Source organism: Impatiens glandulifera, chromosome 5 (genome assembly GCF_907164915.1).
Source record: "Impatiens glandulifera chromosome 5, dImpGla2.1, whole genome shotgun sequence".
Lineage (NCBI taxonomy): Eukaryota > Viridiplantae > Streptophyta > Magnoliopsida > Ericales > Balsaminaceae > Impatiens > Impatiens glandulifera.
This window is the reverse complement of record NC_061866.1, coordinates 8,688,128-8,976,485: the sequence shown is the minus strand read 5'-3', so window position 1 is coordinate 8,976,485 and position 288,358 is coordinate 8,688,128. Positions and strand designations below refer to the sequence as shown.

Sequence of the window (288,358 nt, the reverse complement as noted above, 5' to 3'; positions counted from 1 at the left end):
ATTGGTCGATCAAAAGATAATTGAGATATCGATTCATCGACTCAATCCAACCGAATTCAAAATTTCGAACATTCAACAATTGATTTAAATTGCCAAATAAATACCAATAATGTTCCAAAATATGTTACAAATCACCAGTCTTTTACTGGAAAAAAAAATGAAATGTCTTCTCCATCTCAATATCTCTTCAGAACATGTTCTTTATTGACTAACCATAATATATTTGCATCATTTAATATACATCAATTTAATATACATCAAGATCCTTCTCTGAATGACACTTCATTCAAACAATAAGATTTTTGAAGGAAACTTAAGATCACACAACTTTTTCCATATGAGTAATACAAGACAATCTCTACAAATAAAAGTATAACAATGATCAACTTCACAACCATTCATATTTTTTCAACGTAAAATATCACACGAATAATGAATCACCAACTTGCGATCCACAAATAACACCACCAATTTATGTAAGGTTAACTCTATAGTATTAAAATATTTGCATGAACATGATTTTACTCACAAAACTATTTAAGTGGTAGTCGAACATGTCCTTCACCAAAACATTTATACCGACCGAAACTAGAATTGGGCCGATAAGACCAGACTTTTAACATTGCAATTAGGTCATTCACATTTAAAGAAATTATAATGGTTGTTCATTTGAATGTTAATGAAAAGTTCAAGCCTCATTTTGATAGAAATCAAAACTTTTAGATTTATATTTTGTGATACTTGATGTTATTTTAACATTAATTGAAAAGAAAGGAATGGAATAGGAGTAAAAATAAATCATGTACGGATAGGTCGGCGCCGACTCCAGACAAAGAAACCAGTTTTCAAGCAAAAATTTAAAAAAAGGTCTAATCTCAGGGGAATCAATAGTAACTTCTTCTTTCTTCAAGAAAATCAAGAGGAACTCTTATATTATAATTTTTATTATCAATAAGTTTAAAATATTATTATTATATTATTTATTTTATTATATATAATTTAATATTAAAAAAAAGACAATTCTATTTAATAAAAGAAAGCAAATAAATACAATATTATTTATCTAAATTTTAAGAATAACTGAAATTTGTTAAATTTTATTTTTCTTAAATACAACTTACGCTCCCAAATAATAGATTACTTCAAAAAACAACAAAAGTAGGAGAACTTTATTTATGAAACTTATGACTAGTAACATTTTAGATAATAATTATTCAGCTATTTCAATATAGAAAATAAAATAGATAAACGTAAAATGTAGTTTTTTTTTTCAAATTTTTTGTCAAATTGAACATTTTTCTTACAAAAATTATCTTAGCTAATTATTACCTTTTACATTTAATTTTCTTTAAAAAATAAAATTATTTTAAATAGCCCTCATAATTTAAGTTTAGGTTAATTTGATCAAAATTTTAGTATGAAATTCAATTTACCTATAATTCTTATTTTTAATTCAATTAGCGTTTTTTTAAGAATTTTTATTTTTATTTATTTCACTTATTTTTTATTTTATTTATTTCACTTTTTAAATTAATTTTTGGTGAATAAGATTTTTTTTTTATTTTAAATTAAAATTTCACTTTTTAATAAATAATTTTTTGAAATTTAGTGTTTATTTTTGAAATTTCATGTTTTGAAATTTTAATTATTTATTATATTAACTTCAAATTTCCTTTTTATTTAAACTTTATTAGTTTCAGTTTTTTTATTTAATTAAAGAAAAAAAAGTAATTTCATAAAATTAATTACATAAATTAAAATAATTTTTAAAAAATAAAAAACTTATAATTTAGAAATTGTTTTTATTAAATAATAATTAAAAAACTCAAATTTAATAAAATAACCGTGTCACAAAAAACTAATTTTAAAACATTTAAAACTAATAATGAAAGTAAAAAAAAGTCAAAATCTTAAATTAAAATAATAATTATTATAATAATAAAATAATAAAACCGAATTTTATAATAAAAAAAGTCAAAGTCTTAAAATATAATAATTTTTTTGGAATTAGGACAATTTGATTTTTGACAGAAAATTTGAATCTAGATTACCTGATATAAAATAAGTTGAGGATCAAATAAATTAAAAAAAAAAAGATTTATTAGTGAATTTGATTTTATATTGATCAAGGATTAATCTCAATTTAAATTAAAAAATATTTAAAATAATTAAAAAAGTAAAAAATAAATTCTGATAAAGTAAAAAATAATTAAATTTTAATATAAAAATAATTAAAAAAATGCTAAATTATGACAAAAACATTATAATGTTAAATTTAAAATTTATCCAACAATAAAATATACAGATATCATACATTCTATTAAAGGGTATGGGCCTGTCTAAGCATGATGAGCCAGAGATTGTTGGGCTTATTAATATGGGGGCCCTGTTTGAAAATCAACATTTTATCACAATTCTTGTTAAATTAGATTTTACACCAAAGATTCAATAGTTAAAAAAATGCTCTTATTTTTTTTTTTTTAAATTATGATTTTTTATTTGATGTAAGATTTCTTAGACGATTATTTATTTAGTGTGTTTATTTTTTTTTTAACTATTTGATAGAATTATTATTGGATTATAATTCAAATATTAATGTGTTTTATTTTTGTTTAATTTGGTCCAGAGATATTTTGTATGAATAATAAGACAACCAAATAATTTACATTTTTCATATTATAAATAAATAAATTATACTAAAACAACCAAATAATTTGTTTTTAAAATCACTTTTATCAAATAATATTATTTTATTCAAAATTAAATTTATTATGAAGCAAGTATTTAAGTAAACTAATTATTTAAATTACTTTATATATAAAGTTCAATATTATTTTTTGATGATGGTAATTGTTTTTCCTAATTAATCAAACATAAGCTATTTTACTTAAATTTAGTTTTTGTGAGGAGTGGATGACTAGATGGGGGATGTCCAATGGAAAAAAGATTATGGTCCACAAAATTATAACATGTATATTAATTATAAACTTTTACAAAATAAATATACACACAACTTACAAGTTATTTATCAAAATATTAATATAATAATTTCTAAGTTAAAAATATAATACAAATAGGTAATTTTTAGTGGCTAAAAAATTATTCCTATATTTTCAACCATATATCACATAGGTAAACTCATGGCTCACATAGATAACATCTATTTTAGATAATAATACAAATTATACTGTGAATTTTGACTTAGTATTTATATAAATTATTGTAAATTCTTAACAAATTTAACCAATAAACTCTTAAAATCTTCGCAAACCCTTTTTAACACAATACAAAAAGTAAAATCCATATGTATGAGATATTAATGGGCCATTGGGCCGCAGCCATCAGTACAGACAATATCTAGTAGCTGAAAGAATTTTAAAATTCATTGATAGTTAAAATAGATTCGTAAATAGGGTAAACAAATTTCTTTAAATTTAAAATAAAGTTTATTTTATTTATAAAAAATTGAATCCAAATTAAGCCAAATTAAATTATAAGTTTTCACAACTTAATTAAATAAATAAAAAATCATACACCCTCCTCTAATAAGCAGCAAAGGTCATAATTTCATATCAATATTTTCAAGAGTAATAAAATCAACCACAAAAGTTTGTTTGTCGGGTTTTACTCGTTTTAATGTGATACTATTCTAGTTAATTGACACCGATATAAAATCTCCAAAACTCTTTATCTAACTATGATTTTATAATTCTTTATTATTTTTCTTAATTAATACTTAATTCTATATTATTCATACGTTTAATTTTATATTTGTTCCATTATTTTTCCCCATAAAATGTAGGAATAATACTCTCAGTTTCCAAAGGCTCAATGGTAAAGGACTTTCTTGGAGTCCTACAAACTCATTGCAATGTAAGTTCATAAATTTTGTTATTCGAGTTAAATCAAGAAAATTAATAAATAAGATTACACAATTAACTAAATAGGTCTCTGAAATCAATGAAGCTCCACCAAAATCAACAAATGGATCCGAAGTTGTGTCTTTTGTTGGGGAAAAACCCTGACAGAACCACAAAAGAAGAAAACAAAAGAATGAACACACTAACAGAATTTGATAACGGAGTTCGGCCAAAATGTTGCCTACGTCTCCGAGCACTAAGGCTATCAATTAATAAGGAATAAGAGATACAAATTTGGGTGCAATAAACCAAAGAGGGGAGAGTTTCTTTTATACACTAAGAAACTTCCCCAACTCCCATCATCTTCCGATGTGGGATTTCTGCTAATTGTGAATATAGTTTCTTTTATATACTAAGAAACTTCTTTCACTCCCATCATCTTCCGATGTGGGATTCTAATTGTGCCAAAAACAACAAATCTCCACCTTGGCACAATATCCAAATACTAATTCTTCAATATTAAAAATAGTCCTTCAGTGCTTCCAATTGGCGCTCCTCAGCGCCGGCTCAAACGCGGAAGATGTTTACCAAATCTAAACAATTAGATTTGGTTTTCCCCATGTCTTTCATCTCGAACTCTTTACCCAATTGAGCCTTCAACTTGTCAACTTCATATTGGCTCTTTGATGCTATCAACATATCATCAACGTACAAGAGTAGATAGATGTAAGACTCATCTTGCAATTTGCGCAAATACACACATGAACTAAATCTGCTTCTTGTGTACTTGTGCTCAATCATAAACTTATCAAGTCGCTTGTACCATTGTCTCGACGATTGCTTCAACCTGTACAATGATCTGTTCAACTTGCAAACCCAATTTTCTTTATCAGCAACTTTGAATCCATCTGGTTGATAAATGTAGATTTCCTCATTCAAATGACCGTGTATGTCTGCGGTCTTCACATCTGGTTGAGCTAGCTCCAAATTCATTTGCGCTACCAAGTCCAACAAAATTCTAATGGAAGAGTGTTTAACAACATGAGAAAGTACCTCATTATAATCACCTCCTTCCTTCTGAGCGTAGTCTTTAACTACCAATTTTTCTTTGTAGCGAACATCAAATTTTTCAGGAAATCCTTCTTTCTTAGCAAAGATCCATTTACAACCAATAACCTTCTTCTCTTTTCGTAGATATCTCAACTTGCATGTCTCATTCTTCTGAATAGATTGCATCTCATCTTCCATAACACCTCTCTTTTTTCCATTTTCAGTACTTCGACTGACATCTGAAAAAGTGGATGAAACATCATCTACGACTAGAAGTGCATAGGCCGCCATGTCAACAAACCGACCTGGTTTTTGAATAACTCGTCTTGGCCTATTAACAACAATTGATTCACTTTGTTCTGAAGGTTCTTGGGTCAGAACCTCTTCCTCATTTAACTCTTCGTCTGTCGTCGGAGAGTCACTTCTAGTTGGGCTCATCTTTATCTGCTCAAACTCCACCTGTTGCGGAGTACAATCAATTTTGTCTGGTGTTACCTTATTCAACATTGAATAATCATCAAAAGTAACATCTCTACTGATAATGGTTTTCTTTGCATCCAAACACCAGAGGCGATACTCTTTAACTCCCGTAGTAAATCCCATAAAAAAAGCCTTCTTTCCTCGTGGATCCAACTTTGATTCAGCTACATGATAATATGCAGTAGAACCAAAAATATGCAAAGAATCATAATCAGTTGCAGGTTTTCCAGACCATACCTCTAATGGAGTCTTGCCACCAAGTGCAGATGATGGTAGGCGATTTACCAAATGTTGAGCGTATGACACAGCTTCTGCCCAAAATTTCATGTCTAACCCAGCATTAGACAACATACATCGAACTTTCTCCACCAATGTCCTGCTCATACGTTCCGATACTCCATTCTGCTGTGGTGTTTTTCAAACGAGCATATACCATGGAGCAGACGACATAAGGAACGTACGATCCGTACGACAACTAGTTTGTGTTTCAGCCTTGGCTCGATTATAAGCACCAGCAGCAGTAAGAATAGCTGCAAATGACCATATGAGCCCAACACAAATTAGCAAAGCGAACTTCTCGAGTATCGGGCGCGTTATAGGGTGAATATTCTTCAAATACTGCAATGGGATAGATAAAAAACACAATTTTCAGTCAGTCTCCTAAATAAGTCATGAAAATAAACAACCCCTTAATGAATCTCAAAGATTTTGAACCTGTTGCGATATGACAAGTAAGATAAGCATAGGAAGACCAATCTCCACACAATTTGCAAGCTTCAATTTCAAAAATAATAAGAAAAAGAAAATATCAGAATTATCAATATTCGCGAAGTAAAACGTGATTAATCACAATGCAGCACAATACCTGTGGAAACCCTCGTCCGAATAGACCAAGGCCTGCCAAACACACGACGGGAACAATAACTAGAGGACTCAAAAACCTGCAAAAAAGGAGAAAAACCAAAAAATCAATATAGATAAATATCGAACATTAATTTAATTCATGTAGGAAAAGGGCAACATTTACCTTATAAATTTACCCCAAACTTGACTGTATCCAAGCAAAATGGTAACAAACGAAGATACTATCAGTGATCCTTGAATCGCTCGCATTGTGTGGAGGAATCTCTGCAGCCAAACATCACAGCCATCAAAATCCTCTCTTTTCTTTCGGTTTTAATGGAGAAAATCAAAAGGTTATAAGTGGAAATACAGTAAACACAGTGATCAAACGAATTGCACCAAATTAGTAAAACAGTTAAGGAGATCACAACAGTAGATTAAAGTAACAAACAAAACACGTGTGATTCTCGCTTACGACAAAAAATGGCTTTATAGTTTATACTAACCATTTCCACATCAAATTAAATGATAACACGCGAGTTTAAACACCGATAAACTAATGGAGCAAGATTTCATAAGTATATTTTGGTAATTCAGATGGAATTTCTTACCTCCTGCTCGGAGAAGAATGTCTCATTAGAGAGATCATTGATAATAGCCAAAACAGACAATAAATAAGCCAGTGATGGACCCATAACGGTTGGAAGCCTCGTGCCCAACCATGTTTGAAGAAGAGTATTAATTGCCGACATAAACAGCAATGATTGAATCACACGGGCTTTATCACCCTATTCGTCAAAATTCACAAACCATTTTTTCTTAAACTCGATAATAATAACAATATTAAGTTTATTCATTCGAAAGAGCAATAAGAATACTCACTGGACCTCCACCCATTCTAGGCACAAGCAGAGTAGCAACCACAACAATGTTTCCAAGCATCACAATATAGTGTTGAAATGCCAAGAGCACAGATTGAGCTGTTATTCAATTCAGATTTCAAAAAATTACATCACAATAAGGCAGGAATGAGTATTAGGGCAAAAAACTTGTCTTTTTTTTACTTTTGTGGACCCATAAACATGAATTGGATGCATTTGAATACAAAAGTCAATTTAAAAAACTCTGAATTCAACTACCCATATAACAATTTGGGGGAAAATGAGCAGCAAGATACATTTTATAAGCAAGATTTACTCATGGAAAAGAAATTCAGAATCTAAACAAACAAACAAACAAACAAAAAGAAAGAAAGAAAGAAAAAGAACAGATTCAGTAAACAAACAAAAGACAGATTACAAAAACCAGATCCCATCAATAAACCCACAAGGGTTTTCCAGGTGATAATCATATCTGAAAAGAGAAGAATGAAAACGAGATATAATAAATTCAAGAAAGAGAGAAAGAGACTAACGCCATGGAGGGTTAGAGTGGATGCAGTAATGAAGATGCAGTAGCTGTTCAGCCGGAGGGAAAGGAGGTCCCCTTGCGGCTCCTAGCGGCGGAAGAACAACAGGTGGCCGCGGCGGCGTGGGCTGAGGCTGCGGAGGATGCTCGTGATTCGCTGTTTCTCCCATTTTTGAATTCTTACAACAACAAAAAACACTCTATCTATACTCTTTTCAGTTGATTAAAGCTGTTACAATACAAAACACCAGTAAACAATAAAAAAACACAGAAAGATACGATCTTTTTAATTTCAAAAAGAGAATCACCGACACCCGACACCGGAGATGAATCGGAAAACAAAAGAAATTGAGTTTCAGGGGAAATTTTTATTCCGTTTCAGAGAAGAAGAAGGATTACTTACAATAATAAAAAGACTGACAAGAGAGAGAGAGAGAGAGAGAGAGTTTTTAGAGAGAGAATCAGACTTTGTTGGATTACGGTAAGGTTGGCCACATCGAGGAACATAACGCATAGACAGAAAGCGTGGACCCTACTTAAGCTTCAACTTTGGTAACCCTAAATTGCCATCCACTTTTCTAACAAATTACGTCTATGCCATCTTAATTATTATTATTACATCTTTTATTTATTACCAATTTATCTCAACTTTTTCTCTAAGTAAAAATGAGTTATTTTTACTCTCCTTTTTTAGTCTTGGCTCTTATTTTAAATTTTAAATATTGGGTCTTGTTTGTTTACACTATTTTACTAACTCAATTTGTTGTTTAAATTAATATTTGCATAGTTATGTATTTTATTACTCCATCTTATTCTCCATTTCTTGGTCTTCTTTCAACTAAATTTTGATTTCTTTTTTTTAAGTTTTCAATCATAAGACTGGTCAAAATAATAGTGAAGAAAGAATCAATCAGCTAGAAGATTTTTTTTTAAAAAAATTAATAGATTTGTAAATTATGATTATTAATTTGTCGCGGTATTAAATCCACGCATGCACATCATTTAGCATTATTTATGTCTTCGACTACACTTCATACTTCGTATAAACGACAAAATTAGGAACGGAAAGATAAATATAAAAAATATAATTTCTTAGAACAATAATTAAATAAGTAATAATATGCATGCAAATAGACCTTACCATTACTAGATTTGTAAATTATGTATTTTTTATTGCATTATTAAATACACTTATACTTACGTTTAATAATAATGACTCGTTATTACATAAAACGACAAAGAGTACTCGTTATTACATAAACGACAAAGAGTATTCGCTATTACATAAACGATAAAGTAGAAATAGAACGGTCAAAAAGACAAGTTCTCGCAATGATAGCCAAATGATAAATAATAAGCATAGAGTGACATTTTATTAGCTTTAATGATTTAAAAATTATGAATGATTTGATTGCGGTATTTATTCAGCACATAGGCCTCATTAATATTATCGGAGTCTACAACTATTCTTCACTCGTTATAACCCTATAAACGACAAAGTCAATATCAGGAGACCGGTGACAACGAGTTCACTGGCCAAAGCAGAGAATTTAGTTAAAGTTTATAAATTTTGAAGAAACAAGATGAGATCTAGGAAGATAGCAGGTCCCAATTCAATGAAAAGATAATATCATCTTCAGAAACCTAGAAAATTTGAGACATTTCATTTAGTTAAGGAACAAAGATAGAGTAATTACATCATTAATTCATACCATTTTTGAACTTTAAACTAATTCATTGTGTAAATGAAGTTCTAATTTGAAAATAGTTGTAATACTTCAATATCTCATTTTGATATTTTGATATTTTGAACAATTATATTTATATGTTAATATATTCTCTAGACATGTTATGTCATAAGATGAGTCAATCTTTTGATTTCTAGACATGTTATGTCAAAAGATGAGTCAATCCTTTGATTTATTGCATATACAATCGAAGATTATGAACTAGAGAAAAACAATTTCAATACATTGCTTAAAGAAAATAGAGAATGAGGAAGATCGGAAGTAAAAAAATTAAATGACGTGTTAATTAAATATTAAGATTCTTAAATATATTATATGAGAAATCGTTATTCTAAAAAATTTACTAGTTCGATAATTTATTAAATAAAAATTTTTTCATGTTATACTTTTTCGTTACTTAAACGATTTTTTTTTTCATTTTTTAATATACATAAATTTTTTAAAAAAATATTATTACCGAGAAATGTAGACTTATTTCACATATATGAATTAATTATTTATTTCAATGTCACTAATATAAACTAATTAAGAAAAAGACATTAAGAATAGAAAAATGAATGATAAATTAGAGATGTCAAGTAAACGCATACATGAGTAAATTATCCCAACCACTCTAATAATATATATAATAAAACCATCAAAGTTGGATTCTTTTATTTAATAAATTCATTATAAAACTTGACATAATTCATCCTTAAACAATGTCAAATAAATAAGTGTAAGGTCTTTATCCCAAAAATATAATAATATAACTTAGCAAGGGTAATTTATACTTAGTTTTAAGTCACGCCTACATTATTCCATTGTTGGTAAATCATTGTTTCATTTTCATTTAATATATACATAAATATATGGTTTTAAATAGTGATATCAACCTTTTTTGCTTTCATTATTAAAATTTTGAAATTAATAATACTCTTCTTAATCCTTTTAAGTCTCATGATTGTTTATTTATGTCACTCTCACATATGTTTCATATATTTAAAAGGTTAACTTTTTTTTGTTTGATCAAAACTCTTAAAACACTGATATATAAATATTTATGATTGATTGTCTAACAAATACTTTGTATTCATTTGTTTAGTCTGATAGATATAAAAGATATATAAACTAATAATTATCCCTATAAATACTTTGTATAAAGATGTCCAAATATTGTTTTAATAAAAATATGTATTATTAACATGCTATTATTTTTCTTCTTCACTGCCCCAACTGTTTTCATTCATTATTAGTCCTGACTTCATAGATTGTGTTAATCTATAATAAATAATAAGTTAAATTATAAAAATAAAACTATTTTGTATTGTGTTAAAACATGTTAGATGCATTTGGTAATTGAATATTGGTATTATGTTAATCCATAATATTTGTTTTTTAATTGATTGATATATTCTCTCCTCATTAATGTAGTCAAATTAATTTGTACAAAAATAGAGAAATGAGATTGTTAAAATTTATTCATAATTACATTATATTTCATAACAATCTAGATTTATTAACGCAATCTATATAATATTTTCAATAGAAATCTAATGTGAATCTGTGCCAATACATTTTGTGGACACAATTAACTTAACAAATTTAAATTAATCTATAATTACTCATTAAATTTAATCTTTGCACATATGTAGTTTTACTTTTCTGCTTAAAAAGCTTATGCACAATAACTATATTAAATAAACTAGGAAAATTTCCTAGCGATGCACACGGATAAGGATAAAAATAAAATAAATTAAAAAAATTATAATAATATTTATTCAATGTTTAAAATTATTAAAATAAAAAATATAACGCTCTCATTTCACATTTTATTCATTTTGATAAAACAACTTATTTTCTCATATGTTTCATCACATATTTTTTCCGAATGAATCTCTCATTTCGTGACTTTACACTTTTACTTTGTCAATCAAATATTTGATTCATATTTTTTAATAATTAGCATCATGACCTCACACTTTGGTCAATTAAATATTTGATTCATATTTCTTTAACCACTTTCAAATGATACTGGTCTATTATCTCTCGACAAACCACATCTTAATCACATTTGGTTAAAAGTTGTACTTGTTTTGTTAGGTTGCAAGTTTGAAACCTACAAATAACATTTTTAAATTTATTTTTAACCGTTTTAAGTTTATGGCGGGTCAACCCACAATCTGATCCAAATATCCATTTACTCTCACATAAATATCCAAATTAACCACAACTCTCGACCCGACAATCCGGACACTTTAAAAATTAAGCATCATTATATATATATAGATTAGTTAGTTAAAATTTTGAACTTTTATTGTTAAAATGTCTCGCGTTCATCAAATTTGGTGTTGAATCTTAAATATAAAGTGTTGTTAGTCTAGTTGGTTAAAGGGTTGTACTTGTTTTTTTAGGTTGCAAATTCGAAACCTACAAATAACATTTTAGAATTTATTTTTAACCGTTTTAAGTTTATGGGCGGGTCAACCCACAATCCGACCCAAGTATCCATTTACTCTCAAATAAATATCCAAATTAACCACAACTCTCGATCCGGCAATCCAGACACTTTAAAAATTAAGCATCATTACATATATATAGATTAGTTAGTTAAAATTTTGAACTTTTATTGTTAAAATGTCTCGCGTTCATCAAATTTGGTGTTGAATCATAAATATAAAGTGTTGTTAGCCTAGTTGGTTAAAGGGTTGTACTTGTTTTTCTAGGTTGCAAGTTCAAAACCTACAAATAACATTTTTAAATTTATTTTTAACCGTTTTAAGTTTATGGGCGGGTCAATCCACAATCCGACCCAAGTATCCATTTACTCTCAAATAAATATCCAAATTAACCACAGCTCTCGACCCGACAATCCGGACACTTTAAAAATTAAGCATCATTATATATATATATATAGAGATTAGTTAGTTAAAAATTTGAACTTTTATTGTTAAAATGTCTCGCGTTCATCAAATTTGGTGTTGAATTTAAAAATAAAGTGTTGTTAGCCTAGTTGTTAAAAGGGTTGTATCTGTTTTGTTAGGTTGCAAGTTCGAAACCTACAAATAACATTTTTAAATTTATTTTTAACCGTTTTAAGTTTATGGGCGGGTCAACCCACAATCCGACCCAAGTATCCATTTACTCTCACATAAATATCCAAATTAACCACAGCTCTCGACCCGGCAATTCGAACACTTTAAAAATTAAGCATCATTATATATATATATATATATTAGTTAGTTAAAAATTTGAACTTTTATTGTTAAAATATCCCGCGTTCATTAAATATGGTGTTGAATCTTAAATATAAAGTGTTGTTAGCCTAGTTGGTTAAAGTGTTGTACTTGTTTTTGTTAGGTTGCAAGTTCGAAACCTACAAATAACATTTTTAAATTTATTTTTAACCGTTTTAAGTTTATGGGCAGGTCAACCCACAATCCGACCCAAGTATTCATTTACTCTCAAATAAATATTCAAATTAATCACAGCTCTCGACCCGGCAATCCGGACACTTTAAAAATTAAGCATCATTATATATATAGATTACTGTTTATAAAAATAATTATTATTTTTTTAACATTTAAAATTTTAAAAGTTAAGAAATAATAGGGTCTTTTTTCTTCTTTTTGGTGAGTGTGATTTTTCTTAAGGCTTGTTTGATGTCCAACCTACAATCATATATCTTGAGGCATAGTTTGGTACGCAGTACTATATTATATTGGTACAGTTGTAAAGGGTATAAATTATATGGGGTATCAAGATGTATAAATTATATAAGTTACATGTGTTTGGTTGAAAATATAAAAGAGGAATAAATTGTATATGTTTTATAATTTTATGTTCAGTTGGTGGTATAAGAAAATGAATAAAAACATAAAAGACTATTTTACCCTTATATTTATATAAACTATTTTAGTTATTATTTTAATATTTATTTTATTTTAATTTTTACTATTAATTATATTTAAATTATTAAAAATAATATTTAATTATTATATAAATATTTTAAAATAATATATATATATATATATATTATTTTCCCTTTTCTTCTAATTCAGATCACAACCATAAAAAGTGATATCATAATAAAATTCATAGTCCACTTATATAGGTCATTGATTGAAAGAATGAACACTACTCCAATGTACAATATATTAAAAAGCACGACAAAGTAAATAAAATAATATATAAGTTATTATAGTTTAAGTGTCATGTTTAGGCTGGAGTATTTGCTAAGTCAATATAAATGGTGGACTCGGGCAAGTCGTGTTAGACTCTTAATCGTGTCGTGTCGTATCGTGTCTAAATCTTATGTGTGTCGTATCGTGTCTTGACCCATTTAAAATATTAAGATTCACGGACTCTTTTGTATCGTGTTATTCGTGTTCACGAGTTTATTCGTGTTCACGAGTTTATTCGTGTTCACTAGTTTATTCGTGTTCACGAGTTTATTCGCGTCGTACTAACTCGTGTTTAAATACGTGTTTCGTGTTATTCTGACTAGATTTTGTTATCGTGTCAACACAATTGTGTCTCTTGACACTCATGTTAATTATTTATTTATTTATATATATTAAATTATATTGTTAGTAAAACTTATAAAATATTATTATATTATCAAAGTTAAATTATTATCATATATTTTGTTTGAATGTTTTAATAATAATTAAAATTTTAAAATAATTTAAAATTTTAAAAATAATATGTAAATTAATAAAAGTAATATGTGAGATAATTATTATGAGACTCAAATTTCTATTCATATAATTTATTTAATATTTATATTTTATTTTAATAATTTATTTTAGTATTTTAGTATATTTAATTTTAATTATATATATTACGTTTATAAAATTAAATAATTTATAAATTTAATGAAAATGTAAATATATTTAGAGAGACGTGACCATTTGATAATGTTAATATAAAAGTGGGTAGTTTGAGAAAGAAATGGGAGAGAAAGTGGGAAAGGTGTATAAAGTTTATAAATATATATTATTATATTATTAAAATTAAAATTAAAATTATTATCATATATTTATTATTTAATGTATTAATAATAGTTGAAATTATAAATAATTAAAAAATTAATAATTGATTAATAAAATAATATCGAAGAGAATTATTAATAGACTCACATTTTTTTCATATAATTTATTTTTTATTTATATTTTATTTTAATTTATATTATTTAAGTTAATATTTTATTTTAATATTATATTTTAGTGTGTAATTTTAATTATAAATATTACATTTATTAAATTAAATAATTTTTTAATTGAATAAAAATGTAATAGGTTTAGAGAATATTAAAGTGGGTAGCTTAGGTCATTTGACTAATTGTGTTTATGTCGTTTCGTGTGTATACTCGTGTTCGTGTCGTGTCTATACTTGTGTCGTGTCTATACTCTTGTCGTGTCCGTGTCGACTCGTAACCGTGTTTCGATCGTATAAACTAATAATCGTGTTGTGACTGTGTCATCTCGTGTTTGTATCGTGTCAACCCAAGACCTGAGTGAGATAATATTGTATCGTGTCGTTCCGTATAAATATCGTATTAGATCGTGTCGGTTCATATTTAGCTAACCCATTGTCCAGCTTAATATATTGTCCTACAAAATCTAAGTAATATATAATAAAATCTTATCATGTTTCTTTCCATATAAAAAAAAAATATTGATGTTTGGTTTCTTATTCTCTAATTATATATAACTCCATTAAATCCTAAAAAAGGTAGGATAATAATCTAATGTCTTGATCTCACCCTTCAATCTTATATTTTTAATAAATAACATAAATATGTGTCACAAATAGATTAAATTGACAACTCACTTATTTTTCCATTAACAGAGTTCTCCACTGCTTCAAACATTATTTATTACTCCTCGATCCATAGAAAAAGAGATGGGTATCTAACAAAATCATTCGAAATTGGCTGTAATTTGAAATTCGTGCATTGCTGACTACGAATTTGGAGATAAGGAGTGAGAAAATGTAGATTCTGGAGACAGGAAAAAGTAATGGAGTGTGTGCGCGTAAGAAAAGGATGAGAGTGACCGGAGCTTCGTTTATTTTCCGCATGCTCCCCTCAATCCCGATGACGACCCACAGTTAGCCAATAGGTAACCGCCATGTATTCACCACCATTAGACTATCCACAGCAGGGTATCGTGTCGTTCCGTACAAATATCGTGTCGGTTCGTATTTAGCTAACCATTGTCCAACTCTAGTGAAAACTAATGCTGATTCGCGCGAATAAACCTTTAGTCTATTATATGTACATTAAACTATTAAATTTATTTTATACTTTTCGTATTAAAATATATTATTATTTATTATGAATCTTTCGAGTATTATATATTTCACTAATTATTTCAAAATTATTTCGGTAAATTAAGTTTAATAATATTACATTTTGGTAAAAAGTTTAACATTATTACCTTTTGCTAAAAAAAAAAAAAAAAAAATCAATCAATTGCTACAGTTCATTTAAAAAAGAAAGATAATTTTGAAATAGCTTTCAATTTCTTGGCTACTCATAATGGTGTCTCTTTCTTTTTAGCATTTGTATTGGTGAGATTCATTTCAACCTCATAATTATGTACTTTCCATTTACTTCATATAGCTATTCGGATTTTTTAATATATAAATATTCAAATTGTGTAATATATAAATATCAAATCGAAAACAAAGAAAATGACGTTAAAATACTCATATTATTCTGTTTGAATAATAGAAAATTCTAACATTATTTTATTAATAGCAGTCTAATTTAATATCAGTTTTAATAAATAACATAAATATAATAATCTATAAATTAATTAGGGATTAACTATTCAAAAGTATTTTACTCATTTGAAAAAAAAAAAAACACTTTAATAAGATTTGATTTAAGACCTCTTAAAAAAAATATTATATCGTTTAAACAACTAAATTAAACTACTTTTATTAAATACATTATAAAATTAATAATATTTTAAATATAACATAAAATATAACAAGTAAAATCATAAATAAATTTTTTTTTCGCGGTGATTTAGGAGGACGGCATGAGTAGACGAAACAACACGATCCAACACAATATTTATACGGAACGACACGATACGATATTATCTCACTAGGGTCTTGGGTGGACACGATACAAGCGCGAGACGATACGGTCACGACACGATTATGAGTTTATACGATCGAAAAACGGTTACGAGTCGATACGGACATGACACGAGTATAGACACGATACAAGTATAGAGACGACACGAACACGAGTATACACACGAAACAACATAAACACAATTAATTAAATTATCTAAGCTACCCACATTAACATTCTCAACATATTACATTTTTATTCGATTAATAAATTATTTAATTTCATAAATGTAATATTTATAATTAAAATTAAACACACTAAAATATAATATTAAAATAAAATATTAATTTAAATAATATAAATTAAAATAAAAAATAAATTATATGAATAACTATATGAGTCTATTAATAATTCTATTCGATATTATTTTATTAATTATTTATAATTTTAATTATTATTAATACATTAAATAATAAATATATAATAATAATTTTAATTTTAATAATATAATAATATATATTTATAAATTTTACCTACCTTTCCCACTTTCTCTCCCATTTTCTTTCTCAAACTACCTACTTTTACATTAACATTATCAAATGGACACGTCTCTCTAAATATATTTACATTTTCATTAAATTTATAAATTATTTAATTTTATAATATAATATATATAATTAAAATTAAATATACTAAAATATTAAAATAAAATATAAATATTAAATAAATTATATGAATAGAAATTTGAGTCTCATAATAATTATCTCACGTACTATTTTTATTAATTTACATATTACTTTTAAAATTTTTAATTATTTTAAAATTTTTAATTATTATTAAAACATTCAAACAAAATATATAATAATAATTTAACTTTTATAATATAATAATATTTTATAAGTTTTACTAACAATATAATTTAATATATATAAATAATTAATTAATTAACATGAGTGTGAATACACGATTGTGTTGATACGATAATAAAATCTAGTCGGAATAACACGAAACACGAATTTAAACACGAGTTAGTACGACACGAATAAACTCGTGGACACGAATAACACGACACGAAAGAGTCTAAATCATAATATTTTGAGTGGGTCAAGACACGATACGACACACATAAGATTTAGACACGACACAACACGACACGATTGAGAGTTTAACACGACTTGTCCGAGTTGAATACGAACGTTTATGTACGATGCTCAGTTCTAGGCCTGAGTATCAATCAACCTTCTTATGTTCAAAATAAAAATATGTTTGTATATATATTCAAATTATTTTGGTTGTTACCCATTTTGCAAAATTAATCATAACTACTGTTACTTTTTCCTCTTCAACAAAGTTTTGGCTTATCCAAGAAAAAACAGGAAAATAATCATAAATGAGCAGTTGCCTCCCTATCTATATTTTTTTCTAGGTGCCTATATCATTGTACATGTACAATTGAAATATTTTGATTAAATTAAAATAAATATATTTTTTACTTGGATGTAATTCTTGAAACACCCTTTAATCAGAATGTTTTAACTATTTATAGGAAGAAAAAACTAAATTTGGTTAAAATAAGTTAGTATAAACAAATAGAGTTCATTTGAAAATATTTTTTAGATTTGGTCTTATTTTTAAATAAAAAAATATTTATAAATTTATTAATATATATAACTATTTTTTTAGTTAATGCAATCTAATATAATTGAATGTAACGATAAATACAATAAACATAAAAGTATAAAATAAAATGTTCATCAACCAATAACATAAAAAATATTAAAGAGCTCGAAAATCCTAAAAAATATTGATAATGATTATTGAACGCATAGTTTTGTTACTAAATTAAATTCAACAAATTTCCCTACTTTCGAGTCAATTGGTCGATCAAAAGATAATTGAGATATCGATTCATCGACTCAATCCAACCGAATTCAAAATTTCGAACATTCAACGATTGATTTAAATTGCCAAATAAATACCAATAATGTTCCAAAATATGTTACAAATCACCGGTCTTTTACTGAAAAAAAAATGAGATGTCTTCTCCATCTCAATATCTCTTCAACCATAATATATATTTTTGCATCATCTAATATACATCAAGATCCTTCTCTGAATGACACTTCATTCAAACAATAAGATTTTTGAAGGGAACTTAAGATCACACAACTTTTTCCATAAGAGTATTACAAGACAATCTCTACAAATAAAAGTATAACAATGATCAACTTTACAACCATTCATATTTTTTCAACGTAAAATATCACACGATAAAGGAATCACCAACTTGCGATTCACAAAGAACGCCACCAATCTATGTAAGGTTAACTCTATAGTATTAAAATGTTTGCATGTACATGGTTTTACTCACAAAACTATTTAAGTGGTAGTCGAACATGTCCTTCACAAAAACATTTATACCGATCGAAACTAGAATTGGGCCGATAAGACCATACTTTTAACATTGCAATTAGGTCATTCACATTTAAAGAAATTATAATGGTTGTTCATTTGAATGTTAATGAAAAGTTCAAGCCTCATTTTGATAAAAATCTAAACTTTTATATTTATACTTTTGTGATACTTGAATGTCATTTTAACATTAATGGAAAAGAAAGGAATGGAATAGGAGGAGTAAAAAAAAATCATGTACGGATAGGTCGGCGCCGACTCCAGACAAAGAAACCAGTTTTCAAGCAAAAATTTAAAAAAAGGTCTAATCTCAGGGGAATCAATAGTAACTTCTTCTTTCTTCAAGAAAATCAAGAGGAACTCTTATATTATAATTTTTATTATCAATAAGTTTAAAATATTATTATTATATTATTTATTTTATTATATATAATTTAATATTAAAAAAAAAGATAATTCTATTTAATAAAAGAAAGCAAATTAATACAATATTATTTATCTAAATTTTAATAATAACTGAAATTTGTTAAATTTTATTTTTTTTAAATACAACTTACGCTCCCAAATAATAGATTACTTCAAAAAAAACAACAAAAGTAGGAGAACTTTATTTATGAAACTTATGACTAGTAACATTTTAGATAATAATTATTCAGCTATTTCAATATAGAAAATAAAATAGATAAACATAAAATATAGTTTTTTTGGTTCAATTTTTTTGTCAAATTGAATATTTTTCTTACAAAAATTATCTTAGCTAATTATTACCTTTTACATTTAATTTTCTTTAAAAAAATAAATTATTTTAAATAGCCCTCATAATTTAAGTTTAGGTTAATTTGATCAAAATTTTAGTATGAAATTCAATTTACCTATAATTCTTATTTTTAATTCAATTAGCGTTTTTTTAAGAATTTTTATTTTTATTTATTTATTTCACTTATTTTTTATTTTATTTATTTCACTTTTTAAATTAATTTTTGGTGAATAAGATTTTATTTTTATTTTAAATTAAGTTTTCACTTTTAATAAATAATTGTTTGAAATTTAGTGTTTATTTTTGAAATTTCATGTTTTGAAATTTTAATTATTTAATATTTATTATATTAACTTCAAATTTCCTTTATATTTAAACTTTATTAGTTTCAGTTTTTTTATTTAAATAAAGAAAAAAAAAGTAAATTCATAAAATTAATTACATAAATTAAAATAATTATTTAAAAATAAAAAAACTTATAATTTAGAAATTGTTTTTATTAAATAATAATTAAAAAACTCAAATTTAATAAAATAACCGTGTCACCAAAAACTAATTTTAAAACATTTAAAACTAATAATGAAAGTGAAAAAAAAAGTCAAAAACTTAAATTAAAATAATAATTATTATAATAATAAAATAATAAAACCGAATTTTATAATAAAAAAGTCAAAGTCTTAAAATATAATAATTTTTTTGGAATTAGGACAATTTGATTTTTGACAGAAAATCTGAATCTAGATTACCTGATATAAAATAAGTTGAGGATCAAATAAATTAAAAAAAAAAAGATTTATTAGTGAATTTGATTTTATATTGATCAAGAATTAATCTCAATTTAAATTAAAAAATATTTAAAATAATTAAAAAAGTAAAAATTAAATTCTGATAAAGTAAAAAATAAATAAATTTTAATATAAAAATAATTAAAAAAATGCTAAATTATGACAAAAACATTATAATGTTAAATTTAAAATTTATCCAACAATAAAATATACAGATATCATACATTCTATTTAAAGGGTATGGGCCTGTCTAAGCATGATGAGCCAGAGATTGTTGGGCTTATTAATATGGGGCCCTGTTTGAAAATCAACATTTTATCACAATTCTTGTTAAATTAGATTTTACACCAAAGATTCAATAGTTAAGAAAATGCTCTTGTTTTTTTTTTTTTTTTTTAAATTATGATTTTTTATTTGATGTAAGATTTCTTAGATGATTATTTTTTTAGTGTGTTTATTTTTTTTAAACTATTTGATAGAATTATTATTGGATTATAATTCAAATATTAATGTGTTTAATTTTGTTTAATTTGGTCCAGAGATATTTTGTATGAATAATAAAACAACCAAATAATTTACATTTTTCATATTATAAATAAATAAATTATACTAAAACAACCAAATAATTTGTTTTTAAAATCACTTTTATCAAATAATATTATTTTATTCAAAATTAAATTTATTATGAAGCAAGTATTTAAGTAAACTAATTATTTAAATTACTTTATATATAAAGTTCAATATTATTTTTTTGATGATGGGTAATTGTTTTTCCTAATTAATCAAACATAAGCTATTTTACTTAAATTTAGTTTTTGTGAGGGGTGGATGACTGGATGGGGATGTCCAATGGAAAAAAGATTATGGTCCACAAAATTATAACATGTATATTAATTATAAACTTTTACAAAATAAATATACACACAACTTACAAGTTATATATCAAAATATTAATATAATAATTTCTAAGTTAAAAATATAATACAAATAGGTAATTTTTAGTGGCTAAAAAATTAGTCCTATATTTTCAACCATATATCACATAGGTAACATCTATTTTAGATAATAATACAAATTATACTGTGAATTTTGACTTAGTATTTATATAAATTATTGTAAATTCTTAACAAATTTAACCAATAAACTCTTAAAATCTTCACAAACCCTTTTTAGCACAATACAAAAAGTAAAGTCCATATGTATGAGATATTAATGGGCCATTGGGCCGCAGCCATCAGTACAGACAATATCTACTAGTAGCTGAAAGAATTTTAAAATTCATTGATAGTTAAAATAGATTCGTAAATAGGGTAAACTAATTTCTTTAAATTTAAAATAAAGTTCATTTTATTTATAAAAAATTGAATCCAAATTAAATTATAAGTTTTCACAACTTAATTAAATAAATAAAAAACCATACACCCTACCCTAATAAGCAGCAAAGGTCATAATTTCATATTAATATTTCAATAGTAATAAAATCAACAACAAAAGTTTGTTTGTCGGGTTTTACTCGTTTTAATGTGTTACTATCCTACTTAATTGACACCGATATAAAATCTCCAAAACTCTTTATCTAACTATAATTTTGTAATTCTTTATTATTTTTCTTAATTAGTACTTAATTTTATATTGTTCATACATTTAATTTTATATTTGCTCCATTATTTTTCCCCATAAAAAGTAGGAATAATAGTCTCACTTCCCAATGTCTCAATGATAAAGGACTTTCTTGGAGTCCTACAAACTCATTGCAATGTAAGTTCATTAATTTTTTTTAATTTAATTTGTATTAAATTTAATTATATTCCTAAAAGTGTAAAGTTACAAATATTTTATATTATGATAAGATGAAACCACAGCCAATCTAGTGTCACTAAACTAAAGGATCAAACACCCTCAAAAATTTTAAATTTAATTTGTATTGGACTAATCGTTTAAAAAAATGGTACTTTTTTTTTTAGTAAGTTTTTCAACTAGTGTGTGAGTGGTTTGGTTTGATAAAACTTTTACAGAAATATTCATTCCAATTGTTGGTGCTGTTTTTTCAAAATCTTCCTATGTTGATTGAACGTCAGTTCAGTTTGATCAGTTATCTTTCTATGTCACATAGGATTGAACGTCAGTTCGATAAATATGTTTGAGCCCAAGTTCGAATCGGGAACTTTTAGTGTGTGAAACTAACGTGATAACCAACTACAACATTTAAATAATTTAATAAATTTAAATAAATACTATCAAAGAACTTATTTAATATTTATTTGAAAAAAGTTGATGCATATAATTTAGTTTAAATCTTACGACCAAAGCAATAAAAAAAAGAGTAAACGCATCCTCTCAAAAAATAAATCAGTCTATCATCATCCGTCAAAATAATAGCGTTGTGGAGTAAACGCATTCCCGACATGAAACGCAAAATGGCCTATACAGGTCTCAAACCTGCGACCTTCGCGTTATTAACACGACGCTCTAACCAACACTAATCTTTTATATATTTTTTATTCTATTAAAGGTTGTGATTTTCTTTTATATTATTTTAGAACTCCAAGCTCTGATTTATGAGGTTTGTTACACCCTACCCTAATAAGCAGCAAAGGTCATAATTTCATATCAATATTTTCAAGAGTAATAAAATCATCAACAAAGTTTGTTAATCGGTTTTACTCGTTTTAATGTGTTAATATCCTAGTTAATTGACACTGATATAAAATCTTCAAAACTCTTCGTCTAGTTATGATTTTGTAATTCTTTATTCATTTTTCTTAATTAGTACTTAATTTTATATTGTTCATACGTTTAATTTTATATTTGCTCCATTATTTTCCCTCATAAAAAGTAGGAATAATACTCTCTCACTTTCCAAAGGCTCAATGGTAAAGGACTTTCTTGGAGTCCTACAAACTCATTGCAATGTAAGTTCATAAATTTTGTTATTCGAGTTAAATCAAGAAAATTAATAAATAAGATTACAAAATTAACTAAATAGGTCTCTGAAATCGATGAAGCTCCACCAAAATCAACAAATGGATCCGAAGCTGTGTCTTTGTTTGGCATGGACATCTATAGAGGGAGAAATATGGAGATGAAATATTAGTTTGTATTTTATTAATATTTTTTTAATAATAATGTAAGAATGAATATATACATTAACAAGACAAATAGATTTAACATGATTAAACATATATACACGTGTTAACAAGGCACGAATGGACCTTTGAACTATAATATTTTGAGTGGGTCAAGGCATGGTGTTGAATTAAATTAAACAAAGAAAAGAGAAAATTAATTAAGAAATAAATAATTAACTAATTTAAGAGAAAATGTACAACATAATTTTGATGATATGGTTTGAATAAAACTAAGTTGGGTTATTTGTTATTGTGTAGGTACAGATCTAAAGAAGATTGTCTATTCGCACGTCGTCTAACTCCTTTAGACGTGGTCTAAGGGTGCGCGAGCAGACGTCGTCTAACTCTTTTAGACGTGGTCTAAGGAGTACGCGAGCAGACGTCGTCTAACTCTTTTAGACGTGATTTAAGGAGTGAGCGAGAAGACGTCGTCTAACTCTTTTAGACGTGGTCTAAGGAGTGCGCGAGCAGACGTCGTCTAACTCCTTTAGACTTGGTTTAAGGAGTGCGCGAGCACACGTCGTCTAACTCTTTTAGATGTGGTCTAAGGAGTGCGCGAGTAGACGTCGTCTAAATCCTTTAGGCGTGGTCTAAGGAGTGTGCGAGCAGACGTCGTCTAACTCCTTTAGACGTTGTCTAAGGAGTGAGCGTAGTTAGACGTCGTCCGACTTGATCAGACGTCCGAAGGAGCGTCTAATTCTCTACTCAGCTCGTCTGCAGTTCTCGTTTTCAACAGTCTGTCAAGCCAGCTGATCTCAACAAATGAAAGACTGCCACGTACGCGTTTATCATTCAAATTGCCCTCGTTGTACCTTTCCAGTACAATACAAATATCAAAGGATATTCGGCGCACTATCAGTCTTGTACGGCCACGATCTCAATGCTCACAATCTGTTGTACTATCGTACTATTGGCGGTCGTCCAACGGACACATGACACGTGTCCATGAAGAAGATTCGATTGTTGGTTTTTTGCAAGTATAAATAGATACCCAAGGACAACGGACGAATAACCGATTCATTAAGTTATCCTTGATTGTGAAATTTTGTGAAATTTTTGGTGAAAAAACGCAAAAAAAATGATTAAAATTCAATTTCAAATAATTTTTTATTAAAAATTAAACTTATAATCTAGTGTAGCCGAAATTATGTTTAATAGGTTGCAGTAGGATTCTCAGCCATCGGATGAGCGCTGAATTTTAATTCAGCACCCAGGAACGCGTCACACAGTCTGATGTAACGAAGCCAGGCGCGCCCACTCCACCGGATCAATTAACATGATGTATTAACCCATTAGCTGAGATCGCCGAACGTGAACAGAACGCCAAACGGCACCACAAAGTAGCGTCGTTTTGGGTCTTCTTCTTCGCTAGAATGGGACACTCGTCGGAATTGCGATTTATCGGGGACAATTCTTCCAGAATTGATAGCTCCGTCATTTCTCCACCTTATTCTCTAATTTTTCTTCCTACGTGTTCTTATCCTCGTTTACAATAGTCCTAAGCCTATTTATCTTATCCTACCCTAGAACTAGTCTGCCACGATTTATATAAGTTTAGGAATAGAACTTTCGATCATCAAATTGGACTTGAATTGCTCCTTCTCAACCGACCTAAAGCTAACATAAATACCCTCTAAGTGTTTTTCTATCAATCCATCAAACAATCACAGTATATTACAGTCCAAATCGAATATCCAAGGAACTCCGACAAACTAATTTTTGTGAAAATCTTCTCCGGCCACCACAACTCCGATCTAGGCTTCGAGAAAGCTCTTAACACATCCAAATTAACCACAACTTTCGACCCGACAAATTCAAATTAAGCATTATTATTATTATTATATATATATATATTATATTTTAATCTTTTTTCTAGCTTAGCGACAATAAGAGGTGAATATTAACTATAAATTTTTGGGTTCGAGCTCGTAAGACGACAAGTTCTGCACCTGGTTAAATATTTAAGTGTGTTTGCGGGTTACATACTTAATCATTTTCCCCATTTTATATATATATATATTATAAATGTCGCGCGTTCATCCAATTTTGTGTAAAATGTAAAATATAAAGTCTTATTAACTTAGTAGGTTAATGTTTTACTTATTTTTGTTATGTTGTTAATTCAAAACATAACTATAACTATACATTTAAAAAAAAAAAAATAACCGTTTCAAATTTATGGACGAATCAACTCACGATCCAACCCAATTATCCATTTACTCTCACATATATATCCAAATTAACCCTTCCCAAACTCCAAAATTCTCATCCCAAACCCTAAACATTTATAACTTTATGAGAGTTTTTTTTTTTTTACCATGTTGTGATTTGACTTTCTTGGATGAATGATTCATAGTTCATTGCAAATGTTCTCGAAAAGAACCACGGTAATCCAACTCCTTTCAAAAATGATTTAATGATGCCCTACTCAATTTCTCTTTGGTCATTCTTCTTGTCGTTGTAACTCCACGAACCTGGACTACACTCGACAATTACCGTGAACCCATGTGCTTTCATTTGTTGACTTAACCCACATTTGTTTTATTTGCTCATTCAAATAGGGTGCCTTTTCAATTGCAAAATTATTTGAATGTCCCTATTTAATTATAGAACATCTAAATCATTATAGTAATTCAAATTGACATTTAAGGACTCTCTAAGGTAAAAATTATTTATTATTATTACTTTGTATGAAGGATGATTAATATGTTGTCAAATATCATTATCAGTCATTTTTGAGTGATTAAATTAGATGACTCTTTTACATGAAAAAAATGACTTTAATAAATTTTTAGTTCAAGCTAGAAAAAAATAAATTGATCATTTTCTTCTATCAAATATGATTAGTTTTGAGCACATAAACTCAACTTCAAGGTAATTAAAAAAAATATACAATTTTAGATATGGTTAACAAATCAGGTTGTCTTCCTCTAAATTTAATAATATCAACTTGAAGTCAATGCCTAAACTTTTACTATAAGTAACTATATAACTAACTGAGTTTAAAATTAACAATAATAACTTTCCTAGTACACATTCTTCTTTCCCCAACCACCTTATTCAGGATAGATTGGTTCAGTTGAACAAAGAATTGTCCTAGATCAAGCAACCATTGCAATAGCTACATTATTACTAGCCAAATCAAAGGAACATAATATTAATTTTGATCATAGGAAAAACACATTAATAATAATTTTGATAAAAGTCTTTGAGGTTTATTATATCCACAGATTGTAGAACTAGAAATCTTGATTGAACTCCACTCATGCATAACCATCATAATATATGGACATATCTTATAAAATCACACAAAAGATTGATGATGTGATAAGAGCTTTTTTGAAAAAGCCTAAATAACCCAGACAGAAAATGCTCTTTTTTAGAAAAAAAAATTGATCTAACAAAAGATTTATTTATTACTGAATGCAAGATTTGGAGCATCAAAGCTCCTATCCCCAAGCAATAAAAGCCATAAAACAAAAACATTCTTAAAGAATAACAAGACTTGCATCTAGTTTGATAGAAACACACAATTCAATAACCCAGAACCCAGAACACATAACAGGCAAAACAGTTCCTAGTACTTTACCAGCATCATCATTTGCAGCTCGCCAAATACGCATTCCAACCTTGAACACGATACTCGCGAGCAACCTCAGCAGGATTAGCAGCTTTTATGATTCCTCGGCCCACAATTATAATGTCACTACCTCTATCACAAATCACCTGAATCACAAAACCCATTCGAATCATTTATTTATTTTTAAAATCATCATAATTAAACTATTAAACCACAATGACTTACAGAGTTGGGAGTGTTGTATTGCTGTCCCAAGGCGTCGCCACCTTTCACCATTTGAACACCAGGAGTTGCATGAATAAGGGCTGGATTATTACCCTTTCCATTATTATTAGGCCATGAAGCTGGATTTACGGAAATAAATCCAATCACAAAGTCTGAGTGATCCTCTGCAATTTTAACCGCAGCAGCTGTATACTCTCCAGTTGCAAGGTTACCAGCTGAACTCATTTCAGCAAGAAGCAACAAACCCCTTCCTCGAGGTAATCCCTAGTTCGAAACCAAGGGCAAGGATTTAGTCATGTTTTTCATTTGTGTGATAACTCCACCTGTTACTGCATCTAAATAATGATCTAATCTGTGTATTTAAATACAAACCTTCAGTTTCAGACCATCCACAATCCCAGGACCGGAGATGATGTGAGCATTAACAATATCTGCCCAATCGAGTATCTGAAATATGCCACTGAGAAAGACAACAGAACAGCAATAAGCATCCGGACAAATATGGACAATATCATCTTCAAATGTGACTCACCCTTCGTACTGCATTGTGACTGTATTGCCAATGTCAGCAAATTTGCGGTCTTCAAATATCAAAAAATTATGTTTTTCTGCAATCTGTACGTAAAATAGCAAAACACAGATTAGCATCTTTTGTTGTTTATGCCATATAATCTTCTTAACAGCAGAATTCATAGTCAAATTATTGAGAAATCATCTACATTCCATACTGCATAAGGATAGACGTAGAACAAAAACTTTCCATTCTTATTCTGGAAAGAATGAAGAATAAAAATGGATTCACATCCATTTGAAAACAGTTATAAATTGTTGTTCTATATCCAGATTCAAATACAAATGAGTAACAACCGATCAATTTCTGAACAAAAAACTAAAAGGTGAAAGTTGGTTATCAAACCTCCATACATGATCAATCGCAATAGATTCTCGTACCAGTTTTATCAAACACACCACAAAATCTGGCTTAATTAAGTAAGTTATGAATGACTTAAATCGATAATATACTAAGAACATACAAAAGACAACTTGAACTTGTAATTAATCAACTTATGTCATTATAGAGTAAAATTACTTTTCTAACATTAGTTGCAGATTTTATACATATTTTCATTTGGTTTATTAAACATTTATTTCTCAGATATAACCCATTTCGGCACTTAAATTTCAGGCTTATCAAACCCACCCAGTTGTAAAAACAAAGAGATACATTCTATATATGTAATACAGAAAGTAATTTCAAAAAGAGATGAGCTTGTGATTTTTATTCCATAACCTACAGATCCAAGGAAACCAATAAATCAACCATTTTTAACTCATATCTTACTGCTGCTCAGATCAGTTTTCACTGAAGTACCACCTCCACAACAGAACAGAACAATGTTTTCATTTGAAAACACCAATTCTATCAGATTTAGAAACTTGATCTTACACAAATTATGAAATTTATCTTGCAAGTCAGATCAGGATGCAGAATGTTACAAATACTACTACTATTTGCTGTCACATGCAAGTTTTTCTTCATGTAATATTATCAACAATGACATAATCATAAGAACTTAAAAGAAATGTACATACCGCCCGAAGTTTAGAACCAAAATCTGGGGTAAAATCAGGTAAAATGTCCACATGGGTTTTAAGTAGACAAATTTCTGGTCCAACCTGCAATGATTTTGACAGTAAAATGAGATAAAGATTCCATTATTATAATATATGTATATGTTCATCCTTACCTTGTCAGCAATGGCAAGAAGCTCAGCTGCAGTAGCAACATCGGCAGCCAAACACAAGTTGCTCTCTTTCTGTACCATTACTTCAAACATCTTTTTCCCAGTCGGGTTTTTAGCAATCTTCGCCTTCTCCGAGTAAGGTAACCTCACCACCCTTTCGGGTTTAGCCGTTACTTGAGCTGAAGGCACTGAAACTTTCCTATTATCCTCTAGAAACTTAAACACTATACTCTCCATCTCCTCTGAAACCCTACCATTCTTCTTCAGAATCCTCACCATCTCCGTCAATTTGACCATGGAATGGAGAGTAATCCCGTTCTCTGCAAGGTTCTCTCGCCCACCCTGTTCACGATCGATCAACACGACAGCATCCATAACTTTCATCCCAGTAGCTCGAATGGGTGCAGCCGTCTCCAACACTGAAGCACCGCTAGTGACGAGGTCTTCGACTATAAGGCAGATTTGGTTTTCCTTGTAAGCTCCTTCAATGGCTTTTGCGGTTCCGTAATCCTTTATCTCTTTCCGGCGCATAACCATGGGGATTCCGGTGGCGGTTGAGATACATGTGGCAATCGGGAGGGCTGTGTATGGAACACCGCAGACGATGTCGTAGGCGGCGGATGATGGAAGGGAGGAGATTAGGGTTTGGGAAATCTGTTGGAGGAGGGTTGGATAAGAGACGATGAGACGGAGGTCGATATAGATTGGGGAAAAGATTCCAGATTTAAGCTTGAAATTTCCGAACTTGACAGCGGATATGTCGTGGAGTTGCAGAATCAATGATTCCATGGATTGGGATGCCATTTTCTCTTCTTCTTCTTCTTCAGTTGTCCACCTCTGTTCTTGCGTAAAGAGGAAGCTTGAGAGAAGAAAATGGCGAAAGCGGCGGAAAGACGACGACAAATGAAAGTGGCGGACAGGACAGGGGATAAATGCTTTATTATGATATTAGGTCGGATTTCAAATATAAACGGTCAAATTCGCCCTATTAGAAAACGTTTAATTATAAACAAAATAATAGTAATAATTAATTTTCTTTTAGCACCCCACACTTTATAATTCCATCCAAAATAAAAATACTACATAGAATTTCTAAAGAAAACTGAACCAATTTCATGTCCTCAATATACAGCAAGCTCGGGCGTTTTATTGATTCGGGTAACCGGTTTTACTATTACTTACGGTCTACAACTATCTTCGATAACTTGAATTTCCTTTAAAAATTTAATCATTCTTATGTCTTATTTATTTATCTATTTATATTGATACGAAAATAATTTTAAATTAAATTCGTGCAAATAGTCATAATAATAAAAATAAAATTTTGAGCTCAAAATTAAAAATTAAAATTATGAAGTATAGAAAATGTGTGTCTATAATACCACCCAAAATTAACTGACAATATTTAGATTCACTTTATATATGTTTATTTTAAATAATGATAATTAATTCATTTTTTAAAAGAAAAATAATTAAAAATATATAAATATGAAAGTGTATGAATATAATATTAAATATGTATAATATTTATTATAAAATGAAATTTTCAAATATTAGTTTTTTAAAATTGATTATTATTATATCTTTATATTATATTTAAGATAACTAATAAATAAAAAAAATAATTATATATATATATATATAATTATTTTTTTTATTAATTTGAGACTTGTAAAATATGCCCAAATATATTTGTTTAATCACATAGGGTCTCAAGGCTCGTTTAGTTATTGGGCTAATTGTAAAAGGCTTCATATAGGGTGAGGCCCATTCAAAATACATTCGTCTGAATTTAAATATTCTTCAAAGGCTCACTGGATTTTATTTACACTCTAGTAGTAACTAATGTAAATATTTATGTATTATAATATTAATGTTAAAATTAAAAATATATGTTTTTAAGAGATTAGTGATTAAATGAATGAATGTCTTCAAAATATAATTTATATAATATATTTAAATAATAATTTGTATATATATTTTAATCATTCCACATTAATTTACAATTTTAATTAACAAATTAATCTATTTTATTTTCTAATAATTTTATGTCTCATATAAGACGATATATAAAAAACTTTTTTCTCCTTTGTAAAAAATATAAAAAATAGAATGTATTAAGAAAAAATTATACTTATATATATGTTTTTCTCAAATAAAATTTATATTTCACAAAACATTAATATAAATTTAAGAGAATAAAAAAAAGTTAATAAGGTGAAAAACAAAATATAAGAAGTAAATATAAATATTATAAAAATTATTAAATAAATATTTTAATTATATTCTTCAAACCAAATATAAATTTTTTTATAGATACTTTAAAGCCGTTAGATATATAATAGATACTAAAAAGTGTAATATTAATAATTAAAAAGAAGTGACATGAGAAGGAAATGATGTGTCACTATATCACTTTTTTACCTAAATGAGAAAAGAGAAATAATTTTTTTTTTAAAAAATTTTCTTCTCCCAAATTTCATTCCTTAATCATTTATCTAATTAAAACCCTAATAAAAAAAGTTTAATTATAAACAAATAATACTAATAATTAATTTTCTTTTAAGCCCACACTTTATCATTCCATCCAAAATAACAATACACAAAATTTAAAAATTATGTCTATATAGAATTTCTATAAAAAAAAACTAAACCAAACCGACAAGTTTGTGTTTTGTGTGCCAATTACCCAAAACGACTTCATTTAGGATCTCTTTCATCCCCTCGATACGCAACACGTCCGTTCAACGATTAGTGCGTGTTTTGTTGGCTCGGATAACTGGTTTTTACAACTACAACTCGTAGTTTCCTTCCAAAATATAAATAATTCATCATTTTCATGTCTTATTTATTTATTTATTAAGAAATTGATTTTAAATTAAATCCGTGCAAATAATAAAAAAATCAAATTTTGGGCTCAAGAATAAAATTTAAAAATTTTAAATTTTAAATAATGCTTGTCTATACCCCCAATATTACCTGAGATATTTAGATTCACTATATATGTTTATTTTAAATAATAATAATTAATTCATTTTTTTAAAAGAAAAATAATTAAATATATATATATAAATATGAAAGTGTATGAAGTATAATATTTATTATAAAAATGAAAATTTCAAATTTTAATTAGTAGAAGGTGAAGATATAGGAAATAGTTTTCTAAAATTAATTATTATTATATCTATATATTATTATTTAAGATAACTAATAAATATAAAAATGAATTATATATACCCAAAAGTATTTGTTTTATTAAATCATAAAGGGTCTTAAGGCTCGTTTAGTTATTGGGCTAATTGTGAAAAGGCCTTTCATAGGGTATGTCGCATTCAAATCCATTCGTTTGATTAAATCCCACAGACCAAAAACTCATTTAGTTATTGATCTAGTTTTGAAGGCCTCTCTTATCGAAGCTAATTTGAAATTTATATTTCTTCAGAAGGCCCACTGGATTTTATTTACACTGGTTTTAAGATTTATATATATTTTTTTCTCTCTGACTAGTAACTAATGTAAATATTAATGTTAACCTTAAATAAATAGCCCATTTATTCAAAAACAATAAAATATTTAGTTAAAACTATTAATTTTTTAAATAAAAAATATTATAAAAAAGTTGTTGAAAGAATTTTTATTTGGTTACAGTTTAAATCAATAAAAATTACCTCTCTTTTCTTTTTATGTGGAAATGAGGCATCTCAAAATTACCAACTCTGTTTCTTCTAAATTGCAGGATTGAACCGTACATGTTAATTTGTCACTTTTAGTTTTAAGTAATTAAGCAAATAAAAGAAAAAATGAAAATTAATTGTATTTAAGTTATAAATTTTATTTTAAAGAATAATTAATTTATATAATATATTTAAACAAAAATTTTTATATATATTTTAATCATTCCACATTCATTTACAATTTAAATTTACAATTTAATTTCTAATAATTTTATGTCTCATATAGACAAGATATATAAAAAAACACATTTTTCTCCTTTGTAAAGAAAATAAAAAATAGATTGTATTAAGAAAAAATTATACATACAGATATGTTTTTCTCAAATAAAATTTATATTTGATAAAACATTAATATAAATAAAAAAAGTTAATAAGGTAAAAAAAATAAAAAAAAGTAAATATAAATATTGTAAAAAACTATACCAAATAAATTTTATCTATTTTAATTATATTTTTCATACCAAATATAAAAATATCATAAAAATACATTTTTTATTATTTAAAAAAATATTTATAATTGAGACTAAAATTATTCTAAAACCCTTTTTTATATATATATATATATATATATATATATATATATATATATATATATATATATATATATATATATATATATATATATATATAAAATTGAGATACTAAAAAGTGTTCATTAAAAAACAAACTATAAAATATTAGTTTTTAAATATTTAAGAGATAAAATAATTTTTAAGAGTTAATTACCGTTCTAAATGAAATTATCTTAGTTTATTTCTTCATCTATACCATGAGAATTTAGGGTTACCTCTTTGTCATCAAATGCAATAGTACTATGCAGGAAGAAAATGCTCTCAATGAAAGTCAAAGTTATATTAAAGGAGTACTTGCTCAAGCAACATGATGTTGAGGTCCGAAATTCAAGGTGAAATTTGAATGGTAAGAAAAATTTGAACTTATTTATATAGTAGGTTCTCTTGTTCTAAAAACATTACGAAATTCTATACCGCACAAAAAATGTAAGTTTTATTCGATAATGTGATGGAGCATGGAGGACATAACTTACAGTACCATTAGGAATTTTTATTAATACATTGTTATTATAGATATTGAAAAACTTTGATGACTGAATTATCTGTTTTTTTGTTTTGAATTTCATCAATAAAATGATCTTTAATGAAAAAATGAAGAATGAAATAAAAAAGTTTCCATAAAAAGAGAAAAAGTGATGTTGACTGGTGCAATTTAGGGCAGGGTGTTCCTAGCTTCAATAAATGTTTGGCTAGTAAGAGAGTCAATAATATTGACAAAAACTTTGAGCCTTGGTCCATCTCACATTCATAATTCAAGAATTGAATCATCCACTTTCCTCTCATTTTATTTTTATTATTTCTATATTTTATATATAATTAATGAAAATGACCCACCAATTTTAAAGGGTATAATTAATATTTACAAAGATATTCATACAAGGTTTAATTCATAAATGTCAAATGATATGAGAAGGGTATAATTATCATTTACAAAGATATTCATACAAGGTTTAATTCATAAATGTCAAATGACATGAGAGTCCTAAAATTTTGGATAATCACACCTTCATTGGTGAACTATTTAGCTAAAAAAAATGAGTTGAATCTTTAATAATATTAGTCATCCGGATCTAATTATTTTTTTTTAAATGTGTTGTATCTGTAATGTTATTATTTTGATACTTCATGAAATTCGTTTGGGAAAGACAATGGTGTCGGTATTAGATCTATTTGTTTTTCTCAATGATTTACATGTTCAATAATATGTTTTTGTTTTTTCAATCAAAAATCATGAATGTCTTACAAAAATTGATAAAAAAGAGAAACAAGATACTAAAAAGGTTGAAACATGGTTGATTACTATAAAACAAAATAAAAGGCAAAAAGTGGAGGATTAGTTGGAAGAAGGAAGAAAGTGCAAGCTTTTTAATGTGATTTTTCAAAGGTGGAGAAGTAGGTAGATTTTGTTATATGTTTTTTCTAAATATGTTTCCAATGCTGTTTCTTTTCAACAAATCAAAAAGTTCTCTCATCTCTTAAATAAATAAATATATTTGTTCAAAAATGGGTATTTTAAAAAAAGATAGTACAAACAACAATAGGTTAGAACTATAAAAAAAATTGAAAATCAACCAAAAACAAGAATTGTATAAGTAAATAATATACATCATATAAGAGTTCTTTAAGACTCGGATTAGTCTTACATTATATATAAATTAAACTTATGAAAAACAAATTAGTTTATAAGAAATACATAAAAAAAATAACCAACTTCTATATATAGACTAATAGCCTCTAATCTCTATAAAAAGACCTAAACCCTAAACAAACCCTAAATGTGAGTCTTTGGGCAATCCTTAATTGATTGTTTTCATTCATTCATTCATTCAATTAAGTGCAGTGGTAAGGGACAGTGGTCTCATTATTATAAACAGATACCGGCAAGTAGCAATAGCCATTTAAAAAAAAAAACTTAAAATTTTCAGCATTCGTTTAGGGTTTGTTTGTTATATTCAATTTGTAGGGAATTCAAGGCTTGATGATGGTACGGAATAATAACTGTTGTCCTGTTCAGTCGGCCACTAACGATCATCCTCCTGATCAGGGGTGATTGTTATTAGAATCAGCTATGAAACCAAACAAGTCCTAGTAGATGATCGAGTAATTAATTAATTAATTAATGAATGAATTATCCTTCTTGGGACCCTCCTATTCCTATAGGACTATAGTTGTGGCCCTTGTGGGACTAAGAATTAATGTTGATACTGCATTTTGAGTATCCATCTACATGGAAATTTTTGTCACTGTCTTTTTCCATTTCTTTTTCATCTATATATCAATGATTAGGTGAGGGAATGACTTGGCATAATCTTATTCGCTGAAAAAATTAAATAATTTCTCTCTTTTCTCTCTTTCCTCACACTTTTACATTTTCCAACCAATGAAGTGATGCCAAGTTATTCCTTCACCAAATTCCCTCTCTCTATCACTCCTCTATATATATATATTATAATTGTTTACAAATTTGTAAGATAAAAGAATGAAATGAAGAACTTGTTTTTAGATTAACATAATTTTGATTTCAAATTATTCTATAAAAAAATAATTATTTGTTCAATAACATTAAGTTGGATTCTTTAGTAATTTTTCAATCATCCACGTGCAAAAAAATGCAATGAAAGATTAAGCTTCACAAGATTTTAAATTTTAGAAAAAAATTATGAGATTGATGATATGCTAGAGTATCCAAGTTTTTTTTTTTAACATTATGCTTGATTATTAATGACAATTTACATGGTAACCAATTATTAATTAATTGATTTGTAATTTATAAAATATATATATATATATATATATATATATATTATAATTGCTTACAAATTTGTAAGATAAAAGAATGAAATGAAGAACTTGTTTTTAGATTAACATAATTTTGATTTCAAATTATTCTATAAAAAAAATAATTATTTGTTCAATAACATTAAGTTGGATTCTTTAGTAATTTTTCAATCATCCACATGAAAAAAAAATGCAATGAAAGATTAAGCTTCACAAGATTTTAAATTTTAGAAAAAAATTATGAGATTGATGATATGCTAGAGTATCCAAGTTTTTTTTAACATTATGCTTGATTATTAATGACAATTTACATGGTAACCAATTATTAATTAATTGATTTGTAATTTATAAAATATATATATATATATATATATATATATTATAATTGTTTACAAATTTGTAAGATAAAAGAATGAAACGAAGAACTTGTTTTTAGATTAACATAATTTTGATTTCAAATTATTCTATAAAAAAAATAATTATTTGTTCAATAACATTAAGTTGGATTCTTTAGTAATTTTTCAATCATCCACATGAAAAAAAAATGCAATGAAAGATTAAGCTTCACAAGATTTTAAATTTTAGAAAAAAATTATGAGATTGATGATATGCTAGAGTATCCAAGTTTTTTTTAACATTATGCTTGATTATTAATGACAATTTACATGGTAACCAATTATTAATTAATTGATTTGTAATTTATAAAATATATATATATATATATATTATAATTGTTTACAAATTTGTAAGATAAAAGAATGAAACGAAGAACTTGTTTTTAGATTAACATAATTTTGATTTCAAATTATTCTATAAAAAAAATAATTATTTGTTCAATAACATTAAGTTGGATTCTTTAGTAATTTTTCAATCATCCACATGAAAAAAAAATGCAATGAAAGATTAAGCTTCACAAGATTTTAAATTTTAGAAAAAAATTATGAGATTGATGATATGCTAGAGTATCCAAGTTTTTTTTAACATTATGCTTGATTATTAATGACAATTTACATGGTAACCAATTATTAATTAATTGATTTGTAATTTATAAAAGCTAGGTTCTTCGTAATTAAGTACTATTATAATTTAAAAAATGAGAACTATTTCAGTAGACGAAGAAATGCTTCTCGTGAAGAAAACAAATGCAATGTTATGATACAAGTATTCACACATTAATAGAGAACACTAATTCATGAAATCTAGGTTCTCGAAAGAATCTAGCTCGACTTGGATCTATATACCCTTATTTTGATCGATTTGAAGTTTTGACTCGCTATTATAGTTTTACACCAATATTGTACCTCTCTTATTTTTTAAATTTGTGTCTATATATGCCTCTCTTTGTCGCATGTTATGATGGTGTGTTGTATTCACTAGTAGAAAAAATGTCTTTTATAACGACTAGTAGTAACGACGCTCGAACGCCCTTACTAATACTTTTTATCTGTAAGGGTTTATTATAATCGTTACTGTTATGAGAACATCAGTAACGGTCTTATATAGTCGTTACTGTTAAGAATTTACAGTAACGGATATAAGGATTCACCGTTACAGATAATAGCGGCTTCAATTTTATTTTTCGAATTAAGAGTATCAGTAACGATTTTAGTATAATCGTTACTGATACTGATTCACTTACAGTTTTTGGGAAGAGATATTAGTAACAGTTTTCTTACAACGCTATTACTAACATAGTATCTGTAACGGTTTCCCCAATAACCGTTACTGATACTGCTTCACTTTACATTTTTTGGAAAGGGATATTAGTAACGGTTTTCTTCCAACGCCGTTACTAATATAGTATCTGTAACGGTTTCCACAATAACCGTTACAGATAGTGAGTCGTCTTTTCATCTTCACTACTAGTATCTGTAACGATTATTGATAAAACCGTTACAGATAAGACTTCAGTTACAGTTTTTAGAAAAATAATATCAGTAACGTTTTTCGAAAGCCGTTATTGATAGTATCTGTAACGGTTTCCCCAATAACCGTTACTGATACTGCTTTACTTTACATTTTTTGGAAAGGGATATTAGTAACGGTTTTCTTCCAACGCCGTTACTAATATAGTATCTGTAACGGTTTCCTCAATAACCGTTACAGATAGTGAGTCGTCTTTTCATCTACACTACTAGTATCTGTAACGGATATTGATAAAACCGTTACAGATAAGGCTTCAGTTACAGTTTTTGGAAAAATGATATCAGTAATGAGTTTCTTCCAATGCCGTTACTAATATAGTATCTGTAACGGTTTCCCCCAATAATCGTTACAGATAGTGAACCGTCTTTTCATCTTCTCTTCTAGTATCTGTAACGGTTATTGAGAAAACCGTTACAGATAGTCTGTAAAAACCCGCGACCGCGCTGACTTCTTTCGTTTTCCCTTCTTCCTTTCTTTCTTTTCTTCTTCCCTCCTCTCCGCGCTCCCGTTTTCTTCCGCCGCCTGCATAGTCTGATTTGTTGAAGTCGCCGCCGGTAGAAGACGCTGATCATCCTCCCGCAATAAGGTAAGTTTTCTTCTTCTTCCCTCTTCTCTTTATTGAATCATGCCCACACTCCGCCCGTTGCCAGTTGAATCCGATCAACTCTCACCGCCGCCTACAATCAATCAGGTAAGTTTATCTTTTTTTTCTCATTATCTTCTTTCAAACTTTTTCTAACCTACAATCTTTCATTGTATTTTGCAGAATTTTTGATTGTCGCCGTTTGAACTATTGAAGCCATTCTCCTCCGCCGTTTAAACTGTATAATCAGGTAAAATCATCTTTTTGTAATATTTGAATCAAATTTGGGGTTTGGATGTGTAGGTTTGTTTGCCCAGATATATTTAAAGTTTAGCTGCATATTGAATAGTTAATTTGATTCATCTTAAGCAACATGTTTGTATTTGGTGTAATAGGACGATGTGGATTATTTCATGAATGTTAAGCATTATTTCTCTTGTATTTGGTGGAATAAGAATGTGTGGATATATATTGTTCTTAAAATCATATCTTGAATGTTAAGCATTATTTCTCTTTTTAGTGTTTGATGTTTCTATTATGATTGAAGTAATGTTAGAAAGATGTGTTTGGATATGTGGATTAGTATAGGATCGAGAATACTGTGTTTTGGAGTTGGCAAACGCAAGAAAAAAAATATGATGAAATCTGTTTTCTCTATACTCTTCTTTCATTCTATTTTGTAGAAAATTCAATTTTCACCGTTTGAATTTGCCCTTGTATTTCCCGTCGCAGATTGAAGTTTGCCCTTTCAAATCTAAGTTAGTTCTTATTTACCATCAATGTTTGATTGTTAGATTAGTATATTATTATATTATAACATTGTTAGATTAGTAGATTATTGATGTTATGTTAGTGGATAATTTGTATGTTAGGTTAGATAATATTGAATGCTAAGTTAGATTATTTGATGTTAGATTTAGGTAAATTATTTGAATGTTAGATTATTGGATTGGTAGATTAAGTTAGATTATTTGTATGTCAGATTATTTATGGATTTTTGGTTTATTTGATTAAGTTAGATTATAGGATTATTAAATTAATAAATGATTTGTATGTTTGATTAATTATGTTAGGTTATTGGGCTCAGGTGTCACACCTACATCTTTTAGAGCAGATGCTCGTGGGGGTTCTAGCAGACCGCGCAGTGACACGCAACAAATTCGTGAAGAAAACCGAGTTTTACTTGAGGAGATGCAGAAAATACGAGAGGAAATCCGTGACACGCAACCCACTTGAATTTTGGTTAGTTGAAGGTTTATGTAGTTTTTGAAATGTATGTGTTATTTAAAGTACGTTAATTAATGGTTTTTATGGATTTAAGATATGATTGTAGTTTTTGTTAATTAATGGTTAATGGGTGATTGGTCCCAAGGAAATTCATGCATTTGTTTGAAGCCCCTCAAATTATATACTGAACATAATTAATGCTTAGTTTGACTACTTCAAAGTTCAAACAATCTTTAGCCATGGCCACGTGGACAGAACTACAAGTCCTAGGATTTGAAAAGTTTGCACATTCTCATAATGTGTGGAGGAAATTATAAGATGATTCTTCAATGTTTTTTAGAACAATAAAATGGGACAACGGATTAAGTATATATATAGCCCGCAAACACACTTAACCATGCGCAGAACTTGCCGCCTTACATGCTCGAACCCAGGAATTTAGGGTTAGTATCCACCTTTTATTGTCGTTCATCAATCTTGATATAGTTTGTTAATGTTGATTTCTGTTTTTCAATTTAACTAACAGTTTTGTTCTAATTCTCCATAATGGAATCAATTATTTTATACAGGTTCTTTGTCTTCATCATCAATTGTACCAAATTAAGTGACCCCATTTTTTCCTTCTTAAGGGTATAATTGATCGTCCTTGTGAATGTGGAACATCAACATCAACATCGACTTATAACCCCATATGATCGATCTATTTGTAAAGCTTAGGATATGAAAAATTCAGCAAATTGTTAGAAGGTAATAGCACATTATTGACAAGGAAAAGAGCATAAAATTAAATTGTGTGCCTACTTTCAAGATAATGAAGAGCAAATATTAATAGAAGATATTGAAATAACAAACTAATGCTCTACCACTAGTGAAAAAGAGGGTTTTATCGAAAGTTTTTTTCAACAGATTTATATATATGTCGGTATAGGTGCCGAAAGGGAGAAACATGTCGCAAATGAGAAAAAAAATCCGATAGTGGCTTCAAATCTTTCGGTTCTTAGATACAATACCGAAAGATATATACTATATCTTTCGGCTTTGATCCCTTCTAAAACATTTTTAGAAAACGGCTAAGTATGAAATTTTCTTTAAGGTATATACCGAAAGATATACACTATATCTTTCGGCTTTGATTCTTTCCAAAACATTTTTAGGAAAATGGCTAAGTACGGGATTCTTTCCAAACTTTGACATCCTTCACAAGTTTCTCATGTGATTGAGTTAAGTTACAAGTATATGTTGTTTTGTTTTCTTATATATCCAATGATCAAACCTTTATTTAGGGGATATATCTATTAAATATACTAATGATTTTTAGGTCTAATATCATTTATCTTAAAGTAACTTTTTAGATTTTTTTACTTTTATTTTTATAAATTTAAGATGTTTTTTATAATAGATTATTACAACTTAAAACATGTATATGCATCAAAATTAATATTGATTATAAACTGGTGTTTACACAACAAAAAAATAGGTTACATTTATATTAGTGGAAATAATTTGGTTAGTCTCTAAATCCATAGACCTATATATATATATACTAATGATCAATAAAAGAATGTCATAAATTTTGTTTGTCGACTCCTAATTATGATTAAATGATATACAAATCCACTAAAAATATTATTTGAAAATGGAGGCAGTGATATCATTTTGAATGGGTGATAGGTCCCAAGGAAATTCATGCATTTGTTTGAGGCCCCTCCATTATATACTGAACATAATTAATGTTTAGTTTGACTACTTCAAAGTTCAAACAATCTTTAGCCATGGCCACAGGGACAAAACTACAATTCCTAGGATTTGAAAAATTTGCACATTCTCATAATGTGTTGTGGAAATTATAAAATGATTCTTCAATCTTTTTTGGAACAATAAAATGGAACAACGTATTCAGTATATATATAGCCCGCAAACACACTTAACCATGTGCAGAACTTGCCGTCTGACATGCTCGAACCCAGGAATTTAGGGTTAGTATCCACATTTTATTGTCGTTCATCAATCTTGATATAGCTTGTTAAGGTTGATTTCTGTTTTTCAATTTAACTAACCGTTTTGTTCTAATTTTCCATAATGGAATCAATTATTTTATACAGGTTCTTTGTCTTCATCATCAATTGTACCAAATTAAGTGACCCATTTTTTCCTTCTTAAGGGTTTAATTGATCGTCCTTGTGAATGTGGAACATCAACATCGACTTATAACCCCATATGATCGATCTATTTGTAAAGCTTAGGAATGAAAAATTCAGCAAATTGTTAAAAGGTAATAGCACATTATTGACAAGGAGAAGAGCATAAAATTAAATTGTGTGCCTACTTTCATGATAATGAAGAGCAAATATTAATAGAAGATATTGAAATAACAAACTAATGCTCTACCATTAGTGAAAAAGAGGGTTTTACCTAGGGATGGCAATGAGGCGGTTCGGGGCGGGGAATGTAATAACCATCCCCGCCCCGTTTTAATTTCGGGGATTTTTTTAATACCATCCCCGCCCCGTTCGGTTTTTTACGATTTCGGGGAATCCCACGGGGCACCGTTATTAATTTTTATTTAAAATAAATAAATAAATATTATACAATAAAATTATATAAACGAATTTTTTAATTTAATATATATTATAATATATTAAAATTTTATATTATTATAAAGAAATAATTTTAATACTCTTATAAAATATAGTAAATAATTAAATATAATGGTGATTTAATATATTTAATTATGTTTATCGTATTCGGGGCAGAATCGGGGTGAAAACGGGGTGAAATCGGGGCGGGTCGGGGCGGGGGACACAAATACCATCCCCGCCCCATCCTCGTTCGGTTTCGGGAAAAAACAGTCCCAAACGGGGCAATTCCGTTTGGTTTTCGCGGGGCGGTTTCAAATTGCCATCCTTAGTTTTACCGAAAGTTTTTTTCAACAGATTTATATATCTGTCGGTATATGTGCCGAAAGGGAGAAACCTGTCGCAAATGAGAAAAAAAGCCGACAATGGCTTCAAATCTTTCGGTACTTAGATACAATACCGAAAGATATAAACTATATCTTTCGGTTTTGATCCCTTCCAAAACATTTTTAGAAAACGGCTAAGTATGAGATTTTCTTTAAGGTATATACCGAAAGATATACACTATATCTTTCGGCTTTGATTCCTTCCAAAACATTTTTAGGAAAATGGCTAAGTACGGGATTTTCTTTAAGGTATATACCGAAAGATATACACTATATCTTTCGGCTTTAATCCCTTCCAAAAACATTTTCAGAAAACGGCTAAGTATGAGATTTTCTTTAAAGTATATACCGAAAGATATATATACTATATCTTTCGGTTTTGATCTCTTCCAAAAACATTTTCAGAAAACGTCTAAGTGAGGGATTTTCTTTAAAGTATATACCGAAAGATATATACTATATCTTTCGGTTTTGATCCCTTCCAAAATTATTTTCAGAAAATGGCTAAGTATGAGATTTTCTTTAAGGTATATAACGAAAGATATATACTATATCTTTCGGCTTTGATCCTTCTAAAAACATTTTCAGAAAACGGCTAAGTATGAGTTTTTCTTTAAAGTATATACCGAAAGATATATACTATATCTTTCGGCTTTGATCATTTAAAAAAACAGAAAACGGCTAAGGGTATGGTTATTGGGTTTTGAGTCCAAAACATAAAGATAAACATATATCTTTCGGTTTTCTATAAAATACCGAAAGATATAGGATGAAACTTTCGACTTTGATATCCTTCACAAGTTTCTCATGTGATTGAGTTAAGTTACAAGTATATGTTGTATTGTTTTCTTATATATCCAATGATCAACCCTTTATTTAGGGGATATATCTATTAATTATATTGATGATTTTTAGGTCTAATATCATTTATCTTAAATTAACTTTTTAGATTTTTTTTTACTTTTATTTTTATAAATATAAGATGTTTTTTATAATAGATTATTACAACTTAAAACGTGTATATGCATCAAAATTAATATTGATTATAAACTGGTGTTTACACAACAAAAAAAATAGGTCACATTTATATTAGTGGAAATAATTTGGTTAGTCTCTAAATCCATAGACCTATATATATATACTAATGATCAATAAAAGAATGTCATAAATTTTGTTTGTCGACTCTTAATTATGATTAAATGATATACAAATCCACTAAAAAATTATTTGAAAATGGAGGTAGTGATATCATTTTGAATGGGTGATAGGTCCCAAGGAAATTCATGAATTTGTTTGAAGTCCCTCCATTATACACTGAACATAATTAATGCTTAGTTTGACTACTTCAAAGTTCAAACAATCTTTAGCCGTGGCCACTGAGAAAAAACTACAATTCCTAGGATTTGAAAATTTTGCACATTCTCATAATGTGTGGAGGAAATTGTAAAATGATTCTTCAATCTATTTTGGAACAATAAAATGGGACAACGGATTCAGTATATATATAGCCCACAAACACACTTAACCATGCGCAGAACTTGCCGCTTAATATGCTCGAACCCAGGAATTTAGGGTTAGTATCCACATTTTATTGTCGTTCATCAATCTTGATATAGCTTGTTAAGGTTGATTTCTGTTTTTCAATTTAACTAACCGTTTTGTTATAATTCTCCATAATGGAATCAATTATTTTATACAGGTTCTTTGTCTTCATCATCAATTGTACCAAATTAAGTGACCCATTTTTTCCTTCTTAAGGGTATAATTGATCGTCCTCGTGAATGTGGAACATCAACACCAACATCGACTTATAACCCCATATGATCGATCTATTTGTAAAGCTTATGAATGAAAAATTCAGTAAATTGTTAGAAGGTAATAGCACATTATTGACAAGGAGAAGAGCATAAAATTAAATTGTGTGCCTACATTCATGATAATGAAGAGCAAATATTAATAGAAGATATTGAAATAACAAACTAATGCTCTACCACTAGTGAAAAATAGGGTTTTACCGAAAGTTTTTTTCAACAGATTTATATATATGTCGGTATAGGTGCCGAAAGGGAGAAACCTGTCGCAAATGAGAAAAAAATCCGACAGTGGCTTCAAATCTTTCGGTACTTAGATACAATATCGAAAGATATATATACTATATCTTTCGGTTTTGATCCCTTCTAAAACATTTTTAGGAAACGGCTAAGTATAAGATTTTCTTTAAGGTATATACCAAAAGATATACACTATATCTTTCGGCTTTGATTCCTTCCAAAACATTTTTAGGAAAATGGCTAAGTACGAGATTTTCTTTAAGGTATATACCGAAAGATATATATTATATCTTTCGGCTTTGATCCCTTCCAAAAACATTTTCAGAAAACGGCTAAGTATGAGATTTTCTTTAAGGTATATACTAAACGATATACACTATATCTTTCGGCTTTGATCCATTCCAAAAACATTTTCAGAAAATGGCTAAGCTTGGGATTTTCTTTAAAGTATATACCGAAAGATATATACTACATCTTTCGGTTTTGATCCCTTCCAAAAACATTTTCAGTAAATGGCTAAGTATGAGATTTTCTTTAAAGTATATACCGAAAGATATATACTATATCTTTTTGTTTTGATCCCTTCCAAAAACATTTTCAGAAAATGGCTAAGTATGAGATTTTCTTTAAGGTATATACCGAAAGGTATATACTCTATCTTTCGGCTTTGATTCCTTCTAAAAATATTTTCAGAAAACGGTTAAGTATGAGATTTTCTTTAAAGTATATACCAAAAGATATATATTATATCTTTCGGCTTTGATCATTTAAAAAAAACAGAAAGATATATATTATATCTTTAAAGTATCCATCCTTCACATGTTTCTCATGTGATTGAGTTAAGTTACAAGTATATGTTGTTTTGTTTTCTTTTATATATAAAATGTATACAAGCTTTTTGTTTGATCATTATATACTTAGAATGAGTGATAATGTTTTATATTTGTATGTTTAGGGATTTTAGTGTTTGATTTATAAGTATAGGATAATGTTTAGGTTTGATGGATAAAATATAATAATGGTTAGATCAAGTGTAAATAGTAAATTGTAAAAGTTCAAATACCGAAAGATATAGTTCAAATCTTTCAGCTTTGCTCAATTTCTAGCATTTTGTTTTTTGTTTATTTAAGTCCAACCCCGAAAGATACATCTATATCTTTCGGTTTTACTAAGGGATACCGAAAGATTTACCCTAAATCTTTCAGTTTTAGTCTCTCTTTACAATTTTTTTTAATTCTATTCTAATATGTATTTTGGTTTGTAAGTGCATAAATCTTGTTTGATTGTCCAAGTAGATGGATTGTGATTCAATATTCCAAATAGATGTGTTGTGATTGAAGGTGTGAGTATATAAAATGTATACAAGCTTTGTGTTTGATCATTATATACTTAGAATGAGTGATAATTTGATCATTATATACTTAGAATGAGTGATAATGTTTTATATTTGTATGTGTAGGGATTTTAGTGTTTGATTTATAAGTATAGGATAGTGTTTAGTTTGATGGATAAAATAAAATAATGGTTAGATCAAGTGTAAATTGTAAATTGTAAAAGTTCAAATACCGAAAGATATAGTTAAAATCTTTCGGTTTTGAAGGGTAAAACCGAAAGATTTATATAAGTCCAACCCCGAAAGATATAGGGTAAATCTTTCGGGTTTGGTCACTCTTAACTAATTTATTTTTCTTTTGAATTGGTATTTTGGTTTCTAAGTACATAAATATTGTTTAATTGTACAAGAATATATGGATTGTGATTCAATATTCAAAATAGATGGGTTGTGATTAAAGTTACAAATATATGATTGTGTTTGATTATAGTATGATGTATAAGGTTTGAGTGATTATGAATGAGTGAATATGTTTTATATTTATATGTGTACGGATTGTGCTTGATTTATAAGTAAAGGATTGTGTTTAAGTTTTAAAGATAAAATATAATAAAAGTTAAATCAATAAATGGTAAAAGTTCAAATACCGAAAGATATAGTTCAAATCTTTCGGTTTTGAAGGCTAAAACCGAAAGATTTATATAAATCTTTCGGCTTTGCTCAATTTCAAGCATTTTGTTTTTTTTCAGTTTTAAAGGCCAAAACCGAAAGATATGGGTATATCTTTCGGTATTGATTGGACTAAAGGCGAAAGATTTGGACATAACCGTCGCCCATAATTTAAGCTTCAAAATCGAAAGGTTTGCCTAAAACTTTCGGTATTTCTTCTCTTAAATTGCGAATGCACAGAAACCATCCATTTCTCTCTCTCTCTTCCGCCTCTCTGTCGCCGATCTCCAACGAATCCGCTGATCCCATCCGACGAATCCGACGCCGGCCGCCACTCTACTTCAGGTTTGATTTACAAGATCTCTTCATTCTGCTAATCTCCTTCCTTCGCCGATCTCTTCTTCATTTACCCTATATTTTTTTTACGTTTTTTCAACAGGTTAGTATAAGTTTCTTTTTGTTCTTCATCATCTTGTGTTCACTAGAAACAACTGTAATTGATTCGATCAAGATCAAAATCTGCTTCTCCAACGAATAGGTGAGTCATTTCATCTTCAATACAAACTTTGTGTTCATTGTTTTGTGTTCATTTTATGATTCTCTACGCTTTTTGTTGCATTCATTTGTATGTGGAAAAACCCTTAAGTTTTCAATGATCTTGTTAGAGTTATCTTTACTATTTGATTGCCTACTCTTTCTAATGTTAAAACCTTAAAAATGGAAATGGGTAGCAAAATCTGATTATAGAACTATAGATTATTGAATTGATCAGCTATTTGGTTTGCTGATGTAGTTCTTTCTGGGATTGATTGTTGTCTAAGCTTGACTCAGTTAAGGGAATGCTGAAAAATGTGCTCAATTGTTCAAACTTATTCATTTGAAGTATACTATTGTTTGATCTTTCATGTGCTCTTCTTCATGTTAGTCTATTAGGAATTAAAGGTTTGTGATTTAGAATCTATCTTAAGAGTTAGGGATTAAAGTTCTTGATAAACATCCCTTCTTAATTTTTATATATTTCAATTCATGTACAAGGTTTTAATAGATGTGTCATTTCTTTGGCCAGCCATTTTTTAGAGTTGCAATTTTTTAGAGTGGGTGTAATCCATAATTTGAAAATGTTTAAATTTAAACTCGTCAACTCTTCTTCTTCTTCAGCTCTTCAACTGACAGTCGGTAACACCGTAGCACGACTCAACCTCACGGTCCTCACAACTCACTAGTCAACTTAGTAATTAGGCCCTGATTTCCTTGTCCAGCGAGCCTCCAGGTACCATTTTCGACTTTCACATATCTTGTATTTTGGCTAGTAAAATTCAACTACCTAGGTATTAGTATGTTTAGTTTAAGTATATTTAATTACAAATCAATGAGTAATTATTTTTCTTGGGTGTTTATAATAGCAAGCAATGTTGACTAGTTGAAAATATCATATGATTTGTATATTTTAGCTTGAAATTTGATAAATTAGTTCAATTGACTGAAAATTTGTGAACTTTGTATGAAGTTTATTGTGAGATTAATCTGAAAAGTTATTAATTAGTTCAATTGACTGAAAATTTGTGAACTTTGTATGAAGTTATTGCGAGATTAGCCTGAAATTTGATGAATTAGTTGATTAATTGGCTGAAATTTGTGAACTTTGTATGAAGTTATTGTGAAATTAGGTTGAAATTGGTGAATTAGTTCAATTGGCTGAAAATTTGTGAAATTTGTATGAAGTTATTGTGAGATTAACCTGAAATTTGATGAATTAGTTCAATTGACTGAATTACAACTTTAGCATAATACAAATAAAATCTAATTTGAAATTGATACATAATAATTTAGGTTAAAGAAACACATTTAATGGAAGTACCCGACAAAACTTGGATGAGCTTACGTCGAGATCATCCAAAATATGAGGAAGGAGTTGACCACTTCCTACATTTTGCCGTGAGTAGTACAGGACGACAAAAAGTGAGATGTCCTTGCGTGAAATGTTTGAACACGACTTTAATGGATATATTCGAAGTGAAGACTCACCTCATTGTTTATGGAATAAATATGAATTATGAATTCTGGTATTGTCATGGAGAAAAGAGGAGTACTACTAACGTGATTTATGATCAAGATGGTGATGATGATGACGATGATGATGATGATGACGGTGTTGATGACGTTGATGATGAAGTGTTTCCGGAAGTCACAAGTACGTCACCGAACTTGAATAATACGGTCAATGAAGAATAGTATATGCACGATTTTATACACGATATGTTCTCCAACGTTAATGCTAGCCCGAGCAACGATGAACCAGTTGAGGATGCGCAAAGATTTTATAAATTGCTAGACGATTCTAAACGACCTTTATATGAAGGTGCATGAATAACCAAATCATCATCACTTTTGAAACTCCTCCACATAAAGAATGTCGGTCAATGGACACACGCTTCATTCGATATGTTGTTGCGTCTACTTAAAGAGGACATATTACCGTTGGACGCTCAATTGCCAAATTCATACTACGAATGTAAGAAGTTCATAACAAATATTGGGCTTAACTATGAGAAGATAGATGCATGCAAATGTTTTTGCATGCTATTTTGGAAGAACGACAAAAATATGGAGTCTTGCAGAGTTTGTGGTCTTTCTAGATGAAAAGTCGACCAAACAAGCGGCGTAGTTCGAAAGAAGCAAAATGGAAAATTTATGCCCACTAAGGTGTTAAGATATTTTCCTCTAATAGCAAGACTGTAGAGGATGTACATGTGTTCTAAGACCGCTCCAATGATGAGATGGCACAAGAAAGTTAGAGGTGAAGGTGATATGTTGAGACATCCAGCTGATTCATACACTTGGAAAACGTTTGATGAGAAGTATAAAAATTTCGCGTCGGACCCCCGTAGTGTGAGACTTGGTTTATCAAGAGATGAGTTCCAAGCTTTTGGAGATCATTATTATTGAGACATAATTTGGATGTGATGCATATCAAGAAAAATATTTGTGATAGCGTGTTGGGAACAATGATGAATATGAAAGAGAAGACTAAGGATGATCCTAAAGCCCGAAAAGATTTACAACTCTTGAACATAAAACATTGGTTACATCCTATAGATGTCGAAGGAGTAATTCATTATCCAGAAGCCCCTTTCACTTTGTCCTCTGAGAATAAACAATGTCTTTGTAAATTTCCGAAGGATCTTAAGTTGCCTGATGGTTTTCGCTCAAACATTGGAGGTTGTGTAAATTTGCAAGAGAAAAAGATTACGGGATTGAAGAGTCATGATTGTCACATTTTATTAGAATACCTTATTCCTTTAGTAACCCGTGGATTGGTTCCAGATAATGTGTATGATGCTATAGTAAATTTGTCCCGGTTCTTTCGTTTATTGTGTTCCAAAGTGCTGAGTGAATCCGACCTAGAACACTTGTACTTGGATATTGTGATGACACTGTGCAAATTGGAAATGATATTTCCACCGTCGTTGTTTGACATCATGATGCATCTCCCGATACACTTGTCACTTGAGGCTATACTTGGGGGTCCTGTCTAGTTTCGATGGATGTATCCGATAGAACAATACATGCGCAAAATAAAAAGATATTTGCGGAATAAAAATCACCCAGAAGGCTCAATAAGCGAGAGATATCTTGTGAATGAAAGTATTCGTCTATGTGCCAAATACATGGAAGAAGCTCCTGAACCAAGTTCAATCACGGGTCTCTCAGTATTTTCATCGTTGGAAGAACTATCCAACGACACAATATATAACTTGGATTATTGCGATCGAGATATGGCTCATTCATACATCTTAAAAAATTGCCCTGAAGCAGAACCATTTTACATGTATGATTTCATATTACTTTGTTAGTACATGCATTAAAGATATGATTTTAGAATTTAATATTGTGAACACACGTGCAACGAGTATGTGCATGATTGCAATAACATGGAGTCCCATGGAGAAATTCTCCCAACGTATGCTAGCTATTTTAAGCATAGAGTGAGTAGATACTAGAACCATTGATAGATATGTTAACTTTAACTTGATTCTACATATTACGAATAATTTAACTTGAGACTTAATTTATGTATATATAGGTCGCCCAATTAACAGACGATAACGATATATCAAGAGACCTTAAGATCTTAAGCATCGGTCCAACTATGTACTCATTTAGTTTTGTTTGGTGTAAAATAAATGGATACAAATTCTGTACAGAAAAACACGACGAAGGTCTAACCACTCAAAATAGTGGAGTTGTTGTTGTGGGCAACAATGGATCAGATACTCTATTATACTATTGAGTTTTAACAGACATAATTCAAGTACAATACTATTCTCACAAACGGGTTGTCTTCTTCAAGTGTCAGTGGTTTAATGCACATTCTGGGGAATGTGGAGTGAAAATGGATAAATATGGCTTCGAAAGTATAAACGTCAACCGCCTTTTAAAAACCCAAATGCAGGAACCTTATATTTTGGCGAGTCAAGCAAAACAAGTATTGTATGCCCCTAATATGACATCACGACCCGAATGGAAGATTGTGACAAAAATAAATTCACGTTTTACAAATATTTAGTTAAGAATAGATTATTGTTTTACATTAAACTTCACATCGTATTGATTCATACTAATAAATATTCTCGTACTATCTTTGTTAACAGGTACGTACAATGCCGCCAAGAAAACTTTTCAAGTCATTCAAGATGTTGATTTCACAGGTAGGCGACCTTACGACCCGAGGGGGGTCTTCAGGGAGCCGGGGAGAGCATTCAGGAGAGCCAGTTGGTCCGGTGTTAAATCCTGTCCCAATATCTTCTTTCATAGCAAACGAGCCACAAGAGGAGGAGGATGCTGATGATTTCGTTGAAAGTACGTTTGCGGGGGCAAAACAGAATCAGGAGGATGCGGGGGCAGAACAGGATCAGGAGGATGAGGAGGCTGAGCATGAAGAGGAGCATCATTATGAGGATGACTCCACTCCGGACACTACTGGTATCGGTAATTTATTATAAATATTTATTGTTTATATTGTTTATAATGTTTATAATGTTTTTGACCTAAAAATATTAATTATTTGTTTTTTACAGGTTCTTCCTCCACGCGCAGACGAGGTCGGAATAAGAATATTGAGCTTGTTAAAAGGGCTCAAGGATCTAAAGTGCAATTGACTTTCGGAGACATGGATGGGAGGCCAGATGGTGATGCGAGGCGTATGTGGTCTCGGCATGTGGGGTCGATGGTGCGGGACCCTCAACTCATCTCGCATTGCCTTTTAAAGTGGAAACATTTGAGTACCGACCAACTCGATTCACTATGGCGTGCTTTGACGGTAAAAAATTGAACATTAATTAAAATTAAAATGAAGTTTTATAACATTTGGTGATTTTATATTTCAGGATCTATTTGAGAATATAGATATGTCTATAGATACGTTCAGAGAGACAGGGATGTGACACGCCAAACAAATATGGGATAGGTGGCGCTCTGATTTAAGTCGGCTATACATCCGGATTCATCACGAAGATGAGGCGGCCGTGCTTGCGAATCCACCACCTTGTTATGATCCATCAGATTGGGAGTTCGTCTGCAGACACCACTTCTTCACCGAGAGTTTCAAGGTACGTATTTCAGAATTGAAATATGTACTAACGACACTAGTTTTAACTTCTTTATTTATTTTAAATGTAAAAAAAATCACTATCAATATTGGCAACAGAAAACAAGTGAAGTTTCTGCACCATACAGGCAGTAAACCCTTTTCGCGCGTAGAAGAAGAATTGGTAATGTACATTATTCAATTATACTTATTATAAATAATTTAATTAATTAACTAATTTACTGATGAACACTAACTAAATTATTTGTACAGACGGTTGAACTCGGACGTCCACCAACTATCATAGAGAGATTCAGAAAGACTCGAACTCCGAGATCCACCACAGACAACCCGATCCCGACGTTGAACCCATTAGCACAAGTAAAGATCGTAAGTTAATAAATAAGTTTTAATTGAAAATTTAATAGAATTATATATAATCTTATACAATGAAACTTTAAAATGTGCAGGCGGAGATGGAGCAAATAATTAATGAAACACCCGATATCTCTGACTTTGAGGAGACCGAGAAAGCCTTTGGGCCCCAACTACACGGGCAGGTGATGGGTATGGGGTCAGGCGTTCGGCCATCGCGCTTTCACGGTGATCAGCGTAGGGGCGGGAATTCTCAACGTGGAGGGTCGTCGTTAAGAGAAGAGAACAAACAACTCCTGGGCGGGTTCACGAACTGGAAGAGATAGTTCGATTTAATAACGAAAACACGCAAAGACAGATTGTAGAAATATTAGCAAGGATGAATCAACCACCACAACCACCGTCGAGTTAGTACGTTTATTATGTAGTTTTTGGATAATGTTATTGTGTTTGGAACAAGTATTGAATTATATTTTTAGATTAGTACACGTGTGTTTGTAATACGTATTGATTTTGAATTTTGAAAAATGTAATGATTTTTTATTATTATTGTATTTATTTGGATTGACTGATAAACAGGTTAAGGTTATGTAAAAAACAAACAAAATATTTAAAATCTGTAAAGAGAAAATACCGAAAGATATATGCATATCTTTCGGTAAAAGCAATAAAGCAGAACCGAAAAATATGCATATATCTTTCGGCAAAAGCAACAAAGAAATACCGAAAGATATGCATATATCTTTCGGCAAAAGCAACAAAGAAATACCAAAAGATATGCATATATCTTTCGACAAAAGCAATAAAGCAAAACCGAAAGATATATGCATATCTTTCGGTAAAAGCAATAAAGCAAAACCAAAAGGAAGTAAAGAATAGCCGAAAGATATGCCTCAATCTTTCGGCAAAGGAAGTGAAGCATAGCCGAAAGATATGTATAAATCTTTCGGTATAAGCAATAAAGATAAACCGAAAGATAAACACAGATCTTTCGGTAAAGGAAGTACAAGCATTTCCGAAAGCTTTCACCAAAACTTTCGGGAAAGGATATACCGAAAGATATGAGAACTGTCGGTTTAGGATTCCATATTTTTACCGATAAGATCAATATCGACGGATGCCGACAGTTTAACAGACTTTCGGGAAAATACATTTACCGACGGATATAGGGCTTTTACCGAAAGTTTTTACTTTCGGTAAAAGACTTATTTTTACTAGTGTACCCAAATAAAGACTATAACCCGCTAATGTTTACATGAACTTGTTAATTGTGGAGACCATTTGAGTAAACTTAGACTTTGTTCGCAATGAATTTTTTAAATAATGGGTGAATTATGATTATTTAAAAAATAATAATTTGTTGTGATTTTGAAAAAATAATTTTTATATATAAAAATACTTAATTTGTATTAATATATAATAATAAAATATTTTATTTAAAAAAAATAAAAAATATTTTAATATTTTATTAATGAAATTAGTGATGTGATTGATTAAATAATGAATAAGATGTTTTAATAAGTTAAATAATTACAATTGAATAAGTGTCTTAAAAATAATTATAAAACAATTTTATTTATTATATATTGTATTATTAATTACATAGAGAATTTGATGTCATAAATGTTGTTAGATGTGTGACATCATTTAAGTGAAATTGAAAAATGAACCAAATGAAAAGAATTGACGTCATAAGAAATTAAAATATTACGGATATAATTTCATTAAAAGCGTTTTAAATGAAAGTAAAAAATATAACTATGGCCTATTAGACCTATTAAGTGTCCTGTAATTAATTAGTTCTTTCTGTTTAAAAAAAATTATGAGAGAGAAATTCAAATAAACATATCATTAAGTCTTAATTCAAATATTATTTTTTCTTATTTTTTCTTATTGAATTTTAAGTCTTAATTCAAATATATGATAAAAACTAAATATTCAAAATATAATTTGGAACAAAATATATCTTTATTTTAAATATTTAACTATTAATCATTAAAGATAATAATGGTCACAAAATAAGAATAATAATAATAAATAATAATGCAGGGATGTGATTTAGTTTTTTTTTAAATTCAATTGAAAAATGTATGGTTTTACAAGATTGGAGACATTGTCACAATTTGTTTGTTAAGATGATTTTAGATGATTTTGTTAGTAAAAATTTTGAGAGTAAAATATTTCATTCAAAAATCTCGATTTTTGGATAGAATGTTATTTATGTTAAAAAATTTACGGATTAGACGTGCATAACAAAAATTGTATTATGATAAGTCGGTGTCGTATGAGTAATGAGAAAATTGAATCGATAACTCACTTATTTTTATATTATTTAGGGGTGACTAGTATATGAGGTATTTATGGAGTATTACTAAGATTTAATATGTGATGTTTGATTGATACGACTGATATGAAAAACTTACATATTTGGGTTACCATCTCAGTTATTTTCTTGTGAAATGTGGTTGGAAAAAAATAATCGAACTTTTAACGACCGTAATCGTCTGATGTGTATCATTCATAATGCTATTATTATGATATTTTTTAAAATTTGTTCCGGAAAGTCGGTGAAGCCGGTCGGATAGTTAATCTTTCATCTACGAGCTCGATAACCTATTGCGTAACATGACTGTTATTTTATTTTTCTTTAATGTCATATTTAGTTGTTGTGTTTAAACCGTTTTTTATCATTTTTAATATATATATCATCTAAAAAAATCAAATAATTTTTTTTTTTAATTAATGTAATGAACCCATGAAATAAGAGTTATTATTTTCTTAAAAAATAATAAAATTAATTTTGGATGCCCTTTTCTCAATACAAAAATAACACATAGTAAATATAATTAACAAATTGATTCGATAATTATTAATAAATGGAATATGAGAGATAAAAGAAGGAACATAAAGAAAGAATCAAGAGAAGAGAATAAAAAGATGTCTCACGTGACAGGGAGCACCCCATATTGACGCCGGCTATCATTCCCCAATATTTGGCGTTGTTTGATTTCATTTATTAATTAAGTAGAACTAAACCTGACACTCACACTCCGATTTCAACTCAATAAGCTTTCAAATAAAATAATAATTACTTTTTACTCAATTTCAAATATTATATTTTTTTATAATTATTTACCAATTAAAATATTAATCTTTATTTAAACAATTAAAATCTCAAATTAACCTAACTTTTCATTAAACAATAGTTAAAAACAAATAAATATAAAGGGTCTTAAGGCTCGTTTAGTTATTGGGCTAATTGTGAAAAGGCCTTTTATAGGGTGAGTCGCATTCAAATCCATTCTTTTGATTAAATCCCACAGGCCCAAGACTCATTTAGTTATTGATCTAGTTTTGAAGGCCTCTCTTATCGAAGCTAATTTGAAATTTATATTTCTTCAAAGGCCCACTGGATTTTATTTACACTGGTTTTAAGATTTATATATTTTTTTCTCTCTGACTAGTAACTAATGTAAATATTAATGTTAACCTTAAATAAATATATATATATATATATATAATTTAGTTATTGTGTTTTTATGAGATTAGTGATATAAATGAATGTATAGTAAATAGTCCATTTATTCAAAAACAATAAAATATTTAGTTAAAACTATTAATTTTTTAAATAAAAAATATTATAAAAAAGTTGTTAAAAGAATTTTTATTTGGTTATAGTTTAAATCTACTGATAAAAATTACCTCTCTTTTCTTTTTATGTGGGAATGAGGCATCCCAAAATTACCAACTCTGTTTCTTCTAAATTGCAGGATTGGACCATCCATACATGTTAATTTGTCACTTTTAGTTTTAAGTAATTAAACAAATAAAAGAAAAGATGAAAATTAATTGTATTTAAGTTATAAATTTTATTTTAAAGAATAATTATTTTATATAATATATTTAAATAATAATTTGTATATATATTTTAATCATTCCACAGTAATTTACAATTTAATCTCTTTTATTTTCTAATAATTTTATGTCTCATATAGACAAGATATATAAAAAACACATTTTTCTCCTTTGTAAAGAAAATAAAAAATAGATTGTATTAAGAAAAAATTATACATACAGATATGTTTTTCTCAAATAAAATTTATATTTGATAAAACATTAATATAAATTAAAAAAGTTAATAAGGTAAAAAAAAAAGTAAATATAAATATTGTAAAAAACTATACCAAATAAATTTTATCTATTTTAATTATATTTTTCATACCAAATATAAAAATATCATAATAATACATTTTTTATTATTTAAAAAAAGTATTTGTAATTGAGACGAAAATTATTTTAAAACCCTTATATATATATAATAATTGAGATACTAAAAAGTGTTCATTTTAAGAAAAAAAAATATAAAATATTAGTTTTTAAATATTTAAGAGATAAAATAATTTTTAAGAGTTCAATTACCGTTCTAAATGAAATTATCTTAATTTATTTCTTCATCTATACTATTCTTTTGTTTTATATGATTTAAGTTGAAAATTCAAATACATGACCTTAAATAAATAAGATCATAAAAATATCATTTGAATTATGAATTTAGGGTTACCTCTTTGTCATCAAATGCAATAGTATTGTACAGGAAGAAAATACTCCAATGAAAGTCAAAGTTATATTAAAGGAGTACTTGCTCGAGCAACATGATGTTGAGGTCCGAAATTCAATGTGAAATTTGAATGGTAAGAAAAATTTGAACTTATTTATACAGTACGTTCTCTTGTTATAAAAACATTACGAAATTCTATATGATCAAAAAAATGTAAGTTTCATTCGATAATGTGATGGAGCATGGAGGACATAACTTACTGTGCCATTAGGAATTTTTATTAATACATTGTTATTATAGATATTGAAAAACTTTGATGACTGAATTATCTGTTTTTTTGTTTTGAATTTCATCAATAAAATGATCCTTAATGAAAAAATGAAGAATGAAATAAAAAAGTTTCCATAAAAAGAGAAAAAGTGATGTTGACTGGTGCAATGTAGGGCAGGGTGTTCCTAGCTTCAATAAATGTTTGGCTAGTAAGAGAGTCAATAATATTGACAAAAACTTTGAGCCTTGGACCATTCACAGCCTTCCAAGGAGATATCAAATTCAACTTCAATTTTGGTCCATCTCACATTCATTATTCAAGAATTGAATCATCCACTTTTCTCTCATTTTATTTTTATTATTTCTATATTTTATATATAATTAATGAAAATGACCCACCAATTTTAAAGGGTATAATTAACATTTATAAAGATACAAGGTTTAATTCATAAATGTCAAATCATATGAGAGTCCTAAAATTTTGGGTAATCACAACTCGATTGGTGAACTATTTAGCTAAAAAATGAGTCGAATCTTAAATAATATTAGTCGTACGATATGTATTCGATCTAATTATTTTTTTAAAAAATGTGTTATATCGGTAATGTTATTATTTTAGTACTTTATGACATTCGTTTAGAAAAATAGTGGTGTCGGCATTAGATCTATTTGTTTTTCTCAATGGTTTACCTGTTCAATAATATGTTTTTGTTTTTTCAATCAAAAATCATGAATGTCTTTAAAAATATTCAAAAAAAGAGAAATAAGATACTAAAAAGATTGAAACATGGTTGATTACTATAAAACAAAATAAAAGGCAAAAAGTGGAGGATTAGTTGGAAGAAGGAAGAAAGTGCAAGCTTTTTAATGTGATTTTTCAAAGGTGGAGAAGTAGGTAGATTTTGTTATATGTTTTTTCTAAATATGTTTCCAATGCTGTTTCTTTTCAACAAATCAAAAAGTTCTCTCATCTCTTAAATAAATAAATATATTTGTTCAAAATGGGTATTTAAAAAAAGATAGTACAAACAACAATAGGGTTAGAATTATTAAAAAAAAAATGAAAATCAACCAAAAACAAGAACTGTATAAGTAATTAACAATATACATCAAATCGGAGTTCTTTAAGACTCGGATTAGTCTTGTATTATATATAAATTAAACTCATGAAAAACAAATTAGTTTAAAAGAAATACATAAAAAAAATAATCAACTTCTATATATAGCCTAATAGCCTCTAATCTCTATAAAAAGACCTAAACCCTAAACAAACCCTAAATGTGAGTCTTTGGGCAATCCTTAATTGATTGCTTTCATTCATTCATTCATTCAATTAAGTGCAGTGGCAAGGGACAGTGGTCTCATTAAAGTAGCATAGCCATTTAAAAAAAACTTAAAATTTTCAGCATTTGGTTTAGGGTTTGTTTGTTATATTCAATTTGTAGGGAATTCAAGGCTTGATGATGGTACGGATTAATAACTATTGTCCTGTTCAGTCGGCCACTAAAGATCATCCTCTTGAGGGAGGATTGTTATTAGAATCAACTATCAAACCAAACAAGTCCTAGTAGAGGATCGAGTAATTAATTAATTAATTAATGAATTATCCTTCTTTGGGACCCTCCTATTCCTATAGGACTATAGTTGTACGTGGGACTAAGAATTAATGTTGAAACTGCATTTTGAGTATGCATCTCTACATGGAAATTTTTGTCCCTGTCTTTTTCCATTTCTTTTTCATCTCGATATAATATATATATATATATATATATATATATATATATATATATATATATATATATATATATTATAATTGTTTACAAATTTGTAAGATAAAAGATTGAAATGAAGAACTTGTTTTTAGATTAACATAATTTTGATTTCAAATTATTCTATAAAAAAATAATTATTTGTTCAATAACCTTAAGTTGGATTTTTTTTAGTAATTTTACAATCATCCACATGCAAAAAAATGCAATGGAATAGATTTTAAATTTTAGAAAAGCATGATGAGATTGATGATATGCTAGAATATCCAAGTATTTTTAACATTATGCTTGGTTATTAATAATTAATTGATTTGTAATTTATTAAAGCTAGGTTCTTTGTAATTAAGTACTATTATAATTTAAAAAATTAGAATATTTTCAGTAGATGAAGAAATGCTTCTCGTGAAGAAAACAAATGCAATGTTATGATACGAGTATTCACACATTAAACTAAGTACAAAATTCCATTAGCCAATTAAGGAAATCAAATACAACAATGATGACTATCGGAAAAAAAAATCTTGTACACCATCCTCAAAATATTGGTAAACATCATAGAGAACACTAATTTATGAAATCTAGGTTCTTGAAAGAGTACTCTAGCTTGACTTGGATCTAGATACCCATATTTTGATCGATTTGAAGTTTTTACTTCCTATTATAGTTTTACACCAATATATGTACATCTTTTATTTTTTAAATTTTGTGTTTAGATATGCCTTTCTTTGTCACATTTTATGATAGTGTGTTGTATTGATTGTGTTTTTATTTTTTTCAACCATCAATGTAGACTCTTTCTAACCATGTCAGTGTCATCATTCCCGTATACACTAACAATTAAGTTCCTGACCGGGGTGCGGTACAATTATCCTTGGCTCTACAGACTATCAATGGAAATATTTAGAGTTTTCGAAAGCGGTTCAAGTTTTGCGCTTAACCACTGATAACCGACCCGTTATTCACTAAAACAACGTCGTTTGGTGATAAAGCTTAAATTTCTAAAATATATATGCACCCTCCTCTTTAGTCTACCTTTTCGATTTCTCTATGATATCAAATAAGAAATAGGTTGAAATATTAGGAATATACTATTTGCTAAGAAATTGTCGAAGAAATGAAGAATGTGAGGATCTTTTCTTTGTCAAATCTTAATTTTAGGTACGAAATCTCAAAATCTTTTATTATTATATTATTTCATAGTTTAGAAAATCTAAAAATATTTTAAAATTTTGGTTTCTAACTTTTTATGTTTAATAGTTTCACATGTTTATTCACTATTTAGAATTAATAAGCACTGTATAAAAAAATAATAATATTAGTATAAAATAATAAGGAAGAAGTAGCCATTCTTATCCTAACACTAGTCTATAAGACTAGCAATAAGTTCAATTATTGGAAGACATTATTTTGGTTTTAGTTATTGTCTATAGGTGTTGATATTTAATTTGATTTAGTTAATTATTTTGAAATTATTTCAGAAAATATTATATGTGAATTTGTGAACAATAAGGTACTTATGATAACCAAAAACAATTGAAATCGACTCAATTGTAGGCTCGAATGTAGGGTCATGATAAAATATAATCGATGTAATAGTGTATAACGTAAATTTATCAAAAAATTCAACTAGGGAGGGCAATGGGCGGTTCGGGGCGGAGAATGTATTTTCCATCCCCACCCGATTTTATTTCGAGAATTTTTTAATACCATCCCGCTCCATTCGGTTTTTGGGAATCCCCGCGGGGCATCGTTTATAAAAAATTTAGATAATAAATAAATAAATTATATAAACGAATTTTTTAATATAATATATTTAAATTTTATATTATTATAAAGAAATAAACTCAAAATATAGTGAATAAACAAATATATTTGTGATTTTATATATTTAATTGTGTTTATTGTGTTCGGGGTAAAATCGGAGTGAGATTGGGAAGAGTCAGGTCGGGGGACACAAATACCGTCTCCGATCAAACGGGATAATTTAGTTCGGTTACCGCGGGATAGTTTTAAATTGTCATTTAAATCCGACCATTCTATCCAATGATCAACCCCTTGTTTAGGGGATATATCTATTAAATATATTGATGATTTTTAGGTCTTATATCATTTATCTTAAAGTAACTTTTTAAAATTTTTTTTTTTACTTTTTTTTATAAATTTAAGATGTTTTTTTATAATAGATTATTACAACTTAAAACGTGTATATGCATCAAAATTAATATTGATTATAAACTGGTGTTTACACAACAAAAATAAGCCACATTTATATATATACTAATGATCAATAAAAGAAAAGAATGTCATAAATTTTGTTTGTCGACTCCTAATTATGATTAAATGAGATACAAATCCACTAAAAAATTTATTTGAAAATGGAGGCAGTGATATCATTTTGAATGGGTGATAGGTCCCAAGGAAATTCATGCATTTGTTTGAGGCCCCTCCATTATATACTGAACATAATTAATGCTTAGTTTGACTACTTCAAAGTTCAAATAATTTTTAGCCATGGCCACGGGGACAAAACTACAATTCCTAGGATTTGAAAAGTTTGCACATTCTCATAATGTGTGGAGGAAATTATAAGATGATTCTTCAATCTTTTTCGAAACAATAAACTGGGACAACTAATTAAGTATATATATAGCCCGCAAACACACTTAACCATTTAATTATGCACAGAATTTGTCGCCTGACATGCTCGAACCCAGGAATTTAGGGTTAGTATCCACTTTTTATTGTCGTTCATCAATCTTGATATAGCTTGTTAAGGTTGATTTCTGTTTTTCAATTTAACTAACCGTTTTATTCTAATTCTCCATAATGGAATCAATTATTTTATACAAGTCCTTTGTCTTCATCATCAATTGTACCAAATTAAGTGACCCCATTTTTTCCTTCTTAAGGGTATAATTGATCGTCCTTGTGAATGTGGAATATCAACATCAACATCGGCTTATAACCCCATATGATCGATCTATTTGTAAAGCTTAGGAATGAAAAATTCAGCAAATTGTTAGAAGGTAATAGTACATTATTGACAAGAAGAAGAGCATAAAATTAGATTGTGTGCCTACTTTCATGATAATGAATAGCAAATATTAATAGAAGATATTGAAAAAACAAACTAATGCTCAACCCAAATAAAGACTATAACCCGCGCTAATGTTTACATGAAGTTGTTAATTGTGGAGAACACTTGAGTAAACTTAGACTTTGTTCGCAATGAATTTTTTAAATAATGAGTGAATTATGATTATTTAAAAAATAATAATTTGTTGTGATTTTGAGAAAATATTTTTTATATATAAAAATACTTAAATTGTATTAATATATAATGATAACATATTTTATTTAAAAAAATAGAAAATACTTTAATCTTTTATTAATGAAATTAGTGATGTGATTGATTAAATAATGAATAAGATGTTTTATTATGTTAAATAATCACAACTCAATAAGTGTCTTAAAAATAATTTTATTTATTATATATTGTATTATTAATGATATGAGAATTCTATGACATAAATGGTGTCAGAGTTGGTGTGACATCATTTAAGTGAAATTGAAAAATGAACCAAATGGAAAGAATTGACGTCTTAAGAAATCAAAATATCACGATATAATTTTCATTAAAAAAAAGTTTTAAATGAAAGTAAAAAACATAATTATGAACTATTAGGTCTATTAAGGGTCCTGTAATTAATTATTTCTGTTTGTTTAAAAAAACAATGAGAGAGAAATTAACAAAAATGTCTTGTATACCTTTTATTAGTAGATAGGAAATAATAACTCCAAAAATAATTGAGCAATTAACAAAAAAAAAAAAAAAAAAAAAAAAAAAAAAAAAAAAAAAAAAAGAGAGAATACAAATTTATAATAAATAAATAAAATGAAAGGGAATCCCGAAAATCACCTTAATTTAGAACCCCAAAAATTGTGTTGGGTTGAGATCGGATCGAAACCAACAACGGGAAGTAGTTTGTAGTTTGTGAAGGTAATGTCGTGGCTCACGTCATTCTAAACGGCGTTCATTCCGGCGATTCCTTCTTGTCCTTTTTTTTTATATATATATTTATTTATTTTATTACCTAAAGAATATGTGGGGGAGAGGAACAAGGAGGTTAAATTTATATTTTTAATAATAACCCCATTAAACTTATTAATCTCAACTTTTTATTCTTCTTATAAATGTAGAGAACTAGTTTGCTACACACATTACTTACATCAATTATATTATTTAGTAAGTGAAAAAGTATTGTGCAAAGTGATTATTTATTAAATCTTTTTATATCAAATCTTTTGAAACATATAAGAGGTAGTTTGGTGGTTTTGTCATATGTTTCATTTTACCATTTTTTTTTTTTTACAAGTTCAAACATATGAAAAATATGGAATGACTAATACTGTCAAAATCGAGAGTTTACGTAAAATCGTTAACTACTTGTAAACTCGTAAAATCTAGAGTTTACATGAAATCGTAAGAGTTTAATTTGAAAAAATAATAGTTATATATTATTATTATTTATATATATATATATATATATATATATATATAATTAAGTGTTTTATATTTAGCTAATTAAAATATATATATATATATTTAATATAAAATTAATTAAAAAATAATAATAAGTAAATAATATTATAAAAAATTTTACTTACAAAGTTAATTATATTAATTAATTTATTTAAATAAATAATAACTTTATTTATTAATTTTTAAATACAATTTTATTTTTTTGATAGTAAAATCATATAAAATCGTAAAATCGAAATTATTTATAAACTCGTAAAATTGTAAAATCTTATTATCATAAATTTAAAATCGTAAGAGTTTACCTATTTAAGAGTTTATTTAAACGTAGACTCGTTAACCTAATATAAAATCGTAAAATCGTAAAATTTTAAGAGTAAACTCGAGATTTGAACAATCTTGTTCAAACTCTTTTAAATGGTTTTCTTACTTGTGGAATGAATTTTGTAAGAATTTAAAGATATAAGTTAAATAATTGAAGGGTGGGGGGCATAAATGGAAAATGTGAAGGTTAGAGAATAAAACAAAAGCATGGAATAAAGGAATAATATATAATAGGCCAAAGGATTTGAAAAAAAATAATTATAGAAAGCCAGCCGGCCACATGTTAACAGGATATGAATCTCATATAACATCTATTCCTAATTCCTTCACCGAGAAAGAGATTATTAATTTAGAGAATTAATTAAGAATACTTTTATATAATATTAATTAATTAATTAATTAATTACTCAAGGCAGATAGCGAGAAGAATGCGGGGAAGTTTACAGTTCCCGGAGAATATATATAAAAGAGCGCATGAGGCGCTGACCGGAGATATTTAATTAATTAATTAATTAATTAATTAATTAATTACCAAATAATTAACTAGTAATTCGTCCTTCTCTTACTTGTCCTTTTGCTGCACAACTATCCAACTACATATTTTTTTTTCTTATTTTTTATTATTGAATTGTAAGTCTTAATTCAAATATATCACAAAAACTCAATATTAAAAATATAATTTGGAACAACATATATCTTTATTTTAAATATTTAACTATTAATAGTTAAAGATAATAATTGTCACAAAATGAGATAATAATAAATATTAATAATGTAGGGATGTGATTCTAGTTTTTTTAAATTCAAATGAAGAATTTATGGTTTGACCAGACTAGAGATATTGTCATAATTTGTTAGTTAAGATAATTTTAAATGATTTTTTTTTTTTTTTGGTTAGAAAAAGTTTTAAGAGTTAAATATTTCATCTAAAATTTCGATTTTTGAATGAAGTACCGGTTATTTACGTTAAAATTCACACGGATTATATGTACATAACAAAAATTGTATTATGGTAAGTTTGTGTCGTATGTGTCACGAGAAAGTTGAATCGATAACTCACTTATTTTTATATTATCTAGGGGTGACTAGTATCTGAGGTATTTATGGAGTATTATTGAGATTTAATATGTGATGTTTGATTGATACGACTGATATGACAAACTTACATATTTGGGTTACCATCTCAATTATTTTCTTGTGATCTGTGGTTGAAAAAAAATCGAACATTCAATGACTGTAATCGTTCGATGTGTATCATTCATAATGTTATTATTATGACGTTTTCTAAAATTTGTTCCGGAAAGTCGGTGGAGCCAGTCAGATGGTTAATTTTTCATCTACGAGAGCTCGATAATCTATTGCGTAACGTGACTGTTATTTTATTTTTCATTAATGTCATATTTAGTTGTTATGTTTAAACTTATTTTTATCATTTTTAATATATATATATCATCTAAAAAAATCAAATAATTTTTTTTAATTAATGTAATGAACCCATGAAATAAGAGTTAATATTTTCTTAAAAATAATAAAATTATTTTTGGATGCCCTTTTCTCAATACAAAAATAACACATAGTAAATATAATTAACAAATTGATTCCATAATTATTAATAAATGGAATATGAGAGATAAAAGAAGGAACATAAAGAAAGAATCAAGAGAAGAGAACAAAAAGTGGAAGGAGGCGTCACGTCTATGTCTCACGTGACAGGGAGCACCCCATGTTGACGCCGGCTATCATTCCCCAATATTTGGCCTCGTTTGATTTCATTTATTTACTTCAATTTCTCTTATTATTTAAATCCCCTTAAGTAGCTTGTTTTACAATAATTACAATTTTTTATTCTTTTTATTTTTTAATTAAGTAAAACTAAACCTGATACTCAGATCAAAACCTCAACTTCAATTCAAAATACTTTCAAATGAAATAATAATGACTTTTTACTCAATTTCAAATATTATATTTTTTATAATTATTTATCAATTAAAATATTAATCTTTATTTAAACAATTAAAATCTCAAATTAACTTAACTTTTCATTAAACAATAGTTAAAAACAAATCTCAAATAACCAATATCAAACAAACCCAACCCATATAAGTTCTTTTTCTCTCACATGTACACATGGACCAAAAAATTGGGATTTTATTTTTTTTATTTAAAATATATGGCAATGGAATATTTGAACACGGAGAGGGAATATTGTTCAAAGACAAATCACCCATCACCACCTTTTAACTTCTTTAAATTCATTCATTTACAAAGAATTTTCATTAAATTTTTGATAATGACATATATATATATATATATATATATATATATATATATATATAATTTATATAATCCATTTATTTATTTGAAATTCTGTTTATAAATATGAAAATAAGTTGTTTAGGCTATAGTGGTGCTTATAAGTTAAATTAGAATATTTAATATGAGACAAATAAAAATAATAAGTGTATTAAACACATAACATTAAACTATTTTAAATAAAATGAATACTGTAGGTAAGAAGTCAAAGGAAGGGGAAGAATATTTAATTAAGTAATTACTAAAAATGTAAACGTACGTACGTGTAGAAGAAGAAATACAATAAAGATTTAATGTGGGCTTGGCTTGGCTTGGCTTAGGCTTGGTTTGGCTGATGCATGTGCAATTGCGCATGAGGTTGCTGGTGCTACCCAACACCCCACCCACATTCTGACACTCTTAATTCACTCTTCTTCTTATCATATTTTTTTTTATTTAATTTCAAAATAAAAAAAGAAAAATGATCTTTGGTCACATTTTTTAAAAATAAGTTAATATGTTCTTTTACAATTTTATTTAGAGGGTTATATATATTAATCATGATGTAAACCCATCTTTGTAGATTGCTCTTGTTTACTCATTTTATTTTTTAAAATAGGTGTTTAACCAGTTTGTTATGGAGTTTTGGTTTATGTTGCTTTAGTTTCTAACTTGTTTTTGTTCTGGTTCACTAGATGACTTGTAGTTATTTTTTGACGTGAGAGTCGAACATGAGCATGTTCCATGGGTGAGGTTTGGGTTTTGGGCTTGTCCCATTGGGATTTTCGTTTTTGGAATCATCGAGATTGACTGAGATTGTTTTCATGGTACTTAGGCATGATGACAAACTGTTATTATTCTTTTTTTTAATAAAATGAATTTGTTAAAAAAAAATCACACATCTTAGTACGGATGAGTGATCAATATTCTTAGCATAAAATTTGAAAGGCTTCAGAATACCAATTTCAAACTTGTTATCTTTGTTGGAGAGGTTGTCGACTTGTTTCACTTTTATTCTACTTTGTTCTATTAATGCAACTTTTAAATTGAGAATGTTATCATCCATTATTGGCTTACCTACTTAAACCTAATTGTATCAATCCTATCTAGATTTTATATCTTAAGAAATGTTTTTTTTTATTTTTTATTAATGATCATTATTCCCTCTGATTTTGTAAACAATGCGATCAAACTTATTCTCCTTAGATTTCATTTTTGAACAAAATTTCTAATTATCAATGGAAAAATTGATCATTTTATTGCTCCGATCAAACCAAAATCTTGGTCATCATTCCAAGAGAGTAACCAATTAGAAACATTATTTTATTGAAACAAACTAAGTCTAATTTTTTTTTAAAAAAAAAGTATATATATATATATATATATATATGATCAAATAAGATATAGAAGTCAAACACAATACTTTAATTTCCTAATTATTATGTTTTACTTTTAGTTGACGAAATCTAATTAAGTAAAATGCATCGTCATTGGAACATCATGACATATAATAATAATAATAATCCCTAGTAGTAGTAGTAACACACACGCACAATATTGCACAAACTTAATAAATTATTAAATTAAATAATTATAATTAGGTCAAATCTCCTGAAATTCGAAGGTGGGTAATGTCGACGGGTCACGTGTATACAGCTAGATTTGGTCGTAGTAGGATCCTCCTTCAAATGTGTTTGGTTAGACAGGTAAGCATTACACGTCATACATATGAAGCTGAGGTGGAGGTCCACGTAAGCATCATGTGAGAATTGTTCCTAAATTGGACAGGGATATTTGTGCCTGTTACTCCTAAGTCTTTTTCCATTTTCATGCAACAAATGAAATGGGAATATTCTAATTCAAGCAAACCTTTGAATACGCTAATTTATTATTATCTGATCGATTCCATAAAAACTATTACAAAAATTCTATTCAATTCATTTTTTATTTTTTTTTTGTCATTGTTCTTCTCATAAGAGAGAGAGAGACAGAGATAGAGATTGATAGATATAGGGTTTTGCGGGTGGGTTCTTTTCCTTCCCAATAATATTCCATTGGAGCAATAGTTTTTGTAAAAAAAAATTAAATTCAAAAAAAAATTGTTTTGAATTTAGTAAACTAACAAACCCCAACATCCATGTCTTATTTTAATTGAAGATGTTTTTAGTGAATCCATATGGTACACTTTTGTTATTTTAGTTACCATAAGTTCAAACAATTATTTGTTTTTACAATAAAGTGACCAAATTTGTTAAATAATCAGTTATTATTTAAAAAATATTGACACGTAATGATTTTGAGAATGTATATATATATATTTTTATAAAAGACTATGAATACATAATGATAAAAGAATTTGTTTTTATAAGAAATAAAGAATATTTTATTATCATAGTTAATGAATTAAGTTTTATAATTGAAGAGATAGTGAATGAAATGATTTTGATTATAATTGGATTTAAAAACAAACAAACTTAACAAGCTCTAAATTTGAATTAAATTAATCTAAAAGTATGGGAACTAATATAAGTTAAAAGTGTTAAGATTTATATGGTGAATAAACTCGAGATCTTTTGAGATGTGTTTTTGGATTTTTACAGATTATACTTAATATTTTAATTTTTTTTTTATCTATTACATTATTATCATTCTAACCATAATATTATTAATTTAATAAATTAAAATACTCTTATTTTATTTTCTTAAATTTAAATACAAAAGAATATTTTAGTAATTAATTAAACTCAAATAATATTTTTTAGACAAAACCCCCCAAAATACCCTCAAACAAATTACTGTTATAGAAAAAAAAAATATAAGAAGCTCCCTTCAATATTATCAAAATTCTCAATATAAATATAAGTGCATCTAGGTCTTTACACACTTTGTTTTACTATATTTTGTGTATCATATATATATTAATTTTTTGATTTGTAATTAATTAAACTAGATTAATAAAATTCTATAAATTCTTCCCATTAGGAAATTAGGAAAACTGAAACCAGTCCTATTCCTAATCCCTCTCTCTTTCATCTGGATCGAGATTAATTAAAATATTATTATCCAAATTTACCCCATTTTTCTTCACAGATTGATCCAACAAAACTGTTTTTTCTTTCTTCTTCTTCTTTATCTTTCTTGCATTATATATGTTCTGACCTCCCCTAGCTAGCTAGCTACAAATAGCACTGCAAAACTCCTTTTCTTTTCAATCCATCTCCTGCAAATCATGGGGCACTCATGACATTATAATTATCACTACATATCTTCTTCCTCCTCCACAATTCCCTTTTCATCGATCTTAATGGGAACCCTATCAAACTGGCCCGATCTCTCTCTTCATATCAGTCCTCCATCTCCTCAACATCTCAACGAAATCAACGGTGGTGGTGGTTTCGATCATGGTTTCTTAAAACCCTCCACTTTCAGCGACCGGAGCTCCATGACGGAGTCCGGTAGTAGTGTAGGGAGTGACTCCGCCAGTCATGATCAATATCAAAACGGGATAAGTCTCTTTCAACCCCCTGAAGGGTATTTTGGACATTTCAACATACCCATCGATCCGAGGCTGAGTTTAGCCCCGAACCCTCCGAGAAATTTTCATCATCAGAGCGGTTTTCAGTTTAAGAGAAGCTCGAGAGTTGTTAGGCGGAGCGCTAGGGCTCCGAGAATGAGATGGACTTCGACTCTTCATGCGCATTTTGTACACGCGGTTCAACTCCTTGGAGGCCATGAAAGTAAATTACATCATTTTCTTATGAGTTAATTGGATAGTTTGATTTTATTATTATAATTTTTTTCATGTATAAAATATCAGGAGCAACCCCGAAATCAGTTCTAGAACTAATGAATGTGAAGGATCTAACCCTAGCTCATGTCAAAAGCCACTTACAGGTTTGTTATTGATGGTTGAATGGTATTTTAATTTTTTGGGGGTTAGTTATGGAATTTTGCAATTATTACATTTTTATTAATAATTTTCATGCAGATGTATAGAACTGTAAAAAGCACTGACAAGGCAAGCTCAGGTAATTTGGACTATATATGTATATATTTTGAATTGATTTAAAAGGACCCCATTTAATTTAATTTTTCTCTTCTATTATCCTCTTTGTTTTCTTCCATGGTCATTGATGTTATAAGATATATAGAAGGACTGGTGGTACAAATAAAATCTTGTGAATTATTTGCTTGGATATGATCAGTCTGTCAGATTAAAGCACCAAGAGTGGCTCTCTTTCACACACACACACAGACACACAAAATGAAATAAACTGATAGTGAATTTATAAGAATAATAAAAATAATTATAATAATTTTGTGGTGGCACTGGCAGTGACAGATAAGGGTTTGGGCCAAAGGACAGAGATGGTTGAAGTGGAGGCAGCAGGATTGTCTAGTGAGAAAGCTGAAGCCATTCCTTCTTCTTCTATTAAACCATCACCACTTCCATTTTCTCACAAGTAAGAAAGATCCAAGTGGGCATTATTCTCTTTTGACTATTTCATCATCATTGCACCTCTTGAATAACTCAAATCTACTGTTTTTTTCTATTTTTTTTTTATAAACTTTTAATTCATTAACTTTGCAATATGCTAGCTAGTATTGTCCATGGACCCATTTCCTCTAGTTTTGATCTGCTTAGAGGGATTAGTGAAAGTTTGAAAACAAAAATCATGGTACATTGGTTCTGGTTTAAGTTTTGTTTTTGTTTTAGTGAAATTTTATTAAAAATTCTAATAAAAGAAAAAATGGGACATGTTCGTATCAATCTAACAAACCTAGATTTGATATTTAACGATAATGAGTTATCAATCTAATGAATACAAATAACAAACCCACATAACAATCTAACTAACTCGCCTATACAAACGTAAATCAATGACTTTCTCGAATATGATACCCCATTCTCGACAAAACGTCCATTTCTTTGGAGTGATTGGAATACGCATCCACGTGTGAATTAAAGCTTGACTGTCCAAAATAGTTTAGGGTTTATATATACATAGACCAATTACAGGTTGTCTCACATTTTTTTGAGAATATGTTGGGGCTTGTTCAGTGAATGGTTTTCAAAACAAAAGTTGGAATTTTTTATTAGTTTTTTTTAGCAATAATGTTGATTGATTGATAATTTTGAAAAGAAAAGTTTTTTTTCGTAAAAAGTTTTAAAAGAGTATTAATATATAATAATATATATATATATATATATTTAAATATAAATTATTTTTGTATTTTAATTAATGAATTAAGTATCGTAATTTATGAAATAATGGATGAAATGATGTTTGATTAAGAGTAATAAAAAAAAGAAGATAAACTTAGGTTAGTATTATTATTATTTATATAAAAGATAAGAGTTTCTAATTTTTAGTGACACATGCATGCATGAAATTGGGATAACCTAGACCTAGACATAGACATAGTCAAGCTAGGGTTTCCAGGAATAATGGTACATGATAATACACAAAATGCAATGTTGTGGCCTGGACTGGGTTGGATTACTAATTAATTTGTCCTTTTACGGATCTTTATTAATTACACACTAACTTAACACGCATCCATACAACTACTATTGCAGATCTCGATGTGTCATCATCTTTAAATAAAATAATGGTCACCATTTAATTTTGGCTCAAATCTCCTTGTCCCATTTATAACTCACAATAATACTTTCGATCATTAATGTCATTCTTGTTCATTTTTTCTTTCTTCTACTATGAACAGGGAAAATCAAAATGGTGAATTTTGGAACACAAAAAAATATCCCATGGTATGTTTGATTTTGAATCATAACACATATATAGATTAACAACATTCTTATAACATTGTTTCGTCGAAAAATATTTTGATGAGATTTGAATATTGTAGGTGGACGAAAATGAAATAGCAAATAATGACGAGTACAATGGTATTAATGAAATTGAAGTTTGTCCGGTAGTATCGGGCAAGGACTTAATAGTAGATCTGGAATTCAGTTTGGGGAGACCGAGTTGGAGAATGGTGGAGTCGAATGGGTCTTCGAATGAGTTGATTCTTCGATCTTAAGAGTAACTATTTTATTAGCGATAAACATATAGCTAGCTAGCTAATTAACTAGCTTGTGATAATTAATTTATTAACTTGAGAATTAGTAATCAATTAATTAATTAATCATAGTAAGCATGCTTTCATATATGCAATGGCAAGATTAATCCAATTTTGGAATCGAATTAAGTGTTAGTTTTTCATAGAGACTTAATACTTTGTTATCTCATGAATTTGCAAAAACTGATCAAGGCTCCAAGGGCTGATCTTTTACCTTTAAGGATATGTGGTTCTTGAACCTAGTTTCCTTGTCGTGTCATACATGGAGGCTCTACCGACTAGGGCACATAGGAAGAAGACCGAGGTCGAGACTACAAGTAATCCTATGGGAAAATATTATATATTCATCTACAAAGATTAAAACAATTTTCTTTAAGGATATGTTCCGAAGGTTTTCTTTGATCATTTTTCTGTTTGCTCACAAACTTTGATTACAACAATTCAAATGTTGAAATTTTATTGAGTTCTAGAGGCCATTTATTGCCTTAGTTGGATTTCTAAATTAAGATGAAAAATATGAGTGGTTATAATAGTGATGATGCAAAATGAAGTTTCTATTGGGAGATGACAAAATATTGACACATTATTTTTGGAAAAGGTAGATTTAAATGTATGTAGGTAAATAGTATCACGTACGATTTCTATTTCACATTTATAATTTTCGCTTCAATTATAAGGTATTCAATAAAAACTGTGACAACCCCACATTCACAAGTCTTTCTTCAACGGTAATCAAAGCATCACAACATGAAGATCAATGTCCAAGCTCAATTTTCTGGAAGAAGTGTTTCTTTTCTGGCAGCTAGCTATTAATGAGAATTAAACTTACAATAATTGATTTCTCAAATAAGATTTTGACATTTAAACTATTCTAATTAGTCATATACTTAAGAAGTCAAATATAATAATTTATTAAACTTTAATATTATAACTGAATTTTCAATATTCTGAGTTTATGCAAATATAGTGTTTAATTGTATAAGTAGAAGGTCAGGTGGTTTGATGGACCAATACTTTGATTCATTTCAAAGAAAATAGTTATAGTGTTGTTGAGTATTAATACGATATCAAGTTTTGAACTAGAGGATTTTTTTATTATATATGAAGTAATTTTCGAGGTATAACACAAATTATTTTTTTTATCATGAAATGTAATTTTGATGTATTGGCATTTATTTTTAGATTAGGATTAATGTTAGGTGTGGTAGGAACGAATGTTTAGAATGAAATTTATATATTTGTTACAGCATTTACAAGTTTCCATTTATACTAGTTTGACAAATATTGGAAAAGGAGAATAAGGCCATAAATTAAAGACCTAGAATTTGGGAGAAAATGATCTTTCCTAACTTCACCAATTTAGCATAAATAAAAGAAAATTAGATAACTAATTATTAAAATTGATATTCTCCACAAGTTGGACGATCAAGTTGGACGATCTAAGAGAGACGCAACTTGGACAGTAAGGAATCAAACCGAGGTCGAAGTAGTGCCTTTATGAATATATCAGCAATCTGATCTCAGTAGACACAAAAGATACCCGAAACTTGCCTTTTTAAATATTTCCACGAACAAAATGATAGGCTAAGTCTATATGTTTTATCCGAGAGTGGAAACATGATTAACACTGAGATATGTGGCAGTGGCACCAAGATTGTCACAATAGATAATCAGATTGGCTGTAGGCAGGTGACCAAGTTCAGTGAACAAGGATAGGACACATAGAAGCTCACTAGTTGTGTCAGCTAAGACTTTGTATTCTGCTTCGGTTGAAGAACAAGCAATAAAGTGTTGTTTCCAAGAGCTCCAAGAGATTAGAGTGCTACCGAGATACAATAAGTAACCAATGGTAGAGATATAATCATCCTTATCACCCGCCCAATCTGTATCTGAGTAAGCATGAAGGGTTAGCGGAGCAATTGTCAAAATGAAGATGCCCTTTTCGCAAGAGCCTGCTAGATAACGAATTAAACAAAACACCTGTTTGAGGGCAAACCAATGTGGCATTCTATGGTGGTGCATGAACTACACAAGTTTGTTGGTTCTGAAGGCAATGTTCGAGCGAGTAACACTTAAGTATTGAAGACTTCCCACAGGTGCACGATACTTAGTTAGGGAAGATAGGAGATCACCAGAATCTTTGAGTAATTGAGCATTGGAAGACAAGGGAGTGGATGTTAATTTAATGTTAGCCAATGCCTAATTTATGGAGTAGATTAGTGATGTATTTCCTTTGCGAGAGAAAGAGTCCTGTGGCGGAAAAAATTACTTCGACGCCCAAGAAATAGGTAAGACATCCAAGATCCCTTAGTGAAAAATGAGCAACAAGGGTGGAAATAAGATTGGACAACTCTGTAGAGGAACTCCTAGTGACAATGATATCATCAACATATACTAATAAATAGAGTGTGAAACCAAATTTTTGGTAGATGAAAAGAGATGCATCTGTAGTGGAATTGACAAAGCCAAGAGAAAGGAAAAACGTGCGAAGCTCCGTATACCAGGAGCGAGGGGCTTGCTTTAGGCATAGATTGCCTTTTTGAGATGGCAAACATGATCATTGTAACTTTTGTTTATAAAACAAGGGGACTGGAGCATAAATAGGTCCTCTTTGAGCGTCCATTGAAGAAATGCATTATTGATTTGAAGTTGGAAAATGGACCATCCTTGATGAACTACAAGTGTGATGACAATGCGAATGGTGACCGGTTTAGCAACCGGACTGAATGTCTCTGTATAGTCTCAACCAGGGCGTTGGTGAAAACCTTTGGCAATAAGTCGAGCCTTGTACCGATCAATAAAGCCATCTGAGTGTCGTTTGATTCGAAAAACCCATTTACATGCAACCAAATTTTGAGTAGAAGACCGACTAACAAGTTCTTAAGTGTTGTTGTGGTGTAAGGCATCAAACTCAACTTGCATAGTTGAGCGCCAATCAGGATCTCAAAGATCTTGGGTGATGGTGTTGGGTTTGAGTGGAAGAGAGGGTTGAAAATGAAGATTAAACTTCAGTTTGACAATATTGTTTTTAGATCAAGTGATGATGTCACCCCCATCGGGTTAGGGTTTCTTGTGAGGGTTGACATCGGGTTGGGATGATGGAACAGAACATTGTGGGGATGGTGAGGGTGGAGACTTATAGTGGCCAGAGAAAGGTAAGGGATCTGAGACCTCCTCATCGGGTTCATTTAATGACTTTCACTTCTCGCGCTACTGGTGTCCTGGTGTGTCATAGGGGTAGGAGAAATTATCACAAGTAGCATGTATCCCGTGCATTTGCACGAGTAATAATATAAAAAACCGTGAAAAAAATATTACGGTAAAAATGTTTATGGACGGGTTAACCCACAATCCGACCCAAGTATTCATTTACTCTCATATATTCATATATTGTTAGGTTGCAAGTTCGAACTATAACTATAGCATTTTTAATTTTATTTTTAACCGTTTTAAGTTTATGGGCGGATTCAACCTACAATCCAACCCAAATATTCAATTACTCTTATATATATATCCAAATTAACCACAGCTCTCGACTCGGCAATCTGAACACTTTAAAAATTAAGCATCATTATATATATAAATAGATGTCACTATGGTCATTCTCATTTTCAAATTTTTTGTTTGGTTAAAAAATGGAAAAAATAAGATTTTGCCATTTTCAATTAATTATGTCGCTTTTCAAGTGAAGCTCGTACCATCGACGTTGGCTCTTCGTCATGAGGAAGTAGACGGGTCATATGAGTTGGTCATTGATTTTGGATGCACAGTGGATGTTGGCTGATGCGTGATAACATTAGGCAAGCGTCTAGGCCTAGTGTTGGCCCGTAGAAATACATGAAAAAATTTGGCTGTCTTAATTTTATTTTTTTGTTTTTGGTTAGAAAAATAATCTAATTTTCTAGGTAAACAATTAATAAGTTTACTAAATAACATAATATTTTTATTAAATAAACTGCTCTGGGGATGGGTTTTCCTACCTTGTGGGTTGCTGGGCTTACCCAGCCTGCATCTAGCGATGGGGAGTTGACTGGGCTTGTGTCAACTCCAAAGAACGCTTGGGCCTAGGCCTGCATTGCCTGCGTGGGGTGGGCCTCTAGTCAGGTCCCTGTTTGGGTTGGTTCGTGACTTTTTTCCGACAGTAGGTTGCAGTGGTCCGTTGGTCTCTGGTCACCTTCTGTGAACATTTTTTTTTCCTTACCACCCCCAAAATATATAAAAAAAAATTAACTAATAGATATAAACTTAATTTAGCCTTATCATTCATTTATTTAATTATTTAATATTTAAAATTAATTCTGATTTTAATTATTTTGGAATTTATTGGATATGACATTGTTTCTAAAATAATTATTTTATTTTTTTTATCACGTGCAAAGCTAGTATAGAAATTTCTAAAACTTTATTTTGATGACTTTTGATTATTTGAAAATTTTATAAATCACAAGGTTAAGTGTATTTTTCATCAACTATTAGTGTAAAACTTCGAGATACTATCTCATTTATTTAACTATTTAGATAATGTGAATTTCAACTTTTGACTAAGAGTATTGTGCCCATCTAAATCAGAATTTTAAATGAGAATAGAATTTTTTATTTTTGGTTTTTAGGTACAATCATTATTGATACTTAAAATACCTACCCTAGTAAGTTCATAGTATTAATCACTTTTAAGGCAATACATTTTATCCATATTAATTAAATAATATTTCTTCATCCTCATCCATAAATTGCATAAAAATGACAAATTATTTCAATAATATATATATATATATGAGCTGTAAGAATTTCTAATTAATCCTTCTTTGGGTATATGAAAACGATCCAATTATAGTTATATATTTTATTGTAAATGTATGTTATTAATAAATAAAATAGAACAAAGGGATATTGAAACATATAATTTTCTGATTGGCCAGAAATCCCAAATCGTCAATAAATTTTCCGATTGATGAGTGATAATAAATATATGATTGTTAATTCTAACTACAATCACATGCAGTGTGTGAGGGCTGTCTTGAGTGCTCTTGACAACTACCTTACATTTGTGGGGACACATATTTACTTTTAAGGGTTGTCTTTATTTGTTATGCTTTTTGGGTATGATCCATGGTGATAACCAGTAGGGCCAGGCCGGTTGTTTAACATTTCAAAATGGACATGGCTGAGAAGAGGCTTAATAATACTCATGTCTTGTTTTGCAAATCGATATAGCAACCGCGGTTAGAAGTCTTAGCGAGTTTGGTACTTAGGAAATCGATTAAATAAGATACTCACTTGTGAATTCAAACCTAGATTTACAATGCATTTTGAAGCTCAAACATCTTGGTTCCACTCATAATTAGTCCATCAATCAAGCTATCTATTTTTGCACTCGATGGTGACTTGTTACCACATTCATATGCATGCATATGGCATTGTCATTCTTTTGGCTCACATACAAAAATGAAAGTTTAATATTGTATTAAATTTTAAGATCTACCATACTGTATTAAATTTTAAGATCTACCATACTATTGTTTATATTAAAACTAGCATGTAACTCGTGCATTTACACGAATAATGATATAAAAAGCAAAGAAAAAATATTATGTTAAAAATGTTATTTTACATACATTTATCTACTCGTTTTATTTAAAATTATTTTGTTACTTTTTTAAGCCTAACAAAAACATATAAAATGAAAACATTAATTAGGTGGAAATAAAAGTAGTTTCGATAAAATAAATCTTCAAACATTGAATTTTTTATCAAATTAACAGTCAAATATAAAGTTTTACTATAGTCTAATATTACTTAATACTTATTATTATATACTTATTTGAAAAAATAAGAATTTTAAAAAAATCATCTAACAAATTATTTAAGTTTTATATTTTTTTATATATAAAATGATTTTATTATTTAATAACCAAATTCGGTTACACCTTTAGGCATAAACACTTAGGTTTTTTTATCACCAATGTTTGTATTACTCAAACCGAAGCCAATATTCTCGATTCCGCTTCATCTACCAATATCCGTGTACTCACATATAATAATTACTTCTTTTAGAGAGTTTCAAACTCTGGTCTTTAATATGAAATGTTAACATTTTAACCGCTAAACCACTTATAATGATGATTGAAATAATTTTATAATTTTATGTATATATATATTTTGTAAGTTAGATTTTGAATAATTATATAAACTATTTACCAGGGTTTAATATTACTTATTATTATATATTTATTTAAAAAAATAAAAATATTAAAAAATTAACTAATCAATTAATTTAAGTTTTATATCTATAATATTTTTGATTATTTAATAACCAAATTCGATGATGCATTCTTAAACATTTGATTACAAATTTAGGCATAAACCCTTAGGTTTTTATCACCAATATTTGTGTTACTCAAGCTGACATTCTCTTCATGGACGAACTTTTAGGTATTCTCACAAATGTTTGTGTTACTCAAGCCGACATTTCTTCCATGGACAAACTCTTAGGTTTTCTCACCAATGTTTGCATTACTCAAGTCGACATTCCCTCTATAGACAACTCTTAGGTTTTCTCAATCCGTTGCATGTTCAAAACATACTTATAACATTTTTAATTTTATTTTTAACCGTTTTAAATTTATGGGTGGGTCAACCCACAATCCGACCCAAGTATCCATTTACTCTCACATATATATCAAAATTAACCACATCTCTCGACCCGACAATCCAAATACTTTTGAAACTAAACATCATTATAGTTAGTTAAAAAGTTGAACTTATATTTTTAAAATATCCCGCGTTAATCAAATTTGGTAATGAATTTAAAATATAAAGTCTTATTAGCCTATTTGGTTAAAGGGTTGTACTTATTTTGTTAGATTGCAAATTCGAAACATACCTATATCATTTTTAATTTTATTTTTAACCGTTTTAATTTTATGGGTAGTTCAACCTATAATTCGACCCAAGTATTCATTATTTTCACATATATATCCAAATTAACCACAGCTCTCAACCCGATAATCCGGACACTTTTCAAATTAAGCATCATTAATTATATATATATATATATTTGATTTAATAATTATAAATTAGTATCCTGACAAAAAGTGATCACACCATTAAAAAAAAAAAAGTTAAATGATTACAATAATATTTAAAATTTTAAATAGTATAAAGAATAAAAGAATAATATTTTAATGTTTTTAAAAAAGATTAAATTATTTTCATTATTCAATAGCAACCACAAAAACATAAGTTATGGTAACCTTTGTATGCTTCTTCTCAATGGTGTTTTTCAGATCAGATCTTCTGCTACCGAATAGGGTGTTCCCCTGTTGCGGACCAATCAAAACTCAGCATTATTATTATATTAATAAATTAAAACTGGGTTGAAAGGAAGAAAGAGAACCCGGAACCCGGAACCCGTATTTTATTCCGGGTTCAGCAGAAATAGAAATGAGTGAAGCTTCCTTCGCTTCACTCTGTTTTACATAACCATTGAAGAGACAGTCTACATTGTTTTACATAAAGTTGTCCATGTAAAACTAATTGATATATATTCAAAGTAAACTTTAATTGACTCTGATTTATAAATTATGTTTATAAATTTATTTATGATGTATTTAAATGATTAAATAATAATTCATATAATTTTATTTCTGAAATATATAAAATAATAATTATGAATTAATATAATTTTATTTAAAGATTAATTTAAAATAATAATCATAAATTATGTGATTTAAAATATTTAAATTAATTTTTTATGAAAGATTATAATTATATGTTATAAATTCAAATGAATTTGTACAAATTATTTTATAATGTATATATTTATATATTTAATATGCACAAATTTCTTTATAATGTATTGAAATATATTTTGACAAATTATTTAAAAATTTATATAATTATATAATTATATATTAAATATATACATATAAAAACATATTTTTAATTATTTTTAAAGATATTTAAATTATTTTGTAAATATATTTAAATAAATTTGTAAAACAAAAATATTTAATTTTTTTTTGTAATATATTTGAATAAATTAAAATATTATAAAATTTATTTTTAAAATATTTAAAAAATATATTTAAATTATTTTATATTGTATATAATTATATATTAAATATATATAAATGTTCATGTAAAACCACTAACATATTTATGTAAAAATATTTATACGTTCATGTAAAAGCATTTATTCCTTCATGTAAATTTGCAAAAGAATAAAAAAAAAAAACAAGCGCTATCAGGAGAAGCTAGCTTCACCTGGTAACGCTTGTTTTTATTTTTTTAAATACCTAGTGAAGTTTACTTCACTTCTATCAGTGCTGTAAATATTGAGTGAAGCAATCTTCACCTGATAGTGCTTGTTTCACTCATTTGAGCGCTGTAAATACCCAGGTGAAGCTAGCTTCACCTGGTAGCGCTTATTTTTTTTTTTATTTTGCAGACTTACATGAAGGCATAAATGCTTTTACATGAACATATAAATGTTTTTACATAAATGTGTTAATGGTTTTACATGAACATTTATATATATTTAATATATAATTATATAAAATAATTTAAATAATTTTTTTTAAATATCTTAAAAATAAATTTAAAAACATTTTGTTTTAAAAATTTATTTAAATATATTAAAAAAAAATATTGAACATTTTAAAAAATACATTATTGTAAAAAAAATATTTTAAAATTTATAAAATTTTTAAAACAAATTATTTTAAATATTTTAAAATTTATAAAAATTTTAAAACAAAATATTTTAAATATTTTAATATATTTAAATAAATTTTTAAAACAAAATATTTTTAAATTTATTTTTAAGATATTTAAAAAAAATTATTTAAATTATCTTATATAATTATATATTAAATATATATAAATGTTCATGTAAAATCATTAACACATTTATGTAAAAACATTTATATGTTCATGTAAAAGCATTTATGCCTTCATGTAAGTCTGCAAAAGAATAAAAAAAACAAGCACTACCAGGTGAAGTTTGTTTCACCTGGTAACGCTTGTTTTTATTTTTTTAAATACCTAGTGAAGTTTACTTCACTTCTATCAGTGCTGTAAATATTGAGTGAAGCAATCTTCACCTGGTAGTGCTTGTTTCACTCATTTGAGCGCTGTAAATACCCAGGTGAAGCTAGCTTCACCTGGTAGCGCTTGTTTTTATTTTTATTTTGCAGACTTACATGAAGGCATAAATGCTTTTACATGAACATATAAATGTTCTTACATAAATGTGTTATTGGTTTTACATGAACATTTATATATATTTAATATATAATTATATAAAATAATTTAAATAATTTTTTTTAAATATCTTAAAAATAAATTTAAAAATATTTTGTTTTAAAAATTTATTTAAATATATTAAAAAAAATATTGAACATTTAAAAAAATACATTATTGTAAAAAAAATATTTTAAAATTTATAAAATTTTTAAAACGAATTATTTTAAATATTTTAAAATTTATAAAATTTTTAAAACAAAATATTTTAAATATTTTAATATATTTAAATAAATTTTTAAAACAAAATATTTTTAAATTTATTTTTAAGATATTTAAAAAAAATTATTTAAATTATCTTATATAATTATGTATTAAATATATATAAATGTTCATGTAAAATCATTAACACATTTATGTAAAAACATTTATATGTTCATGTAAAAGCATTTATGCCTTCATGTAAGTCTGCAAAAGAATAAAAAAACAAGCACTACCAGGTGAAGTTTGCTTCACCTGGTAACGCTTGTTTTTATTTTTTTAAATACCTAGTGAAGTTTACTTCACTTCTATCAGTGCTGTAAATATTGAGTGAAGCAATCTTCACCTAGTAGTGCTTGTTTCACTCATTTGAGCGCTGTAAATACCCAGGTGAAGCTAGCTTCACCTGGTAGCGCTTGTTTTTATTTTTATTTTGCAGACTTACATGAAGGCATAAATGCTTTTACATGAACATATAAATGTTCTTACATAAATGTGTTAATGGTTTTACATGAACATTTATATATATTTAATATATAATTATATAAAATAATTTAAATAATTTTTTTTAAATATCTTAAAAATAAATTTAAAAATATTTTGTTTTAAAAATTTATTTAAATATATTAAATAAAATATTGAACATTTAAAAAAATACATTATTGTAAAAAAAATATTTTAAAATTTATAAAAATTTTAAAACGAATTATTTTAAATATTTTAAAATTTATAAAATTTTTAAAACAAAATATTTTAAATATTTTAATATATTTAAATAAATTTTTAAAACAAAATATTTTTAAATTTATTTTTAAGATATTTAAAAAAAATTATTTAAATTATCTTATATAATTATATATTAAATATATATAAATGTTCATGTAAAATCATTAACACATTTATGTAAAAACATTTATATGTTCATGTAAAAGCATTTATGCCTTCATGTAAGTCTGCAAGAGAATAAAAAAAACAAGCACTACCAGGTGAAGTTTGCTTCACCTGGGGATTTACAACTCTCAAATGAGTGAAACAAGCACTACCAGGTGAAGATTGCTTCACTCAATATTTACAACGCGGATAGAAGTGAAGCAAACTTCACTTGATATTAAATTTGTAAGATATTTAAATGAATTATTTTAATTATTTTATATGATTATATATTAAATATATATATATATATATATATATATATATATATATAAAACATGTTCAAAGTTTTTTTGTAATATATTTAAATAAATTTGTAAAAAAAATATTTTAAAATTTATTTGTATGATATTTTTAAAAAAATATTTAAATTATTTTATATTTTATATAATTATTTATTAAATATATGTAAATGTTCATGTAAAACCACTAACACATTTATGTAAAAACATTTATACGTTAATGTAAAAGCATTTATGTCTTCATGTAAGTCTAAAAAAAAAAAAAACAAGCGCTACCAGGTGAAGCTAGCTTCACCTCAGCGCTCAAATGAGTGAAACAATCACTACCAGGTGAAGCTTGCTTCACTCAATATTTACAGCGCTGATAGAAGTGAAGCAAACTTCACTTGATATTTACATTTGTAAGATATTTAAATTAATTTATTTTAATTATTTTATATGATTATATATTAAATATATATATATAACAATATGCTCAATATTTTTTTTAATATATTTAAATAAATTTTTAAAACAAAATATTTTTAAATTTATTTATAAGATATTTAAAAAAAATTATTTAAATTATTTTATATAATTATATATTAAATATATATAAATGTTCATGTAAAACCATTAACACATTTATGTAAAAACATTTATATGTTCATGTAAAAGCATTTATGCCTTCATGTAAGTCTGCAAAATAATAAAAAAACAAGCGTTACCAGGTGAAGATAGCTTCACCTGGGTATTTACAGCGCTCAAATGAGTGAAACAAGCACTACCAGGTGAAGATTACTTCACTCAATATTTACTGCACTGATAGAAGTGAAGTAAACTTCACTAGGTATTTAAAAAAAATAAAAACAAGCGCTACCAGGTGAAGTTTGCTTCACCTGATAACGCTTGTTTTTTTTTTATTCTTTTGCAAATTTACATGAAGGCATAAATGCTTTTACATGAACGTATAAATGTTTTTACATAAATATGTTAGTGGTTTTACATGAACATTTATATATATTTAATATATAATATAAAATAATTTAAATATATTTTTTAAATATCTTAAAAATAAATTTTATAATATTTTAATTTATTCAAATATATTACAAAAAAAATTAAATATTTTTGTTTTACAAATTTATTTAAATATATTTACAAAATAATTTAAATATCTTTCAAAAATAATTAAAAATATATTTTTATATGTATATATTTAATATATAATTATATAAATTTTTAAATAATTTGTCAAAATATATTTCAATACATTATAAAGAAATTTGTGCATATTAAATATATAAATATATACATTATAAAATAATTTGTACAAATTCATTTGAATTTATAACATATAATTATAATCATTCATAAAAATTAATTTAAATATCTTAAATCACATAATTTATGATTATTATTTTAAATTGATCTTTAAATAAAATTATATTAATTCATAATTATTATTTTATATATATCAGAAATAAAATTATATAAATTATTATTTAATCATTTAAATACATCATAAATAAATTTATAAACATAATTTATAAATTAGAGTCAATTGAAGTTCGCTTCACTCAACAGTGAATATATATCAATTAGTTTTACATGAACAACTTTATGTAAAACAGTGTAGACTGTCTCTTCAATGGTAATGTAAAACAGAGTGAAGCGAAGGAAGCTTCACTCATTTCTATTTCTGCTGAACCCGGAATAAAATACGGGTTCCGGATTCTCTTTCTTCCTTTCAACCCAGTTTTAATTTATTAATATAATAATAATGCTGAGTTTTGATTGGTCCGCAACAGGGGAACACCCCATTCGGTAGCAGAAGATCTGATCTGGGTGTTTTTGACATCTCAATGATTTTCTCCTTACTGCATTTCATCTACAACTTTTTCCTTTTTCGAGCATACAAATAAAGCATAGAAACCTGCAGGTTTTTGAAAATACATGATGGGAAATAATTGTTGAAAATCTTTTTAAAATATGATTTTTTTTTTTTCATACTTATCCTTGTATACTTAAATTTTTTAAATTTTATGATAAAATTATTAAAATAAAAATAAAAGTAATTTTATTTCAAATAATATGTAATTAGAGTTTTCAATAAAAAAAATAATAATCAGTTCAAGTGACAATAAAAATATCACAATTTTGATTCTTACTTAAAATGTTTTAAGTTAAAATGAATGTCATAAATATAAATATAGAGTCGTGTTATTTCTTAAATTCAAAAATAAATAAATAAATAAAATTAAGTAAAAAACTAATTTTTGTTATTATGATAAAAAAAACTTTTCTTTGTGACTTTAAAATTATAATACTCAAAATATATAAATTTTTTATTATTAATTATCATTAATTCAAATATAAAGTTGCATCTAACAAATGATTTTTAAATAATATAAAATAATATTTATAAAATCAAAACAACTAATTAAAAATTGATGTTAAATTATAGGACATAATTGTAAAAATATATTTTAATAGAGAATAATTTACAATCATTTAATTTTTCCAAGATAACATAAAAACGATTATATTTGAGTTTCAAAAGTTGAACAATTAATTCAAACTGTGTTGAAATTTTTTTATATCAAATACGTTTAGCAATCATGAAAATTGCATTTGTTTGAAAGTTGGTAAGTAACCTAAGAAAATGTATTGCCAAATGATAACCTATATTGAAAAAAAATGGTAAATGCATACAAAATTCTTTTTTTTCTCTATTTACATGACTCAAAATTCTTTTTCTTAAATTCTCTCCTTATCTCTTCTTTTATATAATATAATATAATATAATATAATATAATATAATATAATATAATGAGAAGATAATATAAGTGTGGTTATACATTTAAAGAATGAAATATTAAATTTAGTAATTCTTTATTAAAAAAATAAAAAGAATTTTAATTTTTTTTTATTTGATGTTATGAAGGAGACAAACACAAACTCAAAAAATTATCATCAAAATAATCAAGAGGTAAACAGCAAACGACACACCAATAATTAAGAGTTTTATTTAAATTATAAAAATCTTAGTTCCAATAAAAATGATATTCGACCGAATAAAACATGAAAAGAGAAATAAGGTATTTTGAATCCTAAAAAGAAGTCATTAAAGAGACTTTAAAATGTTGACATTTCAAATTCTCTAAAATTTATTATTATAAAGATAGAAATTAGAAAAAAATAATTAAATTTATATATATATATAATATTTTTTAATAAAGAATTATTTTTCATTAAATTCAAATAAGAGTTATATATAAAAATAAATAAATAAATAAATAAATAATTTTTACCAAAGATTTTGAGCTACATTTAATATTATTCTTAGCCGAGAGTTGGTAAACAATACTGAAAATTTATCGTGTCAAATGAAAATGGGTGATAATCTACCTATATGACAAAAATAATGAGAAATATACACAAATGATGAGAGAATATATGAAAGATCAAATCGGGTAGCTTTTTATTAAAATAAATGAAAAATAACTCTAAGAAAGAGATGGACACAAACTCGAGAGATGGTCATCAAAATAAGAGAGTATGCATGAGTAGCCAACGATCCCGTTAGTTGAAAGTATTATTCAAATTATAAAAATTCGAGACGAAAAAATCAATCCGATCCGACTAAATAGGATGCGGAATCAAAGAAAACAAACCGTAAAATTAACTATGAGTGATGAAAATGAAAACAAGGCAAATCCGATACTTAAAAAAATCATAAATTTGACGTTTCAATTACTTAAATATACTTAAATATAGTTAAGTAGCGGATTAGAGGCGTAATTACGGTTACAGGAACGTGCAACATATAGTTCCAATTGGCCAACCACCCGTTTCAGTCTTCGCTCTCCCATTTCTTCGCTTTGATTTACTTATCTAAGCTTTCTGCCATAACAATGGCGGAGAATCTGACATTTATTTGCAGAGACTGACTGTCAGACACAGGAATTAAGAATTTAGCATCTCCTCTAGATACTTGTTTTGCTTCAGAAAATTCGAGATGACACAACGCGCCTGTGACTCTGCGCCGGAGAAAGTCATGGTCGCTGTCAAAGCCGAGAAGGTTATCTCCAAGACCGCTTTGACTTGGGCTCTAACACACGTCGTTCGACCCGGCGACTGCATTATCATGCTCGCCGTCCTCTCCGCTCAGAAAACTGGTAATTCTTCTCATCATCCTATCGTTAACTGAACTCTCCTACTTCCTCCATCATCTCACTGAACATTGATTGCCATGGTTCAGCGCGAAGGCGGTTTTGGAATTTCCCAAGTCTCACCGGAGATTGTAGTTCTGGCGACCAGGATATGTTACCGGATCGGATATCTCAGATCTCGGAGTCCTGTTCTCAGATGGTGCTTCAACTTCACGATCAAATTGAGGTAATTAATTCCATGTTTTTCCACGTCCACGTCCGAGTCTGAAATTGAATTAGCATAGTTGCTTGACCTAATTAATAAATCTGCTACTTCAGACGATGATCATGATTAAGAGCCTCTAATCCATCCATTTTGAAAAAGTATGATCAGGAATAATTTATTTATCAGTTGAATTGACAGGGTTTTAGTAGGGTTAGAGCTTGTCGGGATCTGAGAGCTAACAAGACAAAATTCAATTGATTTGGAAATCAAAACTCACATGGACTGGAATAAAGTTTATGATTCTTTACTTTTTCATTTCTGTCATGTTGTGAAAGCTGCTAGTTCATGTCTACCTTTTCATCTTGATCATCGTTGATCTGTACAATGGCAATGAATAGAACTGATAATATATATTTACTGTGTAGGTTAGAGTTAGAATTAAGGTAATATCTGGAATGTCCATTGGTGTTGTAGCAGCTGAAGCGAAAAGCCGTGAAGTGAACTGGGTCATACTAGACAAGTAATGTAATACAAAATTAGTTTTCGTTATTTCTTGTCTATTACTTTATCTTCAACCTAGTGCAACTCTTCTGGCATTCACTATGCTACATTATAACAGGAAACTGAAACATGAACAAAAGCATTGTGTCGATCAGCTTCAATGTAACATTGTCATGATGAAGGGCTCTCAACCGAAAATTCTAAAACTCAATTTAGGATGGTCAGATGGACTTGAGACCCCTTTCTTTTCTGCTTCATCTTCTCCAGATTTAGATGCTAGAGAAGAATCACACAGCAACAGAATGAGGCATTCCACTCCCATTAGCAGCCCTGGAGAGAACAGTCCTCCATACATACGGATTACAGAAGACAAAATAGCCAGCCCAGAAGATGCCAATTCTCTTTTGGTTGTGTACGAGAAAAATCCACTTTTCGAAGGAACAATTCATGGAAAGTGCAGGGCAAACAATAAGCAAAAGAACTTAAACCCGGTTAATCGAGTTAATGGAGATGAAGGGGACTACTTTTTGAAGTCAAGCATTAGAGAGGTTGTGTCTTTGAGCAGAGCATCGTCTGTACCTCCTCCTTTGTGTTCTTTGTGTGAAAATACATCTCCTTCTTTCGGAAAACCTCCTAGACGGTTTAGTTATCAAGAACTGAGGGAAGCCACTGATGGGTTTTCAAATACAAATTTATTAGTTGACAGAGAGTCTGGAACAGTTCATAGAGGGATCCTGAGGGATGGTCTTAAAGTTGCAGTGAAGACTTGGAAATTTGTCGGGTCCCAACAAGATTCTGACTTCTTTAGAGAATTGTGGATATTGAGCTGTGCACAACACAGGAATGTTGTATTGTTGATTGGATTTTGTGTGGAAGGTGAAGATAGACTACTAATTTATGAGTACATATGCAATGGCTCCTTAGACTTTCATTTGCATGGTAATAATTTTTACTGCGTGTTCTTGTGCTTCTCTTCCTCTCTTTACATTACAAGTTATTTTTTTTATCATTGTAGGTAGGGCTTCTCTTGATTGGCATTCGCGACAAAGGATAGCTATTGGAGTAGCAAGGGGTTTACGTTATCTTCATGAGGATTGCAGAGTTGGTTGTATTGTTCACAGAGACATACGACCTAAAAACATTCTTCTAACTCACGATTATGAACCGCTGGTACTCTCCTATCCCACTCTTGTCTCATTTTCTGTTTGTGGCACAAGCATATAGTTGCACAAGGTTCTTCTCAATCAAGAAGGAATATAGAAAATGATCCTCCTTGTTTCTCATCCAAATTTTTATAATAATTGAACTTTTGGTTTCACCAGCCTGTTTCTGTTACCCACCATTTTAAACAAAAATTTCATTAAAACCATATAGTTCACGTCGAAAGTTACAGAAACAGATACAACCAGTATGGAATAATTTCGCCTGTCGAGCCTTTTTGGATCGGTATATTGGTATGAACTGTTGATGCATCAAATCTGTTGTTGGCTTCCTCCATTGGCCTTTCTTATAAATTTGACTACAAATACAGATTATAAGATGGATTCTTAGTTAGGTGTCTCCTTCACAAACAAAAGTAGTCACTTCTCTTTGTTTGTTTTGTTAATTCACCTAACGATGTTTATTATATTTAGGTCGCTGATTTTGGACTTGCTAGGCTGTATACTGAATGGGATCCCTATGATGAACGAGTCGAGTGTACTTCAGGGTAATTCAACATTTCAAATGTTATATATTTTAGATCTCTTTGATGAAACCTCATGAACAATTGCATATAATTCAGGTACCTTGCACCAGAATACTATGCTAATGGGAAAATAACAGAAAAGGTTGATATTTACGCTTTTGGATTGATATTGTTAGAGCTAATCACGGGTAAAAGGAGCATCGCCTTGAAATGTCACGTGGGTCATCATCTTACAGAGGGTAGTTTTTGCAGCCCGTCGGTACTAGAATCTGGCCCTCTGCTGTCAAACATAGATAAACAACCAATTCACTGGTGCATGCCATCTGACCAACTCAAACGCTTGCCCCGTGAGCAACAAGCCATGGGTCTTGCTTCATTCTTGTGCCTGCAAGTTGATCCTGAATCTAGACCACCCATGTCAAAGGTTCTCTACTACAAGATTTCCTTTTTCTTCTTGATTTCTTTTCATAAATCACAACTTTTAGTTGATTAGATTGAGAGAAAAACAAAGCAAAGAGTAATATGAAGAACAACACAAAATGAGTTTAAGTAATAGGGTAACATACCCTTAAATATAGCAAATAAACAAATAATAACTATTGATATGTTAATGACTTGAAACAGAATAAGTGCACATAGTGTTGGTTTCATGTTTAAAACCTGGACCTTATGTACATAGTGCCTTTTCTTTGATAATGTTGTTGGAATGTCATTGACGTTCTTTTCCTCATACAAAGCGTGATTCTGTTTGAACAAATGAAAATTTTATCACTTTTTCCAAAAAAGACTATTGATATGCTCTAATATCAGTACTGTTTATGAATTTTAGGTCCTCCGAATACTTGAAGGGGGAGATTCAAGAAACATTATGGATTCTGACCCGAATTCTGTTGGTAGCCGAAGTGCTCGAATGGGAGAGCAGAGTTCTAATACACGTCATGCAATAAGGAAGAGACATTCACGCAAAAATTCTCAATGAGAGTAAACTCTCCAGTACCTGGTTTGGTTCTCGAATTCATTTTATATTGATGCCTTCAATTTGTTCTATATCTTGTTAATGATGGATGCATATATATAGATATCCTGAATTTAATCTTGATAAATTTGATTTACCCTTTTACAAGGATGATGAAAATTTGATCCTAACTAATTACAAATTAATGATTAGATTAGTATAATGAAGTACATTTGTTTAAAACTTGGTTGAAGGAATTGAGGACCAGGAGATATCATAGTCAGTCATTTCTTGTTGCATGGCAGCCATTGGATTAATATCAGGTGGCTGCTCAGATACACTCCAAACTTTTATAGACTTATCAAGGCTTCCACTATAAAGCACCCATCGACGATCATCCTCCTTCGAGTCCTGACTAGCCTCAACCGCCAGACACTTAACCGGACCTGTATGCCCGCTCAACACAGATAAACAAGTATGACTCTTCCCTTCCTTCTTCCACACGCAAATAGTCTTATCCGCAGAACCAGTAAACAAAATGTCTCGAGCAGACGCCAAAGATAGAACTGCCAGCTTATGTCCTTTCAAAACACCCCCATGCGTCAATTCCTTATCCCTTTCCCAAAAATTCACCAAACCGTCCGATGAACCGCAGTAGATAGCCGTATCCGAACCACCAACGACTAGAGCGGTTACAGCACTTTCCTGTTTCAGAAGGGTGCTTGATAATGTATGTTTGGTTACTTTAACCAGCATTTCTCTACGCCAAACTTTAACTGTCCCGTCCGCGGAACCTGTGAAGACGAGGTTTCCATCGCCCGAACCTGCTACCACGGCATTGATGGCGTCGTCATGAGCCTTGACGGATTCTAGGCATTTGGATGATTGGAGTCTCCATACCTTAAAGGTGCGGTCCCATGAAGCTGAATAGAGGAGGCCGTTCTGTATGTCTAGGCTAAGACAGGAGATGGCGTCGGAGTGTTTGATCCAAAGGCCGGTTCGTTTCTTCTTGACTTGGACGTAGTTCTTGGGACGGATGGAGGCTTTGAAGATGTCGATGAATTTGGGTAAGGTGCCGGCTCGTTTGTGGAGTTTCTCATTCTTTTGTTGGACTTTCCAGACACGGATCTTCCCATCTTGGTGGCCGGTGAAGATTTTCTCACCCGAGATGATGATGGCCTTGACTAGACCGCTGTTTGATTTGAAGGCGGAGAATTCTTTGAGGTTTTTCCAGACACGGATGTTCTTGCTGTCGGAGCCGGTGTATAGGAGGTCTCGGATAGCCGCGAGGGAATAGATGTGACCTTCTTCTCGGACCAGGGAGCCGATGAGGCTGTTTTGTGGGGTGGTTGTACCGGTGGGGTCTGGGTCATCGGATTGGGACCAGGGGGATTTGGCAAAGGGAGATGGTTGGTTCCATGGAGACATCATCATTGGAGAACCTTCCGTGCTCATACGGGCGTGGTCGAACGCAGAGAAGCTGCTGTTTCTGGTTTGGAATTCTTCATCGGTTTCACTCATTGCGTACGAGAATTGTTTTGTTTTTTCGTTTTTCAAAAAAACAAGATTATCTGTTGGATCATACAATTTATCAAACAAACAATTGATTTTTGGTTGAAGAAGAAGAAAGAAATGGCGGGAGAGAGTGAATGCGTTTGTTGAATAAAAGTAGAGAAGGAAGGTCCAAGAAGATGGGGGCCAATCATGAAGTCACACGTGTGTGGAAAACATGACATTAACAAGTTTTTTCCTTAATATTCGCCTCACCTCTCTCATTCTCTGGAAATCTCAATTGTTTTTTTTAGTTTAAAAAAAAAATAGAGGATGATTATTCATAAATTTAGATGATTGATTATAAATTTATATTACTTTTTTGGGTTAAGAAAGTTAGTATTTTGATTGAAAATGTTTATAATTTTTTATTTTTTTATAGTTATAGTAAATAATTATTACATTTGGAAAATAACAAAATATAATATTAAGATTCTATTGATTGGATGGTTTCTATTCTCACTGGAACAGGCTACACCCGAGGTATAGTTCGGGTAATAAAAAATACATTATTATAACAATGGCAATAATAACATAAATATGGTCCTTATTAATCACTAGCATTTAACTGATGCAATACACGAGTAATATTATAAAAAATCGTGAAAAAAATTACGGATAACATTTTTCATTTTATTTTTAACCGTTTTAAGTTTATGGGTGAGTCAACCCACAATCCGACCCAAGTATCCATTTACTCAACATCATTATATATTAGTTAGTTAAAAAGTTGAACTTATATTAATATTAAAACGTCCCGCGTTTATTAAATTTGGTGTTGAATTTAAAATATAAAGTCTTTGTAGCCTAGTTGATTAAAGAGTTGTACTTGTTTTTGTTAGGTTACAAGTTCGAAACATACCTCTAGCATTTTTAATTTTATTTTTAACCGTTTTAAATTTAAAAACGGGTCAACCCACAATCCGACCCAAGTATCCAAATTAACCACAGCTCTCGACCCGGCAATCCGGACACTTTAAAAATTAAGCATCATTATATATATAGATTAGTTAGTTAAAAAGTTGAACTTATATTAATATTAAAACGTCCCGCGTTTATCAAATTTGGTGTTGAATTTAAAATATTAAGTCTTTGTAGCCTAATTGGTTAAAGAGTTGTATTTGTTTTGTTAGTTTGCAAGTTCGAAACATACCTCTAGCATTTTTTATTTTATTTTTAACCATTTTAAATTTAAAAACGGGTCAACCCACAATCCAAACCAAGTATCCAAATTAACCACAGCTCTCGACTCGGCAATCCGGACACTTTAAAAATTAAGCATCATTATATATATATATAGATTAGTTAGTTAAAAAGTTGAACTTATATTAATATTAAAACGTCCCGCGTTTATCAAATTTGGTGTTGAATTTAAAATATTAAGTCTTTGTAGCCTAATTGGTTAAAGAGTTGTATTTGTTTTGTTAGTTTGCAAGTTCGAAACATACCTCTAGCATTTTTTATTTTATTTTTAACCATTTTAAATTTAAAAACGGGTCAACCCACAATCCAAACCAAGTATCCAAATTAACCACAGCTCTCGACTCGGCAATCCGGACACTTTAAAAATTAAGCATCATTATATATATATATAGATTAGTTAGTTAAAAAGTTGAACTTATATTAATATTAAAACGTCCCGCGTTTATGAAATTTGGTGTTGAATTTAAAATATAAAGTCTTTGTAGCTTAGTTGGTTAAAGAGTTGTACTTGTTTTGTTATGTTGCAATTTCGAAACATACCTTTAGCATTTTTAATTTTATTTTTAACCGTTTTAAATTTAAAAACGGGTCAACCCACAATCCGATCCAAGTATCCAAATTAACCACAGCTCTCGACCCGGCAATCTGGACACTTTAAAAATTAAGCATCATTATATATATAGAGATTTCTCAGTCATTAAATGAAAATAGTTACAATATATTAGGTAGATTTTTGTTGTTTGTTTTATATTATTTTTATCATTATTGCCCGAGTAAATTTTGTATAAAGATTTTTAGTTCGGTAAATTCTAAATCTTAACTCTACTATTGCATTAGAAATGATTTGAATGAAAGCTAAGGGTTCATGAGTGTGGGATGGGTAGACATTTCATTTTTCACTTCAATTTTTATCATTTATAAATAACTATTTTTTAAATTATTAAATTTTCAAAAATAATTAATTTTAAATTTGAATAAGTTAAGATAATAATTAGCCTAAGTTAAACAAACACAAACACAAAAACTTTTACCCTAAATAATATATTTAGGGTGTTTATTCATTTAAAGTCAGACTAAATAATAATAATAAAAAAAATTAAAATGTTAGTTTAAAAATGTTTTGTTTGATATCATAAATAAATGAGTTTGTAATTTTCGTAAAACGGTCGCGCGGGCAGGGACGGACCTAGGATTTTGAACTGGAGTGGGCTTGAAAAAAATTAGAGTGGGCTTAAAATAATAATTAGAAAATTTTGAAAAAAAATAAGTATATAAAAGTAAAGTTTTATCATTTTTTTAATAATTAGTAAAAAAAAAAACAATAAATTATATTAAAGTTTTTTAAGAAATTAAAGGTAATGTCAAAAAAAAAATAATAATAAATAAATTCGGGGTGGACTTCAACCCACCCGAGTCCCTACATAGATTTGTCCTTGGTCGCGGGTTTGGACTTTGGACGCATCCACGTCCTTGCCTTGGCAAGGAAATGTTTGATGAGTTATTTGTTAAACAAAATGCATCACTTTCGTCCGAGGCTTAGTTGGGACTTGGGAGGGAGGTCCTCTATTCTATTCGATACCTTGAGAGCCCTTTTTTCCCTTTTTTTTCCTCAAACAGCTATCTCTCTTGGTGGCCTAGGTTGAAAAACGGATCATGATCAAAATTTCTCGGTTCGGATATCAGGAACACGATCAAGTGCCAGACCAAACCAAAACGAGATTGCATGTCTTTTTTTTACTTGTCCCGATCTTAAACCAAAGCCTCGATCTTAATTAAACATACACAAACAAATGCAACCATCCAAAAGTTATTCAAACATGAAAATAAAGGTTTATCATTTCTAATACAAACTTACTTTCATTGTCTAGTGGTTAGGTCTTTCATTCAAAATAAAAATCACACCGTATTATAATTTGATATGACAAAAAGTAAACATTTTTTTTGTGGAGATAAGTTTAATATTTAACCCAATAATAAATCGATATACTCAAATTATAAATTTTGAATTAATCGATCCTATAGGCCTGCCACTTTAGAAATCTTTTTAAATTAGGCATCAAATTATTATTTTTTTCTCATTGATATTTAAGGAAACTAGTAATCATATTTTTAAAACTGGGATCAATTTGAATGCATACAAGATTTTGTGAATAAATATACAAATCTTGAATTTTTAAGGTCTAGTTTATAAATTATGGGAGATTTATTTATTTGTCAAATATATATAGTATAATTTTAGTTTAGGTATTTTGGTTCTTAGTTGATTGTATTATTAATATATATATATATATATATATATAGTAAATTAAAGTAAAAATATTTAAACATTTGATTAATAAATTAAGTTATTAAAATGATTAAAAAATATATGATCGATAAATTTTAAATAAAAACAACAACATCAAATTAGCTATTTAGAGTTGTTAAAATTTTGCATGTGTTTGAAAAAATAAAATTGTTATTATTTTCATATATATATTTTAAAGTAAATAGAATTAGCATCACACTTCATAAATATATAATTATAACTTATTTATTAATATAATAAAAATAAACTTTAAAAATATTTGATTTACAAAAAATCTTGTCTAAAAAATTAATGTTACACCTTCTATTTTTACTAAACTTTTAGTAAGAATCTTTTAAATTAAATTGGTGCTAGTTTTCTATTATTGAAAAGAGAAAAATATAATAATAATAATAATAATAATAATAAATAAATAAAAAATCTAGGAAGAAAATCTAGCTCATGATTGAAATGAATTTCTAAATAATAATAAATCAAATTTTGCCAATTTGTGAAGTGGGGACCTTTTGAGAGCTATAAATTGAACTATCTTCCCCAATTGCCACCCATAATGAGATTCATTGACCTAATTAGTTCTTTTTTAAAAAATATCAGTCAAACTTTTCAAATATCTTCTCCCCTTAATTTTATGTTTTAAAAAATAAAATATTGAGCGATTACTCCCATGTTTTATTTTTAAAAAATGATTTCAAAATGCAAACTTAAAAAATACCATTTTTTCTTCCTTTACTTTTATTTATTTATAATAGTTTCTTATTTTCTCTTTATTTATATATATATATATATATATATATATTATTTTATAATATTTATTAATTTATTTTTCAAGAAAATAATAAACTTTTTATTAAGAAAAAAATAAAAAATATTACTAGTTACATTTAAAAAAAACAAAAAAAAACTTCTTAAACTAAACTCATACAATAAAACTAGTTACATAACAATTAACAACAACATCATTTTATGCATAATCAAACAAAATTATGAGTGATATTAACAATATTGTTACCTATTTTATTTTAACTTTGTACTATTTTAAATCTCATTCTAAATTATTTCATAGTTATAATAATTAGCTTAAACATTTATCTAAACTATTTTAAAATAGTAAAACTTTAAGAATCAAATAAAAAATACTTCTTATTTTTAAATCATAAACATATTAATTATAATTAGCATGGTTTGGAAACCCTAGCTAGTTTTTGAAACTTTTTTATTTATTTAAAAGTTATTATTATTTTAAATATTTTATTTGAATATTAATTTAGATAAAATAATATTATGAAATATACTTTAATTTATATATATATAAACAAATTTAATAACATTTTTTATTTTTATATATATAAACAAATTCAACTCCACTCTACCTCCAACTATTTCTAACCGACCATTATTTCAAATACAATATTTTTCTTTAAACAAAAAATAATAATACATTTTTTTTAAATAAAATAGACCATATAAACCTAAAGGCCCACGTGTATGTTGAAGAAGCAATTCAAAACAAAATTAAATAAATAAAAAGAGAAAAAGAAAGTAAAATTCATATATAGCTGTCAGCCAACCCACAATAGAAACAAATAATAAACCTTCCCCCAAACTTTAAAACTTGAACAAATTAATCCTCAAACTTTAGAATTAAACCTTTTCTCACGTACCTAGGACTATTCTCCATCTTTCTCCACCCTCCAAAAATTCCCGACGCCGTGGAAAACTATCTCAAAGTGACACGTGTCCGGCTTACAATCTTCCTGGACCCACACGGCCCAAGCCTGTTGAAGTTTGAATGCTAATCGCAAGAATGGAAAAAGTATGTGTAAAAGGGATGGAAAGCTCCTGCAATATGACAAATCATCTCTCAAATATACTTCGAATCTTCTTTCTCTCTAATGGGTATAAATTTTCCAATTTTGATTTGAAGAATAACCAGTGAAAAAATGGCAGCCACCAGATTAACACAGCTGGGTGTCTCTAACCATTCTTCTTCTTCTTCTTGTTCATGCTTTAACAAATCTAAGCTTGTCCCATTTGCCACAAGAACGATTAGAGGCGATAGTAGATTAAACGGAGTTGTTGGGTTTTCCGGCGCCGGCGGAGAGATTAAGGAGAAACAGAGGCCGCCGCCGGCGGCGGCGGCGGCGACTGAACGGAGTATTGTAGTTGTCTCAGATGAAGTGAAGTGGGGATTATCCAATTTGATTGATTTGTTGGCGAATGTGACGAATAAAGGAATCTTGGTATTGAAGAAGATGAAGATGGTTGTTGTAAAGAGAAGAAGAAAACCAATCAAGAAGAAGTTCCATGTCCAGATGTTTCTAGAAAGGGTATTTTTTTTTTCTTTACCCATAAACGTTTTGAGTGAGAATCGAATTGATGGATGTGATATCTTTGTTCTTAAATTTGGATGTAGGGGATTCTGGACTGTCGTTTCTTTACCATGTTTGCTGTTGCTGGATCTATGCTTGCTTCTTTCTTATGTTTTCTGGAGGTAATATTTTGAACATTATTGTTGGTGAGATCGAGTTGTATTATTATTGATGGAGGATGAACAGATTATGAATTGATTTCAGGGGTGTTTCTTGATGATTGAATCGTATGTACATAACTTCAACTCATTATCTCATACAATTGATCATCAAATTCAAGGACATGTCGTGCATTTGCTAATTGAAGCACTAGGTATGTATTATTTATTCTCACTTACTTTTTCTACATATGATGCAAGACATAGACTGTTAATTGATTGATGATATGATGCAGACATGTTTCTGATGGGAACGGGAATGTTGGTTTTGGCTATGGGACTTCATGGGATGTTTGTAGGATCAAGTGGGTCGTCTTCTTCTTCGCCGAGTTGGGCGGGTATGAAGACGGTTGAAGAAGCTAAGGCAAGGATTGGACATGCTTTGATGTTGATGCTTCAAGTGGGATTGATCGATAAGTTCAACAACATACCGTTGATAACTGGAATGGATTTGGCTTTCTTTGCTGCTGCTGTTTTTCTCTCTTCGGCTTCTGTTTATCTTCTATCCTCCCTTACCATTTTCAGAAAACAAACCCTAAATCCTAAGCTCTAAAGTCTAAACCATCACCAAAACCCTTCTTGTTCTTATGGAGACTCGTAGCTCTCAATTTTCAAAAAACAAACCCTTCTTATTATTCTTTCCACACTAATTCAAGGATTTTTATTTATTTATTTTCATGATAGAAGAAAGAAAATTTAATATTTTTTACTTATTTTTGTATATTGGGTCTTGTTACATGAAATATATAGTTATTCATCATTATTTTCATTCATAAATTATTGATATAATTGTTATTTGAGTTTGAGTGGGTTTCATTAGAGGGTCTCAATTTTTGAATTTTTATGGTAGAGATCTTTAACTATTATAATTTTAACAAAAGACTTTTTAAAAATGAAAGAACAACATATTCCTCAATTTTAAAATATATTAGTTTGTTTCTCTTAATTAATTTACTACATTTATAAAAATAAAATAACAATTCCCATATTTTTCAATTTTTTCAATTATTTTCATACATTATACATATGGTAAGACATTTAGTCTGTATAGACATTTTAGATACATATATCTAAAAAAAATACTTAATTTAAAACTTCGTAAATCGTACATATTGTTATGAAATTATATAAAAAAAATAACAAATTGATCTCTTGTAAAATTTTCGACAAATTAGAATAATTATATCTCGAAAAAAAAAATCGATTTAGAAAAAACGTCTAAAATATCTTTAAATATTATTACATTTATAAATGTGACTAATTAATTAGAAAAAACGAAAAATGATTCTTTAAAATAAGGAGAAAAACTTTTGGTGTTTTTGAGAAAAGTTTAAAATGACTAAAATTTTGATAATTCAAATATATATGTCACAATTTAACTTCATCTAACGGACGTGAATTTTTCCTGAAACATAACCTAGAATTAGATTTTCATTATTTAAGCGAACTCAAATCATATCGCTGAAAGTAATTCAGTAATTAAACATTAATGAATACATTTTTTGTTTTTTCATAAAACTCCCATTAAAGTACATTGAAGTATTAACTATTAGAGGAGGAACAAGATTAGACAATTCCCTCTTAATTTTTTTTTCCGATTATAAGGGAAGAAATCGGTCATTGCGATACATAAAAAATAACCGATGTGAAATTTATGCAAAAAAAAGCATTGAGTGCAGCAATAATGATATTTCTCAACATACCAAAAAAACCTAATTGTTACCCCACCATAGTATGAGAGTTGAGGATACAAAAAATAATTTTTTATTTGATTGATAATCATATAAAGCAGAAGATATTTTAGCCATTTGCATCAAGCTCAAACTTCACACCTCTCGAAGCACAACTATAATAACTAGGAAGATTCTCGTGCAATGCATACAGATAAAAATAAATTTAATAAAAAATATTATTAATATGTATTCAATGTTTAAAAATCTTAATAAATCAATAATATATTCAATAAAAAATATAACATTCTCATTCCATATTTTAATTACTTCTATAAAACAATTTATTTCTCGCATATCTCATCACATATTTTTTTTCGAATGCACCTCTCATTTCATGACCTTACACTTTTATTTTGGTCAATCAAATATTTGATTCATATTTTTTAATATTTAGCATCGTAACCTCACACTTTGATCAATCAAAATTTTTATTCATATTTTAACCACTTTGAATTAATACCGACTTATTATTCCTCGACAAATCACATCTCAATCACACTTGGTTAAATGGTTGTACTTGTTTTTGTCAGGTTGCAAGTTCAAATTATACATATAACATTTTTAATTTTATTACACTTTCACTTTAGTCAATCAAATATTTGATTCATATTTTTTAACATTTAGCATTGTAATCTCACACTTTAGTCAATCAAATTTTTTATTCATATTTTTAACCACTTTCAATTAATATCGGCATATTATCCCTCGACAAACCACATCCCATCACACTTAGTTAAAGGGTTGTACTTGTTTTGTTAGGTTGCAAGTTCGAAATATACATATAGCATTTTTAATTTTATTTTTAACCGTTTTAAATTTATGGACGGGTCAACCCATAATCCGACCCAAGTATCTATTACTTTCACATATATATTCAAATTAACCACAACTCTCGACCTGACAATCCCCTACCCTTCACCTTACGACGATAGACTACCCTCACCCTACCCTAACTCTCCTTTTATTCACCTAGTGATGAAATTAAGTAGAGTCAGACTTAGGACATTTAGAATTATGTGTCACTGTTAATTTTTATTTTATTTTAAAGACCACGTAATACTTTTTTTTACGGACGTCCATGTCCGTTAGTAAAAACCCCGTTTTGTACAAACTTGATAATGCGGAACCTCAAATTGTAACCCTCAAAAGAAGAGGTCCCAAATTACAAATGACCCCAATAAGGAGCTCTAAATTGCGATGTTCAAAAGAAGATATCCCAAATTGTAAATGACCCCAATAAGAAGCCCTAATTTTTTAGGTTCAAAATAAGAGGTCTCAAATTGCAATTAATCCCGAATAAGAAGCCCCACTTGGTTATTTCGGCCTAAAAATGTAATAATATAAAAAAGTCCAAGAGAAAAACTAAGTACAAATTTAATATAATAAATTAAATTGAAAAAAATAGAAAATTAGATAGTAATTTTATAAAATAAAATATTGTAGTGCCACACCAAAACTCTAAAGTAGATTAGTTTATATATATATATATATAACATTTTTAATTTTATTTTTAATCGTTTATGGATGGGTCAACCTACAATCTGACCTAAGTATCAATTTACTGTCACATATATATCCAAATTAACCACAACTCTTAACTCGACAATCCGAACACTTTTGAAATTAAACATCATTATATATATAGATAGATAGATAAATAGTACCCCACCAAGGTAGTCCAGTGATAAGAGTTGACTTAAGAGACCAAAATGTCACGGGTTCGATTTCATCTGAAAATACTTTGAGCTTAAGCGGGGAGCCATGATTGTGGGTTGTAATGATAGTTCTCCTTTAATTTAAAAAAATAATAAGAAGAAGTATACAAATTAAATGAGTATTTTTCTCCCTAACTACAAATTCAATCCTACCACCCATAAATTTAAAATTAGGAGATTTTGAATTTCAATCATATTTCAATTGTTAATACCATATATAAAGATACTACTACATAGAGTTATTTACCCTATCAAAGGGCATATTAGTTGAAGTATATTCTTCTCTTTTGTTAATCAAAATCATTTTCCAATTCTGTCTAAATTTGAACCTCAAATAATAATTCGAGGTATAAATATATACCATATACTTAAGCCCGACCACATAACGAACCAACATAAAATGGTAATTTTTTTTTTAAAAAAAGTTACTAATGGGCCTGCCTAGTCTGTCAATTTTGCGAGCTCAAATAAGCCCATAATCAAAACCCTAGAGAGGCACGTATTTAACATCATCTTTCTTAGTTGGTAGGGAAGCGGTTCATTTGTGCTCTGATTCACAGTTCATATCATTTTTTCTCCTTCCGATCCAAGTTATCAAGTACGTACATTTCTCTCTCTCTCTTTCTTCAGTTAATCCGGCTGAATCGAGTAATATATTTATTGTTTATCTCAATTATGCAGAATGAAGATCGTAGCTGCATATTTGTTGTCTGTCTTGGGAGGAAAAACCTCTCCAACCGCTGAGGATGTTAAGAACATTTTCTCGTCAGGTATCTTGTCATAATTCTTCATTTCAGTTTTTGTCCCTTTTGGATGGAAACCCTAGTGCATTTATTCTTGCTGCTGCTGTTTAGTATGTTTTGTGCTTGATCATTTCCTCAAAAGATCCTTGCTTTTTACTATTTTCATATTCAGTTATTTGGAGATCTCGTATCACTCTTACTTTTGATTCTATCGTGAAGAGATGACAATTCATTTTGTTATTGAACTTCAAATACTATCATTATTCCAACTAAAAATGATTAAAGACCTAACTTGGGATGCAAAGAGATTGTTCTTCTGTTCTTTAAGATGTCATGACTCATAAGATTGAATCTTGATCAATCTCTTTGCATTCTCTGTCATGTTCTTTCGTTACAAGTTGATTGGTTTCTTTATGAGCAAGAGGTGGTTTCTCAGTGATGATCAAAATGATGACGAGTCTGATTCATATCCATTCTAAAAATCCCTGATGACAAAACGAGGCATTTGTCTGAGAGAAGCCCCTCTTTTTGTCTTCACATTGTCTTTGAGTTTGTTCAGTTTTTTTTTCTGGGTATTGTTATTTTGTGTTGATTTGAGGCTTCATGTATATATAGAGAGGCATTGTACATTAAAGTGAATTTCATTGCTATTGAAACCACTAACTTTGAAGAAATTTTCATGGATTTGCAGTTGGAATAGATGCTGATGACAACAAAATTGAGTCATTCCTTACTGAAGTTAAGGGTAAAGACATTACCGAATTGATTGCTACTGGTAGAGAAAAATTGGCATCTGTTCCTTCTGGTGGCGGTGTTGCGGTTGGAGGATCAGCTGCTCCTGTAAGATCTGCTGGTGGCGCTCCAGCTGCAGAGGAGAAGAAAGAGGAGAAGGTTGAAGAAAAGGAAGAGTCTGATGATGTAAGTGTTTTTACTGTAGTATTATGATATTTGAATACAATTTGTTTGTTCTTATGTGTCTTTAATGTTTGTTGTTGCAGGATATGGGCTTTAGTCTGTTTGATTAAATTGGTGATGCAGCCGTTTCAATAGTTTGGAATTCAAATTTTGTTGCAAAATTGCTGTTGTAATTCTTATGATGATCTTTTCAATTTTACTGTTTTAAATATTTGACCGACCCAAACGGCTGTATGTCCCTGTGATTGCATGTTTATGCAATTATAGTTCGGATCATTATTGAGAAACTGATATGTTGGTATTTTTGATGAATTATATGATTTGTCAATAATATTATAGTTGATGAATTTAATCTAATTATAATTTAGCTCAGTAAGTGTGTTCTTAAGTTAATTAGAGTATCATTATATTAATTTGTGTAAAGCATCAATCTATTGTTTAGTTTTGTCCCAATGGGTGGGTCTGCTATAATTATGGGCCCTGTTTCAGACAAAAGTATCCAAAGTTTACCAATTTTTTCTTAGTTATAAATCATGATACTTGATATTTGGGCTCTCCTCCGGTTCTCAGTGAAAGTCAGTAAAGTGAATCATTAATTATCTATATACCTTGACACCAGTTAAAGTCGTAAAAAGAGTTCAGGAGCTGGTGATTTGTATATTTGAAACATGGTATTATTGTGAATAGTCAATATGAGAGTCACAACTCTTGTAACATAAACAATGATGTAAATACTCAAAAGATTTTTTTGTCGAAACTCCACTTAATAGTTCATGGTTATGACAATTTTTCACGGGTTGATGGTCCCTATTAAACTTTGAATTAGAATTCAGTGACGCCTAGTAATAGTATAGGATAATACCTTAATAACAATTGATTATTAGATATCCAGCAATCATATAAATGGGATTACGATGGTGCAGAAGAGAATATGATCTAACATAGACTGAAATATTAGTTGAATGCCTTTCCTTCCATAATTAGTTACTTCATAACCCTCCTATTGTTGTAACATTTTTTTCGTCAAACTTTTCTATCAAAATCAATTTACAACTATCAACATCAACTCATTTCCCGCTTTTTATTCAACTATTAAAATAATAGAATTTAAAATGCATGATGTTAAAATAACTTATTTGTAAAATAATTATGGAAGATTATTACACTCCTAGTTTATTCTAAGGCTTTAATCTCTAATTCTCATTTCCCTTCATAACATTAGTCTCTCCATCACATTTTGTTCGTACACGAACCAATTGAAAATAAACAGTTTCCCCCCCTGAGAGCACAAAATTTGGATAATGATCCATCAACCATGATTCTTCCTCTCATGTTGCATCATCATCGAAGGAATTAGACCATCTAATAAAAAATGATCTCACACTAGTTCCTTTTTTCAAACAAAATTTTCATCTAATATAGCAACTGGTTTGAAAACATTATTAGTACACATTATTAGAATATGAGGAGTAATCAAGACATCACATACTCGTTTCTTCAGTTGTGAAACATGTACAATATTGTGCATTTGTGTTGTTGAAGGATTTTCCAACTTATATGCAACCTTTCTAATTTTTTTTCACAACCCGAAATGGTCCACCACAAAATGATAGATTTTCCCAGTGTTTTGGGGAGATTTTCTATAAAACCCATAAAAATGGATTCCCAATGTCGATTTGGGATTGTTAATGGTTGTAACATGCCTTTAAATGTCATATTGTCTAACTTATTTTTTTGATATGTCTCGCAGGTTCAAACTAACTCTTGCACATCCTTAGTCATTTTTGACCAAAAGTATACTAGCTACAATTTCTTTAATGTGACCAATGAATCTGAATGCCCCATTCTGCCCCAGAATGTATTGCAGCTATCAATGTGGTCCTTAGTTCAACTTTTCGTCCAACTATTAATTTATTTTTTTTCTCAACGTGCCATCGATATAAGTGAAATTTGGGTGAGAGTTAGGTTTTGAATTTATTTATTGAACAAGCCTAACCAGATTTAGATTCGTTAGATAAGTTTCTTGTATTTATTTTTGCACAACTATATGATATACCGAAATTCGTGCGCATTGGACCTTTCTATCTTGCCTGGATAACGCATTTGCCACAAGTTTATTTTCCTTTTTTATACTGAACTATGAAATCATAACCTACCAATTTATAAAACCACTTTTCTTGTACAAGAGTCTGCACTCTTTGTTCTAACAGGTGTTTAAGAGCTTTATGATCTATTTTCACCACAAATAGTTTATATTTGAGGTATGTTCTCAATTTCTCCACAGCAAACGTTAAAGACATCACTTCCTTTTCATAAGTCGATGATGGAAGCTTCCTAGATTCAATAGCTTTGTTGATAAATCTTATTGGGCGACCTTCCTACATCAACACCGCACCAATGCATGCTCCGCTTGCGTCCGTCTCTACAACAAATAGAATTTGAAAATTGGACAGTGCCAGAACTGGAGGGGATATCATCATCGGTTTTAACAACTGAAATGCGTCATCTACATCTTTGTTCCAACCAAAGTGTCCCTTTTTCTGTAGGGTAGTGAGGGGTCGAGCAATACAACAATATTGCTTAATGAATCTATGGTAATACCCAGTTAAGCCTAAGAACACCTTCAATTGTTTTGTTGATCGTGGAACAGGCCATGCGCTCATTGCTTCCCAATTTTTCGGATCCGCAGCTATCCCTTTTTCATCCAAAATGTCCCCCAGATATGTAAATTGACTACAACAAAACTGTATTTTTATTTATTTAAAACTAATTGATGCTACTATAAGGTGAGTAATACTTGCCTCAGATGGAATAGGTGCTTCTTCCAATTTGGACTGTAAACCAGAATATCATCAAAGAAACTAGTACAAATTTCCTTAGAAATGGCTTCAACACGTCATTCAACAAACTTTGGAAGGTGGAAAGTGCATTTGTAAAACCAAATGACATTATCAAAAACTCATATAGGCCCTCATGGGTTCGGAACACAGTCTTATGGCAGTCTCCCAAGTACATCCGTATTTTGTGTATTCATGCATCTCCTCTTCCAGTCTTTTATCACCAAAATCAGAAACTTCTCTTTAATGGTGGCTGATTTCAGCCTCTTACAATCGATACACATTCTCCAAGATAAGTTTTTTTTATCAACACCATGGGAGCAACGAACGAACTGTGACTCTTTTCTAATTATTCTTTTATTCAACATAGCATTGATTAAGTGCTCAATTTCTAACTTTTGTAGTGCCGGGTAGCGGTAAGGGTGTAAGCACACAACTTTGATGCCTTCTTTTAGTGGGATCAGATGATTGTGCTCTCTAAGTCCACTGGTTGTTAGAACAGGGTGCTAAAATCATCGAGCAGCCCCCGAAGATATTCAGAAACCTCCTCTAGGGCCCTTGTGATAAATGTAAAGAACTAAACTTCATGCCCTATTTTTGTATGTACCATGGCAGCCATGTTGCCAATCCTTAACAATTTCTCCAACGGGTAACCCTGTATAATGTTAATTTGTGTCTGGGGTATCCCCTGAAAGGTAATGGTCGTACCCTCCCTTTCAAATGAAAATGTATAGTTTTCGAAATTCCAGACTGAAGTTTCTAAAGTGATTAGCTACTCTATGCCTAACACCATATCATAACATATCATGGTAAGAACTTTCATAACCGGTAATTCGATCGAAGTGAATATCGTCACCGAAAATCGTTTGTTCTGGGCCTAACTAAGACTTCGAATTTCATTCAATTCTCCATTAATACGTGTTTCTACCATTATGCAAAGAAAGATACTCTAATACCAATGATAAATTTTGAATTAGAATTCAGTGATGCTTAGTTCTAGTATATGATAATACCTTATGTTGGCTTTAACTATTGGATCTTTCTAAGAACAGCTATGAAGATATGAAACTCGAAAAAATAGATATTTTTTAAAGAGGAAAAAATCTTAAGAATCTTAAATGTTTATATTCAACATTTACAAACAATCCTTATATATGAGTAATTAGCCTAGAAACCCTAAATTACTTATACATACAGGCTCAAGCCCATTAATAATTAAATAAACCTAATTGTATAAAAGACAATAAAGGCCTACAACTTTCAATTTTCTGACAATCAATGCTTAAACTCACAATCTCCCCCGTAAGCTTGATTTGGTTCGAGATTCTTCACGCCAAGCAGCTCTCGTATCTCTACAAATTTGACTATTGCTAGCGCCTTAATGAGAATGTTTGCACGCTGCTCTCTAGTGCTTACGAACTCCACATTGATTTGTCGGTTCTCGAAGCATTCACGAATGAAGTGGAACCGAGTGTCGATGTGTTTGTTGCGTTCATGAACCACCGGGTTCTTTATTACTGCTATTGCGGACTTGTTGTCGACATAAAGGGTTACCGGCCTCGGCTCGCATTCGAGCACCTCGCTCAACAAGTTTCTCAGCAAAAGTCCTTGACACGACGCTGTAGTAGCTTCCATAAACTCCGCCTCACATGAAGATAAAGCAACAATTCGCTGCTTCTGAGATTATCAGGTGATCAGATTCCCGTTGAGATAAAACATCATCCCTTTAGTACTTTCTCTTTTGTCTGTGTCACTGGCTAGGTCACTATTAGTAAAACTAACGAGTTCTTCAACTTCTCGTCCTCTTCTTAACTGAATCCCATAATTCGTCGCTCCCTTCACGTAACGAATAATGTATTTTACTGCATGTTGGCATAGAGTGGTAGGCTTCTCCGTGTATTGACTCGCTCTGTCAACTACATAAGAGATATGAGGTCGAGTGTGCGTCAAGTACCTGAGACACTCGATGATACGCCTATACTCCTTCGGATCCACTAAACTTCCTTCCACATCCTTTCCGATCTGCAACTTTGCTTCCATAGGATACTTGCTCGAGTTACAGTCCTCCATTGCAAACTGTTTCAACACCTTCTTTGCATAAGCTTCTTTCTTCACCTCGATGTTATCTTTCTTCTGGTCCTCATTCCACGACTCTTCAACTACCTCCTCGTGATATGTTGTTGGCTCGTCGGTGGTGAGCAACAACAATTCATCAAGATCCATCTCTACCAGTGGTGCCTCCTTATAAACATCTCGTAGGATTCTAAACTCCACGGAATTTTGTAGGAGCTTGTTGTTGTTGTTGCACCACTCCTACTTCTTCTCCTCCTCGAATATGGAATCTCTGCTCACATAGATTTTCCCGCAAGCTAGATTAGGAAACTTGTGCGCCTTGCTTTCGTCTTTGAACTTCATATTTCCGGTCTCATCAAGCTCATTAAACTTCTCTCGATGGCCCGTCATATGGTTGCTTGCTCCATTGTCAAGGTACCACACATCAGTGTGATTACACTCATCGCCACTTGCGAGGAGTTTCTCCATGACTTTCTCTTCATTGAACAACACCACATCTGGTTCCTCCTTGGATGGTTCTTGCATGAACTCTTCAAGGTTTGTCTTCTTGTCTCCCTCAACAAACATTAATATTATCTCCTCGTCAAAGAAGCTAGTGAGGTTTGCATCATCGTCTTCGGGAAAAGCTTTCGTCACTACCTCAGCAAACATTAATGTTGGCTCCTCATCATAGAAGCTAGTGAGGTTTGCCTCATCGTCAAACATATTGTTAGGGCACTTAGACGCGTAGTGACCATACTTTTGACAAGCGTAACACTTCATTGTGCTCTTGTCTTTACGGGGCTTGGTGTCTTCTTCTTAAGGTGAGCTTTCTGCACGACCTTGTCCTTGACCTTTTCCACGACCTCGGTTATCTCCACCGTTGTCGTTGTGACTCGACGATCCAAAAGAAAAATCGGCTTCTTTGTTTTTCTTCATTCGTGACATCCATCCATCATGCGTGAGCAATAAATGCTCCTCCTCTTGGTCTCCGTAGCCGCGAAGTCTCTCCTTGTGGAATTTGAGACGACTAATGATCTCCTTGATGGTCATATTCTTGAGGTCACCAAACTGCTCGATTGCTGTAACGATCTGCATGTATGTTTGTGGTAAGGCTCTAAAGAAATTTTTGACGATGGAGATCTCCTCTACCTTCTCTTCCAACGAGCGAATACAAGTCACGATGGATGTCAATTTCATGGTGAAATCATCCACCAATTCCCCATTCTTTATGCGAATCGCCTCGAATTGTGTCTTTAAGGTTTGCACTTTTGCCTCCTTGACTCTCTCCACTCCAACATGCATTTTTTTTAGCGTCTCCCACTCTAGCTTGACAGAATCCTTCTCAGCCACCATGAGAAGGACGTCCTCAGGGAGTGCTTGATAAATGGTGGTGAAAGCCATTCTATCCATCCGTTCGTCGACATCTTCGAGCATCACGGCTTCTCACACTCCTTGTGCTTGTAAGTTTACCCGAATCTTTAATGACCACACCGAGTAGTTACTCTTTGTGAGTAACGGATAGGAGATCATCACATTCCCTTTTCTTCCAATCTTCATTGCCGCCGCATCTCTGGTTGATCTTGTCGACGACATGTTCTTCAATCTAGCTCTGATACCAAATGTTGACTTTAACTATTGGATCTTTCTAAGAACAACTATGAAGATATGAAACTCTAGAAAATAGATATTTGCTAAAGAGGAAAAAGTCTTAAGAATCTTAAGTATTGTATATTCAACTTTTACAAACAATCCTTATATATGAGTAATTAGCCTAGAAACCCTAAATTACTTATACATACATGCCCAAATCCATTAATATAAAAGACAATAAAGGCCTACAACTTTCAATTTTCTGACAATCAATGCTTAAACTCACACCTTAATAACAATTGATAATCGAGAGTTAGGAGAGAAGAGAAATAGAATCTTGATTTCAGAACTTACAATCGGACATATGAGATTATGGTGATGTAGAAGAAAATATGAATTGAAGAGAGAGAATAAGAACTAACCTGGATATTGAAATATTGGTTTAATGCGTCTCATTCCATAAGTTATATCTTGAGCCTCGTAATGTTGTAATCTCTTTTCTTGCCAAATTTTTCCGCCAAAACTAATTTATAACTGTCAACACCAACTTCTATTCATGTCTTTTATTCAACTACTAAATTACTGAAATTTAAAATGCATGCGTTAAAAAAAATATTTATAAAATAACTACCGAAAATTATTACACTCGTCAATTTATTCTAGGCTTACAATCCTAATTCTTATTTTCCTCCATAACAGTCTCCTATGAAAATATTAAAAAGAGTAGTAAGTTTCAGGACGATAACAAAAGAAAACTTGGGTTGAATGCGATATTCCGGTATAGTGAGAGTTGACGCTTAATATCATACTCAAATAACTGAGCCGAGTATAAAGTGTGACAAGATAAATATTCACAGATAACATACAGTTCGACACTTCGTCAAAGTTAGTACTAATTAACTTTTTAGAGCATTAGGAGTCATAAACGTTTTTGCTAGAAATATCATGGTGACTGAATTCTAATTAATTTGTTTATTATAGCCAGCTAAAAATTTTGCGTGCCTAATGAGTCACACAGTCACAAGTAATCGAATAATCAAGTTGAAATTGAAACCAGATTTAATTTTGAATTCGTTAATAAAAGTTATAAATATTATTAAATATTTATAAATTATTTAATAAATAAAATGTGAATTAGTTCTAATAGCTAGAAATACTATTGATGTATAAAAGAAGTTATATGACAATTTAATTGAATTTAAATAAAATATAATTAGATGTTTTATTATAATAACGAAATGAGAAAACCTTCTTTTATGCCTTTAAATCAATGCGTTTAAATGCATAGAATGTTCCTTTGTTTTATCGATCATTTAAAAAAAATTGTTTTTAGTTGTTTTGAATTGATCTTCATGTGGAGACACTGAAAATACGTTCGTTGAACTAGAAGATGAAGAGTCGTTCGAGTCATGATCGTCGCGTGTTTGTGAGATTTTTGAAGGAATTTTAGACACTCATTCTTGAAAAATCTAGGAAATCGTAAGGAGTCACGGTCGTCTTTAAAATCGTAAATGATTAACGAAATATCGTAATTCTCTAAACACTTCATTCATGTTTTTAAATAACTTATAAACTCTGAAACTTATGACGATCGTAGGCACATATTATAAGTTTTATAAAATTTTAAATATTAAATTATACAAATTTTATCATATATGTACGATATATTTAAAAAATCCCAACACAAATCCCATATAATAACAATTTTTTGGAAAATTGAAGAAACAAGTGAGACAGCAATTTTTCATGTTTGATATAAAATTTATTATCCACCATTTCTCATATTGTTTAGAAATCTTTGGTAAAGTGCAAGTTTTCAAGTGGGTATTGATGTCTTAAATTTGTAATGAGAATGATGATGGGTAAAGTTTGAATTGAGGTGCACTAATTTTATACTTTGCTTCTTAGATTATTTTTATTCAGGTTTTGAATAGAAGGAGGTGCAGAACAAATTGTGTGCATCTTTTTGCTCGGAGAAAATTAGTTTAGAGTCTTTTACAACCAATTGTTGTCTCTTTTTGTTCACATACTCTTGAAGATAGTCAAATATAAGGAAGGTGCTTACGACATGGAGAAACTCTCAACTATAGTGAGTTCGGAGAGACTTTTATAACAAAGGTAATTTTCGAAGCAATTTCTTAGGAGAGCTAATGAAGATAAAATGGCGGTAGAAATATAAACGGAAAGATTATGTGATTTACACTTGAAAAGAGACGAAACAATTTGGAGTTAACGGTTTCGAACAAGTGAAGTTTAATGTGAAGACGAACCATAATCCGATCATCAAAAGAAAAAGAAATTGGAGCTTAATTACGAGAAAAAAGGTAGAGACAAACCATAATTCGATAAAAAAAAAAAAAAAGCAATGATGTAATTTTGTGAACAGGAAAGATCAAATATATGTTGAGACTATTATTTGTTGAGAGTTTATGTTTTTAATGAATTGATTAGATTGAAGGTACTTTTATAAACACAGATGAAATGAAGTAACATATATTTTATTTTAAGACATTAGTAGAGTTGAATTATTAGAGAGACAAAATTGAAGAATAAGAAAGAAATTATAAAAAAGAAGAAAAGAGGTGTTATCTTTTAATTTTAGGAATTAGATTTTTATTTTGTTTTTAATAAATACTTTTTTAATAATTAAATGAAATATTATTTAGTAAGTTATTAAAAAAATAATTTATTTTTATTTAATACTTTTAGCATTTTTGTTGATGAATGAAGGGATTGAAATTGCAAATATTTTTAAATATAAATGACATATAAGGAAATAAACCTTAATTTGCTAAAATCTGTATATCTGGTATTACATAGTAATATAAACTTTAAACATTTCATTTCATTGAAAACCATAAATTTACCAATGGCAGTAATAAGTTATAATCTGCAATGGGAGAAAACAGTAGTAAGTAGATGGTGATAAACAAATAATTAAGAAAGAAGAAATAATTAATAATTAAACTTACCAATTTATTTTATTTTCTAAGATAGCTCTGAAGCTTTCACAATTCCATTTGATATATAAGGTGCTATGGCATGATTCTGTGGAAGAATTCCTAGCAATTCATTCTCCACAAATTTATAACTGCAAAAATAATGGTAAGAAAAATTAACCAATCTTAATAATAAAATTTTAAGGGTGTTTAGAATTTGAACACTTACATGCTTTTGCAAAGCTCATCTGTAACACTAGAGAGAGCAATAATACCCAATCTCGTCTCATCAAACGGATGCGTAAGATCGTCGAATGGTTGTTCCAATCCCATGGATAGTTTCTCGACTTTTTCCTCGAGCTGTTGCTGCAAATCCTCGAACAAATTATGCTTGATCTTCTTTTCTTTAGGTGTGATTTGTTTTTCAATTAGTTCATCTTCGCCAAACATATAAAATGCTAGAGGGTATGTATAACAGAGCACTTTTCTTGATTTGAAGAGTCTGCTTAGACCAACAAATACCCATTTGTAATTTTCACTTGCCCAGCCTTCCCTTTCTTCCAAGTTCTTTACTCTTTCTATTAGCTTCTCCTTCAGCAAAGATTCGGCCATCAAAGAGTTCTTTTGTGCTTTGTGATGATTAAAGTAGTGGATGTAACGTTTGAGTTGTGTCTTGGACATTTCGAGATTCTTTACTTGATTTTCTGTGTATTGCCCGCAGCTATGACCTGCTATACTATCCCATGTGTGTTGACTACCTGTTGCTCCACCGCACTTCCAACTGAAAACAAATAAACATGTGATCTCATATGGGTATTATGTATGGCTTTCAATTGAAACAACATTTATGTATTTGAATCCAAAAACAGAAAGCAGCTATATATGTAGGAAACAATTATTAGAACTTAGAAGATGAGAATTGTTACCAAAAGTATTGTCTACATATGCATCGAACTAGATTGCATCCACCATTTTTCTCGACTGACTTCTGACAAGAAGGGCAGAGCTTGGTATTAACATTCATCCAGTTCACTGTCTCGGATTCATCAGAACACTTCTTGAGCCATAGTCCCCATATGAAACACGAACAAGGAGAATGTGTTTCAGACAAACAGTTGAAACAAAATTGCTGACCACAAGCACATTCAACCTCACAATATTGATCTTCTTCAACGCAAATTGCATTACCACAATGAGGTGCACTAGGGCACCATTTCACTCTATCATTATCGTCAATATAAGATTGAAAGAGAAAACTGTCAAATTTTTCTGCTAGATCAGGACGCCTCGCACTAACAAGTTGCCTAACTTTTGCTTCATCACAAACTGTACAGCACTTATAACTCATGCAGCTAATACGCCTACTCTCACCCTCGTTTATCTTCACAATGAAGTGTTCTGTCCAACCTAATTAACAAAGTTTCCCTAATTAAACCATCATAAACTACTTAATAACCAAGAAATTTCACCAATTTAAAGCATCCCACTTACAGTTATTGCAGAAACAATGACCACAATCCATCGTTGTCGTCTCGAGAACAGGCTCATTCTCCATGCATATTTCACACAACACCAAAGACAAAGGATCCCGTGAAGATTCTCCATCAGAACCACCTATCACAAGTCCAACTTCCTTATACAACTGATCTGTCCCTTTCTCAACAAATACAGCTAATAGCTTATCAACATTCCATCTAAATTCAATGAGTAATGTTCTAGCATGATGTTCCTTCAAATAGAACAAGTCCATCACCTTTCGCAAATCAGCTTCCTACAAAACCACAACACAGAATGCCAGAATGTAACATGAACAAGAAAGAATCAAAACCCTAATACATCTATCTATCTAACAACTAACCTGTGCAACCAAAAGAGACGCTTCCGTGATTACCTACAAAAAGTTCCATCATCACGATTCATGAGATTCATAATTCATAATTCATGATTACTTGAATATTATATATTAATTGCATGCGATTGATTCGAAAAAAGGAAAACAAAATTAAACTAGTCATTATAATCTAAATATTTTTCAAAAAAGTTTAATCAACCAACCTACCCTGCTCGAGGCACCTCTCTTCATTACAGATTCAATCTCGTCGACTTCTTCAAAACAATCCTCATCGTTGTAGTATTCATCCGGATCGTACTGTTCATCGCCGCTGCTACCATCATAATCCTCCATTGCGATTTGCGTAAAAAGCTTCTTTACTCTTATCAACAAAGAACTGCACAATTATCGCAACTGTAAATACAAACGCTATCATGAAATCTTGTAATCAAAATAGATATATAATCAAAGAACATCAAAAGAAGATCATTATACCAAAATCGGAATGGAAATTCAGTGATGAAGAAGAAGAGGAGAGAAGGACGGAACTACTAAAACGGCAAGGGTTTAACAATAATTCATTCATGGGTAGAAACCATGCTTTTTATAGGGGGAAATTGATTAAATTAAATTAAATAAATAATTATACAATGAAATATATTTTATTTCCATATTAGCCATAATCTACTATATATTATGGAATCTTCTTAGCTATTTTTCTCTCTATATATTTCTTAATTATATATTTTTAGAATTTAATTCCTTAAATAAAATCATTATATTACAATCAAGTGATCTAAGTATTTTTTTTTCACTTTTTTTTGTTTTAACAAAAGTATAAAATAATATTTTATAGTTTGACTCTTTGAAGTATTACGCAATCTCAACTGTTACGCGAAAAAACCGGGTTTTCTTTTGAAAATAATATTTTAAAAGACGTTACATTAATTAATGTTTATAGTCTATAGATAATGAACGCGTGTGAGTGATGGAATAAAGAAGACGAGAAGATATTTGAATCAATTTTAAAAAATAGAAAAGTAATAAGATCAACATGCATCCAAGTAAAAGAAATACACTTTTAAATAAATAAATATATTACTGTAAATGTTATTGATTCAAGAATTTATATCAATTTTATTTTACTTTTTTTAAAGATTTAATCAAAATTTGATAAGGGAAACTCAAGTATTGATTTTAATAGAAGAATGATATTATCTCTGGAAACTTAAAATTTTGTTGTGCTGGTCTTAGAGGAATGTGTTGTGCTGGTCTAGAGGAAGTAGACGATGAGAGGAGTTTACGAATTGATTCGCGATTTTAATAGTACTTGTGAGATGAAAATGAGTTGAAATAGAAAGTAAAAAGATTTGTTTGTACAAATGTTCGTAGTTTATTGACTGTTCAGACAACGAGTCTGCCATAGCCCGAGCTTGCTTGGCTCCTCCCGATCAGACCTGGTTTATCAAGTTGATTTTTTTAGATATTTTAAAAGAAAATTTAAAAATTATTCCCAACTTCTTTCGAGAAATAGACAATGAAAGTAAGACCATTTTAAACAAATAATTCAAAATTTAAAAAATGGCCTATCCAAAATCAAAGATTGCATAGACTAAAATCCTAACTCGATTGCAAATTATCTAGATTTCTCAACACACAAATCAAGCTCTACCTCAGTACTTTCTTCATCTTATTTGCGACATGAATTCTCAATAACGCAACTTCACTTACATTTTACCTCAAGTCAGGAAATTCGTAAACAATATTTTATTCGATTTTATGAAGCTTTCTTATTCAATAATCAAAGGCATCAACTGCCTCAATTTGCTCTCATTGTCTTTGTAAGATTCAATTTTCAACCAGAAATTTGCGAAGTTGCGTTAACCTTGAGTCACGAAATTTGAAGACTAGACTTTCCTCAACCTTGGCCATCTTTCTTCTTCAAGAAATAGAGGATATCACCGATTCTAAGCCGTCGTATTTAGTTGGTCTTGCTTCTTAGATTGGTTGGAAATAATTATGTGATTTGGTATAATCCATGATTAATTGCTATGCATTATTTGAATTCATTCATTAATTTGTGATGTTGAAGTATGATTATTTTGTTGAGCTGATATGATTTACATCACCTAGTTATTCTTATTCTTAGTTACATTATTTATTTTATATTGACCATACAATATGATCTCAATAATTTATTGACACTATTCATTATAATATTTAGTAAGTGCATATTTGATTATGATATATATATATATATATATTATATGATTGAATTAGTAATCTAAAGAAGATTTTAGTTTGAATTTATAGTTTGATTTTAGATTAAATTAGGACTAATAGGGGAAAATGGATATTTATGGATTAAATTAAATAACTAAATAAATAATTATACTATTGTTTCATTATATATATATATATATATATATATATATATATATATATATATATATATATATATATATATATATATATATATATATATATATATATTATATTCTTACTCTACTTTAAGGTAGCGTTTGGTAGGTGGTACAAATTATATAGGGTATAAGTTGTATAGAGGTATAAATTGTAACTATGTATAAATAATATAGGGTAGTATAAGTTGTATAGGTTATTGATGTTTGGTAAGAATTATAAAAAAATGGTATAAATTGTATATGGTTTATAATTTTGTGTTTGGTATAAGAATGTAGTATAAGTTGTATAAATAATAAATATTAATTAAAAATTATTATTAATATTATTATTTTATTTAATTATTTATATTATAAATAATATTGTTTATTATTATAAATTATTGTTGTGTGATTATTTAATAATTATGTAATTTATTTAAAATATAAAAAATTAATTATAATATAAACGATAAATTATGTTTATTTAATTTAAATATTATTAATAATTTTAATAAAATAAACTAAAATAAAAATATTATTTATAATATAAGTAAATATAGAAAATAATAATTAATAAAATTATCGTTATAAAAATAAATAAATATTTTTTAATTAAAATATTGACTATTTAAAAAAATATATATATTAAAAATGATTATATATAATAATAATAATATTAAAACTAAATAAAATATTTAATATATTATACAATAATAGGTTATATATAATATTAATAAAAGATATAATAAAAAATTAAAAATTAAACTATATAAGAATAGTGTTGTATCTAGGGGACTATTTACTATTTTATACCAGATATGAGGTATAAATTATATAGGGGTATAATTTATACCAACAGTAAAAAGATAAAAGAACACCGTATTAAAACACTATTGGTATAGTTTATACTATACCAATAGTGTAGTACCCCTCTATACTTTTAACTAAACATACCCTAACAAAAGTAAGTTGAACTTTTTTTTAAAAACATTACGCAATCTCCACTATACCCGAGAAGAACAGTTTTTGTTTTGAGAATAATTTGACAAAATGAAGTAGGTACTTCTCAATTAAGGTTTTCGGAGAATCAAAATATATACTTTCAATAAGATTAACTAAATTCAAACAAAAACAAATATACTTTCAATAAAAATATAAACCAATTCAAGAATTTTGTATCAATTTAATCTTTTTCTTCAAAATTTAATCAAAGTTTGATAAGTGAAAACTCTCAAAAATGTTTTTAAAAGAAACTGGAAATGTAAAATTTGATAGACATAATTTATCTACTGAAAATTATAAGTTATTCACATTTGAGAACCAGGAGGAATACCCTGTTTACTCATATAGACTAAAACCCTAACTCATTTCCAATTTTATATTAAGACTTATCTCCAACCACAAATCAAGCCCTACAATAGTTTATTCATCTTATTTGCAGCCTAAATTCTCAAGAATTCAACTCGAGTACACTCTACCTCAATTCATGAATTTCGTAGACAATATTTTATTTGATCTTATGAAGCTTTCTTATTCAATAATCAATGGACATCAACCGTCTCAATTTGCTACCATTGTCGCTGTTAGATTCAATTTTCAACCGAAAATTTGCGAAGACATAACTCAATGCAAGAGCCACCTCGAGTCACAAAATTCTCTCCTCAACCTTGCCATCTTTCTTCTTCAAGAAATAGATTACATAGATTGCCGCTTCTAAGTCTTTGTTTTTTTTTTGTTGGTCTCACTTCTTAGATTGGTTGGAAATTATGTGATTTGGTATAATCCATTATTAATTGCTATACATTATTTGAATTATATTAATGTCTAAATTGTTACAATCAAGGACAATAGCCATAATGTTGTATAAATACACAAAAATAAATTAATAATGATTAGAGTGAGCTACCTCTATACAATTGATTTTACGTGTAATATTAATTTTTTTTTTTATATTTGATGTAAACTTGTGTATTTTGGATAAGAACGTACATATTTTTTAAATTATCCACATTTATTATTACATTTTAGAAATAATGATCTGTGTGTTAAGAATTTTGTAGGTGTAGTTGATTGAGAACAAAATAAAATATTATGAATCATATTTATTTCATATGTTTTTTTTCATTTTATTTTAATACATTAGACTTCTTATATTATAAATAGAATTTAATATAATCAAAATATTATTCTCTTATATAATATATAATATAATATAAAAAAATAATATATATATATATATTATATAAAAAAAATATATTTTGTCTATATTAAATTCTATTTTAACTCAAATAATATATATTATATTATATTATTATATTATTATATTATTATATATATATATATATATATATATATATATATATATATATATATATGCGTCTCTTTCGTTTTTGAAATCTGTAATATTGTGAAAAGGACATTCATCGTCAGAAGGTTTCAAAGCTCTTGCCTTTAACCAATCTACGTTCTAGGGCTTTTGCCGCCTTTCTTTAGGAACCCTAGAATCTTCTTACTTGTATTAGTTCTAATCCACTTTGAATCTACAAACAATAATCCCTTCTCCAATGTCTACATTTGGTGCTGCCCCCGCTGCGAACACGAATCCTAACAAGTCCACCGAGGTAAAATCATCTAACTTGAGACTACAATGATGATTAGATGATACTCGTTGCGCTAATCGCTCTACATTTTATAAAATTCTTGTAGGTGGCACAGCCTCCAGGTGATTCTGTATCAAGTCTTTGTTTCAGTCCTAAGGCAAATTTTCTCGTTGCTAGCTCTTGGGATAATCAGGTTAGTTGTTGTCTTGAAGAATTACTGATGAGAAATCTCTAATTTCAGTACTAACATATGGCAATGACTTTACTTGTGAATAGGTGCGATGTTGGGAGATAACGAAGACAGGGAACACACTTGGAAGCGTGCCTAAGGCATCAATATCACATGATCAACCGGTATTGTATCATTTTTTATGCCCATTTTTTCAATTTGAGTTTGTAATCTCAAAAATGTTGTTTTCTTTTTGCAGGTACTCTGCTCAACTTGGAAGGATGATGGAACTACTGTTTTCTCAGGAGGATGTGATAAACAAGTTAAAATGTGGCCCCTTCTTTCTGGAGGACAACCGGTAACAGTGGCCATGCATGATGCACCTGTTAAAGAAGTTGCTTGGATCCCAGAAATGAGCATGTTAGTTACCGGAAGTTTTGATAAAACTGTCAAGTAAGGAAAAATCTCATGTTTTTGTTATTTGTGCTCCTGCATTTCATTGTCATAGATGCTATCTATATATGCATCAAAAGAGTTCAAGAAAATCCTATAGAATATAAGAAAGATAGTATTTGGAGTAAATCTGTAAAATTGATAACTCCTTTGGGGTCAATTGACGGTATCCATGTTAAAGGCCTCATATAGTTTCCTGACCATTTTTTCTCTCCAGGTATTGGGATTTGAGACAATCAACTCCAGTTCATACCCAGCAACTTCCAGAACGCTGCTATACTCTTTCTGTGAGGCACCCACTCATGGTTGTTGGCACTGCAGATAGGAACATCATTGTTTTCAATTTGCAGAATCCTCAGGTATTTGATACATAGTGATCTAGATTTAGATGAGAAATAGAGTTGAATTTATAGAAATAATTTAGAAGAGCAAGCCCGAACTGCTAGGGTTGAGATACAATCATGAGATGAGAAGAAAGGGAGATATAAAACGCTATAAGAGTATTCAACTTAATTCTTACTTAGCTTCAACATAACAACCACTAGTCTATTTATACTATTCTATTAGTAGTTGTTACTAACCACTACTTCAGACATAGGGCATTGCCCTATCCCTTTCCCTCAATATCAGTTTTCTTTTAGTGTTGATGTGGTTAGATTAGTGTTTGATACACAGTTGTATAGTGAAGCTTAAGGTGTTCGACCTTTTTTTTCAGTTATTTGATCTTGTTGTAGCAATGTTAAGAATGACAGCGTTGATTTGAGAAATCCTAGAATTCCACACTTTCAGAATTTTCAGTTACTGTTATCTGAACATCTTAGATGAATTAATTTTTATATTATTGTGTATTTGAGAGAAATTAATCATCATAAAAACACAATTTGAACCAAGCTTTCTTACTCTTTCTAGTTGAAGCGTTAGAATATAAATCAAGCTTTCTTAATCTTTCCCTTCTCTTTTGTGTGGCATACTTTGCCCCGTTCCCCTGGTTTTGAGTATATTCACTCTAGTTGCAGATTGCCTTTGTGTTGTACTGATATTTCTATGAAGGTTCTTGATTTATTGTCTATTTGAATAACATGTTTCCAATGATTTTACTTATTAATATGACATGTAACAGAGTGTGCTGCAAAGTTCAGCTTTTATTATTATTTTTTCTTAAATATGACTATATTGTGTGACAGACTGAATTTAAGAGAATTGTTTCGCCCCTGAAGTATCAGACTAGGTGTGTTGCTGCATTTCCTGATCAGCAAGGCTTCCTGGTTTGTATTTGCTCCTTATTTCATATCAACATTCTTTCTTTTCATCTGTAGACACTTATATGTTCTTTTCCCTTCTATTACAACTCTTGCTGGTGAAAAAGAAAGCTTAGTTCTCTTGAATCATATTATCAACTTCGAATGAAAGATATCTTTCTTCAATGAAGTTTACGAATTTAACTTGATTGTATAATGTATACAATGTCCATGTGATGTCTGATAAGAGTAGTCCATTCTTTGGGACTAGTTATCTTTCCCCTTCCTCCATCCATCTCTTGTGATACTTAGTAGAATGATATGATAGGGCAGTTTTCTATCTATGTCTTGCCAATGCATGTGAATAACAATAAACACCTAACTTATTCTACCTATGTTTGGTGTAATATGGTTTGACTCTTCAGTGATTCATTTTATGGAATCTATTTACTTTTATGCTTCTTTAATCTCTGAAGAAATGATTTTGACCTGTCCATAGTAATGTTATGAGTTTTTTGAAGATTGTTGTGATTTACCAATTACATATCTTGCATGTTTTGCTAGGTTGGTTCCATTGAAGGAAGAGTGGGTGTACATCATCTCGATGATGCACAACAAAGTAAAAACTTTACTTTCAAATGCCACAGAGAGGGGAGTGATATCTATGCTGTCAATGCGTTGAACTTCCACCCTGTAATGCTCGATTCTATACACCTACTATTTTTCCTGCTTGAATTTTACTAAAATCTACACTCAAATGTTTCTTTGTTATTATATTTTCTCATCTACAATAATTGACAAGTCTTGTATTCTTTCCATAACACCTGCTTTGGCATTCATTTGTTCATTATGTTGTTTGAGTGTACTTGCAAGCAGAATTTAGATACTGCTAATGGATTGTTTTATCATTCTTGAACATCTTTTTTGGCTAATGTCTTGTCATTACTGAAATTTGAATGTAAATGATAAACCCATTTCTAACATGGAGCATTTATTAACTAGTGATGCTTGAATTTGAATTGAAATGAATTTGAGATATCTCATAACTTTATTTTATGTTTAGCATATTACTCTAGAGGTTAGTTAGGATATTGATTTTCGATAGGTCCTATAAGGTTATCATACACACGGTTTTGTGAATATATACTTTCAAGATAACTATTGATTAATTTGACACTGTATTTTCTTGTATTATTAGCAATTGCATAAAATATCATCTGGCAACTGTTAAATAATGTTCATTCCTTAACAGATTTCTCCTGTTAGATTTATAATTTGATTGTAAACTGCCTTTGGAATATATAATAATATACCAGTAACAGTTCATTGCATTGACTTTGCAAGGTCTTTATACGAAATGAAGCACAATTACTAATTATCTCTTGTAATAGGTTCATCAAACATTTGCAACTGCTGGATCTGATGGTGCATTTAACTTTTGGGACAAAGACAGCAAACAGAGACTTAAGGTATTCCTGCAATAGTGCTTATTGAAATCTGATACTAATCTTATTATTTTAAATGTTTTGCTTTTGTGCTGTTTATACAATAAACAGAAGATTTAACTCCACATAAAAATTAAATATTGTGGTGTTTCCATATTATAATATTACACTTTTGTTTTTCTTACCTATGGTAGGCTATGGCGAGGTGCAGTCAACCTATTACATCCAGTGCTTTCAACAATGATGGTTCAATATACGCCTACTCGGTATAGTCTTCTGATAGCTTTTCCTTTGTTCTATTCAATCCTAGGGTCCTTTTAAACCAAACGAATAATGATCCTCACAAAATGTTGGTTGCAGGTTTGTTATGATTGGAGTAAGGGTGCAGAAAAACATAATCCCTCAACTTCAAAGACATCTATTTTCCTACACTTACCTCAGGTAAATAATTAATATGCCTTAGGGCTTGTTTGATGTGATACATTTTTTGTTTTGTTTTGTTTTGTTTTTTTGACTGTGACATTATATATTAGTTTTATATATGGAATTTAAATTGTAATCAAACGCAATGAACGGTTTGTTGTTGAACAGGATGCTGAGGTGAAACCAAAGCCCAAGAGTGGAGTCAGTGGTAGAAGATAACTTGGACATTTTTTTGGTTGTTAATACAACAGATGACATTGATATTCCTTGTTTCATTTTTTGTTTTCGAATTTTCTTAGGGATACATTCTATATAGTATTAATTAGAAAGAAAAAGAAATCAGTCTTGACCTGTGATGGTTTCTCTTTCAGACATATCCGAAGATCTGATTTTAGGTGGTGTTTTCATTGATCTTTTGGCTTCTTCAGAGAACCTCGATTTTTATTCAGATTTATTGCGATTTTGTTGTGGGATTTTGGATACATCTTCTTAGCCATCAAAACCGAGAAAATTATCATTGGTTCATAGATAGTTGCTGCATGGGTTGCAGTATTGTTTGTTTCAAGCATTATGTTGTTATTGTTCAATTTGTATTATTTTGGATGTCACATGGGTTTATAATTCATCTGTCTAGTCAGATACATTATCAATTAGTTCCATTAATGAATCTTCTCATACCATTCATATGAAACACTTTGTAGCATCTCAAATTTGTGACTTATTTTGGTGATAGAAGTACATCATTACAGCAAACTGCAGATAGAGGCATAAATGTAGCCACTAAACCTAATAAATTACTGCAAAATCCATAATCTAGTCTCTACACTTATTACCTTAAACCAACAAAAACCCAACAATTTTTTTGTTCTTTTACTTTATAATCTCCAACAATGTTGTTCACACTTAATTTGTTCATCATCCCTCAATAATTCATCCATGGAACAACTCTTTTCACCCTTCCTCATCAATCAATCTCCTTCCTAATAAAAAGGGAACAATCATTCTTCCGGGATCACAGATGAACCTCCCCATTTCTGCACTCGACTTTCCGCTTCTTTTGCCTGAAAAAAAAGTCAATCGTGAGAACGGTTCATTAGTCTCGCCAACGAAATAAAATCAGAAGAATCGAACCTCTTTTATCCAGTTTCTCGAGGATGTAACCCAAATCAATATACTAGTTTGCAGGACAACCCCTACAAGCATTCCTGCCCAAATTCCCTCAGGTCCAAGATTAAGAGTAAATCCTAGTAATATAGCGGCAGGCAATCCAACAATATAATAGCTGCCAATATTAATATAAGCAACTAAAGCTTGCCATCCAGCACCAACAGCAACACCTTAAACAATTGTGAAAACAAGGAAATGGTTAAAATTTTCAAATTCATAATCCTACTTTTGTGTAAACATAGCCCAAAAAAAATCAGCTAACCTGATAAAACTGGTTGAAGCCCATTTAAGAGAACTGTGAAAGCAAGCATGATGGCTACTTTGCTAGTCTCTTTAGCCACTGCATCACTGTTAGTGAAGAGATAAGGGAAATATTCTCTAGTGGCTAACACGACCGCGAAACATATCACACCTATGACCATACAAGTTACAGAAACCACCCAAACCGCCAGTTTCGCCAATTTTGCATTTCCTGCTCCAAGCTCGTTCGATACTCTCACGCTTGAAAAAGAGAAAAATACTCAATTTACCTTCTGAATAGTAATGTTTAACTTGAGAAGATTTGCATACCTTATGGCAGCATTAAATCCTAATGCTATCATAACATCCCATCCTTGAATATTCAAGCTGCACAAATATAACTTGTTGTTCAATATCAAAATTTTGTGATTGATTGAATAGAAACAGAAAATTAAGTAGGAGAATCAAACCAAATGGAGACTGCATCAACAGGAATCAATGGATTCTTCAGATGTCCAGTAATCACAATGATGAGCATCAAGTACCAGAATTCCAAGCTAGCCAATATAAAATTACCCATTGAGATTCAATTCAATTCAATTCAGTTCTTAGTAAAACCAAACAAAGGAAGACAATTTAACATACCATAACATGACAGCAGATGCAAGAGAAAGCTTGATAAATCCCCAAAGATCAGAAAAAGCTAGCCAAGAAAAGCCAGACCATGCACCATCTGATTTAGTGTAGAAGATATAACCAAGCTGACCAATGACAATAAGCCACCATGAGGTATTAAGTGTAATAGCAGCTCCTACTAAACCCCAACCCAACTTGAGAATGAGTAACCATGAAAAGAAAGCATGGAAAATCAGAACAGCAAACGAAATCCATGCCATAACTGACACCTTCCTCTGAGCCTGCAAGAACTTTTGTATTGGGAAGTTCAAAGCATAAGCAAACAGCTGAGGCAACATCCATAGTGCAAATTTCCCTAAAATTCAAAACTTTTAATTGGATGATATCTGATCATTTAAGCTAATTAATTGATTTGAAATTGAAACAAAACAAAACACATACCTGCAACAGCAGAGATTTCCTCTGTCTCTCCAACTAACAATAGAATTGGAGTTGCGAAAACGTAGACTACAGATAGAATGCAAGCTGTGGTTAACAAGATGACCCATGATCTCTGCATATAAATACCAAGCATCCTAATTTGTCCTGCACCAAATGCTTGCCCACATAATGTTTCCAGTGCACTTCCCATTCCCAACTTTAAGACAAAAATAGAATATCAGTAAAGTTATAGATACTTTTTATCCCTAAATAGAAACTCTAGGGTTTTGTTTCATGCTTATTTCATATGTAAAATGCACAAATTCTGCATTTGTCCCTTTTGAGCCCTAATTAGTACAAATGACAATAGAGAAACAAGTTACCCAAAAAACAGTTTCAAATATGGAAACCCTAAAATAAGTCAATGTCAAGTTACCCTAAAACAGTTTCAAATATGGGATCTGTTTTTTATTTATTTAGAAATTGAAGAAGCTATATAAGGGTTTTGATTATTTGTTTTTCATAAATTTTCTCACAATTACATTATTATTATTATTATAATTATAACTATTAAATCACTAATTTCATTTATTAAAATATATTAACTTTCACTTATTTTAATTTAGCTAATAATTTAGTATTTAAAAAAAAAAGTATAATTAAACACAATTTTTTCTACGAAACTTCATATTTTTTCTTTTCTGTCACTACTATTTTTAATATATTTATTTATTTATTTTCTCTCTTCTTTTTTATTTTTAATTATTTATATTTTATTATTATTATAATAATAATTTTAAACATTTTTTTTCACACAAAATATTTATCTAAAAACACAAATTTAAACTTAAAAGATATATTTTTTTTAACAATATTATATATTTTTTAGTTCTATAATTATTAAAAATGATTAATAGATTAAAATATATTTAAAAAAATTAGAGTAATTAATATTAAAAAAATATATATTACTATAAATATAATAAATAAGTTTGACTCATAATCTTAACATTAAATAAGCTTGAGTATAAACTAATCATACTTTTATTAAATAAGGTTTTTCTAGAGTAAGTTTGATGTGAGATATTTTTTTTTTTAAGATTTTACTTAAAAATTTATAATCTATTTCTCTATCACACCATTTTCATTAAAACTATCCAATCACTCACTTTCATTACTTAAATATTCATACTTTATTTTTATTAAATTTAAATTTTAAATACAAATAATTAAACCAATTCAAAATCTAAATAACATATATACATTTTATCAAACAAGTTTTTTTTAACTCTAAAAAAAAGATCAATTGACTTCAATCTATTGTCTTTCTAAACATTAAATTCATTAAATACCAAAATATCTCTAATATACTTGTATTAAATAAGCCTCTTTATTGTAGATTTTACCCAAAAAAATACTTGGAACTTGTTTAATTAATGTTGGATTGGTTATATATATAAGATTTAATGTTATTTTCAAAAAAAAATAGTAGATCTAGAAGGAAGGAAAATGATTAAATGTACCATGAAGCCAAAAGCAAAACCGGCGACGACGGAGTTTTCAACGGCGACGGCGGCGAGATCAACTTCATCAACCAGACCGGTAAATGTCTGTGTAAGAGCTCCAAGTGAATACTGACATAAAGCAGTGAAGATAGCCGGTCCGGCTATCTTCCATAACCGGTTCGATTCCTCACAAAAATCATTCCAAATAGACTTATACTTATTCTCCACATGACCACTAACATCAGTTAACAAAAGCGGCGTCGTTTCAGGCTCCATTTCTAGGGTTTAATGTTTAGTTTTGGGTACATGGAGGTCTGATTTTAGGGTGTTGTATTTATGGATAGAAAATGCAACGGCTATTCATCTTCAAGATGATTAGGAAAAGGTAGGTGGTGTAGACAAAGGTCTCTTTTGAAAGTTAGTTGCATTTTAAAAAAGATTTTTATCAATTTTGTTGGTTCAAATAGCTAGATTGGTCATCTTGAAATTGGTTTTTTTATTTTAAATTAGATTTGTTAGGCACATCCACATAGGTCAATAACTCAATCTAATAAATCAAATACACTTTTTATTATTATTATTATTATTATTATATTTTATCATATAATATAAGTATTTGGCAAGTTGGTTCAAACTGTTAGGTTAGATTTGATTTTCATCAGTGTAGTTAGATGAGAAAAATGAATATATATATATTATATATATATATATATATGACTATAGATGAGGTTTAAATATTATTAATACCCTTTATATTTTTATCAAACAAATTCATCTTTAAATTATCAATATTTTTTTAAATAAACCAATATAACCATCAACTCAAACAATTTACTTAATTGTATATTATTATTTAATTTATTTTAAATTTAATTTTTATATATTATTTAAATAATTATTTAAAAAATTTAAAGAAACAAAAAAAATTAATAGAACAAGATGATTGCTAATATAATTTTGTTAATATAATTATTTTATTTATTGTTTTTTATCAATAACAAATAATTTATTTTAAGAATTGATGTTTAAATAGGGTGAACAAAATTTATTCATTAGATTATAAGATTTAATCCAATTCATAATATCCTTTATATACAATTTATTAATAATTATCCTTTTATAGAATTCCTAAACCCTAAATAAAATCCTTAGTTTATTTCAATAAATAGAATCCAAAAAAGACCTAAGTTTAATTTTAAAAAATATAAGATTAAAACATTTAATTTTCTTATATATTTTTAATTAAATATATTGATAAAATAATTATGAGTTTAAATTTTAATATAATTATAATTTAATTTAGTTGAAATAAAAAGATATATAAGAAAGATGATAGTAGAGACCTAGCTATTTGGTTTTGAATAAGGGATTAGAGAGTTTAATTAATTATAAAAATGGTCTCACCATATCTTTTGGGGATGGCAGCTTGAACCCACACCAAGATCTCAAACATAAATTGATTCAGAAACATATCTGAATTTATTTACAGGGTAACTAACCGTTCCCACACAGGCAAACTAATTAATAAAATAAATACTGTTTTTATATTTTATTCTATATATATAAGAATATGTAAGTAAGAAGTTCATAACTAGAGTCTTCTATGGGTCCTCATCATCAATGCAAACTAGCTCTTTACTTGAAAAATAAGATATCTAGTTATGTGAGTTTATATAAAATTAACACATTCAAAGAAATACTTTCACGAATTGAGGGTAAGAAAGGATTTTGCTTACCTTCTTTAAATATTATTTTATTTGGAATTCTACAATTGTTTTGTATTTGTTTGATGGTATACATGATATTTATCTATTAATATTTGTCTAAGGACCACTAAGATAACTCAATTGATAATAATTCATAAATTACAAATTGTCACATATTAGATTCTCACTTGCTTTAAATAAAGTAAATGAGATTGTGGATGTTATACTAATTTTTCACGTTAAAAAAATTAATAATAAAAAATTATTTGTTTAAGATACGGGCTGTTTGGATAACTTAAATTATAATTAGTATTAGAATTTTAATTTCAATTCAATTATCATCTTATTAAAAATTATAAAATTGAATTGAATTCAAAATTTTATCTTTAAAAAGTTAATTTAAATATATATTATCTATATTATTAAGATACAAGTATGTCACAAGACTCACAAATCATTAGGGTGACTAATTAATTTTATTTAGAGTTCGATTCTCTTTAAGAAAAAAAAATATCGGTTCGAGATATTATTTTCTTAAATTCGAAAGGAAAATCAGTTCAAATCGTTACCCGTTTATAAATAATAATATATTAAGAAATTTTAATTTAATTTAAAAATAAAATAAAATTATTGAATTATAATTCTAAACTAAAAAAATTAAGTTAAATATTATAAAATTAAATTGGTTTAAGGGATTACAATTACAATTATAATTCTCAATCTCAAATGATTTAACAAACATAATAAATTAAATTTCACCCAAATTTTATTTCCAATTCCATAATTATCAAATAGGTTTTATAGTATTTTAAAATTTATTTACAAAAGAAGGATGGCTAATTCTATTTACTATAAATATTAGTTAAATAATTAAAAATAATATTATAATTTAACATATAAATAGAATAGAAGTAAGAATAAGTTTCAAAAAAATATATTTTATTTAATTTTATTAATAGATTAAATTGTCCATCACTTACTTATTCTTCAATATTTTTGTTGTTCTCCAACAATAATAATATATATAATCTACATGTCCAAGTATTTTATTACCAAGAAAGATGTTTCATATTGGAATAAGTTACAATGCAAAAACTCAAACTATAAAAATGAGAAAACAAAAATTTATCTATTTATAAAGGCAATATAAAAATTATTTCATTACTTGTCTTTTGTATGATATATTTATCGTTCAAAATTACGATAAAAATGATTAAATCTACTAAGGATGTGATTTGTACTACACGAAATATCATGTTGTTATCAAATGATATATTAACATTATTAAATGAAATACTTAACGTCTACTAGTGAATATATTTACACTTGAAAGTGCAATCTACGTATGAAAATATTCTAAGAAAAATATGTTCGATAGATTAAAAGTTATAATCTATAATTTTGATTTATGTTGAAAAATATGTAATCGTTTACCCAAAGGGAAAATAATTCAAAGATATTTTGTCTACTAATTAGCCAAATAAACAATATTTTCATAAAAAAAGAGTTTAAATGGTAAACATGTACGAATGACTATGCTTCTTATTAGAAGATGTTCCAATGTTATCTAAGAATGTATCAATGAGAATTTCTATTTATTATGGCAGTAATTTGAAATTGGACAAGCTTAGAATTAATGACAAGTCTAGACATACACATCTTAGACATAATGTCATTATACTATAATACTCTCTAATGGAGTTATCAAATTTGACTATGTAAATCAAAGATAACATCATGAATCCACTAACCAAATTATTGAATAGAGAGTTAAGTTGAACTCTTTTGAGACATTAGCCTACTATGACTTGGTATGAAGGAAAACTCAACTTTGCAGACTGGAGATCCCAATAACTAAGTTCAATGAGACAAACTAATTGTACTGACTTGGAAAATCATTGTTGAGGATTAATCATATAACGAAATAATATATATTTTGACGAGGATAAGCATGTTGCTTTTAATGATTCTTTGTAAGCAAAGAGATCACCTATGTGAGGGAGAAGTGAGACCGCTTCGAATGAAGGCTCAATTCTAGACCTTCTCATAGAACCAGACACGTGTTTCATGGCCAAAACAGACACAACCATGCGAGTTTGACATGTATCAGGGATAATTATATGTGAAAGTATGTAATCGTTTACACAAATGACAGAATAGTTCAATGACATCGAGTCTACTAATTGGTTAGTAAATTATATGCTTTCATAAGGGAAGGTTCAAATGATTACACATACATATCCTATGAAGAATTCAACTATTGAACCTTTCAACAAGTTAATCTTTCAATTTTCATTAATGTGGGGGATTGTTGGAATTTTAAACTAATTCATAAATTTCATCCATGAATGAAAATGAGAATTTGGGTAAATAAACTCAAATGAAATTCAAACAAAATTCACCCGAAATTCAAACATGAATTAAAGTAAAATTTAAATCCAAATAATTAAATTATTATTAATTTATTAATTATGTAATTAATATTTAATGGCTTGAAGAACAATTATCAAATTAGACATATTTAATTTTGTTAATTGTCATTATAACCTTCATAATATTATTGATATCAATTTATTAGCAAATTAGAAAATCATATAACGTGTATTTTATAATGAAGAGAAAATGCAAAAGACAACGAAGATGCAATTAATGTCAGCTGTTGGATCAAAGATTAATGGTTGATTTTATTTTATAAAAATTTATATTTTCAATAATATAAAACTTCTCATCTCTAATCTTAAACAACTTCATCCTCTTGTATTTTCTCACTCTAGAATTCTAAAAGCCTTTTTCTTGTTTTGTGAGTGTTCTTCGAGTTTTTTGCTTGATATTTTTCATTGAAACCCGGTGATAGTTCATGTACATTGATCAAATTCGATGCGTAGTGATTCCAGTGTAGAATCACTACTAGATTCGTTGTACCCTAGAAGACAACTATCTGCGATAAACTCCAGCACAAACGAGAGACGATAAAATTTAAAAAAAAAATGTGATAAGCACATGTCTAGAATGGACATCTCAATCAGTGATTTCGTTCTTCATATATTTAATTTATTTATAACATCATATGTATATATTTTTTCTTGTTTATTTAAAGACAAGATTTCTAACTAAATTTATTTAATTGTATATTAATATTTATTTTCATTTTAAATATTTAACTTTTATATATTATTCAATTAATTTACTAAACAATTAAAAGCAAAAAAATAAATTAATTAATAGAACAAGATGATTGCTAATATATTTTGATAATATAATTATTTTATTTTTAACAATAACAAATAATTTATAAATAATATTGATGTTTAAATAGGGTGACCAACCAAATTTGTTCATTAGGTTATAAAATTTAATATAATTCATAATATTCTTTATATTTATATACAAATACGATAATAATTATCTTTTAATTTAAAATCTCAATACTTATATCACTCAATTTATTAATTAAAAAATAATTTTTTTATTAAAACATTCCATTTTTAACAAATTTGATTGAAATAAGATTATTTAAATAAAATCCTAAGTTTATTTCAATAAATTGAATCCAAAAAGACTAAGTTTAATTTAAAAAATATAACATTAAAACTTCTAAATTTCTTATATATTTTTAATTAAATATATTGTTAAAATATGCATTTAATCTTAAATTAATTTAAATATAATTATAATGAATTATTATTTAATTTAGTTAAATAAACAAACAGAAAAAAGATATATAAGAAAGATGATAGTTATAAGACCTATTTGGTTTTGAGTAAGGGATTAAAGAGTTTAATTATAAAATGGTCTCACCCTATTTTTTTCACCTAAATTTGGGGGGTGGGAGCTTGAGCCACACCAAGATGTCAAACATGAATTGATTCAAAAACAGATTTGGATTTACTTGTAGGGTACCTAACCGTTCCCAAGCAGGGCAATATAATTAATAAAATAAATATTATTTTTATATTTTATTTTATATATATTCAAATTCTTATATATGGTGCTCTCATTCTCAATGGAAGTTAGGTCTTACTTGAAAAATAAGATATCTAGGCAAGTGGCTTCATATTGGTTCAACTTTTTTTTTTTTTTTTTTTTATAGAATAACAACTAATCTTTACCCTTTTGAGTAGAGTTTGAAAGAATACCCACCAACTAAAAATAAGGTCATGATTCTTCTTCCCATTCAAGGAAAGACTTCCACAAATTGAGGATAAGAAACCTTTTGCTCACCTTTTTTATTTTTGTTTTTGAATTATACAATTGTTGTGTATTTGTTAGAGTATAATTATCTCTTATCATTTCTCTAGTAAAAACTTTACTAAGGTAGTTCAAATACGAAAATAATTTCTAACATACGAAATGTTACGGTATCAATTCTTACTTAAAACTTCTTAAATAAAAATGCTAGTTTTCTACGTTAAAATTAAAATAAAGAAAAAAATTATTTATTTAAAAAGAAGAAACTTAAAAAACTTATAAAATACTTTCAATTATCTTTACAATTTCCTATAAGATTTTATATTTTTGATAAGGGTCCGTTTGGATAATTTAGATTAAAATTGGTATTAAAATTTTAATTTCACACAATAATTGAAATTTAATTTTAATTCAATTCAATTCAATTCTCATGCATGAAAAAGAAATATAAAATTGTAATTCAATTCAAATTACTATATTTTAAAAAAAAAAATAATATATATTATTTATATTATTAAGATACAAGTTTGTCACAACCTATTAGAGTGTCACAAGTTTTACTTCAAACAATTAACTTTTTAAATTGAAAAAAAATTGGTTTAACACATTAACTGTTAAATGTTTGTAAATGATAGAATAATAAGATGTTTTTTTTTAAATTAAAATTTTAAACTAAAAATAGTCAAATTAAGGAATACAGAAAAGAAATTGATTTAGAATTACAATTTAAATTCTCAATCTTAAATATTTAACAATTATAAGAATTAAATTTTCACCCCAATTTTATTTCCAATTCTCCAAAATTATCAAATCAAATAGTTTTTAACATTTTAAAATATATTTACAAAAGAAGGATTGTTAATTGTAATTAATATAAATATTAGTTAAATAATTAAAAATAATATTATAATTTAACATATAAACAGAAGTAAGAATAAATTTCAAAAACTAATTTTCATTTTTATTTTATTAGTAGATTAATTTGTCCATTAATTACTCAATCTCCTATACTTGATGTTCTTCAACAATAATATGATACAATTATATATATAATCTACATGTCCAACTATTTTATTACTAAGAAGATGTTCATATTGAAATAAGTTACAATGCAAAACTCAAACTATAAAAATGAAAGAAAACATATCCTACAATAGAGGAAAGCAAAGCCTAAAATACAAATGTTTCGCCAAATAAACTATAATCGAGATGGAATGACGATGGTATTAGATTAGAGACATTTCAAACCTCCACAAGCCGATAAGAAAATAATGAAAATGAGTAGTACCACAATTCCAAAAACAGCCAATTTCATCTTCATATTCTCAATCCACATTTTCTTCTTGAGCTTCGTTCCTTGCGCCTTAAAATCTTGTGCCTGACATCGAAGATCATCCGTTTTATCTACCAAACATTCGATTTTCTCTCCACGATCAAGAACCTTCTCAATATTTTGCATCATAACACCCTTAACCTCCGTCACTTGAGCTTTCACTTTGGCAAGCTTATTCATCTCTTCCGGATGATCAATACAATATTGCATTTGAGCCTTTATTTTAGGTCCAAATTCTTTTGACAAACTTTTTTCTTTAGCACCTAAACCTCTTCCTCCACCATATTTCTTACTAAATTCATCTTTAATTCTTTCAAGGAATGCGATGGGAGTTTGACGTCCAGCAGCATCAACCGCGACCACACAATAAGTGAATCCATTTTCGACGAGGTAATTGAATGTGTGGCCATCACAATTGTAGTTAAATCTATTGTTGCCGCTGGGAAGCTTCTCGAGGCATTGGAATGCGACGGATGTGAAATTTCCTTTGAATTCGGAATATTCGGCAAGGATGATCTTGCCTCGAGAGATGAAGCAATAGATTAATGATTGTTGACCCATTTTTGAAAGAAAGCGAGAGAAGTAGAAGAAATGAGTAAATCGCCCGAAAGCGATAATGATAGAATTGTGAAGAAAAGATAATATTGGTGTTGGATAAGAAGAGCTATTTTTAGGAATTAATGATTGTCATTAGTTGAATGTATTCTCTTATCTATCGTTTATCTCTATTTGTTAAAAGAGAGATGGAAAGAAAGGAGTAGTTCTAGTGGTCATCTAAAATAAATGTATAGAATTTATTTTTAACTCTTTAGTTACTTAAAATATGATTTAATTTATAAAACTTAAAAAGGTTTCCAATAAATATAGTAGCGTGTATGACTAGATTCATATGTGACGCGTTCTAGAGTTGTTTAGAAGTTTGAATTAATACGGTGTATATTACAATGCACATATTTAATTTAAGTAATCAATCTCGATTATTTTCAGTTGGATATAAAAAATTGTCAAACTATGATTAATCATAGTTATTTTATGAGTATTATTAATAATGTTATTATTATAATTATTTCTAATTTTTTTTTTTTTGAAAAATCCATGAAATCGGTTAATGAATTAATCGTCATTTTCTCGTATCATTCTCTTATTGTAATGCTTACACAATTTTTATATATAAACTATTTAATCAAATAAAAAAAACAGGGCACTATAGTATCACTTAGAACTTTCAAGATTTAAACTATTGTCAAAATTGTCATATTATATATATATATATATATATATATATATATATAATGTGTGTTTTTATTCGAAATAAACAATTAGTCTTTTTTAGGATGAGTCACTTAATTAAATTAATAAATACATGCACTCCTAATTAATTCTTACAAATTTAATGATGTTAATTTCTCATTAATCTTAGGTATATGAGACTCCTTATATTAAGACTATATATATTGTCTTAATACTAGTTTTATATTTTGACTTATTTGTAATATATTAAAGCATAATACATCCATATTTGGAAAGATAAAAATGTTTAATTGAGAAGTAAATCTATATCTTTCTTAAATAGATAATGTCAACAAAAAGGTGAATTTTCCATATTAGATAATTTAGGTCAAGATTGGGTCTTTGAAAAACTATATTATAACAAATTTCCTCAAAAACTACTCATTTGTTCAATATCTCAACCTAGTCGAGTTTCATGCTATGCTCGCCTATTTTTTTTGGGTGGACGAGGTCGTTTCAGACTATGGTGAGAGAGTCGGCCCCGAATTTTAGGTTGTCCCAGTCCCAGTAGAATAAATGTCGATATATTTTTTTGTTACCTTAGGTCTAGGTTAAAATTTGATAAGAAAATTGTTATTAGTGAGGTTAAATCCTTAACATATAAAATTTCAAATTTCTAAGTATTTATTTTAAACCACTAAGCTACAATATTTTATGTATAAAATTATAATAAATTGACTAAATAAATTAATATATTTAACAAATGGGCTGTCCTGGAAAGTGGACTACCCTAGCCCGAAAGCTCACCGGACTTACCCTAGGGCCGACCCACCTTATGAGTTAGATATACTTCGGTGGAGTGACATGTATAACTTCAAGGTCGAACAAATTAATTATTTGCTCCAAAACAAGGTCGAGGATCAAGATTTTCATTTCATTTTGCACTTTGCGGGTCTTTCCTCTACCTAATTTTGTTTATGCATTATTCTATTAGACAACTTTCCGGATTTTGTTTTGTGCTTGTTCCCTTGAACAATATGCCAATAGTTTTATTATTTATTTATTTATTTATTTATTTCCCACTTTTATGTTATTAAATTGACCATTATTTAAAAGATAACTAATATTTTACTAAATTCTCAAATTGTTACTTAAAGGGTAATATTATCTTATTATACTTTATGAACTATCAAATAAGTCTAAAAGTTAATAATGTTAGTTAAATATATTTTAAATATTTTATATTTTAATTATTTTAAATGTATTTTAAATAAAAGTTTTTATTTATTAATTTATCTTTTAAATAATATAAACAATTTTTTATACAATAATATTAGAAATTAAAATAATTGTAAGCACTAAAAATTAACACTCTAATTTATAATATTAAAATAATTGTTTTTAAGTAAATAAGATCAAAATAATTAACCCCATAACCAAAAACCAATTTAAAACAATTAATTATGAATAATTAGTGTGCTAATCAATCAAATTAATTAAGAGTTAAGGCTAAAAATAAAGAATAAATTTTTTTGGATAAATGTTGTACCCATATTATCTCAAAATAATTATAGAAAAATTAAAGGACAAAAATAAATAATTTTGATGAATTGTTGTATCCATTTCATCTAAAAGAATTATTTATTTCAAGCCTAAAAGTATAAAAAAAATGGTAAAATATTTGTCAAATTTATTTTAATATTTTGTGTATTTAAAAAGATTAAAATTAAAGTTTAAAGGATGAAAAAAAATCAATTTCAAATAAACCTTTAAGGATTTAATTATATATATATATATGTGATCCTGTGTGGCCGAAACTAAAGGAATTAATTGCAGTGCACGCCAGGACCATCGGATTAGCGTTGAATTTTTATCTAGCACCTAGTAAGAAGACAAGGTTGTAGCTAGAGCGACATGCGCCCTAGAAGCAACGGATTAGATAACGCTCGTTAGCCAAAGCGTTAACGAAATGCAAACTGCTGACGAAATGCCAACGGAACGTTCCAACGCGCTCAAAACGATATCGTTTTGATCGCTACCTTCGTCTCCAACACGACGCCGGAGGAATAAGGATGAAGATCCGTGGATAATCTTCTCTTTTTGGAACTCCCTCGTTAGTCCACCATTTCGGCTCATTTAATGCCTAAAATGATCACCCTACAATAGTGATCATTTCTACCTATCAAACCCCCCTAAGTAATTCTGAAGCCAACCTACTAACAAACGACCCTTAAATCGAAGAAAATCAAAATCCTCCATTAAAGCTTCAAAGCTTCGGATTTTTCGAATTTTATGTTTAAGGCCTTAAAGCTTGGATCTGAGCATCCCGAAAGCTTCCCTAAAGATCAAAGAGTGTTCTCCAATCCTTGGTAAGGTTCCAATCATCCTCTAATAATATTTACAATTTGAAATTTTTATATTTCAAATTACAAAAACTTGTATGCTTGTTGTTCATGTGATTTTATGGTTGAATATTGATCATAGGATCATTTAGAAACTATCTGGATATGATATAAATGATCAATCGATCTAATAAACAAAAACCCAAATTTGAATTTTCAAAATAAAAAAAATGGCTTGTTGTTCTTGGGTTAATTATGTTGAATCACAGCCCAGAAAGCTTCCCAATATGATTGTAAATATGTTGGGCACTCATTTGAATCATGTTTGATCAAAAATCAAAATTTCAAATAAAAATGAAAATTTGATATTCTTAAATTGGTTCAAACAAGTAGCTAGTGTTCTTATTTTGGTACCAATCAAGTATATGCAATATAAGGAAACTATTGGATAACTCCTTACACCTCAAAACAACATTTAAATCAAAAACCCAATTTTCGATCATAAACCAGATTGATTGATTGAGATGATGATCAACATGTTTCTGAGATCTTTGTGAAGCTACCCAAACTCTTGGATCAAAGAATCAGAGCTAAAAAATGAATTTTAAAAATTAAATCCTCATGTTCTTGAGGACCGAGGCCTATGAGCCTAGGACCAAGATCGAGGACCAAGAAAATCGACATAGGACCGAGACCAAGTACCGATTTCTTGAGTTAAGATCGAGACCTAGGACTAATGTTCTTAAGTTAAGACTAAGACCTAGGATCGAGAGGTCTAACATAGGACCGAGATTCCCAAGGATCACAACTGAAAAACCTGAGTCCGGGACCTAGACTCCTGAGTCTAAGACCGAGGGACTTAGCCCAAAGCTAGCCCCGGACCGAGATGTTTATACACCTCGACCGATGAATCCCAGCCAAGGACCGAGTCCTTAACACCTAGGACTGAGAGACTCTGGTACTCAGACCGAGAGCTTTCGAGCCTAGACCGAAGGTCTCTAGACCTCGACCGACGAATCCAAACCCTAGGACTCTAGTCATAAGGCCTGTTTGGTTCCACTTTTCAAAATACAAAATTGTTTTTGTAATTTTAGAACCCCCAATCCATTTTCCAATAATTTGAGAGATCAGAAAATGATTTCAAAATATTTCCAACATGTTTCCCAAACAAATATTTTAACCAAGGCTTCGTTTGGTGTTTATTTTTAAACTCTAACATTCTTAAAAATGACTGATATTTTCAGGTATAATCCTCCATAGTAATCATCCGTAACAGGTACCAGCATTTTAATATTGATGATTCAATATTTCAAATAATACTAAAAGCTAAAAGAATAACTAGGACCGGAAGAATAATCGTTTAAAACTCAAACGTTATACAACCGATTTTTAAAAAGTCAAATTTATAAAGTAGAGACCGTTTTTTAAAAGGTACGGAGGACATAGCGCGAAATTTCTTTCTCAAGTATAACCAAACTTCGAACCAAACGAAATTCTGGTGTAAAATATGTTTGTATACGTACACCATTTTATTAATTTTCACAAAATCAATTGACGATTATAATTTGAACCAGGATTTCATAAAAATTAAATCATCATTTGATTTACTAAAAATCTCCAGATTATTAAAATTTGAATAAAAATTAATTATTTTTATATAATTGATTTTCAAAACTACCAGGTATTATCAAAATATTTTAAAATAATGGTGAAATAGTCGAATCTCGAGCCACTCTAGGCCCGTATGCGCACGTGCGCTTTACGCACACAATGCCTGCTGCGGGATTCCCGATGTTACAATGAATATTTATTAACTATTTAAAATATATTAAATATAGTCTCTTGTCAAATTTAGATCTCTTCTCTCTTTTTTAATGTATACGCAGTTCTAATATAATTTTTTGTTTGTTTGAAGAATTACAAATATTTTGTTATATATTTATGTACACGTGGTTGTCATTGTCATTTTATTTATTTAATATAACTTTTTTTTAACGTTTATTAATACATCACCCTAATTTTTATACATTCATATGATTTATAAAAGAATTATTTGGTGTCTTCCATCACAGGAAATTTATTGTTTAGTCGTCACCAATGTCACCATTTCCTAATACGTATCATGTATCTCTTCCAAGAATAGTTAATAGTTTCAAAAGTTAATATAAAAAATATTGTGTTAAATATATATATTTTTAAAAAGTCTATTTATATTAAAAATAAAAAAATTGTTTAAGTAGAATGACAAATCATGAAATGAAAAAAATGGTAATTAATAAGTTATCGATCTCGTAAATTTTGGGGAAAACGATTAACTTCCTAACAAGACTTTACTGACTTTTTTGAATGAATCTAAAAAAACGTCATAATAATAATATTATGAATATATACATCAGACAACTATATCATTGAAAGTTTGACGATTTCTCTCTAACCAGATAGTTCACAAAAAATAATTAGGATGATAACCCAAATATGTAGGACTACCATATCATCCGCATTAATCCAAACTTCTCAGCAATTATCCAAATATTCGGACATCACCTAATGAATCTCAGTAATACTCCACAAAAAATTTCAAATACTAGTCACCCCTCGACAATACGAAAATAAGTGAATTACTAATTCAACATCTTCGTGACACATACGACTAATCATAATACAATTTTTTTTGTGCACAAGCCATCCGTAAAATTTTTACCGCGAATAACGTTCTATCCAAAAAAACGAGATGTTGAAATAATTATCAATTCAACTAAATCAAAAATATTTTTAATTTTAGTATTAGTTAAATAATTAATTTAAAATGTCATTATACATGTTTACATTTTTTATCATAAATATATTAGTTTTGAAATGTGAATGTACATGTCATAAAAGTTGTAAAAAACAATAGATAGATAATGACTTTAGTCAACATAATATCACATTAGATAGACAATGACACTAGTCAACATAATATCACATTAGTTTTCAAAATAATAATAATTGGTTAATGTCTCAATTTGAACAACATTTTCCAATAATTAACTTGTTTGAGTCTATGTATTAGATTTATATGTATTAGATTTATTGGTCAGTAACTTATATACTTAGTTTGAATTCAGGTTTTTTAAAAAATTTAGAGAGAAAAAACAAATAATGATTGGTGATGATTTTAAGAAGGTAATGATTATTTTTGATTAAAAAAAAATTAAAATGTATTGATATATATAAATAAAATAAAAGATAATAATTTAAAATAAAAAGTATTTTAATATTTTAATTAATAAAATGAGTGATGTAATTATTAAGAAATTGTTGATTTAAAATTGATTTTAGTTGAATTTTTTTTAACATAAATAATTATTTTTATCTTCAATTAGATCCAAGAAAAAATATTAAAAATAAAATATTAAATCATAATTTTTTTTGGGAGGGGGTAAAAGACAGGGACCCTACCAGATGACATGTCCTAAGCTTTTCTGCCTCGTTTCTTTACAATTTCGAGGCAGACCTTAAAAAGCATTGAAACCCTCTTCCCTGAAAAAACAACAACAATAAGGAAAAACCCAACTGGATTTGATGATGTTTCTTCGTCAAATCCTTTTGGGTTAACTTCTAAAAACCATAATGTCAATCATATCTCATTATCCGTTTTGTATCTTCGATTGAAGCTTTTGTGAACGAAGATTTTGGTCCCCTGCTGATCGAATGAGAAATTCGTCCAGCACGGGATCTTGTTTATGCTTTTTCTTTGGGTTTATTTGGGTTTTCGTTTGATCTGTGTCTTTCTTCCTTTAGCCCCCACCTCCTTCAAATTCTGCCCTCCTCAAGGTGACCCATTTATCTTTTAACTTATTTAGACTGGAACAATTGCAACTGAGAATGGTTTATGGGGGTGTTATTGAAATCCACATTTTCTTCTTTGTTTTTAAGGATTCATGCGATGGATTGGCTTAGCAAAATTTGGAAGGGGTCTAATCCTAGGGAAGATACTTCAGAGGTAGAATATGATGGGGATGAGAGATATGTAGAAACATTTGGAGTTGGGGCATCTAGTTCAGGGGTAAAGTCTACTTTCAAGTTTCTTTCTAGTTTTTTTTTTGGGTCAGAAATCAGTCTCATATTTCAACAACAAATGCTTAATTAGACTATTTATTCTGTTTCAACATCAATGCAGGATGCTTGGGAGGATAATGAAGACATAGATAGGGCCATTGCATTGTCACTTTCCGAAGAGGATCACAAGAGAGAACATATCATTGGTAAGTATGGAAATCGATGATGAATTATTGAGTAAACATGGAACCTAAATTAAGTTAGGATATCATAGTTGCTTAAAGTTTGTTTTGTTTCTAAGTTTTGAAGCAATTATGATATGGTCACTAAAAAACATTAATTTGTATAGAACAACACAACACAAGATCTTCAGCTTCATCTTCTAACACAAAAATGGGTACATTTGGTTAGACCATTGGCAACTTAAATTGAACATAGTTCGATGGATTTGATGAAGACATTTAATATTCTAGTAGGTTCTTATCTGGTCCAAATTTGTACTTTTGTATGAGAAAATTGGTATTGTAGGGCTGGTTTGAATCTATTCCCATGTTTATCTTTACCATAATTGGATAAGTGTTTTTTTATGCATTGAATAATTAGCTATAGAGGTACCAAAACTTCGATAACAGTAGGTACAATAATCTTTCTTTGGAATGAACAATGTGAGATCTGAGGGCTCCATCTTGAGTAGCCCTTGTTGAATCAATTTTATGACCTGTTTGGATGACATCGAGTTCCATCGGAGCATCTGTTCCCACTTTTGCTTTGTTGTTTTTATGCTGAAGGTTTCCTTGTTGATCCAGACTTTCATGATTAGCTTTCATAGGGGTTTATGATACAATGGGATATAGAATTAGATGAGAAAATAATACATTTCATAGAATTGAGATTAGATGAGAAAAGAAACCCTAACTGCTAGGGTTGAGATGCAACTTGAGATGAGAGAAGATAGATGATCAAGAAGAGATAATAGACTCGACAACTAATTTTCAGCATAACTAATTCTAACAGGTCTTTCCTCTATTTATACTAAACTTCTACCCCACTTCATAACCGTTAGAGGTCCTATCTCTTTATTAAATTAGCCCTAACCCTACCTCTCTCTTGTTATCAGTTTATTCTATTTTTTAATGCCAAAGTGATATAGTTGGAAGAGTGGAGTACCCTATAATGCTGTTTTTTCCTTATATTTCATCTTGACTAGCTTCTGCCAATATTTCTAAAGGGGATTTGCAATTTTCAATTTTTTGGTCTGTGCCAGCTGATTTTACATATATAATCTATCAATCAATCGATAAAATACTATTAATTTGTTCTGTTGACCTCAAATGACTGTACCAGATAATGAATATCAACTGGAGGATGAACAACTTGCTAAAGCAATACAAGAAAGCTTGAATATTGGGTCTCCACCTCGATATGGAAATGAACATATTTATCAGCCTATGCCTCTTCATTCAGTAGGATTCAGGTGAACTTTCAGTTTAATAATCTTTCGCAATAACCTGTAGCCTGTAGGACATCAATTACAGTGTGTGTTTACTGTCAGAAAATGGCCTAATTTTTACTTTGTTTCTAGGATTTGTACTGGCTGCAACAGAGAGATAGGACATGGAAGGTTCTTGAATTGCATAGGTGGAATTTGGCATCCAGAATGCTTTAGATGTCATCGTTGCAACTTCCCAATTTCAGATTATGAGGTACAAAATAATGGGTTCTTTCGTTTTTACTTAATCTGGATTATGATCTAGAAAAATTTACATTTGTTATGTTTGTAAAAATCACATAACAATGATCTATAAAATAGTGCAAATAGCTGACCCGGACACCATGGTTACAAAAAAGAGAAAATTTATAAAATAATCAGAATCATGTTCTACAAAATAACATAGATCATGATGAAAACAAAAGAAAAAAACTATAATCTGGATCATGATGATCCAAAGAAATAATATTTATACCAAATGCAGACAAAAATCATACTAATAATCTGGATCATCTTGTATGAACTGAAAAAAAAAAACACTTTCAAATTTAACTTTGACGAATTTTCTATGAAATCGTGATTGTGACAAAATACCCTTTTCCATGTAGGCTCATTATTTTGTCTTAATCTACCAATATAGAGAAAATTATGATACAATGCTCCTTGTTTACTTAATTTGAGGGTGTAAATATCATATTTCCCCCCCTTTTTTCGTAGTTTTCTATATCAGGGGGATATCCATACCATAAATCTTGCTACAAGGAACATTACCACCCAAAGTGCGATGTTTGTAAACAATTTGTAAGTATATTTATCTCTATCAACCTTCTTCATCCTTCAGAACTTATATTGTACTGTTTTTCTTTTGCCAGATTCCAACGAATGGTGGAGGTCTTATAGAATACAGGGCTCACCCATTCTGGGTCCAAAAATACTGCCCCATTCATGAGCATCATGATGGAACACCTCGGTGCTGTAGCTGTGAGCGAATGGAGGTCAGTTTCAAACTAATTTTAGATCGATGTTTTTGATGATGTGTGATGTCATCTTCGTCATGTACTTCTGTTTTTCAACATATGCAGCCACAGGACACTACATATGTTGATCTTGATGATGGACGAAAGATTTGTCTGGAGTGTCTTGATTCAGTGATCATGGACACGAATCAATGTCAACCTCTCTACATTGATATTCAAGAATTTTACGAAAGCTTGGATATGAAAGTGGAGCAGCAGGTTCCTTTGCTTTTAGTTGAAAGACCAGCATTAAATGAAGCCATGGATGGTGAAAAGCATGTAAGTCTTGATTAAATCTCTCTTTCTCAGAAAGGAAATGAATTAAATTGATTTCAAGTATATTGTGGCAGGGCCATCATCACATGCCTGAGACCAGAGGTCTCTGCCTTTCCGAGGAACAAACTGTTAGCACTGTATGTTCCGTTTGACCCCTCTTTTCCTTTTTTCTTCAGTCTTTATTTGGAATCCTTGGTTACCTGATTGTTCTTTTATAATTTTCCTTTAAATTTCTAGATTCTGAGACGACCCAAGATTGGAGTAGGAAACAGAGTAATGGGTATGATAACAGAGCCCTATAAACTCACACGTCGTTGTGAGGTTACAGCCATTCTAGTCTTGTATGGCCTTCCAAGGTATTTTCCTCACCTTTTCTTTTGTCAAAAGATGTGGAAAATGTTAATCTGTAAAACTCAATATCTTTTGCATATTAGGTTGCTGACTGGCTCAATCTTGGCTCATGAGATGATGCATGCTTGGTTACGACTTAAAGGTAAAGGCGTATAAGCCACTTTCTCTATGCATGCATTATTGCTTTTTAACACTAAGAAACTAGCTTCTTTTTTTTGTATGGAAAGGCTTCCGAACTTTAAGTGAAGATGTTGAAGAAGGCATCTGTCAGGTGCTAGCTCACACATGGTTGCAATCTCAGCTAACGTCGATATCATCCTCGTCATCTTCTTCATCTAACCAGGGATCCAGATCCCCCTTTGAGAAGAAGCTTGGTGAGTTTTTCAAGCATCAAATTGAAGTGGACACATCTCTGATCTATGGAAACGGATTCAGACTCGGAAATCAGGCAGTTCTAAAATATGGCCTTCGCACTACACTCGACCATATTTGGATGACAGGAAGCTTCCCTTATTAATCTTCGAGATTGAACAGGTTTTATTCTTTTGTAGAATAGGCAATGATGACCAACTGGTACACAATTTTTAGGAAGGGAGGCAGTTATTGCAATGGTTTTTATTTATATACATTGTACATTGTAGCTCATTCAACACTTGAACGGAACCATTAATAAAAAGAAACATTGAAAAAGATTTTTCATGTTCATCTTCTCTGGAGTTTATTGATTCTCCAATTTGTGTAATTTTTGTTGTAATTTCAGAAGAGATGACACTATCTCTGCCATGGTTGGTCGCCTGGCTGGTTCATCTTCTCTGTTGTTTATTGATTCTCCAATTTGTGTAATTTATGTTGTAATTTCAGAAGAGATGACACTATCTCTGCCATGGTTGGTCGCCTGGCTGGTTCTCGGTTCAAGCAGGCTAAGCTTAATCTCACCAGAAGCATTGCAAAAACAAGTCCTTCATTTTCCTCAAGATCAGGATCAAGTAACTGCAGAATCTTGATTCCCGCGTCTTGATTTTCCATAACCGAAGCCATTTCTGCTGAAAGTACAACCTTTTGTCCTTCACAAAAATAAACAGCATCTTTCCCTGTGATCAGCTCTAACAAAACCACACCAAAAGCATACACGTCGATATTGTAAGTCACGATCCCCATTTCAATGTATTCGGGTGCCATGTAACCTCGTGTACCTACCACAATAGACGTGAATGCATTATAGCTTGAATCTATTTTTGCTGTTTTGGCAAGACTGAAATTCCCAATTTTTGCCCTCATATTTCGGTCTAGAAGTATATTGCTGCTTTTTATATCCTTGTGTACATAAACTGGATTTGTAAAGCTATGGAGATAGTGAAGGCCATTGGCAACATCAAGGGCAATTTGAATCCTCCTTCTCCACCCATTCTCAGGCTGTTTCGGATTCTTATTATTTAGCCATTCTCGAAGAGAGCCGTTTTTCATGTACTCGTAAACAAGGAAGCAACAACCGCAATGGCTGCAGATACCTTGAAGCTTTACGGTGTTGAAGTGGTTTATCTTGCTCAATATTTTAACTTCCTTGGATATGTCAACTCCCACTTTCTTGACTGCTAGAATTTCTTTCCCAAACAGCCCTTTGTAGACAGACCCTTTGATCTTGTTCTTCGAATTGAAGTTCTTAGTTGCATTCTTTAGTTCTTGGAACTTGAACACTCGAAGAACTTGATGAAAACTAGCGATTTCTGCAATCAGGTCCTTTTGTATAGGCAATTCCTCTCTTTCGGATCGTCTTCTCTTCTTGATTTGGACTGTTATCAATAAAACTGCCAGCAGCAGCAGAAGAAAACCTACTCCCAAGCCTATAGCCAAGTAAAGTTGCATTACCTTTGATTTTTTCTTGTTATTCCTCTTGGTTGCAGTTTGTGAACTTAAGGGATCGTTGGTTAAAGGAATTAAAATCGTGGTGAATGGGTAAAGATTAGGATCCTTTTCGGAAAACCCGTTTGCATCGAGTAAGCTCTTTTCGCTCACATTAAATCTCTTGGCAATCAAATCAGCTTTCTCATTCAATTTCAGTGAATAAGTAAGCAGATATTTCGTTCCGGTTGAGTTCTCTTTTCTTGTCGGACAAGCACATCGAAGTGGCACATTTAGCCTTTGACCGATTCGCAGGTTATAATCACCGAAAGTATTGGTTTGTTTGATGGACTTGCAGGTTGTCAAGCCTTGGTAAGTGTAACTTGCTATAGTGAAGTATGTGTCGTAGTTTGCTACGAAATAAGTGGCGTTTGTTTGATAATAATTCTCGCCTGAGCATGAGCAGTTAACCGGGACTATAACTTCCATGTCTGTTGGAAAACCGGAGAGTTCTGTGACATTATTGATGTGGGCTAGCTCAGATGAGCTAGTGGAAATGAGAGTCGAGATGGTTGTGACAGAGTTATAAGGTGGCCGAGATTTGAAAATCAGAAATGACTTGCAGGAACGAATTTGGCCTCTGCAGGCGTAAAGAGATGGCGGGGAAGGTTTTGATTGGTTTAGTTCGTTGCAATCCAGGACGGGGTAGTATTCATGTTGGGCAATTAGATATGGAACAAGAGAAACGAGGATGAAGAGTAGAGCCAGAAGAATGGTTTTACTCATGGTTAGTGATGATTCTCATGTGTTGTGTTGTGTCTTTAAAAGGACTTATTTATGCGAGTTAAACAATGTCTCGTAAACGCGTTAACTACTAAACAATTATAAGAAAAATGAGAAACTGAATTTTTTTATAAAATTTGGGAGGGGACAACATACATAAAACATTGGATTTTCTTGGTGGAAAGAATCTGGAAAAGTTTGTTAATGTTGAAAAACAAGAGTTAAGACAAAGGATTGATTGTCTTGACCAAGAATGTTTGTTACTTGACAATTGGAAGTTTCTTTTGTGACCAATTCAAGATGGTTATGGTTGGCTAGGAGTCATTATTAATATTTTTTTTTATTTTTGATTTTAGTATAACAGTAATTATACCTTCGCTTTACGTTTTAAATAAAAATTAAATTCGCTTGTGAGTTGTGACCTTACAAAATTATTATTTAAAAATTTCGACCTGTCGGATTCAGTTCACTTTACGTTTTAAATAAAAATTAAATTCGCTTGTGAGTTGTGACCTTAAAACATTATTATTTAAAAATTCCGACCTGCCAGATTCGAACCAGCGACCTAAGGATTATTCTGCTTTCTCACTACAGTCCTCCGCTCTACCAACTGAGCTAAGGTCGGTCTGTTTTATATAAAAATTATACATTTTAATCATTCACCCAAAATAGTATTTGTTTGCCCAATTCTAAACCCTAAAAACACAAAAACAAAATATCATTTTAACTTAAATATTTACAATATCTATATTTCATATTTTTTTTGATATATTAAAATAAAATATAATGAGAATTATTAAGTTAAAGTAGACTTTGATATGGATACAAATACTAGTTTGTTGTCTATAAAAATAAAAATAGAAGGTGATGTAAGTTCATTCCATGTCCATTCATTTCATTGCAATATCTAAACTTTATTGTTTTTCAAATAATTAAATTTTAAACAAGAATTTAGGCCAAATTCATTTGAAATTATAAAATAGTAAGTTATTTTATTAAGAAGACTTAAATAAAAATATGTAGAATAACATCTCTATAATTACATTTAATAACTTCACAACATTTGTTTTCATATTGTATGACATTTTGGTTGTATATTGTGTTAAAAGTATTAAAAAAATACATATTTTGACAGCTAGTTTAATAATGTAAAAAAATAGTTTTTTATTATCAAAGTTCATGGTAAAAGAAGAGTGAAAAATTATTTGATTATTTTTTCTTATACATTGTATTTAATACAATTCTTCTAGTTTTTTTGTTTTTTTTAATAAAGTAGCCTCCACATCACATCCATTTCAACATAAATATGTTTTTAATTAGAATTAAATTTATAAACTTTTATCTCTTAAACAATCCTTTTTCCATTTGTCGAAAAGGTTATAGGCTTTCAATTGTTACTTGTTTTTTTAAATTTTCTTAATTCTTTAGCTTAAGAGCCTTTAACTAATGTTAATAAATATAAGAATATAAGTGACTTAAAAAATAAAAAACAAAACAAACTTCACAATACTAAAATAAACTTTAATTCAAGTTCATGAACACAATGGCTTTCCTTTTTATAAAATGGCTTCTAAAGAAAAACACCATATTTAATAACTTATGCCCACAAACATTACAAAGAAAAGTTATACACAATTCTTATATCTAAAAAGCATTTCACCATAATATTTACTATAAATTGATTGTTTTTTTTAATAAGAATACCCTATTTCCATATAAAATGAAGGATGAATAACACCCCTATACATATAACAAGTATCTGCAAAGCTTGATCACATGGTTGTCGTTGCCCTATTCGAGGATCGACATTCAATGGGAACTGACTAGGAAAAAATGGAAAGTTATCATACATTTCAATTTGCGGTTGGAATCCCACAAATGCATGTTGATCCACATTGAATTCATCGAACTCACATTCATCATAGTACTCGTTTCTCCTAATGTATTCAAGTGGCGAGGGATGAGATGGCGGTTGAGGAAAGGTTTGGTGCCTTTGTATTACCGAAGCTCGACTAGGAATGGTTGGATCGACGGTTGAGTTGTCGCCTCCGAGGCCACCGTATAGTGGGACCCACCTGGCCTCGTCGACGGGGACCTTGCAAACAGGGCATTGTCTAGAGTTGGAGTGAAAGTTGAGCCATTTGTAAAGGCATGGCCAACAAAAGAGGTGGCCACAATGTGTCACAATTGGTTCTTTTCCAATTTCAAAGCAAATATTGCATTCACTTACCATTTCTTGTTACATCAATATTTTGGAAAGGGTGATTAGCTCCTAATTGTATAAATTTATAGAGGGGGGAAAGACTCAAATATGCCCTTGACTTTTTTAAAGATGAATAAAGATGCCTTTCTACTATTTAAAGATAAAATTTTACCCATGAACTTTTAAATAAGAGAAATTATCCAAGTCAGATATTATAGGTACATAGAGAATTTATTTTAAATTTAGTTGATTTGATTATTAAATCCATTTGAAAGCACTTGTTTGCATTTTGATTATGGTCTAATTAAATTTATTTTTAAATAAAAAAATGTGAATAAATTATAAATTTATGTCTAATTAAGTTATATTGATATGAATGAAATATTTGACTAAAATAAATAAATTTATCTACTATTTTTCATCTAAACTTAACTAATATTCAAATAAAAAAGGCTTACAAATATGTTTATGGTCAAATTTTGGCTTTGATATAGCTCTACAAGGGCTTATTTGTTATTTTAAAAAAACAGCATTTTTTGCTTATTGATATTGCATGCCAACAATTATGTCAAAAAATAAAATATCATTAGAGCCTCTTTAATTTATATTTAATTAATTACAAGGTCATTGAAATCAAGCACCCATTTTCATTAATTAGATTTAATTAAAGATTTGGATGGTGACATGAAGATATTTAAGTCAAACACAATAATAGTTTAGTATATGCTGTTATTTTCTGACAATGGGATATACTCATATTAATTAAATATATGAATCTTAAACTTAGTAAAGTTGAACTAATAAATATTCATCATCTGTAATCTCGTTTATCTATAAAATCACATAATTTATATAATCTCAAATGAATATTTTTAATATATCTTATTTACAAATATATTTTGGAATATCTCATATTATTCGCTTTAAGACCTTTTTTTTTTTCAAAAGTACTTCAACTTTCATTCATTTGTGAAATGTGATCTATATTACATATATAATTAATATCATTTTTCTTAAAATGCATTAGTGAGGTTGATATATATAATATTATTGTTTTAGTTAGGCCACTCAAACAAAGCAAACATCAAACATGTATCTTGTATAAAAACATTGAGATATTTTTACAAAACAATAATCCAATAAATCGTTAAAGGGAAAATGAAGATTTTTTATTTAACATGTCATTCACTACAAAAATAAGGTTAAAATGTGACACTAGTCATTGCGATTGAATTTTCATTTAAAGTGACACTTTACAACTTGTTCAGCGACATAAGTAACCTTACCCATAAAATTTGTGACATTCCACAAATCAGTCGTATAATAGACATGGCTAACTTTACAACTCAAGTTACCATTTATTCTGCGATAGACTTTGGAATTATTTATTATTAATAAAAGTTGCGACTTATTATTTATTTATCTGAATATTTTAAAATAGTAGTAAAACAATTTTTATTTATAAAGCAATAAATTTGTTATTTATTGGAAATTTTTTATTTTGGAAAATAAAACTTTTGTTGTGAATACCGATTGATTTTGTTATAAAATGAGTTTCGAATATAGAATTTAGCATTATTAAGTAGAATATTTTTTTCGACTATAATTTATATATAAATATGAGAATTTATAATAATTTTTAGCGATAAAAATTAAAATGAATAAATTTCCTTCACGAATTATATTTACCATTACTTTTGTTTTGAAAATTTGTAATGAAAAGATAAAAGACACTAATTGGAATTGTCTGATTCATTCAGAAATATAGTTAGCGATGGTTTTGCAAGAAACCCGTAGCGATTGATTTTGTGTGAATCCCTTAGCGATTGATTTTAAAAATTACTCACTATTTTACCAACATATTTACTAAAAATATAAATTTTTAGGTTTGTACCAATTTTATTGATAAATAAGTTACAATATTTCTAATATTTGAACTTCAAGTTACTTTAATAATTGCAAATGATAAAAAAATGCATTAAGTCAATTTTAATTACAAAAATGAGTTGCTATTAGATCTTTTTTTTGTAGTGATTGGTTGTTTAAAATAAATGCACATAAAAAGTAAGAACGTAAGAATACAAAACTCGTGCCCACGGGACTAATTAAACAAAGAGATAAAATGTTAGCAATACTATCATTTGGAAGTTGAACATTCTTTAGTTTAATCATTTTCGGTTAATTTAGTTAGATTAAAATATGGGTGTAAATAAACCGATTAAATCGTTCAAACTGAACCAAAACCGTTTAAGTCAAACCAAATATTAAACTGAAGTTATTGAACCGATCAAATCGAATTCATTACGGTATATTTTACCAAACTGATCAAAAATGTTCGGTTTGTCAGTTCAACGCCACTGAAATCTTTCAAAACCAACCAAATATTTAAAAATTAATATTTGAACAAAACGAGAAGAAAAATTGCACTTTAAATCGATAATGATGAGTAATGTATTATAACTATTATGTATTAATAGACTCACATTTTTATTAATATAATTTATTTTTTATTTTAATTTATATTATTTAAGTTAATATTTTATTTTAATATTAAAATATGTTTAATTTTAATTATAAATATTATATTTATGAAATTAAATAATTTATTAATTGAATAAAAATATAATATGTTTAGAGAATGTTAATGTGGGTAGCTTAGGTCATTTAACTAATTGTGTTTATGTCGTTTCGTGTGTATACTCGTACTCGTGTCATGTCCGTGTCGACTCGTAACCGTTTTTCGATCGTATAAACTCATAATCGTGTCGTGACCGTGTCGTCTCGTGCTTGTATCGTGTCAACCCAAGACCCGAGTGAGATAATATCGTATCGTGTCGTTCCGTACAAATATCGTGTTGAATCGTGTCGATTCGTATTTAGCTAACCCATTGTCCAGCTCTATATTGTACCCATTAAACATTATAAATAAAAGTAAAAAACGACTACATCAACATGAAAGCTTGAAATTAAATCTCAAATTGAAAATACCTATGGACATATCTAGATGAATTAGAGGTCTAGAATTTCGTCCATTTCAAATAAATGTTAAACTTTATCATTTTCAAGATTTGAATCATCACCATATATCACTAATTAATCTAATAAAAGAATAATTAATCATTTGTTAATTTCAATTTAAAATATTACATATTTTTAAACTATTTTAAAAAAGTACTAAGAAAACAATTTAAATAAATAGTGGGGAAGCCCAAACGCAAATGTGACCATAATTCAATTAAGATGTATTGCATAAAATTTGAATATAAAACCCTAACATTGAAAGTTAAAACCTTATTCACTTGAGTTCATATAAATAAGTGCATCTCTTAATTTTGTTAAGTTATAAAAAAAAGTTTGTGTTTAAGGTAGAGATTGATTGATTTAGGGGCTTAAAAAATTATTGATTTTTGTAAAAAAGACATTTATATCATATAACTATCATTCTAAGTTGAGCCAACAAAATGGATTATAACACAAAATGAACAATTTGGTATAAGTTCTACAACAAGAACATACTTCTTTAGAGATATATACATTATAAAAAATAATTTTTTTTATAAATTTTATGGAGATTTGAACATGAAAATGACTTACAAATTGAATGTGCTAAATACATAATCAGGTCTGGAAAGTTCCTCTCTAGGGTATCAATGGGTTATCTTAATTATTCCTCACCATCATTGTTTTCTTCAAGCTGACATTGAAAGACCTGGAGTTATCATATCAAATCATGTATCATATATCATATCTAGATATACTGTACCATATGTCTTATTTCTTCCCAAGCTTTGTAGCTAAGGTGGATTAGCTTGAAATTTTGCATACTAGTTGTCATTAATTAATATGGCTTAATTAATATGTGTTGTTTCTGTATATTGTTGGGCATCGTGCATAAATGTTCGTATTCGACTCGGGTAAGTCGTGTTAGATTTTTAATCGTGTTGTGTCGTGTCTAAATCTTATGCGTGTCGTATCGTGTTTTGACCCACTCAAAATATTATGATTCACGGACTCTTTTGTGTCGTGTTATTCGTGTTAATGAGTTTATTCGTGTCGTGCTAACTCGTGTTAAAATTTGTGTTTCGTGTTATTCCGACTAGATTTTGTCATCACACTCATGTTAATTATATTTTTAGTAAAAATTATAAAATATGATTATTAATTTATTTTAATTTAATATTTTTTAATTAATTTAATAAGTTAAATGCATTAAATTTATTTTAAAAGTTATTTAATATATAAAATGGGTAAATAAAAATTTTAACTTATAATTTTATAAATAATAATTTAAATGTCAATTATTTAAAATGTGCTTTAGAATATATAAATAATTATTCAAATAAAATAGTTAAATTTGTTGTTATAAAGTTTTAATTTATTTAAAAAAAACAATATATTAAGCTACTTAAATATGATAAATATGAAATTTTATAATTTTTAAAATATTAGATAAGAATTTATATTTAATTATTTTATTAGGTATATATGATAATTATTATTATATATAATTAAAAGTAGTGGAGATTTTTTTATGATGAAATATAGTTTTTTTTTTAAAAAAATGTTTTATTAATTTTTAAAATTTGGAGTGATTTAATATATTTTAATTGATTTAGTGAATATGTAATTAATCACAAATAAATATATTTTTTAGGAAAAAATTAGTGAAATTGATATATTATTAATTTTTTATTTAATATAATTTAAAGTAGTTTCAGATTTTTTAGGTTATAAAATATTTCTATAACTATTCGTTATGTTTTTTTAATTAATATTAATTTTATAAATTTGATTTTTTTTAATTAATAAAATTAATTTAATCTTTTTATTTTATAAATTATATTTTTTTTGTTTGATAAAAAATTTTATTAACTTGTAAAATTTTGAAAAGATTTAAGATTTTTTAAAATAATATGATGATAAATAATTAAATATGTGATCAATTACTAGGAGACGTGCTAATTTGATAATGTAAATGTGGGTAGTTTGAGTAAGAAAGTGGGAAATAAAGTTGGGGAAGGTGGGTAGAAATTATAAATATATTATTATATTATTAAAATTTTAAATAATTTAAAATTTTAAAAATTAATAAGTAATTAATAAAAATAATATTGAAAAGAATTATTAATAGACTCACATTTCTATTAATATAATTTATTTTTTATTTATATTTTATTTTAATTTATATTATTTAAATTAATATTTTATTTTAATATGTTTAATTTTAATTATAAATATTATATTTATGAAATTAAATAATTTATTAAATGAATAAAAATGTAATAGGTTTAGAGGATGTTAATATGAGTAGCTTAGGTCATGTGACTAATTGTGTTTATGCCGTTTCTTGTGTGTACTCGTGCTCGTGTCGTGTCTATATTTGTGTTGTGTCTATACTCGTGTTGTGTTCGTGTCGACTCGTAACTGTGTTACGATCGTATAAACTCATAAATTCATAATCGTGTCGTGATCGTGTCGTCTCGTACTTGTATCGTGTCAATTCAAGACTCGAGTGAGATAATATCATATCGTGTCGTTCCGTACAAATATTGTGTTGAATCGTGTCAGTTCGTATTTATCCAACTCATTGCCCAACTCTATAGTGTACCTTGTACCCATTGAACATTATAAATAAAAGTAAAAAAAACAACTGCATCAACATGAATACTTGAAATTAAATCTCAAATTGAAATTACCTATGGACATGTCTAGATGAATTGGAGGTCTAGAATTCCGTCCATTTCAAAAAAGTTAATCTTTATAATTTTCAAGATTTGAACATAAAATTTCAATTAAGATGTTTAACATAAAATTTGAATATAAAACCCTAACATTGAAAGTTAAAACCTTAATATTTGAGTTCATATAAATAAGTTCATCTCTTAATTTTGTTAAGTTATAAAAAAAAAGTTTGTGTTTAAGGTAGAGATTGATTGATTTAGGGGCTTAAAAAATATTATTTTTTTTATAAAGACATTTATATCATATAACTATCATTCTAAATTTAGCCAACAAAATGGATTATAACACAAAATGAACCATTTGGTATAAGTTCTACAACAAGAACATACTTCTTTAGAGATATATACATTATAACAAATAATTTTTTAAAAAATTTTCACAACTTAACTCATCATTAAATATCATATCTACTCACTTTAATCAAAGAATTTTATGGAGATTTGAACATGAAAATCACTTACAAATTGAATGTGCTATATACAACACTCATGGCCTAAAAATCAGGAAAAAAATAAAAAATTAACGCCGTTGCCAGGGATCGAACCCGGGTCACCCGCGTGACAGGCGGGAATACTTACCACTATACTACAACGACTTTTTTGAGATATTTTTTAACCATTTAAAATTTACCGTGTAATCATCAAATGAATTATCAATATCATTGTCCATGATTCGAGATATTTAAGTTATTTTATTCTAAATTAACTATTAAATTTTAAATTAGTAATAAAATTTATATATAATAACTCAATAAATTATTTGTGTTTTAAGTGTTTCGATGATTGTGTCTAATTATAATAATTTTTATCTACCCATATTTCTACTATGGGATAATTGTAGAAGTCTTTTGTGGGTTTTTTACCATCTACTTCGTTAGTCTTTGATTTAACGTACATTATGTTTGGTCGGATAAAATATCAATTTGATTGATTTTAGTTGAAGAAAAAAAAATAGATAGATGATGGATACAATAAATTAAAGCATGAAAAAATAATCTTTAATCATAGAATTCTAATAATTTAGGTAAGCTTATTTTAAAATCATTACAAATCTAAGTAAAACATCTATTTAATTTTAAAAAAAATGTTAAATTATTAGTTAAATTAATATTTTCAAGAAAAAAAAGGTCACAAACCCAAAAAAAAACTATTTAAAGAAAATTGTAACAAAGACATATATTTAAAGGTCTTAATTGAACCGGACGTTATACTCAAATCGAAAATAAATAAATAAAATTTTGAGCTCAGTTTTTGATCGATTTATAATTGTTTCGGTCAATTTTTCAAGAGCTCAATTTGATTTTTTTTTTTTTCTTATCAACCTACTTTTGTGTCTTATTCTTTCGTGTCTTATTCGGCTGTATTTAGTTTTTCAATGTTTGATTGTGCTAGTTTAGTTTTAATGTTGTTTGAGTGGTAATTTAGAAAACTTATATAAAATCATTTAAATTAAACCACCTTAATTAAACTAGCATTTGGCCCGTGCATTTGCACAAGTAATAATATAAAAATCGTGAAAAAAAATTACGGATAACATTTTTTGACATTTTTTAACCGTTTTAAGTTTATGGGTGAGTCAACCCATAATCCGACCCAAGTATCCATTAATATTAAAACGTCCCGCGTTTATCAAATTTGGTGTTGAATTTAAAATATAAAGTCTTTGTAGCCTAGTTGGTTAAAGAGTTGTACTTGTTTTGTTAGGTTGCAAGTTCGAAACATACCTCTAGCATTTTTAATTTTATTTTTAACCGTTTTAAATTTAAAAACGGGTCAACCCACAATCCGACCCAAGTATCCAAATTAACCACAGCTCTCGACCCGGCAATCCGGACACTTTAAAAATTAAGCATCATTATATATATATAGATTAGTTAGTTAAAAAGTTGAACTTATATTAATATTAAAACGTCCCGCGTTTATCAAATTTGGTGTTGAATTTAAAATATAAAGTCTTTGTAGCCTAGTTAGTTAAAGAGTTGTACTTGTTTTGTTAGGTTGCAAGTTCGAAACATACCTCTAGCATTTTTAATTTTATTTTTAACCGTTTTAAATTTAAAAACGGGTCAACCCACAATCCGACCCAAGTATCCAAATTAACCACAGCTCTCGACCCGGCAATCCGGACACTTTAAAAATTAAGCATCATTATATATATATAGATTAGTTAGTTAAAAAGTTGAACTTATATTAATATTAAAACGTCCCGCGTTTATCAAATTTGGTGTTGAATTTAAAATATAAAGTCTTTGTAGCCTAGTTAGTTAAAGAGTTGTACTTGTTTTGTTAGGTTGCAAGTTCGAAACATACCTCTAGCATTTTTAATTTTATTTTTAACCGTTTTAAATTTAAAAACGGGTCAACCCACAATCCGACCCAAGTATCCAAATTAACCACAGCTCTCGACCCGGCAATCCGGACACTTTAAAAATTAAGCATCATTATATATATATAGATTAGTTAGTTAAAAAGTTGAACTTATATTAATATTAAAACGTCCCGCGTTTATCAAATTTGGTGTTGAATTTAAAATATAAAGTCTTTGTAGCCTAGTTGGTTAAAAAGTTGTACTTGTTTTGTTAGGTTGCAAGTTCGAAACATACCTCTAGCATTTTTAATTTTATTTTTAACCGTTTTAAATTTAAAAACGGGTCAACCCACAATCCGACCCAAGTATCCAAATTAACCACAGCTCTCGACCCGGCAATCCGGACACTTTAAAAATTAAGCATCATTATATATATATAGATTAGTTAGTTAAAAAGTTGAACTTATATTAATATTAAAACGTCCCGCGTTTATCAAATTTGGTGTTGAATTTAAAATATAAAGTCTTTGTAGCCTAGTTGGTTAAAAAGTTGTACTTGTTTTGTTAGGTTGCAAGTTCGAAACATACCTCTAGCATTTTTAATTTTATTTTTAACCGTTTTAAATTTAAAAACGGGTCAACCCACAATCCGACCCAAGTATCCAAATTAACCACAGCTCTCGACCCGGCAATCCGGACACTTTAAAAATTAAGCATCATTATATATATATAGATTAGTTAGTTAAAAAGTTGAACTTATATTAATATTAAAACGTCCCGCGTTTATCAAATTTGGTGTTGAATTTAAAATATAAAGTCTTTGTAGCCTAGTTGGTTAAAGAGTTGTACTTGTTTTGTTAGGTTGCAAGTTCGAAACATACCTCTAGCATTTTTAATTTTATTTTTAACCGTTTTAAATTTAAAAACGGGTCAACCCACAATCCGACCCAAGTATCCAAATTAACCACAGCTCTCGACCCGGCAATCCGGACACTTTAAAAATTAAGCATCATTATATATATATAGATACAAAACTATCCTGCAATTAAAATGAAACTACTGATACAAAACTTTATTTATAGTCACTAAATTAGTTATAAATTAATAGTTTGAAAAAGATAAAAATTAAACATAGAATTTGAACTTGAACTTGAACAAATGTTAATTTATGTTTTTAATTTTATTTTATGGCAGGGTTTAGTCTCCGTCTATTCAATTTTTTTTATAAAATATTTGTTATTAATTAATTAGTTAACAAACATCTGTATAATTAGTTGACTTGGATGTTGGACCAATTAGGAGTTGACTAACTGGAGGTTAGACTTTTTCTAGTATAACCAATTACAAGTTAGAAAAGATTCTTTACAGATAATTTATTATTTTTGTTAATCAAATCATTTAAAAAAAAAACATTGAAATGAAACATAAAGTTTAGTTTTAATTGAAATACAGTCTTAAATTGGCTTAAGAAAACAAAAATTACTAATTTAATTTTTATTTAGAATGTTGGAGGTCTTTAATTAATTATGAGAACTCTTCTGGCTTTTTTTAACTTCTCCAAGTAAAACAGTGAAGTTAGCTTAATTTAATATTCAAATGGAAGATATTTGATATAGAGTAATTTATTTAACATATACAAAATTAGCACAAATATTTTCACTCTATATTTAACCCGTTTATTTGATTTTTGGATTAATCGATTCGTTAATTTGACTTGTTTTATATCACATAATAAATCGTATGTTGTGTCGTAAGAACCCGGTAAACTTTAATTAAACGTTATTATATATATACCTAAGGTAATACAATTCTATTACAGACTCTAATCAAAACAAAATGGCATAACCATGTGTATCTATCATGACCATTTCATTGTTTCTACATATAAACTTTAGGTAAATAAGATATAAATATAGAAAGATGGGTCTTAATCTTGTGTTTTATTTGCTAGAACAAACTTTTTTTTTGTGCTAAAAAGTTGATTAAAAATTATGTACATTGAACTAAAGCTTTAACAAAAAAAATATTTTTATTTTTATATATTTTTCACCTAAAGAGTATAATTCAATTAAATATTTGTAATCAAATCAAAACAAAATCATTTTCAATATTTTTACTTATGATAATTTTAAAAGTGATTGTAATTGTAACAATAATCATATAACAAAATATTACAATTTTAACATAATTTCATTTTTCAATATGCTTATCTTTTTGCTCTTTTATTTTTTATTTGATGTTTCATTTTGGCATAATAAAGGGATATATACTTCCTTAGTATTGATAAAAACTAGTTTATTTAACTCAACTTTTCTACAATTTTTTCATGTAATGAGAGCTATCAATTGCTTTCAGGTCCAAAAATAATCATAAGAGTGAAACTTGCTAATTTTGGGTGAAAAGGCTTTGTGACAAAAAAAAAATAAAAAATCACAAATTGTTATACCTTCTTCAAATAACAAATCATAATTTTTTCCTTAAATATTTGGTTAGATTAAGATGTTTATAAAGTCAATCTATTTGACATCTACATCATTTTATATTTAATATTTAAATTAACTTAATTAACGTATCTTTATTATATCATATCTATATCTCTATAAATTAGTGTGATGATATTTTTTAAATGTAACTAAATAACATTTCAGATTAAAATTAAAGTATAAATGTGATTTTTACAAAATAATTATAGAAGGATATGTTTTATATAAAATAATTTTTAATATAAGTCTATAAGTCAATTTGATAACTAATATTTATATAGATTTAAGTAAAAATATGTTAAAAATTAAAATCTAAACATACCACTCTAAAAAAAAATCATAAAAAAAACATTTTACAGGTTGTACATAAAGTTGTATTAGATTTTTCAATTTTACAAATATAACCAAATTTATTTTTTCTTAGATCATAATTAATCAAATTTATAAGGTTAGGAGATTAATTTTAAACAAATAAGTAAAAACAGTACTAATTAAGTTATCGAGCTTGTAAATTTTTTAAAAGAATGATTAACTTCTCAACAAACTCTACTGATTTTCTGAACGAATCTTAGAAAACGTTATAATAAATGTATTATGAATAATACGCATCGGACGACTACGATCAATAAAAGTTCGACAATTTTCTAAAACCGTATAGTCCACCAAAACAATTGAGATGGTAACACAAATATGTAGGTATGACATATCAGTTGCATCAATTTAAATTTTATAGCAACTATTAAAAAATTCGGACATCACCCAATGAATCCCGGTAATACTCCACAAAATGTTTTAAATATTAGTTCTCGTTGACAATGTAAAAGTAACTGAGTTGTCGATTCAATCTCTTTGTGACACATACGACAACGACTAGCCAAACAAAATACAACATTTTTTATGCACTTATTCATAAGAATTTCACCGTGAATAACGCTTCATCCAAAGAACGAGATGTTAGATGAGATGTTTTATTCTCAATTTTTCCAAACAATATTAATTTTGTTTTATCTATTATCAAAATTAAAATATTAAATTCTTAAAATCTAGATGTTTTTATTTCATAAATGACTAAATTTATCCAAAATTTTTGACCAAATTTATTGGCTACCATTAAAAATTTAGAATGGTTATACAATTTGATTTTGATAACCTAATTAATTAGGTTGTCTAATCTTATATTACTTTTGATGTTAGGTTATAACTTTAAAAAAATTATTTGATTAATGGTTGATATTTGTTGTGAAATTCACCAAATCCACTTAGTAAAAAATATATATTAGAAATGAATGGATTATTTGAAAACAAAGATAATGATGAACTTTCTAAATTCTTATTAGGGAAGCCAGCCAGCCGTCACGATAAGCCATCGACGACGGCTTGAAGGAAGTGCAGCCCCACAAAGCTTATGATATAGACAATTTCTCCCATGGATTCGCATTTACCTACCAAGATTTCACTCACAATTTGATTCATACTTCTTCCTCATCTCATCAACAATGGCAACTCGATAAGATTCTGCTTGATTTCTTCATCAAATGGATACCGAGCTCAAAGACTTCATTTCTGTAACTAATCCTCAAACACCGCCGCCAGATGAAGACGACCGTCCGCTCCTTAAACCTGACCGCAATCAGGAATCTACGAACCCTGCGCCGCCGCCTTCCGAGACTATAGAGGAGTTGGAGAAGAAATTTCCTGCTTATGTACGAAACGATGTGTATGGAACAATGGGTCTCGGCGAGCTACCGCTGACGGAGAAGGTACTCGTTGGTGTCGCGCTAGTCACACTCTTGCCGTTGAGAGTGTTGGCGGCGACATTGATGTTGATTGTTTATTACGTGATTTGTCGGATTTGCACTATGTTTTCTGCTCCGAATCGAGCAGATGAACAGGAAGATTATGCCCATATGGGTGGATGGAGGAGGGCTGTGGTTATCAGGTCTGGAAAGTTCCTCTCTAGGGCTATTCTTTTCTCTATGGGGTTTTACTGGATCAAAGAAATTCCTCTTCATCAAGAGGTATATATATTGAGATTTTACTCAATGGGTTATCTTAATTATGCCTCACCGTCATTGTTTTCTTCACATAATTAAGCAGGGAGATTGTAAACATCAAGATGAAGACATTGAAAGACCTGGAGTTATCATATCAAATCATGTATCATATCTGGATATACTGTACCATATGTCTTACTTCTTCCCAAGCTTTGTAGCTAAGGTGGGTTAGCTTGAAATTTTGCAGTATCATCAGTTTGCTCTTACATATTTATATTCTTATACTGATTTTTTTGTTTGTTTGTTTGCATCTGATTTCCTTTTGTTGAAGAGATCAGTGGCTAAACTCCCCCTAGTTGGCCTCATCAGGTCAGCTTATTTAGTTTTGGCTCATTAGTCTATTCGAGAAAACTTTGTTTAGTATTTGATTCTTATTTCTTGTTTTATGCAGCAAGTGTATGGGTTGTGTATATGTTCAGCGGGAATCGAAATCATCAGACTTTAAGGGGGTTTCTGGTATGAAACTGAAAGACCTTGGTTTGCAAGTTTAGTGAATCGACGAGACATTTTTTACTCTCCAATGCTAAAAATTGAACTATCCGAGAATGAGTTCGTAGCATTTAAGACTAGTTTTATTGGACTACATGAAATTTCAACTTCTCATTTCAGATATCTCAACTTTTGACTTTAAATGGTTACAATAAATGTTCATGATGAGAGAAAAAAAGACAAAAAAATGACAGACTTTCAAGGTGACAATTAGAAGAGGAAATGAAAATTGATATTAGCTGTATTTTTAAATCTATAGAATTATTTATGTGCTTAGGTGGTGGACTCTTGTATGGTTGGAACCTTGCAACTATATTATAAGTTTAATATCTTTTGTATGAAAGATCATGTTCAATAAATGACTAATTATTGTAGAAATCACTCACTTCTAGCATCAAAGATGAGGACTTTTATTCAGCTTTGATACAGGGTATAAATGATGTGAAGGTAGATAGCTAATTTTGATTTTTGTGAGAAACTCTTTTATTTTTTTGTGGGAGGACCTTGTTTGGAGTAAATGCTTGTGCTCTCATGCCTAGCAATTTAATGAATTCAAAACATCTTGGTCGGCTAAACCACAATCTTCATTTGTGATCTTTATCATTTGAAATAGAAGTTTATAAGCTCTATTTACATGTGAAATATGTGTAACGTTCTGGAATCCGCAATGCTTGTGAGAATACCATAGATAGAGATGAGTCATTTTAGCCCAAGCCTTTAATGTACAAAGCTAACTATATATCCCAATATAACTCACTTGGGTAGCTTAACTGGAAAGAGTCTTGTTTAAGAGACCAATTTGATTCCCACTAAGAACATTCTGAAGGAAGTGTGGGAGCAAAAACCCTGGTTTTCAAAAAAAAATGTCCTCGCAATTGCAATTGAGTGCCTTTTGTCTCTTCATCCATGATTGGTTCACTTGTTGGGACACCTTCTCATTTCTAAGATATCAACTTGTTTTCCTTTGAAAGAAGAATAATGAACTTATCAAATGTCAACCAACTTGTGAGATGAATGTCTTCTGTGATCCTAAGAAATTTATATGGCTTATCTTCTTACATTATTAGTACATTTTGTGAAATTTCTTTTCTAGTTCTAAGGTTTGATTCTCATCAATGAGGTTTTTTCTTTTGATATAGGTGTTGTGAATGAAAGAATTCGAGAAGCTCATGAGAAGGAAGATGCTCCATTAATGATGCTATTTCCAGGTTATCATTTAAACTCCATAATGTAGATTTGTACCATAATGAAGAGGAGGATTCATCCATTTTTATTTAATTGATAATTGGGGTTTGTACAGAGGGCACAACTACAAATGGGAACTTCCTTCTTCCATTTAAGACTGGTGCATTCCTTGCAAAAGCTCCTGTTCGTCCTGTGATTTTAAGATACCCTTATGAAAGATTTAGTCCTGCATGGGACTCTATATCAGGGGTAAGACGCATCTTTCTAGTTTACCTTGGATCCAAATGATATGATGTTGCCTGAATTGAAGTTCCTTTTTGCAGGTGCGTCATGTAATATTACTCCTTTGTCAGTTTGTAAACTACCTTGAGGTTTTACAGTTACCTGTATACTATCCTTCACAAGAGGAAAAGGATGATCCAAAACTTTATGCAGAGAATGTTCGAAGGATGATGGCCCGTGAGGTACCTCCTTTTCTTATAACATGTCTGCATTGTAGTAAAAACATGTATTAAAGGAACAACATGTTTGTTGGTTTGGTTTGCAGGGTAATATGACATTGTGCGATATAGGGCTGCCAGAGAAACGAATATACCATGCTGCTCTCAATAATGGTAATAATAGATTACCTAGTGTTGTTGTTTTGCATCACAAAAAGGATTGATTGATTGATTGATTCATTTCGTGGGCGGGGCGATAAGATGCCTAATAACTTCCAGTTTACCTCCAATCATCATAATAATTGGTCTTTTGTCTAGAAATAATGAAGAAAACTGGTTGTAATAATAATGTTTCAGCAGACATATATACATTGAGAGTGTAAAAGGAACTGACTATGCATCTGTGTCTGAAATGTTTCTTCCTTTCGTCTTCATGCAGGTTTCTTTTGACATCACTAACTTGGATTCCTCTTCTTCTGTATTTTTTTTATATTGATTTTCAAATGATCTGCAATCGGATAACCTAGAAAAGTAGAAAATCTTTGCTTTCGCGGGCATTAATATAGGAATGTGCATTCTTTTGCACTGGCTCTTATTCGAAAAGATTCATGCTTCTGCAAAGCAAGATTCTGTGAACCAACTAACAATCTGAATGTGTTTGCATATGTTACAAAGGTATATTGGTAGTTGTATATGGACCAAGATCAGGGTGAGAAATCTTGGTGTTTGAAATGAAGCATATTTTTTTAGTCATGTTATTATTTCTTTTTTTCATTGAGCCTATTTGACAATTATTGTTTTCTCAATCTTTTATAACATATTTTAGTTTATAATTTGATTTAGTATAAAGATTGTTTTTTTAATATCTGCCCATAATAGTAGGTTGGATTGGATTGGATTTGAATTTGAAAGGTTAAATTCTTATTTTCAAACCATTGCAACCAAACTGAATTCATTACGGATTTTCTTATATTAAATAAATTCTTATAGATTCTTATAGATTGTACTGATGAAATGGATCATAACCATTAAGTCATAATACACTTTTTAAGTAAAATTAATGAGATTAAGGACTATTATAAATACTTATTAAAATACTATACTATCAACTTAATTTCAAAATTGTTGACTAACAAGTAACACCTTATTATGAATATCATATATATTTAACTATTACAAGTAGTAATAGACAAACTTAGTTTTAAAATTGTTAGACTAGCACTAAAGTGCGATATTTAGTAAAAAAAGAAAGATTTCTTAGTATAATGTAGTGTTTTGATGAACAAATTTTGTTAATTTAGTAGTTTTTATAATTGATGACATTATTCATATAAATAAAATATAATTATATATGGTGTGTTACCCAACTTTATTCGCAATATTGATATTCTTCTATGTTGTTATATATATATATATATATATATATATATATATATATTTACCAACTTTATTCACAATGTTGTTATATGTTCCAAGTTGTTATTAATATATCTTTTTTAATCGACGGTTTGAAATTGAGTAAACAGACTCATTTCGATCAATAAACCAACAAAACTTGAACGAATAACTAATCTTTTTTAAAGCATATATTCGTTCAAACAGGTCACTAGCTTGGTTTTGTAAGAAAGGTTCTCACCAGATATGTATTGCCATATCCTAAAGCATGAGGGTAAAGAAAAGTGAAATTTGCATAGAGACACACCATCAAATTGTGCAAGTAATAAAATATAAAATCCATAAAGGGGTTCAAAACCCCTAAAAAGTAACAATTTTTATGTTAATAATAGTATTGTAAGTAATGGAACCAATAATTGAAAACAGTAGTGTACTGATTATCAAAAAGAGAAGAAAATGAATCAAAAATCTAAATCCCAAGTAGTCTCCCCAATTAGTTTTGGCATTTTTAGCTCCTCTCCCAAGTTCATAGATGCATTGATCTGTAACACATAACAACAACAACAACAAGAGTTAAAACAAAATATACAACATAGGTCATTTCTCCACCTTAACTAAATCAAAAACTCAAATTTGATATGGGTTATTTGGGATTATTTCTCTACTAATCAATCAAATCAACCAAAACACCCTCCATCAAAATACAATACTTTTCCTTAAACTCTCCATCAAACATGCCGATACATCCTCTAGTGAACGATATACAACAATTCAATAACATGTATACAAAACCTCTTCAGACATGGAGAAAAGATACTCCCATGTGTTAACGAGAATAAAACAGTTGCAAACTAGTACAAAAGGAAAATAACTCGCAGTATGGGTCTAGCTTATTGACAGCATCAAAAAATTGTAGCAGCTTCATCAATCCATACACAACTCAGACAATTACACAGAATGCCAAGGGGGAATAACAGTGAAAACACCATAAGTGGAGTTTATTAGGTTCGAAATTAACTCTAATTTTTCAGTAATCATAATATCATGATGGTGTAATGTTTCATCCTACAACCTTATAGCATGCTGTTATTGCAGAGAAAGGACCTTTTGTCAAAGCAGTTGTTCATGATTGAGGAATTAGATTTAAAAATGTTTGAACTTGCAATTTACCCAAAACAGACAGGAAATGATTGATTACCTTAAAGTTTCCATACAACTTGGAATTCCTCGACCATTCAAGCCCTAAAGCCTTGGAAGAAGTCTGATAAGAAGCTTTGAAAACATCATCCGCATAAACCCTACGAGAAAGAGCAAAATCCCAAGAATTCTTTGCCAAATCATATACAGGTTCAAATGTAGTAACCCCTTGATGCAAATAACTGTACTTCAGCTTGCAGTTATTAGAACCAAGCACACCATTCGCCGATACTTTATTAGCCGAATCAACAACTAGGGTTCCTTCCAGTATAGACCGATTATCACCCTTGTGATGTATATAAGTCAAATTCAATGGTTTCCCACCAACCCTAATCGTTTCCATGAACTGAAACCTAAAATCCTAATCCAAATAAACAAAAAGAAGTTTTTTTATCATCAATCTACAAACAAGCAAAAGAAATTCCGGGTCACCCTTACCTTCTTTGGTACGTTGTAATCGACCATGAAACGTCCAGGCTTATCGAGTGAAATACCCAATCCGTTAAAACTGGGTCCGTTGGTGAAGGTTGCGTCAGTCATGGAAGCACGAAGCTTGACGTCGCCGACGTTGACAACGAAAGTGGCGGCTACGGAGGCGGCGCTCTTGTCAGCATCGTATCGACTCTTGAGAGATGCCTTCATTTTGGAAGGAAGACGGCGATTTGTGAGGACTGGACTGGCGAAGAAGGAGATCGAAAAGATGAATCCTTTTTCGATGATATCAATGGCCGCCTTCTTGCTTTCTTTGTCCTTGTACTATGTACTATGTAGAGTAAGCTGCTCTACCGCTTACCGGATAGTCAATTGAAGGCTATGTTTTGTAGGTCTTGTTTGGTTTTTAGATTCTTTAGGGTTATTTTCAAATTTTACTTTATTTGGTATAATTTGTTTCTTTAAGTAAAAGATATTCAAAATATTAATATTTTAATTTAATTGATATAAATTAAGTATAGATATAAATGGGTACACAAGTAATTAAATTAGTGGTGTTTAAATATTTGGTCAAATATAATATAAAATTAAACCAATTCAAATAAGATTTTTGTGTTGGGTTTGAACCCAAACCAATTCATTTTAATTATATATTATATAATTTATTAGATATATAAATTATTATATATTTTATTATAATTTATTAAAAATTGAATTAAAATTCTTCAAATTGAAAATTAAATTCGAATAAGTTTAGTTTTATTCGAATACGGTTCGTTTTTTTAATTTTAAAAAAAATATCAAAAAATTCGAACTAAGAAACTTGAATAACTTAAAAATCGAACCGCTGAACACTTGAACATAATTGGAGATGTAAAAATAATCCATCTAAGTTAAACTATAATAAAAGTTAAAAAATGAATACAAACATTCAACTAATAAAATTATCGTTATTATTTTATTTTAAATGTTCAATATATATTAAAAATATAAAAATAATTTGAGCATCAGAACAAATAATGACATTAAAACTATATATATAATATAAACAATCAATTTCATGACCGAACAAATAAGGTTTTTAATCAAATGAAATCATGTTATTGGGTTTAATAAGTTTATTTACTTTCATTTTAAAATGGTTTACAAAGACATTGTTGGACAATTTTTTTTTTTTCAAATCACAACCATTTTAGTGTCCTATATATATATTTTTTAAAACAGCTTGTTTGGTGTGATTTTTTTTTCATTTTTGTAAAGATTTTACTTGATCTTTTAAATAGTATTTTAGAAGAAAAAAATTATTTAATTATTGTTATTTTAACTATAAAATCACTAATTTTATAGACTAAAATACACTTTTTTTTAGATTTATTAAATTTTAAATATAAAAAAATATTTTAGTAATTAAATCAATTAAAAAACCATGGTTTTTTATTATTAAGATTTCTGTAAATAAATAATACTAATTTAACCGATATCAAACAAACTGATGTATGAATATATAATGTATTACATATTATTAAATGCATAATAATTTAATAAAGTTATAAATAAAAAATATAAAGTAATATTAAAAATAAAATAATTATAGTTAAATAGTATTTACAATTTAGTTAAAATATAAAGTTGTTAAAATATAATATTTTTATATTTAAAAATAATAAAATACATAAATTTATCTACTTTAATATAAAAATTTAAAATTTGGATTTATTTAAGAATGAGAAAATAAATAAGGATATTCAAGTTGGATATTATCGAGAATATATAAAAGTTGGATTAGGACTATTCTAATCATTAATCAAAGAAATAACACCAACCGGGATTCACCTAATTTATTTACTTTCTTACCAAATAAAGAAAAATTAAGTGAATATTTGACCCTTTTTGTGTGGTTAGTTAGTGTAATGATAATTAATTTTTTAAATATTACAAACATATGATTAAATATAAATATTCATTATACTTGAAATAAAATAATTTTATAATGTTAGATAATTTTGTAGATTAATTAAAAAAAATTAATATACATATACATTTAATTAAACAATTATATAATAATAATAATAATAATAATAATAAAACTGATATATAACTTTATTTATAGTTAATATATGAGAAATGATTAGGTGAGGAAATTTGGTGAGGGAATGACGTGGCATAATTTTATTCGCTGAAAAAATCAAATAATTTCTCTCTTTTCTCTCTTTCCTCCCACTTTTATATTTTCCAATCTATGAAGAAGGTGATGGCACGTCATTCCCTCACCAAATTCCCTTACTAAATTCCCTCACTCTATCACTCCTCTTAATATATACCCTAAAAATATAATTATAGTGTTATTATTTTGTTGTTTTTTTCTTTGTGAGAAAAGATATTCAAATAATAAAATTTAAGTTTTCGTTTGGTTTGAATTATTTTAATAATTTTAACTTAATCAAATATCATTTAATATGTTTTTATTTAATTTATTAATTAAAATATTAAAATATTTTATATTTTTAAAAATAAATTTTATTTTATCATTATATATTAATTTTTTTTTTTTTAAGAATTCTCAATTCTTCAAAATCACAATTATTTTTTAAATAATCCAGATTATTTAAATTACTGTTAACTAGGCCTAATATTTAAAATTCTTATTTAGTTTTATTTTAATTCGCGTTTTGTCAATTTATTTCGTTTTTTTATTTTATTTTAAGAGAATGGAATATTTTAAAATGTTGGGCTTGGGGTTGAGTCATAGAAAAATAATTGGACCGCTTGATTAGGGCTTTTCTCTTTTTATTCGGGCCCATAGTTGGGCTTTTATCATTCGGACTGTTTTTCAATAATGCAATAAGTCACTATCGCCCTTTTCCCTTTATTTGAAACCACGATTATCAATTAAATTTTCATAAACAATATGAATGGTTTTAAATGTGAGAATATTTTTTAGTGGTTCAAAATTGTTCAATTCAATTCCGTTAAAAATAAGTTAATTTTAAAATTTTACAATCTTATAATTTTCAAATAAGATTAATGAGTATGATTTTAAGTAATTCTTAAATAAATAAATTATTACGATTTTAAGTTTACATAATAAGATTTTACGAGTTTATAAATAATTTCGATTTTTACGATTTTATATTATTTTACGTTAAAAAAACAAATTTATAAATTAAAAAATTACTATTTATTCAAATAAATTAATATAATTATTTTATAAATATATTTTTTTATAATGTTATTTATAAATATTTAAACAACACATACCAAAATCCCACCACATACTCACTCCCTATTTATTCCAAAAGCTCATCAATTTTGAAGCCCTATAATTATATTTATATTTAATATTTTAATTAAATCTTGTTTTAGAGAATACTAATTTGTCTTGTTTTAAAGAATATTAATTCCTTTTATTTGATCTATGCATATCATTTATAATATTTTTTACGGCTATCTAATCTATTTTGATGACCTCATTGTCTTTATTGAGAAAGATTTGTGTTGATTCTTTTTATAAATTTTAATTTTCGATTTACATTATTTTCAAGTTGTTCTTATGAATGTTAATTCTAAAATGATGACCTAATTAGCTCATGAAATGGAACAAAGATGTTTATTACAAAACATGCCAAAATGGGAAAACATACATACTAAGAAGTTGTCTCCTTAAGTAATGGAAAAGTGGAAATTACATAGTTTAAGATTGCACGCAATATTTCTTAATAATTAATTCCCTTCCACCTTTTTCTCTCTTTTCAAATTGGTTTTCCATTTTCATTCATCCAGGATAATGGCAACTCTTATAACCTATATACACAAGTAAAGAATATATGTCAAAAGTTTATCCAAAACAAAAACAACTTTATTCAAATATTGTTAAATTTAATGTTCCTTACTTGGATCCGTCTGTGTAAGCATGGCTGTTTGTGAAAACTCGCAATTCCATGGATTCCTGCCCAAATTTTGGTAAACAAGATTCATTGCATAAGTAGCATGCGACTCAACCGTGTTTGGTTCAAAACAAGCTCCCCCGGGTTGGATTGGACCACAATCATTTTCTTGTTGGCTGCAAGAGTAGTCCAAATTGGTTTGCAATTGCGCCTCTTGTAGACCACCCTTTGGAACGCACCAACTCCCGGTTTTTTGCATTTTTGGTGGAACATTAGATATTGGTGTAACCGGTGTTACTTTTGGGGTTGATGGTGTATTCATCTTTTAACACATAGAAGAAAAGTAAATTATTAATTAAAATGTTATAAAAAAAAAAGATTGTATTATTATTAACGGTACTTTACACAAACCCCAATTAAATTAGACAAGTGTTAGTAATCTCCTTTATTGAATGCACATCCTTTAAGGGAACCCTTAAAGGTGGTCCATGTCCATGTCCATGGTGCAACCATCTTTATTATCCTTTGATCACCATTTCCCTACTTGTGTCTTCTTTTATAACTTTTGTTTTATTTAATCTCAATTATTATTATTACTATTATTTTGATAAATACCATCAACAACTTTTTGGATTTCCTAAAAAGTTTATCTTCAATGAGAAGCAATTTCGAAATATTATCTCCCAACAAAGACAAAATATCAAGCGTTCTTAGATTTAGCGATATGGTTCAAATCAAACCTATTTTAAATTATTCAGTTCAATAATTGATTGAAGATTTACCTGGTTTCCCTTTAATAGACCAGCATCATATGTCATAGTTAAATCAGGCTTGAATAGTCCGAAAGATCGCTCGGAAGTTGGCCCCGACTTTAAATCCTCGTCGTATAAAGCAAAAAAATAAGTATCAATCGATTTTCCGGGCATCAAAGGTGTCCCAACCATTGACCTAAGATGTGCAATGAGATTTCCATTATAAGCCTTCGCATTTTCTATGCTAGGGCCAACTTCGTTACCATCTCCTTTATACGGCCAACCAGTTTCCGCAATTACAATTTCAATATCGTTAAATCCCATTGAATTTAACGCCGATCTGACCGCATCCACCTATTTTAAATAAAATTTAAACAATTAGTAATAAAATTCTTTTTATGAAAATCAAGGTTAAGGCAATGATGACGTCACCTGAGCATCAAACATATTCATATAATTGATTTTGCTACCCGAATCAAACCGACCCGAGTTAGGTTGGAAAAGGCAAAACGCCAACGTTTCAGGTCTCGGGTCACTAGTGTAAGCGAAATACGGGTACGGGTTAATCGGAAAAGGAGAACCGGTTTCTCTATGAAACTCAAGCCATCCTTTCATCAAATCACCAAAACCCGGGTCAAAGCTACCCGAAGAAGGCGGTTCGGATTGTCTCAAAACCGCCATGGCATGAACAGTTGACACCTTAATTTTACCGCCAAGCCCAATTGAATTAAGTGCATTCTGAAGATTCTGCATAGCCGGCAAAAGCTGACTCATCAAATTCCGGTCACCGGAAAGCACAACCTCGTTTCCGACAGTGATCAGAATGATCTTACTTGCTGGATAGAAAGGGACAACATTGGAATTAATCCAGTTGTTTGCGAAACTCGGGTCGTTAGCCATTGCGGGTATGTCGCCGTTGGCGGCGCCGATGACTATTCCGATGCCGGTGTTTGCTAAAGCTTTGATGATTGCTTGATCGGCGCCGTAAAGTCTGATTTTTTGAATTGAAGTTGATTGGAGGAGCTTTGCGGTTGCTGAAGGCGGCGGAAGATTGTCGGCGATTTGACCATAATTTACTCCAATAAATGATTGGGAATTTGAGCTTGAGAGAAGTGCAGAGAAAAGGAAGATGAAGATGAGAATGTTTGAAGCCATGGCTAAAGAGTTTAAGTTGTCTGAAATAGACAAGAGAGAAGAGAAGCAATTATCCATAATATATTAGCAAGGGGAGGGTAAAAGAGTCAATTTGGGTTTAAATTATTTGATTGGTTTGATAGTTTTTAAATAATTATATATTTTATAAACTAATTAATTGAATAAAACCAACTTAAATAAAATACTAAACATAACAAAAAAAAAAAACTATTAATTTTTTAATTAACTATAAAATGAAAAATTAAGTTAATATATATTGAATGTTTTTTTTTATTATATTATATATAACAGATTAGTTTTATCATTTGAACCTACCATATATCCGAATTTGATTAATCTAGGAATTAGAGTTGACGTTAGTTTATAAAAAAAAATAGAGATAAAACAAGTATGAAATTGTTTTAATTATATAAACAAATAGTGAATTAAATTAAAAAATAATTGAAAATTAGGAATAATGTTACATGTTTACCGTAAAAAAATTAAAGACCTAAGCCTAATATAAATCCGCTCCGGACCCTAGCGGTGGTTGGTTATCTTTAGTACGTGAGTCCTAACATAGATCGGTCCTTGACGATTGGTTACCTTGAATATTTCCGAGCTTTTTATCGGTTATTTTTTTATGTTTGACCATATTTTTGTTTTTATATTTTTATTATTGTTTTCTAAATGGTTAATCTCGTTGAGTTTTGACTGATTTTGTGGGGTTGAGTGTTGTTATGGTTAAAAAATCTTTTATTAATATAATGTAATATATATTAAATATTTAATAAATTAAGTTTAATTTTAAAAATTATTTTGACAGATAATTTTGACAATATATTATATTTTAAAAATGACTAATTGAGATTAGTTTAAAGTTAAAAAAATACATGAGATGACGCGTGGAATCGCAGCAATGTTTGTAAGGGGAATTTCTTCCGTACAAATCGATTATACTCAGACGGGCTAACTAAAAAATGACTCTCATTTAAGTTCTTTCTTTAATAGATCAAACAAACACTATTTTTTCTCTTTTATTATTTATTAAAATGCTAAAATTAGTGGACTATTTTTTTAACATTATGGGTCTTTTCCTATATTTATAAAATATATAATATATAGTAAAGAGAGAGATCAGAATCCTGCTTTATATGCAAAATTCTTTTCTTTCTCCATGATCAAAGGGAATCACTTTAGCATTCTAGAGGGGAGCCCTTTTTAAATAAAAAATAATAATAAGTAAAGAACTAATATTTAATAATTTAAAATATTTATACAAAAAAATAAAAATCATATTTAGCAACTTAATTCTTCAAATTAACTAGTGATCATTTATTATTGTTAAGTCTTTAAAAATAATTCATTTTAGAATATGTTAGCTATATATTTTACTCTAAATTTTATTTTCAACACTAACATATTTTTAAATATTTATTTATTATTATGCTATTGAGAGTAGATAGATTGAGACTTTGTTATGATTTATTTAAATAAATTTTACAAATATTATTTTTTTATTCATTTTATATCAATTGTATCATTTAATTTATCAATTAAATACAAAAAAATAATAATTATGTTTTTATTATTGTACCACTTTTTAAAAATTTAAACTCATCAATTTATTAAATAAATCATTAATTTATTTAAAAAATCTCAACAAAGATGCATGCTAATTTTTCACAAATAAAAAGCTAGTCAGATTCAACTTATTCATACTGGTTTATTTGCTAAACACTTAAATATATTTGATTTGAGATATTCGGTTTATTCAAATCGTAACGCTCAATACATTTAAATGAATTAATAGTTTACGTTTAATTATCATTCTTATTTGTTCGAGATTATTCAACTCATTCTTGAAGTATTTTTAATTTTATTACATACAATAATTATTCACTAAAACTATTATAGTACGTAATTTATTACACAATCACATAGTAAGAATTAATTTAACAGTTCGCATTATTTTTTCAATTGAAATAATTAATTACTTAGTTTGAACTTTAAAATTTTAGCTATATATTTTGGGTGGTCTTTTAGGTGGATTGAAAATTGTTGATTTTTTTTAAATTAGTCACAGACGGAATCTTAGTTATCTCTATTTACTCAAATAAATCTTTATTTTAAATTATTTTAAAACATATTAAAGATAAATATATATATATGTTACCTAGTTAATCCTTCTTTCTATAATTTTATTTTAATCTTTGACTACATATTATTGTGAGTGATTTTTTAATTAAATAATAAAACATTAAATTAGAAAAAGTAAAAATATAAGAGTAAGCAACTTTCCATTTTGGTGGGGATATTGTATGTCAAGAGAGGAGGGATCGCTTCTCTGCTAAGGAATGAAGTAATAATAGACAGCCATCAGTCAACAATGAAAAATTATTAATAAAAATAAAATTAAAAAATAAACTTTTATAACAAATGTTCAAATTAATATAACAAATTAAGTAGAAGGACAGATAAAAATTCATAAATTTGAATTGTGGTGAACTTAAAAAAAAAAAGTATTTTGAACGAGCTTAAAAAAATTTATTGAGAATATTGTGGATAAAATAAATATAAACGTAATTAAATAATGAACTAAATTGAAAATAAATTTAAAAATTAGCCGAGTCATGTATTTGTTTTTCAGGGTTAAACTTTTATATAGATTCGCCTTGTATTCGGCCAATTAAACAATCATAATACTTTGTCATCAATCATGCAAAAAATAAAATAAAATTTTATTTTGGTAATTATATTATATATTTGTATGAAATATGTTTCAGATTTTTAATACCATTATTTATTGAATTTGAATTTTATTTGTTATAAAGAATTTTGAATTATGAGTCATATTACTTTATGTATGTTCAAATAGGCCAAAATCAGACAATGGAAAAAGAAAGTTTTTTAAAAGACAAATATATTTGGCTTCATATGAGAATGTATTTATTTATGTATCTGAACTAAAAATAAAATTTTGAATCATCCATTTAAGTGTAATAAAACATAGAAAGTATTTTCTAAATTGAATTATTGTGTTTTAGAAATCTTCTAATATCATTTGTTTTCTCTCTCTATTTTTTAATGATCTCTAAAGACTAATGTTAAATATCACTATTTACTCAACAAGATTAGATTCTAATTATAAGGATTTGATGATATATGAGATCTTAGGTTGATTACAATAAGAGCATGAAGTTGGTTATTTATTAATCTTTTGAAAAAATGTTGTTATGATTTTAAAAATATTATTTGAATTTGTTGAATTATTATTTGTATTTAAAATTTGAATTTAATAAAAATAAAACAAATATATTTTAGTATTTTGATTGTTTAATTGAGTCACTGAAACAAATACAAAATATAATAATTGAGTTTTAATAAATAACAATTTAGAAAGAAAAAAAAGAAAAAGTGAGAAGTCATTACTTATGTTAGTTTTTTAAATTCAACAAGTAAATAAATAAATAAATAAAATCCAAAAGACCCTATATCAAACTAGCTCTTAACAATAATACAAAGTAATGGCTTGAAAATTTGTGTCACTTTTGAAAAAAGGGAAACCAACTTTGAGAATAAGGACGTTTTAATTGGGGTAGAAGAAAACTTGGAATAATTGGAAATCTTCCTTAGCATGGAAGATAATTAGTATTTTTTGTTAATTATTACAATTTTACTTTATTTTTAGTTTGTTTATTATTCACTATAAAATTAAATAGTTTAAAATTTAATTTATTATTTTAAATTATTTGAATGTTAAGATTGAAACAAAAAAAATTTGAGGACAAATTTTTTTTACCTCGATTGTGAGTCTTCACAATTGATGACAACAATGAGGGCAGATCAAGTAGAAAATGTGTTTTTCACATACTTTCATCCTATTTTGGAGATTTTTTTTTTACTATTATTTGCTTAATTTAATTTTTAAAAATCTTCTAGGACACCGTATACTATATTCTCTACAAAATTAAAATTTTATTTAATAAATATTTATTAATAAAAAAATTAACATTATATATATTAAAATTTTATTTTATTATTTATAAAATATAAAATATATATATATATATATATATATATATATATATATAGTGATTTTATATATTTAAATATTTAATTATTTCTATTAGTGATAAGACATAATCTAGGTGAAGTCGGGGTGTGAGACACAAATATAATTATTATCCATACCCTTTATTTATTTATTTATATATATATATATATATATATATATATATATATATATATATATATATATATATATATATATATATATATATATATATATAATTCAAATTGGGTTGGTGGTCGGAGATTGAGAATAAAATTAAAAAATATTATATCGCATTCGTCTAGAGGAAAAACTAAGATTGCGAAATGACAATTATTTAAATATGTTCATATCGCCGGAAAAACTAAGTGGTCAATATGTGAGGTTTTATTACACTTATTTGAAATGCGTTTATGCCTTTCTTCGTTCATGGTTCGATATTCTGATGTCCTATGTGTAGAGGAACCACACCAATTCATCTCGAACTTTGTGGTTAAACTCTACTGCGGTGACGATATTGTATGGGAGGTCCTGCGTCTCCATTTCTCCTGCCCGCTATACCCTTGCTTGGCCCTGTTGACAAATACTCTATTAATACTTAATACTCTGTTTAGATACATATTCAAATTATTATATTCAATTTTGTTTATTACTCTCTACATTTCTTCTCTCGTCTTAAGTTTAACTATCAACTATCAAGTTATTAAAATGTAAATTGAATACAAGGGGATGACGGATCTTGAATAAGTAACTATATTAAAATCGAATACATGTCAGATACAATATTTATTTATCCATTGATAGTGTATCTATTGTCCTCCAATACTTGTACTCCACAATTTAGATTTTTCTCACATCGATCTATCTCATCAAAACTTATTATTTCAACCTTCATTTTACACCTTTATCTATTATCTCATCAAACTTATATTATTTGGTATCAATTTATTCAATTTTAAAAATTAAAACTCATATATATCTTATTAAAATTAAAATTTATTATTTGCCACAACAAATACAACCACATTTCTTTTAAATATTTGTAGTGTGGTTAGACAAATTAAAATTGAAGTCGGATGAATATTAGTCTACTTTTCATAAACTAAACTAAAATAAATAAAAAAATAATTATTGAATTAACAAACTGGCCTTTATATTTCTAATTCTGTTACAATTTGACCCTTAAGAATTTTCATATGTATAAACTCAACTACAAACTTTTTCACAACGGTTATATGATCTCTTAGTTCTTCATAAGAACCAAATATGAAACAAAGTATTGAATAATTTACAAATCCAAATGGAGAAATTCAAGATAGAGGAGATTCAATCATCTAGAATCCATTCAATGGCGATAACAGATCTCTGGCGATCTCATCTAGAAGACAATTGAGCACCTGCTTCTCCACATCTCTAATGGTTTCTTCTCTCTCAGCAACACCAAAAATGGCGTCATTCCATCCTGAATCCCACATGCAGTTTATATCTGGATCCTTATTCACTAGTATGTCATTTTCAATCATATTAAACGGATTATCGATACTCTCATCTTCATTCATTCGAATCCTTCCATATGATTTTAGATTTCCGAACTCTACGTTTAATCGTCTCACCAATTCATCTAGAGAATCTATTCGGATTGACGATAGCTTTAGAGATCGATAATGTATAAACTCCTCTTGTCTTCTTCCTTTTCTTCGTATTATTTCATATCCACAATCTATTATAACCTTCTCGTCTTTTGCTTGATTGATACTGTAGTCGTTTATATGAAGAATGCTGATTGGAAAGTCGAGCTTGAAAAGTGCTACTGCTGTGTGAAGAAATTGTTGGCTTTTTATCAGTATTAACTTCAGATTTGCTTCATCTTCTGTCAATGCGAGTGGTTTTCTTGCATTGGACGGCGGAGAGACTGCGGTTCTTTCTTCACTGTTGCCTGCAATTTCATCGGGTAAGATTTACGATTATTCTGTAGCAGATGCAATTGAATGAATTTAGATTTACATACCGTTATGAAGTGAATCATCCTGATCTTTCTTCTTTTGATGCTTTAGTTGTTGGTCATTATTACTTAGGCTAGTTTGATCTGCATGATGACCAGTAAGATTAGTGGAATGTTCATCAGGTGCATTCATGATCATCTGCAAATCAAAATAATGGTGTTGGTCAGATCATTAGGGATGAAATATGTGTGTAATATAATGATGAGCTTACAGATTGGCGTGTAGCAGAAGCAGCAGCAGCAGCTTCTTTATCCAATTCTTTTGCATCTTTAAGCTTTACTGAACTCTCTTTTCCAGTTCGTTTGAAATTGTTCTTCTTTTCGTGCCTTTTCTCTTTTACATCGTTTGAAATAGGAACCTGATGCCTCAATGGTGTGGCGAAGTGGGGAAGAATTCCATTTTTCCTTTCAATTGGGACGACATTGAGAGATTTCACATCGATAGATTTCTCTTTAATTGATCTGCTGCTGATTTTTCCTTTTTGCACATTTGGTCTCGTTATGACGACCTCTTCAGATTTTCTGCTATTTGTCTGCAATTTTTGTGGTTGTTCATCCATTGGTTCTTTATCCAAGGGAAGATGATGATGATGATGCTTCTCTGGATCAACAATTCTATCCTTGGATCTTGAGGAATTTCTCAATTCTGTTTCACGCACTTTTTTCAAATCTCCTTGTTTTGAGTGGAGTGTGCTCTTGTTCCTAACACTACTACCAGTTCTTTCTTTTGGCGTTTTTCTCTCTTCAGACTTGACAACTGTTTCTCTCTCGAGTTTCTTCTTCTCTTGAAAACTGTTTTGAGTATTTGAATTTACTCGACTATTCTGTATCACAGATTTCCCAACTGCTAGATGTGTAATAGTGTGATTATTTCTGTTTCCAGAATCAGAATTCTTCGAGCCAGCAGCTGTTACTTTCTGTTCAGAACTGGATTCTTTCCTTGTATTATTTGTTCTTACATTGTTAGACATGTCGTCTAGTCCCATCAGTTTTGCAATGACACTAGAAATTCTTCCCTTCTCCCGATCATTATTTTTTCTCGGCTTATCAAACGAGAATCTAGGAAGAACAAGTTGCTTCTGCTTATTAGCTAATTCATTATTATCTACTTCATCATCATCTTCTTCTTCATCGAGCAATCTAATCTGGTTCTTTCTTTTCGGGGTACTCATATATTCAGAAGCCTCCTGCAAATTCACTAACATTCTTAGAGACTCTTCCAAGTCTATGGCCCCTTTCAGAAGTTGATTCCCAATTTCAACTGAATGTCGATCTATGTTAACCCCATTGGAGTATGCTCTGAGGATTTCATTCAATTTATGTGCTCCTTTCGATATATCGTTTATATGGCTAACTGAACGACAATGTGATTGATTGTTGTTAGTACCATTTGAGCCTATGAGTTTAATCCCATTCTCGAGTGCAAACTTAAGAACCATTGAGAAATCTCCGATCTTGGGGGTGTTTTGATTTTGTTGGCCTCCTTTAAACGGTACAATAATCATATTAGATCTTTTATGTTGTTTTGTTGGTTTGAAATTGAGATCCCCCACCTGCAGCCAAGTGGGATGAAGAAAATTTTCTCAAAGTTTTATTCTTTTCAGTATGATTATCTTAAGTGGATGATGAAAATCAACTTACTGATTCTAGTGTTTTGATTTGTCTGCTTCCCTGGTTAGCTTGTTTTGGATTTCCATATGCATCTGGTAATATATTATAAACTAGTCTAATATGGAATTTGATACTAATAATAATACAACAATACACAAACTGACTGATTCACTGACCTGAAGTAGTAACTGTAAGTTGTGATGAAGCCGAGGACAATCGCTCTTTTCGCAATCTTAGATCGTTTAACAGCTTCTGTGCAAAATCTGACTTTGTTGTTGACATTATTCTTCTCTCTTTTTCTAACTATGTAGAAAATAGTATGTATTCCTTAGTGTGTTATATTTAGATTTTAGATTGAGTTTGCAGTTGGGGCGACCTTTTACCAACCAACCTGAGGGGATATATATAGTTTTTTTTTTCTCTAGGGTTTGGTTGGGAGGGTATTCTCAAAGTTGGGTGAGATGGGTGGTGTCAATTGTAGCAATTGAGTTTTCTTGACTTTCATTATAATCTAAGCAAGTAAACATGTCAGATATCAACTTCTTACCCAAGACTTGCTTTTTTTCTTCTTTTTTCAGTTCTTTTGATTCCTTTCTTTCATATTGGATATTTACTTTTGAAGTGGTAGGTGGATGGATGAATCAGATTCTTCCTATCTATGATCGATTAAGGTGTTTGTCTTTACCTGTTAGATTTTTATGATAGATAGATGCTTGGATATGTCTTTTTTTATAGACTTTTTACTTAACTTTGTGACCAGGGTTTATTAGGGGTAATTAGTTTTTTTTTTTTAAAAAGATTTTTTTGTTATTTAATTAAAAATGTTCCAAAATAGTGAAAGGAAATTGTTGGGCAACAACAATACAATGTTTCTAACTAACTATCTCGCATTAAATTGAGTGATTCTCGGTCTTTGACATGTTTTCTAGAACTAGGGTTAGAGGGTGAACGAAGGGTAAAATTAATTCATATTAAATTCAAATTAAATTTATTAAATTTATTAAATTTGTAATCTGTGATTAGTATGAATTGGATTTGGTTTGAATGATCCAAATAAAAAAAAATCTATATTGATAATATTAAGTTATTGAATGAATATTGATCCATCTAATTTTGATCACTATTAATTTGCATTTTTTTTCATAATTAAAGTTTGAAGTATATTTTTAATGCAAAATGAGATGTTTAAATTTTTTATGTATAATATTTGTATTTAATTTATATCAGTTTAGATATAAAATTGTATATCTAGCTAATATAGTGAAGCCTCAATTTTAGTTGATGGAATGGCATTCCATTGGATTACTACAATATAAAATATTTGTGTGTGAGTAATTCTACTCTAATTCAAACTTAATTTAAACCTAAATAGTTGATCTAATTTAGTAATTTAAATTAGTTTTGTATTTTGAATTAATTTGCTAAATATTCACTCTTTTAGCTTCATATTTAAATTCTTTGCAACTCTTGTCATAAAAAAACATTACTTTAATAGTTGAAACTATATTCATTATGAAAACTGATAAGGATGAGATGTGTATAAAATTCTCCATAGCATTTTCCTGAAAATTCTTCTTTTATCATTTTATTCATTATCTACGTGTCGATAAAAAAAACCATATTATAAACTTATTAATATTCCATCAATCAAATAACAGAATATAAAAACACATGATTTTAGCATGATTTTACAAGAGTAAATTTTTGGAACCTTTAAGATGTTCTTACAAATTGAGATTTACAATCTTTAAAACACATTATCTTCATCTTTATAGATGACATATAAATATAAAATATAAATATTCACCAATGGTGAAAATAACTAAATATAGGGAGATAAGAGAAAGTAGCCGTCTCACGAAATTGAAGATGGTCGGAAGAGTTTTCTCGCTGTTGAAGAAAAATAAATTTTCTTCTGTGTTTTTTTGTCTCCTTTTCTCTTTCTTTTCTATGTATGTCCAAACTCAATATGTTGAACATAAAAAAAATGTTTTATGAGTATATGGTCTTTTTAAACCATCCTTAAGTTTTAGATACAAGCTAAAATGTTTCATTTCTTTTAGAAATGTCTTCTTGAACATTAATTAAACAGTAATTATAAACAAAAACTTTGGGTTAATGGTTTAAATTTTTCGAATATTAAATAAAAATAAATTTTGAATGAATGGTTATAAATATTATTTATAAAATAAATATCTTAAATAAAATAAATTTTATTTTTAATTTTGAAAAAATATATTAATCGTTTTCATTGGTTAAGAATTATATTTAAATATATTTTAAAATTTGGCATCTGTAGTTAATTAAAATATAAATTTATCTACACAATTTAGTTTGTAACCATTTAAAAAGTCAAATGACACTAAGGTCATGGTCAACAATAGACTTTATAGTTTATAATATAGATATAATGGAACGAAACTTAAAAAACATTTATCATTCCAATCGAGAATATTATACCATTAGTCGAGGAATGAATTCGACGACTCGTTAATGGTTGGTTGGTTAATATAGAAAATTCATAAGTTGTTGTGCCCGAACACATCATAAGATCCCATGTAGATATAGATGGTACATTAATCGATTGTTTGAAAATGCCAACAAATATGGGGAATCATGGACTTCTTAATTAGGTCGGTAATGATATTGAGAGATTTATTGAGCTCAATGAGAACATCAAATTATTAGAGGAGACCGATTGAGTTAGAATGATGGTGAATCATTCCGATTCACATATTCGTTACCAGAAATCAATCTGTGTTGATAACGGAACACATATGTATAAGGTGATGGTATGACCTAAACTTTCTATTGTTGTGTCTCCTTCATTAGGAACAAACACATCGAATCCACATGTGTTAGAGTCATTGACTTTATTTAGGCAAACAAGAGAGTCAATGATAACCCTAGTTTACGTTGACTTCAGAAATAATAAATATGTTAATAATAAAAAATGGGTGCAGTATTTTGTCTATTATATTTTATAATATAAAATTGTCATTACAGAAATCTTGACTTCAGAAACCGCCAAGAAAATAAAATTAATGGAATAAATATTAACAAAAGAATCTTGACCTCTAAAAACAATCAAGATTTGATTGAAACATCAACGTCAATTAACAAATATTTTGACAAACATAAAACCATTAAAATTTGATTAACATAACAATCGTCAAATTAAGAAATACTATAGTAGTTTTAGCGTATAAAGTACCGTTTATAAATCAAATCAAACATATATACTTGAGCTTCATGCTAATAACATGAAGGTTGCAAGTTCGAAACTTGCATTGACCATTATTAATATCGGTTTTCTTGATAGGTAATAAACTCACAAATTAACTATAGTTGATTACTCTCAAACAATTTATTTTTTTCATTTTTGAACTAGTTTGGTTCGGTATATAGTGTTAATAAGTCGTGTTGCATAATAAACTACTATAGTAGTTTATGTGTATAGAGTACCGCTTATAAATCAAATCTATTATACTTGAGCTTCGTGTTAATAACGTAAATGTTGCAAGTTCGAAACCTGCATTGTCCATTATTAATTTTGGGTTTCATGATGTGTAATAACTCATAAATTAACCGTCGTTGATTACTCTCACAGATTTTTTTTTTTTTTTTTATTTTTGGACTAGTTCGATTTGGTATATAAGTGTTAATAAGTCGCATTGCATAATAAACTACTATAGTTATTTTTTTGAATAATGTCCTACTTATAAATCAAATCTAGAATACTCGAGTATATATGAAAGTTAAGTTCTAACAATGCGTATGTCGTAAGTTCGAGACCTGTATAGGCCTTTATTAATATAAAGACCTATCAGCTCAGTTGGTTAGAGCGTTGGGTTAATAACGAGAAGGTCGCATGTGAGACCTCCATAGGCCATTATTAATATTGTGTTTAGTGTTGAATAATAAACCCACAAATTAACTACCTTTGTTTACTCTTAAACAAATATAAAGGCCTATTAGCTCAGTTGGTTAGAGCGTCGTGCTAATAACGCGAAGGTCGCAGGTTCGAGACCTGCATAGGCCATTATTTATTTTGGTTAGAGTGTGCAATAAACCCACAAATTAACCACTTGTTTATTCTCACCAAAATATATTTTTTTCATTTTTGGACTAGTATGATTAGGTATATAAGTGTTAATAAGTTGTGTTACATAATAATTTTTTATAGCTGTTTTAACGAATAAAATACCGTTTTATAGATAATCTTTAATATTGAGTTTTATTACGTGCAATAAGCCCACATTAACCACTATTTACTCTCACAAAAGTAATATTTTTTCATTTTTGAACTAGTTTTGATTAGGTATATACGTATTAATAAGTTGCGTTGCATAATAAGCTAGGGTAGTGGTTTTAGCAAATAAAATACCGTTTATATATCAAATCTAGTATATTTGAGCATTAATCATTGTTCGATTCGAAAGGAAAACTTAGAACTTTCAACACCATTTACTCACAATTTTTTTTTGACTAGTCTGATTCGGTATATAAGTGTTAATAAGTCTCGTTGCATAATAAACTACTATAGTAGTTTTAGTGATTAAATTACCGCTTATATTATCAAATTTAGTATACTTGAGTATTTATGATTGTTAAATTCGAAAAGAACATTAGGACTTTCAGGTTAGAGCGTCGGGCTAATAATGCGAATGTCAAAAGATACAGACATGCATAATTAACCACCGTATAATAGTTTGAGAGAATATAGTAGCTTTAGCAAATAAAGTACGGCTTATAAATCAAATCTAGCACACTTGAGCATTTATGATAGGTTCGTAAGGAACCTTGGGACTTTCAGCACCATTTACTCTCACACAATTATTCTTTTTTCATATTTGGACTCGTTTGATTCAGTATATAAGTGTTAAAAAGCCGCCTTACATAATAAACCACTATAGTAGTTTTGGTGAATAAAATACCGCTTATAAATTAAATCTAGCAGACTTGAATATTAATGATAGTTAAGTTTGGTTCGAAACGAACATTGGGACTTTCAGTAATCGCGGTTGACCGATGCATTTACTCCACAATGTTATCATTATGATGATATAGAAGATCTTTTCTGAAAAATTGGTGAAGGTGGTCGGTAAATACATTGATCTTTGAATATATTCAAACTCATTAACACTAAATTTTATGCTATTTTGTTCGTTGGTGATTTTTTTTAATTATATTTTTATTTTTACTCACAAATGGTTAATCTTGTTGTATTTTGGGTTTGTTTGTTAACAAGGTGAACACTCATATTTTGTATTACTTTTTTTTTTTTGTCATTTTTAAACGACTATTATTTATATCATATTTAATTTACATTTTAAAAGGAATAGTTAAGATCTTTTATAGTATTTATTTAAATATATTTCATTATTTTAAATTAACACATTAGTCTGGGTGGTGTAGTTGGTTATCACGTTAGTCTCACACACTAAAGGTCCCCGGTTCGAACCCGGGCTTAGACATTATTTTTATGAATTGACGTTCAACTTACATCCTAGCTCGAACGAACACCGATAAAAAAAAAAAAGTGATCATCTCGTGACCCTAGATTGGTTAGGTTTCTTTTTATCATAATATAAAATATTTACACTAGGTGCAAACATATACTTTAAACCTTTAGAAATTCAATACAAATTAAATTAAAAAAAATTAGAACATGGAGGAGGTTACCATTACACCCTAAGTTTTGTTAGGGGTCAAAGTTACTTCTGTTTCTCTTCTCAATCTTTCCAAATCCAAAACCATCAAAATTTGATTGATTGACATAACAATAGTCAAGTATAAAATATCTTAACTACACCAAAACTATCAAGATTTGATTGACATAACAATAGTAAATTATGAAATATTTTAACACACCAAACCACCAAGATTTGATTGACATAACAATTGTCAATTATAAATATCTTGACACACCAAAATCATCAAAATTTGATTGACATAATAATCTTCAATTATGAAATATCTTAGACACAACAAACTCATCAAAAAAAAAATCTAATTGATGATAAACTAAAACATTTTGACTTACCAAAAACCCGATAGAGTGAAATGTTACACCTATCCTAGCATAAAAGATGAAGATCTTTAAAAATATCATGATAGTCTCTCGTGAGACTTGTTAGGTTTGATCTATATCTCAATACTTTCAACCATTTTTAAAATATAATAAGTCCTAATATATTGAGTATTATAATGAAGTGTCTATTAGTCAAACTTGGAATAACATTTTTTGAAACAAAATATTTTTCAAACTCTATCAAAAATGAACATTCTATATACACCTAAATTTATACTACCCAATTTAAATAAATAAAAATAAATTAATAATAATTATATACTATTTTTTAGAAGAAAAGAAAATGGCAAACAAGACATAAACAATTTGATTTAAGTCAAAAAAGTTAAACTAAAATACTAGCCTAAGCCAATGGCTCAGCACAAACCAATAGCAGGAAGGCCCACCGCAAAGAAAATTCTCATATAGCCAATTGAGTGTAAAATAAAATAAATAAAGAGACATGGGTCTCTTTGTAACAAGGAGAGAAGATTGGGGACTTTGCGTGATTAAAAAGTTGAAATCTCTTGTTTCCACATAACTAGTCCTTTTTATATTCCAAATTTGGTGTTCCAAACTACACCACTTTCAAAAAAAATTGGTTAAAAGTGAGAATAATAAGTAAGGTGGAGCATCAAATCTGAAAACAACAAATCTGAGGTGCTTTTTCACTCTCTTGTTGACCTTTATTGACGACGAAGATCTTAAAAGTACTCCTCCACAAAACAACGAAGATCAACGGACGTTGTCTCATCTTCTTCGCATCAACAAAGGAGATATAAGCTTCATCACCTTAGTCCGAAATCAAAGACTCCGAGAGCCGGTCAATCTTCCTATAAAAGGCTTCATATCCAGAAGAAAAAAAATGAATAGAGGAGAAATAGAGGAGAATGGAGGAAGAACAAAGAAGAAGATAAACAAAACATGTTTATATATTCTATTTATTTTTTTGAAAAGCATAGAGGTTCCAGGTTGCATCGTTATTGAGATCCGCAGGGTGGCAGAGACTTCGATTGTACTTATACTTTAAATATTAATATATTTAATAAATTAATTAAGTATTATTATGCCCCAAAATGTTTATTTGAATTGAACTCCCATTCTAATGGCCGGCCCTATCTATATATATATAATGATGCTTAATTTTTAAAGTGTCCGGATTGCCGGGTCGAGAGCTGTGGTTAATTTGGATACTTAGGTCGGATTGTGGGTTGACTCGTTTTTAAATTTAAAACGGTTAAAAATAAAATTAAAAATGCTAGAGGTATGTTTCGAACTTGCAACCTAACAAAACAAGTACAACTCTTTAACCAACTAGGCTACAAAGACTTTATATTTTAAATTCAACACCAAATTTGATAAACGCGGGACGTTTTAATATTAATATAAGTTCAACTTTTTAACTAAATAATCTATATATATATAATGATGCTTAATTTTTAAAGTGTCCGGATTGGCGGGTCGAGAGTTGTGGTTAATTTGGATACTTGGGTCGGATTGTGGGTTGACCCGTTTTTAAATTTAAAACGGTTAAAAATAAAATTAAAAATGCTAGAGGTATGTTTCGAACTTGCAACCTAACAAAATAAGTACAACTCTTTAACCAACTAGGCTACAAAGACTTTATATTTTAAATTCAACACCAAATATGATAAACGCGGGACGTTTTAATATTAATATAAGTTCAACTTTTTAACTAACTAATCTATATATATATAATGATGCTTAATTTTTAAAGTGTCCGGATTGGCGGTCGAGAGCTGTGGTTAATTTGGATACTTGGGTCGGATTGTGGGTTGACCCGTTTTTAAATTTAAAATGGTTAAAAATAAAATTAAAAATGCTAGAGGTATGTTTCGAACTCGCAACCTAACAAAACAAGTACAACTCTTTAACCAACTAGGCTACAAAGACTTTATATTTTAAATTCAACACCAAATTTGATAAACGCGGGGTTCAACTTTTTAACTAACTAATCTATATATATAATGATACTTAATTTTTAAAGTGTCCGGATTGGCGGTCTAGAGCTGTGGTTAATTTGGATACTTGGGTCGGATTGTGGGTTGACCCGTTTTTAAATTTAAAACGGTTAAAAATAAAATTAAAAATGCTAGAGGTATGTTTCGAACTTGCAACCTAACAAAACAAGTACAACTCTTTAACCAACTAGGCTACAAAGACTTTATATTTTAAATTCAACACCAAATATGATAAACGCGGGACGTTTTAATATTAATATAAGTTCAACTTTTTAACTAACTAATCTATATATATATAATGATGCTTAATTTTTAAAGTGTCCGGATTGGCGGTCGAGAGCTGTGGTTAATTTGGATACTTGGGTCGGATTGTGGGTTGACCCGTTTTTAAATTTAAAATGGTTAAAAATAAAATTAAAAATGCTAGAGGTATGTTTCGAACTCTCAACCTAACAAAACAAGTACAACTCTTTAACCAACTAGGCTACAAAGACTTTATATTTTAAATTCAACACCAAATTTGATAAACGCGGGACGTTTTAATATTAATATAAGTTCAACTTTTTAACTAACTAATCTATATATATATATAATGATGCTTAATTTTTAAAATGTCCGGATTGGCGGGTCGAGAGCTGTGGTTAATTTGGATACTTGGGTCGGATTGTGGGTTGACCCGTTTTTAAATTTAAAACGGTTAAAAATAAAATTAAAAATGCTAGAGGTATGTTTCGAACTCGCAACCTAACAAAACAAGTACAACTCTTTAACCAACTAGGCTACAAACACTTTATATTTTAAATTCAACACCTAATTTGATAAACGCGGGACGTTTTAATATTAATATAAGTTCAACTTTTTAACTAACTAAACTATATATATATAATGATGCTTAATTTTTAAAGTGTCCGGATTGCCGGGTCGAGAGTTGTGGTTAATTTGGATACTTGGGTCGGATTGTGGGTTGACCCGCTTTTATATTTAAAACGGTTAAAAATAAAATTGCTAGAGGTATGTTTCGAATTTGCAACCTAACAAAACAAATACAACTCTTTAACCAACTAGGTTAAAAAGACTTTATATTTTAAATTCAACACCAAATTTGATAGCCTTTAGATATAATGATGCTTAATTTTTAAAGTGTCCGGATTTGCGGGTCGAGAGCTGTGGTTAATTTGGAAAGTTGGGTCGGATTGTGGGTTGACCCGTTTTTAAATTTAAAACGGTTAAAAATAAAATTAAAAATGCTAGAGGTATGTTTCGAACTCGCAACCTAACAAAACAAGTACAACTCTTTAACCAACTAGGCTACAAAGACTTTATATTTTAAATTCAACACCAAATTTGATAAACGCGGGACGTTTTAATATTAATATAAGTTCAACTTTTTAACTAACTAATCTATATATATATATAATGATGCTTAATTTTTAAAGTGTCCGGATTGGCGGGTCGAGAGCTGTGGTTAATTTGGATACTTGGGTCGGATTGTGGGTTGACCCGTTTTTAAATTTAAAACGGTTAAAAATAAAATTAAAAATGCTAGAGGTATGTTTCGAACTTGCAACTTAACAAAACAAGTACAACTATTTAACCAACTAGGCTACAAAGACTTTATATTTTAAATTCAACACCAAATATGATAAACGCGAGACATTTTAATATTAATATAAGTTCAATTTTTTAACTAACTAATCTATATATATATAATGATACTTTATTTTTAAAGTGTCCGGATTGGCGGTCGAGAGCTGTGGTTAATTTGGATACTTGGGTCGGATTGTGGGTTGACCCGTTTTTAAATTTAAAACGGTTAAAAATAAAATTAAAAATGATAGAGGTATGTTTCGAACTTGCAACCTAACAAAACAAGTACAACTCTTTAACCAACTAGGCTACAAAGACTTTATATTTTAAATTCAACACCAAATATGATAAACGCGGGGTTCAACTTTTTAACTAACTAATCTATATATATAATGATACTTAATTTTTAAAGTGTCCGGATTGGCGGTCTAGAGCTGTGGTTAATTTGGATACTTGGGTCGGATTGTGGGTTGACCCGTTTTTAAATTTAAAACGGTTAAAAATAAAATTAAAAATGCTAGAGGTATGTTTCGAACTTGCAACCTAACAAAACAAGTACAACTCTTTAACCAACTAGGTTAAAAAGACTTTATATTTTAAATTCAACACCAAATTTGATAGCCTTTAGATATAATGATGCTTAATTTTTAAAGTGTCCGGATTTGCGGGTCGAGAGTTGTGGTTAATTTGGAAAGTTGGGTCGGATTGTGGGTTGACCCGTTTTTAAATTTAAAACGGTTAAAAATAAAATTAAAAATGCTAGAGGTATGTTTCGAACTCGCAACCTAACAAAACAAGTACAACTCTTTAACCAACTAGGCTACAAAGACTTTATATTTTAAATTCAACACCAAATTTGATAAACGCGGGACGTTTTAATATTAATATAAGTTCAACTTTTTAACTAACTAATCTATATATATATAATGATACTTAATTTTTAAAGTGTTCGGATTGGCGGTCGAGAGCTGTGGTTAATTTGGATACTTGGGTCGGATTGTGGGTTGACCCGTTTTTAAATTTAAAACGGTTAAAAATAAAATTAAAAATGCTAGAGGTATGTTTCGAACTTGCAACCTAACAAAACAAGTACAACTCTTTAACCAACTAGGCTACAAAGACTTTATATTTTAAATTCAACACCAAATATGATAAACGCGGGGTTCAACTTTTTAACTAACTAATATATATATATAATGATACTCAATTTTTAAAGTGTCCGGATTGCCGGTCGAGAGCTGTGGTTAATTTGGATACTTGGGTCGGATTGTGGGTTGACCCGTTTTTAAATTTAAAACGGTTAAAAATAAAATTAAAAATGCTAGAGGTATGTTTCGAACTTGCAACCTAACAAAACAAGTACAACTCTTTAACCAACTAGGCTACAAAGACTTTATATTTTAAATTCAACACCAAATATGATAAACGCGGGACATTTTAATATTAATATAAGTTCAACTTTTTAACTAACTAATCTATATATATATAATGATACTTAATTTTTAAAGTGTCCGGATTGGCGGTCGAGAGCTGTGGTTAATTTGGATACTTGGGTCGGATTGTGGGTTGACCCGTTTTTAAATTTAAAACGGTTAAAAATAAAATTAAAAATGCTAGAGGTATGTTTCGAACTTGCAACCTAACAAAACAAGTACAACTCTTTAACCAACTAGGCTACAAAGACTTTATATTTTAAATTCAACACCAAATATGATAAACGCGGGGTTCAACTTTTTAACTAACTAATCTATATATATAATGATACTTAATTTTTAAAGTGTCCGGATTGGCGGTCTAGAGCTGTGGTTAATTTGGATACTTGGGTCGGATTGTGGGTTGACCCGTTTTTAAATTTAAAACGGTTAAAAATAAAATTAAAAATGCTAGAGGTATGTTTCAAACTTGCAACCTAACAAAACAAGTACAACTCTTTAACCAACTAGGCTACAAAGACTTTATATTTTAAATTCAACACCAAATATGATAAACGTGGGACGTTTTAATATTAATATAAGTTCAACTTTTTAACTAACTAATCTATATATATATAATGATGCTTAATTTTTAAAGTGTCCGGATTGGCGGTCGAGAGCTGTGGTTAATTTGGATACTTGGGTCGGATTGTGGGTTGACCCGTTTTTAAATTTAAAATGGTTAAAAATAAAATTAAAAATGCTAGAGGTATGTTTCGAACTCGCAACCTAACAAAACAAGTACAACTCTTTAACCAACTAGGCTACAAAGACTTTATATTTTAAATTCAACACCTAATTTGATAAACGCGGGACGTTTTAATATTAATATAAGTTCAACTTTTTAACTAACTAATCTATATATATATAATGATGCTTAATTTTTAAAGTGTCCGGATTGCCGGATCGAGAGCTGTGGTTAATTTGGATACTTGGGTCGGATTGTGGGTTGACCCGTTTTTAAATTTAAAACGGTTAAAAATAAAATTAAAAATGCTAGAGGTATGTTTCGAACTCTCAACCTAACAAAACAAGTACAACTCTTTAACCAACTAGGCTACAAAGACTTTATATTTTAAATTCAACACCAAATTTGATAAACGCGGGACGTTTTAATATTAATATAAGTTCAACTTTTTAACTAACTAATCTATATATATATATAATGATGCTTAATTTTTAAAATGTCCGGATTGGCGGGTCGAGAGCTGTGGTTAATTTGGATACTTGGGTCGGATTGTGGGTTGACCCGTTTTTAAATTTAAAACGGTTAAAAATAAAATTAAAAATGCTAGAGGTATGTTTCGAACTCGCAACCTAACAAAACAAGTACAACTCTTTAACCAACTAGGCTACAAAGACTTTATATTTTAAATTCAACACCAAATTTGATAAACGCGGGACGTTTTAATATTAATATAAGTTCAACTTTTTAACTAACTAATCTATATATATATAATGATGCTTAATTTTTAAAGTGTCCAGATTGGCGGGTCGAGAGCTGTGGTTAATTTGGATACTTGGGTCGGATTGTGGGTTGACCCGTTTTTAAATTTAAAACGGTTAAAAATAAAATTAAAAATGCTAGAGGTATGTTTCGAACTTGCAACTTAACAAAACAAGTACAACTATTTAACCAACTAGGCTACAAAGACTTTATATTTTAAATTCAACACCAAATATGATAAACGCGAGACATTTTAATATTAATATAAGTTCAATTTTTTAACTAACTAATCTATATATATATAATGATACTTAATTTTTAAAGTGTCCGGATTGGCGGTCGAGAGCTGTGGTTAATTTGGATACTTGGGTCGGATTGTGGGTTGACCCGTTTTTAAATTTAAAACGGTTAAAAATAAAATTAAAAATGCTAGAGGTATGTTTCGAACTTGCAACCTAACAAAACAAGTACAACTCTTTAACCAACTAGGCTACAAAGACTTTATATTTTAAATTCAACACCAAATATGATAAACGCGGGGTTCAACTTTTTAACTAACTAATCTATATATATAATGATACTTAATTTTTAAAGTGTCCGGATTGGCGGTCTAGAGCTGTGGTTAATTTGGATACTTGGGTCGGATTGTGGGTTGACCCGTTTTTAAATTTAAAACGGTTAAAAATAAAATTAAAAATGCTAGAGGTATGTTTCGAATTTGCAACCTAACAAAACAAGTAGAACTCTTTAACCAACTAGGCTACAAAGATTTTATATTTTAAATTCAACACCAAATATGATAAACGTGGGACGTTTTAATATTAATATAAGTTCAACTTTTTAACTAACTAATCTATATATATATATAATGATGCTTAATTTTTAAAGTGTCCGGATTGACGGTCGAGAGCTGTGGTTAATTTGGATACTTGGGTCGGATTGTGGGTTGACCCGTTTTTAAATTTAAAATGGTTAAAAATAAAATTAAAAATGCTAGAGGTATGTTTCGAACTCGCAACCTAACAAAACAAGTACAACTCTTTAACCAACTAGGCTACAAAGACTTTATATTTTAAATTCAACACCTAATTTGATAAAGGCGGGACGTTTTAATATTAATATAAGTTCAACTTTTTAACTAACTAATCTATATATATATAATGATGCTTAATTTTTAAAGTGTCCGGATTGCCGGATCGAGAGCTGTGGTTAATTTGGATACTTGGGTCGGATTGTGGGTTGACCCGTTTTTAAATTTAAAATGGTTAAAAATAAAATTAAAAATGCTAGAGGTATGTTTCGAACTTGCAACCTAACAAAACAAGTACAACTCTTTAACCAACTAGGCTACAAAGACTTTATATTTTAAATTCAACACCAAATCTGATAAACGCGGGACGTTTTAATATTAATATAAGTTCAACTTTTTAACTAACTAATCTATATATATATATATAATGATGCTTAATTTTTAAAGTGTCCGGATTGGCGGGTCGAGAGCTGTGGTTAATTTGGATACTTGGGTCGGATTGTGGGTTGACCCGTTTTTAAATTTAAAACGGTTAAAAATAAAATTAAAAATGCTAGAGGTATGTTTCGAACTCGCAACCTAACAAAACAAGTACAACTCTTTAACCAACTAGGCTACAAACACTTTATATTTTAAATTCAACACCTAATTTGATAAACGCGGGACGTTTTAATATTAATATAAGTTCAACTTTTTAACTAACTAAACTATATATATATAATGATGCTTAATTTTTAAAGTGTCCGGATTGCCGGGTCGAGAGCTGTGGTTAATTTGGATACTTGGGTCGGATTGTGGGTTGACCCGCTTTTATATTTAAAACGGTTAAAAATAAAATTGCTAGAGGTATGTTTCGAATTTGCAACCTAACAAAACAAATACAACTCTTTAACCAACTAGGTTAAAAAGACTTTATATTTTAAATTCAACACCAAATTTGATAGCCTTTATATATAATGATGCTTAATTTTTAAAGTGTCCGGATTGGCGGGTCGAGAGCTGTGGTTAATTTGGAAACTTGGGTCGGATTGTGGGTTGACCCGTTTTTAAATTTAAAACGGTTAAAAATAAAATTAAAAATGCTAGAGGTATGTTTCGAACTCGCAACCTAACAAAACAAGTACAACTCTTTAACCAACTAGGCTACAAACACTTTATATTTTAAATTCAACACCTAATTTGATAAACGCGGGACGTTTTAATATTAATATAAGTTCAACTTTTTAACTAACTAAACTATATATATATAATGATGCTTAATTTTTAAAGTGTTCGGATTGCCGGGTCGAGAGCTGTGGTTAATTTGGATATTTGGGTCGGATTGTGGGTTGACCCGCTTTTATATTTAAAACGGTTAAAAATAAAATTGCTAGAGGTATGTTTCGAACTTGCAACCTAACAAAACAAATACAACTCTTTAACCAACTAGGTTAAAAAGACTTTATATTTTAAATTCAACACCAAATTTGATAAACGCGGGACGTTTTAATATTAATATAAGTTCAACTTTTTAACTAACTAATATATAATGATGTTGAGTAAATGGATAATTGGGTCGGATTGTGGGTTGACTCATCCATAAACTTAAAACGGTTAAAAATAAAATAAAAAATGTTATCCGTTATTTTTTTTCACGGTTTTTATATTATTACTCGTGCAAATGCACGGGCTAAATGCTAGTTAGATGTAACAAAGCTAAGTGGAAACTCAAATGACACTGTTTCATTTCTTCCATATGTTGACATGCCTAAGTAGTATCATGCTATAACATTTGTTTGATCTTAAAAAAAAATCATTATGATAACTCTAGGTTTTTAAAAAGATCAAAGTATAGTTTGTTGTATAGGAGAATAGAGTAAAAATTTCATAAAGAAGGCTAAATGATTGTGAGGGGTTGATTTTAAGACATTTCTTGAGAATCCAAAATACCATAAGTTCAAGGTATGAAAACCTTATGAATCATACATATTAAGATCGATACACAAAACTGATGAACAAAACTAAGAGACTAAAAATAAATGACAAGATCAAGGTATGAAAACCTTATGAATCATACATATTAAGATACACAAAACTGATGAACAAAACTAAGAGACTAAAAATAAATGACAAGAAATTAAATATAAATTTTTGCACATACATATTAATTATGCAATAAATGAATGAGTGTACAATCTTTATGAAATAAAATCTCTTCGGGACTCTCTTGCAAATGAAATTGAGCTCCAAGTTCATACAAGTACATTTCATTTAGAGTCTATTTTGTTGAGGTGTTTTATTAGGGTTATATGAAATTCACATACAGGTATATAAAAGAAAATTTAAAATATATAAACGTATCATATTCTTTTTGGCATTCCCCAATGAATTTCCAACTTTTGAGCAAAAACAAGTAAATGTTTACTGTAGCAATACTGGGGTCAATCAAAAGATTAATATGAAATGAATATATTTTTCATTTCATATTTAAATTATTTGAGTAATCCCAGTCTTTAGCACCCCAAAAATTGGAAAACATTAGGAAAACCTAACAAGAATTTGACACTTTAAAACACAAACTCAAACAAAATTTATGTAACAAAACATAGAGAAACGGTGTCTTACAATACAATATAAATAAGATCAAAATCTGTAAATCTTCGATCGATCTATCAAGATCTAAGATGACCGGAACAAATGGAGAAACAAGAGAGAGAAGATCTGAGTAATAAAATTTGAAGAACAAGGAGGAGGAGTTTACAAGAAAGAAAGTAAGAATGATCTAACTATGAAAGAAAATATGGATATTTAACCATCTTTGTGATTCTAGATCCTTCTTTTTTATTTATTTTTTTATTAAATTCAAATGCCTCTCTTTTATACGTGTCGGAATCCCAGCGAAGGCAGGCAACCATGATGTCCTCTGCTACTTGTATGCTTCATTTGTCCTTCACTTGTTGTTTATTTCTTTTTCTGAACACATTATTTGTTAGGTTTAGGGTTTAGGGATTGATGGAGTAAATGCCACCCTTGCGGAGGATTCCGGGTGCGTCTCGCGAAAACGGGTGCATCTCGCGAATGCGTCTCGCGAATTCGGGTGCATCTCGCGAATGCGTCTCGCAAATGCGGGTGCGTCTCGCGGGTGTGTCTCGCGGGTGTGTCTCGCAAATGCGGTTACAATATATGGGAGGCACTCTTGACGGTAGTACAATATGGTTTACTATTGTTGCACGCTTATGCTCAAGATAAGCGTTTGCCTTATATATCTCTACATATGTATGGTCATACCTCTACTTTTGGTTTTTGTATGTTTAATTATATTTTTGATGAATATCATTGAGGGTTGAACTTCTCTAATTTCCATTGTTCAGGGAAAGATCTGAGAGGCCAGGAGACTGGGTTCCAGCAGAGGATGTTTCTTGCAAGCAAGAGAATGATACGTTTCAGGATTGCTCTGAAATTCTTGAAGATGGAGCGCTCAACTTCTCATTGCTCATTTTCTTCTTGACTTCTGTTGGATGCATATCTGTTATTAAAGTTTAGGAATTTGTTATGTAAAACCATCTTTTATTGATAATAAAACATTCCATTGTAACAGGGATATTTTAAGATAAGTTATTATGTGAATTGCTTAATAAGTTTGATTCCCAATTAAAGTCTCTCAAATTAAGAGTTTGAAGAGGATATGAAAGGAAATATTTAACTATGTGATTGGTTTACAAAAAAAAGGATGGTAACAAATTCTTTTAATAACAAAAGCTCTAAGGGCTGCTTATTCATTAACAAACCAACAAGGCTCTTCTTGAGCACCAAAATGTTCACAATGAATAAAATGTTCCTTTTAATTGTTTTTGCACCAACTACAAAACAACCAAGCTTGCTCTTCTTCCATGGAGGGAAATTTGCTATTTTCCGAGTCTTCAAGCTGTTGCAGTGTATGCAGTCACAACTGGTGCACCACTCATTTGTTTTTGCACAAATATACTTCTTTTTTATGAATCTGTTCAAACAAACACATCAACAACATTAGCTGATCCTCCTCCAACATGTTTTGTTGATCCTATTTAGATATTTAAGTATTTTGTCACAATCAAGACTTAAAGTGATTCCTTTTCCATTTGGTATAAGATATTTTCTTAACCTTATATTGCAAGTTTTGATGCTTCATTTTCTATAGAAACCATTTTTTAGATAATGATCCAAATTAGAGCATAATTTGTTGCTTCATTTAGCATAGAGATAAATTTTTCTAATAATGACAATGTTAAGTTACTTCTTACTTACCTAAAGAAGTCCCTCCACATCAACTCATACATGAGCCAGTTTGTTCCAACAGAAGCGCTGTCATCATTTTCACTTGAAGCAGCCGAGATTGTCCTGTCAACAGAGTTTAAAAGAAGTATTTTAGATTTGTAAGAAGAAGAAGAAGATACTTTGAATGTTTACCTTGACATGTTCTTCTTTAGCTCATCGAACATAGAATGGGGCGAGAGGCATCCCATTGTGAGCCAAGGGGAAATTTTGCAGGAAAAGTTTGCACCATATATACTATCATTTTTCGATCCCTTTGGTGGTTGTGCTCAGCATTCAGCAACAAACTTAGTTAGCTTCTGCAATGCCTCTGTCTCTCCTCCATTTTGAGAACCATTGGCAGCTCTTTTTCCATTCTACTATACACAATAATCAAAAGGTAAGAGTTAAAAAAGACACATAAAAATAAAAAGTGTTAATAATTCTACTCATTTCTCGTTCATACCTGCTGGCTCATGGTTGAAATTGGGTTAAGACTAAGATCAACCAATGATGGAACTTCTCCAGGCTCAACATCTCCACGAAAAGGAAAACCCTTTAACTGATCCAGAGCAACAATCGTCTCCCTATTCTTCAATCCTTTCACTTTCTCCTTGAATCCTCCATAGTTGGTTGGCATTTCTTCCAGCTTAAAGGGCAAATCATCCACATGAAATTCCAACAATACTTAATCTCCACTCTTTCTTCCTTCATTACAGCCTCAATCTTGTCCTCCGTCTTAATCTCCTTGTTGGAAACCTCTCTGTGAGTATAAATGGTGTGACGCAACCGCAAGAGATTAAGTCAATGAAGAAAGCAACTCTTTCACAAACAAGAGAGAAGTACCTCATTTGATGTTTTTGCAGTTCTCTTTATCTCTGCAACTAGATATCTTTCCTGTCCAAATGGTAAGAAGAAGGTAGATAGAGTTGAGTCAACAATCAGTTAAGCTAACCAGAGATTCATTTTTTAAAAAGATCTCTCAACTTACTTTCATTTGTAAGGCTGTAATCTCCTTCTCAATGCCTGAAATAAAAGCAAACTTATTCACCATCTTTGATCATTTATAGGAAAATAAAAAAATTGCATTCAGTGATTACAGGGCAATTACCTCTGGTGGCAATTTCCATTTGACTCTTACTCTCTCTAAGAGCCTCTGCCATCAAACAAACATAAAGTCAAATGAATTCAAATTTCTCTAATAACCAGAGATCATCTCGATTAATCAATTAAAGAAGAGGAAAGAACGAACCTTTGGCAGAGGGTTTTTTGGAAAATATTTGCAACATCTTGTCGAGATCACCGACGATTCAAGCCTGCAAATGCCTGGACGAAAGTAACCTCCCCCTAGACACGAAGAAATCCAATGAAAAACAACCGGATTGTACCTTGAAAGAAAGAGATGGATCTGGGCAAGCAATTCTTCAGCGGCGATTTCAATAGCTTCAGTTTGAATTAGTGTAATCAAAGTGACAAGAATTCTAGTTTCGCATTTGGGTTCCTTCAAAGTTCTCAACGGGCATGACGCAACCGCGTGACGACCATCAAGACCTGCATTCAACGAATCAAGGCGAATCGACGAATCAATGTCGTTCTATAAACGAAATAAACACAAACATTCATCTATAAACGAAATAAACACAAAACATGGTTCTATAAACGAAAATTGTGGAAATTTTATCTTTCACCGCTGGAGCTTCGCAGTTCGCCATTGGAAGTTCTTCGCCGCTCTTCGCCATTGAATATAGTGGAATGGTGTTCTTCAATGTGTTTTTCGCTGATGAAAAGTAGAGAATGTCTTCTCCGTCATTAGGGTTTAGAGCGGAGAAGACGGAGAAGAGAGAGAAAATTAAGCAACAAATAAAAAAATAAGATTTTATAAGGTTCCGGTTGCGAGACGAACTTGGAGTTGTGTCTCGCGAAAGGGTAAATTGTCCAAAAACAATGAAAGGGGTCACCAGCGCATTAAAATTTATGCGCTGACACTTTTCGCATTTAAGGCCCAGGGTCATTTCGTCAAATTTCCCTTTTAAATCGGGTATGGGGTCGGGGTCCGGAATAGGGAGAAAAAAAATACCTTATCGGGTTCAGGAATGGAAAGTATGCAAAACCCAAACCTGATACCCGTTTATATTATTATTAAGAATTAATGTAACCTTTCAAATACTCATCATGACAAACATTATCATTTAAATATATCATTTATTTTGTTTTTACCCACACTTCACTCTAACTTTATATTTTAATATTTCAAAAAAATATATTTATTTGTTTATTACTTTTTAATTCCAATCTTAGACCTTTTTTTTAAATAACAAAATATTATTTCTCTCTCATTTTCTTCATCTTCATTCTTTAACCCTTTTTTTTACCCTACAATATGCAAGGTAATCAATTTTTTAATATTTTTTTCAATAATTCAATTTACTAATTTTTAAATTATTTATTATTTAATAAAGTTAGGTTTCTTATTCTTCAACTTATATAATTTTATAAAACTTTAATCGGGTAATGGGGTATCCTTGGGATCATCTTCGAGGTAGGGTAGTAAAATGATAATTGGGTTCGGGAATGTGTGTACTTCACTCCCCGACGGGTGTCGGGTAGAATACTATTCCCTATTCCCTAGTCCCTAGCCCCTAGCCCCTAGCCCCTAGTCCCTAGTCCTTAGTCCCTAGTCCCTAGTCCCTAGTCCCTAGTCCCTAGTCCCTAGTCCCTAGTCCCTAGTCCCTAGTCCCTAGTCCCTAGTCCCTAGTCCCTAGTCCCTAGTCCCTAGTCCCTAGTCCCTAGTCCCTAGTCCCTAGTCCCTAGTCCCTAGTCCCTAGTCCCTAGTCCCTAGTCCCTAGTCCCTAGTTAGGGATGGCAATGGGGCGGTTCGGTTCGGTGAATGACAATACCATCCCCGCCCCGAATTTACCCACCCCGCCCCGATCCCCGCCCCGATTCCCAATTTGGTTTTTAAATATAAACCATCCCCGCCCCGATCGGGTACGGGGTTTCCCCGCGGTGCACCGAAACCGAATAACAATTTAAATTTAAAATATAAATAATAAAATAAAATAAAATAATTCATATATTTAGAGTTATAAATTATCAAAATATTAAATACCAAACAAAAATAACATTCAATAATAATAATTTTAAAGTATTATATACCAAAACAAATAAATTTCCAATAATAATAATGTTTCAAAATATAACAAAAACTCTAATTGGACTAAATCTCCATTTTTCATCTTCATTCTTCAATCCAATTAAATCTCCATTTTTCATCTTCATTCTTCATCTTCATTCTTCAATGGTTATGGTTAGGATCACATTCTGTATTAATAAAAAAAAATATTAATAAATAAAATGAAGTATTATTATATATATTACATATTTAAATAAAATCGAAAATATCATCGTCAAGTCGAGAGAAGACGTAACAAAGATTGTGAAAGACAAAAACGAATATAGAAAACACCCTACAAAAAGACGTGATGCCATTTTGTTTATATTGATTAGTAAAAAACAATAAAATAATATTAGCAAAGAGTTTAACTAACCTTCAAACTGAAAACACCTTCAAGATTCAAGAGAGAATCATGGATCATGTACGTAGAATAAAGAAGATGTAACTAAAATTAAAATAAATTCTAGAGAGAGAAATGGTAATGAGGATTGAGGAAGAGGAGAGGAAGATGAAGAGATAAAAAGTAAAAAATAATTAGAGACATTGTGTATTAAAGATAGCGTGAGGATGGAAGATAAAAAGATTTTCAATGAAAAAGAGAAAAGTAATGATGACATTAATTAATGATTTCATTAACTAATATATTTTTATTAAATAAATATAATTATATTTTATCGGTTCGGTTCGGTTCGGGGATCGGTTCGGTGCATGTAAATACCATCCCCGCCCCGAACCCCGGTCAACAAATTTCGGGTTTTCCCCGATCCGCCCCGATCCCCAGTCAAAGCGGGGAAAAACCATACCAATCGGTTCGGTTCGGCTCGGTTTCAGCGGGGCGGTTTCAAATTGCCACCCCTATCCCTAGTCCCTAGTCCTTAGTCCCTAGTCCCTAGTCCCTAGTCCCTAGTCCCTAGTCCCTAGTCCCTAGTCCCTAGTCCCTAGTCCCTAGTCCCTAGTCCCTAGTCCCTAGTCCCTAGTCCCTAGTCCCTAGTCCCTAGTCCCTAGTCCCTAGTCCCTTGTCCCTAGTCCCTAGTCCCTAGTCCCTAGTCCCTAGTCCCTAGTTAGAAATTCCAGTTAAGTACAAATGGAAGATTTTTATTTGTTAATTATGTTGGTTGTTGGTTTCAAAAAAGAAAGGGAAGCTAGTTTCTTGTTCAGTTGATGTCAATCATCCGATTTCATTCGCGACCGAGATTATTCGCCAGCAACTACAGATCCAGAAACATTGTTCGAACGACCGAATGGCTAGCGCCCCTGCTTGTCCCTGCCTTCCGACGACTACTGTTGTAATAAGTAATTGACCTAGGTTGACCCGTCAACAAAATCGGCCTGGTCTATGACCCGCCTCTAGAGCCTATATTCGAAAAGGCCCTTTGTGCTTATTCATTCGTATTTGGGTTTTTCAAAATAAATATATGTATATGTAAATGTTTTGGTATAAAAAAATAAAATAAAATAAATGAAAGTAAAAGAATAGAAAATAAAAAAATATAATATATTATATAAAATAACATACGTATATTCTACATGTATAATATTTATAGAATGGTAATAGGAAAATTAATAATTATATCTATAAAAGGCCTATAAAATAATAAAATAAATATAAATCACGATTATATGTCTAAAAAATAATATAATTTGCCCTAACTGATAACTAGTCTATTTAATAGGAGACTTTAGGTCTATTATTCTAGAAAATAAAATAATATATGTTTGTTGATCAAGTTTTGGATCTTATCTTTTTAAGGTGAAACATAACCCATTTTAAAAAAACACGAGTAAGGGCCACGACAACCCAACGAAATGCACCCGTGTTAAAAAAGGAGAATCAAATATTCCGCATTGTTTAAAAGATGTAAATTAAAGTCGTTATCGATTTATTTGTAAATATCGTTGTTTTTTAAGTTGTACCTAACGGAACTAAGTACCGACTTAATTCTTTTGTAATAGAAAATACGTAGGAAGCTTGTTTTCAGGTTTAGTTGAATGTTGATAAAACTTTTAATTTTGTAATAAATAAGAAGGCTTGACCTCTTTTACATTTAACAAATAATAATAATATTAAAATAAAGATTTTAGGAAACATGTAGAGTATAGTCAATATCATTATTTTAAAGTGATCAATCAAGAGAAACTCAATCTTTTCACTAAAATTCGATTAAGAAACGTTAATTTGAATTCCTTCTCGTGTTTAACGAATTTTGAAAAAGAGTTAATTTCTGAAGAAAATTTTGAAAAAAATAAATTAGGCCGAATTAAATGTCACAAATTGAGAAAGGTTATTTCATATTTTCAAAAACAAAGATGTTTTAAAACTCAAGGCTTTGAAGAAAAAAAATGAAAGAAATACAGAAGAGCAAAATAATTTGGTTGGTTGAGATATTGAAATAACCACATGTTACTCACACAGACTCTAGTTTTGATTGCTACGGTAAGAGCATGGGTGTACCAATTCTATTAGATAAACCCGAAGTACTAGAAAATAGTTTTTTTGTTGGTTGAAATATTGAAATCACCATTTATTGATCATTTGGACCCTAATATTGATAACTAAGGCAAAAACATAATTATACTGATTCTACCCGATACACTCTGGTTGCCAAAACGACTCAAAGATGTTAAAATATTAAAATCAACGTTTTATGTTCATCTCAAATAGAAAAAGAACTCAAGTATACCGATTATATCAAATATACAATAAATCAATAAAACTCTACTCAAAATCAAAAGTTGCAAAAACATCTTCTAAAAAAATAGAGATGAAGTAAAATTTTCAAAGAAATGTGGCTCAAAGTAAGGTCTATAATAAAAAAAATATCATAGTCATCAAAGTATTAATACTTTAATCAAACTCCTTTGAGAAATTAAAAATTTAAAAATAATTGTTTATACACGAGATTGAATTAAAAATGATTATTTTTAAGTCAGAAAAAAAGGAAGAAAAATCCACTTTTGAGACGATCCAACAAAAAAGGTGTTCAAGACTAAAGTATAAAAATATTTTGAATCCTAAAAAAAATCTCGACAATTAAATTAAAACTTGTTAGAGTGTCAATATTTTGTTCCAACTCACAAAACAAGAATGCAAAATTATATATATATGAAGTGATACTAAAACCTTGTAGAAGGGCATTTTGTTAGAAAAATGTATCGCTTTTTAAAATAAAACACGATAAAAACGAGGGACAAAAAATTAATAAAAGATGGATTAACCCTAAAATCACAAAACAAATATGTTAATAATAAAAAATTGGTGCAATATTTCGTCTATTATATTTAATAATACAAAATTTTCATTACAGAAATCTTAACTTCAGAAACAGTCAAGAAAATGAAATTAATGGAATAAACATTAACAAAAGAATCTTGACCTCTAAAAACAATCAAGATTTGATTGAAACATCAATCGTCAATTAACAAATATTTTTACAAACATAAAACTATCAAAATTTGATTAACATAACAATCGTCAAATTAAGAAATACTATAGTAGTTTTAGCGTATAAAGTATCGTTTATAAATCAAATCAAGCATACTTGAGCTTCATGCTAATAACATGAAGGTTGCAAGTTCGAAACTTTCATTGACCATTATTAATATTGGGTTTCTTGATGGGTAATAAACTCACAAATTAACTATTGTTGATTATTCTCAAACAATTTTTTTTTTCATTTTTGAACTAGTTTCGTTCGATATATAGTGTTAATAAGTTGTGTTGCATAATAAACTACTATAGTAGTTTATGTATATAGAGTACCGCTTATAAATTAAATCTATCATACTTGAGCTTGAGCTTGAGCTTCATGTTAATAGCGCGAAGGTCGCAAGTTCAAAACCTGCATTGTCCATTATTAATTTAGGGTTTCATGATGGGTAATAACTCATAAATTAACCGTCATTGATTACTCTCACATATTTTTTTATTTTCATTTTTGGACTAGTTCAATTTGGTATATAAGTGTTAATAATTCGCGTTGCATAATAAACTACTATAATAGTTTTTTTAAATAATGTACTACTTATAAATCAAATCTAGAATACTTGAGTATTTATGAAAGTTAAGTTCTAACAATGTGTATGTCGTAGGTTCAAGACCTGTATAGGCTTTATTAATATAAAGACCTATTAGCTCAGTTGGTTAGAGCGTGGTGTTAATAACGCGAAGGTCGCATATGAGACCTTCACACTACAACAAAACAGGTATATGGTGACATATAATTACCAACATATATTAAGCGTTGGTAAAAGTTGAAAGAAAAATAAGGCTTTGCCAACCTTTCCTATCTATGACAACCTTTATGAATTTTACTTTATTTTATTTTTATTTTCATACTCTTATAAATAAATGATTATGTAACCTTTTGTTTTTATTTTAATATTTATGTATATGTTAATTTTTTACATTTTAAAGTTTTTTTTATAATTTTTTTAATTCTATATTAGATTAACAATTGAAATCAAATTATATATTATTTTTATTTAAAACTTAAATTTATTTATTTTATGAGTCAATTAAATATAATTTTTTTATTTATATTAAATTAATTAAATAAAATTATTATTAGATTAAATAAAATAAATAAAATATTTAAATAAATAATATAATAAACTAACTGATAAATAATTTATTTATAATTTTTAGCTTCAAAATCAATGTATTTATAATTTTGTAGGTTAAAAATCAATCAAATAAAAACTGAATCCAAAATGGACATTTTCATTCTTTCCAAAATTGGCAATTACGAAATTAAACCGAAGAAACAAAAGCTCTCTCTATCTCTTCGAATACCCTAACTTTGGGAGCAAAAGATTTCCGTCACTTAGAAGATTTCGGGATTGAAAATATAGATCAATCGATAGAGGAGGCAATTCAGGTAAGTAATTCCAAAAGGATCGTCGATATTGTCTCCGAGATGGCAAAGCGGTCCAAGGAGTTTGCCGCCGAGGCCAAAGCCGTTGCTGACCACTGTATTAGTCCCTTACTGAGCAGATCCCCTCCATCACTCTTCTCAATGCCTCATCGCCTTTCTCTGATGATCCAATTCCCGTAGATCTTGAGATATTCGGTATCACCGACAATCTGAGACAGTTTGCTCGAGGTTTTACGGTCACAGCGTTTCGGAATTTCCCCATTCATGGTAATCGAAGAAATTTGAACTTCAGTTTCAATTTTAGTGGATCTAGAAAGAGTTGAAGCTCTTAAATGTATGTATCCTTATTTCAGATTCTGCCTTATTCCAAAATGAACTCTTAAGGAATCCAACTTTAAATTAAGTTATTGCGGTTCAATTTTATTTGAAATTCGATCTGAAATTCGAATATCATTATTTACTTCAGAAGATTATTTAAGGACTCTTTATCTTTTAGAACCACCTTCTATTCCATCATCTGAATTACCTTTTATTAAGCATAATATAGTCATAAGGATAATTCTCCCAATATTTCATATATTGAAGTAAATTCTTTAGTATTCTCCTTTTATGAAGTAGCTTTGGACCAGTTCATAAACTGTCATTTAACTTGTTTCCTTTGATTTTGATTTGTAGATGATTCTATAGTTTCTGATGTGCCAACAGTATTAAATGAGAGGCGTAGCAGAAACATGCATTGATCCTTGACAAGGACATTAATTTCAAAGGTTTGATCATTGATATTATTTTCCTCTTATATTATGAGTTCTATAGTGTTTGTAATGGCCAGCAATTGAAACAGTTCTATAAACTATATGAAGTAATTGTTCTTGCAATGTCTGGCTTTACATTCTTTTTTTGGACTACACTCACCTAGTTGAACCTTAATACATGGGGTCATATTTGAGTCCTCTAATTTAGAAAAGTGGGCAGTATCATCTGAAGTAGTTCGGTCCATATATCATCTCAGACTGCAACTTCTACTAATTCTAATGGAAACTCTGGACTTTGAAAGCCTCCTCCAAATGATTCATGATAAAAAGCCTTTTAGGTGATCATGACGATTTATTATGTTCTTACATTTTCTTTATGGTTCTTTTATGGTTATGGTTCCTTTGTCTTGTGTTGACGCTTCTAGAAAAGAGGAAAACAATATACTGATGGTATAATCTTCAATAATATGCTATATTGGACTAAAATATTTAATGCATATTGTAATTACATGCCTAATATTGTTGTAGGAATTGATCATCTTGGCTATCTTCGTCAAGCATTTGAAGTTGGATCCTTCAATTATTTTCTTGAAAGTGAGATACTAAATGGTTCTGAAGTGAGTTTCTTGGATAATACTTGTTACTCTGCTCTCATTATTAAGTTCCCATATATCCTAAATGTTTCTTGGGTATGCTTTGCTCAAGACCACACCTTCATTATATGTTTATGTCTAGCCAACTATATAGCCTTTGTTGGAAGCTTCATATTTGCTTTATTCATTAGTTCCTTTTCTCTTCTGTTTACATCTGAATCTTGTTTTCTTCGCCGGATGCTATTAGTTTGATGGGCACTGGTGGCTCACTGCAGGTTAAAAATTCTGGCTTGGATAGGCACATTGAAACTAACTTATGGTAAACTTGAACCAATTATTGCTTCCACACCTATGCAAATTATGCATCGTATTTTGTTAGATGATGGCTCTTTTTTTCATGCAGGGTAATTATGGCTGTAACTATTTGCAGTTTGATAAAAACATATCGTTTAGCCACAATGGTCCATTAATGATGTCAATGAGCATTGGTACACTGGCAAAAATGTTAAAATGGTATTTCATTCTCTGTTAGTCAAAATGATAATTTTGTCCTTCCCTACTTATTTCTTACATTTCCTAGTATCTGAATTATAGTTATTAATTTCAAAGGACAGGCTGGCATGTTAACCAAATGTGAAGTTAGGCAACAATTGCATTAGACTCCACTATGGGAGCTGTTTATTGGGTTGTGAATTCCTCTTGTAAGTCTTGATACCTCATATAAATCTTAGTGGCCCTATTTTTAAACCTTCCCATAAATAATATCAGTTAATATCCATGCCTTTTGAGATAGACACTTAATCCTTTATTAAATTGACCATGGTCTTGCACCTTTTATGTCAACAATGATTGTTTGTTGTTTCTTCAGGTTGTCTGCTTCACTACACTTAATATGAAAGGTGATACTCATTCATGCTTAAATTCCATGCCTTTTGAGATAGACACTTAATCCTTTATTAAATTGACCATGGTCTTGCACCTTTTATGTCAACAATGATTGTTTGTTGTTTCTTCAGGTTGCCTGCTTCACTACACTTAATATGAAAGGTGATACTCATTCATGCTTAAATTTATTGAGGGTTGGTAAACACAATGTTTATTTTGTGCTAAAAAATCTAAATCTTGTTTTTAACTTTTTATTATTTTTATTTATTTGAAACTTAATTATGAAAGAAGACATGGGTTTATTTCTTAAGAACAGTGTATTTTAACTATTTATTTTTTTCGATTTTTATTTGCAGGATATATTGCGTTTTCATGTTATCTATTTCTTGACAAAAGTGATTCTTGACAAAAGTGAGTAATTCTTTTCATTCTTAATTAGTGTTTTTATTTTTCTTAAGATTGGTTTCAATAAAGATAAGATGGCATGAACATGGGGAAATCATTATGGAATATGATTGAACTAAATGATTTGGTTTTGATGTTGTTTGGTGTTTCTTCCTTCAGGTGCAGTTTGAAAATGAATGGGACTAATAAGAGAAACGACTTATCTTGCCAATTTATCATTTTTTATTTTTTTTACAGTATTTTAGTATATAAATTTGTCTTTTAGTTTAATTTAGTTTAATTGATTTTTAAATTATTTGAACATTATTAAAAATTTTAATATCTAGTCAATAATTTTTATATTTGACTATGATGTAATTTTATAAGATAATATTGTATAAAAAAATTATAATTCTTTTGTTATTATTTAAAATGTCATTTAATGAGATAATAGGAGAAAATGAAGTTCTAAATGTCCTTTCTATAGTAATTATCTAATTTCAAAAAAATGCAAAAATAAAATAAAAAATAGAATTAAAAATAAAATATAAAATAAAATTGTTAAAACTTAAATAGACTTTTAGCAACGCTTAAATCAGTTTTACCGACGCTTAAATAAGCGTTGTTATAACTTGCGCCCACCCTGCTTCTGGCGACGCATGAATAAGTGTCGGTGATATTTTTGGCGACGCTTTTAAAGGTTGGGAGAAGTCTTTTTAAGCGTCGCCAATAGTCATTTTTGTTGTAGTGTCATAGGCCATTATTAATATTGTGGCGAGTAATAAACCAACAAATTAAGCACCTTTATTTACTCTCACACAAATATAATGGCCTATTAGCTCAGTTGGTTAGAGCATCGTGCTAATAACGCGAAGGTCGCATAGGCCATTATTTATTTTGGTTAGAGCTTCGTGCTCACTAATGCATCACAAAATATTGTGTTTCACCGTGTGCAATAAACCCACAAATTAACCACTTGTTTACTCTCACAAAAATATTATTTTTTCATTTTTGGACTAATATGATTAGATATATAAGTGTTAATAAGTTGTGTTGCATAATAAATTATTATAGTTGTTTTAACGAATAAAATACCGTTTATATATCAAATCTAGTATAGAGCGTCTTGCTCATAATGCATAACAAGATAGAGAAATGCATAGATAATCTTTAATATTGAGTTTTGTTATGTGCAATAAACCCACAAATTAACCATTATTTACTCTCACAAAAGTAATATTTTTTATTTTTGAACCCACAAATTAACCACTATTTACTATCACAAAAGTTATATTTTTCATTTTTGAACTAGTTTGATTAGGTATATTAGTGTTAACAAGTTGCGTTGCATAATAAGCTATTGAAGTAGTTTTAGCAAATAAAATACTGTTTATATATCAAATCTAGTATATTTGAGCATTAATCATTGTTCGATTCAAAAGGAAACTTAGAACTTTCAACACTGTTTACTCACAAATTTTTTTTTGGACTAGTCTAATTCGGTATATAAGTGTTAATAAGTCTCGTTGCATAATAAACTACTATAGTAGTTTTAGCGAATAAATTACTGCTTATATATCAAATCTAGTATACTTGAGTATTTATGATTGTTCAATTCGAAAAGAACATTAGGATTTTCAGCACCGTTTACTCTTATACAAATATAAATGTCTATTAGCTCAGTTGGTTAAAGTGTCGTGCTAATAATGCGAATGTCAAAAGATACATGCATGCATATTTAACCACCGTATAATAGTTTTAGAGAATATAGAAGTTTTAGAAAATAAAGTACGGCTTATAAATAAAATCTAGCACACTTGAGCATTTATGATTGGTTCGTAAAGAACCTTGGGAATTTCAGCACCATTTACTCTCACACAATTATTCTATTTTCATATTTGGACTAGTTTATTAAGTATATAAGTGTTAAAAAGCCGCCTTAAATTTAGCAGAATCTATATATATATATATATAATGATGCTTAATTTTTAAAGTGTTCGGATTGCCGGGTCGATAGCTGTGGTTAATTTGAATATTTATGTGAGAGTAAATGGATACTTGGGTCAGATTGTGGGTTGACCCGCCCATAAACTTAAAACGGTTAAAAATAAATTTAAAAATGTTATTTGTAAGTTTCGAACTTGCAACCTAACAAAACAAATACAACCCTTTAACCAACTAGGCTAACAACACTTTATATTTAAGATTCAACACCAAATTTGATGAACACGAGACATTTTAACAATAAAAGTTCAAATTTTTAACTAACTAATCTATATATATATATATAATGATGCTTACTTTTTAAAGTGTCCGGATTGCCGGTTGAGAGCTGTGGTTAATTTGAATATTTATGTGAGAGTAAATAGATACTTGGGTCTGATTGTCGGTTGACCCGCCCATAAACTTAAAACGGTTAAAAATAAATTAAAAAATGTTATTCGTAGGTTTCGAACTTGCAACCTAACAAAACAAATACAACCCTTTAACCAACTAGGCTAACAAGACTTTATATTTAAAATTCAACACCAAATTTGATGAACGCGAGACATTTTAACTATAAAAGTTCAAAATTTTAACTAACTAATATATATATATATATATATATATATATATATATATATATATATATAATGATGCTTAATTTTTAAAGTGTCCGGATTGCGGGGTCGAGAGCTGTGGTTAATTTGAATATTTATGTGAAAGTAAATGGATACTTGAGTCGGATTGTGGGTTGACCCGCCCATAAACTTAAAACAGTTAAAAATAAATTTAAAAATGTTATTTGTAGGTTTCGAACTTGCAACATAACAAAACAAGTACAACCCTTTAACCAACTAGGCTAACAACACTTTTTATTTAAAATTCAACACCAAATTTGATGAACGCGAGACATTTTAACAATAAAAGTTCAAATTTTTAACTAACTAATCTCGCTCTCTCTCTCTCTCTATATATATATATATATATATATATAATGCTTAATTTTTAAAGTGTCTGGATTGCCGGGTCGAGAGCTGTGGTTAATTTGGATATTTATGTGAGAGTAAATTGATATTTGGGTCGGATTGTGGGTTGACCCGCCCATAAACTTAAAGCGGTTAAAAATAAATTTAAAAATATTATTTGTAGGTTTCGAACTTGCAACATAACAAAACAAATATAATCCTTTAACCAACTAGGCTAACAACACTCTATATTTAAGATTCAACACCAAATTTGATGAACGCGAAACATTTTAACAATAAAAGTTCAAATTTTTAACTAACTAATCTATATATATAATGATGCTTAATTTTTAAAGTGTCCGGATTGTCGGGTCGAGAGCTGTGGTTAATTTGGATATTTATGTGAGAGTAAATGGATACTTGGGGTCAGATTGTGGGTTGACCCGCCCATAAACTTAAAACGGTTGAAAATATATTTCAAAATGTTATTTGTAGGTTTCAAACTTGCAACCTAATAAAACAAGTACAACATTTAACCAAATGTGATTGAGATGTGGTTTTTCGAGGGATAATAGACCGGTATCATTTGAAAGTGGTTAAAGAAATATGAATCAAATATTTAATTGACTAAAGTGTGTGGTTACGATTCTAATTATTAAAAAATATGAATCAAATATTTGATCGACAAAGTAAAAGTGTAAAGTCACGAAATAAGAGATTATTCGGAAAAAATATGTGATGAAACATGTGAAAAAATAAGTTGTTTTATCGAAGTGAATAAAAATGTGGAATGAGAGCGTTATAATTTTTATTTTAATAATTTTAAACATTGAATAAATATTATTATAATTTTTTTAATTTATTTTATTTTTATCCTTATCCGTCGTGTGTATCGTACATAAATTTTCCTAGTTATTTTTAGAGTAATGATAGAAGGAGCGAAAGTTTTGCAGGTGTAATGACTAAGCATAATTTCAAATGTTTATTTATCTCTTATATTCATTAATAGTTTTTCTCTCATCTCTTCATTAATAATTTATTTTTTCTCTTCAATCTTTATTAATAATTTATTTTAAATATTAATAGGGACAATAATAAATCAAATAAAAAATAACAAAATATATATTATATTTGATAAATATATATTTAAGAGAATAAAAAAATAAATATATACAATTTAATTTTTTAAATTAATTATTTTTCCATTCTCTCTTTAATTTTCTTTTTCATATTTTAGTTTTTTATAAAATGTATTATAAATAAATTAATGTTATATATTATCTCCTTAAATATTAATAGTTAAATGTTCGAGTTATATTTATTTTTGAATATTCATATGTATGATTTGATTCTTGACAAATTCTTATTTTCCTGATTTTAACTCAATTTTAAAACAAATAAAATAAATAAATTATTAACGCAAATATATATATATATATATAAAAGAATTTCAAAAGTTGATAAACATTTATTTATATCGGTCCTATTCATTAATTTCTCTTCTCTTTATTAATAATTTATTTTGTTATCTCTTCAATCTTCATTACTAATTTATTTATATTAGTAATTTGTAAATATATGTTTATATATTTTATTATTTAACTTATTTATTTAAAAACAAAGTAAAATAATAATAGTGACAATAATAAATTAATATTAATGATAGTTAAGTTTGGTTCGAAACGAATATTAAGACTTTTAATAATCGCGGTCGACCGCTGCGTTTACTCCACAATGTTATCACATTATGATGATATGAGAGATCTTTTTTGGAAAATCGGTGGACGTGGTCGGTAAATACATTGATCTTTGAATATTTCCGAGCTCATTAACGCTAAATTTTATGTAATTTTGTTCGTTGGTGAACCTTTTTTTATGTTTTCATTGTTGCTCCCAAATGGTTAATCTTGGTTGTATTTTGGGTGTGTTTGTTAACAAGGTGAACACTTATATTTTGTATTACTTTTTTTTTGTCATTTTTAAACGAATATTATTTATATCATATTTAATTAACATTTTAAAAGAATAGTTAAGACTTTGATAGTATTTACTTAAATATATTTCATTATTCTAAACAAACATATTAGTCTGGGTGGTGTAGTTGGTTATCACGTTAGTCTCACACACTAAAGGTCGCTTAGACATTTATTTTTATGAACTGACATTTAACCGTGAAACAGCGAAGGATGATTTTGAAAAACTCACACCAATTGTTGAGATGATTTTTTCGGTAGAAAAAACATAAAAAAGAAATATCCAATTTTTTTTTTAACAATTACTCCAAAACAAACTAAAATTGAAGAATTGGAGGGTGTTTGATCCTCTCGTGACCCTAGATTGATTAGGTTTCTTTTTATCATAATATAAAATATTTACACTAGGTGCAAACATATACTTTACACCTTTAGGAATTCAATACAAATTAAATTAAAAAAATTAGAACTTTGAGGATGTTACAGTCACACACTATGTTTTGTTAGTTGGTCAAAGTTACTTTTGTTTCTCCTTCTCAATCTTGACAAATCCAAAACCATCAAGATTTGAATGACATAACAATTGTCAATTATAAATATCTTGACACACCAAAATCATCAAAATTTGATTGACATAATAATCTTCAATTATGAAATATCTTGATACAACAAAATCATCAAAATCTTGACATAACAATCGTCAAATATAAAATATCTTGACTTATCAAAACTATCAATATTTGATTGACATAACAATCATCAATTAAAAAATATTTTGACTCACTAAAAACCTGATAGAGTGAAATGTTACACCTATCCTAGCATAAAAGATGAAGATCTTTAAAAATATCATGATACACAAGTCTCTCATGAGACTTGTTAGGTTTGATCTATATCTCTATCCTTTCAACCATTTTTAAAAAATATAATAAGTCCAAATATATTGAGTATTGTAATGAAGTGTTTATTAGTCAAACTTGGAATTACATTTTTTTGAAACAAAATATTTTTCAAACTCTATCCAAAATGAACATTCTATAGACACCTAAATTTATACTACCCAATTTAAATAAATAAAAATAAATTAATAATAATTATATACAATTTTTTAGAAAAAACAAAGGCAAACAAGACATAAAAAATTTCATTTAAGTCAAAAAAGTTAAACTAAACAACTAGCCTAAGCCATTGGCTCAGCTCCAACCAAAAATTGGAGCCCAATTACACGAGCTAAACTTAGATCCGTGTGGCACTAAGCTAGATCGAAGAGATTCTAACTTAATAAACCTTTTAGAAATAAGAACTGAAATGTAAGAACACTTAGAGAGAGAAATAAAACTTGAGAATAAGATTTGTATTAAAATAAATACTTGATAATTACAATGTAATATCTCTAAGGTATTTGTAGGGCTTACAACATATTAAATTAGGAATTGTCTCCCAATTATAATTTAATTACACTAATTTAGGATATTTCTTCCTTAATTAGAATATCACTACTTAAATTAGAATATATCATGTAATCTCTTCCTTGATTAGAATATCTTCTAATTCCTTCCTTAATTAGAAGATTCATTGGGCCTCCTTAGACGATTGGGCCTCCCTCTGGGCTAAGAACATTAGCGCACTATGAGGCAAAGACTTTAATGAGCCTCGACATCCCCCGGATCGGGTCATGATATTAATGGGTCGTGACATACTCCCCCACCTAAGTCGTGGCCTACCTCGGCTCGACCTTGGATCGATACTCTTCAATCTTCTATCTGAATTGCCAAAGTGATCCTCGCTTTCCCAACTATTCTCGGCATCGGATAAACCTTCCCATCGTACGAAGTATTCGATAAAAGGAGAAACGCTTCTTCTTCTAATCTCCCTATGACATATGATTTCTTTAATGCCTTTGTCGAAGGAGGTCGTGACGGCGGTTGATGCCCATCTAGATTGTCCCCTTTCTGCATCCTCCAAATCATCGTGAAACAGTTTAAGTTTACTTACGTAGAATACTGGATGAATCTTTAGTTTGGGTGGTAACTCGAACTAATATGCGACCTTCCCCACACGCCGCTCAATTTTAAACGGTCCCTCGTATTTATCTACAAGCCCCTTGTGCACAGATCGTAGAGATTTAAATTGTTGTGGGAGTAATTTCACTAATACTTGTCCCCTTCCTTGAACTCGACTGCACGCCTCTTTAAATCTGCCCATTTCTTCATCTTCTTGGTGGCTTTGTCTAAGGATGCTCGAGCAAGATCTGCCTCATCTTCTAAAGATTTGGCAAAAGTGTAGGCGGACGGACTTTGTCCTGCGTAACTGGTAGCCAAACTTTGTAGAGTCGTTGGTTGTCTCCCTATTTCTAATTCGAATGGACTTCGTCTAGTCGATTCGCTCTTTTGTAAGTTATATGAAAACTGCGCCGTTTCCAAAAGCCTGCTCTAGTCTCTTTGGATAGCGCTCACATAGTGTCTCAGAAATAACTCTAACAAGGCATTGACCCTTTCTGTTTTCCCATCAGTTTATGGATGAAAGCTGGTTGAGAATGTTAAATTGGTCCCCATCAATTTGAACAATTCAGACCAAAACTTCCCGGTGAAGCGAGGATCCCTATCGCTCACAATCGTGTTTGGGACTCCCCAATGCTTCATAATGTTCTTTAAAAACAACTTGGATGTATCGACGGCTGTAACATCGGGTGGTGTTGATATAAAAGTGTTATACTTTGAGAAACGATCAACCACCACTATGATTGACCCGTACCCCTCAGACTTTGGTAGGGCTATGATGTAATCCATTGAGATGCTTTCGAATGGATGTCCCGACACAGTAATGGTTGGAACAAACCGTCTAGTTGTTGTTGCTCGATCATGTCTTGTTGGAAAATAAGACATGTCCGCACATAAACTTCCACATCATCACGCATCCTGGGCCAATAATATGAATCCTCCATCAGCGCCATGGTGCGATGCATTCCTAGGTGGCCTGCCCATTTTGAATCATGACTTTCCTTCAAGACATCTCGTCGTAAACTTCCCCACTTGGGTACGAACACTCGATTTCATTTTGTCAAGAGCAACCCGTCGTCGACCCAAAACCTTCGAGTCTTGCCATTTTGAGCAAACTCCATTAGGCTTAGTGCATTGGGATCCTTCTCTAGGCCCTCCTGAATGTGTTCCCTTAGGTCGGTCTCTGATTGACTAATGACAGTCAGCTCTGCCTTGCGGCTTAATGCATCGGCTACACGATTGGTAACTCCCGGTTTGTATTCCAATGTGTAGTCGAACTCAGCTAGAAATTCTTGCCACCTAGCCTGCTTAGGAGTTAGTTTCTTTTGTATTTGGAAGTAGCTAGTGGTTACATTTTCTGTTCGGACCATGAACCTGCTCCCCAGAAAGTAGTGCCTCCATGTACGTAGGCAATGCATGACCGACGTCATCTCTTTCTCATGGACTGTGTATCGCCGTTCTGTGTCGTTTAACTTTCGGCTTTCGTATGCAATAGGGTGTCTATCTTGCATCAACACACCTCCGATGGAAAAGTCAGATGCATCGGTCTACACCTCGTACTCCTTGGTATGGTCCGACAGTGCTAACACCGGTTGTTCGGTGACTTTGTCCTTGAGTCCCTCGAGAGCTTCCACAAAATATTGAGTTTCACAGTGTGCAATAAACCCACAAATTATCCACTTGTTTACTCTAACCAAAATATATTTTTTTTTCATTTTTGGACTAGTATGATTAGGTATATAAGTGTTAATAAGTTATGTTACATAATAATTTTTTATAGCTGTTTTAACGAATAAAATACCGTTTATATATCAAATCTAGTATAGAGCGTCGTGCTCATAATGCATAACAATATAGAGAAATGCATAGATAATCTTTAATATTGAGTTTTATAACGTGCAATAAGCCCACATTAACCACTATTTATTCTCACAAAAGTAATATTTTTTCATTTTTTAACTAGTTTTGATTAGGTATATACGTATTAATAAGTTGCGTTGCATAATAAGCTAGGGTAGTGGTTTTAACAAATAAAATACCGTTTATATATCAAATCTAGTATATTTGAGCATTAATCATTGTTCGATTCGAAAGGAAACTTAGAACTTTCAACACCATTTACTCACAATTTTTTTTTTTTGACTAGTCTGATTCAGTATATAAGTGTTAATAAGTCTCGTTGCATAATAAACTACTATAGTAGTTTTAGTGATTAAATTACCGCTTATATTATCAAATTTAGTATATTTGAGTATTTATGATTGTTAAATTCGAAAAGAACATTAGGACTTTCAGGTTAGAGCGTCGTGCTAATAATGCGAATGTCAAAAAATACAGACATGCATAATTAACCACCGTATAATAGTTTGAGAGAATATAGAAGCTTTAGCAAATTAAATACGGCTTATAAATCAAATCTAGCACACTTGAGCATTTATGATAGGTTCGTAAGGAACCTTGGGACTTTCAGCACCATTTACTCTCACACAATTATTCTTTTTTCATATTTGGACTCGTTTGATTCAGTATATAAGTGTTAAAAAGCCGCCTTACATAATAAACCACTATAGTAGTTTTGGTGAATAAAATACCGCTTATAAATTAAATCTAGCAGACTTGAATATTAATGATAGTTAAGTTTGGTTCGAAACGAACATTGGGACTTTCAGTAATCGCGGTTGACCGATGCGTTTACTCCACAATGTTATCATTATGATGATATGGAAGATCTTTTATGAAAAATTGGTGAAGGTGGTCGGTAAATACATTGATCTTTGAATATATTCAAACTCATTAACACTAAATTTTATGCTATTTTGTTCGTTGATGATTTTTTTTAATTATATTTTTATTTTTACTCACAAATGGTTAATCTCGTTGTATTTTGGGTGTGTTTGTTAACAAGGTGAACACTCATATTTTGTATTACTTTTTTTTTTGTCATTTTTAAACGACTATTATTTATATCATATTTAATTTACATTTTAAAAGGAATGGTTAAGATCTTTTATAGTATTTATTTAAATATATTTCATTATTTTAAATTAACACATTAGTCTGGGTGGTGTAGTTGGTTATCACGTTAGTCTCACACACTAAAGGTCCCCGATTCGAACCCGGGCTTAGACATTATTTTTATGAATTGACGTTCAACTTACATCCTAGCTCGAACGCACACCGATAAAAAAAAAAGTGATCATCTCGTGACCCTAGATTGGTTAGGTTTCTTTTTATCATAATATAAAATATTTACACTAGGTGCAAACATATACTTTACACCTTTAGAAATTCAATACAAATTAAATTAAAAAAAATTAGAACATGGAGGATGTTACCATCACACCCTAAGTTTTGTTACTGGGTCAAAGTTACTTCTGTTTCTCTTCTCAATCTTTCCAAATCCAAAACCATCAAAATTTGATTGATTGACATAACAATAGTCAAGTATAAAATATCTTGACACACCAAAACTACACCAAAACTATCAAGATTTGATTGACATAAAATTATGAAATATTTTAACACACCAAACCACCAAGATTTGATTGACATAACAATTGTCAATTATAAATATCTTGACACACCAAAATCATCAAAATTTGATTGACATAATATCTTCAATTATGAAATATCTTAGACACAACAAACTCATCAAAAAAAATCTAATTGATGATAAACTAAAATATTTTGACTTACCAAAAACCTGATAGAGTGAAATGTTACACCTATCCTAGCATAAAAGATGAAGATTTTTAAAAATATCATGATAGTCTCTCGTGAGACTTGTTAGGTTTGATTTATATCTCAATACTTTCAACCATTTTTAAAATATAATAAGTCATAATATATTGAGTATTATAATGAAGTGTCTATTAGTCAAACTTGAAATAACATTTTTTGAAACAAAATATTTTTCAAACTCTATCCAAAATGAACATTCTATAGACACCTAAATTTATACCACCCAATTTAAATAAATAAAAATAAATTAATAATAATTATACACTATTTTTTAGAAGAAAAAAAAAAAGCAAACAAGACATAAACAATTTGATTTAAGTCAAAAAAGTTAAACTAAAATACTAGCCTAAGCCAATGGCTCAGCACAAACCAATAGCAGGGAAGGCCCACCGCAAAGAAAATTCTCATATAGCCAATTGAGTGTAAAATAAAATAAATAAAGAGGCATGGGTCTCTTTGTAACAAGGAGAGAAGATTGGGGACTTTGCGTGGTTAAAAAGAAGTCTCTTGTTTTCCACATAACTCTAGCCCTTTTTTGTATTCCAAATTTGGTGTTCCAAGCTACACCACTTTTAAAAAAAAATGGTTAAAAGTGAGAATAATAAGTAAGGTGGAACATCAAATCTGAAACAACAAATCTGAGGTGCTTTTTCACTCTCTTGTTGACCTTTATTGACGACGAAGATCTTAAAAGTACTCCTCCACAAAACAACGAAGATCAACGGACGTTGTCTCATCTTCTTCGCATCAACAAAGGAGATATAAGCTTCATCACCTTAGGCCGAAATCAAAGACTCCGAGAGCCGGTCAATCTTCCTATAAAAGGCTTCATATCCAGAAGAAAAAAAATGAATAGAGGAAAAATAGAAGAGAATGGAGGAAGAACAAAGAAGAAGATAAACAAAACATGTTATATATTCTATTTATTTTTTTGAAAAGCATAGTGGTTCGAGGTTGCATCGTCATTGAGATCCGCAGGGTGGCAGAGACTTCGATTGTACTTATACTATAAAATATTAATATATTTAATAAATTAATTAAGTATTATTATGCCCCAAAATGTTTATTTGAATTGAACTCCCATTCTAATGGCCGGCCCTATTAGATGTAACAAAGCTAAGTGGAAACTCAAATGACACTGTTTCATTTCTTCCATATGTTGACATGCCTAAGTAGTATCATGCTATAACATTTGTTTGATCTTAAAAAAAAATCATTATGATAACTCTAGGTTTTTAAAAAGATCAAAGTATAGTTTGTTGTATAGGAGAATAGAGTAAAAATTTCATAAAGAAGGCTAAATGATTGTGAGGGGTTGATTTTAAGACATTTCTTGAGAATCCAAAATACCATAAGTTCAAGGTATGAAAACCTTATGAATCATACATATTAAGATCGATACACAAAACTGATGAACAAAACTAAGAGACTAAAAATAAATGACAAGATCAAGGTATGAAAACCTTATGAATCATACATATTAAGATACACAAAACTGATGAACAAAACTAAGAGACTAAAAATAAATGACAAGAAATTAAATATAAATTTTTGCACATACATATTAATTATGCAATAAATGAATGAGTGTACAATCTTTATGAAATAAAATCTCTTCGGGACTCTCTTGCAAATGAAATTGAGCTCCAAGTTCATACAAGTACATTTCATTTAGAGTCTATTTTGTTGAGGTGTTTTATTAGGGTTATATGAAATTCACATACAGGTATATAAAAGAAAATTTAAAATATATAAACGTATCATATTCTTTTTGGCATTCCCCAATGAATTTCCAACTTTTGAGCAAAAACAAGTAAATGTTTACTGTAGCAATACTGGGGTCAATCAAAAGATTAATATGAAATGAATATATTTTTCATTTCATATTTAAATTATTTGAGTAATCCCAGTCTTTAGCACCCCAAAAATTGGAAAACATTAGGAAAACCTAACAAGAATTTGACACTTTAAAACACAAACTCAAACAAAATTTATGTAACAAAACATAGAGAAACGGTGTCTTACAATACAATATAAATAAGATCAAAATCTGTAAATCTTCGATCGATCTATCAAGATCTAAGATGACCGGAACAAATGGAGAAACAAGAGAGAGAAGATCTGAGTAATAAAATTTGAAGAACAAGGAGGAGGAGTTTACAAGAAAGAAAGTAAGAATGATCTAACTATGAAAGAAAATATGGATATTTAACCATCTTTGTGATTCTAGATCCTTCTTTTTTATTTATTTTTTTATTAAATTCAAATGCCTCTCTTTTATACGTGTCGGAATCCCAGCGAAGGCAGGCAACCATGATGTCCTCTGCTACTTGTATGCTTCATTTGTCCTTCACTTGTTGTTTATTTCTTTTTCTGAACGCATTATTTGTTAGGTTTAGGGTTTAGGGATTGATGGAGTAAATGCCACCCTTGCGGAGGATTCCGGGTGCGTCTCGCGAAAACGGGTGCATCTCGCGAATGCGTCTCGCGAATTCGGGTGCATCTCGCGAATGCGTCTCGCAAATGCGGGTGCGTCTCGCGGGTGTGTCTCGCGAATGCGGGTGCGTCTCGCGGGTGTGTCTCGCAAATGCGGTTACAATATATGGGAGGCACTCTTGACGGTAGTACAATATGGTTTACTATTGTTGCACGCTTATGCTCAAGATAAGCGTTTGCCTTATATATCTCTACATATGTATGGTCATACCTCTACTTTTGGTTTTTGTATGTTTAATTATATTTTTGATGAATATCATTGAGGGTTGAACTTCTCTAATTTCCATTGTTCAGGGAAAGATCTGAGAGGCCAGGAGACTGGGTTCCAGCAGAGGATGTTTCTTGCAAGCAAGAGAATGATACGTTTCAGGATTGCTCTGAAATTCTTGAAGATGGAGCGCTCAACTTCTCATTGCTCATTTTCTTCTTGACTTCTGTTGGATGCATATCTGTTATTAAAGTTTAGGAATTTGTTATGTAAAACCATCTTTTATTGATAATAAAACATTCCATTGTAACAGGGATATTTTAAGATAAGTTATTATGTGAATTGCTTAATAAGTTTGATTCCCAATTAAAGTCTCTCAAATTAAGAGTTTGAAGAGGATATGAAAGGAAATATTTAACTATGTGATTGGTTTACAAAAAAAAGGATGGTAACAAATTCTTTTAATAACAAAAGCTCTAAGGGCTGCTTATTCATTAACAAACCAACAAGGCTCTTCTTGAGCACCAAAATGTTCACAATGAATAAAATGTTCCTTTTAATTGTTTTTGCACCAACTACAAAACAACCAAGCTTGCTCTTCTTCCATGGAGGGAAATTTGCTATTTTCCGAGTCTTCAAGCTGTTGCAGTGTATGCAGTCACAACTGGTGCACCACTCATTTGTTTTTGCACAAATATACTTCTTTTTTATGAATCTGTTCAAACAAACACATCAACAACATTAGCTGATCCTCCTCCAACATGTTTTGTTGATCCTATTTAATATTTAAGTATTTTGTCACAATCAAGACTTAAAGTGATTCCTTTTCCATTTGGTATAAGATATTTTCTTAACCTTATATTGCAAGTTTTGATGCTTCATTTTCTATAGAAACCATTTTTTAGATAATGATCCAAATTAGAGCATAATTTGTTGCTTCATTTAGCATAGAGATAAATTTTTCTAATAATGACAATGTTAAGTTACTTCTTACTTACCTAAAGAAGTCCCTCCACATCAACTCATACATGAGCCAGTTTGTTCCAACAGAAGCGCTGTCATCATTTTCACTTGAAGCAGCCGAGATTGTCCTGTCAACAGAGTTTAAAAGAAGTATTTTAGATTTGTAAGAAGAAGAAGAAGATACTTTGAATGTTTACCTTGACATGTTCTTCTTTAGCTCATCGAACATAGAATGGGGCGAGAGGCATCCCATTGTGAGCCAAGGGGAAATTTTGCAGGAAAAGTTTGCACCATATATACTATCATTTTTCGATCCCTTTGGTGGTTGTGCTCAGCATTCAGCAACAAACTTAGTTAGCTTCTGCAATGCCTCTGTCTCTCCTCCATTTTGAGAACCATTGGCAGCTCTTTTTCCATTCTACTATACACAATAATCAAAAGGTAAGAGTTAAAAAATACACATAAAAATAAAAAGTGTTAATAATTCTACTCATTTCTCGTTCATACCTGCTGGCTCATGGTTGAAATTGGGTTAAGACTAAGATCAACCAATGATGGAACTTCTCCAGGCTCAACATCTCCACGAAAAGGAAAACCCTTTAACTGATCCAGAGCAACAATCGTCTCCCTATTCTTCAATCCTTTCACTTTCTCCTTGAATCCTCCATAGTTGGTTGGCATTTCTTCTAGCTTAAAGGGCAAATCATCCACATGAAACAATGTTCTTTCCAACAATACTTAATCTCCACTCTTTCTTCCTTCATTACAGCCTCAATCTTGTCCTCCGTCTTAATCTCCTTGTTGGAAACCTCTCTGTGAGTATAAATGGTGTGACGCAACCGCAAGAGATTAAGTCAATGAAGAAAGCAACTCTTTCACAAACAAGAGAGAAGTACCTCATTTGATGTTTTTGCAGTTCTCTTTATCTCTGCAACTAGATATCTTTCCTGTCCAAATGGTAAGAAGAAGGTAGATAGAGTTGAGTCAACAATCAGTTAAGCTAACCAGAGATTCATTTTTTAAAAAATCTCTCAACTTACTTCCATTTGTAAGGCTGTAATCTCCTTCTCAATGCCTGAAATAAAAGCAAACTTATTCACCATCTTTGATCATTTATAGGAAAATAAAAAAATTGCATTCAGTGATTACAGGGCAATTACCTCTGGTGGCATTTGCCATTTGACTCTTACTCTCTCTAAGAGCCTCTGCCATCAAACAAACATAAAGTCAAATGAATTCAAATTTCTCTAATAACCAGAGATCATCTCGATTAATCAATTAAAGAAGAGGAAAGAACGAACCTTTGGCAGAGGGTTTTTTGGAAAATATTTGCAACATCTTGTCGAGATCACCGACGATTCAAGCCTGCAAATGCCTGGACGAAAGTAACCTCCCCCTAGACACGAAGAAATCCAATGAAAAACAATCGGATTGTACCTTGAAAGAAAGAGATGGATCTGGGCAAGCAATTCTTCAGCGGCGATTTCAATAGCTTCAGTTTGAATTAGTGTAATCAAAGTGACAAGAATTCTAGTTTCGCATTTGGGTTCCTTCAAAGTTCTCAACGGGCATGACGCAACCGCGTGACGACCATCAAGACCTGCATTCAACGAATCAAGGCGAATCGACGAATCAATGTCGTTCTATAAACGAAATAAACACAAACATTCATCTATAAACGAAATAAACACAAAACATGGTTCTATAAACGAAAATTGTGGAAATTTTATCTTTCACCGCTGGAGCTTCGCAGTTCGCCATTGGAAGTTCTTCGCCGCTCTTCGCCATTGAATATAGTGGAATGGTGTTCTTCAATGTGTTTTTCGTTGATGAAAAGTAGAGAATGTCTTCTCCGTCATTAGGGTTTAGAGCGGAGAAGACGGAGAAGAGAGAGAAAATTAAGCAACAAATAAAAAAATAAGATTTTATAAGGTTCCGGTTGCGAGACGAACTTGGAGTTGCGTCTCGCGAAAGGGTATAATTGTCCAAAAACAATAAAAGGGGTCACCAGCGCATTAAAATTTATGCGCTGACACTTTTTGCATTTAAGGCCCAGGGTCATTTCGTCAAATTTCCCTTTTAAATCGGGTATGGGGTCGGGGTATGGAATAGGGAGAAAAAAAAATACCTTATCAGGTTCAGGAATGGAAAGTATGCAAAACTCAAACCCGATACCCGTTTATATTATTATTAAGAATTAATTTAACCTTTCAAATACTCATCATGACAAACATTATCTTAAATATATCATTTATTTTGTTTTTACCCACACTTCACTCTAACTTTATATTTTAATATTTCAAAAAAATATATTTATCTGTTTATTACTTTTTAATTCCAATCTTAGACCTTTTTTTTTAATAACAAAATATTATTTTTCTCTCATTTTCTTCATCTTCATTCTTTAACCCTTTTTTTTACCCTACAATATACAAGGTAATCAATTTTTTAATTTTTTTTTCAATAATTCAATTTACTAATTTTAAAATTATTTATTATTTAATAAAGTTAGGTTTCTTATTCTTCAACTTATATAATTTTATAAAACTTTAATCGGGTAATGGGGTATCCTTGGGATCATCTTCGAGGTAGGGTAGTAAAATGATAATTGGGTACGGGAATGTGTACTTCACTCCCCGACAGGTGTCGGGTAGAATACTATTCCATATTCCCTATTCCCTATTCCCTAGTCCCTTGTCCCTAGTCCCTAGTCCCTAGTCCCTAGCCCCTAGCCCCTAGTCCCTAGCCCCTAGCCCCTAGCCCCTAGTCCTTAGTCCTTAGTCCCTAGTCCCTAGTCCCTAGTCCCTAGTCCCTAGTCCCTAGTCCCTAGTCCCTAGTCCCTAGTCCCTAGTCCCTAGTCCCTAGTCCCTAGTCCCTAGTCCCTAGTCCCTAGTCCCTAGTCCCTACTTAGAAATTCCAGTTAAGTACAAATGGAAGATTTATATTTGTTAATTATGTTGGTTGTTGGTTTCAAAAAAGAAAGGGAAGCTAGTTTCTTGTTCAGTTGATGTCAATCATCCGATTTCATTCGCGACCGAGATTATTCGCCAGCAACTACAGATCCAGAAACATTGTTCGAACGACCGAATGGCTAGCGCCCCTGCTTGTCCCTGCCTTCCGACGACTACTGTTGTAATAAGTAATTGACCTAGGTTGACCCGTCAACAAAATCGGCCTGGTCTATGACCCGCCTCTAGAGCCTATATTCGAAAAGGCCTTTTGTGCTTATTCATTCGTATTTGGGTTTTTCAAAATAAATATATGTATATGTAAATGTTTTGGTATAAAAAAAGAAAATAAAATAAATGAAAGTAAAAGAATAGAAAATAAAAAAATATAATATATTATATAAAATAACATACGTATATTCTACATGTATAATATTTATAGAATGGTAATAGGAAAATTAATAATTATATCTATAAAAGGCCTATAAAATAATAAAATAAATATAAATCATGATTATATGTCTAAAAAATAATATAATTTGCCCTAACTGATAACTAGTCTATTTAATAGGAGACTTTAGGTCTATTATTCTAGAAAATAAAATAATATATGTTTGTTGATCAAGTTTTGGATCTTATCTTTTTAAGGTGAAACATAACCCATTTTAAAAAAACACGAGTAAGGGCCACGACAACCCGACGAAATGCACCCGTGTTAAAAAAGGAGAATCAAATATTCCGCATTGTTTAAAAGATGTAAATTAAAGTCGTTATCGATTTATTTGTAAATATCGTTGTTTTTTAAGTTGTACCTAACGAAACTAAGTACCGACTTAATTCTTTTGTAATAGAAAATACGTAGGAAGCTTGTTCTCAGGTTTAGTTGAATGTTGATAAAACTTTTAATTTTGTAATAAAGAAGAAGGCTTGACCTCTTTTACATTTAACAAATAATAATAATATTAAAATAAAGATTTTAGGAAACATGTAGAGTATAGTCAATATCATTATTTTAAAGTGATCAATCAAGAGAAACTCAATCTTTTCACTAAAATTCGATTAAGAAACGTTAATTTGAATTCCTTCTCGTGTTTAACGAATTTTGAAAAAGAGTTAATTTCTGAAGAAAATTTTGAAAAAAATAAATTAGGCCGAATTAAATGTCACAAATTGAGAAAGGTTATTTCATATTTTCAAAAACAAAGATGTTTTAAAACTCAAGGCTTTGAAGAAAAAAAATGAAAGAAATACAGAAGAGCAAAATAATTTGGTTGGTTGAGATATTGAAATAACCACATGTTACTCACACAGACTCTAGTTTTATTGCTACGGTAAGAGCATGGGTGTACCAATTCTATTAGATAAACCCAAAGTACTAGAAAATAGTTTTTTTGTTGGTTGAAATATTGAAATCACCATTTATTGATCATTTGGACCCTAATATTGATAACTAAGGCAAAAACATAATTATACTGATTCTACCCGATACACTCTGGTTGCCAAAACGACTCAAAGATGGTAAAATATTAAAATCAACGTTTTATGTTCATCTCAAATAAAAAAAGAACTCAAGTATACCGATTATATCAAATATACAATAAATCAATAAAACTCTACTCAAAATCAAAAGTTGTAAAAACATCTTCTAAAAAAATAGAGATGAAGTAAAATTTTCAAAGAAATGTGGCTCAAAGTAAGGTCTATAATAAAAAAAATATCATAGTCATCAAAGTATTAATACTTTAATCAAACTCCTTTGAGAAATTAAAAATTTAAAAATAATTGTTTATACACGAGATTGAATTAAAAATGATTATTTTTAAGTCAGAAAAAAAGGAAGAAAAATCCACTTTTGAGACGATCCAACAAAAAAGGTGTTCAAGACTAAAGTATAAAAATATTTTGAATCCTAAAAAAAATCTCGACAATTAAATTAAAACTTGTTAGAGTGTAAATATTTTGTTCCAACTCACAAAACAAGAATGCAAAATTATATATATATGAAGTGATACTAAAACCTTGTAGAAGGGCATTTTGTTAGAAAAATGTATCGCTTTTTAAAATAAAACACGATAAAAACGAGGGACAAAAAATTAATAAAAGATGGATTAACCCTAAAATCACAAAACAAATATGTTAATAATAAAAAATTGGTGCAATATTTCGTCTATTATATTTAATAATACAAAATTTTCATTACAGAAATCTTGACTTCAGAAACAGTCAAAGAAAATGAAATTAATGGAATAAACATTAACAAAAGAATCTTGACCTCTAAAAACAATCAAGATTTGATTGAAACATCAATCGTCAATTAACAAATATTTTTACAAACATAAAACTATCAAAATTTGATTAACATAACAATCGTCAAATTAAGAAATACTATAGTAGTTTTAGCGTATAAAGTATCGTTTATAAATCAAATCAAGCATACTTGAGCTTCATGCTAATAACATGAAGGTTGCAAGTTCGAAACTTTCATTGACCATTATTAATATTGGGTTTCTTGATGGGTAATAAACTCACAAATTAACTATTGTTGATTATTCTCAAACAATTTTTTTTTTCATTTTTGAACTAGTTTCGTTCGATATATAGTGTTAATAAGTTGTGTTGCATAATAAACTACTATAGTAGTTTATGTATATAGAGTACCGCTTATAAATTAAATCTATCATACTTGAGCTTGAGCTTGAGCTTCATGTTAATAGCGCGAAGGTCGCAAGTTCAAAACCTGCATTGTCCATTATTAATTTAGGGTTTCATGATGGGTAATAACTCATAAATTAACCGTCATTGATTACTCTCACATATTTTTTTATTTTCATTTTTGGACTAGTTCAATTTGGTATATAAGTGTTAATAATTCGCGTTGCATAATAAACTACTATAATAGTTTTTTTAAATAATGTACTACTTATAAATCAAATCTAGAATACTTGAGTATTTATGAAAGTTAAGTTCTAACAATGTGTATGTCGTAGGTTCAAGACCTGTATAGGCTTTATTAATATAAAGACCTATTAGCTCAGTTGGTTAGAGCGTGGTGTTAATAACGCGAAGGTCGCATATGAGACCTTCATAGGCCATTATTAATATTGTGGCGAGTAATAAACCAACAAATTAACTACCTTTATTTACTCTCACACAAATATAAAGGCCTATTAGCTCAGTTGGTTAGAGCGTCGTGCTAATAACGCGAAGGTCGCAGGTTCGAGACCTGCATAGGCCATTATTTATTTTGGTTAGAGCTTCGTGCTCACTAATGCATCACAAAATATTGTGTTTCACCATGTGCAATAAACCCACAAATTAACCACTTGTTTACTCTCACAAAAATATTATTTTTTCATTTTTGGACTAGTATGATTAGATATATAAGTGTTAATAAGTTGTGTTGCATAATAAATTATTATAGTTGTTTTAACGAATAAAATACCGTTTATATATCAAATCTAGTATAGAGCGTCTTGCTCATAATGCATAACAAGATAAAGAAATGCATAGATAATCTTTAATATTGAGTTTTGTTATGTGCAATAAACCCACAAATTAACCATTATTTACTCTCACAAAAGTAATATTTTTTATTTTTGAACCCACAAATTAACCACTATTTACTGTCACAAAAGTTATATTTTTCATTTTTGAACTAGTTTGATTAGGTATATTAGTGTTAACAAGTTGCGTTGCATAATAAGCTATTGAAGTAGTTTTAGCAAATAAAATACTGTTTATATATCAAATCTAGTATATTTGAGCATTAATCATTGTTCGATTCAAAAGGAAACTTAGAACTTTCAACACTGTTTACTCACAAATTTTTTTTTGGACTAGTCTAATTCGGTATATAAGTGTTAATAAGTCTCGTTGCATAATAAACTACTATAGTAGTTTTAGCGAATAAATTACTGCTTATATATCAAATCTAGTATACTTGAGTATTTATGATTGTTCAATTCGAAAAGAACATTAGGATTTTCAGCACCGTTTACTCTTATACAAATATAAATGTCTATTAGCTCAGTTGGTTAAAGTGTCGTGCTAATAATGCGAATGTCAAAAGATACATGCATGCATATTTAACCACCGTATAATAGTTTTAGAGAATATAGAAGTTTTAGAAAATAAAGTACGGCTTATAAATCAAATCTAGCACACTTGAGCATTTATGATTGGTTCATAAAGAACCTTGGGAATTTCAGCACCATTTACTCTCACACAATTATTCTATTTTCATATTTGGACTAGTTTATTAAGTATATAAGTGTTAAAAAGCCGCCTTAAATTTAGCAGAATCTATATATATATATATAATGATGCTTAATTTTTAAAGTGTTCGGATTGCCGGGTCGATAGCTGTGGTTAATTTGAATATTTATGTGAGAGTAAATGGATACTTGGGTCAGATTGTGGGTTGACCCGCCCATAAACTTAAAACGGTTAAAAATAAATTTAAAAATGTTATTTGTAAGTTTCGAACTTGCAACCTAACAAAACAAATACAACCCTTTAACCAACTAGGCTAACAACACTTTATATTTAAGATTCAACACCAAATTTGATGAACGCGAGACATTTTAACAATAAAAGTTCAAATTTTTAACTAACTAATCTATATATATATATAATGATGCTTAATTTTTAAAGTGTCCGGATTGCCGGGTCGAGAGCTGTGGTTAATTTGGATATTTATGTGAGAGTAAATAGATACTTGGGTCTGATTGTCGGTTGACCCGCCCATAAACTTAAAACGGTTAAAAATAAATTAAAAAATGTTATTCGTAGGTTTCGAACTTGCAACCTAACAAAACAAATACAACCCTTTAACCAACTAGGCTAACAACACTTTATATTTAAAATTCAACACCAAATTTGATGAACGCGAGACATTTTAACTATAAAAGTTCAAAATTTTAACTAACTAATATATATATATAATGATGCTTAATTTTTAAAGTGTCCGGATTGCGGGGTCGAGAGCTGTGGTTAATTTGAATATTTATGTGAGAGTAAATGGATACTTGAGTCGGATTGTGGGTTGACCCGCCCATAAACTTAAAAGGTTAAAAATAAATTTAAAAATGTTATTGGTAGGTTTCGAAATTGCAACATAACAAAATAAGTACAACCCTTTAATCAATTAAGATAACAACACTTTATATTTAAGATTCAACACAAAATTTGATGAACGCGAGACATTTTAACAATAAAAGTTTAAATTTTTAACTAATAATCTATATATATATATAATGATGCTTAATTTTTAAAGTGTCCGGATTGTCGGGTCGAGAGCTGTGGTTAATTTAGATATTTATGTGAGAGTAAATGGATACTTGGGTCGGATTGTGGGTTAACCCGCCCATAAATTTAAAACGGTTAAAAATAAATTTAAAAATGTTATTTGTAGGTTTCGAACTTGCAACCTAACAAAACAAGTACAACCCTTTAACCAACTAGGCTAACAACACTTTTTATTTAAAATTCAACACCAAATTTGATGAACGCGAGACATTTTAACAATAAAAGTTCAAATTTTTAACTAACTAATCTCTCTCTCTATATATATATATTTAATGATGCTTAATTTTTAAAGTGTCTGGATTGCCGGGTCGAAAGCTGTGGTTAATTTGGATATTTATGTGAGAGTAAATTGATATTTGGGTCGGATTGTGGGTTGACCCACTCATAAACTTAAAGCGGTTAAAAATAAATTTAAAAATATTATTTGTAGGTTTCGAACTTGCAACATAACAAAACAAGTATAATCCTTTAACCAACTAGGCTAACAACACTCTATATTTAAGATTTAACACCAAATTTGATGAACGCGAAACATTTTAACAATAAAAGTTCAAATTTTTAACTAACTAATCTATATATATATAATGATGCTTAATTTTTAAAGTGTCCGGATTGTCGGGTCGAGCTGTGGTTAATTTGGATATTTATGTGAGAGTAAATGTATACTTGGGGTCAGATTGTGGGTTGACCCGCCCATAAACTTAAAACGGTTGAAAATATATTTCAAAATGTTATTTGTAGGTTTCAAACTTGCAACCTAATAAAACAAGTACAACATTTAACCAAATGTGATTGAGATGTGGTTTGTCGAGGGATAATAGACCGGTATCATTTGAAAGTGGTTAAAGAAATATGAATCAAATATTTAATTGACCAAAGTGTGAGGTTACGATTCTAATTATTAAAAAATATGAATCAAATATTTGATTGACAAAGTAAAAGTGTAAAGTCACGAAATGAGAGATTATTCGGAAAAAATATGTGATGAAACATGTGAAAAAATAAGTTGTTTTATCGAAGTGAATAAAAATGTGGAATGAGAGCGTTATAATTTTTATTTTAATAATTTTAAACATTGAATAAATATTATTATAATTTTTTTAATTTATTTTATTTTTATCCTTATCCGTCGTGTGTATCGTACATAAATTTTCCTAGGTATTTTTAGAGTAATGATAGAAGGAGCGAAAGTTTTGCAGGTGTAATGACTAAGCATAATTTCAAATGTTTATTTATCTCTTATATTCATTAATAGTTTTTCTCTCATCTCTTCATTAATAATTTATTTTTTCTCTTCAATCTATATTAATAATTTATTTTAAATATTAATAGGGACAATAATAAATCAAATAAAAAATAACAAAATATATATTATATTTGATAAATATATATTTAAGAGAATAAAAAAATAAATATAAACAATTTAATTTTTTAAATTAATTATTTTTCCATTCTCTCTTTAATTTTCTTTTTCATATTTTAGTTTTTTATAAAATGTATTATAAATAAATTAATGTTATATATTATCTCCTTAAATATTAATAGTTAATTGTTAGAGTTATATTTATTTTTGAATATTCATATGTATGATTTGAGTCTTGACAAATTCTTATTTTCCTTATTTTAACTCAATTTTAAAACAAATAAAATAAATAAATTATTAAAGCAAATATATATATATATATATATATATATATATATATATATATAAAAGAATTTCAAAAGTTGATAAACATTTATTTATATCGGTCCTATTCATTAATTTCTCTTCTCTTTATTAATAATTTATTTTGTTATCTCTTCAATCTTCATTAATAATTTATTTATATTAGTAATTTGTAAATATATGTTTATATATTTTATTATTTAACTTATTTATTTAAAAACAAAGTAAAATAATAATAGTGACAATAATAAATTAATATTAATGATAGTTAAGTTTGATTCGAAACGAATATTAAGACTTTTAATAATCGCGGTCGACCGCTGCGTTTACTCCACAATGTTATCACATTATGATGATATGAGAGATCTTTTTTGGAAAATCGGTGGACGTGGTCGGTAAATACATTGATCTTTGAATATTTCTGAGCTCATTAACGCTAAATTTTATGTAATTTTGTTCGTTGGTGAACCTTTTTTTATGTTTTCATTATTGCTCCCAAATGGTTAATCTTGGTTGTATTTTGGGTGTGTTTGTTAACAAGGAACACTTATATTTTGTATTACTTTTTTTTTGTCATTTTTAAACGAATATTATTTATATCATATTTAATTAACATTTTAAAAGAATAGTTAAGACTTTGATAGTATTTACTTAAATATATTTCATTATTCTAAACAAACATATTAGTCTGGGTGGTGTAGTTGGTTATCACGTTAGTCTCATACACTAAAGGTCGCTTAGACATTTATTTTTATGAACTGACATTTAACCGTGAAACAGCGAATGATGATTTTGAAAAACTCACACCAATTGTTGAGATGATTTTTTCGGTAGAAAAAACATAAAAAAGAAATATCCAATTTTTTTTTAACAATTACTCCAAAACAAACTAAAATTGAAGAATTGGAGGGTGTTTGATCCTCTCGTGACCCTAGATTGATTAGGTTTCTTTTTATCATAATATAAAATATTTACACTAGGTGCAAACATATACTTTACACCTTTAGGAATTAAATATAAATTAAATTAAAAAAATTAGAACTTTGAGGATGTTACAGTCACACACTATGTTTTGTTAGTTGGTCAAAGTTACTTTTGTTTCTCCTTCTCAATCTTGACAAATCCAAAACCATCAAGATTTGAATGACATAACAATTGTCAATTATAAATATCTTGACACACCAAAATCATCAAAATTTGATTGACATAATAATCTTCAATTATGAAATATCTTGATACAACAAAATCATCAAAATCTTGACATAACAATCGTCAAATATAAAATATCTTGACTTATCAAAACTATCAATATTTGATTGACATAACAATCATCAATTAAAAAATATTTTGACTCACTAAAAACCCGATAGAGTGAAATGTTACACCTATCCTAGCATAAAAGATGAAGATCTTTAAAAATATCATGATACACAAGTCTCTCGTGAGACTTGTTAGGTTTGATCTATATCTCTATCCTTTCAACCATTTTTAAAAAATATAATAAGTCCAAATATATTGAGTATTGTAATGAAGTGTTTATTAGTCAAACTTGGAATTACATTTTTTTGAAACAAAATATTTTTCAAACTCTATCCAAAATGAACATTCTATAGACACCTAAATTTATACTACCCAATTTAAATAAATAAAAATAAATTAATAATAATTATATACTATTTTTTAGAAAAAAACAAAGGCAAACAAGACATAAACAATTTCATTTAAGTCAAAAAAGTTAAACTAAACAACTAGCCTAAGCCATTGGCTCAGCTCCAACCAAAAATTGGAGCCCAATTACACGAGCTAAACTTAGATCCGTGTGGCACTAAGCTAGATCGAAGAGATTCTAACTTAATAAACCTTTTAGAAATAAGAACTGAAATGTAAGAACACTTAGAGAGAGAAATAAAACTTGAGAATAAGATTTGTATTAAAATAAATACTTGATAATTACAATGTAATATCTCTAAGGTATTTGTAGGGCTTACAACATATTAAATTAGGAATTGTCTCCCAATTATAATTTAATTACACTAATTTAGGATATTTCTTCATTAATTAGAATATCACTACTTAAATTAGAATATATCATGTAATCTCTTCCTTGATTAGAATATCTTCTAATTCCTTCCTTAATTAGAAGATTCATTGGGCCTCCTTAGACGATTGGGCCTCCCTTTGGGCTAAGAACATTAGCGCACTATGAGGCAAAGACTTTAATGAGCCTCGACATTCCCCGGATCGGGTCATGACATTAATGGGTCGTGACATACTCCCCCACCTAAGTCGTGGCCTACCTCGGCTCGACCTTGGATCGATACTCTTCAATCTTCTATCTGAATTGCCAAAGTTATCCTCGCTTTCCCAACTATTCTCGGCATCGGATAAACCTTCCCATCGTACGAAGTATTCGATAAAAGGAGAAACGCTTCTTCTTCTAATCTCCCTATGACATATGATTTCTTTAATGCCTTTGTCGAAGGAGGTCGTGACGGCGATTGATGCCCATCTAGGTTGTCCCCTTTCTGCATCCTCCAAATCATCGTGAAACAGTTTAAGTTTACTTACGTAGAATACTGGATGAATCTTTATTTTGGGTGGCAACTCGAACTAATATGCGACCTTCCCCACACGCCGCTCAATTTTAAACGGTCCCTCGTATTTATCTACAAGCCCCTTGTGCACAGATCGTAGAGATTTAAATTGTTGTGGGAGTAATTTCACCAATACTTGTCCCCTTCCTTGAACTCGACTGCACGCCTCTTTAAATCTGCCCATTTCTTCATCTTCTTGGTGGCTTTGTCTAAGGATGCTCGAGCAAGATCTGCCTCATCTTCTAAAGATTTGGCAAAAGTGTAGGCGGACGGACTTTGTCATGCGTAACTGGTAGCCAAACTTTGTAGAGTCGTTGGTTGTCTCCCTGTTTCTAATTCGAATGGACTTCGTCCAGTCGATTCGCTCTTTTGTAAGTTATATGAAAACTGCACCGTTTCCAAAAGCCTACTCTAGTCTCTTTGGATAGCGCTCACATAGTGTCTCAGAAATAACTCTAACAAGGCATTGACCCTTTCTGTTTTCCTATCAGTTTATGGATGAAAGCTGGTTGAGAATGTTAAATTGGTCCCCATCAATTTGAACAATTCTGACCAAAACTTCCCGGTGAAGCGAGGATCCCTATCGCTCACAATCGTCTTTGGGACTCCCCAATGCTTCATAATGTTCTTTAAAAACAACTTGGCTGTATCGACGGCTGTAACATCGGGTGGTGTTGATATAAAAGTGTTATACTTTGAGAAACGATCAACCATCACTATGATTGACCCGTACCCCTCAGACTTTGGTAGGGCTATGATGTAATCCATTGAGATGCTTTCGAATGGATGTCCCGGCACGGTAATGGTTGGAACAAACCGTCTAGTTGTTGTTGCTCGATCATGTCTTGTTGGAAAATAAGACATGTCCGCACATAAACTTCCACATCATCACGCATCCTGGGCCAATAATATGAATCCTCCATCAGCGCCATGGTGCGATGCATTCCTAGGTGGCCTGCCCATTTTGAATCATGACTTTCCTTCAAGACATCTCGTCGTAAACTTCCCCACTTGGGTACGAACACTCGATTTCATTTTGTCATAAGCAACCCGTCGTCGACCCAAAACCTTCGAGTCTTGCCATTTTGAGCAAACTCCATTAGGCTTAGTGCATTGGGATCCTTCTCTAGGCCCTCCTGAATGTGTTCCCTTAGGTCGGTCTCTGATTGACTAATGACAGTCAGCTCTGCCTTGCGGATTAATGCATCGACTACACGATTGGTAACTCCCGGTTTGTATTCCAATGTGTAGTCGAACTCAGCTAGAAATTCTTGCCACCTAGCCTGCTTTGGAGTTAGTTTCTTTTGTATTTGGAAGTAGCTAGTGGTTACGTTTTCTGTTCGGACCATGAACCTGCTCCCCAGAAAGTAGTGCCTCCATGTACGTAGGCAATGCATGACCGACGTCATCTCTTTCTCATGGACTGTGTATCGCCGTTCTGTGTCGTTTAACTTTCGGCTTTCGTATGCAATAGGGTGTCTATCTTGCATCAACACACCTCCGATGGAAAAGTCAGATGCATCGGTCTACACCTCGTACTCCTTGGTATGGTCCGACAGTGCTAACACCGGTTGTTCGGTGACTTTGTCCTTGAGTCCCTCGAAGGCTTCCACACACTTTTCATCCCACCTCCATGATAGATCTTTCTTTAAGAGGTCGGTCAAGGGAGTAGCTATTTTTGAGTACAATGTGATGAACTTGTGGTAGTAATTCACCAAACCAAAGAATGAACAAAGTTGAGGCACTGTTTTAGGCGCTTCCCATTCTCGAATGGCTTTGACCTTGACATCATCCATCATAATACACCCTGATTTCACTCAATGGCCCAGAAACATCACTTGATCTTCGGCAAACGAGCACTTCTCCCATTTGGCGTATTACTCATTCTCTCGCAAGGCTTGGAGAACCAATCTCAAATGTTCCACATGCTCATTCAACGTGGACGAGTATACGACAATATCGTCAAGGTAAACTACCACAAATTTATTTAAGTAAGGGTGGAAGACCTTGTTCATAAGGGTGCAGAATATGACTGGTGCATTCGTAAGACCAAAAGACATGACAAAGAATTCATAAGACCCATACCTCGTAACCGTAGTGGTCTTCGTCTCATCCCCGTTTGCAATCCTCACTTGCCAATATCTAGACCGCAAGTCTATCTTCGAGAACCACTTGGCTCCTCCAAGTTGATCGAATAGATCACCAATGATCGTGATTGGGTATTTATTTCGGACTATCAGCTTGTTCAATGCACGATAGTCCACACACATCCTTAATGACCCATCATGCTTCTTTTGAAAAAGCACTAGGGCACCGTAGGGCAATTGGATGGCTGGATCATTCCCGCATCGAGCAACCCTTTCAATTGCTTATACAACTCCTTTAACTCGGGAGGTGCCATTCTATAAGGCGTGTAAGAGGGTGGTAAAGCATCTATTCCCAACTCGATTTTGTGGTCAACATCCCGTTTTGGCGGCAATTTTCTTGGGAGTTTGTTGGGTATCGTGTCTTTAAACTTCTCCAACACTTCTTGGAATTCTTTGGGAAATTCTACTTCTACCTTGGAATCGTCCTCATCTTCCATCACAGCGAAAGCAGCAAAGACCTCTTCACCTCGCTGGAGGCCTCGACTGAATTGTATGGCCGATAACATTCTCATTCCGTTGAGTTCTATTCTCACCGGTATTGCACTAGTTCTTTTGTGATCCAAGATGACCAACGAATTAGAGTAGGGAATTATGCATGCACGTACCTGATCGAACCATCGTAGTCCTAGTACTACGTCATAATCGTCGAGGGGGATTACCAAGAATGAAACATTTCCGTTCCAGTCTCCGATTTGGAATTTCACTTCCTTAGCTTCATCGGTCACCGACTTGGCTTTCGAGTTCACGGACTTGATGGTCCCCCTTGATTGGTTGATGTGAAGACCAAGCGTCTTAGTCACTCCTTCACGCATGAAGTTGTGTGTTGCCCCAGTATCGACAAGGGCTTTCACGCGCTTTCCCTCGATCACGGCCTCCACAAACATTAAACCCCTCTTCGTTCCTTTGAGTGGCTCAACAACGCTAGCCTTAACAGCATTGAGCAACTTCAAAGATCCCAATTGAGCCCCTTCTTCGTCATCGGAAGACTCGGCTCCTTGGAATGCCGATACTTTCTTCCCTTGGAAAGGACACCTAAACTTTAGGTGGTTGGTGGCACCACAAATATGACAAGTTCTAGGCTTACCCGATTCATTGGGTTGCCTTCCGGAATTGTTGTTTGGTTGCCCCTTCTTGGTTTGGCGGTCTCCCCCACCTCCCTCCTTGCTATCCTTATTGAACTTTTATCTATCTACATACGCTTTAAGTTCAATCAGTCTTTCAGTCTTTCTACAATCACAATTGCCTTCGAGACGTTCTGCACTTTCTCCCTTTATAGTTCTAATCGTGCTCACATCTTTAGGCCGTTAACAAAGGTGAACAGGGTCTCCTGTTCGGTGAGACTAGGTAACTCAAGCATCAAGTCTTGGAACTCTCTAATATACTCCTTTATGGATTGGGAGTGTGTAAGTTTGTTTAAACGCTTTCGAGCTTCGAAATCGGCGTTTTCGGGGAATAATTGACGTTTGAACTCGATCTTAAAATCCACTCATGTTTCCATTCGTAACGTACCTCGTTCAATGTCGGCTTAACGCCTCCTCCATCACAACAACGCCATATTTATCAAGAAAAATGGCGTTGTTAGCAACTTGATGCGATCCTCGAGTATACTGGATGCCTTAAAGTACCTCTCCATGTTCCATAGGAAGTCATCCACTTCCTTTGCGCTCCTTGAGCCTTTGAATGAAGTTGGTTTGGGAACATAAATTCGATGAGTTGTCGCACCTCGAAGTTCCCCTCCTCCATTTCACCCAATCCGCCCCTCCAAGCCTTCAATTCTTCCCATCATTTCCCTTCGGAAGGCATTGATCGTCTTGGACTTCTCCACGAATTGCTTCAAGTACCTCATTCCGGATATCATTAACATTCACTTGAACCATCTCAAGCACTTCGTCTCGAATGCTACGTTTTGAGTTGTTGATAATTCCCATAATTTCATTCTCCAACTTTTCTCCTTCCTCATCAAGCACCTTCACTCTATCGGTCATCGTACTAAACACCTCGAGAGCTTCTTGATGATCGTTCATGTCTTCCTCAAGTCGGGTCACCCGAGCTTCCATGACAGTACTTCTCTCGACGAACTTGCCCCTCCTACGCACTTTGTCCACTTGTTCGACGATCAGAACCTTCGTGACGTTGACACTTGAATCCATCTCTTGCAGCTTGAGTGCGGAAGCACAACCTTGCTCTGATACCACTTGTCACGGGCTAAACTTAGATACGTGTGGCACTAAGCTAGATCGAAGAGATTCTAACTTAATAAACCTTTTAGAAACAAGAAGAACTCAAATGCAAGAACACTTAGAGAAAAGAAACAAAACTTGAAAATAAGATTTGTATTAAAAATGAATACTTGATAATTACAATGTAATACCTCTAAGATATTTATAGGGCTTACAACATATTAAATTAGGAATTGTCTTCCAATTATAATTAAATTACACTAATTTAGGATATCTCTTCCTTAATTAGAATATCACTATTTAAATTAGAATATATCCTGTAATCTCTTCCTTTATTAGAATATCTTATAATTTCTTCCTTAATTAGAAGATTCATTGGACCTCCTCGGACGATTGGGCCTCCCTTTGAGTTAAGAACATTAGCACACTATGAGACTAAGACTTTAATGAGCCTCGACATCCCCCGGATTGGGCCGTGACACTAATGGGCCGTGACACCAAGCTTCAATAGCAGGGAAGGCCCAACGCAAAGAAAATTCTCATATAGCCAATTGAGTGTAAAATAAAATAAATAAAGAGGCATGGATCTCTTTGTAACAAGGAGAGAAGATTGGGGACTTTGCGTGCGTGGTTAAAAAGTTGAAATCTCTCGTTTCCCACATATTCCCACATAACTCTAGCCCTTTTTCACGGTTCAAATTTGCTATTCCAAATTTGGTGCTCCACTCTACACCACCTTCACAATAATTAGTTAGTTTATAGAACTAGTCAAAATTAATGAAAAGAGAGAATAATAAGTCAACACATATTGTGAAGGTAGTGCAAGGTGGAGCATCAAATCTGGAACAACAAATCTAATGAGGTGCTTTTTCACTCTCTTGTTGACCTATATTCTGACGATGAAGATCTTAAAATACTCCTCCACAAAACAACTAAATACTCCTCCACAAAACAACGAAGAGTCGATCTTCTCTCTTTCGATAAGATCGATGGATGTTGTCTCATCTTTTTCGCGTTAACAAAGGAGATAAGCTTCATCACCTTAGGCCGAAATCAAAGACTCTGAGAGCCGGTCAGTCTTCCTATAAAAGGCTTCATATCCAGAAGTAGAAAAAATGAATAGAGGAAAAATATAGGAGAATAGAGGAAGAACAAAGAAGAAGATTGAACAAAAACATGTTTATATATTCGCTTTCGTTTTTTGAAAAGCATAGTGGTTCTTTTTTTGAAAAGCATAGTGGTTCTTTTTTTGAAAAGCACAGTGGTTCAGGTGACATCGCGTCATTGAGATCCGCAGGGTGGCGGAGACTTCGATTGTACTTATGGAGTCGTCACGTTAGTGATGGTCAAGATCATCGTCGAGTTTTTCTTTCTAGAGCGTATCTCCTAGTATGACTCCATCTAGCTAGTATGACGTCTCAGATGTCATTCGAGTTTTTCTTTCTAGAGCGTATCTCCTAGTATGACTCCATCTAGCTAGTTTCTTTCTAGAGCGTATCTCCTAGTATGACTCCATCTAGCTAGTATGACTCAGATGTCATTCTCATTGCTCAGACGTCCTTGCGTTGATTCATGGTAATAGGTGGGAAGTTTTTGGGGTCGTACTTGGAACACTGGTTTTAAACTTTATCTTATTTTCTTTTCTTTCAGGAACTACCACAAGAACAAGTAATAAGATCTTTAAAAAACTTGAAATACATACTTTTCTAGTGTCACTTAATTTTTAAATAATTTTGTTTAAATATGCTTAAATATTTTAAATAAATTTTTAAAAAAAAATAGTTTAAACATCCAAAAATATTTTCGTAATTTAAAAGTAATTTTCAATTTATTTAAAATATTTAAGTATATTTTCTAAAACTAATTCGGAAATAAAAAATATTTAAAATTCAACTTAAAAAATATAGAGAGCCAATAAAATTTAAGAGTTGCTGAAATTTGAATTAAAACAGCAAATATAGCCAGAGTTGTTTAATACAGATCATTCCTATATATTTTATAATATTCATTTTTGATATTAATGTTATTTTTATAATTTTTAACATATATTAATAAATTACTTGAGATGATAATGAACAAAGTGTTTACTTCTCTCTTATACTACTACTATCCTGATTACATTTATACTACATTGAATAAAAAAATTAAAATTTATGACTAAATATAATGGGATATAATTATACAGTTTTATATCTTGGATAGATCAGAGGACATTAAATTTGAAGTATCTAAAAATATTAAGATTTTAGAAAAGGTTAACTATTCTAAAAATATTAAAATTTTATAAATTGATTTAATATTAATTTCTTTTTATAAATTGAATAAAATAATTATTTATTCAAATAAATAAATAAATAAAATTATATTTGTAGTATATTTTACTTATTATTATTTTTTAATTTATTACATTTATATATATATTTAAATTATTAATATATAAAATATTTAATTATATAAATTGATACAAATAGTATTTATTGTTTCATCCCAATTAAAATACTTACTAAAACCAACTCAACAATAAAAACTCAATATTAAAAGAGATTTCATATCTAGCTTGTCGTTGACATAATTTATTTATTTTTTCTCAATATAAATGCATATATTAGATGCATGCACTAGCGAGATGCTTCTATTGCCCCAAAATTGACAATATACATACTATAAATTAATATATTTTATAAATTATTAGGCCCCAAAATGTTTATTTGAATTGAACTCCCATTCTAATGGCCGGCCCTATTAATTAGATGCAAACAAAGCTAAGTGGAAACTCTTTATTTTTTGTATGCAGTGTAACTCGAATGACACTGTTTCATTTTTTTCCTTATGTTGACATGCCAAAGTAGTTTGATATTAAAATAAAAATAATTATTATTTGATCTACCAGATAACTCTAGGTTTTTACAAATATCAAGAGTATAGTTTGTTGTATAGGAGAATAGAGTAAAAATTTCAGAGATATTTCTTGAGAATCCAAAACACCATAAGTTCAAGGTATGAAAACCTTATGAATCATACATATTAAGATACACAAAACTGATGAACAAAACTAAGAGATTAAAAATAAATGACAAGAAATTAAATATAAATTTTTGCACATACATATTAATTATGCAATAAATGAATTGAGTGTACAATCTTTATGAAATAAAATCTCTTCGGGACTCTCTTGCAAATGAAATTGAGCTCCAAGTTCATACAAGAGTCTATTTTGTTGAGGTGTTTTATTAGGGTTATACGAAATTCACGTACAAGTAATATAAATGAAATTTAAAAATATATAAACGTATCATAATATTCTTGTTGGCATTACCCTGATGAAGTTCCAACTTTTGAGCAAAAACAAGTAAATGTTTACTGTAGCAATACTGGGGTCAATCAAAAGATTAATATGAAATGAATAGATTTTTCATTTCATATTTAAATTATTTGAGTAATCCCAGTCTTTAGCACCCCAAAAATTGGAAAACATCAGGAAAACCTAACAAGAATTTGACACTTTAAAACACAAACTCAAACAAAATTTATGTAACAAAACATAGAGAAACGGTGTCTTACAATACAATATAAATAAGATCAAAATCTGTAAATCCTCGACCGATCTATCAAGATCTGAGGTGACCGGAACAAATGGAGAAACAAGAGAGAGAAGATCTGAGTAATAAAATTTGAAGAACAAGGAGGAGTTTACAAGAAAGAAAGTAAGAATGATCTAACTATGAAAGAAAATATGGATATTTAACCATCTTTGAGATTCTAGATCCTTCTTTTTTATTTATTTTTTTATTAAACTCAAATGCCTCTCTTTTATACGTGTCATCTTCTCTTTTTGACGTGTCGTCTTCTTTTTATTACGTGTCATCTTCTCCTTTTTACCATTTTTTATTTTTATTTATTTATTTTAATATTATCAAATATTTATATGAAACATGCCTTTAAATACTAGCAAACGAGAGAGTCCATCGTAATATTATTTTACGTTGAGTAGCATTGCGAAGGTTGAAGGCTAATCGTTGAGATAACAAATTTCAGATAGATTTAATATGGACATAAGAGATTTTGTGCAGACTAAGACTGCACTGAGGATGGATTAATTGAGCCAACACGTTTTCATGAGGCTGAGATTGAGTATTCGTTTTCTCAGTCAACAGGTGGCGCACCTCAAATGTCGAAAAAAAAAGGGAATGTGTGCGGTCGAAAAAAAAAAGGGAATGTGTGCGGTGGTAGAGTATCAAAAGTTGAGGGCATCAACCACTATCATATTTTGAATTAGTTGTTCGAACAAGAAACGATTGATGAGGTAAAAAAAATGTTGATCACATGTGGAAGGCATAATATAAGTCACCCCTATTAGAATTCTTTATTTCAAATTAAAAATAATAAATAGTTAGTTTTCATTTATGATGCAGTAGAGAGCTAGATTAGGATGTTAATGAGAATATCTTAATGGAATTATCGACACATAATATGATCTTGAATAAATACAAGAGTGCAATAAATTGAAGACTAAAGTTTAGCCCAATGTGCGCGAGACCTCACATCTTCCGTATAAGACTAAAGTTTAGCCCAATGTGCGCGAGACCTCACATCTTCCGTATAATTTTCATCAAAATCATTCTTCATTGAACGACTAACAACGTTGTTAGCTAAAAAAACTAAACAATCTTGTTGTGTTATATACAAAAAAGAAAGCGTGTTTCGAAGCCGAGAATGTGTTATTCCTATTAGATTTCATCAATGATTGGAAAGATTAATTCTTGAAATGTTTACGAAATCAATAATGGTGTAAAGAAATGCGTCATTAAGTCACTATTGGGGTTGTGGCATATATTGTTTTAGTAAGACTAATTTTTTTAAGATGGATAAATGAATTGTAAGGGATCATGCAATTAGTAATTGTGTGGTTGGGAGCCTTTTAATTATATAGGTGAGTATCGTGGAATTCTTGTGACATTATAGAAAAAACTATAATATGGTAAGTCGATGTCGTATTTGTCTTAAAAGGTGAAATCAACGAGTCACTTATTTTTTGCATTGTGAAGAATGACTTGTATATTAAGTCTTTTGTGAAGTATGATTGTGATTCATTAGGTGTTGCCCGAGTATTTGGGTAATTGTGGTTGTCAACATATAAATTTTACACTATCTAATTTAAATAAATATAAATTAATAATAATTCTAGACTATTTTTAAGAAAAAAAAAGAGAAAATTTATCCAGACTTAAGCAAATTAGATTTAAGTCAAAAGTTTAAACCAAACTTGTATAAGCCATTGGCTCAACTCAAGCCATAAGTTGGAGCCCAAACCTTAACAACATGCCCAACACTAAGAAAAGGCTCATTTAGCCACTGAGTGTAAAATAAATAAAGAGGCAGGGGTGTCTTTGTAACAAGGAGAGAAGATAGAGCTTATCTCTTTGTAACAAGGAGAGAAGATTGAGCTTTAGATATAGAAGAACAAAATGGAACAAAACAGAGGAAAATGGAGGAGAATAGAGAATAAAGGAGAAGAACAAAGAAAAAGAAGAAGATAAACATAAAACAAGTTATACATATTCAATTTCTTTTTCTGAACTCAAATTGATGCAATTTTTCTTCTTTTTATTTAAAAGAGAAATTTGAAACTGGAATCAATTCTTATTCTACACCTTTCAAACAATTTTTCCCAAAACACCTATTTTTCATTCACATTTTCAAACTACTCACGTTTCCCAAACTACTCACATTTCTCTCTCTAATCATTAATTAAACTTCTAATTGCACATCCTTCCCAATAAATCTACTCATTACTTTATTTTATAAATATAAATAAATATAATTAAAATAATAATATATATAAATAAAATATATACAAAATATTAAAATAACACATATATCTTATTTTTACTTCATTTTATAAATATACTATATATAATTAAAATTTAAACATTAAAAATTAAAATAAATACTATACACTAAAATAAAATACATTATATAAAATTTTAATATTATATATAAAATAAACTATATTACATAAATATTAAAATAACATATATATTTAATTTTTACTTAATTTTATAAATAATAGATATAATTAAAATTAAACATTACAAACTAAATATTCAAATAAATATTATAAACTAAAATAAAATTCATTACCTACACCTTTAATATCATATATTAAAATAAAATTATTATATTATATAAATATTAAAATAATTCATATATATTACATAAATATTAAAAATATACGTGTTTATGTAATTTATTTTATTATAAGGTTTTTTAAATCAATAGTTTTATAAATATTTCAAGGCTTAGGTAATTTATTTTAAGGTTTATGTCATGTATTTTATTTTAATTTTATACTATTTATTTTAATTATTTAATTTAGTATGTTTAATTTTAATTATATATATTATATTTATAAAATAATTAGGGTAATTAGTGGATTAGTATGGAAAATGTGTAATTAAATGGTTAATTAATGATTTAGAGAGAGAAATGTGAGTAGTTTTAAATGATAATGAAAAGACTGAGTATTTGAGAAAAATTGTTTGAAAGGTGGGTAGAACATGAATTTTTCTTTGAAACTGTGAATTTGTCCTTGTTGCGTGTTATAAGTTAAGATTTCTAATATTAGAAGCTCATTGACTCAGTCTTATCGTATTACATTTTAAATATTCTTGTTAAAACAAACAAGTAGTGACCGGAGGACTAGAGTCACTTCAATCACTGATACGGGATGGCAAGGTAAATACTTAAGCGTACCCAATGATTGAGTTCGAGTATTTTAAATCGGGTACAGGGTCGGACATGTGGACGGGAAAAAAGTACTCAGTCGGGTCAAAGATGGGGGTGTGCAGAGAACCTACTTGTGTTCGATAAGGTTGAGCAAAAAAAATAAAAAAAGGGGTCATTTTGTTGCCGTAAATTTCAGAAATATATATATATATCTATATATAAATATATAAATATATAAATATATAAATATATAAATATATAAATCTATAATATATAATATATAAAATATATAAATATATAAATATATAAATATATAATATATAAATATATAAATATATAAATATATAAAATATATAAATATATACAATATATAATAATATAAATATATAAATCATAACAATCGGCCACGTCAATAAAAAGACAAAAGTTAACAATATTTTAATAACTAAATAAACATCACTTGTCTAACTATTTTAGAGGCAAAAATATGATCAAATCTGTATAATCTAATTGACGAATTATTTCTTTCCTCAATTGACAACATTGTTAGCCTTTAGTCTATCTTGTGACATTGATAACGAAGATAACTCTTGATTAACTTTAACTTCGGAGAAAACTTCTTTATGCCGATGCAACTGTTACTGGTATGGTTAACAAATCTTATAAGTAATGTAAGTACAAAACTATTTTTTAAACTCTTCAAAACTGCATCGCAATTCTTCAGTCAAACGAACTTCACAATCCGTTCGGATTAAGCTGTAATAGGCAAGGCAATTTTGGAGAATCCCTGATGAATCTTCTGTATCAGTTGGCCAGACCCCAGAAAGCTTCTCACCTCAGTCCATACTAGTGGGTGCTGCCCAGTCCCTTACTACTTCTACTTTAGGAAAGATCAACCTCTATACCCTTGACTGAAATAATATGGCCCAAGAATGCAATTTGACTCAGCCAAAACTCACACTTGCTTAATTTTGCAAAAAAATGGTTCTTCTTAGTACTTGCAAAACTAAATCCAAGTGTTGTTGATGATCTTCCTCTATTTGAGAGTAGATTAGAATGTCGTCTATAAAGACCACTACAAACTGATCTAAGTAAGGGTGAAAGACCCTATTCATCAGCTCCATACAAACAGCTAGTGCATTGGCTCAAAAGGCATCACCAGAAATTCGTAGTGCCCATAGCGAGTTTTAAACGTCGTCTTCTTCACATCTTCATCCTTGACGCGTATTTGATGATACCTTAACCTTAGATCAATTTTAGAGAAGACTGAAGCCCTTTTAATTGGTCGAATAGATCATCGATCCTAGGCAAATGATATTTGTTCTTGATCGTCACCTTGTTCATCTCACGATAATCTATACCTAGACGTTGAGATCCATCATTCTTCTTCACAATTAGCACTGATGCTCCTCATGGGGACACACTTGGGCGAATGAACCTTTGCTTAAATAGTCTTCTAGTTGATCTTTGAGTTCCTTCAGTTCTGTGGGTGCTAACATATAAGGTGCTTTTAAAATTGGAAGAGTTCCAACCTCAACGTGATGTCAAACTCCACCTCTCTTATTGGTGGTACACCATTAATGTCTTCAGGGAAAACGCTAAGAAAATCCATTACCACTTTGATGTCCTCCACTTTTGGTGGCAGAACTTCTAACATTGCATAAGAAGTAGCCAACACTCCCGAACCACGTAATTGAAGCAGCTGTTGAGTTTTAAGGGAAAGATTGAATTGAGGCGTCACTCTGAACTGAAAGGTCTTCCCATCTTGATTGGTTAAAGATACTGTCTTTTTCTTACAATCAATTTGGGTCTCATGACGAGTTAGCTAGTCCATTCCTAAAATGACATCAAAATCAGTCATTTCTACTACCACAAAATTTACTAACATCTTGTGCTTTTGAATTTGTGTGCCTTAAAGGCTCTAACATACTTATTAGTATTTAAATTTGTGCCTATTGGTAGAGAAATGTCTATATACAGTCCTAGTTTCATCAGGTTTCAAATCAGATTTTTACACAAAGTTTTCAAAAACAAAGGAATGTGTTGCCCCAATATCTATTAAAGTATTGACTGAAGTATTGACAATTAGTAGATTACCCGTAATGATGGTGGAATTCGGGTCTGCCTCCTTTTGATCCTTGAGAGTGATGTCATTGAGCTGAACCATTTTATGAAGGGGTTCAATGCTACCATCTGAAGGGATGTGCGTCTTAGTGGAGCGACTACTATGAGAGAAACAATTGAGAAGGCGCTAATGGCAAAAAAAGGACAGTGTTGATATTATAAAGAAGTCCCAAGCTAAGAGAAATAGCTATTCTAGAAGAGATTTCCAAGGACCAAGCTCTAAAGGGCACCAAGTAAGGAATGCATGCTCTAAAAGGCACCAAGTAAGGAATGCATAACAAGATCGATATTTCCAAAGGCAACAACATCAAAATCAACAAATGAGGATACAGTCTATTAAACTAGCAACTTCAGCGAGATCTCCCTATATGTCAAACCCAGTCTATTAATCCTTACGAGTAATCTGCCAATACTTTAATAGCTTTGTGCATTTGAATCTTGATGAAAATAGGACTGTATATATAACATTTCTCTATCAGGCACAAAATTAATGGTAGTAGAAATGACTAATTTTGATGTCATTTTAGGAAAGTAGAAATGACTAATTTTAGTGTCATTTTAGGAATGGACTGACTAACCCGTCATAAGGTCCAAATTGATTGTAAGGTTGGGAATAGACTGACTAACCCGTCATAAGGCAAATTGATTGTAAGAAAATTGTAAGAAAAAGACAGTAACCGATCAAGATGGTCTTTTTGTGACGCCTCAATTCAATCATTCCCTTAAAACTCAACATAATGTGGTTGGTTAATTCTTATGCAATGCTAGGAGTGACCAAGAATGGAAGACATCAAAGGGTATGAGATTTTTGTAACATTTTTCCTGAAGACATCAATGGTCTACCACCAATAACAATAAGAGAGAGGTGAAGTTTAACATCACATTGAAACTCTTCCAATTTCAAAAGTGTCCACATCGGGAGCACCATTGCTACTTTTGAAGAAGAATGATGAATCCTAATTAAAAGGGATTTCGGTCTTCTCTAAAATTGATGGGTCTTCTCTAAAATTGATGAATTCGCTATGGGCGCACCAGCTGTTTTTATGGAGCTGAATAAGGTGAAGTGGTCTTTATAGTATTAAAGAATAACCATTCGAATGACATTTTGATATACTTTTTGACTTTAATTTTGCTAGTATTAAAGAATAACCATCTTTTTTACATCTTTTTGTAAAATTAAGCACTTTTTTTTGTAAAATTAAACAAGTGTGAATTTTGACTGAATCAAATTGTACTTTTAATGAAGGATATAGAGGTTGATCTTTCTAAGGAAAAGAAAAGTATCCATATTCGAAAAAAACCCTTTTAAGTTTATTAGGATGAAAATAGAGAATTGAGAAAATTTATTACATCCTCATGTCATCCTTTTTAAATCTCTTTCACAATTTTTTTACTCAATCATTTCTCTAAATATTATATTAGTAAATATTTATATATAATATTTAAAAAATGGAAGAAAGAGATTGAGGCAGTAAAAAAAAGAATTTGGATATGCTGTCCTAAAATAATGTTCCACGGTCCCGTAGGAGAGAGAAGAGAGTGGAAAGAGAAAATTAAATATTAAATAAAATATCATATATATAATTTTTAAGGTTTAAAATTTTAAAATTTAAAATTTAAAATTTAAGATTTATTTTATATATATAATTTTTTATTTGTCTAACTTATCAAAATTTTTTAATAAATGAGACAGCAAAAAGAAACGGCAGATCCTACCCTGTAAGAAAAGTGACAAGAGAATAGAAAAAATTTAGACATTTATTTTTTTATATCTAATATAACCAACAATTGTTTTACTTAGGATTTTTCTCTTACTACCAATATCTTTCATTACATTTATATTATTTTCAATAAAAAAATTAAAATTTATGAAAAAAATATTTTAATAATATATTAAACAAACTCATACTATTATAAAAAAACATATAAATATTATAAAATGAAAGATATATTAGTGTCTTGGTCTTAGAAAAGTTAACTTTTACTATTTTATATTTACTATAAAAAAAAGAGGAGAATTATAATTTATTTTATATTAAAAAGAAAATTTTTTTAAAACTAAATAAATAATTATTTATTTAATTAAATAAATTAATATAATTAATTTTATAAATACAACTTTTTATAATATATTTTATTTATATATATATATATATATATAAATTGTTAAATGTATAAAATACTTAATTATATATATATAATAATAATAATAATATATAACGAATATTTCTAAATTAAACTGGTAGATACAAATATTATCATTATTCCATCCCAAATAAAATATTATTAAAGCCAACACAACATTAATGACATGCATATCAAACTTGTAATTGACATGTCAAATATTTTAAGACACTTGATGAGAATCCAAAACTCCATAAGTTCTCAAGGTATAAAAACCTTATGAATGATATTATTAAGATACACAAAACTGAGAGATGAATCATATACTCGTGATAAACAAAACTAAGAGATTAATAATAAATGACAAGAAATTAAATATAAATTTTCGCACATACACATTAATTATGCAATAAATGAATGATTGCACCAATCTTTATGAAATAAAATCTCTTCAGGACTCTCTTGCAAATGAAATTGAGCTCCAAGTTCATACAAGTACTTTTCATTTATTTGTTGAGATGTTTTATTAATTAGGGTTATATGAAATTCACATAAGAGTATATAAAAGAAATTTTAAAATATATAAACGTATCATAATATTCTTGTTGGCATTCCCCCGATGAAGTTCCAATTTTTGAGCAAAAACAAGTAAATGTTTACTTAGCAAAACTGGGGCCAATCAAAAGATTAATATGAAATGAATAGATTTTTCATTTCATATTTAAATGATTTGAGTAGTCCCAGTCTTTAGCACCCCAAAAATTGGAAAACATTAGGAAAACCTAACAAGAATTTGACACTTGAAAACACAAACTCAAACAAAATTTATGTAATAAAACATAGAGAAACGGTGTCTTACAATAATAATAATAATAAATAAGATCAAAATCCGTAAATCGTCAAGATCTGAGATGACCGGAGCAAATGGAGAAACAAGAGAGAGAAGATCTGAGTTTACAAGAAAGAAAGAATGATCTAACTATGAAAGAAAAAAATGGATATTTAACCGTCTTTGAGATTCTAGATCCTTCTTTTTATTTATTTTTTGATTAAAATTCAAATGCCACGTGTCATCTTCTTCTGTTACGTGTCATCTCTTTTTTACCATTTTTATATTTTAATTATTTTCATATTATCAAATATTTCTATGAAATAGACCTTTAAAATAATAGAAACGAGCAGTATCATCTTATTTTACGTTTAGGTTTAGGTATGTATATATTCTAGCATTGCAAATTGACTAGTCGTTTTAGTTCGTTGAGATGACAAATTCAAAGAGATTTAATAGGGATGGAAGAGATTTCGTTTGAACAGTATAATTTTTTTAAACCTATTATAATTTTTTAAACGTTATTATAAATTTATGTTATATAAATGAATTTATTTTATATAAATAAATTAAAATAATAAATTTAATTTGTAAAATGTACATAAATTAAGTCTAAGAGTTAAATTAAAAAAAAAAAATTGAGATTAGCTACAATACAAACTCAAATATGTGTTTGTAGGATAGAAAAAATAGGAAAAACCCATTTTGGGTTTAGGTATTGGGATCGGTTGGAGGAAAAAGGGGATTTAGGTATGGATTTGGTTGGAAATGGTCTAATATTAGAGACTCATTGACTTAGTCTCATCGTATTTACATTAAAAAAATGAATAGTGGCTGTAAGACTGTTGTATATTCGGTCACTGTTAGTGATGGCAATGGGTACTCGTATATCCGATACTCATGGGTAGTCGAGCTCGAGTATTTTCAATGGGAAATTTGACGAAATAACCCTAAAAAGGGCCTTAAATGCGAAAAGTGTCAGCGCATAAATTTTAATGCGCTGGTGACACTTATTTTTTTTCTGACAAAAATGCCCCTATTACATCACGCAACCTTTAGTTGCGTCACGCAACTGGGTGCATTGTGAAAAGTCCACAATGCCCTTGCTATATAATTAAAAAATTCCAATTCTTCACATTTCTTTTCATTTCTTTTTCCCTGTTCTCTCTCTTCACGTCCCTTCTCCCCTTCTCTTCCTTCTCTCTAAAAAGAAGGCGACCCCCGACGATGACGTTGGAATCACAACGAAGGACATCGGAATCCCAGCGAAAGCAGGCAACCATGATGTTCTCTGCTACTGGTATGCTTCATTTGTCCTTCACTTGTTGTTTATTTCTTTTTTTGAACGCATTGTTTATTAGGTTTAGGGTTTAGGGATTGATTGAGTAAATGACACCGTTGAGGCGGATTCCGAGTGCGTCTCGCGAATGCGGGTGCGTCTCGCGGGTGCGTCTCGCGAAAAAGGGTGCATCTCGCGAATGCGGGTGCGTCTCGCAGGTGTGTCTCGCGAATGCTGTTATAATATATGGGAGGCACTCTTGACGGTAGTACAATATGGTTTACTATTGTTGCACGCTTATGCTCAAGATAAGCGTTTTGCCTTATATATCTCTACCTATGTATGGTCATACCTCTACTTTTGGTTTCTATATGTTTAATTATAGTTTTGATGAATATCATTGTGGGTTGAACTTCTCTAATTTCCATTGTTAAGGGAAAGATCTGAGAGGCCAGAAGTCTGGGTTCCAGTAGAGGATGTTTCTTGCAAGCAAGAGAATGATACGTTTTAGGATTGCTCTAAATTCTTGAAGATGGAGGGCTCAACTTCTCATGGCTCATTTTCTTCTTGACTTCTGTTGGATGCATATCAGTTATGGTACTTCGACACATCACATTAGATGCATATCTGTTATTAAAGTTTAAGAATTTGTTATGTAAAACCAATTTTTATTGATAATAAAACATTCCCTTGTAACAGGGATATTTTAAGATAAGTTATTATGTGCATTGTTTAATAAGTTTGATTCCCAATTAAAGTCTCTCAAATTAAGAGTTTGAAGAGGATATAAAGGAAATATTTAACTATGTGATTGGTTTAGAAAGAAAAGGATGTTAACAAATTCTTTTAATAACAAAAGCTCTGAGGGCTGCTTATTCATTAACAAACCAACAAAGCTCTTCTAGAGCACCAAAATGTTCACAATGAATAAAATGTTCTTTTTAATTGTTTTTGCACCAACTACAAAACAACCAAGCTTGATCTTCTTCCATGGAGGGAAATTTGCTATTTTCCGAGTCTTCAAGCTGTTGCAGTGCATGCAGTCACAACTGGTGCACCACTCACTTGTTTTTGCACAACTATACTTCTTTGTTATGAATCTGTTCAAACAAACACATCAACAACATTAGCTGATCCTCCTTCAACATGTTTTGTTGATCCTATTTAGACATTTAAGTATTTTGTCACAATCAAGACTTAAAGTGATTCTTTTTCCATTTGGTATAACATATTTTCTGAACCTTATATTGCAAGTTTTGATGCTTCATTTTCTATATAAACCATTTTCTAGATAATGATCCAAATTAGAGCATAATTTGTTGTTTCATTTAGCATAGAGATAAATTTTTCTAATAATGACAATGTTAAGTTACTTCTTACTTACCTAAAGAAGTCCCTCCACATCAACTCATACATGAGCCAATTTGTTCCAACAGAAGCGCTGTCATCATTTTCACTTGAAGCAGCCGAGATTGTCCTGTCAACAGAGTTTAAAAGAAGTATTTTAGATTTGTAAGAAGAAGATACTTTGAATGTTTACCTTGACATGTTCTTCTTTATCTCATCGAACATAGAATGGGGCGAGAGGCATCCCATTGTGAGCCAAGGGGAAATTTTGCAGGAAAAGTTTGCACCATATATACTGTCATTTTTCGACCCTTTGGTGGTTATGCTCGACATTCAGCAGTAAACTTAGTTAGCTTTTGCAATGCCTCTGTCTCTCCTCCATTTTGAGAACCATTGGCAGCTCCTTTTCCATTCTATTATACACAATAATCAAAAGGTAGGAGTTAAAAAAGACACATAAAAAAAATGTTAATAATTCTACTCATTTCTTGTTCATACCTGCTGGCTCATGGTTGAAACTGGGTTAAGACTAAGATCAACCAATGATGGAACTTCTTCAGGCTCAACATCTCCACGAAAAAGAAAACCCTTTAACTAATCCAGAGCAGCAATCGTTTCCCTAATCTTCAACCCTTTCACTTTCTCCTTGAATCCTCCATAGTTGGCTGACATTTCTTCCAGATTAAAGGGCAAATCATCCACATGAAACAATGTGCTTCCCCAACAATACTTAATCTCCACTCTTTCTTCCTTCATTGCAGCCTCAATCTTGTCCTCCGTCTTAAGTCAATGAAGAAAGCATCTCTTTCACAAATAAGAGAGAAGTACCTCATTTGATGTTTTTGCAGTTCTCTTTATCTCTGCAACTAGATGTCTTTCTTGTCCAAATGGTAAGAAGAAGGTAGATAGAGTTGAGTCAACAATCAGTTAAGTTAAGCTAACCAGAGATTCATTTTTTAAAAAGATCTCTCAACTTACTTCCATCTGTAAGGCTGTAATCTCCTTCTCAATGCCTGAAATAAAAGCAAAATTATTCACCATCTTTGATCATTTATAGGAAAATAAAAAAATTGCATTCAGTGATTACAGGACAATTACCTCTGGTGGCATTCGCCATTTCACTCTTACTCTCTCTAAGAGCCTCTGCCATCAAACAAACATAAAGTCAAATGAATTCAAATTTCTCTAATAACAAGAGATCATCTCGATCAATCAATTAAAGAAGAGGAAAGAATGAACATTTGGCAGAGGGTTTTTTGGAAAATATTTTCAACATCTTGTCGAGATCACCGACGATTCAAGCCTGCAAATGCCTGGACGGAAGTAACCTCCCCCTAGACACGAAGAAATCCAATGAAAAAACAACCGGATTGTACCTTGAAAGAAAGAGATGGATCTGTGCAAGCAATTCTTCAGCGGCGATTTCAATAGCTTCAGTTTGAATTAGTGTAATCAAAGTGACAAGAATTCTAGTTTCGCATTTGGGTTCCTTCAAAGTTCTCAACGGGCATGACGCAACCGCGTGACGACCATCAACACCTGCATTCAACGAATCAAGGCGAATCGACGAATCAATGTCGTTCTATAAATGAAATAAACACAAACATTCATCTATAAACGAAATAAACACAAAACATGAATCTATAAACGAAAATTGTGGAAATTTTATCTTTCGCCGCTAGAGCTTCGCAGTTCGCCGTTGGATGTTCTTCGCCGCTCTTCGCCGTTAAATATAGTGGAATGGTGTTCTTCAATATGTTCTTCGCTGATGAAAAGAAGAGAAAGTCTTCTCAGCCATTAGGATTTAGAGCGGAGAAGACGGAGAAGAGAGAGAAAATGAAGCAACAAATAAAAAATAGGATTTTATAGGGTTCCGGTTGCGAGACGAACTTGGAGTTGCGTCTCACGAAAGGGTGTAATTGTCCAAAATAATAAAAGGGGTCACCAGCGCATTAAAATTTATGCACTGACACTTTTCGCATTTAAGGACCTTTTTAGGGTCATTTCGTCAAATTTCCCTTTTAAATCGGGTATGGGGTCGGGGTCCGGAATGGGGAGGAAAAAAAATACCTGATCGGGTTCGAGAATGAAAAGTGTGCAAAACCCAAACTCGATACCCGTTTATATTATTATTAAGAATTAATGTGACCTTTCAAATACTCATCATGACAAACATTATCTTAAATACATCATTTATTTTGTTCTTACCCACACTTCACTATAACTTTATATTTTAATATTTCAAAAAAAAAAATTATTTATCTGTTTATTACTTTTTAATTCCAATCTTAGACCTTTTTTTTAAATAACAAAATGCTATTTCTCTCTCATTTTCTTCATCTTCATTCTTTAACCTTTTTCTTTAACCTACAATATGTAAGGTAATCATTTTTTTTATTTGTTTTTTCAATAATTCAATTTACTAATTTTAAAATTATTTATTATTTAATAAAGTTAGGTTTCTTATTCTTCAACTTATATAATTTTATAAAACTTTAATCGGGTAATGGAGTATACTCGGGATCATGTTCGGGGTAGGATAGTAAAATGATAATTGGATTCGGAAATGTGTACTTCACTCCCCGACGGGTGTCGGGTAGAATACTCGTTGCCATCCCTATTCTCCTATTCCCTATTCCCTATTCTCTAGTCACTAGTCACTAGTCACTAGTCACTAGTCACTGCTTAGAAATTCCAGTTAAGTACAAATGGAAGATTTAGATTTGTTAACTATATTGGTTGTTGGTTTAAAAAAAGAAAGGGAAACTAGTTTCTTGTTCAGTTGATGTCAATCATCCGATTTCAAATCGCGACCGAGATTATTCGCCAGCAACTACAAATCCAGAAACATTGTTCGAACGACCGAATGGCTAGCGCCCCTACTTGTCCCTGCCTTCCGACGACTACTATTGTAATTAGTAATTGACCTAGGCCGATCAGCCAACAAAATCGGCCTTGTCTATAACCCGCCTCTAGAGCCCATATTCGAAAAGGCCCTTTGTGCTTATTCGTATTTGGGTTTTCAAAATAAATATATGTATATGTAAATGTTTTGGTATAAAAAAAGAAAAGAAAATAAAAGAATAGAAAATAAAAAATATATATATTATATAAAATAACATACGTTACAGTAAGTTATAGTGTTTGGTTGAAAGTATAAGATATGTATAAATTATATAAGTTTTATTATTTTGTGTTTGGTTTGTGGTATAAGAAAATAGTAAAAAAATAGAAAAAGACTATTTTGCCCTTATATTTATGTAAATTATTATTTTAATATTTATTTTATATTTAGTTTGTATTATTGATTATATTGAAATTAATAAAAAATAATATTTAATTATCATATTAATCTATTTTTAAAATAAATAATACTATTATATGAATTAAATTATTTTATATAATCCTCATAATTAACTTATATAATTGTATAAATAAAACTTATTTATATATTAATTAATAATTTTAATAAAATCATAATTTAAATTAGAATAGAATAATTATAAATTAATTTCAAAAATAAATTATTTATATATAAGTTGTATTAATTAAAAATAATAATATCACTAATTTATATAATTAATTATAAATATCATTTATTAATAATTTAATAAAAAAATTATTTTATCAATTAATTATATATATGACTATTTTATTTTTTAATTAACATTATTAATTTTTTTAAATAATTAAGTAATTAAATATTTATTATTATTATTTAAATTATAAAATTAAACCTAGTTAAATATAAATAAATATTTAGTTATAATTTATTATTATTATTATATTTTAAAATATAATAAAGAAAATATAATTTTAATAATTTTATAAAATTAAAGGGTAGAAAATGAATGTTAAATTTTATAAACGTTTATACATTCTTCTTGTAATAGGTTGATATAGGTACTATATCCCTTTTAAGGTATAATTTATAACTAAATGATACTGTAGATATAAATATTAACTAACCAAACAACTATTATAATTTACTTATATATAATTATATTATATCTACAATTTTATACTTTCAAACAATTGTAGAATACATGTATAATATTTATAGATGGATAATAGGAAAATTAATAATTATATCTATAAAAGGCCTATAAAATAATAAAATAAATATATAAAATAATAAATTAAATACAAATCATGATTATATGTCTAAAAAATAATATAATTTGTCCTAACTGATAACTAGTCTATTTAATAGGAGACTTTAGGTCTATTATTCTAGAAAATAAAATAATATATGTTTGTTGATCAAGTTTTGGATCTTGTCTTTTAAGGTAAAACATAACCCATTTTAAAAAAACACGAGTAAGGGCCACGACAACCCGACGAAATGCACCCGTGTTAAAAAAAGGAGAATCAAATATTCCGCATTGTTTAAAAGATGTAAATTAAAGTCGTTATCGATTTATTTGTAAATATCGTTGTTTTTTTAAGTTGCACCTAACGGAACTAAGTGCCGACTTAATTCTTTTGTAATAGAAAATATGTAGGAAGCTTGTTCTCAGGTTTAGTTGAATGTTGATAAAACTTTTAATTTTGTAATAAAGAAGAAGGCTTGACCTCTTTTACATTTAACAAATAATAATAATATTAAAATAAAGATTTTAGGAAACATGTAAAGTATATGTAAAGTATTGTCAATATCATTATTTTAAAGTGATCAATCAAGAGAAACTCAGTCATTTCACTAAAATTCGATTAAGAAACGTTAATTTGAATTCCTTCTCGTGTTTAACGAATTTTGAAAAAGAGTTAATTTCTGAAGAAAATTTTGAAAAAAATAAATTAGGCCAAATTAAATGTCACAAATTGAGAAAGGTTATTTCATATTTTCCAAAAACAAAAATGTTTTAAAACTCAAGGATTTGAAGGAAAAAATAGAAGAAATACAGAAGAGCAAAATAATTTGGTTGGTTGAGATATTGAAATAACCACATGTTGCTCACACAGACTCTAGTTTTGATTGCTATGGTAAGAGCATGGGTGTACCAATTCTATCAGATAAACCCGAAGTACTAGAAAATAGTTTTTTTGTTGGTTGAAATATTGAAATAACCATTTATTAATCATTTGGACCCTAATATTGATTACTAAGGCAAAAACATAATTATATTGATTCTACCCGATACACTCCGGTTGCCAAAACGACTCAAGTGTACCGATTATATCAAATATACAATAAATCAATAAAACTCTACTCAAATTCAAAAGTTGTAAAAACATCCTCTAAAAAAAATAGAGATGAAGTAAAATTTTCAAAGAAATGTGGCTCAAAGTAAGGTCTATAATAAAAAAAATATCATAGTCATCAAAGTATTAATACTTTAATCAAACTCCTTTGAGAAATTAAAAATGATTATTTTTAAGTCAGAAAAAAAGGAAGAAAAATCCACTTTTTCAGACGATCCAACAAAAAGGTGTTCAAGACTAAAGTATAAAAATATTTTGAATCCTAAAAAAATCTCGACAATTAAATTAAAACTTGTTAGAGGGTCAATATTTTGTTCCAACTCACAAAACAAGAATGCAAAATTATATATATATATATATATATATATATATATGAAGTGATACTAAAACCTTGTGAAAGGGCATTTTGTTAGAAAAATGTATCGCTTTTTTAAATAAAACACGATAAAAACGAGGGACAAAAAATTAATAAAAGATGGATTAACCCTAAAATCACAAAACAAATATGTTAATAATAAAAAAGGGGTGCAATATTTCGTCTATTATATTTGATAATACAAAATTTTCATTACAGAAATCTTGACTTCAGAAACCGTCAAGAAAATGAAATTAATGGAATAAATATTAACAAAAGAATCTTGACCTCTAAAAACAATCAAGATTTGATTGAAACATCAATTGTCAATTAACAAATATTTTAACAAACATAAAACTATCAAAATTTGATTAACATTACAATCGTCAAATTAAGAAATACTATAGTAGTTTTGGCGTATAAAGTATCGTTTATAAATCAAATCAAGCATACTTGAGCTTCATGCTAATAACATGAAGGTTGCAAGTTAAAAACTTTCATTGACCATTATTAATATTGGGTTTCTTGATGGGTAATAAACTCACAAATTAACTATCGTTGATTATTCTCAAACAAATTTTTTTTCATTTTTGAACTAGTTTTTCTTCGATATATAATGTTAATAAGTTGTGTTGCATAATAAACTACTATAGTAGTTTATGTATATAGAGTACCGGTTATAAATCAAATCTATCATATTTGAGCTTGAGCTTCGTGTTAATAGCGCGAAGGTCGCAAGTTCGAAACCCGCATTGTCCATTATTAATTTAGGGTTTCATGATGAGTAATAACTCATAAATTAACCGTCATTGATTACTCTCACATATTTTTTTTATTTTCATTTTTGGACTAGTTCAATTTGGTATATAAGTGTTAATAAGTCGCATTGCATAATAAACTACTATAATAGTTTTTTGAATAATGTACTACTTATAAATCAAATCTAGAATATTTAAATATTTATTAAAGTTAAGTTCTAACAATGTGTATGTCGTAGGTTCGAGATCTGTATAGGCTTTATTAATATAAAGACCTATTAGCTCAGTTGGTTAGAGCGTTGTGTTAATAACGCGAAGCTCGCATGTGAGACCTTCATAGGCCATTATTAATATTGTGGCGAGTAATAAACCCACAAATTAACCACCTTTGTTTACTCTCACATAAAAATAAAGGCCTATTAGCTCAGTTGGTTAGAGCGTCGTGCTAATAACGCGAAGGTCGCAGGTTCGAGACCTGCATAGGCCATTATTTATTTTGGTTAGAGCTTCGTACTCACTAATGCATCACAAAATATTGAGTTTCACCGTGTGTAATAAAACCACAAATTAACCACTTGTTACTCTCACAAAAATATTATTAAAATACCGTTTATATATCAAATCTAGTATATAGCGTCTTGCTCATAATGCATAACAAGATAGAGAAATGCATAGATAATCTTTAATATTGAGTTTTGTTATGTGCAATAAACCCAGAAATTAACTACTATTTACTCTCACAAAAGTAATATTTTTTATTTTGAACCCACAAATTAACCACTATTTACTCTCACAAAAGTAATATTTTTTCATTTTTAACTAGTTTTGATTAAGTATATAAGTGTTAATAAGTTGCGTTGCATAATAAGCTAGAGTAGTAGTTTTAGCAAATAAAATACCATTTATATATCAAATCTAGTATATTTGAGCATTAATCATTGTTCGATTCAAAAGGAAGCTTAAACTTTCAATACCGTTTACTCGCAAAAAAAATTTTGGACTACTCTGATTCGGTATATAAGTGTTAATAAGTCTCGTTGCATAATAAACTACTATAATAGTTTTAGCGAATAAATTGTTGCTTATATATCAAATCTAGTATACTTGAGTATTTATGATTGTTCAATTCGAAAAGAACATTAGGACTTTCAGCACCGTTTACTTTTATACAAATATAAATGTCTATTAGCTCAGTTGGTTAGAGTGTTGTGCTAATAATGCGAATATCAAAAGATATAGGCATGCATATTTAACTACCATATAATATAATAGTTTTAGAGAATATAGTAGTTTTAGCGAATAAAGTACGGCTTATCAATCAAATCTAGCACACTTGAGCATTTATGATTGGTTCTTAAGGAACCTTGGGACTTTCAGCACCATTTACTCTCACACAATTATTCTATTTTCATATTTGGACTAGTTTATTAAGTATATAAGTGTTAAAAAGCCGCCTTACATAATAAACCACTATAGTAGTTTAGGTGAATAAAATACCACTTATAAATTAAATCTAGCAGAATTAATATTAATGATAGTTAAGTTTAGGTTCGAAACGAATATTAAGACTTTCGGTAATCGCGGTCGACCGCTGCGTTTACTCCACAATGTTATCATTATGATGATATGAGAGATCTTTTCTGGAAAATCAGTTGACGTGGTCGGTAAATACATTGATCTTTGAATATATCCGAGTTCATTAACGCTAAATTTTATGTAATTTTGTTCGATGGTGAACCTTTTTTTATGTTTTCATTGTTGCTCCCAAATGGTTAATCTTGGTTGTATTTTGAGTGTGTTTGTTAACAAGGTGAACACTTACATTTTATATTACTCTTTTTGTCATTTTTAAACGAATATTATTTATATCATATTTAATTAACATTTTAAAAAGAATAGTTAAGACTTTGATAATACTTATTTAAATATATTTCATTATTCTAAACAATCACATTAGTCTGGGTGGTGTAGTTGGTTATCACGTTAGTCTCACACACTAAAGGTCCCCGGTTCGAACCCGGGCTTAGACATTTGTGTTTTAAATGAACTGACATTCAACCGTGAACTGCGAATGAAGATTTTGAAAAACTCACATCAATTGTTGAAATGAATTTTTCGTTAGAAAAAAGCGATTCCACTTACATCCTAGCTCGAACATCGATAAAAAAAAGTCTCCTGTTTTTTTTAACAATTACTCCAAAACAAACTAAATTTAAAGAATTGGAGGGTGTTTGATCCTCTCGTGACCCTAGATTGGTTAGGTTTCTTTTTATCATAATATAAAATATTTACACTAGGTGCAAACATATACTTTACACCTTTAGGAATTCAATACAAATTAAATTTAAAAAAAATAGAACTTGGAGGATGTTACAGTCACACACTATGTTTTGTTACTTGGTCAAAGTTACTTTTTTTTTATTTCTCAATCTTGACAAATCCAAAACCATCAAGATTTGATTGACATAACAATTGTCAATTATAAATATCTTGACACACCAAATCATCAAAATTTTGATTGACATAATAATCTTCAATTATGAAATATTTTGATACAACAAAATCATCAAAATCTTGACATAACAATCGTCAAATATGAAATATCTTGATTTTCAAAACTATCAATATTTGATTGACATAACAATCATCAATTAAAAAATATTTTGACTCACTAAAAACCCTATAGAGTGAAATGTTACACCTATCCTAGCATAAAAGATGAAGAGCTTTATGAATATCATGATACACAAGTCTATAGTGAGACTTGTTAGGTTTGATCTATATCTCTATCCTTTCAACCATTTTTAAAAAATATAATAAGTACAAATATGTTGGGTATTGTAATGAAGTGTCTATTAGTCAAACTTGGAATAACATTTTTTGAAACAAAATATTTTTCAAACTCTATCCAAAATGAACATTCTATAGACACCTAAATTTATACTACCCAATTTAAATAAATAAAAATAAATTAATAATAATTATATACTATTTTTTAGAAAAAAACAAAGGCAAACAAGACATAAACAATTTCATTTAAGTCAAAAAAGTTAAACTAAACAACTAGCCTAAGCCATTGGCTCAGTCCAAACCAAAAGTTGGAGCCCAATGTCACGGGCTAAACTTAGATTCGTGTGGCACTAAGCTAGATCGAAGAGATTCTAACTTAATAAGCCTTTTAGAAACAAGAAGAACTCAAATGCAAAAACACTTAGAGAGAGAAACAAAACTTGAGAATAAGATTTGTATTAAAATGAATGCTTGATAATTACAATGTAATATCTCTAAGGTATTTTAGGCTTACAACATATTAAATTAGGAATTGTCTCCCAATTATAATTTAATTACACTAATTTAGGATATCTCTTCCTTAATTAGAATATCACTACTTAAATTAGAATATATCATGTAATGTCTTCCTTGATTAGAATATCTTCTAATTCCTACCTTAATTAGAAGATTCATTGGGCCTCCTTAGACGATTGGGCCTCCCTTTGGGCTAAGAACATTAGCGCACTATGAGGCCAAGACTTTAATGAGCTTCGACATCCCCCGGATCGGGTCGTGACACTAATGGGTCGTGACATACTCCCCCACCTAAGTCGTGGCTGACCTTGGCTCGACCTTGGATCGATACTCTTCAATCTTCTGTCTGAATTGCCACAAGTGATCCTCGCTTTCCCAACTATTCTCGGCATCGAGTAAACCTTCCCATCGTACGAAGTATTCGATAAAAGGAGAAACGCCTCTTCTTCTAATCTCCCTATGAGATATGATTTCTTTAATGCCTTTGTCGAAGGAGGTCGTGACGGCGGTTGATGCTCGTCTAAATTGTCCCCTTTCTGCATCTTCCAGATCTTCTTAAAACGATTTAAGTTTACTTACGTGGAATACTAGATGAATCTTTAGTTTGGGTGACAACTCCAACTGATATGCGACCTTCCCCACACGCCGCTCAATTTAAACGGTCCCTCGTATTTATCTACAAGCCCCTTGTGCAAAAATCGTAGAGATTTAAATTGTTGTGGGAGTAATTTCACCAATACTTTGTCCCCTTTCTTGAACTCGACTACACGCCTCTATAAATCTGCCCATTTCTTCATCTTCTTGGTGGCTTTGTCTAAGGATGCTCGAGCAAGATCTGCCTCCTCTTCTAAAGATTTGGCAAAAGTGTAGGGGGGCGGACTTTGTCCTGCGTAACTGGTAGCCAAACTTTGTGGAGTCGCTGGTTGTCTCCCTGTTGCTAATTCGAATGGACTCCGTCGAGTCGATTCGCTCTTTTGTAAGTTATATGAAAATTGCGCTATTTCCAAAAGTCTGCTCCAGTCTCTTTGGATAGCGCTCACATAGTGTCTCAGAAATAAATCTAACAAGGCATTGACCCTTTATGTTTTCCCATCAGTTTGTGGATGGAAGCTGGTTGAGAATGCTAAATTGGTCCCCATCAATTTGAACAATTCAGACCAAAACTTCCCGTTGAAGCGAGGATCCTTGTCGCTCACAATAGTCTTTGGGACTCCCCAATGCTTCACGATGTTCTTTAAAAACAACTTGGTTGTATCAACGGTCGTAACATCGGGTGTTGCCGATATAAAAGTGTTATACTTTGAGAAACGATCAACCACCACTATGATTGACCCGTACCCCCCAGACTTTGGTAGGGCTATGATGTAATCCATTGAGATGTTTTCGAATGGATGTTCCGACACGGTAATGGTTGGAACAAACCGCCTAGTTGTTGTTGCTCGATCATGTCTTGTTGGAAAATAAGACATGTCCGCACATAAACTTCCACATCATCACGCATCCTGGGCAAATAATATGAATCATCCATCAGCGCCATGGTGCGATGCATTCCTGGGTGGCCTGCCCATTTTGAATCATGACTTTCTTTCAAGACATCTCGTCGTAAACTTCCCCACTTGGGTACGAACACTCGATTTCCTTTTGTCATGAGCAACCCGTCGTCAACCCAAAACCTTCGAGTCTTGCCATTTTGAGAAAACTCCATTAGGCTTAGTGCATTGGGATCCTTCTCTAGGCCCTCCCGAATGCATTCCCTTAGGTCGGTCTCCGGTTGACTAATGACAGCCAGATTTGCCTTGCGGCTTAATGCATCGGCTGCACGATTGGTAACTCCTGGCTTGTATTCCAATGTGTAGTCGAACTCAGCTAGAAATTCTTGCCACCTAGCCTGCTTAGGAGTTAGCTTCTTTTGTGTTTGGAAGTAGCTAGTGGTTACGTTGTCTATTTGGACCATGAACCTGCCCCCAGAAAGTAGTGCCTCCATGTATGTAGGCAATGCACGACAGACGTCATATCTTTCTCATGGACTGTGTATCGCGGTTCTGTGTCGTTTAACTTTCGTATGCAATAGGGTGTCCATCTTGCATCAACACACCTCCGATGGCAAAGTCAGATGCATCGGTCTACACCTCGTACTCCTTGGTATGGTCCGGCAGTGCTAACACCGGTTGTTCGGTGACTTTGGCCTTGAGTCCCTCGAAGGCTTCCACACACTTTTCATCCCACCTCCAGATCTTTCTTTAAGAGGTCGGTCAAGGGAGTAACTATTTTTGACCCTATGATGAACTTGTGGTAGTAATTCACCAAACCAAGGAATGAACGAAGTTGAGGCACAGTTTTAGGCGCTTCCCATTCTCGAATGGCTTTGACCTTGACCTCATCCATCATAATGTACCCTGATTTCACTCAATGGCCCAAAAACATCACTTGATCTTGGGTAAACGAGCACTTCTCCCATTTGGCGTATAACTCATTCTCTCGCAAGGCTTGGAGAACCAATCTCAAATGTTCCACATGCTCATTCAACGTGGACGAGTATACGCCAATATCGTCAAGGTAAACTACCACAAACTTATTTAAGTAAGGGTGGAAGACCTTGTTCATAAGGGTGTAGAATATGACTAGTGCATTCGTAAGACCAAAAGGCATGACAGAGAATTAATAAGACTCGTACCTCGTAACCATAGTGGTCTTCGTCTCATCCCCCTTTGCAATCCTCACTTGTCAATATTTGGACCGCAAGTCTATCTTCGAGAACCACTTGGTTCCTCCAAGTTGATCGAATAGATCACCAACAATCGTGATTGGGTATTTATTCCAGACTGTCAGCTTTTTCAACGCACGATAGTCCACACACATCCTTAATGACCCATCATGCTTCTTTTGGCATCGGGGCACCGTAGGGCGATTTGGATGGCTGGATCATTCCTGCATCGAGCAACCCTTTCAATTGCTTCTACAACTCCTTTAACTCGGGAGGTGCCATTCTATAAGGCGTGTGAGAGGGTGGAAAAGCATCTATCACCAACTCGATTTTGTGGTCCACATCCCGTTTTGGCGGCAATTTCATGGGAGTTTGTTGGGCATCGTGTCTTTAAACTCCTCCAACACTTCTTGGACTTCTTTGGGAAATTCTACTTCCACCTTGGAATCGTCCTCATCTTCCATCATAGCGAAAGCGACAAAGACCTTTTCACCTCGCTGGAGGTCTCGGCTGAATTGTATGGCCGATAACATTCCAATTCCGTTGAGTTCTATTCTCACTAGTTCTTTTGTAATCCAAGATGACCAACAAATTAGAGTAGGGAATTATTCATGCACGTACCTGATCGAACCATCATAGTCCTAGTACTACGTCATAATCGTCGAGGGGGATTACCGAGAATGAAACCTTTCCGTTCCAGTCTCCGATTTGGATTTTCACTTCCTTAGCTTCATCGGTCACCGGCTTGGCTTTCGAGTTCACGGACTTGATGGTCCCCCTTGATTGGTTGATGTGAAGACCAAGCGCCTTAGTCACTCCTTCACGCATGAAGTTGTGGGTTGCCCTAGTATCGACAAGGGCTTTCACGCGCTTTCCCTCGATCACGGCCTCCACAAATATTAAACCCCTCTTCGTTCCCTTGAGTGGCTCAACAACGCTAGCCTTAACAGCATTGAGAAACTTCAAAGATCCCAATTGAGCCCATTCTTCGTCATCGGAAGACTCAGCTCCTTGGAATGCCACTACTTTCTTCCCTTGGAAAGGACACCTGAACTTGAGGTGGTTGGTGGCACCACAAATATGACAAGTTATAGGCTTACCCGTTTCATTGGTTTGCCTTCCGGAATTGTTGTTTGGTTGCCACTTCTTGGTTTGGAGGTCTCCCCCACCTCCCTCCTTGCGATCTTTATTGAACTTTTGTCTATCCACAGACGCTTTAAGTTCAATCAGTCTTTCTGCAATCACAATTGTCTCCGAGACGTTCTGCACTTTCTCCCTTTGTAATTATAATTGGGCTCACGTCTTTAGGCCGTTAACAAAGGTGAACAGGGTCTCTTGATCGGTGAGACTAGGTAACTCAAGCATCAACTCTTGGAACTCTCTAATATACTCCTTTATGGATTAGGAGTGTGTAAGTTGGCTTAAACGCTTTCGAGATTCGAAATCGGCGTTTTCGGGGAAGAATTGACGTTTGAACTCGGTCTTAAAATTCACTCATATTTCCATTCATAACGTACCTCGTTCAATGTCGGTTTCACGCCTCCTCCACCACAACAACGCCATATCTATCAAGAAAATTGGCGTTGTTAGCAACTTGATACGATCCTCGAGTATGTTGGATGCCTTAAAGTACCTCTCCATGTTCCATAGGAAGTCATCCACTTCCTTTGCGCTCCTTGAGCCTTTGAATGAAGTTGGTTTGGGAACATAAATTCGATGAGTTGTCGCACCTCGAAGTTCCCCTCCTCCATTCCACCCAATCCGCCCCTCCAAGCCTTCAATCCTTCCCATCATTTCCCTTTGGAAGGCATTGATTGTGTCTTGGACTTCTCCACAGATTGCTTCAAGTACCTCATTCCGGATATCATTAACATTCACTTGAACCATCTCAAGCACTTCGTCTCGAATGCTACGTTTCGAGTTGTTGATAATTCCCATAATTTCATTCTCCAACTTTTCTCCTTCCTCATCAAGCACCTTCACTCTATCGGCCATCGTACTAAACACCTCGAGAGCTTCTTGGTGCTTGCTCATGCCTTCCTCAAGTTGGGTCACCCGAGCTTCTATGGAAGTACTTCTCTCGACGGACTTGCCCCTCCTAGGCACTTTGTCCACTTGTTCGACGATCAGAACCTTCGTGACGTTGGCACTTGAATCCATCTCTTGCAGCTTGAGTGCGGAAGCACAACCTTGCTCTGATACCACTTGTCACGGGCTAAACTTAGATTGTGTGGCACTAAGCTAGATCGAAGAGATTCTAACTTAATAAGCCTTTTAGAAACAAGAAAACTCAAATGCAAAAACACTTAGAGAGAGAAACAAAACTTGAGAATAAGATTTATATTAAAATGAAAACTTGATAATTACAATGTAATATCTCTAAGGTATTTTAGGGCTTACAACATATTAAATTAGGAATTGTCTCCCAATTATAATTTAATTACACTAATTTAGGATATCTATTCCTTAATTAGAATATCACTACTTAAATTAGAATATATCATGTAATCTCTTCCTTGATTAGAATATCTTCTAATTTCTTCCTTAATTAGAAGATTCATTGGGCCTCCTTAGACGATTGGGCCTCCCTTTGAGCTAAGAACATTAGCACACTATGAGGCCAAGACTTTAATGAGCCTCGACATCCCCGGATTGGATCGTGACACTAATGGGCCGTGACACCAAGCCTCAATAGCAGGGAATGCCCAACGCAAAGAAAATTCTCATATAGCCAATTGAGTGTAAAATAAAATAAATAAAGAGGCATGGATCTCTTTGTAACAAGGAGTGTAACAAGGAGAGAAGATTGGGGACTTGCGTGCGTGGTTAAAAAGTTGTAATCTCTCGTTTCCCACATAACTCTAGCCACTCTGCTCCACCTTCACAATAATTAGTTAGTTTATAGAACTAGTCAAAATTAATGAAAAGAGAGAATAATAAGTCAACACATATTGTGAAGGTGGTGCAAGGTGGAGCATCAAATCTAGAACAACAGATCTAATGAGGTGCTTTTTCACTCTCTTGTTGACCTATATTCCGACGATGAAGATCTTAAAGTACTCCTCCACAAAACAACAAAGAGTCGATCTTCTCTCTTTCGATAAGATCGATGGATGTTGTCTCATTTTCTTCGCGTTAACAGTCTTCCTATAAAAGGCTTCATATCCAGAAGTAGAAAAAATGAATAAAAAAAAATAGAGGAGAATGGAGGAAGAACAAAGAAGAAGATGAACAAAAACATGTTTATATATTCGCTTTCTTTTTTTTAAAAGCATAGTGGTTCAGGTGACATCGCGTTGGCTTTCTTTTTTTTAAAAGCATAGTGGTTCAGGTGACATCGCGTTGGAGTCGTCACGTTAGTGATGGTCAAGATCATCGTCGAGTTTTTCTTGTTGGAATTTAGACTATGTAGATTATTTCCATTAATGGAAATGAGAATGGGTGAGTCCCAAGAATAAAATCGAGTTAGTGGATTTGTCCACATTGGAAAAATAGCAAAATGTAGCATTTTTCCATTAATCCAAGTGGGGTTTAATTTATTTGCATAATACATTTTATTGCATAAAAATAAATAATATATTTGAATTAAATATTAATTGAATGAGTCAGTTAAATGGGTATTAATATCAATGGGTATGGGTATTAATATCAATGCCATGATAAATGCATACGTTTGATGAAAATGCAATTGATTGCATTTTTATTCCTACGTTAAAAAAATAGTCATTAGATTGACTAATTTATCTTTATATATCTCAATTGATCACAATTGCAGAATTACAGTTTATATCCCCTAAATGAATTTTAATTGGTTTTATTTAAAACATCATTTTAAAACATCATTTTAATTGTGGCTTCACACATCCGATGATAGTTCAGGTACGTTGGTCAAGTTCGTTGATAGTTCAGGTACGTTGGTCAAGTTCGTTGTGTAGTAATTCTGGTGCTGAATCACTGCTAGATTCGTTGTATCCTGGGAGACAGTCATCTACGATAAACTCCAACACAAACAGGAGACGGTGAAACTGTTTTAAGAAAAATGTACTAAGCAGATACCTCGAATCAACATCTCAATCGGTGATTTCGTTCTTTGTATATATTATTTATTTTTATTTATTTGTAACACCATTTTATATATATTATTTCAAAACAAGAATACTTAACATTTCTTTCTAGCTCAGACGTAGCTCGCGTCTATCGTCGCGTTGATTCACGGTAGGTGAAAAGTTTTTGGCATCTTACTGGAACACTCTCATCAGGGGCTGGTCTCATCAGGGGCACACTAGTAGTAAACTTTATCTTATTTTCTTTCATTCCGGAACAAGAAGTAATAAGATCTTAAAAAAAACTTGAAATACATACTTTTCTAGTGTCACTTAGTTTTGTTTAAATATGCTTAAATATTTTAAATAAATTTAAAAAAAAAATTATATATATATATAAATTGTTAATGTATAAAATACTTAATTATATATATATATATAATAATAATAATAATAATAATATAACGAATATTTCTAAATTAAACTGATAGATACAAATATTATCATTATTCCATCCCAAATAAAATATTATTAAAGCTAACACAACATTAATGACATGCATATCAAACTTGTAATTGACATGTCAAATATTTTAAGACACTTGATGAGAATGCCAAAACACCATAAGTTCTCAAGGTATAAAAACCTTATGAATGATATTATTAAGATACACAAAACTGAGAGATGAATCATATACTCGTGATAAACAAAACTAAGAGATTAAGAATAAATGACGAGAAATTAAATATTAATTTTCTCACATACATATTATTTATGCAATAAATGAATGATTGTACCAATCTTTATGAAATAAAATCCCTTCAGGACTCTCTTGCAAATGAAATTGAGCTCCAAGTTCATCCAAGTACTTTTCATTTAGAGTCTATTTTGTTGAGATGTTTTATTAGGGTTATATGAAATTCACATAAAAGTATATAAAAGAAATTTTAAAATATATAAACGTATCATAATATTCTTGTTGGCATTCCCCGATGAAGTTCCAATTTTTGAGCAAAAACAAGTAAATGTTTACTTAGCAAAACTGGGGCCAATCAAAAGATTAATATGAAATGAATAGATTTTTCATTTCATATTTAAATGATTTGAGTAGTCCCAGTCTTTAGCACCCCAAAAATTGGAAAACATTAGGAAAACCTAACAAGAATTTGACACTTGAAAACACAAACTCAAACAAAATTTATGTAATAAAACATAGAGAAACGGTGTCTTACAATAATAATAATAATAAATAAGATCAAAATCCGTAAATCGTCAAGATCTGAGATGACCGGAGCAAATGGAGAAACAAGAGAGAGAAGATCTGAGTTTACAAGAAAGAAAGAATGATCTAACTATGAAAGAAAAAAATGGATATTTAACCGTCTTTGAGATTCTAGATCCTTCTTTTTATTTATTTTTTGATTAAAAATTCAAATGCCACGTGTCATCTTCTTCTGTTTACGTGTCATCTCTTTTTTACCATTTTTATATTTTAATTTATTTTCATATTATCAAATATTTCTATGAAATAGACCTTTAAATAATAGAAAACGAGCAGTATAATCTTATTTTACGTTTAGGTTTAGGTATGTATATATTCTAGCATTGCAAATTGACTAGTCGTTTAGTTCGTTGAGATGACAAATTCAAAGAGATTTAATAGGGATGGAAGAGATTTCGTTTGAACAGTATAATTTTTTTAAACCTATTATAATTTTTTAAACGTTATTATAAATTTATGTTATATAAATGAATTTATTTTATATAAATAAATTAAAATAATAAATTTAATTTGTAAAATGTACATAAATTAAGTCTAAGAGTTAAATTAAAAAAAAAAATTGAGATTAGCTACAATACAAACTCAAATATGTGTTTGTAGGATAGAAAAAATAGGAAAAACCCATTTTGGGTTTAGGTATTGGGATCGGTTGGAGGAAAAAGGGGATTTAGGTATGGATTTGGTTGGAAATGGTCTAATATTAGAGACTCATTGACTTAGTCTCATCGTATTTACATTAAAAAAATGAATAGTGGCTGTAAGACTGTTGTATATTCGGTCACTAACTGTTAGTGATGGCAATGGGTACTCGTATATCCGATACTCATGGGTAGTCGAGCTCGAGTATTTTCAATGGGAAATTTGACGAAATAACCCTAAAAAGGGCCTTAAATGCGAAAAGTGTCAGCGCATAAATTTTAATGCGCTGGTGACACTTATTTTTTTTCTGACGAAAATGCCCCTATTACATCACGCAACCTTTAGTTGCGTCACGCAACTGGGTGCATTGTGAAAAGTCCACAATGCCCTTGCTATATAATTAAAAAAATTCAATTCTTCACATTTCTTTTCATTTCTTTTTCCCTGTTCTCTCTCTTCACGTTCCTTCTCCCCTTCTCTTCCTTCTCTCTAAAAAGAAGACGACCCCCGACGATGACGTTGGAATCACAACGAAGGACATCGGAATCCCAGCGAAGGCAGGCAACCATGATGTTCCTTGCTACTGGTATGCTTCATTTGTCCTTCACTTGTTGTTTATTTCTTTTTTTGAACGCATTGTTTATTAGGTTTAGGGTTTAGGGATTGATTGAGTAAATGCCACCGTTGCGGCGGATTCCGAGTGCGTCTCGCGAATGCGGGTGCGTCTCGCGAAAAAGGGTGCATCTCGCGAATGCGGGTGCGTCTCGCATGTCTCGCGAATGCGGTTACAATATATGGGAGGCACTCTTGACGGTAGTACAATATGGTTTACTATTGTTGCACGCTTATGCTCAAGATAAGCGTTTGCCTTATATATCTCTACCTATGTATGGTCATACCTCTACTTTTGGTTTCTATATGTTTAATTATAGTTTTGATGAATATCATTGTGGGTTGAACTTCTCTAATTTCCATTGTTAAGGGAAAGATCTGAGAGGCCAGAAGTCTGGGTTCCAGTAGAGGATGTTTCTTGCAAGCAAGAGAATGATACGTTTCAGGATTGCTCTAAATTCTTGAAGATGGAGGGCTCAACTTCTCATTGCTCATTTTCTTCTTGACTTATGTTGGATGCATATCAGTTATGGTACTTCGACACATCACATTAGATGCATATCTGTTATTAAAGTTTAGGAATTTGTTATGTAAAATCAATTTTTATTGATAATAAAACATTCCCTTGTAACAGGGATATTTTAAGATAAGTTATTATGTGCATTGCTTAATAAGTTTGATTCCCAATTAAAATCTCTCAAATTCAGAGTTTGAAGAGGATATAAAGGAAATATTTAACTATGTGATTGGTTTAGAAAGAAAAGGATGTTAACAAATTCTTTTAATAACAAAAGCTCTAAGGGCTGCTTATTCATTAACAAACCAACAAAGCTCTTCTAGAGCACCAAAATGTTCACAATGAATAAAATGTTCCTTTTAATTGTTTTTGCACCAACTACAAAACAACCAAGCTTGCTCTTATTCCATGGAGGGAAATTTGCTATTTTCCGAGTCTTCAAGTTGTTGCAGTGCATGCAGTCACAACTGGTGCACCACTCACTTGTTTTTGCACAACTATACTTCTTTGTTATGAATCTGTTCAAACAAACACATCAACAAAATTAGTTGATCCTCCTCCAACATGTTTTGTTGATCCTATTTAGACATTTAAGTATTTTGTCACAATCAAGACTTAAAGTGATTCTTTTTCCATTTGGTATAACATATTTTCTGAACCTTTTACTGCAAGTTTTGATGCTTCATTTTCTATAGAAACCATTTTCTAGATAATGATCCAAATTAGAGCATAATTTGTTGCTTCATTTAGCATAGAGATAAATTTTTCTAATAATGACAATGTTAAGTTACTTCTTACTTACCTAAAGAAGTCCCTCCACATCAACTCATACATGAGCCAATTTGTTCCAACAGAAGCGCTGTCATCATTTTCACTTGAAGCAGCCGAGATTGTCCTGTCAACAGAGTTTAAAAGAAGTATTTTAGATTTGTAAGAAGAAGAAGATACTTTGAATGTTTACCTTGACATGTTCTTCTTTATCTCATCGAACATAGAATGGGGCGAGAGGCATCCCATTGTGAGCCAAGGGGAAATTTTGCAGGAAAAGTTTGCACCATATATACTGTCATTTTTCGACCCTTTGGTGGTTGTGCTCGGCATTCAGCAGTAAACTTAGTTAGCTTTTACAATGCCTCTATCTCTCCTCAATTTTGAGAACCATTGGCAGCTCCTTTTCCATTCTATTATACACAATAATCAAAAGGTAGGAGTTAAAAAAGACACATAAAAAAAATGTTAATAATTCTACTCATTTCTTGTTCATACCTGCTGGCTCATGGTTGAAACTGGGTTAAGACTAAGATCAACCAATGATGGAACTTCTTCAGGCTCAACATCTCCACGAAAAAGAAAACCCTTTAACTAATCCAGAGCAGCAATCGTTTCCCTAATCTTCAACCCTTTCACTTTCTCCTTGAATCCTCCATAGTTGGCTGACATTTCTTCCAGCTTAAAGGGCAAATCATCCACATGAAACAATATGCTTCCCCAACAATACTTAATCTCCACTCTTTCTTCCTTCATTGCAGCCTCAATCTTGTCCTCCGTCTTAATCTCCTTGGTGAGTATAAATGGTGAGACGCAACCGCAAGAGATTAAGTCAATGAAGTAAGCATCTCTTTCACAAATAAGAGAGAAGTACCTCATTTGATGTTTTTGCAGTTCTCTTTATCTCTGTAACTAGATGTCTTTTTGTCCAAATGGTAAGAAGAAGGTAGATAGAGTTGAGTCAACAATCAGTTAAGCTAACCAGAGATTCATTTTTTAAAAAGATCTCTCAACTTACTTCCATCTTGTAAGGCTGTAATCTCCTTCTCAATGCCTGAAATAAAAGCAAAATTATTCACCATCTTTGATCATTTATAGGAAAATAAACAAATTGCATTCAGTGATTACAGGACAATTACCTCTGGTGGCATTCGCCATTTCACTCTTACTCTCTCTAAGAGCCTCTGCCATCAAACAAACATAAAGTCAAATGAATTCAAATTTCTCTAATAACAAGAGATCATCTCGATCAATCAATTAAAGAAGAGGAAAGAATGAACATTTGGCAGAGGGTTTTTTGGAAAATATTTTCAACATCTTGTCGAGATCACCGACGATTCAAGCCTGCAAATGCCTGGACGGAAGTAACCTCCCCCTAGACACGAAGAAATCCAATTAAAAAACAACCGGATTGTACCTTGAAAGAAAGAGATGGATCTGGGCAAGCAATTCTTCAGCGGTGATTTCAATAGCTTCAGTTTGAATTAGTGTAATCAAAGTGACAAGAATTCTAGTTTCGCATTTGGGTTCCTTCAAAGTTCTCAACGGGCATGACGCAACCGCGTGACGACCATCAACACCTGCATTCAACGAATCAAGGCGAATCGACGAATCAATGTCGTTCTATAAATGAAATAAACACAAACATTCATCTATAAACGAAATAAACACAAAACATGAATCTATAAACGAAAATTGTGGAAATTTTATCTTTCGCCGCTAGAGCTTCGCAGTTCGCCGTTGGAAGTTCTTCGCCGCTCTTCGCCGTTGAATATAGTGGAATGGTGTTCTTCAATATGTTCTTCGCTGATGAAAAAAAGAGAAAGTCTTCTCCGCCGTTAGGATTTAGAACGGAGAAGACGGAGAAGAGAGAGAAAATGAAGCAACAAATAAAAAATAGGATTTTATAGGGTTCCGGTTGCGAGACGAACTTGGAGTTGCGTCTCGCGAAAGGGTGTAATTGTCCAAAACAATAAAAGGGGTCACCAGCGCATTAAAATTTATGCGCTGACACTTTTCGCATTTAAGGACCTTTTTAGGGTCATTTCGTCAAATTTCCCTTTTAAATCGGTATGGGGTCGGGGTCCGGAACGGGGAGGAAAAAAAATACCTGATCGGGTTCGAGAATGGAAAGTGTGCAAAACCCAAACTCGATACCCGTTTATATTATTATTAAGAATTAATGTGACCTTTCAAATACTCATCATGACAAACATTATCTTAAATACATCATTTATTTTGTTCTTACCCACACTTCACTCTAACTTTATATTTTAATATTTCAAAAAAAAAATTATTTATCTGTTTATTACTTTTTAATTCCAATCTTAGACCTTTTTTTAAATAACAAAATGCTATTTCTCTCTCATTTTCTTCATCTTCATTCTTTAACCTTTTTCTTTAACCTACAATATGTAAGGTAATCATTTTTTTATTTGTTTTTTCAATAATTCAATTTACTAATTTTAAAATTATTTATTATTTAATAAAGTTAGGTTTCTTATTCTTCAACTTATATAATTTTATAAAACTTTAATCGGGTAATGGAGTATACTCGGGATCATGTTCGGGGTAGGATAGTAAAATGATAATTGGATTCGGAAATGTGTACTTCACTCCCCGACAGGTGTCGGGTAGAATACTCGTTGCCATTCCTTTTCCCTATTCCCTAGTCACTAGTCACTGCTTAGAAATTCCAGTTAAGTACAAATGGAAGATTTAGATTTGTTAACTATATTGGTTGTTGGTTTAAAAAAAGAAAGGGAAGCTAGTTTCTTGTTCAGTTGAGGTCAATCATCCGATTTCATTCGCGACCGAGATTATTCGCCAGAGAAACATTGTTCGAACGACTGAATGGCTAGCGCCCCTACTTGTCCCTGCCTTCCGACGACTACTATTGTAATTAGTAATTGACCTAGGCCGATCAGCCAACAAAATCGGCCTTGTCTATAACCCGCCTCTAGAGCCCATATTCTAAAAGGCCGCTTATTCGTATTTGGGTTTTTCAAAATAAATAATGTAAATGTAAATGTTTTGGTATAAAAAAAGAAAAGAAAATAAAAGAAAATAAAAGAATAGAAAATAAAAAAATATAATATATTATATAAAATAACATAGGTTATAGTAAGTTATAGTGTTTGGTTGGAAGTATAAGATACTTATAAATTATATAAGTTTTATTATTTTGTGTTTGGTTTGTGGTATACAAGAAAATAGTAAAAAAAATAGAAAAGACTATTTTGCCCTTATATTTATGTAAATTATTATTTTAATATTTATTTTATATTTAGTTTGTATTATTGATTATATTGAAATTAATAAAAAATAATATTTAATTATCATATTAATCTATTTTTAAAATAAATAATACTATTATATGAATTAAATTATTTTATATAATCCTCATAATTAACTTATATAATTGTATAAATAAAACTTATTTATATATTAATTAATAATTTTAATAAAATCATAATTTAAATTAGAATAGAATAATTATAAATTAATTTTAAAAATAAATTATTTATATATAAGTTGTATTAATTAAAAATAATAATATCACTAATTTATATAATTAATTAAAAATATCATTTATTAATAATTTAATAAAAAAAATATTTTATCAATTAATTATATATATGACTATTATTTTTTAATTAACATTATTAGTTTTTTTAAATAATTAAGTAATTAAATATTTATTATTATTATTTAAATTATAAAATTAAACCTAGTTAAATATAAATAAATATTTAGTTATAATTTATTATTATTATATTTTAAAATATAATAAAGAAAATATAATTTTAATAATTTTATAAAATTAAAGGGTAGAAAAGGAATGTTAAATTTTATAAACGTTTATACATTCTTGTAATAGGTTGATATAGGTACTATATTATACCCCTTTTAAGGTATAATTTATAACTAAATGATATTGTAGATATAAATATTAACTAACCAAACAACTATTATAATTTACTTATATATAATTATATTATATCTACAATTTTATACTTTCAAACAATTGTAGAATACATGTATAATATTTATAGATTGGTAATAGAAAAATTAATAATTATATCTATAAAAGGCCTATAAAATAATAAAATAAATATATAAAATAATAAAATAAATACAAATCATGATTATATGTCTAAAAAATAATATAATTTGCCCTAATAACTGGTCTATTTAATAGGAGACTTTAGGTCTATTATTCTAGAAAATAAAACAAAATAATATATGTTTGTTGATCAAGTTTTGGATCTTGTCTTTTAAGTTAAAACATAACCCATTTTAAAAAAACACGAGTAAGGGCCACGACAACCCGACAAAATGCACCCGTGTTAAAAAAGGAGAATCAAATATTCCGCATGGTTTAAAAGATGTAAATTAAAGTCGTTATCGATTTATTTGTAAATATAGTTGTTTTTTTAAGTTGCACCTAACGGAACTAAGTGCCGACTTAATTCTTTTGTAATAGAAAATACGTAGGAAGCTTGTTCTCAGGTTTAGTTGAATGTTGATAAAACTATTAATTTTGTAATAAAGAAGAAGGCTTGACCTCTTTTACATTTAACAAATAATAATAATATTAAAATAAAGATTTTAGGAAACATGTAGAGTATAGTCAATATCATTATTTTAAAGTGATCAATCAAGAGAAACTCAGTCATTTCACTAAAATTCAATTAAGAAACGTTAATTTGAATTCCTTCTCGTGTTTAACGAATTTTGAAAAAGAGTTAATTTCTGAAGAAAATTTTGAAAAAAATAAATTAGGCCAAATTAAATGTCACAAATTGAGAAAGGTTATTTCATATTTTCCAAAAACAAAGATGTTTTAAAACTCAAGGCTTTGAAGGAAAAAAATGGAAGAATTACAGAAGTGCAAAATAATTTGGTTGGTTGAGATATTGAAATAACCACATGTTGCTCACACAGACTCTAGTTTTGATTGCTATGGTAAGAGCATGGGTGTACCAATTCTATCAGATAAACCCGAAGTACTAGAAAATAGTTTTTTTGTTGGTTGAAATATTGAAATAACCATTTATTGATCATTTGGACCCTAATATTGATTACTAAGGCAAAAATATAATTATACTGATTCTACCCGATACACTCCGGTTGCCAAAACGACTCAAGTGTACCGATTATATCAAATATACAATAAATCAATAAAACTCTACTCAAAATCAAAAGTTGCAAAAACATCCTCTAAAAAAATAGAGATGAAGTAAAATTTTTAAAAAAATGTGGCTCAAAGTAAGGTCTATTAATAAAAAAAAAATATCATTGTCATCAAAGTATTAATACTTTAATCAAACTCCTTCGAGAAATTAAAAATGATTATTTTTAAGTAAAAAAAAAGGAAGAAAAATCCACTTTTTGAGACGATCCAACAAAAAAGGTGTTCAAGACTAAGACTAAAGTATAAAAATATTTTGAATCCTAAAAAATCTCGACAATTAAATTAAAACTTGTTAGAGGGTCAATATTTTGTTCCAACTCACAAAACAAGAATGCAAAATTATAAATATATATATATATGAAGTGATACTAAAACCTTGTAGAAGGGTATTTTGTTAGAAAAATGTATCGCTTTTATAAATAAAACACGATAAAAACGAGGGACAAAAAATTAATAAAAGATGGACTAACCCTAAAATCACAAAACAAATATGTTAATAATAAAAAATGGGTGCAATATTTCGTCTATTATATTTGATAATACAAAATTTTCATTACAGAAATCTTGACTTCAGAAACCGTCAAGAAAAAGAAATTAATGGAATAAATATTAACAAAAGAATCTTGACCTCTAAAAACAATCAAGATTTGATTGAAACATCAATCGTCAATTAACAAATATTTTAACAAACATAAAACTATCAAAATTTGATTAACATAACAATCGTCAAATTAAGAAATACTATAGTAGTTTTGGCGTATAAAGTATCGTTTATAAATCAAATCAAGCATACTTGAGCTTCATGCTAATAACATGAAGGTTGCAAGTTCGAAACTTTCATTGACCATTATTAATATTGGGTTTCTTGATGGGTAATAAAATCACAAATTAACTATCGTTGATTATTCTCAAACAATTTTTTTTTTCATTTTTGAACTAGTTTTGTTCGATATATAGTGTTAATAAGTTGTGTTGCATAATAAACTACTATAGTAGTTTATGTATATAGAGTACCGCTTATAAATCAAATCTATCATACTTGAGCTTGAGCTTCGTGTTAATAGCGCGAAGGTCGCAAGTTCGAAACCTGCATTGTCCATTATTAATTTAGGGTTTCATGATGGGTAATAACTCATAAATTAACCATCATTGATTACTCTCACATATTTTTTTTATTTTCATTTTTGGACTAGTTCAATTTGGTATATAAGTGTTAATAAGTCGCATTGCATAATAAACTACTATAATAGTTTTTTGAATAATGTACTACTTATAAATCAAATCTAGAATACTTGAATATTTATTAAAGTTAAGTTCTAACAATGTGTATGTCGTAGGTTCGAGACCTGTATAGCCTTTATTAATATAAAGACCTATTAGCTCAGTTGGTTAGAGCGTTGTGTTAATAACGCGAAGGTCGTATGTGAGACCTTCATAGGCCATTATTAATATTGTGGCGAGTAATAAACCCACAAATTAACCACCTTTGTTTACTCTCACATAAATATAAAGGCCTATTAGCTCAGTTGGTTAGAGCGTCGTGCTAATAACGCGAAGGTCGCAGGTTCGAGAACTGCATAGGCCATTATTTATTTTGAATAAACCCACAAATTAACCACTTGTTACTCTCACAAAAATATTATTAAAATACTGTTTGGTTCGAGACCTGCATAGGCCATTATTTATTTTGAATAAACCCACAAATTAACCACTTGTTACTCTCACAAAAATATTATTAAAATACTGTTTATATATCAAATCTTTAATATTGAGTTTTGTTATGTGCAATAAACCCATAAATTAACTACTATTTACTCTCACAAAAGTAATATTTTTTATTTTGAACCCACAAATTAACCACTATTTACTCTCACAAAAGTAATATTTTTTCATTTTTAACTAGTTTTGATTAGGTATATAAGTGTTAATAAGTTGCGTTGCATAATAAGCTAGAGTAGTAGTTTTAGCAAATAAAATACCATTTATATATCAAATCTAGTATATTTGAGCATTAATCATTGTTCGATTCAAAAAGAAACTTAAACTTTCAACACCGTTTACTCGCAAAAAAAAATTTGGACTACTCTGATTCGGTATATAAGTGTTAATAAGTCTCGTTGCATAATAAACTACTATAGTAGTTTTAGCGAATAAATTGTTGCTTATATATCAAATCTAGTATACTTGAGTATTTATGATTGCTCAATTCGAAAAGAACATTAGGACTTTCAGCACCGTTTACTCTTATACAAATATAAATGTCTATTAGCTCAGTTGGTTAGAGTGTTGTGCTAATAATGCGAATATCAAAAGATACAGACATGCATATTTAACTACCATATAATATAATAGTTTTAGAGAATATAGTAGTTTTAGCAAATAAAGTACGGCTTATGAATCAAATCTAGCACACTTGAGCATTTATGATTGGTTCTTAAGGAACCTTGGGACTTTCAGCACCATTTACTCTCACACAATTATTCTATTTTCATATTTGGACTAGTTTATTAAGTATATAAGTGTTAAAAAGCCGCCTTACATAATAAACCACTATAGTAGTTTAGGTGAATAAAATACCGCTTATAAATTAAATCTAGCAGAATTAATATTAATGATAGTTAAGTTTAGGTTCGAAACGAATATTAAGACTTTTAGTAATCGCGGTCGACCGCTGCGTTTACTCCACAATGTTATCATTATGATGATATGAGAGATCTTTTCTGGAAAATCGGTGGACGTGGTCGGTAAATACATTGATCTTTGAATATATCCGAGCTCATTAACGCTAAATTTTATGTAATTTTGTTCGATGGTGAACCTTTTTTTATGTTTTCATTGTTGCTCCCAAATGGTTAATCTTGGTTGTATTTTGAGTGTGTTTGTTAACAAGGTGAACACTTATATTTTATATTACTTTTTTTTTGTCATTTTTAAACGAATATTATTTATATCATATTTAATTAACATTTTAAAAAGAATAGTTAAGACTTTGATAATACATATTTAAACACATTAGTCTGGGTGGTGTAGTTGGTTATCACGTTAGTCTCACACACTAAAGGTCCCCGGTTCGAACCTGGGCTTAGACATTTGTTTTTATGAACTGACATTCAACTGTGAACAGCGAATGAAGATTTTGAAAAACTCACATCAATTGTTGAGATGAATTTTTCGTTAGAAAAAAGCGATTGAACCGAACCACTTACATCCTAGCTCGAACATCGATAAAAAAAAAAGACTCCTATTTTTTTTTAACAATTACTCCAAAACAAACTAAATTTAAAGAATTGGAGGGTGTTTGATCCTCTCGTGACCCTAGATTGGTTAGGTTTCTTTTTATCATAATATAAAATATTTACACTAGGTGCAAACATATACTTTACACCTTTAGGAATTCAATACAAATTAAATTAAAAAAATTAGAACTTGGAGGATGTTACAGTCACACACTATGTTTTGTTACTTGGTCAAAGTTTTTTTTTTTATTATTTCTCAATCTTGATAAATCCAAAACCATCAAGATTTGATTGACATAACAATTGTCAATTATAAATATCTTAACACACCAAATCATCAAAATTTGATTGACATAATAATCTTCAATTATGAAATATCTTGATACAACAAAATCATCAAAATCTTGACATAACAATCGTCAAATATGAAATATCTTGATTTTCAAAACTATCAATATTTGATTGACATAACAATCATCAATTAAAAAATATTTTGACTCACTAAAAACCCGATAGAGTGAAATGTTACACCTATCCTAGCATAAAAGATGAAGATCTTTATGAATATCATGATACACAAGTCTCTCGTGAGACTTGTTAGGTTTGATCTATATCTCTATCCTTTCAACCATTTTTAAAAAATATAATAAGTACAAATATGTTGAGTATTGTAATGAAGTGTCTATTAGTCAAACTTGGAATAACATTTTTTGAAACAAAATATTTTTCAAACTCTATCTAAAATGAACATTCTATAGACACCTAAATTTATACTACCCAATTTAAATAAATAAAAATAAATTAATAATAATTATATACTATTTTTTAGAAAAAAACAAAGGCAAACAAGACATAAACAATTTCATTTAAGTCAAAAAAGTTAAACTAAACAACTAGCCTAAGCCATTGGCTCAGCCCAAACCAAAAGTTGGAGCCCAATGTCACGGGCTAAACTTAGATTCGTGTGGCACTAAGCTAGATCGAAGAGATTCTAACTTAATAAGCCTTTTAGAAACAAGAAAACTCAAATGCAAAAACACTTAGAGAGAGAAACAAAACTTGAGATTAAGATTTGTATTAAAATGAATACTTGATAATTACAATGTAATATCTCTAAGGTATTTTAGGGCTTACAACATATTAAATTAAGAATTGTCTCCCAATTATAATTTAATTACACTAATTTAGGATATCTCTTCCTTAATTAGAATATCACTACTTAAATTAGAATATATCATGTAATCTCTTCCTTGATTAAAATATCTTCTAATTCCTTCCTTAATTAGAAGATTCATTACGCCTCCTTAGACGATTGGGCCTCCCTTTGGGCTAAGAACATTAGCGCACTATGAGGTCAAGACTTTAATGAGCCTCGACATCCCCCGGATCGGGTCGTGACACTAATGGGTCGTGACATACTCCCACACCTAAGTCGTGACCGACCTCGGCTCGACCTTGGATCGGTACTCTTCAATCTTCTATCTGAATTGGCACAAGTGATCCTCGCTTTCCCAACTATTCTCGGCATCGAGTAAACCTTCCCATCGTACGAAGTATTCGATAAAAGGAGAAACGCCTCTTCTTCTAATCTCCCTATGAGATATGATTTCTTTAATGCCTTTGTCGAAGGAGGTCGTGACGGCGGTTGATGCCCGTCTAGATTGTCCCCTTTCTACATCTTCCACATCTTCTTGAAACGATTTAAGTTTACTTACGTGGAATACTAGATGAATCTTTAGTTTGAGTGGCAACTTCAACTGATATGCGACCATCCCCACACGCCGCTCAATTTAAACGGTCCCTCGTATTTATCTACAAGCCCCTTGTGCAAAAATCGTAGAGATTTAAATTGTTGTGGGAGTAATTTCACCAATACTTTGTCCCCTTTCTTGAACTCGACTACACGCCTCTATAAATCTGCCCATTTCTTGGTGGCTTTGTCTAAGGATGCTCGAGCAAGATCTGCCTCCTCTTCTAAAGATTTGGCAAAAATGTAGGGGGACGGACTTTGTTCTGCGTAACTGGTAGCCAAACTTTGTGGAGTCGCTGGTTGTCTCCCTGTTGCTAATTCGAATGGACTCCGTCGAGTCGATTCGCTCTTTTGTAAGTTATATGAAAACTGCGTTGTTTCCAAAAGTCTGCTCTAGTCTCTTTGGATAGCGCTCACATAGTGTCTCAGAAATAACTCTAACAAGGCATTGACCCTTTCTGTTTTCCCATCAGTTTGTGGATGGAAGCTGGTTGAGAATGCTAAATTGGTCTCCATCAATTTGAACAATTCAGACCAAAACTTCCCAGTGAAGCGAGGATCCTTGTCGCTCACAATTGTCTTTGGGACTCCCCAATGCTTCACGATGTTCTTTAAAAACAACTTGGCTGTATCGACGGTCGTAACATCGGGTGTTGCCGATATAAAAGTGTTATACTTTGAGAAACGATCAACCACCACTATGATTGACCCGTACCCCTCAGACTTTGGTAGGGCTATGATGTAATCCATTGAGATTAGGGGTGGCAATTTGAAACCGCCCCGCTGAAACCGAGCCGAACCGAACCGATTGGTATGGTTTTTCCCCGCTTTGACTGGGGATCGGGGCGGATCGGGGAAAACCCGAAATATGTTGACCGGGGTTCGGGGCGGGGATGGTATTTACATGCACCGAACCGATCCCCGAACCGAACCAAACCGATAAAATATAATTATATTTATTTAATAAAAATATATTAATTAATGAAATCATTAATTAATGTCATCATTACTTTTCTCTTTTTCAATGAAAACCTTTTTATCTTCCATCCCTCTACACGCTATCTTTAATACACAATGTCTCTAATTATCTTTTACTTTTAATCTCTTCATCTTCCTCTCTTCTTCCTCAATCGTCATTACCATTTCTCTCTCTAGAATTTATTTTAATTTTAGTTACATCTTCTTTATTCTATCTACATGATCCATGATTCTCTCTTGAATCTTGAAGGTGTTTTCAGTTTGAAGGTTAGTTGAACTCTTTGCTAATATTAATTTACTGTTTTTTTACTAATCAATATAAACAAAATGGTATCACGTCTTTTTTGTAGGGTGTTTTTTATATTCGTCTTTGTCTTTCACAATCTTTAGTCCAATTAGAGTTTTTGTTATATTTTGAAACATTATTATTATTGGAAGTTTATTTGTTTTGGTATTTAATACTTTAAAATTATTATTATTGAATGTTATTTTTGTTTGGTATTTAATATTTTGATAATTTATAACTCTAAATATATGAATTATTTTATTTTATTTTATTATTTATATTTTAAATTTAAATTGTTATTCGGTTTCGGTGCACCGCGGGGAAACCCCATACCCGATCGGGGCGGGGATGGTTTATATTTAAAAACCAAGTTGGAAATCGGGGCGGGGATCGGGGCGGGGTGGGTAAATTCGGGGCGGGGATGGTATTGTCATTCACCGAACCGAACCGCCCTATTGCCATCCCTAATTGAGATGCTTTCGAATGGATGTTCCGGAACGGTAATGGTTGGAACAAACCGCCTAGTTGTTGTTGCTCGATCATGTCTTGTTGGAAAATAAGACATGTCCGCACATAAACTTCCACATCATCACGCATCCTGGGTAAATAATATGAATCCTCCATCAGCGCCATGGTGCGATGCATTCCTGGGTGGCCTGCCCATTTTGAATCATGACTTTCCTTCAAGACATCTCGTCGTAAACTTCCCCACTTGGGTACGAACACTCGATTTCCTTTTGTCATGAGCAACCCGTCGTCGACCCAAAACCTTCGAGTCTTGCCATTTTGAGAAAACTCCATTAGGCTTAGTGCATTGGGATCCCTCTCTAGGTCCTCCCGAATGCATTCCCTTAGGTCGGTCTCCGGTTGACTAATGACAGCCAGCTTTGCCTTGCGGCTTAATGCATCGACTGCACGATTGGTAACTCCTGGCTTGTATTCTAATGTGTAGTCGAACTCAGCTAGAAATTCTTGCCACCTAGCCTGCTTAGGAGTTAGCTTCTTTTGTGTTTGGAAGTAGCTAGTGGTTACGTTGTCTATTTGGACCATGAACCTGCTCCCCAAAAAGTAGTGCCTCCATGTACGTAG

At 29.9% G+C, this 288,358-nt stretch overlaps 19 protein-coding genes, 1 long non-coding RNA gene and 11 other non-coding genes across 35 annotated transcripts; 17 read left to right on the top strand and 14 right to left on the bottom strand.

Annotated features, from left to right (window-relative positions):
- Window positions 1-5,807: 5,807 nt before the first annotated feature.
- Window positions 5,808-8,029, bottom strand: LOC124938979 (nucleobase-ascorbate transporter 3-like). The gene is made up of 7 exons (XM_047479499.1): window positions 7,648-8,029; window positions 7,116-7,213; window positions 6,845-7,021; window positions 6,418-6,518; window positions 6,256-6,331; window positions 6,105-6,164; window positions 5,808-6,008 (listed from the first exon to the last, which is right to left on the bottom strand). Exons 1-7 carry the CDS (start codon window positions 7,808-7,810, stop codon window positions 5,808-5,810), a joined length of 876 nt encoding a protein of 291 aa, XP_047335455.1. The 5' UTR covers window positions 7,811-8,029.
- Window positions 8,030-26,940: 18,911 nt separating this feature from the next.
- Window positions 26,941-29,993, bottom strand: LOC124938436 (uridine 5'-monophosphate synthase). The gene is made up of 6 exons (XM_047478877.1): window positions 29,096-29,993; window positions 28,941-29,024; window positions 27,880-27,962; window positions 27,720-27,807; window positions 27,348-27,611; window positions 26,941-27,268 (listed from the first exon to the last, which is right to left on the bottom strand). Exons 1-6 carry the CDS (start codon window positions 29,894-29,896, stop codon window positions 27,140-27,142), a joined length of 1,449 nt encoding a protein of 482 aa, XP_047334833.1. The 5' UTR covers window positions 29,897-29,993; the 3' UTR covers window positions 26,941-27,139.
- A 39,662-nt stretch (window positions 29,994-69,655) lies between these two features.
- LOC124940265 (probable transcription factor KAN4) lies at window positions 69,656-72,834 on the top strand. Its single transcript, XM_047480765.1, has 6 exons — window positions 69,656-70,379; window positions 70,460-70,536; window positions 70,631-70,670; window positions 70,979-71,105; window positions 72,370-72,415; window positions 72,514-72,834. Exons 1-6 carry the CDS (start codon window positions 69,947-69,949, stop codon window positions 72,688-72,690), a joined length of 900 nt encoding a protein of 299 aa, XP_047336721.1. The 5' UTR covers window positions 69,656-69,946; the 3' UTR covers window positions 72,691-72,834.
- A 14,437-nt stretch (window positions 72,835-87,271) lies between these two features.
- Window positions 87,272-92,521, top strand: LOC124937935 (inactive protein kinase SELMODRAFT_444075-like). Its single transcript, XM_047478272.1, has 8 exons — window positions 87,272-87,565; window positions 87,649-87,785; window positions 88,190-88,284; window positions 88,384-89,204; window positions 89,281-89,435; window positions 89,900-89,973; window positions 90,049-90,376; window positions 90,782-92,521. The coding sequence occupies exons 1-8, from the start codon at window positions 87,406-87,408 to the stop codon at window positions 90,929-90,931; spliced, it is 1,920 nt and encodes a 639-aa protein (XP_047334228.1). The 5' UTR covers window positions 87,272-87,405; the 3' UTR covers window positions 90,932-92,521.
- On the bottom strand, window positions 91,144-97,647 carry LOC124938978 (protein JINGUBANG-like). The gene is made up of 2 exons (XM_047479498.1): window positions 97,617-97,647; window positions 91,144-92,478 (listed from the first exon to the last, which is right to left on the bottom strand). The coding sequence occupies exons 1-2, from the start codon at window positions 97,645-97,647 to the stop codon at window positions 91,145-91,147; spliced, it is 1,365 nt and encodes a 454-aa protein (XP_047335454.1). The 3' UTR covers window position 91,144.
- A 197-nt stretch (window positions 97,648-97,844) lies between these two features.
- LOC124940353 lies at window positions 97,845-99,241 on the top strand. Its single transcript, XM_047480865.1, has 4 exons — window positions 97,845-98,296; window positions 98,383-98,460; window positions 98,543-98,651; window positions 98,733-99,241. Exons 1-4 carry the CDS (start codon window positions 97,910-97,912, stop codon window positions 99,047-99,049), a joined length of 891 nt encoding a protein of 296 aa, XP_047336821.1. The 5' UTR covers window positions 97,845-97,909; the 3' UTR covers window positions 99,050-99,241.
- Window positions 99,242-102,451: 3,210 nt separating this feature from the next.
- LOC124938841 (60S acidic ribosomal protein P2B-like) lies at window positions 102,452-103,949 on the top strand. Its single transcript, XM_047479364.1, has 4 exons — window positions 102,452-102,542; window positions 102,626-102,714; window positions 103,379-103,605; window positions 103,686-103,949. Exons 2-4 carry the CDS (start codon window positions 102,627-102,629, stop codon window positions 103,710-103,712), a joined length of 342 nt encoding a protein of 113 aa, XP_047335320.1. The 5' UTR covers window positions 102,452-102,542; window position 102,626; the 3' UTR covers window positions 103,713-103,949.
- Window positions 103,118-103,205, top strand: LOC124940847. Its single transcript, XR_007099575.1, has one exon. It is a non-coding gene; the product is annotated as a small nucleolar RNA SNOR75 (small nucleolar RNA).
- An 8,939-nt stretch (window positions 103,950-112,888) lies between the features above and the next one.
- On the bottom strand, window positions 112,889-114,908 carry LOC124940402 (probable E3 ubiquitin-protein ligase ARI1). Its single transcript, XM_047480917.1, has 6 exons — window positions 114,882-114,908; window positions 114,515-114,794; window positions 113,950-114,430; window positions 113,253-113,804; window positions 113,057-113,175; window positions 112,889-112,974 (listed from the first exon to the last, which is right to left on the bottom strand). The coding sequence occupies exons 2-5, from the start codon at window positions 114,771-114,773 to the stop codon at window positions 113,073-113,075; spliced, it is 1,395 nt and encodes a 464-aa protein (XP_047336873.1). The 5' UTR covers window positions 114,774-114,794; window positions 114,882-114,908; the 3' UTR covers window positions 112,889-112,974; window positions 113,057-113,072.
- Window positions 114,909-119,663: 4,755 nt separating this feature from the next.
- On the top strand, window positions 119,664-124,251 carry LOC124938298 (protein RAE1-like). Its single transcript, XM_047478717.1, has 11 exons — window positions 119,664-119,877; window positions 119,963-120,049; window positions 120,133-120,210; window positions 120,285-120,478; window positions 120,696-120,837; window positions 121,663-121,743; window positions 122,281-122,409; window positions 123,108-123,185; window positions 123,356-123,427; window positions 123,522-123,602; window positions 123,753-124,251. The coding sequence occupies exons 1-11, from the start codon at window positions 119,821-119,823 to the stop codon at window positions 123,801-123,803; spliced, it is 1,050 nt and encodes a 349-aa protein (XP_047334673.1). The 5' UTR covers window positions 119,664-119,820; the 3' UTR covers window positions 123,804-124,251.
- Window positions 124,252-124,279: 28 nt separating this feature from the next.
- LOC124938297 (protein DETOXIFICATION 33-like) lies at window positions 124,280-127,848 on the bottom strand. The gene is made up of 8 exons (XM_047478716.1): window positions 127,571-127,848; window positions 126,069-126,264; window positions 125,637-125,982; window positions 125,462-125,548; window positions 125,322-125,378; window positions 125,014-125,252; window positions 124,716-124,921; window positions 124,280-124,645 (listed from the first exon to the last, which is right to left on the bottom strand). The coding sequence occupies exons 1-8, from the start codon at window positions 127,826-127,828 to the stop codon at window positions 124,583-124,585; spliced, it is 1,452 nt and encodes a 483-aa protein (XP_047334672.1). The 5' UTR covers window positions 127,829-127,848; the 3' UTR covers window positions 124,280-124,582.
- Window positions 127,849-134,436: 6,588 nt separating this feature from the next.
- LOC124940188 (putative vesicle-associated membrane protein 726) lies at window positions 134,437-135,340 on the bottom strand. The gene has a single exon (XM_047480672.1). The coding sequence runs from the start codon at window positions 135,338-135,340 to the stop codon at window positions 134,678-134,680; it is 663 nt and encodes a 220-aa protein (XP_047336628.1). The 3' UTR covers window positions 134,437-134,677.
- Window positions 135,341-141,836: 6,496 nt separating this feature from the next.
- On the top strand, window positions 141,837-146,203 carry LOC124939955 (protein DA1-like). Its single transcript, XM_047480419.1, has 12 exons — window positions 141,837-142,167; window positions 142,270-142,399; window positions 142,514-142,598; window positions 143,737-143,866; window positions 143,975-144,095; window positions 144,599-144,682; window positions 144,754-144,876; window positions 144,964-145,176; window positions 145,248-145,310; window positions 145,411-145,529; window positions 145,608-145,666; window positions 145,752-146,203. Exons 2-12 carry the CDS (start codon window positions 142,280-142,282, stop codon window positions 146,039-146,041), a joined length of 1,407 nt encoding a protein of 468 aa, XP_047336375.1. The 5' UTR covers window positions 141,837-142,167; window positions 142,270-142,279; the 3' UTR covers window positions 146,042-146,203.
- A 125-nt stretch (window positions 146,204-146,328) lies between these two features.
- LOC124939954 (lysM domain receptor-like kinase 4) lies at window positions 146,329-148,156 on the bottom strand. Its single transcript, XM_047480418.1, has one exon. The coding sequence runs from the start codon at window positions 148,147-148,149 to the stop codon at window positions 146,344-146,346; it is 1,806 nt and encodes a 601-aa protein (XP_047336374.1). The 5' UTR covers window positions 148,150-148,156; the 3' UTR covers window positions 146,329-146,343.
- A 527-nt stretch (window positions 148,157-148,683) lies between these two features.
- TRNAY-GUA lies at window positions 148,684-148,771 on the bottom strand. The gene is given in 2 exon segments: window positions 148,684-148,719; window positions 148,735-148,771. It is a non-coding gene; the product is annotated as a tRNA-Tyr (tRNA).
- Window positions 148,772-149,851: 1,080 nt separating this feature from the next.
- Window positions 149,852-150,379, bottom strand: LOC124938977 (E3 ubiquitin-protein ligase RMA1H1-like). The gene has a single exon (XM_047479497.1). It carries the CDS (start codon window positions 150,377-150,379, stop codon window positions 149,852-149,854), a length of 528 nt encoding a protein of 175 aa, XP_047335453.1.
- Window positions 150,380-156,614: 6,235 nt separating this feature from the next.
- On the bottom strand, window positions 156,615-156,686 carry TRNAD-GUC. The gene has a single exon. It is a non-coding gene; the product is annotated as a tRNA-Asp (tRNA).
- Window positions 156,687-162,220: 5,534 nt separating this feature from the next.
- LOC124939878 (lysophospholipid acyltransferase LPEAT1-like) lies at window positions 162,221-165,504 on the top strand. 2 transcript variants are annotated; one of them, XM_047480333.1, is made up of 8 exons: window positions 162,221-162,899; window positions 162,976-163,098; window positions 163,207-163,244; window positions 163,327-163,391; window positions 164,564-164,632; window positions 164,725-164,858; window positions 164,933-165,073; window positions 165,157-165,504. In XM_047480333.1, the coding sequence occupies exons 1-8, from the start codon at window positions 162,417-162,419 to the stop codon at window positions 165,271-165,273; spliced, it is 1,170 nt and encodes a 389-aa protein (XP_047336289.1). In that variant the 5' UTR covers window positions 162,221-162,416; the 3' UTR covers window positions 165,274-165,504. The 2 variants fall into 2 exon arrangements, with proteins under 2 accessions (XP_047336289.1, XP_047336290.1); XM_047480334.1 differs by having other exon boundaries at window positions 162,223-162,899; window positions 162,979-163,098.
- A 1,246-nt stretch (window positions 165,505-166,750) lies between these two features.
- On the bottom strand, window positions 166,751-168,409 carry LOC124938384 (outer envelope pore protein 24A, chloroplastic-like). Its single transcript, XM_047478810.1, has 3 exons — window positions 168,080-168,409; window positions 167,643-168,002; window positions 166,751-166,986 (listed from the first exon to the last, which is right to left on the bottom strand). The coding sequence occupies exons 1-3, from the start codon at window positions 168,281-168,283 to the stop codon at window positions 166,906-166,908; spliced, it is 645 nt and encodes a 214-aa protein (XP_047334766.1). The 5' UTR covers window positions 168,284-168,409; the 3' UTR covers window positions 166,751-166,905.
- A 3,248-nt stretch (window positions 168,410-171,657) lies between these two features.
- LOC124940063 (glucan endo-1,3-beta-D-glucosidase) lies at window positions 171,658-173,880 on the bottom strand. Its single transcript, XM_047480542.1, has 4 exons — window positions 173,142-173,880; window positions 172,740-173,063; window positions 171,964-172,279; window positions 171,658-171,874 (listed from the first exon to the last, which is right to left on the bottom strand). Exons 1-4 carry the CDS (start codon window positions 173,862-173,864, stop codon window positions 171,846-171,848), a joined length of 1,392 nt encoding a protein of 463 aa, XP_047336498.1. The 5' UTR covers window positions 173,865-173,880; the 3' UTR covers window positions 171,658-171,845.
- Window positions 173,881-178,999: 5,119 nt separating this feature from the next.
- LOC124938976 lies at window positions 179,000-185,396 on the bottom strand. The gene is made up of 6 exons (XM_047479496.1): window positions 185,391-185,396; window positions 181,687-181,813; window positions 181,541-181,602; window positions 180,097-181,452; window positions 179,906-180,038; window positions 179,000-179,833 (listed from the first exon to the last, which is right to left on the bottom strand). Exons 1-6 carry the CDS (start codon window positions 185,394-185,396, stop codon window positions 179,232-179,234), a joined length of 2,286 nt encoding a protein of 761 aa, XP_047335452.1. The 3' UTR covers window positions 179,000-179,231.
- An 82-nt stretch (window positions 185,397-185,478) lies between these two features.
- Window positions 185,479-185,552, top strand: TRNAI-AAU. The gene has a single exon. It is a non-coding gene; the product is annotated as a tRNA-Ile (tRNA).
- Window positions 185,553-186,913: 1,361 nt separating this feature from the next.
- On the top strand, window positions 186,914-186,987 carry TRNAV-CAC. Its single transcript has one exon. It is a non-coding gene; the product is annotated as a tRNA-Val (tRNA).
- A 12,697-nt stretch (window positions 186,988-199,684) lies between these two features.
- LOC124940772 (blue-light photoreceptor PHR2-like) lies at window positions 199,685-200,040 on the bottom strand (the record flags this gene model as incomplete). The annotated part of the gene is made up of 2 exons (XM_047481312.1): window positions 199,837-200,040; window positions 199,685-199,747 (listed from the first exon to the last, which is right to left on the bottom strand). Coding segments are annotated over exons 1-2 (237 nt in total), but the record flags the coding sequence as incomplete, so codon positions are not given.
- A 7,255-nt stretch (window positions 200,041-207,295) lies between these two features.
- On the top strand, window positions 207,296-210,333 carry LOC124940608. 4 transcript variants are annotated; one of them, XR_007099488.1, is made up of 10 exons: window positions 207,296-207,686; window positions 208,095-208,186; window positions 208,700-208,788; window positions 209,012-209,083; window positions 209,168-209,277; window positions 209,374-209,465; window positions 209,633-209,663; window positions 209,781-209,811; window positions 210,006-210,044; window positions 210,214-210,333. It is a non-coding gene; the product is annotated as an uncharacterized LOC124940608 (long non-coding RNA). The 4 variants fall into 4 exon arrangements; XR_007099487.1 differs by having other exon boundaries at window positions 209,633-209,811; XR_007099485.1 differs by having other exon boundaries at window positions 209,040-209,083; window positions 209,633-210,044.
- A 9,676-nt stretch (window positions 210,334-220,009) lies between these two features.
- On the top strand, window positions 220,010-220,083 carry TRNAV-CAC. Its single transcript has one exon. It is a non-coding gene; the product is annotated as a tRNA-Val (tRNA).
- Window positions 220,084-230,471: 10,388 nt separating this feature from the next.
- On the top strand, window positions 230,472-230,545 carry TRNAI-AAU. Its single transcript has one exon. It is a non-coding gene; the product is annotated as a tRNA-Ile (tRNA).
- Window positions 230,546-262,364: 31,819 nt separating this feature from the next.
- On the top strand, window positions 262,365-262,438 carry TRNAI-AAU. The gene has a single exon. It is a non-coding gene; the product is annotated as a tRNA-Ile (tRNA).
- A 1,469-nt stretch (window positions 262,439-263,907) lies between these two features.
- TRNAV-CAC lies at window positions 263,908-263,981 on the top strand. Its single transcript has one exon. It is a non-coding gene; the product is annotated as a tRNA-Val (tRNA).
- Window positions 263,982-282,530: 18,549 nt separating this feature from the next.
- TRNAI-AAU lies at window positions 282,531-282,604 on the top strand. The gene has a single exon. It is a non-coding gene; the product is annotated as a tRNA-Ile (tRNA).
- Window positions 282,605-284,034: 1,430 nt separating this feature from the next.
- On the top strand, window positions 284,035-284,108 carry TRNAV-CAC. The gene has a single exon. It is a non-coding gene; the product is annotated as a tRNA-Val (tRNA).
- The last annotated feature ends 4,250 nt before the right edge of the window (window positions 284,109-288,358 follow it).

What these genes read in the sequence shown, in the direction of transcription:
- LOC124938979 (XM_047479499.1), bottom strand. Translation starts at nt 7,810, where the DNA reads ATGGGAGAAACAGCGAATCACGAGCATCCTCCGCAGCCTCAGCCCACG. An exon ending in CATTCTTCTCCGAGCAGGAG is followed by an intron (nt 6,519 to 6,844) that starts GTAAGAAATTCC and finishes GTTTGGCTGCAG; the next exon opens with AGATTCCTCCACACAATGCG. An exon ending in TACTTGTCATATCGCAACAG is followed by an intron (nt 6,009 to 6,104) that starts GTTCAAAATCTT and finishes ATCCCATTGCAG; the next exon opens with TATTTGAAGAATATTCACCC.
- LOC124938436 (XM_047478877.1), bottom strand. Translation starts at nt 29,896, where the DNA reads ATGGCATCCCAATCCATGGAATCATTGATTCTGCAACTCCACGACATA. An exon ending in GTCACAATGCAGTACGAAGG is followed by an intron (nt 27,808 to 27,879) that starts GTGAGTCACATT and finishes TGTCTTTCTCAG; the next exon opens with TGGCATATTTCAGATACTCG. An exon ending in TGGATGGTCTGAAACTGAAG is followed by an intron (nt 27,612 to 27,719) that starts GTTTGTATTTAA and finishes GTTTCGAACTAG; the next exon opens with GGATTACCTCGAGGAAGGGG.
- LOC124940265 (XM_047480765.1), top strand. Translation starts at nt 69,947, where the DNA reads ATGGGAACCCTATCAAACTGGCCCGATCTCTCTCTTCATATCAGTCCT. An exon ending in ACTCCTTGGAGGCCATGAAA is followed by an intron (nt 70,380 to 70,459) that starts GTAAATTACATC and finishes ATAAAATATCAG; the next exon opens with GAGCAACCCCGAAATCAGTT. An exon ending in CACTGACAAGGCAAGCTCAG is followed by an intron (nt 70,671 to 70,978) that starts GTAATTTGGACT and finishes TGGCACTGGCAG; the next exon opens with TGACAGATAAGGGTTTGGGC.
- LOC124937935 (XM_047478272.1), top strand. Translation starts at nt 87,406, where the DNA reads ATGACACAACGCGCCTGTGACTCTGCGCCGGAGAAAGTCATGGTCGCT. An exon ending in AACTGGGTCATACTAGACAA is followed by an intron (nt 88,285 to 88,383) that starts GTAATGTAATAC and finishes ACATTATAACAG; the next exon opens with GAAACTGAAACATGAACAAA. An exon ending in CTAGACCACCCATGTCAAAG is followed by an intron (nt 90,377 to 90,781) that starts GTTCTCTACTAC and finishes TATGAATTTTAG; the next exon opens with GTCCTCCGAATACTTGAAGG.
- LOC124938978 (XM_047479498.1), bottom strand. Translation starts at nt 97,647, where the DNA reads ATGGAGAATAGTCCTAGGTACGTGAGAAAAG. An exon ending in TCCTAGGTACGTGAGAAAAG is followed by an intron (nt 92,479 to 97,616) that starts GTTTAATTCTAA and finishes ATGATCCAACAG; the next exon opens with ATAATCTTGTTTTTTTGAAA.
- LOC124940353 (XM_047480865.1), top strand. Translation starts at nt 97,910, where the DNA reads ATGGCAGCCACCAGATTAACACAGCTGGGTGTCTCTAACCATTCTTCT. An exon ending in TCCAGATGTTTCTAGAAAGG is followed by an intron (nt 98,297 to 98,382) that starts GTATTTTTTTTT and finishes ATTTGGATGTAG; the next exon opens with GGGATTCTGGACTGTCGTTT. An exon ending in CTTTCTTATGTTTTCTGGAG is followed by an intron (nt 98,461 to 98,542) that starts GTAATATTTTGA and finishes AATTGATTTCAG; the next exon opens with GGGTGTTTCTTGATGATTGA.
- LOC124938841 (XM_047479364.1), top strand. Translation starts at nt 102,627, where the DNA reads ATGAAGATCGTAGCTGCATATTTGTTGTCTGTCTTGGGAGGAAAAACC. An exon ending in TAAGAACATTTTCTCGTCAG is followed by an intron (nt 102,715 to 103,378) that starts GTATCTTGTCAT and finishes ATGGATTTGCAG; the next exon opens with TTGGAATAGATGCTGATGAC. An exon ending in AAAAGGAAGAGTCTGATGAT is followed by an intron (nt 103,606 to 103,685) that starts GTAAGTGTTTTT and finishes TTGTTGTTGCAG; the next exon opens with GATATGGGCTTTAGTCTGTT.
- LOC124940402 (XM_047480917.1), bottom strand. Translation starts at nt 114,773, where the DNA reads ATGGACTTGTTCTATTTGAAGGAACATCATGCTAGAACATTACTCATT. An exon ending in ATATGTAGACAATACTTTTG is followed by an intron (nt 113,805 to 113,949) that starts GTAACAATTCTC and finishes ATTTGTTTTCAG; the next exon opens with TTGGAAGTGCGGTGGAGCAA. An exon ending in GATGAGCTTTGCAAAAGCAT is followed by an intron (nt 113,176 to 113,252) that starts GTAAGTGTTCAA and finishes TTATTTTTGCAG; the next exon opens with TTATAAATTTGTGGAGAATG.
- LOC124938298 (XM_047478717.1), top strand. Translation starts at nt 119,821, where the DNA reads ATGTCTACATTTGGTGCTGCCCCCGCTGCGAACACGAATCCTAACAAG. An exon ending in ATCCTAACAAGTCCACCGAG is followed by an intron (nt 119,878 to 119,962) that starts GTAAAATCATCT and finishes AAATTCTTGTAG; the next exon opens with GTGGCACAGCCTCCAGGTGA. An exon ending in CTGATCAGCAAGGCTTCCTG is followed by an intron (nt 121,744 to 122,280) that starts GTTTGTATTTGC and finishes ATGTTTTGCTAG; the next exon opens with GTTGGTTCCATTGAAGGAAG.
- LOC124938297 (XM_047478716.1), bottom strand. Translation starts at nt 127,828, where the DNA reads ATGGAGCCTGAAACGACGCCGCTTTTGTTAACTGATGTTAGTGGTCAT. An exon ending in GTTTTGCTTTTGGCTTCATG is followed by an intron (nt 126,265 to 127,570) that starts GTACATTTAATC and finishes TTTGTCTTAAAG; the next exon opens with TTGGGAATGGGAAGTGCACT. An exon ending in GTTGATGCAGTCTCCATTTG is followed by an intron (nt 125,379 to 125,461) that starts GTTTGATTCTCC and finishes ATATTTGTGCAG; the next exon opens with CTTGAATATTCAAGGATGGG.
- LOC124940188 (XM_047480672.1), bottom strand. Translation starts at nt 135,340, where the DNA reads ATGGGTCAACAATCATTAATCTATTGCTTCATCTCTCGAGGCAAGATC.
- LOC124939955 (XM_047480419.1), top strand. Translation starts at nt 142,280, where the DNA reads ATGGATTGGCTTAGCAAAATTTGGAAGGGGTCTAATCCTAGGGAAGAT. An exon ending in TCCCAATTTCAGATTATGAG is followed by an intron (nt 144,096 to 144,598) that starts GTACAAAATAAT and finishes CTTTTTTCGTAG; the next exon opens with TTTTCTATATCAGGGGGATA. An exon ending in TGCTTGGTTACGACTTAAAG is followed by an intron (nt 145,667 to 145,751) that starts GTAAAGGCGTAT and finishes TTGTATGGAAAG; the next exon opens with GCTTCCGAACTTTAAGTGAA.
- LOC124939954 (XM_047480418.1), bottom strand. Translation starts at nt 148,149, where the DNA reads ATGAGTAAAACCATTCTTCTGGCTCTACTCTTCATCCTCGTTTCTCTT.
- LOC124938977 (XM_047479497.1), bottom strand. Translation starts at nt 150,379, where the DNA reads ATGGTAAGTGAATGCAATATTTGCTTTGAAATTGGAAAAGAACCAATT.
- LOC124939878 (XM_047480333.1), top strand. Translation starts at nt 162,417, where the DNA reads ATGGATACCGAGCTCAAAGACTTCATTTCTGTAACTAATCCTCAAACA. An exon ending in CCCCTAGTTGGCCTCATCAG is followed by an intron (nt 163,245 to 163,326) that starts GTCAGCTTATTT and finishes TGTTTTATGCAG; the next exon opens with CAAGTGTATGGGTTGTGTAT. An exon ending in ATTAATGATGCTATTTCCAG is followed by an intron (nt 164,633 to 164,724) that starts GTTATCATTTAA and finishes GGGTTTGTACAG; the next exon opens with AGGGCACAACTACAAATGGG.
- LOC124938384 (XM_047478810.1), bottom strand. Translation starts at nt 168,283, where the DNA reads ATGAAGGCATCTCTCAAGAGTCGATACGATGCTGACAAGAGCGCCGCC. An exon ending in ATTACAACGTACCAAAGAAG is followed by an intron (nt 168,003 to 168,079) that starts GTAAGGGTGACC and finishes TATTTGGATTAG; the next exon opens with GATTTTAGGTTTCAGTTCAT. An exon ending in AGTTGTATGGAAACTTTAAG is followed by an intron (nt 166,987 to 167,642) that starts GTAATCAATCAT and finishes TATGTGTTACAG; the next exon opens with ATCAATGCATCTATGAACTT.
- LOC124940063 (XM_047480542.1), bottom strand. Translation starts at nt 173,864, where the DNA reads ATGGCTTCAAACATTCTCATCTTCATCTTCCTTTTCTCTGCACTTCTC. An exon ending in GTCTATTAAAGGGAAACCAG is followed by an intron (nt 172,280 to 172,739) that starts GTAAATCTTCAA and finishes ATGTGTTAAAAG; the next exon opens with ATGAATACACCATCAACCCC. An exon ending in GCTTACACAGACGGATCCAA is followed by an intron (nt 171,875 to 171,963) that starts GTAAGGAACATT and finishes TTGTGTATATAG; the next exon opens with GTTATAAGAGTTGCCATTAT.
- LOC124938976 (XM_047479496.1), bottom strand. An exon ending in ACTTACAGTTACTACTTCAG is followed by an intron (nt 181,603 to 181,686) that starts GTCAGTGAATCA and finishes ATATATTACCAG; the next exon opens with ATGCATATGGAAATCCAAAA. An exon ending in AAATCAAAACACTAGAATCA is followed by an intron (nt 181,453 to 181,540) that starts GTAAGTTGATTT and finishes ACTTGGCTGCAG; the next exon opens with GTGGGGGATCTCAATTTCAA.